Source organism: Silurus meridionalis, chromosome 14, assembly GCF_014805685.1.
Source record: "Silurus meridionalis isolate SWU-2019-XX chromosome 14, ASM1480568v1, whole genome shotgun sequence".
Lineage (NCBI taxonomy): Eukaryota > Metazoa > Chordata > Actinopteri > Siluriformes > Siluridae > Silurus > Silurus meridionalis.
The window spans coordinates 15,000,936-15,235,935 of NC_060897.1; the positions used below are offsets into that span (position 1 = coordinate 15,000,936).

A 235,000-nucleotide genomic window follows, 5' to 3' on the forward strand; every position below is an offset into this window, starting at 1 on the left:
GAATTAGAATTGTTGCTCTCCACAAAGATGCCGAGGCTATAAGAAGGTCGGTAACACACTGAAACTGAGTTACAGTACAGTGGCCAGGGTCATACAGAGGTTTTCCAAGACTGGTTCCACTCGGAACAGGCTTCACAGGGGTCAATTCCTTATGCTGTGCATCAGGTGCAGAAGCTGGATAAAAAAAACAGATGCATGAGTGCTGCCAGTATTGCTTTAGATATTGCAGAAGCTGAAGGTCTGATTGTCAGTGCTCAGATCATATGCCGCACACTGCAACAAGTCGGTTTGCATGGCCGTCGTCCCAGAAGAAAGCCTCTTCTGAAGCTGGCTCACAGGAAAGCCCACAAACAGTTTGCTGAAGACAACCTGTCCAAGAGCATGAATTACTGGAAACATGTCCTGTGGTCTTATGAGACTAAGATAAACTTGTTTGGCTCAGATGGTGTCTAGCATGTGTGGCGACACCCTGGTGAAATGTACCAAGAAAAATGTGTTTTGCCTACAGTCAATCATGGTGGGGGTAGCATCATTGTCTCGGGCTGCATGAGTGCTGCTGGTATTGTGGAGCCTGTAAGGCATCCTTAAGTGGAAGGTGAAGAAGCATTATGTGTCTAACATCCAGTAGCTCCATGATGTCATTATGGAGGAGTGGAAGAGGATCCCAGCAACAACCTGGGGAGGTGGTAGCTTAGTGGTTAAGGCATTGGACTTTGTATCTAAAGAACATGCGTTCGAAGGTCATGAGTTCAAGTCCCAGCCACACCAAGCTGACACATAAAAATGTAAGTCTCTCTGGATAAGGGCGTCTGCCAAATGCCATCAATGTAAAAATGCTCTGGTGATTTCCTTGCAGGATTAAGGCAGTGCTAGATAATAATGGTGCTCACACAAAATATTAACAGTTTGGACACAGTTTTAACATGTTCACTTAGGGTGTGCTCACTTTTGTTGCCAGCTATTCTGACAATATTGACTGTATGTTGAGTTATTTTTAGAGCACAGTAAATCTGTACTGCTATACAAGCTGCACACTGACTACTCTAAAATATATCCAAGTTTAATTTCTATAGTACTGTCCATTCAAAACAATATAGAGAAATGGTTGCTGAAATATGAGGGGTGTACTCAGTTTTGTGAGATACTGTATTTATACATTTCTGTGCTCCTAAATGTGTTAACCATAAGAGTGGAAATAGTTAATTAATGGATATTATGGTTAATGAATGGGGATTATCAGTGTGGTGTAATCAAGTTTATTATTTCCTCTTGTTGTTGGTGATACATGTTTCTGTGTTTGACAGATATGATATGTAAGAAATAAAACACTCTGGGGAGTGCTGTTATACTGTTACCACCCCAAAGTTTATTATTTTCTTATAAAAGCACACCCTGAAGTGAAGTGAATCTTCACTATTGAATGTCATGCTTTTTAACTGAATGTCAATGAAACAGTGAACATTCCGCCTTAACACTCTCTTTGTTTCTTTCAAAATAAATGAGACAATAACACAGCTTTTCCTCTAAAGAATCTGGAAACCATGAAATCCTGTGTCATAAAAAAAATCTTCTGTAGCAGAAACTACTGATTACTGATACACGTTGAAGGCTTAATTTATCAGGGTCAGTGATAAATTATCTTTAGATTATGTAGAGCTCTGGCTATAGAACCAATAATGTATTAGAATAAGTGCATTAATATAAACCTGAGATTTGAAGTACAACAGATGCTACTGCCACGTCTATTGTCATAGAAAGTGCAGCATAAACTTCAAACTAGTCAGGTTCAACAGCACTGTGGTATGTAAGGAAAAAATAACCAGTGAGGGATTATGTTTTATAGAAAAGCTGCTTTAGGTGTAAAATAAAGAGTGGTTATGATGATGAGCTTCATATCTGACCTCCTGGACCCAGCTGCACGGATGCTCTATACAGGTTATTTTGGTCCCAAACCACATCTAACTTGCACACCATGACACTGCTGTTCTCTGAAATAAATATCGCCTTTTATTTATCCAAAAACAGACAATAATGTAGGGCAAAAACAATACCAGTATTTAAATACTGATGCTTTAAAGCAAGTATTTTATCCTCAGCTCTAATGTGTCTAGTGGATAGAATGTCCCAAATTCATTAAACATGAAAAAGCTGCTGAAATGAAGACAAAATACATACACTACATGCATCCTGTTAGTAAATAGGCATGGACCATTATTTTGTGGGTCACTTGCATAAATAAGCAGGTCGAGTATCCATTTAGCCTTTAGCCTCACACCTGGAAAATAAATCCACCCTAAAGTATTCCTCATGTGAAGAGTCCTTTGCCTTGTTTCCATGCCCTGTGGCTGTGTAAACCAGCCGTATCCCGCACGTGAGCATGTATTACCCAACATTAAGCACGGTATTTACTCAAGTGTGTCATGTTAGCCCTAAGGCATCTTCTCTTCCCAGATCCTGAATTCTGTACTGGGAAACTTCACCTCCATAAACAAAGATTGACATTCATACATTAAAGGAATACTTCTGCTAAAACAACAACAAAAAACTAGCGTTGCTAATAACGAATGGAAGCTATTTAGGTTTGTTAAGGGTTGTCAGGTCCACATGGCCTTTATTGCAGTGTTAGCCATGTTGGCTATATTTGTATTCCTTTAATGTGCGACCATTTTCGGAGTCACTCTCACCCAATGCCGCATTGCTGCTTCGTGTTGTTGTCGCTATTAGCAACTCGACACGTTAAAGGAAAACGTTGCAGTTTGCTTTTCCAGTAACAGGCTGAGCTCAGTACACTCCCAGGAATCATGACGCACACAGCCAAGGTTCTCCACATGACTCAGGCTAATATGTAAAAGCAAAACCAGATGCCTCATGTGTGAGCGCAAAGTGTAAGGATTTGCTCGCATAACTGCACAGACCAATAACAAACATGACGGGGAAAGAAACCTGATTGTTGCACAGTACAAGTTCAAACAAGTGATATGACAGAGTCTCTGAATATACAAATGTATTTGACGTGTTTTTGCCTTTTATCTTAGTATCATAATGAGGGCAATGATTAATAGTTGGTCACAGGCATAGCAGATGCTGTATTTTTTTTCCCCTTCCAAAGTCATAGAGACAAAGTTCTTGTAAACCAAAGGTGTTAGGACACTGTTGGAGAAGAGCAGTGGGTGTTAAAAGGATTTCCCCAGTTACATGAACAACCTCATTCATTTGCCCCAGGGTTCCTTTGCCCTGACCTGTGGCTCTGACGTGTTTCCTTTCTTTTTGCATTTTATCTGAAAGCCTGAAAGCACACAACAGTGCCCGCTGTTCCAATTCGTTGGATTTCTTTTATATACTCATGTGAAATTTCTTTTGCTTCTTTGTGACCAGGACTTGTCAGATATTCCTGCAGCTCTAGCTGTACGTCTCTTAGCAGCCTTTTAGATACTTTTTTTGATTTGTCCTTTCATCAGTTTTCAAGGGACGTCCAGTTCTTGGTGGTGCTCCATTTTCTGATGGTGGCCTTTACATAACTTTCAGCAATGAGATTATGTACATGCTTTGTAAATTTTTTAGTGGTCCAAGGCTGTAGCACTGGGATGTAATGATGATGTGAAGAAAGTCCTACTGAAACAGCTGATCTTTATTTTGGGGTTAATCAAAATATTAGTATTGCTGATTGAAGTGTGATTGGTTTATTGGAGTATATTTGTAAGGTAAATAACTCAACCAAGTTATTTCTTTTGCTTTATTAAGCTTTCATAGTAATAAATTGCTTTAGTCATTTCTATTTGTCTATTTGAATTGTGTTGCTTGATATAACAAATTAGCAGTGGAAAATAATTTAAAGGGGATTTCCCTTGGTTTCATGTATTTCGTCACCTAACAGGGGTGTATAAACTTTTATATCCACTGTGTATTTAAAGTCATCTACTTTATGCACCTTGTGATGACCTAGAATTCCACTCCCACCTTCCTAGTTAACATCCTACAAATTTCCAGCTCTCTCTTTTTACTAATGGCGAACATTCTGTACCTACCACCTCAGGGGTCCCTAATGACACCCTACTTTTTCCTTCATCTGGCTCTGGTGTCCAGGGCAGCCCATAGAACCATGTGTTAAAAAGTTGTGAAATTTGGCGCTCTGATTGAGGATGGCCATGTGCCTTAGTGCTATCGTCCGGATCAAACCTGGGCCTAATTTGGAAGTGTGTATATGGTCATGACTTTTGAACCGTGTCCAAAATTAAAAGCCTGAAAACTCGGCATTTTCTGGGTCAAGTTCTATGCATAATGCACAACATCTGAAAAGAAAAGCAAGCATCGAAAAAACACTGTTGAGGAACATTTCCAAACGATTGATTTCTGTGGCCAGGGGTTAAAATCAGATTCTCTTGAGGATGATGTACTGCTATGCAATGTGGAAATGTGCACATATTGTGTGCATACTATGGTTATTTACACAAAGTATTTTAGTTTCAACTGCAAACACAATAAATTGTTACTAATACAAGTCAGATAAGTTATTCAGAACAGTTCAGTCGTGACCAGTTGTTCTAAATTGATACAATAAATATCTCTTAGAGAGTCCAGTAAGAAAACGCATGCCAATATACACATACACACAAGTGAGAATAAGCAGTAATTGCAATGGAAATTAAAAAAAATTGATTTCCTAGACATACTTTGACAGTTAACCAAATTTTGTTGCACTGTGACTAAATTGTGAACTAAACTTATAAGTAATGTTTGCCTTGTCATGCTCCACTGATGCTGGCCGATAAGATCAGCTTGCTGTTGTGTCAGATCAGGTGTATATACTTGACTTTGGTTAGTGATGTCACATGTTTCTGTTTTTTTGCCTGCAGGAGGAAGAGTAAAAACCTGGAAAAGGCGGTGGTTCATTTTAACCGACAACTGCCTGTACTACTTTGAGTACACAACGGTTCGTAGGATTCCTTTATTTAGGTTTTACATTTTTTGTAAATGATATGTCCAATTTCTAGCAAAATAGTGCTAGTGGTAATGCGTATGATTGTGTGTATGTGTCACAGGACAAGGAGCCTCGGGGAATCATTCCTCTGGAGAACCTCAGTATCAGAGAGGTGGATGAGCCTAGGAAGCCTGTAAGTGTCTCCTCTCAACCACAGATTTGCCCCAGACCAACATATAAGCAAGATGCTTTATGCTGTCATAAATATTTTGCCATCGTTTTAAAAATGTTAAGTAGTGAAATTTTTGTATTCCTTTGCAGAACTGTTTCGAACTTTACAACCCCAGCCACAAGGGTCAGGTGATCAAAGCGTGTAAGACAGAGGCTGATGGCCGGGTGGTGGAAGGGAACCATGTGGTCTACAGGATATCAGCCCCTACACCAGAAGAGAAAGAGGAGTGGATCAAATCTATAAAGTAAGGTTGACTGGCAGAGTAAAAGGGGGTTTCCTTTTGCACCATACTTGTCATAGGTTTTTCCTGGCAGAACCAGTGAGGGGATTAGTCTGTGCCTATAGCACTGTGGTGGAGAGATGGAGCTCCAGCAGACCCAGCTCTCAAATGGCATCCGTTTCATCTAATGAACTTTAGTGTATTATTTTCTCCTAAGCAGAGGAGCAGCTCATCTTAACAGGATTTTTGGGCCGTGAAAACTGGAGCGCTGTTTGTAGGACACATCTCTGCTGTTCAGGGCGGTTTAATGTGCATGAGGACGCTGTTTAAACAGCTGGCAGAATACAAAAAATAAACAAAAAATAAAGCACACTTCACCTGATTTGATTCCAACTCACAGCAATCAGAGGGGCGGTGGGTTAACTTCAGAAACCATAGAAACCTAACTAGGTCAGAGAACAAACCTTTCTCTGTATGCAGTTAAAGCACGGATTTGTAAAAAAATGTGCCAGTATTTCCATATCAAAGATGCTGAAGCCTCCGCTTCCCCTCCTTTTTTCCCCCATAATTGATGGCTTCCCTTTTGATGTTTCCTCAGAGCCAGCATCAGCAGGGATCCCTTCTACGACATGTTGGCTACCAGGAAACGCCGCATCGCCAACAAAAAGTGACGAGCGACTCGTCTCCATACCTGGGGCTTGTGATGTCATCGATGTAGGACTTTGTCACAGTGTCCGATTCTCCACGATTTGAAACCCGCCATCCCTTAATTCGCGATGTTCCACCTCCGTATATTGGAGCAAAATACGGCCACCGTTGCTTCCCCTGCACTTTGCACAGATGTCATCGTGTGCACATGGACAGCACATGTGAGAGTCCAGGGGATTACGGACTGATGCGATTCAATCATTAAATCCTATTGTGTTCTGACCTTGGTCTATCCCAAGTCACTAAAGCAACACTTTTCTCATGTGATTAGTAAGAGCAGAAAGCTGAAGCCAGTTAGGATTATGGAAATAAACCAGCATTGAGTAGCTGTTCTATTTATTATCAAGTAAACTCAAGCTCTTAGTGGAAAGTGTTTCTATAAAGACCAATGAGAGCTGAGGCATACTCCAACCATCTACACATTATATTCTACATTGTCCATGCAGCTTGAACTGACAAACTATTATCTCACTATGGTGCTGAATTAATAAATCTGTGCAATTTGTTTAAGAAAAATCTGCATAAAAAGCTTGAATGGTTTATAATATAAATGTGGGAATGCAATTTAACACATGGCAGTCTTAAAGTCAGCTGGACTGATTTCTTTCATTTGTCGACAGTACAAGAAGAAATACAGGTTGTTTTTGTTTGTTTGTTTGTTTGTTTTTGCATCTTTTTGCTTTCTCTGTAAATGGGATGGTGCCAGTGAGTTAAAGCTTTCTGTTTAGCATTTAGAAAAGATCGTTAAGAAATATCACAGGGCTAAGGCCTCTATTAAGGAAGTGTATGACTGAAGTTATTAAGGCATAAATGTAACACAGATGTTCGGTTTTATGGAGTTTTTTTTTTTTTTTTATTGGTTTCGACCCTGGGGGCCTCTAGCCACATGTGTCATTCTACTCAGTGTAAAAAAGTGCTGATCTGGGATCAGTTTTTTACTCTTGATTATAATTATGTGGAAAAGAGTGATCCTAGATCAGGTCTTCACTCTGAGACTCTCGATGTAGACGTTTGACAATGTATTGATGTGTTGTGAATGTTTATCCCTGTTTAAAGCTACAACTTTGCTTGCCTTTATGTTCCCTTCACAAACATAAGTGAATATCTTTTTATATTTATTTTCTCTGTGAAATGTTTGACCTGTAATTGCTGATACTATGGACTTAAGTTATGTGTATATATTGTAAACAACTGTCTTCTTTTGTGTGTGTGTGTGTGTGTGTGTGTGTGTGTGTGTGTATGTATGAGTTTCTGCTTTTAAATCACAACAGCTTCAGTTTGGGATATTCCTTTTGGCAATTTCAGATTGTCATCATCTCATGTAATTCTGTATTATTATTATTATTATTATTATTATTATTATTATTATTATATGTTTTTGTAAAATAAGAGCTCTAGCCCAGGGTGGAATATTATATTCAGCTGCCTTGTGAAGCTATACATTAATTTTTATATGACTGTAAAAGCTATTGGTCATTACCATAAAACATTCATAAAGCTTTAATCCTGAATCTGATGGCGTGTTCACGTTCATTTTGCACATCAGTCAACAGATTTCATCTCGTGATGGGAGAAACCTATAGTGGTTAGTAGTAGAAATGTCTTGGAATATGTACAATATAAACAATAAACAGTAAGAGTAGTAAAGTTGCTGTAGAACTAATTAAAATAGTATGAAATTTAGTTTCAAAAACCAAGAATCATTTTTTTTTGCCAGAACTAACAGACTACAACAACTACAGTTTTACATTTTAATATATACTAACAAAAAAATACAAAGACCACAAATATATTCAAATACAGTGCCTTTCAAAACACCTTTTTTTTTTTTTAAACGTATGTTGTAGGTAAAAGGCAAGAACACAAGAAGAAAGATCTGTTGACAGTTGAGTACAAATTTGACATTTTTGGCTCCAACAGAAGAACTTAGCATGTAAGCAGAGAACAGGAAAGATGATGATGTTAGCAGATTACCTCACACTCACAGTTAAACATAGAAATGTAAGCTTAATTTGGTCTGGACTGCGGCGAACTGGAACCAACTTCGCCATTCAACAAGGTAACGACTCGAAGCACATGTCTAAGCTCTGTAAGTGTTATTTAGTGGGCAAGCAGTCGGTGATATCCTGCCCAGTCCCTGCACCTAAATTCTATTAAAGTGCTCTTGGATGAACTGGATTGCAAGGTCAAAAAGAAATATCCAAACAAACATTTGCAAAAAAATTGTAAAGTTTCTGAAAAATTCTTTTCAAAAAATGTAAGTATTTTAATTGCACGCATTGCTTTACTACAATAAATAGTGTAACATGTTTGTTTCATATTAATCTCCTTATTTACCAAAACAAAATTCCTTAAAATATAATAATTAATGGAATTAAGCTATAAATCTATTAATTTACACATTTTTTTTTACAAAAAATTTAGTTTTTTCAATGAACACAGAAGAAATGGCATTCTAATAAATGAGTATATGCTGGTTTCTGCAGTGGCTCAGCTGTCATTATGCTACTGGAAGATAGAGTGCATATTTAAGAGAAAAGAAAAAAACATATTTAGAGATTGGTATGATTTGTTTCGGAGGATGTAAGCAATGTAGTGCAACACTTCAGAGGCACACCGACCGAACAATCTTGTGCCATTCCTTAGCATATATTTAACCGAGTTTATGTTTCAAAGGATGCTAAGTGACTGATGTGGTATGAGTTTAACTTACTTAGGCCATATAATCTCGAGTGTGCTGGGTCCCATCTGACTTCTTTTTAAGTTTCCTAAAGACACATGTCCTCCTGGTTTAAGAGATGTTCAGCCATTAACAAGGAAACTATTAAATGTAGTAGTTTATTAAGCGATGTATATGGTGTGTCTGATCACCAGGTACAATGTAGCTTTTTTTCTACAGTTATTGTGTTAAACACTTTTGTGTTCACTTAATTCACACCTAAACCACTTTTTCTATAACTTTTTCAGGATCTCATGTTGCTAAATTATACATTTTTCTCAACTGGTCATTGACATGTATCAAAATAACTTCCACTACTGCTTCTGAGATTCCTTTTATTTCACTTTTCCTCATTTTGCTTTCTGAGTTTGCGACTCTTTGAATGTCCTGCTTTTTTTTAGAAAAGAATTTGTGTGTGTCACTAAATAGTGTAATGGTAATACGCTTTTACATTTTTAAGTCATGCCTGGGATGACTTAAAGGTTTGTAAATACAGCTAGAATGTTTAGTTCGGTGTAGACTAAGAAAAGATTTGCACACAACTTTATTAAATCCCAGGATTACCTTTTCTAATGTTTTAATTAGATGTTTCTGTTGTTCTTTTATCTCTGCACAGATCATACACAAGTGCAATTTAACAGATTTTTCACACAGACTTATTATGAAGGAGAGCAGATGGAACTGGAAAGCGAATGCAGACACCATACCAGACTGCAGCTGTTCCTGATTACCACCCACAGGTTGGGGTGTCAGGTACATTGTAATGAAGCTTGTCCTTATTATATTTATATTGTTGTTTAACATGAAATATCTTCACTACATGCGTCAATGATCAGTTATAAATAAAGACAGTCATTGTGGTTGGTTAGAAATTCTGGCACTAAGCGCATGTCAGCAGTTTCATTTTTCTGCCCCCTGCTGGTGAACAAAACAAAACCGCTATATCAAACCCCAGAGTTTAAGGAGATTATAACATGTCTCTAACTTTCTGATGTTTCTACATTATTATATAATAAAGAATGTCCCAAATGACTTCCATCTATCCACCCAATCAGCCAGCTATTTATCACCTGTCTGCCTTCACATCCATCCATCTGTCTATGTTTAGCAGAGTGAGGAGGAGACTTGTTCATACTCAGGGCTCTTGTGCAGGGCTGGGTAGCCGCTGTTCATCTGGAGCGAGGCCTCACTGGAGATGTCTGAGGGACTGTGGCAGTGCTGCAGGAACTGAGTAGAGTGCTCAGAGCAGTTGCTGAGACGGGGACGGTAGAAGTTCGTATGGGGCCTGTACAGCTCTTCAGCTGTATAGCGCTTAGTGAACAGGTAGACCGACATAACGCCAGCACTCTGAACAGAAAAGTACAAACATGTAATATTAAGCAATATATATTATAATAAACTTCACAGAAGTCCAGATAAATAATTTAATCCTTATGACATGAGGAAAAAACCTTGAGCAGATTCAAAACCCATTATGTGGTGTCTGAAACCATAGTACTGCCACTAGTGTGTTTAAAATCTTTACTATACTGAGTATATGGAATGTATATGAGAAGACATATTAACTAGCATTGAGCAACATTAGAAATTCCCATTAAACATTAGAAATAACGTTTGCTGGACATAAAATAAAAAAATGTATTATGACTTAAATGTCATTATTTTGTAATGCAGCAATCAATGAAAAATCATCTAGAAAAGGCAAAGAGTACAGGAATGGTGCAGAAATGTACCTCTGTCAATAGGAAAGAGATCACAGCAAAAGCAAAAGACCAGCCGTATTTGTAGTTGAAATAAGTCTCATCAGTTTTACTTCGGTTCAGTAGCTCGTCATTTATGCTGAAGATGTAAAGAACGAGACCCACCACCAGAGAGAGACCTGACAGGAAGACAGATAGACAAAGTAGTACATGACAACGATATGAAGAAGACCAAGTAATAGAGAACTATAAAGTACCTGAAAGGATAAAGAAGATTCCAGAAGCGAAGGCCAGTATGGTGCGGTGAGGCCGAATGTGTCCGATGTTACTGAGCACGAAGCCGATGAACATGAAAAAGAGGCTGACCAGGGGGAAAGGGGTGGCTGTGCGAATCATCTCTGTATGAAAGGGGGTATTTTCGTAAATACAAACGAAAATACAGTACACCCCTCACACTTCAGCAACCATTTTAGTATATCTTCTTAAAGGACAATACTATAGAAATGAAACTTCATATTTTAGTTAATGTGCAGTTTGTGTTACAGTACAGATTTACTGTCCTCTAAAAATAATTCAACATACAGCCATTATTGGAACATCACAACAAACATGAGTAAGTAAACATGTCAAAACTGTGTCAAAACTGTGTCCAAACTGTCAATATTTTGTGTGAGCACCATTGTTATCCAGCACTGCCTTAATCCTCCTGGGTATGGAATTCACTAGAGATGCACAGATTGTTGCTAAAATCCTCTTTGACTCCTCCATAATGACATCACGGATCTGCTGGATGTTAGACCAGTGGTGGGCCGTCAGGGCAAGCAAAGCCTTCTCTGCTGGCTTAATTAATTTCAGAAGCACTGACCTACATTTACAACCTAAATTCTAATATTTATTCCATGAAATTGTATTAATTTATTCCCAACAGTTTATTCTCTTAATTTCTCTTGGCTTCACTGCTTCCAGTACGTGCATGTGGATGTTAAGATTTTTTTGTCCAATCAGAATTCAGCCTCTATGTGCTGCCATGTTAATCTAATCTGCCCAGAGCCTTCAAAGTCTGTACTACTGGCATTTTTGCCTTAGTCTCTATAAAAAAATTAACCTGTTTCTTTAACCAATCAGATTTCATATTCTCCTCACAGAATAGCATCAGCATTTTTCCATCCTCTGATTGGTAGCTTGTCTTTTGAAAGGGTTTGTTCGCCACTTCCAGACCAGTGAATACGAGCGGTACCACTGGATTACAGCCTCTGAGGAGTGGTGCAAATTATGAGTCTGCATCTCTGGTGAGTAGGTTGTATTTTATTTACATTTTTATGTTTTTGTCATGTTATTAGACAAATATCGATTCTGAACTGCCCCAGATGATGTAGGTGCACAGTTGCAGTTGTAGTGTAGAGGTTTGGAGCTTGCTTTAGTAAAATGGTATTCACCCTCCATACGCAAAATGCCCCTCTCTCTGTAATTCCTTTCTGTTCCACCGATGTCTCACAACTATATAATAGCTGCAGGAAAGAGTAAATTTTTATATATTCACTCACCACAAGAGGGAACTATCTGCACATCAGACTGCTATAATTGTCAGTACTACCACAAAGATGTCTCTCTGTTAAACCCCTATACATACCAAACAAATTAAAGACCACAGCTTTTTTTATGATGTAGTATTTTCTTAATCATGCATCAAAATTATTACAGTGTTAGTCAGCTATTTTGCTTTAACTATATAAAATGACTGTAATATGTCTTTTGTCCTGTGTTCTGTCTTTGTCTAATGTGTATTTAGTTGCACAGTGTTTACTTATGCTATTTACATCTTTTTTTACCCAGGGGGATTCTGTGGAAACAAAACTAACCGACAGCTAACTAACACTCCATCATTTTCACCTTCAGCTTCCTCAGCAAGGCAGTTGTCATCTTGGCGGCGTGTTTGGGGTCGTTTTTATGTTGGAAAACTGCTGATTGGCCCAGTTTCTGAAGGAAGGGCATCATGTTCTGCTTCATGTTCAGCTAAGCTCAGCCAGAAATGTTAGGAAAACACAGAACCCCACACAAGCCCTGAGAACATGTCAAACTTTGCAAAGACAGTACCCCAAGCTCAGAACTAAACAGAGAAAACTGGAACTCGCCCTACATTTCACATGCGGCTTATTAATCACTGTAGATGACACAATGATGATGGTGTTAAGGATGTGAATGTAACACAGATTTAAACATATAAGCCCCAAAGGGGGTTTACAATTAGCATGGGTTTCACTCTGTACTGCATCTGGATCACTGAAAAAATACAATTTAAGCCATAAAAGTAAATAGGAGGCTATGGATGGCATATATGAATGTATATTTATTTATCTATTAGTTGTTCTTAAAGGAGAAGGATAGTTTCTCTAGACTTATTTATTGTATAAGGTAGTGCTGCAGGCATGCACAATGGCAGGTTTTTGTGATGGATAGATTGTCTCTAAGCACCTCTAATGTGCAATAATTCTACAAATAAGATGACTTTTTTTTTGGAGAATACTTAGCATAAATAACTTACAATAAACTAGTTGCATAAACATCCACACACGTAAACTATTACTTTACTGAAGCAACTTGAATTTTTTTTTTTTATACCATTTATTTTTTCTGGGTAATTCTAGATTTACCAAATTAAAAAAATCTCCTGTGCTCAGCCTGCATTACATCACCCTATTTTGTTGGATTTAGATAGATTCTTATGTGTATTCAGAGCTAGACTCTGGCCTGGTCATTCAGACATTGCTTCATTGGTTGAATGTATGCTTTGGACCACTCTTGCGCTGAATTTTGTTTTTCATCTTCAGCTTACTGGGGGGTAGGGTTTTGCACTAAAACCTGGTATTTGTAACTATTCATATATATCCTATGAGAAATATATAATATATAGAAAAATAGCCCTAAAGCACATTGCTGCCACCACCACACTGCAGTCCTTTAAGTGATATGCTTTTTTTCTGAGCCAAACATACCTTCCGGAATAATTTAACCTTTTGGAATTGGTCTCGTCAGACTATGACACACAGTTTGGGGTGATTTAGTTGCGCTTAGATGTTTTTTTGTTTTTTTTTTGTGAGAAAGGGCTTCTGCCTAGACCCCCTGCCCAGACATGTGAGGAATATAAGATTATTCAATTACTTTATGTACTGAGTAATCAGTACTTGTCAGATACTCCTGCCGATTTTTTAATGTTGCTGTAAGTATCTTGGCAGCCTCCCTGGGAAGAGTTTTGTCTTTTTATACATTTTGTAAAGACGTCCTGTTCTTGGTGACGTCACTGTGATGATTCATGTTTTCTATTTGCTGAGGATGGCCTTTATGGTGGTGCATATTTTGGAAATTGTTTTATATCCCTCTCCTGATCAATTTATTTTGACATATAAGAGCTCTTACATACTTTGGAAACTCTTTGTGGACAATTACTTCAGCAACAGTATAATTCATTCTAAACACAGCCACATCCACAACTATAAGAAGTGCTCCCTAAAATGTTCTTGATTGTTTTTCTAATTGTTTATATGTTGTAACTTTACACTGAGGGTAGAAAAATGACGACATGATTTATATTGGTTTAATTTTTTGTGTCACATGGGTGTGTAGACTTAAATAGACTTATACATATTATATATCCATTGTACTGATTGATTGTAATAATTAGGCCAGACAGAATGCAGTTAGTACATATATAATGGGCTGAGAGCATAGTAACCCTTTCCATACATCCAGCCAGATACTGTACGTGGCTATAAAAAGACAGAAAAGGCACTTACTCAGGACGCTGACTGTAGATTCACTGGTCAGTTGCACAGTCATAGGCATGAGATACTCTATAGTGAAGCAGCGACCGACCTCCTCTCCTAGTAGAGATTGAAAATGAGAGAAAAAAGGAGGGATCATATGAGAATGTCAAGCACTGACTCATTGACACACACACATTTTAAATGCATCTGGATTTGCAGGATCATGATGCACAAAAATGCACTCAGGGTCATCACATGGAGACTACATTCACAAGTATATTGTTTTTTTTTTTTATGAATAGCTATAGATGGCAAATTGTACACACAGCCTATGAGAGTCAGATCAGTTTAATAGTACTGCTCAGCTAACCTATAAAACACATTTATAACTGATCACTGATGTCATTACAGAAAAACAGAATGATATTTCTGATATTTACTTGACACACTCCAGTATCTAGATGCAATCTTAATTTTTTTTAAACTCAGTGAGCAAAAAGAATTACATCCCCCACCTGACAGGAAGCAGAGTCTCCACAGGCCAGAATGTAGGCATGTGTGGATGTTGGTGCTCTGGTTGAAGGGCAGGATTATCCCTTCCTCTAGGTAGAGCCAGTAATCAGTGCTAACAGCTATGCCCAGCAGTCCCAGGCCACACACTGCAAACACGCTGCTTAGCAGGGTCAGCGCTTTCCTGCCACAGACACTCATACCAGCAGCCTCCTGCAGGCACAGAAAACACCATAGCAAAAACACTAGACAACTATGACAATCATATACACACACATGGCCATGCGACCAAGAAAATGCAACTATTATATTTGCAAATAATACATCCTCCCTAATTGTTTGTAGCCTGATATTCTCACTCTTTTACTTCACCTTTTGTCATTTTTTTCCTTTGTTTCCTGGTTACTTATTGTCCTGACACTGTACATTCTGTACCGATCATTGGATGAGACACCAGTCATTCAAGATATACAGGAAGTATGAAATCTTATAACTTTGTTTTTTGTACATGTGTAAAGTTCTTCGTTTAACTATTTTTATTTCAATTAGTGCACCTTTAAATATTAGAAAGTAACAGAAGTAAACATTGGTGAAATGGAACAAGGAGAAAATGGAATTAATTCAAATCTACTTTGAAGAAGGACATTTATATGCAGTGATGTAGGAGATGCTGCAATATATCATGACATAAAGGTTAGTTTGTACACTTTTACACATACATGTGACAAAATGACAAGTGTTTCGTCCAATGATCTGTAAGTTTTCCATTCACAAACTATACCTACCTTTTCTGGTTTGTCTGAATTGTTGTGTTTTCGGATTTGTTATTTTGCTTTCAGATTTGTTAGTTTTCTAGTTTGTTAATTTGTTTTCTGATTTGTTAATGTGTTTTGCACTTCTTGGCCACCGTACATTAGGGACAAACTTATAATTATAAAGAACAATCTTTTTCATTCTTCATTACTGCATTATCTGTCCTCCCTCTCTTTTACACACATGTACTCTGTCTTACTCCTACTGACTTTCATTCCCCTTCTCTCCAGCGTGTACCTCCAACTCTCCAGGCTCTTCTCAACCTGCTCCCTACTCTCACCACAAACAAAAATATCATCCGCAAACATCATAGTCCATGAAGACTCCTGTCTGACCTCGTCCATCAACCTGTCCATCACCACTGCAAACAGGAAAGGGTTTAGAGCCGATCCTTGATGCAGTCCAACCTCCACCTTGCAACCGAATGAAAGGGAGGGCAGTGGAGTGGTGCAGTTGCAGGGAGAAGAGGTGGAGAAGGTGTAAGAGTTTAAGTACCATGGATTAACAGTGCAAAGTAATGGAGAGTGTGTTAGAGAAGTGAAGAAAAGAGTGCAGGCAGGGTGGAGTGGGTGGAGAAGAGTGGCAGGAGTGATTTGTGATGGAAGAGTGTCTGCAAGAGTGAAAGGGAAAGTTTATAGGACTGTGGTGAGACCTGCGATGTTGTATGGATTAGAGACAGTGGCATTGACTAAAAGACAGGAGGTGGAGCTGGAGGTAGATGGAAGATGCTGAGATTTTCACTGGGAGTGACGACGATGGACAGAATTAGAAATGAGTTTATTAGAGGGACAGCGCATGTAGGACGTTTTGGGGATGAAGTGAGAGAGGTCTGATTAAAATGGTTTGGACATGTGCAGAGGAGGGACACGGGGTAAATTCAGTAGGAGAATGCTGAGGATGGAGCCACTAGGGTGGAGGAAAAGAGGAAAACCAAGGTGATGAAGGAAGACATGCAGGTAGTTGGTGTGAAAGAGGCAGATGTAAAGGACAGGGGGGTATGGAGACAGATGATCCGCTGGGGCGACCCCTAATGGGAGCAGCCAAAAGAAGAAGAAAAAGATTATCTTACCGCATTATCTTTGTAAAGCTGCTTTGAGACAATGTCCATTGAAATAAATTGAATTAAAATAAATATTTGACAGCCATTCCTCTGCCATTGTGACTAATGTGTATGTGGCCAGTTGTGATATATTAGTCAAACTCCAATGACTCTTAATAACAGATGTAGTTCTATATTGAACAAAAGATTTACCATTATAAAGTGATTTTTTTTTTAACCATGTCATTTATGATTTGCTTTTGTAAAGCAAAAACAAGCCTAGATGATAACTAGCACAGACTGCTCTTTCTTGTCACATATGAATGCCCAATAACTGGCAGAGAAATTCGATACAATGGGATATATCAAATACTGATGTTTGAAGACTGTGCTATTTTCAGTGTTGCACAGATGCAGATGCTGATGAACTTTGTAGTGTTTCTATTTACATAAATTGAGTGAAGGCTCAGCAAGCTATTATGAAACAATACACATACACATGCATCTTCACACATAAACAAACAGAAAGTAGGGGAAATAATGTGCTCATTTACTTCTTACAGCATATTTGCTAAGTCACATCTAAAGATGGCGGAAGAAAGTGTTGCCTCTGTACTTCCTATAACATACAGTATATGCTTCCCTGTATGGATAAAATCCAAAATCTAGTGGAACATCTTCCAAAGAGTGGGGGTTATTATAACAGCAAATTAAGCATCCATATTTGTCCCATGTTGATTTGAGTATTAAAAACTTAAATAGTATTAATTTAAGGTACATTTACAGATAAACAGATAAAAATGTGCAATTAATTTGCAAATAAGCACGAGTTAACTCATGACAATGATCCGATTAATCGCATTGCAATATTTTTATTGATTGACAGCCCTAATATTTATACAAATAGAAAATTATTAACTCAGTATGAGTGAGATTCATGAGTCGAAGGATTCAGTGGATTCTTAGGTTTCAGAGAGCCCCCTCTAGTGGAAGGACTATAGCAAATATTCTTCTTATATTTGCAAACACTCATCATACCATCTGCTGGCAAGAAGTTATGTATATGTTTTTGAAATTATGCCATTGATAATTCTTCACTTTCATTCATTTATATTTTTCCCTGAAGAGTTGCCACAACACTTTGTTTAATTTCAGGTTTACCATAGCACCAGCTGAGAAATATTCGGCTTCCACTCATGAGACTTAAGACAAAGCAAGGCCAAGTTACTCAGCTAACCCAAGCACTAAATACAAACTGTAAATTACACTATTCAGCTTTTCAAAGTTGTTGTTAGCAAGAAATTGTAACAAAAGTAGCTGACTGAGTTGTTCAGGAAACTTCCTACATGGTCAGAAAAACAAGAGACAGTTTTGCTGGTCATATATGTGCCCTGACTGATCCATCTAAACCGTGGGATCAGAGGATGTGAGTGGGATTCATAAGTCTAAGGATTCAGTGAGTGCCCTCTAGTGGAATTCCATAGCAAAAGCAGGCAGAATCTCTACTGACTCAAGTGACTCAAGGGAATCCTGAGACTCGGATCCGTAAACTGATTCAAATTTATGATCTCTAGTACAGAGTGACAGTCGTTTAAAAATTAAAACCAACAAAATACTGTGGTTTTGTGAGTGGTTCAATAATTTCATACACCAAAATGTAATTTAAGTGCTTAATAGAACCCTTTTCACTGATGAAGCTTGTTTTTTTATTCATCGGGGTGCATAAACATGCCCAATTCTCATCAGTGGAGCACAGAAAATCTACATGCTTTTCACAAGGATCCACTGAATTTATTGAAAACACAATAAACTTAGAATGTTACTGTTCTGAAATTCTGTATCTGTTCATAGGCCAACTTAAAATGAGTGAAATACTTAACAGTTATTTCCAACAAGATGGTGCTAACACACATATGGCTTTCATTTAAATGGCACCACTTGAAGACATCTTTGGTGATCACATAATTTTAAAGGGTCTCTGACCTTCACGGTCGCCAGACCTGGCTTTTACTTCTGGGGTGCAACAAAAGGAGTGAAAGCAGTGTAAAAAAAAAAACTGCTCTGTAAGAAAAAATAATATAAATAAAAAAAATCCTCAACAGAGTTTTAGGCTGATTTATTTTAAGTTTGTAATCTAGCGCACCAGTGTAGATTTTTTCATTGCGAGAGACTCAAAGCACTTTTGTACATCGCTCTGGACAAGGGCGTCTGCTAAATGGCACAAATGTAAATGTAAATGTAAACATGTCTTTGCCAATATGACTAAACAAGTTGAATTATGCATTCAACAACAGATACAACATTTTAAAGGTAAAGGTGAATGAGGATGATCCACTGTGGCGACTCCTAATGGGAGCAGCCAAAAGAAGAAGAAGAATGTAAAGGTGAATGATTTTATGATTTTAATAAATGAATAACTAGATGAGTAAGAATAATAATGAGTTTCATTAAACTAATATTTTCCCATAACCTGCTCTACTACTACGGCTACTGCGGAGGGATTTTTCGAAACCACTGTATATAAATTACGTACATTTCTAAATCAGTGATAGCTGCCACCCCAGAACTGCCAGACACATGCTCACTCTGCTGCCGGCCAAATACTGACCGCTACCTTAAGTGAGTGATGCAGCAGAGCTTTAATATATTATTAAGTCTGACTCTAATCTCCTCATCTGTATAAAGAGCATGTGCTTATTATCACCCAACTGGGTCTCTATTGTACCTTCGAACCTGATGTTTGTTGAACTGAACTGTATCAAACTCACAAACACACTCACTCAACTGTGTGTTACTGAACTGTTACAACCTTAACTCAAACACACACTCAATACTCGTTTAAATTCATACACATCCATGTCTCCAGTACCGTGAATATATTATATTATAGTCATATTATACTGTTTACATGCTGTTTTGCACCTCTTGATTGCTGCTCTTGCTGTTTTTGCACAACATTGTTTATGTTTACAAATACACTTTGTTTATATTTCCATATAGTACATTGTAACATATGCAGTAGGTGTACTGGTCGGCATTTTAATGTGTTTTGTGTATATGTCGCTCACTGTCCTGTATTGTCTTTTGTCTTGCATTCGGTTGCACACAATGCACTTTATAAGTTGTGTTATGTAGCTCTATGTTGTGTTATGTAGCTCTATGTTGTGTTATGTAGCTCTATGTTGTGTGTTGTGTGATGAAGTTCTATGTTGTTTTATGTAGCACCAGGGTTCTGGATAAATGTCTCATTTCACTGTGTACTGCGTCAGCTATATATGGTTGAAGTGACAATAAATGCTTCTTGACTTGACTCCACTTTTAAAATTTTCATTAATATGGTGTTGCACAAAATTGTTTTTAGAAACAAACTGCAAAACATGACTCGTGCTTGCAGTACTAGCACATTTAATAGAATACAGGATGTTTTTATTCTACAATCATTTTAGACATGATTCTAGTGCTTCACTTGGTGAAAATGATCTGCTCAGATATTTAATTGTAAATGGAAATGAGGATTTGTGGGTCTGTGCCAAACAGCGAAAAAAGACTGTGAAAATGTGCTCGCATTAGTGGATGATTCATGTCAGTATGCCGGCGGTAGGAGTAGGAGGAACCTTTTCAATGATCCCTGACTGAAAGCTTTGACTAATCTACACATTCAGGTGACCTGTAAGTGATGAATCATTCCTGTTTCTCCAAGGATCTGCCTATGTATCTCTCCGTCTCAAATCTCGCACACTTCCTTTCTTTTTTCTTTCTTCACGGGTAATTTGATTCTCAGGCTCACTTGTTGCAGTCAAATGAAATGTCAGCAGTCACAGTCAACCACAAGTTACCAGGATAATAATGTTAATAATGAACAGAAGACACTATATAGCTTTTTCAATAAAAAAATTCATACAGAATTTAATACACTTAATAATTATCACACATAGTCATTTTTTTCCATCAAGAATACTCATTTGTAGCAACACAAGCAAGCACCTATAGATTTGGGAAGATGGGAAAATGGATATAATTTCATTTAACCATTTATAATGAATATACAATAATGTAGATTGTTTTCCTTTAAGTAAAAAAAAAAAGGTTTCATACCAAATGTAAGAGCAGTAAAATATAAGCCTGTTCTTACTTCTGTGCACAGCATTGTGATGGTCATTACCTCGAGAAAGATGAGGAGAATATGGATTGTCGAGTTCCTCAGTAAATAAGTGTGTAGCAGTCCAGCAGATTTTCGACTCGGTTGTTATGCTTGAATTGAATTCAGAAATGAAATAAAAACAGAATGCAGCTGAGGATACTAACTCAGGAGTGCGTCCTCCTTCCTCTTCACCAACTGCGTCCTCCTTCCTCTTCTCCAACTGCTCACAGATGCTGGAGCGCCTCTTTGCGCGCGCGTAAAGACGCGTCCAAAACTGATGCTCACTATTCGGTTCACTATTCGGATACGTGGTTTGAGACGAAGCCTCGATGCTTTAAAGCAGTAGTCATATTACAAAACTCCTCCCACAGCCACTTATATGTGTTTTCCCCAAACTCTTCCTCCAAAATGTATATTTTACTTCTTACTATGATCCACCACCCAAATAATATTTGCTTAGTGTGGTTCTATGTTGGTACCTTTTTCAAGGTTTTACTTATAGGTGCATTTAATCAAGTGGATGTAGATTTTATATTCATGCAAACTTATTTTTCAATAGAATTTTATTCAATAACATAACACAATTCACCTTCACGTTTTTACACAGTCACTGTTACTACCCTATGGTTATTCTGTTATTTCTATAAATAAAAACCAAAACCAAAAATAACAAAACACAAAAAAAATTGTCTATAAGAAGGGGCTACATTATAGCTTGAACATATTTTATATAATATAAGTATTTAGCATCTTCCTAGATCTGATCGACCAGCAATGGTTTGTTAGTACGGAAATTTAAAAAAAGATCAAGGCATTATTACCTTAACATTTATTAATATACAGTGTCTTCAACCATGAAAATAAGAAGATACGTTTAAAAAGCTTGGTAGTTATAATCAGAGAAGGAAAAATATCTTTTCATACTCAATCATTGACCTGAATCAACTGATTATCTGATTTGAATCTATTTATGTGCATATATTCTTTCATTTTTAAAATTGGACATTATTGGAGAGGTTGAAACCTCAACAGCTGAAAACTTATATATTTCTAACATTCTTAATGTGAGATAAAGCCTCAATGCTTTAAAGACCATTCCAATAAAATGCTTCCCACAGCCAAACCTAATAGGGCTGACTGCTCTGAAAGGTTATACTGTACAGCCACTCATATATTGAACTTAAATATATTTCAGTGTAGCCAATGTGCAGCTTGTATAGCAGTACAAATGTAGTGTCCTCTTAAAATTACTAAACATACAGCCATTCATTTCAAAATAACTGGCAACAAAAAGTGCTTACACACAACGTGATAACAGCTGTACATCATTTAACCCTGCAAAGCCAAATATCCTATTCATTCTGTTCGTTTTTGTCTGCTTGACAAAATATAAATTTGTGTATCTTGTATTAGCAGTTCAAATTTGGTGCTTTGAGTACAATTCTCCCATACTGACCACTGGCTGTTCAACATTCAATTCATTTTTTCAATTCATTTTTATTTGTATAGTGCTTTTAACAATGAACATTGTCTCAAAGCAGCTTTACACAGATAATGTGGTGATTAAAAGTGAATATGTTCTTTGGCATGGCACCTCATGTGTGGTGACGCCCTGGTAAGGAGTACCAAGAAAATTGTGTCTTGGTGGTGGTAGCATCATGGTCTGGGGCTGCATGAGCTGCATGTCCTGCTGGTATTGGGCATTCAATGAGGGAAACATGGATTCCAACATGTACTGTGACATTCTGAAGCAAAACATGATGCCCTCCCTTCAGAAACTGGACCAAAAGGCAGTTTTCTAACATAACAACGACCCCAAACACACCACCAAGATGACAATTGCCCTGCTGAAGAAGCTGGAGGTGATCGAATGGCCAAGTATGTCTCCAGAACTAAACCCAATTGAGCACCTGTGGGGCATTCTCAAGGGAAAGGTGGAGAATCATCATGTGTCTAAGGTCCAGCAGATCCGTGATGTCATTATGGAGGAGTGGAAGAGCATCCCAGCAACAAACTGTGCAGCTCTGGTGAATTCCAGGAGGATTAAGGCAGTGCTGGATAACAATGGTGCTTACACAAAATAATGACACTTTGGACACAGTGACGTGTTTACTTATGGTGTTCTTACTTTTGTTGTCAGTTATTTGACAATAATTACTGTATGTTGAGTAATAAAGTAAATCTGTACTGATTTACAAGCTGCACACTGATTACTCTAAAGTGTATGCAATTTCTATAGTACTGTCCCTTGAGAACATATAACAAAATAGTTGTTGAAATGTTAGTGATGTACTCACTTTTGTGATTATACTGTATGTTTTTCCCCAAACTCTTCCTACAAAATTAAAATTTCACTTCTTACTAATAAAGTGGCTGAATGAGCACAAACCCACACAGATGCACACTTCTACATATTGTTGAAGGTCTTCTCAGAAGAGTGAAGGCTAACTTAGAAGAAATAAATAGGAATATATTCATAACCATGGTTTACAACTAGCACATAGGTTGTGATAGTTAGATGTCCACATAATTTTGGTCATATTATGTATTAAACATTGGACTGATTAAGTGTTTTGGCATTCCTGAATATGCAATTTATCTTGTCCTAAATGCTGACAAATATTTGTCTGTAAGTCTGCACTAGATAAATGTTGTTCACAGTGAGGTTAATTGATATAATTGTAAAATAGATTGACTGATAAAAAGCTGCAGGAAAGCAGTGGTGGACTGGGTAACATTGCTGCTTCATACAGTAGCTCCAAAATCCCAGATTTGACAGTGAGTTCTATTTTATGCATCCATGGAGTTACACATTTTTCTATGTTCACTTGGGTTTTCTGCTGGGTCTCTGGTTTCACCCCCTGATACCCACAAATCATGGCTGAAGTCTTATCCAGGGTGTCTTCCCACCTCAGGCCCAGTGTTCCACAGATAGGCTTCAGATCCATAATATGCCCAATACATCCAGAAGAGGTCATTGCTTTTTTGTAGGGCACCATCTACGCATGTACACACACATCCACTCACAAGACAACGTAGCATAGACATTCCACCTACTGGAATGTCTATGCTACGTTGTCTTGTGAGTGGATGTTGGTGGATGTTGGTGTTGGTCCCTTTGTTAAAGATACATACTGGCGAACAAACTTATCTAACCCATAAGTGTATTTCAGTATCTAATCAAGTGGATACATAACTATAGTTATGTAACATAATAATATAACATAACAATATAACATAACATAACATAATACAATGCACCTTTACTTATTTACATGGTCACAGAGTATTAAAAAAATGTTAATTGTATATGATTTATCTATAAGGAATGGCTACATTATAGCTTAAATCATATTTTTCATTATATGAGTCAGTTGCATCCTCCTAGATTTAATCTACCAAAAATGGTTTGGTAGTACAGAAGTGAAAAAAAAAAAGGATCAAGACATAGTTTTCTTAACATTTATTAATACACAGTATCTTCAACAATGAACATAAAGACAAACCTTTGCAAAGCTTGGTAGTTATAATCAGGAAGGAAAAACATATTTTCATAATGAAACATTGACCTGGATCAACTAATTTTCTGATTTGAATCTCCTATGGAAGATTTATGTGAATTTGTTCTTTTGGATATCGGACATTATCTGAGATGTTGAAATAACTAATATAATTCCAACATTCTCAATGCGAGAGACACTGTAATTCTTGCAAGATATGTGCCATCCCAATGACATAACCATCATTGTAACTGTTAAATAATTTTCATATTTTGTGCAGAAATGCTTATTTATTCAACAGGTTTTATTTGCTCATTTAAATTCACACCTTCCATCAGGATGAACCTTCAATAAACGTTTATACATTCTAATAATTCAAAAGAAAAATATAATACATAATGTATTATATGTATGTATTTATATATGTTGGGTGATTTTAAACTAAATACTAGAAATGTACTGCTATAAAAAGGAAAGAGTTGGCCTGGGTTAACATATACATTTCTATGCACTTCACAGAACACTGCTGTCGAATGGCGAGAGACCCAAACCAGTGATTTCTGTCCAAATCCAATTAACAAAGTGGAAAAATCCACTGCTTAATACCTAAGTAGACAGTAATCCACTGAAAACATTGGCACATTGATAGTGCACGTGTGTGGAAACATCCTGAGGTATAAGGTTGGGGGAAATGGATTCCTGATGGGTCATTCTCAATGGTAATCTGATTTTTTTTTATGGCACAAATGTATGAAGAGCAAATGGACAAAGATTCAGAGTTTCATACTAAATGTGAATTTTTGATATTAGTACCATTAGAGCTATTTCTGATTCTGATTCTGATACGAGACACATTCCTGGAAAACCAAGCAAGAGTTTTAAGTCTTAACTACTTAAATATGCTATAACGCCTTAAACTTTATCACATTCTTTAATTAATGCCCACCTTATCTGGTCACTGACTTGATGGATGGCCTCACTGCAGAGTGTGAGAGATTCATACGTTTTCAGAAAAATTGGGGCCTTCCAAGACCAGGTGTATTTATATTGAAATGAATGACAAATCTGCACAACAAGTAGACATGATTTAACGAATTATTCGCACCACTGATCAATGCAAATAGTCTTGCAAACTATGTATCTTTTCCAAGATATTCTGGACTATTTTGTGAAGCTTCATGACATACTAAATTCGAGATATGTCCAATTTCTTTTTAAAAGCAGTTCATGGGACACTTATGGAAACCAATAGTCCAATGTATCCATCTCAAATTGTCAATGTGTTACAATAAAGGAATTAATGATAAAGTTCTTGAATGAAATGAAATCTGACTGCACAAGTTTTGGACTGTGCAGGAAATGTCTTGTTTTTCATTCAGTGGCTGGATAAAAGTGCAAGATGGAAACAAAAATCACAACATGAAAGTAAAGGGCACAGGGTTTGTACTTGGCATGAAACAGCCATTCCTAACGGTTTTCTTGATTTTAAATTGATTTATCACTCAATTTACATGCTCTGTTTGCCCGGCTGAAACCACACATGCACACAATGAAAAAGAAATACAACGTGCAGGAGCACAGGTATAAACACTGTGCCTGTACCTAGATACTGCTTCTTTGTTTATATTCTTTCATAAACATTGACAAAAAAAGTGCAGATTAATACAGGAAATACATATATAACGTGGTTCGCCAATACCAAAGCTATCAAAGTTTCTGCCAAACTAGTCTCCTTTAATCAAATGATCTAAAGCATACAGATCTGTCAAAACCAACTAATGTTGTAAAAGCACATTCAGTTCTTGGTATAAAATCTACAGTTAACGTTAATTCTCTTTTGAAACAGCCTCTGTATTTACAAAAAATGGTTGATATAGTGTTGCTTTAATGTAACAGTAAACATACTTCTTTATATGAAACTATCCATAGAGAGCAAAGAACGTAGGAAAAAAGTAAAAATGCATTCGGAAAAAGAAGGAGGGAAGAATTTCAGCGCATATAGGAGAACACAAAATCCATCACGGGAAAAAGTACAGAAACACACTTCGTCTCACGGTATAACGCAAGCAGGTTTGATACTGAAGATTGTTGCTGGTCTATTGGGTTCTCTAATGGACTCTACAAACAGAGAAATAAACATGCATCATAGAATTGCATTGTGCATTTTCAGAACAGCAAACCGCTCACGATCATGGGGAGCCAACACTTTTCATCACTGGACTTTAGACTATGCGTTAGCTGGTAGACTACTATGCATGCGCACTGTGTGTAACTTGTCATCGTCTGATTCATTTATTTGAAGGTAAACGAATGTCTGTTTGGAAGGTATCAGGGTGGTCACTCTGCATCAAAGGTCAGCATTTAAAGAAAGAAACAGCTCTGTGTCATGCAGCTCTGCAGTGTGTACGAGAGCACACTGTTTGCTCTCTGTTTTGGGTGTACCGTATACAGCATGCTTGCTGATGCAAATAACAGCTCAAACAAAATGTCATCGGGAATCGAACGTACATTTGAGGACTTTTATGCTGCAAACGGTAGCACTAAACAAATAATTCCGAGTCTGAATGAACAAAACATGACAAGCAACATCCATAAGTACGAAATTAATATATGGTCATAGTGAGAATTATAAAATCTCTTGATACACCCTCATTTTGGCACGCCTATAACAATAGATCATCTTTTTTATTTGATATACAAATATATATGTGTATACTTGTCTATTTAGTTTAGGAAGTTTAGAAATGGCAGTAGATAAAAGGAAAACTGACAATGCAAACAAAATAAAGCAAGTCAAGCATGTCAACATGCCTCATACATACAGAATGGCAAGGCTCTGGATTCAGGGGTAAAAACTAATGTATTGTACCTTAAAACGATTTCACCAGTTCTACACGTTTTCCCGGATATTTCCCACTGCTCCAATTGAATCAACACACCCCTATTCTCATACTTCCTTGTCAAATACTTTAAGGTCAATTATATTGCATTATTAATACACACTGACTTGACATATACATAACCAGATACAAAGCAGGCTGTGGTGGTATCGTTGCACTAAAGCCATCAAACCGTTAAGGATTTCAGAATCATTGTTACCTATTTATTGTATTGCACCATGTGAAGCTGGTTATCCTGTTTCGTCGTTCAGTCATTAATCATCCCATTTAAAAGCTGCACTTTCAAAACTGCTCTGCTAAAGGGTCATAAACAGTATACAGAGAGATTGAGTTTATATTCATCATCCATGTGTTTGGGGAGTTACACTTTGATTCTGTCTCATACGACACTTCCGTGCACTGATGGGTGGATGAACTGCGGGTTGATAAAGGAGAAGCCGGCAAACTCGCTCTGGTCGATGTTGGCAATGACCAGCTGGTCTGGTGGGGTCAGCATGGGTTGGGTGCGTGTGAAGAATTTGTCGAAGTTCTCCGCCGCTTTTCCACACTGTAACAAAAAAATATGTTTTACAAGGGAATGAATTGAGTCCATGCACTTTACCTAGGTGTGTATTGTAGTTGCATAACCTATTTGAGTGTTTTTTTCTTTTTTCTTTTTTCCATTTTATTTTAATTCTCAATATACACATTTCATACATCCTGTCTTTTCTTACTCTATGATACAAAAGGCAGTATATGTGCCCCCTATATGTTTGTATACTGTAGCAGCGCAGTAAAAATGTACTTACCGTAATTTACGGACTATTAAGCGCACCCAAATATAAGCCGCACCCACTGAATTTTACAAATATTTTTATTTTGAACATAAATAAGCCGCACCTGTCTATAAGCTGCATTCTACATTGAAACTAATAAACTTTACACAGGCTTTAATGAAAGACAGTGTCTGTTACACGGTGTAACGAGTGAAATATGTTGTGGCTCCTTTAAGAGCAGAGCGGCATTTTGGGAATAGCCTGCCGCCACATTTCCGGTATTACTGCATGTGTGCAAGACCGAGGAATATGTCCTTATTATGCTCATTTCTAAGTTTCCTAACCCGTAACACTGTTGCCAAGAAAAATAAAAAAGCATGAGTTTTGTAAACCTGTCTGTGCTTATATGATTTCTGTTGCAAGCGGAGTTAGCGAGCTATCCCATGACCCAGACGTAACGCGTTACAACGGCTTGTATCTAAACAGTAGCCGACCAAGAAAGTCATTGTTCACTGTCTTCCTCCTTCCATTCACAACTATTTCTCTCGAGAGTTTATCTTTTGGCGTCGTCGTGCGTTTAAAAATCACCATCGGTGGAAGCTTTTTCTCCCTATGCCGTGCAGCTCAGAACACAGGTGAAGTGTGTTTGTTCATGCCCGGTTGTTTTCAGCGTGACGAATAATTCGCCTTTCCTGTAGACAGTCCGAGTGAGCGGCAGGTCAAACGTCAGAGGAACATCATCCATATTTATGATGTGTTGCGGCCCAATTCAGTGGGAGCGCATCTGATTTATTATAAAGAGTTTCATTGGGTCACCTGAACCCGTTCGCAATTTCATTGGTCTAATGTTTTGGTGCTCAGTTTTTTGGCTTGAAGTTTCTGATGCTTTGTTGTTTAAGCCACGGGGTTCAAAGCGTGGGAAAAAAGTAGCGGCTTATAGTCCAGAAAATACGGTATATTAATATCATGAATATTAACCACCACAATGTGGTTTTAAATTCTACAAACATCACAAATGTCTCAAATAAAACACCAGGCCTTTCTCTTATGTTTCTCTAATTGATATCCACACAAATTCTGAGCTAAAGAAGCTATTTCGTGCTACTGTAAGAATGGCTTTCATGCAAAGAAGCTCATGCTCCTTTACTTGCCTCTTCTTAAAGGCAAAGTCATATTCAATAAGAACAATGCATTGAGACAGCCATGTTTGTATGAGCTAACATTGAGCTTTTTTTAAGTACATAGTGTGATAGGTTAGTTCTGTTAAGATGAGCAATTCTTGTCCAAAAGTTTGTGAACACCTGACCATCACACCCTTTCCTGTCATAATAATCTCAAACTCTTTGTGAAGGTCTTCCACCAAATTTTGGAGCATGGCTATAGACATTTGCTTATTCAGACACAAAAGCATTCATAAAGGCAGATACTAATGTTGGCTGATGGGATATGGTTTGCGTTTAGTGTTCCAGTTCATTAAATAGATACTAAGGTCAGGATTCTCTGTAGGCCACACAAAACATAAAGAGAAAAAGCAATGCCTCAGCATTTTACGATATTTTATACAATTGAGTGTTCTTAACTTTGTGACAACAAGGACAGAAACCACTTAGGGGTATGATGAACAGGTTTTTTAGTTATTAAAACATCATGGCTACACATAGACATAGACACACACATACTGAACACACACATACACACACTCTTACAATTTTGGGTTTAAATGGTGGCTGAATCTCTCGGTTGGCCAGTCGTTCCCAGTCAATTCTGCGGAAAAAGGCCTGCTCTTTAATGTCTCTCTCACCTTCTGGACCACAGCCGAGTCGCTTTGATGGGTGCTTTGTCATCAACTAAAAGAAAGGGACAGAAATAAATTTTGACATTAATTTATTCTTATAAATCATATATCATATCATATCATATCATATCATATCATATCATATATCATATATAGGTTGTATTTGTAACAATATAACTACTCTCAGTTATCTATTCTCACAGTATGCTGACACTATATACTGAATATCTTACCCATTAAATGGGCTCTCGGCTCTTATTTGATTCTGTGTGTATGGGAGTATTACACAGTGGTGTCCTTACATGCTAATTTGAGAATGGTTTTGCTGAAGGTCAGGAATTGGGAAAGTTAGAGTTGTACTCACCCCCTTACATATGGACACAGCTTCTTTAGACATGGATTTAGGATAGGAGACATTGTGCTCCATGATGGACTGGAACAACTCATCTTCATCCTCACCATCAAATGGGGGCTGTTATGAAACAGAAACAGAGACAGAGACAGTGTGTTTTTCCAGAAGGTAAAAGAACACATTAGAGAAGTGTGAAGTCTACCAGAATGGAAGTGTTGATGATCTAAAGAACCTCAGTTGTTTAACAGTTTGAGGTAAGTCTACTGAGAATCAGTTGATAATAATGCTATAATGTTGTAGGTCAACTGGGTCATGTCAGGGAAAAAAAACCATTTCCTAGTAGCTTTATTATTAGGGAACTTTATAATTTCTTGCACTGTCCTTAATGTACAAGAGAAGCTGCAGCTGGAGCAAACAAATTTTAGCTGTAGTTTGTAAAAAAACACATCCAGGTTTACAGAGTTATTACATGTATTGTCTTATGTTCCATACTGTAGTAGCTGTGCTTTGAACCACATTTATATTTGAATTGTTATAATCATATCCTAAATTTATATCATATTTAGATCTTAAAGCTTCTAAACATACCTTACATTCATAAAACATACCTTATGTGTGTGGATGTTTAATGAATTTAATTAAGTTTCATATTTTATAAATTTAACCACAAGCTGAAATCCTGATGCTCTACCACTGTTCTGTTCTTCATATTTTATCTGCAGCTTTTTGCACTTTGTGACTCACCTCATGTGGCTGTGGATAATCTCACCTGGATACAACACTTTAATTTCTCTCAAAATAAGCTTATGTTTGAATTGTACTTAAATTTTTACTAAGTTCAGGATGACTTGGCCTCTAAAATTCCGCAGATCTCAATCTAATCATCTGTGGGATGTGTTGGACAGATCGAATCCATGTACAACCTACAGGATTTAAAGTATCTGCTGAAAACATCACAGTGCCAGATACCACAGCACACTTTGTGAAGTCTATGCCTTGACAGATGAAATCTGGCAGCTCAAGGCAGACCTACCCAATATTTGGCAGGTGGTTTTAATAGTATGGCGGATTGGATGGATCGATCCATGAATGATTAAATAACAAATTATTTCCAACCACAATGCAGAAGTGTGTCTCGATTATCATTATAAGTTTAAACTTGACACAAATCATCTCCTTTGAAAATTAATTTCTGGCTTCACCACTTTAACCTTTGGTGATTTTTCAGGCTGAAAAAAATATACAAACATACCTGTCCAGCCAACATCTCATACAAGAGGACACCATAGGCCCACCAGTCCACTGATTTTCCATAAGGCTGATATGCAATGATCTGCAGACAGGTAAAGGGCAAACATGTTGGCGATTATGCAATGGTGATATTCACATACAAATAAGTTCGGATCATTCATGCTGTTTTTATTCTTCATGTATGTTCTTTGTAATGTGGCTTAAATTATAGTGGTGTAGATCAGTTGACTTCAGATTTTATTTCTATTTTACAATGTATAGTCTTCCTGCACACTTCTCTCTAAAATAGACACACAGATGCATAATGATCCGTATTAGCAGAATGTAAATCAATCAAGCCAATTCTTTCTTTGTAAGAGATAAAAGTACATGTAATAATGTAATATAAAAATACTATTTATTCTAATTTATACAACAATAGATATCAAAAAGCATCCTGATCTTTGCTGTATGATATTGGAAAGGGCATGCAAGTAAGTGTATTAATAATCACAAGAACTGACATCTGTGTTGAACAAAATAGACCAACAAGTTGAGACACTGGGATAGCAACTGAAATCCGTAGCAAATCCTGTTATTTTAGGATTGACAAAGTGTGGTTTTTTAAGAATTTTCCTCAGCCTCTTTTGAATTCTGACATCTAGAGCAATAATAACAATAGCCTCAGTTTTCACAAATAACATACAGTACTTGTGCATGAAAATCTTTTTTATGATTTTATCGAAACATTTACTTGATATTAAAAAGAGCTCTTTCCAAACAGTTTAGACTTAGGTCAGGATTTAATTATTTACAATAACGCAGGCTGAGCCATATGTATAAACATGCACAGCCTTCCATGCTCATACATGACTCTTCCTGTTTTAGTTGGTTTGCACTGAAAGACTTTTAGACACAGATGGAAGATACATATTCCTACTGATATGCAACTTATACATACACAGATTGCAGTTAAATAAATCTGCCTATTTTTATGCCTACTGTCTCTCTATGAAACAACAAGAATGTGCAGCTGGGTTTCATTTTCTCAGACACATGGTGTTAGAGTGGTGTGTCAGTTTGACATGGACATGGCCAGAATAGTCTTATCTCACAAGCTGAATTACAAAAATCAAGCATTTTATTATAATATGTACCTCACTTAACCCGTCAGTTGGTATAAAACACGGCTCAACAATAAGCGACTGGCCTGAAATTAAACTATATCGTATTCCAAAGAACACCACAATGCATATTAACATTTATTTCTGTCAAAATCTTTAAAGAGATGCAACTGATTTAGATCATTAAAAAATGTGCTTGTGGAAAGCAGTAGCATGGAACAAGCGTTCAGTTTTCTTACAGAATGCTGATGGAACAAACTGATTATGGAATAAAGAAGGAAATGTAAATTACAAAGACAACAAAGATACACGATTTGCTCAGTACAACTCTTATGACACTTTAGTTAAAGAATAGAAAAGTTCCATTTGCGCTCTAAAATCTTCTTTTTCTTTAATTCTAATCTGATCCAAGATGGTTTAGTAGGATATGCCTTTGTCTTTACTTTCACTGCAAATTCTTTACTTGTGAGTGTAAATTTTTCTTTCTCCATTATAATAATCCTCTAGTTTCTATAAATAAGTCAGGAAGTCACTCCCTGTGTGCCTTTGTGCTTGAAGTGATTGTTCAATTCTCCTCAGCATTCAATTTGCCGATGTAAATGTTCTTATTGGATCGAATTCAAAAAATAAATTCTCAAAGCTAATCTCTTATTCTGAAAAAGAGAGCTTGAATATAAATGAGCCGACCAATAAGGGGTTGGGGTACGTACAAATAGTTCTTTAAAGTTCTCCTAACTGTATGTCCATTATAGTGTTAATGATTGAATTCCACATCTTTTGTGACTAGAAATAAATTGAGTGCTTGTGCTTCTCTACAGCTATTTCCTTGCACTTATGCTTGGTTAGCTATGTGCAATAATAATTTCAAAACCTCCCATTTGGTGATTTCTACAGTCTTCAATGTTGTCTATATTGTAATAAAGCCACCTGCAATTTCCACCAAATTCCCACCCCATCTTACTCTGTCCCCCTTCCCTCATGTCTTACCTCTGGGGCGATGTAATCCGGAGTACCACAGAAGGTACGTGTTGTCATGCTCTCATACATGTTCTCTTTGCACATGCCGAAATCTGCTATTTTTATGTGACCTTCTGAGTCCAACATCACGTTATCCAGCTTCAGGTCTCTGGAAAATACAAGACGAGGAGGACATTAGTGGACAGAATAAGGGCCATGATTAAATGTAAGATAAGAATAACTACCCCAAGCTGACAAGTAGGAATTTTAGTTATAGTTCAGGTAGATGTATTGAGCTGGCATTAGGGTATTGTAACCTATGTCTATTGCAGTGGGAAGAGATGAATAAAGAACATCACAAAAGCATGCTGTAGACAGATAGATGTGATTTTTAAGCCTACTCATGAACGTATATCCTTATGCTTCAATATGGAAAAATAGTATTTATATAATGAAAGCAAATCTCAAAAGACCTGCATACAGAAATGTATATTTCTCTCAATCTATTTGATCTATTTTGTCTGGGTGACAGAAGGTTATATATAAGAAGAGTATATGAACATAGTTAAAGAGCAACAAATATGATAAATATAAAAAAAGATAACTATTTTTATTTCTTCACTGGACATCTTGTCCTTGTGGGTACGGCAAGCAAAAAAGCTCTGTAGTAGCCCTGTGTGGGTGTGTATATTTGTGTGTGTGTGTATATATGTGTGTGTGTGTGTGTGTGTGTGTGTGTGTGTGTGTGTGTGTGTGTGTGTGGTTTGTGTGTGTGCCACTCTTCAGCAGCATCAAGGAGCATTATTAATAGAGATGTTTTTGCTGTGAGGGATCAAAAGAAGGGGACTGAACAAAAAAGAAGAGCAGTGAAATGTAACAAAAAAACAGCCTTGCTTTTTTTCTCTCCTCTCCCTCTCTATTAATCAGGGTATGAGCAATATATCTTCATAAGTGTCATAAGCCTGACACTACGCAGATGCGAAGTCTTGCACTATAGCATCAGTATACTGTTGTCATCAGCCACCTGCAGTACAGCATGTGTTTGTCAAATCACACTGAAATGTAGCATTTATTCACATTCTAGCAATGCATTTGGCTCCCATTGAGCCTCCTTGCATTAACAGCAAACATGGGGATTTTTAAAATCTTAGTCACATGACAACACTAAATATAGAAACTGACCATCTTTATTTCCATCATCAGTCCTAATCCCCATGCACTACTGTTAAAGAAGAGAAAAACTCAGTCCCAATTACAGTTAAACTGCTGGGATATAGAAATTTGACAGTAGAAATAATACTCTCAATCACAAATTGTTCTGCATTTCACAAGGTTTCACAAGGGCCGTCAAAAAAATTCCCATTTTTCCTTTAAGTTTCGATCAGTAAATGGTTGATAACCACAAAAATGATGAAACGATATACTATTCAAATGAGGATGTTCATCTCTCAACTTGTTTATTTCTGTAAAGCTGCTTTGTGATAATGCCCAGTGTTAACAGAATAAAACTGAATTTTAGCCTGACCTTGTGCATCTTTGTGACTCTGCTATTAATTGACATTTTTGGATTTGTCTGCCTTAAACTCTTTAAAGCTGAGTAACTTCATCACCAGACTTGCATCACCATGACAGGGTGTAGACTCTCAAACTATTACCTACATTGTTACATATAAAAAAAATAGCTTATCTCAGAGATTAATTTACTAACCATATCCTTAATAAAGCAAGCTTTAATATCATACAATGCTTCAAAGTTTCATAAAAAATATCTCAGGAATATGATATATTATAAGAGCATACAGTAACTGTATATGTGTATGCAAACTTTTTGATAATTCTATAAAATCATCAACTGCAAAAATGCTAGCAAGGTGCATTGTAATGTAACTACTGCAATACTGTCTAACTGTCTAACATGTATAGACCTAAGAGTACTGGTTGAGCGTGGCTTCCACTACTTTGAAAATGGGATCAATTAGTGCAAGAGTATATCTACCTGTAGATGATTCCCTTCCTATGCAGGAAAAACAGGCCCAGGGAAATCTCAGCAGCGTAGAACCTACAAACACATAATAAACATTTGATGAGCCTGGATCTATAAGGATATAGAAAAAAGATTTCTCAGAATTACAGTCAGCTTTTAATAAACATAAATGAAAATATTTAAACACAAACCTTTGACACTGAGAAAAGGATTATTTGTTGACCTATGAGGTTTCTACAAAACACCAACCAAATTAATTACTAAAAAAAGAAAAAAGCTGTGTACTAAAAGTTAGATTTGCAAATTAAATAAACTGAACTAATATTGGAGTAAAGTATTTAAACAACAACAATTTATGGTGTGAGAATGCACGTATAACTAGTCTTCTTCTTCTTTTGGCTTCTCCCATTAGGGGTCGCCACAGCGAATCATCCTTCTCCATACCCCCCCTGTCCTCTACAGCTGCCTCTTTCACCCCAACCACCTGCATGTCTTCCCTCACCACATCCATAAACCTTCTCCATGGTCTTACTCTTTTCCTCCCTCTTCTGCACATGTCCAAACCATCTCAATCTCGACTCCCTCACCTTGTCTCCAAAACGTGCTACATGCGCTGTCCCTCTAATAAACTCATGTCTAATCCTGTCCATCCAAACCTTAACATCTTCAGCTCTGCTACCTCCAGCTCCACCTCCTGTCTTTTACTCAATGCCACTGTCTGTAACACTTCCAATATGTGTCACACTGTCCTCATACATGTCCTGCACCACCCTCACATACTTCTCTGACACACCTGACTTCCTCATACAATACCACAACTCCTCTCTCAGCACCCTGTCATACGCTTTCTCTAAATCCACAAACACACAATGCAACTCCTTCTGACCTTCTCTATACTTCTCTTTTAACATGCTTAAAGCAAATAATGCATCTGTGGTGCTCTTCCTCTGCATAAAACCATACTGTTGCTCACAGATGGTCACCTCTTCTCACAGCCTGGCTTCCACTACTCTTTCCCATAACTTCATGGTGTGACTGATCCCCTGTGACTGATTCCCCTGTAGTTACTGCAGGTCTGCAGATCTCCCTTATTCTTAAAAATCAACCTTGTTAAAAACTCCACTGCCATCACTCCTAAACATCTCCATGCTTTTACCTGTATGTCATCGGGTCCTACCGACTTTCCACTCTATCATCTTAATCGCTGCTCTCACTTCCTCCTTACTAATCCTATCCACTTCCTGCTTCACCATCTCCACACCACCCAACCTTCTCTCTCTCTCTCATTTTCCCCATTTAATCAGCTGCTCAAAATACTTCCTCCATCTTCTCAACACACTCTCCTCACTAGTCAACACATTTCCATCTCCATCCTTTATTGCTCTAGTTTGCATCAAATCCTTCCCAGTTCGGTCTCTCTGCCTGGCCAATCGGTACAAATCCTTTTCGCACATGTATAACTAGAGTGACTATGGATCTGCAGTTTCCTCCCACCACCTAGTGTTTCTGTGTGTGTGTGTGTGTGTGTGTGTGTGTGTGTGTGTGTGTGAGAGATGATTTTGTATCTTTTTCTTCTTCTTCTTTCGGCTGCTCCCATTAGGGGTCGCCACAGCGGATAATCCGTCTTCATAGCCCTCTGTCCTCTACATCTGCCTCTTTCAAACTAACTACCTGCATATCTTCCCTCACCACATCCCTCACCATATCTCCTCCTCTGTCTTCCTTTTTTTCTTCTTCCTGGTGGCCTTATCCTCAGCATTCTCCTACCAATGTACCGATTGTCCCTCCTCTGCACATGTCCAAACCATCTCAATCGAGCTTCTCTTACTTTGTCCCCAAAATGTCCTACATGCGCTGTCCCTCTAATAAACACGTTTCTAATCCTGTCCATCCTTGTCACTCCCAATGAAAATCTCAGTTTCTTCAACTCTGCTACCTCCAGCTCCACCTCCTGTCTTTTACTCAATGCCACTGTCTTTAAACCATACAACATCACAGGTCTCACCACAGTCCTATAAACTTTCCCCTTCACTCTTGCAAATGCCCTTTTATCATGAATCACTCCTGCCACTCTTCTCTACCCACTCCACCCTGCCTGCACTCTTTTCTTTACTTCTCTAACACACTCTCTATTACTTTGCACTGTTGACTCCACGTACCTGAACTCCTCCCCCTTCTCCACCTCTTTTCCCTGCAACCGCACAACTCCACTGCCATTCCTCTTATTACACACATGTACTCTGTCTTACTCCTACTGACTTTTATTCTCCTTCTCTCCAGCACGTACCTTCACCTCTCCAGGCTCTTTTCCACCTGCTCCCTACTCGCAACACAAATCACAATATCATCCTCAAACATCATAGTCCACGGAGACTCCTGTTTGACCTCGTCCGTCAACCTGTCCATCACCACTGCAAACAAGCAAGGGCTCAGAGCCGATCCTTGATGCAGTCCAACCTCCACCTTAAACTAAAATAAACCTAAAATCTTTTTTAGCATTTACAAAAAAATTTAGTAACAAAAGGATGGATGTACCCTATAAACATACAATATACACTATCATATATTGCATATTATTGTATACACAATATACAAATATACACTGCACACATTTGGATACACACAACAAATATACGGATATAAATGACACACAAATACCTCATGTGTAACCTTTAATTGTTGAGAACTAATACACAAATCTTAGTCCCATAGCACAATACATACATCGAGCAAGCCAAAGATGCAATCCAGTTTTAGGTATGCATAGGGATTCTGTGTGTCTATTGTGTGTACTCATGAAAATGTTTCTGAGAGACTGGAAAAAGAGACCCATTTATGTGCTTTCTCTGGGTTACTCTCTCTATAAGATTATTCTCTAAATAGAAAGTGATTTGGTGTTTATGAAGTGTGTGTGAAAGTTCCACATGCTTTTGCCCATATTTACTTGGATGCAAACTGAAGTGAAAAAAATGCAAAAACTGAGAGATGTAAGTGGATTGACAATATGCTTTTATAGCTGAACTAAACTACACTATATGGACAAAAGTATTGGGACACCATTCTTTTCCCAGAAGAGTGGAGTTTACTATAACAGCAAGTGGGGACTAAATGTGGAATGCTTCAAAAGCAAATACAAAACTTATAGTGTCCACAAACTTTGTCCATGTAGTGTATCTAACATCACTCATTATAATAAAGTAATCTCTTACACGGCCTGCGGCTCCTTAAACTTGCCGACTTGCTGAATGTGGTACATCAGGTCTCCTCCATTAATGTACTCCATCACAAAATAGAGCCGATCCTGCAAATCAAGTCAGAGAGCAACTCTTCAAAATAATATTATTTAAAGTTGTAGAAAGATTTTTTGGTACTGACAACAATAATTATACAATCAAATTATTTTAACAGAGATTTTATAAAGCAGCACAATTTTATTTACATCAGTTTAATATAATATAATTTTAAACAACATTTTCATTGATCTCTATACTGCAGTGAGAGACATGTAATTTAACTAATAACCTGCAAAACTATGTAATAGTGACAGATGGTTGGAGATTTTCTGAAGACTTCATTGTAGCATTTATGGACATATTGTTTAATAATATATGAAGTCATGTGGGGGAGCACACTGCATTTTCCATGGTCAGGATGCCATTACTGAGCATGCCCTGTTGTACCTGTTGAAATATCCCACCCACTGACGCCTTTATAGACACACACACGTACATGACATGTAGAGAAATATATATTCCGAAAAAATCATAAATGTATATTTAAGGATTAGATTTAATACATTCAGCTATACATATTTTTCCCAATCAAACTAGTAGAATAACCTTATTAACTCTGAATGAAAATAAACACGTAATGTGTAGTTGAGTGCCAAATCTTGTTTAGCCACAGCAAATAGTTTCTCTGTAGATACCAAGAATATATAGATTTCATTTTCAGATATTTCTTTCTAAAAGTCTTTCTTTGCAGTCCACCTTTTTTGTCTTTGGCAGACCACGATTTTTCAATATCTATTGTCTCAAAACACACGTCTTCAATTTATATTAAACACAAAAGAAATGTCTGAGCCTTTCCAATATTATCAGAGGTGTACTGAATAGAATTATTTAGGGCTTTGAAAACAAATTTTAGTTGGAAGAGATATGTCACCCAAAATACTATTTGTGTATCAACCTGGAGTAGGACGTGAAATTTATGAAATGTGTTGAATATTCTACATGATGCTTTCATAAAACTGTTAAGCTGTAAAGTAACTAATGCACTATATAACATATTGATATGTGCTTTAAGACATGCACACAGTTTCCATTTGAGAAAAGCTTTCCTTTCAGTAAAAAAAGGTCAACCATTCAAAGGATCTTAAAAAAAAAATTTTTTACAAGTGCAAGTCAATGTACTTGTTACTTCCCAAAGACAGATTAGCATTTCTCAGTTGCAAAAAAATTCTATACAATTACATTTTTTTTAATTCATGCTTTCTCTACTCCAACACCTTTATCTGCCTTGATAACTTTCTCTCATTCCATTTCTTACCACTGTCTGGAAGCAGGAATGGAGTTGGGTGAGGAATGGTGGCTTGTCTCTTAGCGCCAGCACCCTCTTCTCAACCATAGTGCACTCCACATCATCGTCCTGGATCACAACGTCCTTCTTAAGGATCTTAATTGCGTACAGTTCCTCTGTGGACTTCATCTCTGCCAGCATTACCTGTATGGAGATCACAGACTCAAGCTCTTAAAAAGAGATGCTAGGTGAATTAAACAAAGACCAGCAATTTTTATTAACTGTAATCATAAGTAAGATTTGAAATCATGAAAATAATCTTGACAGCATTTTTTTCAATCTACTTTTTCAGTAGATTACCACACCACACACATTTTACATGTACATATAACACTGAAGAAGCAGTGCAAGAGCATTATATTAAATGCTCATTAAACACTCATCAGTATACCTTCTTAAGGGAAAATACTATAGAAATTTAACTTGGATATATTTTAGAGTAGTCAATGTGCAGCTTGTATAGAAGTACAGATTTACTGTCCTCTGAAAATAACTCAATATACTGTCATTATTATCCAAATAGCTGGCAACAAAAGTGAGTGCACACCAAGTGTTAACAACTGCATGTCCTATTCATAGTGTTCATGTTTTTGTCTGCTTGACAGGACCATACAAATTTGTGTATCTTGTATTAGAGCAGTTAAAATGTGGTGCTTTGAGTACAATTCTATTCTATTCATTCAACATGGCACCCCATGGCAAAGAACTCTCTGAGGATTTGAGAATTAGAATTGTTGCGCTCCACAAAGATGCTGAGGCTATAAGAAGATCAGCAACACCCTGAAACTGAGTTACAGTGTAGTGGCCAGGGTCATACAGAGGTTTTCCAAGATGGGTTCCACTCTGAACAGTCCTCGCAAGTGTCGATCAAAGAAGTTAAGTCCTCGTATTGTGTGTCAGGTGCAGAATCTGGCTTCAAAAAACAGATGCATGAGTGCTGCCAGTATTGATTTAGAGGTTGCAGAAGCAGAAGGTCTGCTTGTCAGTGCTCAGACCATACGCCCACACTGCAACAAGTCGGTTTGCATGGCTGTCGTCCAGGAAGAAAGCCTCTTCTGAAGCTGACTCACAAGAAATCCTGCAAACAGTTTGCTGAAAACAACCTGTCCAACAGCATGAATTACTGGTCCTATGTCCTATGGTTTGATGACACAAAAAATAACCTTGTTTGGCTTAGATCGTGTTCAGCATGTGTGGTGACACCCTGGTGAAAAAATTTGTTTACAGTCAAGCATGGTGGTGGTAGCATCATGGTCTGGGGCAGCATGAGTGCTGCTGGTACTGGAGAGCAGCGGTTCATTGAAAGAAGCATGAATTCCAACATGTACTGTGACATTCTGAAGCTTTTCCAACATCAAAATGACCCCAAAAACACAGCCAAGGTGACAACTGCCTTGCTAAGAAAGCTGAAGGTGAAGGTGATGAATTTGCCAAGTAGGTCGCCAGACCTGAAACCTATTGAGCACCTGTGGGGCATCCTCAAGCGGTAGGTGGAGAAGCACCTTGTGTCTAACATCCAGCATCTCTGTGGTGTCATTATGAAGGAGAGAAAGAGGATCCCAGCAACAACCTGTGCGGCTCTGGTGAATTCCATGCCCAGGAAAATTAAAGCAGTGCTAGATAAGAATGGTGCTCACACAAAATATTAACAGTTTGGATACAGTTTTGACATGTTCACTTAGGGTGTGCTCACTTTTTTTGCCAGCCATTTTGACAATAATGGCTGTATGTTATTTTTAGAGACTGTAAATCTCTGCTGCTATACAAGCGGCACGATGACTACAATAAAATATGTCCAAGTTTCATTTCTATAGTATTGTCCTTTTAGAAGAATATACTAAAATAATTACTGAAATGTGAGGAGTGTACTCACTTTTGTGAGATACTGTACATTTTTTAAACCAGATTATATAATTCATTCTTGTGTGCTTGTTTTGGAAAAGTAACTTAAGTTATGTTTAAAATATACAATTGGATATAATTATTTTGTGGTCTATTTATCACAACAGTATGAGAACAAGAAATCCTACTTCAGATGCCACAATGCTAGCATATAAAAAACTAATATAGACTAAAATCTTGCAGAGAATTTAGAATGATCACATTTGATCTTTGCTAACAAACCCAAGTTTAAAAAAGATTAGTTCTTAGCCGATGTAGGAGAATTAGCACGATTCCACTGCTCTATGGTAACAGGTACCGGGCTTTATTAGTTAAATTTTAGTTAAAATGAAGTGGGGTAGTTAGCTTAATCTCTTTCTGCCACCTGCTAACAAGTGAATCTACAACATTTACAATAATCAAGCTGACTTGAGTGCTGAAATGCAGGCTGACCTTGCCAAAGCTGCCCTTTCCAAGAAGTGCCAGGAAATGGAAGTCATTGAGTCGGACCCTGTCCAGGTTGCTGGATGGATAACTGAAGCGCCGGTGGTCTGATGATGTGATCATTTTCTTGCCTGGGCCCAGTTTTGCTTTCTACAAAAATAAAGACTTTTTACTATGCATACACACAAACACAGTCTACCTAATCATTTAACAGATCTGGACTAATCAAAGAACAACAATATTTCTTACATCCTTCCAGTAAAATCTGTAGCTGTAGCTGGATCTCAGTTTTATTTATATGGTAGAAATGTGAAGTTAAATTGAGCACCTGAAACTCAAAAAAAGCTCCTAGAGTATTAATACAGAAGGTACCTAGTGTGTAGCTCGAGTGTAGCTAGTACTAACATATATGTGTATAATTACAGTTTCTTTTGCCACACTATTCACTATCACTATTCACATTTTGTGCAGTGGGTATATCGAGCTCTTGCAAGCTTGTATATTACACCATCGTCCTGTAAACCTAATCCATTGAATACAGAATTAAATGTTGACATTAAAAACTTTATTTGAATCTTCAATTGTCCAATTTAGATGACAGTCTCAGATTTCTGTTCTTAGATGCTAGCAGTAGAACTTGACATAGTCTGATTTTGTTGCCCATCTATCTGAAGCTTTGATGTGATATATGTTCTAAGATGCTTCTCTTCTCACTACGGGTGTAATGAGTGACCTTTTTGATTGTCTTATTTTACTGTAGCCTTTCAACTACTACAGTACATGACAAGTCAATTAATACCTAAATCGATTTTTAATCAATAGAGAGCAATAGCAAACTGGACAACATGTCATTCATTACTAGCATCTATTTGGCAAATACAAATGTTGATTTCTTGGTCGTGTTCTTAAAGACCTTCCATCACTCCCAGGAAGAGAACTATGAAGGATAAAGATAAGAAAATAAAATAAGGAATCACAAAAAAGTAATGACAAGAACCCTTCGATATGTCTTACAATGAGTCATACAATTTGTGCTGTATCGTGTTGCACTTTAAGGCATGGGTGTGGATTTTCATCTCGTCCTCATGACAGTGTTAATAAGGACCTTTTATAGCCTCAAATTACACCCTCCATCTTCTAAGACAAAATTACTCCCTTCCTTTCATTCATTTTCCCCTTCTTTCTCCGATTTCACAGCTTCACATGGCTTTACCAACGATGAAATGTGAAACTGTTGAAGCAACACACACACGCACACATGCATACGAATATACTCATTATGTTGCTTCCTCTCTGCTTTTCTTTTTTCTTTTTCTCTCATTTTATCTGGTCCTTCTATAAAAGATGCTCATCTGGGCTCACCAGATGACCATAATCAAGATGTAGACAGAACAAGTACAACCAACCACTTTGACACATAAAATATTGTGTCAAAACATCAATAAATAAAAAAAGGCTCCAGGTTTTTATACATGGACCATCGCAGCATTGTAACAGATCCTCTTGCAGCTTGTTTTAACAAATATTTCTTTGATTTTTATTTAATTTAAAGAACCATTTGTTTTGGTTACTGAGCTGATAGTATAACCTAAATTAATTAATGTAATTTTCTGCTAAATTCTCTACGGACTGTGATAATATGCTCCAGCATCTGTACCTGGCTCTGGAGGATTAATAAATTCACATGTTCTGAAGTCACAATAATCATGTTCTGTCCTGAATCTAGTTAGTATTATAAGTACAAAGAAAAAACTGTGTGTGTGTGTATATATATATATATATATATATATATATATATATATATATATATATATATATATATATATATATATATATATATATATATATATACTGTACATACAGTGAGGAAAATAAGTATTTGAACACCCTGCAAGTTTTGCAAGTTCTCCCACTTAGAAATCATGGAGGGGTCTGAAATTGTCATCGTAGGTGCATGTCCACTGTGAGAGACATAATCTAAAAAAAAAATCCAGAAATCACAATATATGATTTTTAAACTATTTATTTGTATGATACAGCTGCAAATAAGTATTTGAACACCTGTCTATCAGCTAGAATTCTGACCCTCAAAGACCTGTTAGTCTGCCTTTAAAATGTCCACCTCCACTACATTTATTATCCTAAATTAGATGCACCTGTTTGAGGTCGTTAGCTGCATAAAGACACCTGTCCACCCCATACAATCAGTAAGAATCCAACTACTAACATGGCTAAGACCAAAGAGCTGTCCAAAGACACTAGAGACAAAATTGTACACCTCCACAAGGCTGGAAAGGGCTACGGGAAATTGCCAAGCAGCTTGGTGAAAAAGGTCCACTGTTGGAGCAATCATTAGAAAATGGAAGAAGCTAAACATGACTGTCAATCTCCTCGGACTGGGGCTCCATGCAAGATCTCACCTCGTGGGGTCTCAATGATCCTAAGGAAGGTGAGAAATCAGCCCAGAACTACACGGGAGGAGCTGGTCAATGACCTGAAAAGAGCTGGGACCACCGCTTCCAAGGTTACTGTTGGTAATACACTAAGACGTCATGGTTTGAAATCATGCATGGCACGGAAGGTTCCCCTGCTTAAACCAGCACATGTCCAGGCACGTCTTAAGTTTGCCAATGACCATTTGGATGATCCAGAGGAGTCATGGGAGAAAGTCATGTGGTCAGATGAGACCAAAATAGAACTTTTGGGTCATAATTCCACTAAACGTGTTTGGAGGAAGAAGAATGATGAGTACCATCCCAAGAACACCATCCCTACTGTGAAGCATGGGGGTGGTAGCATCATGCTTTGGGGTGTTTTTCTGCACATGGGACAGGGCGACTGCACTGTATTAAGGAGAGGATGACCGGGGCCATGTATTGAGAGATTTTGGGGAACAACCTCCTTCCCTCAGTTAGAGCATTGAAGATGGGTCGAGGCTGGGTCTTCCAACATGACAATGACCAAGCACACAGCCAGGATAACCAAGGAGTGGCTCTGTATGAAGCATATCAAGGTTCTGGTGTGGCCTAGCCAGTCTCCAGACCTAAACCCAATAGAGAATCTTTGGAGGGAGCTCAAACTCCGTGTTTCTCAGCGACAGGCCAGAAACCTGACTGATCTAGAGAAGATCTGTGTGGAGGAGGCCAAAATCCTCCTGCAGTGTGTGCAAACCTGGTGAAAAACTACAGGAAACGTTTGACCTCTGTAATTGCAAACAAAGGCTACTGTACCAAATATTAACATTGACTTTCTCAGGTGTTCAAATACTTATTTGCAGCTGTATCATGGTGGACATGCACCTACGATGACAATTTCAGACCCCTCTATGATTTCTAAGTGGGAGAACTTGCAAAATAGCAGGGTGTTCAAATACTTATTTTCCTCACTGTATATATATATATATATATATATATATATATATATATATATATATATATATATATATATATATATATATATATATAGTGCCCTTTAATGAGAAACAGGAAGCTGACAGGAAGTTCTAAAATGGCATTTTTCCCCTTTTTATCCTCTTAAGTTGGCCCGTGGTGTTCTTTGATTTGGCCTGCCATGCCATATATGGGAAGAGGATAAAAAGGGGGAAAAATGGCATTTATATATATATATGAATTTTTTCTCTTTGTGCTCTATGTTTTACTAAATGAGTGCTTAAAGCTTGTTAGTTAATTGGCTTACAGTGTAATGTATTTATTTATTTATTTATTTATTTATTTATATTATTATATCTTATATTGGACAATTGGACCTTTAATTTGAGTATAATATTTGGTATAATGCAAAATTTATTCTCAGCCCATGGCCCTCAATTAAATTAGATTTTTGGCCTTTCATAGCAAAATGTTTGGGCACCTCTGGTGTAGAGTGAAAAAAAAACAACTGTACTGTATTATATTGGATATAATACAGTACAGTTGTTTTTTTATCACTGTACTGTATTATATTGTGTATAAAACATAGCATGAGCTCATAATGTTCACAATTGTAAATAAAGATATTACACTTGTGTATACTGTCTCAGGTAAGTTCGTTGATATCTATGCAATATGCATACTACTCATACTAATCTCCACCCAAAAGGAAACGTAATTTGCAGGATATGAATGCTATTTCTCCAGTATGAAATGTTATGTATGTCAAATATGTTGCCAGATATATATATTTTTTTTACCCAAAATAAAGGGAGCATACCGCAGAACCAAATGCAAAAGTAAAGTAAAGCAAAATGCTTTAATATGTTATATAGAATAAAACATATAACCCATTATATTGCTCTCTGATCTAACCATGAATAATGCTGAGATTTGCAAATATGACTTTTAGTTCTATAACTTAAATACATAACACTAAACCACCACAAAATGCGCTATTATTACATACTGAATCAACATTAAATGCATTTATTTTTTAACAGATTGTAGCAGTTTAATACTTTATACAGAAGAGTAAAATACATTCAGACTGAGAGGTTCCCACCACACCCATCATCAAGTAAACCAATGATTGCATTAGTCACATAACTACATCATTTCAAAATATACAAGGAATAGTATTGTAAAGTATACAGGTCTCCTCCACAGTGCAGTGCTTTGCAACTTTGTGCCCTCTCAAATAATGAAACAAAAATCTTGTCGTGCCCTCTAGTGTTGCTCTCATGTAAGTGCATGTTCCAAAAGCATGCATAAATAAACTTCATTCGGCATTGAATGCAGTAACCAGCATTGATGCAGTTATTATATGTTCATTACGCACAGATTATTCTTTTTTTATTATAATACTGAAGATAGGATAAGGGGCAGGAATATTGTAGTGCTTCATTACTTTTGCGTGCACACTGAGGCATGCTTCAGTGCAGTGAGTAATATTTTCTATAATAAAAAGCATGCTGCAGACCACTTCTGCACATGGTATATTACACAGTAATATACCTTTACATCAGCATCCATTGGCTGTGTCTTTACTAACAAATGCAAGCTTGTGTGTGTGTGTGTGTGTGTGTGTGTGTGTGTGTGTGTGAGAGATATACTGAACAAAATTATAAACGCAACACTTTTGTTTTTGCCCCATATTTCATAAGCTGAACTCAAAGACCTAAGACTTTTTCTATGTACACAAAAGGCCTATTTCTCTCAAATATTGTTTACAAATCTGTCTAAATCTGTGTTAGTGAGCACGTCTCCTTTGCTGAGAGAATTCATCCACCTCACAGGTGTGGCGTATCAAGATGCTGATTAGACAGCATGATTATTGCACAGGTGTGCCTTAGGCTGGCCACAATATAAGGCCACTTCAAGATACTTTAAGAAAACCAGTCATTATCTGGTCTGGTGTGAAGAATACGCCTCTCTAACGTGCCAGATGCCATCGAATGAACACCTGTGAGGTAGATGGATTCTCTCAGTAAAGGAGATGTGCTCACTAACAGAGTAAAGAGAGAAATAGGCCTTTTGTGTACATAGAAGAAGTCTTAGATGTTTGAGTTCAGCTCATAAAAAATGGGGGCAAAAACAAAAGTGTTGTGTTTATAATTTTGTATAGTATAGAATGACTATGTGTGCCAATTCACAAGTGTGTTTGTGCATGCATTGCAACCCTGTAAAAAAAAAAAATCAATGATTGCCTCATTGTTAGTAAATCTGATTTCTTTGCAGTGATCACAGCCACAAACAAAAAAATCAGAGTGGATTTAAAAAAAGAGGATGAGTTTGCAGAGGTGAGGGAGCAAGCAGAGAACAGAAAGAGCTACCTTTAAGAAGTGGATATTTAGCTGACAGGCCTAAGAGAAAGGAGAAAAACTGCAATGTTAGTCTATACTGTACATCTTTATTAACTAAGTAGGAGCGAAGATTTACAATTAAAAAAGGGTTTTATCATTTTTATTATTTATAATAATTTTATAACTGAACACAATGGCTCAAAAATATGGGAAAGTGTGTTGTCCATTATTTATGTGGCAGATACCCTTACCCAGAATAAATGACAATTATCTCAATTATATAACTGAGCAGTTAAGAGGTTAAGGGCCTTGCTCAAGGGCCCAGGAGCTGTAGTGCGGTGGTGCTGGGATTTTGTTCTCAAGACCTTCTAAACAGAAGGCATTTTAATCACTGAGCTATAGAGGCACTACAATTATACACTCTCTTATACAACTTTATAACCGCTTTATGTATCCCTGTAAAGCTGCTTTGACACAATGTTGAAAAGTGCTATAAAAATAAAAGATTTATTGAATTCACCAACCACTGTCCCTAATAAAATGAATGTTAGAGAGGTAAACTTTTTATACAGTCAGAAACTATTGGTCAATACTCAGTAGTAGCAGCTACATAGAAACATACAAAAATCTATTTTTCATGACCAGATAGATGTTTCATTTACAGATTTGCTGTTGAATTCTTGAGCAAAATCCTTGCTGTGTGTCGGGTGACTTTTGGGGGTAGTCATTAAATTTCTTCTATGATGGCAGGTTAAAGCAAGTCTAAGTTCTGCAGGTCTAATATAGCCTGCTTCCTCATTTCATGCACAACTTGCACCTAGTCTGAAAAGTTTATAGAATATGACCACAGTATCAATGAAATAACTGGTGTATGACCTAATGCATCCATTGACGCATCATCACACACATTTTGTCCATGATGCTGGTGCGACAACATGCTTAATTATTATAAAAGACACTAAAATCCCAAATCTACCCTAGTGAAATCAGCTGTATTTACAACCTTCATTACAATATGTGACAAAAGACTGTAAAAATTTTCTTATTACACATTAGTGCCATAGAATACTTTATATTTATGTTAAACATTTTCCTGTGCTACAGGCCAGAATTCTTTATAATATATGATATTAAAAAAGCAAAAGGTAAAAAAAAAGGTTTTGCTGTGTCTATAAACTTTTATAGAGACAAACAATAAATAAAAATAAAAAAGGAAAAAAAGTGCTTAACAAGGAAAAACCCCAAAAAGTCACGTAGGCCTGCATATCCATGTCACACAGAGCTTTTGTGGATTAATATACAGGTTATACCAGATGTGTATTTGCATTTTGTATACCAAACCCTTTAAAAACATGTTCAAAGTTATCTGGTATTTTATTTAGTATAATTATTTAAATGCATCATCCAATGTAGTGATCTTGAAAATTATTTTAAAAATCTTAAAACCACTGAGGAAATTAGCAAAGATAGTAATTTCTTATTTTTTTGTAAGTGCATTTTGGCAAGATGATCCAGAACATGTGGTAATAAAATATAGGTTCATGTTTACAACTTACAAATTTTTCAGTTGTTTCGTAGCTGCATTAATGATTATGCCACCTTATATTATGCTTGACCAGGATGATCCGCTGTGGCAACCCCTAATGGGAGAAGCCGAAAGAAGAAGAAGATGTCTTTATTTAGTCTGAACCTATACAAGGCAGAGGCTTGAGGAGAAGTACGAACCGGAGAGCGGTTAGAATCCGTAATGCGGGTAGAATCCGTAATGCGGGTAGTCCAGGGATGATCGCCAATGTGAACCGTTAAAGGCAAACCTATCTTGAGTGCTTCCTCCAAAGTGGAGCCAGGAGCATGGAATTATGGGGAATACTAGTGGTAGGAAGTCCGGTAGATCTCTCATGGCAACGAGTAGATCCAACCTTGAGTAAGGTGGAATCGGGACCTTATAAAGGGAAAAGGTAATGGGGAACAGGTGTAGGTGATTAGAGCAGGGAGTGGCTGAGTGAGAGTTAGAGCCTTGGAGGAAGGCGTGGCTGGTGGTTTCCTGACAAAATCACACTTGCATTGGTGTGAATTTAAAAATGACAATATTAAAATATAGATGACTAGATATAGATGAATATCATTAATTATTATTAATAACATACAATTAATGGTAAATTGAGCAAATTTGTTATTTCAGAAGTGTGTATCAAACTGGTAGCCCTTCACATTAATCGGTACCCAAGAAGTAGATTTCAGTTTCAAAAAGGTTGGTGACCCTGGTATATTGTATCCTCTTAAGTATAAAATGTTATTTATAAAGATAAACAAGTGAGGATATGTGAATACTACAGATAAAGATATAATTATCTTGTCCTTTTGAACTCCTGTTTGTTTGCAGAGTATTGCATTATTACTATTATGTAAGCAGATCTTGAATTGTATTCGAACACAGCAGAACACATTAAAAACTGCCAGGCCTTGGGGCACTGATTTTATTTTATTTTTTACAGAAACCCAATCCAGTTCTTACATCCTGTCAGAGGTCTGATGCTGGTGACAGATGATAAATACTGAAGACCCCACAAAATTAGGCTTGGCTTCTTAAGAACAGCTTTATGTCAGCTTTGTCAACAATACGTTTGCTAACACATCCTTTGCACGTTCTTGTTTCCATGGTAATAGAAGTGTATTCAATGATGTGTTGGCACCTCAGGGATGTCAATGCCACATTCGACATGGAAAAACGAGTATTAACAGGGAAAAAAAAGCACCTGCAGCAGTGCAGATATTACAGTTTTCTGAGATGTTTTATACAGGATAAAAGCACCTTGCCAAACACTGAAGGAGTGAAAAAAAAAGAACTGAAAACACTTGTTTTTTAATCATTTTAAGGGAGAACAAGTGTACAGGGATCTTTTCATAAACAAGGCATCATACGCAAACCAAACGTACACTATTATTAATACACATATATTTTACCTAGGATGCTTTTTTGGACTTAACTGTATATTAAGTATTTCAAGTGTTCACTGTGTAATTCTGATTGCCCACTACATGAAAAGTATACAAAGAATTCATAGTTTCACGTTTCCTTATTTGTCACAATTGTTTCGATTAAGACCATGTATTTTGTTGGGTGTTTGTTCTCTGGACCTTGCCTGCTATACACATTACTAAATGTTTGCTTTCAATAATTAAGATTAAATTTATGACAGCGATTGCAGAGAATAAAAAAAATGCCAGAACCATATAAACGTGCAGTGACTGCTTAGGCCATGTTGGCGCCGCAGCTGTAGATGCTGCCAATGACAATCAAAACTACAGTCACCATGGTGACCTTGGGAGTAGATTAGCAAATTTGGCATCTGCAGAAAAAACAGATTGTACTAAAGAAACAAAATGAAAAAAAAAAAATCAAACCCAAAGTCTTGATTTATTTGAGTAATTCTTTTACTTTTTTCTTCATCACACACAGACTGATATATTTCGAGTGTTAATTTCTTTTCATTTTGAATATTTTGGCTCACAATTTATAAAAACTCACCAATTCACTATCTCAAAAAATACTCTATACTTGGTAGGGTCTCCTTTTGCTTTAATTACTGCCTCTATTTGGCGTGGCATGGAGGTGATCAGTCTGTGGCACTGCTGAGGTGGTATGAAAGCCCAGGTTTCTTTGACAGTGGCCTTCAGCTCATCTGCATTTTGTGGTCTCCTGTTTCTCATTTTCCTCTTGACAACATCCCATAAATTCTTTATGGGGTACAGGTCTGGTGGGTTTGCTGGCCAGTCAAGCACACTAACACCATGGTCATTTAACCAACTTTTGGTGCTTTTGGCAGTGTGAGCAGGTGCCAAATCCTGCTGGAAAATAATATCAGCATCTCCATAAAGCTGGTTAGCAAAGGAAAGCTTTAAAACTTTCTGGTAGACGGCTGTGCTGACCTTGGACTTGACAAAACACAGTGGACCAACACCAGCAGATGACACGACTCCCCAAACCACCACTGACTATGCAAACTTTACACTGGACCTCAAGCAACTTAGATTCTGTGCCTCTCCTGTCTGTTGTTCCTACTGCACACTTCACTGCTGTCTGACTGTCTTCATACATGTCCTGCACAAACCTTACATACTTCTCTAACACACCTGACTTCCTCATATATATATATATATATATATATATATATATATATATATATATATATATATATATATATATATATATATATATATATATATATATATATATATATATATATATATATATATATATATATATATATATATATATATATATATATATATATAAATACTGTATATATATATATATATATATATATATATATATATATATATATATATATATATATATATATATATATATATATATATATATATATATATATATATATATATATATATATATATATATATATATATATATGAGGAAGTCAGGTGTTAGAGAAGTATGTAAGGTTTGTGCAGGACATGTATGAAGACAGTGTGACAGCAGTGAAGTGTGCAGTAGGAACGACAGACTGGTTTAAGTTGGAGGTTGGACTGCATCAAGGATTGGCTCTGGGCCCTTTCTTGTTTGCAGTGGTGATGGACAAGTTGAGGGACGAGTTCAAACAGAAGTCTTTATGGACTATGATGTTTGCGGATGATATTGTAATTTGTGGTGAGAGTAGAGAGCTGGTTGAGAGGACCCTGGATAGGTGAAGGAACATGCTGGAGAGAAGGGGAGTAAAGGTCATGTGGCTGAGAGAGGGCAGTGGAGTGGTGCATTTGCAGGTAGAAGAGGTGGAGAAGGTGGAGGAGTTCAGGTACCTGGGGTCAAAAGTTAAAAGTAAGGGAGAGTGCACAAGAGACGTGAAGAAAAATGTGCAGGAATGGTGGAGAAGAGTGGCAAAAGTGATTTTTAATAGAAGTGTATCTGCAAGAGTGAAAGGGAAAGTTTATAGGACTGTGGTGAGACCTGCTATGTTGTATGGTTTAAAGACAGTGGCTGTTGCAGATTGCTCGCTGTTACTGGTGACAGTGGCATTGAGTAAAAGATAGTAGGTGGAGCTGGAGGTGGCAGAGCTGAAGATGTTAAGATTTCTTATAGCGACCCTTAACAAGAGCAGCCGAAAGAAGAATAAGTAGAAGTATATATATATATATATATATATATATATATATATATATATATATATATATATATATATATTAACAAGAATATTGGCACCCCTGGCTCTTCCAGCCATATGTGGTTCTTCCCCAACTGTTATCATGGTGGAGGCCCACAATTGAGATGGTCTTTAGATGTGATAAAGTTTTCCCTCCTTTCAAACTAGGAAACCCAAACCAGTTCCAGCATGACAATGACCCAGGCCTCCTCACTATACACCAGTACCAGATTTTACTAAAGCACCTGTGGTTGAATAAGCAGAAATCTCAAAAAAGCACACTCCTTAATCTAGTGCAACAACTTCCCAGAAGACTCAATGTGGAATGTGATGTTCAAAAAGTACATAAAATCTTAAGGAGAGGTATCCACAAATGTTTGTCCATTAAGTGCATGTATTTGCATATACTATGTACTTCCTGTTACAGTAAAAGTGACAAGATTTTTTAAATGTGTGGACAAGTTTTATATAATATAGTCTGAGAGCACAGCTGTTGGCTTACAATTTAAAGTATAAAAAGTCTGGGACAAATACAAAATATTGGTTCAAACATGATTGGATATGTTGCATATGCAATGAAAATAAATTTAGCATTACAGACAGAAGTCTAATTGGAGTAAATCTGCTCTTACCTCAAACTTCTGCCTGAGTTCCCAGTTAATATCATCCACATCAGGAATCGGCACATTATAATATTCACCTTCCTCCTGGTTCAGCATCTTGTACCTAGAGAAAGAGAGAGAGAGTTTTTCTATTACCATTTACACTTACTCATTTGTCAGATCTGCTTATTCAAAGCAACTCACTACAAATGTATTTACAATTCTGCTTTAAATGTTTAATGAATAAAGTAACTGAGGGACATGGCAGTGCACTTGGTTTATACATGAAATTCTTAAACAGAATTACTTTGCTGCTGGCAATGAGTAGTACGATATAATTAATTTATTATTCATCATAATACCATGTGGCTCAGTGCCCTACCATTAGTTATGGTAATGGCCTGAGCATAATTATAAAGCACCATTATTATTTATTTTAAAAACAGAGGTACGATATGCACAAATGCACTCAAATAATACTACAACATTACAATATAGTTTTAATATAACACGATAATAGGGCACCTTGTTAAAAATCTGCCAAAATAATGGGGGCTGTGATACATTGTCATAATACATATCAAACAATTGCAAACACAACACACATGTAGTTATAAATATCTTTGTCAAATATTTGTTTAGCACAGTTATATGCAATAAATACGTGCCCCTTGATATTTTACATTTTACAATTACAGGAACAGCCATGGCATGAGAAAACACAAGCCAAATTCTCTTAGCCATTTATCACAATAGGTAGGGAATTGTAAACCTATTTACCCTACTGTACATTTACACACTACTATCACCCATGTGTCACGTGTCCACAAACTATTGTAATTTAAATCTAATAAAAATGATCCAGCTGGACTGTAAACTTGATTTTGTTATTAATAATACTTTGAGTGATTTTGAACAAGTAACAGTTAAAGAGACAAGGGGAACTAGTTAATCAGTGTTTTTTTATTTTTTATCAGCCACTGTTGCTTCCCTGAGCAAGGCCCCTAAACCTCAACTGCTAAGATGTATGAATAAAATAAAAATGTAACACCCTCTGGAGTAGAGCATCTGCCAAATGATGTAAATGTAAATAATTTATCTCGGTCACTGAAAACTGTGAAAATAAAACATCTTTTGAGCTCAATCTCTTTCATGGACACTCAAATGTACACACACACACACACACACACACACACACACACACACACACACACACACACACACACACACTCACACACACATACATACATGCACACAAACCTGGTGCAAAAAAACCCACAAGCACACACACTTGACTTGGTCCTTCATAAGAGCACATTATCAGACTAAAGTGTTCTCTTAGAGTAGAGTTGTTACACCAGTGCCAGCTCGTTACAACAGATAAGGACTCTAAGCACTGGTGTATTAAAGCCTGCAGCATTAATGCTTTGTAATCTGTAAGCTATACTGAGATAAACAGCAGACCCATGTAAATATAGATGGATTAAAACACCTCAAGAGGTTTGTTTGCTTACAATGTAGATAAAATATTACCTCAATATAAGAAATAATTTATAGCTTATATCTTTATTTAACATTTGGACAATAAAAATTATGCTCTTAATAGGTTTTTTTTTGTAATGTGCACAGATATGTCCAAATTTTCAGTGTGGTGTATACAGAAGTAAACTAGTCCAGATACAGTACATTTCTTTTCATGCAGTAAAAGTGATGGTTAGTGTTTAAGACTTCAACATTAAATGTTTAAACCAAGCTGCCACTGTTGGTCCTAAGAGCAAGGCCTTGGACCATCATCTGCTTCATTCAGTCAAGTCTCTCAGAATAAAAATATTGATGATTAATTGTTAATTGAAAAGCCTCACTAACAATGCAGTTAAAAACATGTCTGACAATGATGGTTTAGAAAATAAAGGACCCTAAAACTCATCATTGAGGTACTCCATTGGTTACAGCTTATCCTTAATCTCTTGTTTAAACCTTGTCAACCCTTGTAGCGACCTTTGGCTAATATGTGTGGGTTAAGCAAAACCCTTCTTTTTTTTTTTACCAAAAGTATGATCAAAGAAAAAAAAAAATTAAGTCCAATTTGGAAACATAGATGTAATCATGCCTGGCAATGGGGATTATTTAGACAGCTTCAGAGAATTTAGATGGAAAACCAAATTGCACCAAGCAACCAAGAAAACATGATTTAGACTAAAATTCAAAATAAGTAGTAAGAATACAGCCTTGCACACTGCGCACAATGGCTTATACATCAATGGTATCCAAACTAAATCTAACGATGTGATGATGTGGTGCATGTTTACACAGTTGTACTCTATCCCTCAGGACCTGTACTTTCAATATTATCACAATCTAATGTGTGAAACCCCACAGGTGCAGATATACTGACAGCATTTCATAAAAACAAAGCAAGTCAAGTTATAAAAAACTAAAATTACCAGTGTTAATATTTTTCTCTATGATGATGTAATAAGTGCAACATTAAAGATAAATGTGATAGCTGAAAGATGTAAGTTATATAAGAAATTTGAGTAGAGCCTTCAGGGGGAAAGTTGAGCAGGGTCAAGCCTAGGCGAAAATGAGTTATTAATGAGCAGGGATATAGATGGAAAAATTAAGAAAAGATTATACAGTACATTCCAAAATATGAAGATAAGATGATTGTGAGATAGCTGGCTAAATGCTGTTCAGGAATTAGGCAGACACTTTAGGTTCAGCAGTACATGACAGACAAATTAAAGAAAATTATTTATTTAGGTATGTATTTATTTATTTAAGATAAACAAATTTTAACACCAAGGTGTGCACAATTTTCTGTCTGGTTTTCTATCTCATTATTCTATCTTGGTTACAGCCTTTTGGCTCATAAACAACCTTGTATAGATCCCTCAGAGATAAGCAGGCCCTAGTTTTATAATGACTTGCAGAGTTAAACCCCTCTTTGCACTTCCTGTCGTCATGGCAACCTAGTCATAGTCAAGAGTCGAGGAGCCTAAGTATTCCTTCAGATGATTATAATTCAATAAAAGTGAAAGGAAATCTTTGGCAACTTATCTGTGGGGGAAAAGATGCAATAAACAATAACACATTATACCTATTTGACTGAGCTTGCTAAAAGGAGGAAGACAAACAAGTGAAACAATGTCCTCTGAAACAAACAGAGAAAGAAACTTGTTTTAAACTTTAATTTAGATTGTATTGTTTATTAGGAGGCTTTTTAATGACATACAGATTCACATTCTTATCAAATTTAACATTCAGTGCCAGCAAAGCGCTAGTTCTGCAACTAAGGGAATGAATACCTACCGGTAAGCTGTTATTACAAAAGAGTAACAGTAAACTTTATCTGTTATGCCTGTCGATGCTAATTATTATGAACTGTATATTTCTCCTGTGCAAACAGCAAGCACCATGAAGATATGATTTACATGGGTTGGAGTGGAAGATCTTGAGAGGCCTGCTGTAGAGCTCTGACCTCAACCCTACTGAACTCCTCTGGGATGAATGGGAACACTGACTGCACCCCAGGCCTCCTTACCCTACATCAGTACCTGACTTTACTAACACCCTTGTAGCTGAACGAGAAAAATCTTCATAAGCAACGTCTCCAAAATCTAATGGAACCTTTTTTCAGGCAGGTGGAGGAGGCAGCAAATGGAGACTAAATGTGGATTGAGATGTTCAAAAAAACAAAACACAAATGTAATAATCAGGTGTCCACAAACCATACACCAGTCCATATTTTGTCGTTAGAGCTTAGTTTGAATGATGAGGATTTCTGGGTAATAACCGCTATTGCCAAGTGATTGGTATTATTATTATTATTATTATTATTATTATTATTATTATTATTATTATTAATAAAATGTGCACAAAATAAAAAATGATTTAATTTAACTGCATTTTGATTTGTGATTTATTATTTTCTCATCGCAGACATCTCCAGTTGTAATAAGGCACTCTCAAAGATCCAGAAAGCACCTGATCCCGTTAAATATGTTCATTATTCAGGATTTCATGAAGAAGAAGAATAGCCTTTATTTCTCACATATACATTACAGCACATTAAAATTTGTTCTTCGCATATCCAAGCTTGCTCGGAAGCTGGGGTCAGAGTGCAGGGTCGGCCATGATAGGGCGCCCCTGGAGCACAGAGGGTTAAGGGCCTTGCTCAAGGGCCCAAGCGTGGCAGCTTGGCGATACCGGGGCTTGATCCCCGACCTTCCGATCAGTAAACCAGCACTTTAATCACTAAGCTACCACTCTCCCGCCTCGTGAGTATAATGAAGCTAAAGACAGGATGAGGCTGAGACTTTATTCTTTGTATTGCTTCTCTGTATCAAAAAGCATGTCAGGGGACCCATTCTGGTTTATCAAAGGAGCCTTAAACAAATGTCACAAGCTGTTACCAACAGATCTAAAGATTACACAGACACATGGGTGCTCCAGACGCAGTAAAAAGTGATTAAAATGATGATTTTTTTGGACTGATACAATAAATAGTAGTTGGAATAAATCTGATCCGATACACAGTGGGAAAGCAATGATGTTATTCCTCCAAAAGATAAACGAAATATGTATTCTGTAAAAGCAGAGTATGTTGCATTGGGGTGCAGTTTGCTCTGTGTGAACACAGCAATTACTCATTTAAAACAGAACGATCCTGCATTATCCAGTATAATTTTATGCACTAGGGCTGCAGTTTGATCTGACTACAGTAAGTGGACATGTTATCTATTATAGGTAGCAGATTGCATTTATCATTATTTTATTATTATTGCCTTTGTTTGCTTTGTTTTACACATGTGCAACCAAATTCAATCAAAAGTAAAACATTTCACTCTGAGTCAGACTTACAAAATAGACTTAATTGAAACAACGCACTTTTGCACTCGAGAAAATGCATGGCTGACACATCACTGGCATTCAAACTCAAGCTAACAGTGATTTGTAAATGTTTGTAACACAAAGCAATACCACTCAGAAACTGAACTTTAGGGTTTTGACTTGGAAAAACATTTGGAGGAACAAAAAACACCCTTACAGCGGTTATAATAAAATAAAGCATGTCAATTATGAAAATCAGCATGTGCAGTATTGTCTACCTGGATAATGAATGTCAGTACAAATTGTAGATAACAGTAGGTTATCTACAGGTATGGATATTCGAAGAAACGCTGAGCTTTAAGAAGTATAATGAGGATATGGTCAATAAGTAATCGAGCTCATAAATAAACAAAGGATCATTAGCAAAACAAACTATATAATTAGTTGTTATGGAATGGCATTTCCATTTATTAGATAGACAGTGTATATAAGTAAGGCTGAACCGCAATAAGCACAGAATGAGCATAATGAGCAGAATGAGCTGATTGCTTAAAGGGGTCAGCCATGGCTGTCTGGCAGTCCTACAGCGTCGTTGCTTTCACATAAGTGAGGTTATACACACAGGATAATGCACACTTACCAGCCACACACTGGTGCTTTAAACAGCTCTGAGACTCCAAATGACAAGGAGCCCATGAAATCATTCCTGGTGGTCCTGTCCCAGTCCCACACTTCTACTGACAGCCGACGATCCTTATCTGTGGCCTTTAGCTTACTAAACGCAAACACACACATATACCACAATCAAAATCTCATTATACATGCCATAGTTAGAACATCCAAATCTAAACATGAAACTCACAATGTGAAGGATTCATTCCATGTGGGGTTGAGAGAAGAGCGGATGGTCCGTGTCTTCTGTTTGGTCTCATTCTTGGGATCAGGAATCAGCTTGAGCTTCACGTATGGGTCTGAGAGACCATTAGGGTCCATGGGAATCAGGTTTCTGGCCTCACCAACTAGGAGTGAACAAAGCACACGTATACAGATGCAGTTTTTTTAACAGCTATAGAAATACCTTGGACTTTGGGTGGGTTTACATTGATTCTAGTTTTGAACTTGTTTTAGCTGGCACTTTTCTGTCGAAAATAAATCAACACTTCATAAAATCTCTTGTTGGGTATTTGTGTGTACATTGTGTGCAAACTGATTATGGCTGCACAACATGTGAAACAAACTGATCAAAAGATCACAGAGGTACAGTACATAGTGCGATATGCAGATTGCAATTTAATTAAGTGACTTGCAATTAATTGCAAAATAAATCAACAGTTGTAGGCCAACCCAGAGACCAGATTGTGCACAAGGCTGTTATTTAAGGTGTGCATGGTGACAAATGCGTTCCTATTATCTAGAGCATTACTGAAATTTTTAATTAGCGTAACCTCGGATATCAGCAATTTTTTCCAGAACTGAATGTTGATTGGCTGCCTGTCACTGAGACTCACCCTTAGTAGTGATGCCCAAAGTTATCAATGACCACTCTTAATGTGAGTATTTTAAAATGCCTTTATTGTGTGGTTGTAAAAATGTGTGCTCATTTAATTACAAGGGCGTTAAAAAAGGTACTGATGTAGGCTCATGTAAACCATCTCATCACTGTCACTGTCATTCAATAACAGGTCTGGGTTTTTTGGTTCAATTGAGGGGCAAATGTAATTGTACCACATCCAGAGACATTTATGTGCTTCTAACTTTTGTGGTAACAGTTTGAGGAAGGAAAACATGTAACTGGAAAAGTCGGATGTCCCAATTATTTTGTTCGTATAGTGTAATTAATGCTGGGGTTCCACTTCAATAAGAAATCTATTGATTTGGCAAATGTCAAATTTACTATGCCAGTGCTGCTGTGTACAACTAAATATATAAATGACTATATAGAAAAATGAACAAAATAACAATTTCAATTACAGAAGACCAAAAAAAACTGCCAAATTATATGCTCTTTGAATCCAAATCAAACTAAACAGCAGATAAAAATGCATACGAGTTCTGATATTGTTGTTATCATTATAGTGCCAATGAGTATAATTCTAAAAGTGCTGCTGAAATCAGAGATGAGCAGAAAGCAATGATCAAACAAACAAACTGACAAAAGGCAATTATGTGGCATAAAAACCTTAACAAATTATGTCTCCATGGTAACTCTGATCAACCAATGAGTATTAGAAGGATGCAGAAAAAGCAGTGTGTGTGAGTATATGTGTGTGTCTTTGTGTGTGTGTGTGTGTGTGTGTGTGTGTGTGTGTGTGTGTGTGTGTGTGGAGCTGTGTGCTTACATTCCTGACATGACAGTTTGATCTACAGAAAGGCTTTTTTTTCACCAGTACTGTTAATGAGACGACCTCAGAAAGCGTACGCACACACACACACACACACACACACACACGCAACCTCATTCCATTTAATATGAAGCGAATATGAAGGAAGGAAAAAAGTGACTTTGTATCAGACAGAACACAGATCAATTCAACCAATTCTGACTGCTCCTGTACCTGCCCACTTAGATGCATTTCTGTCGCCAATTTAGATATATTCTTTTATCTACGTTTGCAACACTTGTCTGTACCATCACCAAAGATAACTGTCCTTTGAACCATTACAAATAATATTCATTAATCTTAGTGCGATTATTATTTTTACATGATTGGAAAAAATCGTGTGTGCTAAGGTGCACCATACAAATAAATCTTAATATTCTGCCAACCAATGTAAATATTTTGTTGTTTTTATCAGGTCAGGGTCAAATAGTATACTATGTAGGAGGCATTCTGTCCTGCCTATTGAATATAGGACAATTCCTTCAAGAGTAGATCAAGTATAAAACAATGTACAAGCAGTGCTTAATGAATTAAAATCACCAATAAAAGATCAGCAGCAGGAAGCAACCTTGCTCTATTGTAAACACATGATTTGTGCAGTTCACAAGATTAATATCATTGGTAATGGAAATTTATCACTCAAAGACAAGGGGATCTTCTATTCGGAAACATAGAATGACTAACATTCTAGGAGACTGAGGGAGTCATGCTGAGGGAGTCATGCTGGTGAAATAAACAACATTATTTATTTCTGACCTTTGGATAGAAACAGGTAGACCACATTATGGATGATTATGGCCATAACTACTTTGCCATTTGAGGTTGAGAAGGCCTCATATTTATAACAGATCATTTATGGGAACTACACTATAAGGACAAAATTTTGTAGACACCTGACCAAAAGTGCTTTTTGAGCATTGCATTTCACATTTAGTACCAATTTGCCCTTACAATGATCTCCACCTTTCTGGGAAGATGTTCCACTAGATTTTGGGGTGTGGTTCTGTAGATTTGTTGCTCATATCAACCATATACAATCCAAACCATTTTGCTCATATAAACCATATCCCACCCATGTTAACCATATCTGCATGTGGTTTGCTTGTGCACAGGGGCATTGTCATGCTGGAACAGGTTTCTTAGTTTAAGTGAAAGGAAAATATAATTCTACCGCATCCAAAGTACAATCGTGTGTATCCAAAGTTCTATCAGTTTAAAAAAGAACCAAATATGGCTGGAAAATCTACTTGTTCAAATACTTTTGTTTATATAGTGTATATTATGCCTAGTTTACAGATACATACTAGAATAAAGCCCTCAGATAAGTACTGAAAAATTATTAAGATGCAAAAGCAATCATTATGACTACATGCAAACCTCATCGAGATAGAATTTTTCTCTAAATATGCATTTTAAATAAAACAATATATATAGTGATTGTGATTTTATGTTACTAAGCACTGGTATGAAGTATTGTAGGTTAGATATAAATTAAGCAAGTTTGACAAGCACATCATTACAACTCAAAATATATGTTACACAAATGTCTTGCAGTGATCTTCATAGCCAAAAGGGGGAGACCAACATCTTTCATTCAAAGGACCTGAAACCCACTGCTAAGAAGAAAAGGTTTCCACAGGTCCCTACATAATATTAGAGTAACATAAAAGCAAGAAATAGGAATTATGAGGCAGCTCTTATCTACATCCCTACATGAACTATATAAAATACACTCTATGGGCAAAAGATATTTATGTGCTTTTTGAACATCCCATTTTATATTTAGCGTCGATTTGCTGTTATAATGACAACCACCCTTCTGGGAGGGTGTTTCACTAGATTTAAGAGTGTGCTTGTAGAGATTTGTGTTCATTCAGCGACAAGAGTTTAGTAAAGTCAGGTACTAATGTTGGGTGAGGAGGCCAACAGTGTTCCAGTTTATCCCAAAAGTATTTAATAAGGATGAGATCAGAGCTCTACATTTGTGTGTCTCCAACTTTGTGGTAACACTTTTCCAACCACGTTTGTCCCAATACTTTTGTCCATATAATGAATTTGTAAATACCATAGTAACATGCAAAGTAAAGGCATATTTTCTCTCATTTGTAATAATATCTATATGAGTTATTCAAGGTTTTTTGTCATTTGTTATAGTCTTCATTTCATCTGTGGTTGCTTAAATAAAACTTGTTTTTTCCAGACCAAGCCTGTTAAAAGCACATCATAACACTTAACAAAATTTTTTTATAAGCTGTAACTCCAGATAGGAAGCAATTAGCACTATAACTGCGAAATCTGCTTATTATAAACACCCCTGAAATGTGACATTGCAACAATATGGCAATGTCCTGCTTATACAATACTGAGTGTTTTAATTATTTTTATTTTGCGTGGTAAAAAATGATTGGTACAGAAATGGTGTACTTGTGCACTGTTGTTTTACTTAGCTGACTAAGATGACGTATTTTAATAATATTATGATAAGATGGTGTGGTGTGGTCGAGCATCATAGGAAGGTGGTATGTTGAACCAGTAGGTAACAGATGACAATTTTCTAATGTGTGTACGTCTGTATCATAGAATGCTCACTTATGCATATGCAGTGTTCTAATTATAATGTTTATAAAATGTTTAATCATAAGTACAGTTATGATTTTATATACAGGGAAACCAGCATAGGTTGTCAACATCTCCAAGAGCAGCGCCGTTGTTCCAACAATCGTTAAGACAATGACCATCATCCCCGTGCCAAAAAAGTCTACAGTCTCCTGTCTCAATGACTATTGTCCTGTCGCACTCACACTCATTGTAATGAAGTGCTTTGTGAGGCACATCAAGACCCAGCTACCACCTTTACTGGACCCCATGAAGTTCGCGTATCGTCCAAACCGTTCCTCGAACAATGCCATGTCCACGACCCTCCATCCGGCCCTCACCGACTTGGACAATAAGGACACCTATGTACGAATGCTGTTCGTAGACTTCAATTCAGCATTCAACACAATCATTCCATAGCACTGAATTGAGAAGCTAAGCCTACTGGGCCTGAACACTTCCCTCTGCAACAGCATCCTGGACTTCCTGACTGGAAGACCTCTGTCAGTCCGGATCAGGAACAGCATCTCCAGCATGTTCGCCGATGACACGACTGTGGTGGGGCTCATCAGCAAGAAGGACGAGTCAGCATACAGAGATGAGGTAAAACAGTTAACAGCCTGGTGTAGAGCCAACAACCTGTCTCTGAACATTGACAAAACCAAAGAGATGGCTGTTGACTTTAGGAGAACACAGAGCGGCCATTCTCCACTGATCATCGATGGATCCTTGGATAGATCCAAATACCTTGGCGTTTATCTGGCAGAGAACTTCACCTGGTCACTCAACACCAGCTCTATCACCAAGAGCATCCTGGGCAGCTGGATCACTGCCTGGTTTGAGAACTGCCAACGTTGTTTCGGATCGCCAGACCCTACAGAGGTTTGTGAGGACAGCTGAAAAGATCATCAGAGTCGCTCTCCCCTCTATCACGGACATTTACACCACACATTGCATCCGCAACGCCAACAGCATGGTGGACGAACAGCATGGAGGATAACCCCACACAACCCTTACACACACTCTTCACTCTCCTACCATCAGGAAAGAGGTTCCAAAGCATTTAGCCCTTATATCTAGATTGTTCAACAGTTTTTTTCTCTAGCCATCGGGCTCCTCAACACACAGAACTCAACTGTACACAACTCACACATACATACATTCAACTGTGTGTTACTGAACTGTTACCACCTGAACTCAACACACACTCAATACTCATTTCAATTCATACACATCTGTCTTCAGCACTACCCATATTATATTTAATCATATTATACTGTTTACATGCTGCTTTTCACCTCTAGATTGCTGCTAAAAATAAGGATAGGTTTCCCTTTTTTGTCTGGTTCCTCTCAAGGTTTCTTCCTCATAACATCTAAGGGAGTTTTTCCTTGCCACAGTCGCCATGGCTTGCTCATCAGACATAAATGCACACCATTCACCTTAACTGTTAAATTTTGTAAAGCTGTTTTGAGATAAAGTCTGTTATGAAAATCGCTTTAGAAATAAACTTGACTTGACTTGACTCTTGCTGTTTTTGCACCAAAACAATTGTGTTCATGTTTACAAGTACACTCTTGATAATAGTTCTCTTTTGCACTGTATATCATTATTAATTATTATACAGTATGTTTACTGTTCTGCGCTATTTTGTGTTTTGTGTATCTGTCCCACACTGTCGTGTTGTCTGTTTGCACTGTTTTTTGTTTGCACTCGGTTGCACATGATGCACTTTATTGGGCGAGGACACTTACTTCAGTCCTTAGCTCTGTGTTTTGTTATGTAGCTCTGTGTTCTGTTATGTAGCTCTATGTTATGTGATGTAGCTTTATGTTGTTTTATGTAGCACCATTTCATTCAATTGCCAATCAATGGACAGTTAATAACCACAACAATGATGGAACTATAATTGTAGTGGATAGGAAAGTCTCAATATTAATTACTTTGGTAAGCAAGTGCGCTTCATCTGGAGAGACATCGAAAGGGATTAGGAGCCAAGTGTCTTCAAGTGGCGTGTGCTTCCCATTGGGACTGCCTGCAGTGTTGTTGTACCGCATGTGCACTGCGGGGATATGTGGGGCACCACGGTATTGATTGCGTGGGTGTTCAAGGCTCTGTGGAGCGGGCATTCTGTGTGGATGGCTGCTTGCGGAGTTTTAACTCTGCAGAGGGGGCCTGTGGTCTGGAACTGACATTTCGTGACCAAATTGAGAAAGGATTCTCTTTTGGGTTTGATTTGTCTCAAGGTTTCTTCCTTATACCATCTAAATGAGTTTAAGAGCCACTGAAATTTATATATATTCGCAATTTATTTAATTTTGTAAATGTGCTTTGGGACTAAGTACATTGTTGATAGGCTTGTACAAATAAAATAATAATGAGGTAAAGTTGTTAACCTCTAATAGCACAGTTACTACTTTTGTATACCTTGTAAAATTACTTTCTTCACTATATATATATATATATATATATATATATATATATATATATAGATATAGATATAGATATAGATATAGATATAGATATAGATAGATAGATAGATAGTATAGCAAACCCTGGCTATATATATATATATATATATATATATATATATATATATATATATATATATATATATATATATATATATATAGCCAGGGTTTGCTATACTAGTAATTCAGGATAGTTATGACTTTATTTACCTTTACTGAAGTTTAGCTATAGTTTTCTTTACCAGAATTACAGTATGTCAGTCTGCATATGAGATATAAATCAGGTTTGTTACCTACAAAAAATAATCACAGAAGAATCTTATTTTTTTTTGTTTTCAATTCATTAAAATGGATTATCACAAAGTCTGCAGCAAACTGACTTAAAACAACTAAAAACAAATATGATAAATTGCAAATGTGTTATGCAAATAACTTACTTAAACTATATAAGTTTATAGATATTAGGGGTGTAACGGTACACAAAAATCAACGGTTCCGTAATTACCTCGGTTTATAAGTCATGGTTCAGTACAATTCCGTTACGGTTTGGGAGAAGAAATGCAAAACATAAAATAGCTTGTCATTTTTTATTAACGCAGTTTATTATTAACATTTGTGAACAACATTTGAACAGTTTACATTTTTAAAACAATTAAACAAAATGCCTGCTTGGTTAAATAATATACAAAATTAAAAATAAAATTTAATGAATCTAATTAATGCAATACACTTTTTATTATTTTGATTAAATTGAGTCATTAATTAAACTAGCATAAATAAAATTGATTAAATACAATTTAATAAATAGTTTAAATTTGTTAGACCCTGTGTGTGTGTGTGTGTGTGTGTGTGTGTGTGTGTGTTTTACATTTAATTTTACATTTTATAAAGATATTGTCTGCTTAACTGTTCTACTTATTTTAGAAAACTTTAACAAATGTCTTTATTCCTTCCATCCCTCTTTCATTCATATGTGGAATTGTCAGAATTTTCTCCCTTCAATAGAACCTCGTGAAACTGGACATAAAATTCTAAAGAATCCATACTGCTAGCATTAGCCGCTAACCAGGAAGTGGCTAGCTATCACAAATCATATGCACCATCGCAAATTTCCGGTACGAAGTGAGTAGCCACAGTAACACTGCGCTAACTCTATTTTATTTTTTTTTACCCCTGGCATATAAAAAAAATGTGCTCAAAGTGCAGACGGAGACTAAACAAACTTGTGGTCCGGCACTTAATACGTTCCTGAGGGAACTCCGATTTCAACTTTGTTCCACACGTAAAAAGGGATTGCATGTACCGAAAGCCCTGTAACAGCAAAGTTTCTGTACACATACATTTACCGTTACACCCCTAATAGGTAGAGATATTTTTAGCTGCATTGCAACACTGTTATACTCATATATATACTGCTACACTGGTATACTTAGTAAGAAATCTATTGTAATGCCAGTATATTGTTTTATTGTTACAGTAATATAGTTATGCTTCATTATTCCAGCATAGCTGAAAAGTTATGACAAGTATTGCAGTACGTTTCTGGCTTATTATATTAGAGATTTAAATCAGGCATGCCAGACAAAAGAACAATCATTTGACCCTTACCAATCTGTCAAAACTTATTTTCTGTTTAAAAAAAAATACATTTCGTAAAAATGTAGACATTACTTCATGGTGCATTAACAGTTCAGAAATTCTCCTGCGAACTGACATTTTTCATTATGGCTAAATCTTTCTGAAAACAAACTGACAATTTCCAGATGTATTATTATTATTATGTAATCTGCCAAACATCAGACACTCTGGATCACGTCCAGTATTTACTAACAAAGCAGGAAAGGTCAAAGAGGATTCCCATGTTCAGAAAAGACACATCCTAATAACTTTTCAGCACTGAGACTGTTTAACCATTAAATTGTTTTAATAGTTTTCCATGCTTTGATTCATACATAGCTGGAACTGCACTAAAAATGTTGGTGCCACCCAGTGAGTATCAGTGTCTTGTGTTTAGCTCCAGAAATCTAATCTCCCTACTTTGTTTGCTCTGCATGCGTTTTGCAGCCATGCTGCTAGACTCTTGGCTCAGCAGATTAAATAAACTTTGACTCAGAGCTCTGAACTGAAAGATCACCCACTTTGCTGGGAAAAGAAGGGGCCTTTAACAGGATAAGGAATGCTACCTGGGGCGGACTGAATATGTCCCCACACTGATAGGAACTGCCTTGTAATATACAATAACACATGCTGGTGGGCTGAGCATCTAGGAATCAATATTGGTGAGAAAAAGCACAAAAGAAAGAGAGAGAGAGAGAGAGAGAGAGAGAGAGAGAGAGAGAGATAGAGGGAGCTTGTAGGAGGTCCAAAATGTGTTAAATTGTACCCTAAATCCCACAAAGCAGAAGCACTCAGAGATCTACACCCACGGCACACACAAATTCACCTCATGTCAGAATTATGCTAATTACAAGATGATGATTTGAAGATTCTACTCTACTCTTTTTATCTCTTTAATCTAAAAAAAAAAAAAATCACTGTTTCTATGGCTACACACAAAACCCCAAAACAGATATAATAGATAAGATTAAATGGTGGTTTACCACCATTTGGTGTTTTGTTTGAAGTTGGACTGCTCAATAAGGAGGCTCAAAGGCCTTACAATACAGTATTCATGATGATTAATAATAGAGATTAGAAGAAAAGAAAGTCAATGAGATAACTGCTATGTACAGAGTAAAATCAATGTCCAAGACATTACACTCCAAACTGCTTCTAACTGTAGTAAACACTGTTTTATTTGTTTCTAATTTGACAGCATGCAATACCAATTGGATTGTTTTCTATGAATATACTGTACACTACCAAGTCGTAGGGGAGATATTTTAACTCGTTATACATAAAACGTAAGTTAACAATGAAAAAAATCAAGTGCCCTGCACTGGCACCCTTTAAAATATGATCAATGAAGACTGTGAAAAATTATCTTCATTGTTTAATGCTTACAAATTCACAAAAATACTCTGCTCTCATGAATATTAAACAATTATTAACACAACACAGTTTTATCATAAACAAATAAAAAAAACTGTTTGCAAATATTTAATAAACATGAGAGTGAATTACTTTTCTAAATTATTTTGTATAAACAATGACAAGGGTTAAATATACAATATATACACATTTTTACAGTTTGTTCACATGTTTTGCTTATAGGTCACTGTAGATATTCATGGCTCAGATGTAAATTTTTCTTAAGCACTTCTTGTAGAGTTGTACAAGATCTTTGGATGTGGTAACATTTCATTTTTTTCCCCCTTTATCTAGAAGACCCAAACTTGCACAATGCCCTTGTGCACAAAACTATCTTTATGAAGATATGGTTTGCATGGGTTGGAATTGGAAGACTTTGATAGTCTGCTATAGATCTCTGACCTCAACCCTATGAAACATCTTGGAGATTATTTAGAACAGAGACTGCACTCAAGGTCTCCTCACCTGTATTAAGTACAGTATAAGATATTAAGCAACATTTTCTTAGCTCTGTTCCCGTTGATTGTGCCGAACAAAGATCTCCTTAAGCAGATCATTAAGATGTTAAGGCATTTAATGAGTATCTTAAACACTAGCGAGTGCCAGAAAGACCGACATGAGCGAAGTATTCGTAAGTGTGGACAATGAATGCAAGATGTTATCAAAAAATGACAGACTCTGGTGAGTGAGGGGGAAAGAACTGAGCATGTCTCAGTGCTCAGACTACTAAAGCGTTATAACTTGCACAATTTCTCTGAATCCGAGCATCAATGCTGACCTCAATTTAGTTTCTCATGGCTTTATTGCTTTTGTGGCTACAAGTAATGTAAAACCATAAAATGCTTAATAATTGGATGGCTAGATCAAGTGCTATTTATTAAGGTGAGGTAAAATAAAGGTGGACGCAATAATGTTGAATTACACCAAATCTGCTTTGAGACTAATGTCATACTTACAGCTACAGTAAGATTATTTCTGCCATAATATATTGGCAATATACTACATCCAGGTCTTGGACATTTTTTCAATTTCTTAGACACAAATCTGGCAACTTAGGAGGCTTGATGTACATGAGGATAATTAAAAAATAAATAAATAAAAATATGAATATACATAAGGCATGGAAGAAAAATATATGTAAATACAGTACTAACAATTAAACTTGATTTCTTGCTGTGTTCTTTTATTTGATCAAATAAGAAATAAAAAACTGTATGTGCACAGACATTACGAAAAGTGATGGTAGGTTTGTGTTTTAATTCCTAACGATCATTAAAAATATGGAAAGCAGTCATTTATGTACATATTATGGACAGAAGTATTGAGGCACTTTGAGATCTTTCTTCTTTGGTTGCTGTAACATACCATTCTTCTTTCAGTTAAAGTAGAAGACCCAAACCTATTCTAACATTACAATGAACTGTGCACTAAGCTGGCTCCAGGAACATACGGTTGTAATGGATGATCTTCAGTGACCTAGGCTCTTACCTCATCACTACTGAGAACATTTAAAATGAATTGGAATGCTGATTTCAGGCCTCCTCACCCGACATCAGTACCTGACCGTGTCTTCAAGCTTAGTCCCAAAAACATACAGCCAATTTTTGTCAAAATACCTGGCAACAAAAGTGAGTACATTCTAAGTGAACATGTGGGCAAGCTTAGTCCCTTCAAGCTTAGTCCCAAAAACATACAGCCAATTTTTGTCAAAATACCTGGCAACAAAAGTAATTACATTCTAAGTGAACTGTGTCCAAAGTGTCAAAGCAAGGCAGTTGTCATCTTAGCGGTGTGTTTGGAGTCATTTTTATGTTGGAAAACTGCCATTCGGCCCAGTTTCTGAAGAAAGAGCTCCATGTTCTTTTACAGAATGTCACAATACATGTTGGAATCCATGTTTCCCTTATTGAACTGCATCTCCCCAGTAACAGCAGCACTCATGCAGCCCCAGACTATGATGCTACCACCACCATGCTTAACACAGTTTTCATGGTACTACTCACCAGGGTGTCACCACACATGCTGGACACCATCTGGGAGAAACAAGTTCTCAGTCTTATCAGACCACAGGACATGGTTTCAGTAATTCATGCTCTTGGACAGGTTGTCTTAAGCAAACTGTTTGTGGGGTTTCTTGTAAGAGAGCTTCAGAAGAGGCTTTCTTCTGGGACGATGGCCATGCAAACCGACTTGCGACGTAAGATCTGAGCACTGACAAGTGGACCATCCACTTCTGCAATTTCAAAAGCAATACTGGCAGCACTTATGCGTCTGTTTTTTGAAGCCAGATTCTGCACCTGACAGCACAAGGACTCAACTTTGATTGACCCTTGCGAGGCCTGTTCTGAGTGGAACCCATCTTGGAAAACTTCTGTATGACCCTGGCTGCTGCACTGTAACTCAGTTTCAGGGTGTTGCTGATCTTATTATAGCCTTCTTTGTGGAGAGCAACAATTCGAATTCTCAAATCCTCAGAGCTCTTTGCCATGAGGTGCCATGTTAAACATCCAGTAGTCAGTATGAGAGAATTGTACTTAAAGCACCAAATATGAACTGCTAATACAAGAAGACCGGTGGTCCGCGGCGGCACTGCATGTGGTCCGTGACAGCCTACATAATTTCATAATTAAAATCAATTTTTTTCCATAATTTATTTTTCCAAACATTTCCAGAATATTTGCACATTAGTGGGAAAACTGAATTTAATGAAAATATCTAAAATATTTAAACTGACACAGGATAGGCTAGCTTTGCACCTATCAAGCCTATGCTTTGCTAACGTTGTGTTTTGCGTCATATACACATTCATCTTGCGTGCGAAATAGAGCATCCATCCAGGTGTGGAAGTCACCACGCCCAGAAATCCCACTAACAGGTAAGGAGTACCCCCCCACACACACATCCCCCACCCCCCCAACACACACGCACACAATAGTGGGCCGCGGATTACTTGTTAATTACAATGGTGGTCCCTGGCACAAAACCAGTTGAAAACCCCTGACTTACGGTGTACTTACTTTTGTTGCCAGCTATTTAGACAAAAATGGCTGTATGTTGAGTTATTTTTAGTGGACATCTGTACTGTTATACATGCTGCATACTGACTATATTGACTGTAAAATATATTCAAGTTTCATTTCTATAGAATTTTCCCTTGAGAAGATAAACTAAAACGGTTGCTGAAATGTAAGGGGTGTACTCACTTTTGTGAGATACTGTATACCAAGGATTATGTGTCTGCTAATAGATTATGAAGAATTAAATTTCTACGTATACTATTTTTACCTGTGCGTTACAAAAGTTACATCAATTTTGCAATGCTTTTTGCTTGAATGTTAAATATGAATGTTAAATATAAAATACAGTATAATGTTTATAAAAGACGTGTGGCACATTTGATTAGCAGTAGTTAAACAGGTGGAAAAAACCCAAAATAGCCTGCCACTGAGCTGCATTTATACGGCAGAAAAACTACTTTTTTTTGCTTAAAATGTAAAATATCTAAAATATGCTTTTTTAGTTTTTTGCCTTGTGTGCCAGTCTTGAACAATCCGATTAAAATTTTTTTATCAACTAATCACTTATACAATTGATCAGTGTATAATCCATCAAGGGCTTCATCCAACATTCCGGCTTCACTCTTAAAAGTTCATATTGATCATGATGTGTTTTTCAAACGCAACAGGAGAGAATGGCAGTCCGACACGTGTTCTTCATTCAATATTATGTAGCAAAATCCTTAGGCTCTTATTGCAGAACAACCCTGAACAAGCCTAAACAACCCCACCCTGCTCTGTACCATGTTCTAGATTGTCTGCAGTCTCTAAATATCTTGCTTTAGTTTGTATCATATTATTTATCAATTGAGCATTTGGCTCCAGAGTCGGCTCCAGAGTTGAAATTCAGTTTTAGTTCCTGGTTAAGATTGTTAGAAAATGCTATACACTTTAGGACATCATATTTAATTCTGTAAGATTTTGATTACTACACTTTATAGGATTTAAAGAGTAGAAAAATTTCATAAATAAGCTGTTTTATCCATTTTTTGCTAAATAAAAAAGAATTAATGGCATTTCACATTTTGTTTTTTAATTGCAACACTAAACAAAAGAACACAATGTACTTGAACCCCAAATCGAATCACATCTTAAAATATTTATTTATAAATGTGTTATTCTGCTAGTGCTGATTTCAATTCTGTTTTATGCTGCCATTTTCTATTTAAATGAATGCTTTCTTTTCACAGATCTCTGTATAGCCTTAATGAACAGGTTTACAGCTTGACAGCAACAGCCACAGACTACAGAGACATTGTTTAATCTCAATCACAAAATCTACGTTCTCTGACCTTTACCACTAGCACACACAGTTGCGGATGCACCGTGGGATGCCCACCTGTCACGTGAAGTTTGTCTCCGCTGACCTCAATCTTGAGGAAGAGGCGTCCTCTTCGCTCTTTGTGGTCTGTTCCGCACAGGCTTGGCACATTCATCACACACTGCTTATGTACATTCATATCACATGCTGAGGAACAGAAAAAGAGATAGACAGAGAAAGACAGAAAGAGAGTAAGAGGGAAAGAGAAAAATGAAAGAAGGTAAATATCATGATTTAAGTGTTTAAAAAAAAGAAGGAATCCGTAGATTATCCTTGCAAACCTGATAGCTGTAAATGCAACATTGTTCTTATTTTCCTCTAAAAACAGTGTTCCATTCTCTGCATACCACCACATTATATTTTTAATGAATTAAAGAATGGCAGCCCATCTTTTCCCCTCTAACCTGAAGTTACAAAAATTAACAGTTACAAAATGACACTGGAGCCTCCTTCCATATATATAAACCTGTGATATGCCTTGCAGCCTCCACTTCTGTTAAAGAAAATTAATCAGCTCTTTTTGATTATTTAGACATCGAGAGTATGTGCACCTGCCTGACTAAACCCACACTCTGCAGACGACAGAAAAGAGCAATACTTATATATGGCTTTGTGTGTCCACATAATTGTTTTGGAATAGGTGTACATTTGTGTTAGCATATCAGCATGCCTGGATGGCTTGAATGGTAATGGATGACTGGCAGCAGACAATAAAGATAGCCCACAGGCAGGGTAGAGGAGGATGCAGCCTGTAGATAACTTACACAATAGAAACCTGAGCATTAAACACTGGAGCTGGAATATCGCATTCATCACAGGCGGTGGCACATTGCTGGCTTTTTATTGCTGCTGCAAATGTGTATGGATTTATAAAGGCTGTGTGGGGTTTCACTCACTGTCACATTTCATCCCCTGGTGGATGAGTCCATACAGCAGAGAGCCACAGTGATCGCAGAAGGTGGGGCTGCCATAAGTGTGAATCTTGAATTTGTGCTTGCTTCTTGGATCCTGTGACGACAGAGTAATAAAGATGGGCATTATTTTTATCAAGCTATTCACACATACCCGGGTGTGCTTTCCATTATTCTTGTTGATTATTAATCTCATCTAGTGTTGGAACAGTATACTGGTATAACAAAACAGGATGATAAGGTGCTCCGAACGAGTTTTACCATTATTATTATTATTATTATGTTAAGCCAGTCCAATTTCTAATCTAAACTATCCATGACAAAAATTTTTTTATATTAATGAAATTAAAATAGAATGGATGTACAATAAAGCAGTATTTATAACAACATATATTTTGAAAGAGAAAAAAAATATAGCAAATATAAAACACAAATATAGAGTATTTGGAATGCAGGGATCATATTATTTTTCAGGTGTCGATTTAAAGCAGCCAACCTCTTTTTACACTATGGACCAGTTTAAGCTTTAAAAAATGTTGGCGGTGGTGGGATTCATTGGGGGTTAGAAAATTGTTATTACTGCTAAGAAAAAAACGTTGGTCGTGAGCTTAGTCCATATCTCCAAATCCTCCTAAGGCGACACACTTCTCCAAACAATAGATGAACTGGTGGAGCCTTCTTTTTATCATTGTTTTTGAAACACCTGCCACGAAGTAGTTTCTTCAAGTGATGGAAAAGGAAGAAGTCATTGGGTGCAAGGCTGGGGGAGTAGGGGGGATGATGCAAAATTTCGTACCCCAAGTCATCCGCAAATTTCATCGTTTCGTGAGCCGAATGGGCTGGAGTGTTGTCATGAAGAAGTCGAGCATTCCCGTTCGTGAGCATCGTGTATAACTAAACCGCAGGTTTTTTAAACAAGAAGAAATGTTCATGAATGTACTCATTTTCGGAGACATAATTTGGGCAAATATTTTCCATTTGTTCATATGATAATTCAGATTTTATGACCACCCATCATATGTACAATATACACAACCAGGCATAACATTATGGCATTATAACATTATGATTGGTAAGTAAATAACACTGATTATTTCTTGATCATGGTAGCTGGGTGGGATATATTAGGCAGCAAGTGAACATTTTGTTGGCAGCAAGTGAACATTTATGTTCACAAAACTGCAGCTCTTGTGTAGTATTTTTGGTCTGCAGTAGTCAGTATCCAACAAAAGTGGTCCAAAGAGCAAAGGCTGGCCCGATCCAACATACGAGCTTCTGTAGCTCAAACTGCAATTTACATTAAATTGCCAAAGTGCATCTCAAAAGCAACAGCATAGAACAAACAAATCTACAAACCAAAGCGTTTTCTAAAGTGTGCCATATGTACATTTGGATAGTGGCTGTTAAAGGGCTAAATATAAAATAAATAAAACAGCTTCGTACCTATCGCCTATTTTTATTGTATTGTAAGAAACTACATGTAGGACAATTATTACAAGAAATACTTGTTAATAAGTATAAAAACAAACAGAAAAAAGGTACAGTAAATCTATTAATATCTATTTATTATGGTACTATAATCACTCTTACAGTAAAACAAAGCCTACAAACTTAAACCCAGTTTTTGGCTTTTGTTTATTCACAAAGTGGATCTTTAAATAAGACACTCCCCTATTATTTAATAGTAGATAATACATATAAGTAAATAATCATCTAATTTGTCTAATATAAGTGTGTAAATGTGCTGTGGTGGGACAATAAAGCACTCCCACAGTGTGTGCAAAATGGAATTTCTATTGAATCATTAATCTTAGGGTTAACAGGATTAATAGGGATGACAAACTTCTAGGAAAGTAGCACTAGTAATCTGTATGAATATTAATTATAAATATTATTATATCTTTTCTCTGTATGGCAATTTAAAGTGTCCAGTCCCAGTTATCTGTTTCATCCATATAAACAGTCTGCTACCATAGTTTAGATCTGCAACTGTCATAAACAATATAGCATTAGACTATCATTGTTGATAACCTCACCAATGATTTCTTCCTTATGCTACTTCGAGGAGTTTTTCCTTGCTACTACTACCACTGGCTAGTCATTAGGAATAAAATTTCAGATTAATTTATGATGCTTAAATTTATATTTGCAATCTATCTGTATTTATCTCTGTAAAACTGCTTTGTGAAAATGTCCATTGTTTAAAGCTCTATACAAATTAAAATAATAATTGATAATAGCACGCTTTAAGTGGTGAAAGAAAACCAGTGTACATGGAGGAAGCCAAAGTAAATATAGGAAGACACAAGATGCTTACTTTGATTCGTAAATTAACATTGGCAGCTTGGCAGTAAAATAATTTTAAAGAGAGGATCATGAAGAGTCAAAGGATGCTGAAGGATTAGAATAGAAATCTGAATTTTCACAATGCTATTCATCATCAGTTGTATTTTGTAGTGCAGGCTTGTGTGTCTGGGAAGGATTTGTAATTCTGTGTCATTGTTGAATTATAAGTCATATTGCCTATATGTGCATCAAAACATTGCCTGTAGTTCCCTCAAAAATTGTTAAAATATACTATATGAATAGAAGTATGTGGACCCTTGGCCATTAGATTCACATCAAGTCAAATCAAGTCAAAAAGCTTTTATTGTCATTTCAACCATATACGTATTACTGACGTAGTAAACATTGAAATTAGACAACATTTCTCCAGAACCCTGGTGCTACATAAAACAACATAGAGCTACATAACACAACTTAGAGCTACATACCACAACTTAGAGCTACATAACATAACACAGAGCTAAGAACTCAAGTAAGCTGTCCTAACTACATACAATGCATCATATGCAACCTAGTCCAAACAGTGCAAGACAAAAGACAGTGCACCAGACAATCCTAGAAGCACCATTTTGAATCCAGAAAGGCCGCAACTTGCTACTGACGCAAAACCATTTTGGATCCTATTTTGGAAGATCATCTCTAGGTTACGCATGTAACCGTGGTTCGCTGAGGGAATGAGACACTGCATCAACAACGATTTGGCAATGCTTAAGCATTGTCCATGCTCTAAATCACGTGTGCAATTTGTCCAACGGAGAGGAAGCTATAAAATGCGCATGCGGTGGAGCTGGCAGTAGCTCTGAAAAGAACAGGAAGCGCCGCAGGGATGCAGGGATTGAAGAAGCAGTGTCTCGTTCGCTCAGGGAACCAGGGTTACATACGTAGCCTAGAGACGTTTTTCATTCAGGACCTCGAGCTGCATCAACAAAGCTTTGGGAACAAGAGTCCAATCAAGCCATACTGACCAGTCCCTGCCCAGTGTGGATGGGCACAGCTAGACCGAAGGACGGAGGAGTCAGAAGTGACACTAAGGTCAAGGGTATAAAACCTGACAAAGGTCAGGGGGGTGGACAAGCGTTGCAGATGTCTTGGAGTGGGACTCAAGAGGACCAGGCTGTAGAGGCCTCTACACTCTACAGAGATCTCATAGGAGGATGAGATGGCACCCACAATCCACCTGCTGAGGGTCTGCTTGTTCGCAAAAAGACCTTTTTTATAGGGACTGTAGCAGACAAACAGCTGCTCTGACATCCTCAACAGTTCTGACGTATCTAACGTACCTGACACAGTCGGTTTAGCTTCTCCTGGACAGGGGCCTGCAACATAACAGGTTGTGGAGAACCGAGGGCACCTCAGGAAACTACCACGGTGTGGGGTAGAGAAAAGCACTGGCCATGCCTGGGGTTAACTCCAGGAGGGACAAGGCCACAAAGAAAACCAGTAGGTCCACGACCCTCTTTAGGGAGGAGATAACCAGAAGAAAGGCAGTCTTGACTGACAGAAATCTAAGGGCGACCTCAGCCAGGGGGCTTGAAGGGGGGCTTGGACAGAGCCTCCAGCACAATGACCAAGTCCCAAACAGGAACTTTGGGTTAGGTCCTAGGCCTCAGCCTTCAGGTGCTGCGCAGAAAACGTGTCACCAAGGGGTGCTTGCCAGTGACTGCTCAGCAAGCAGAGCACAGTAAGCCGTGATAGCGGACACTGAACGTGGAAAGTGGAAGGAGACGTCCCTTAGGTGAACTGCTCCTGTAGGAACTCCAACACTAAACCGACTGGGCAGTTAACTGGGTCCAATTGTTGGTGCTCGCACCACACAGAGAACAGGCGGCATTTAGTGGCATATGACCTCCTTGTGGAGGGAGCCCTTTTCTACAATGCGGGACCCACTGAGACACGTCTGGCAGGCATTTCGAGCCTGCCAGGTAGTCTCTTAAGGGTCTGCCCGAGTGGCTGGAGCAATGCCCTGCAGCTGGAGCAATGCCAACACAGCCATTGTGTGGCGGCAGCCTGACCGCTACTGCATTAAGCCTTGCCTTCGAATGCCGAAGTGGACTGCAAGGGCTTAGTGGGCAAAACTGGATCCTTAAGGGTCAATACTGCACCCAGGGAGAGATAGCCAGCTGGCGTCTCTTAAATCCGGGGCATCGCCCCATAACCGTTACTGTTATAACAACCTCCAGTGCTTGTAAAGATTTGTATTCATTTAGCCACAAAAGCGTTAGTAAATTCAAGTACTGATGTAGATTGAGGAGGTATACAGTAGGGTCAAGGTTCAAGGTTTTTTATTGTCAATGCCACCATATGCAGACATCCAATGTTTACATTGTCAGTACAATATAAAAAGTTTGTATAAGAATATCAGCAGTCAGTGTAATATAGATACAGATTACAGCAGTGTATTTCTAATAAATAGACGTATATAAACCGAGTGAATGTATCTTGTAAACATCTGAATGACTATACATCTGAGTAAATGTAAAAACAGTGATTTTGTTAATATACAATTATACATCCAAATATATGTCAACAATTTGTAAGGTGCAACATACATACAAATATACCTAAACATACTGAGTTTTGAGTATAAAGGCATTTGTAAGGTGCAAGATAGCGATACAGTCAGCCTTCCAATTCATGCCAAAGGTGTTCTTAATTGTTTAAATCACAGCTCTTTAGCACCCCACTCAAGATCTTCCATTTCAACCTATTTAAACAATATCATCATGGAGCTGGCTTGATGCACAGAGGTATTGTGATGCTAGAACAGGTTTGGGTCTCCTAGTTCAATTGATGGTAAAATTTAATTCTTAATGCATCCAGAGATCCTATACAATTATGTTCCTCTAACTTTGTGGTAACAATGTAGAGGAGAACCACATAAGGTTGTAAAAGTTAGGTGTCCAAATACTTTTTTTCGTATATTGTATGTGGGTTCCCAAAATCCATACCTTGATGTCAACATTATTATAAATATTTAAAGAAAAGAAGCAAATTCATGCATGGCTCAGCATCCAGTAATAAATATGGATTAATAACCAAGTAATTCATAACAATTTGCCATTATGTCATTCCACTGTCTAGTTCGTGACAAATAACTCGAGCTATTGCAGAGAAGCAGAAAAAAGCCCCACAAGACTCTGGCTTTTAAATCGCTACTAAATGAGACGCCGGCGAGGGCAGCCTTCGAGGAAAGCCGCAGAGCTGACTGTGATCGGCATGGCGTGAGTCACCAGTGGAGAATTCCGGAAGGCTCTAATTAGAACGTTGGCATTTTAAATAGAATTGGCTCCTCTTTATATTAGTTGCTTACAACAAGCCCATGGTGTGCCAGGAGAGAGAGAGAGAGAGAGAGAGAGAGAGAGAGAGAGAGAGAGAGAGAGAGAGAGAGACATAAAGAAAGAGAAAATAAGAAAAGAGCTGTATATATAATTCTCTGTCATTTTCCTGCAGACTACTTCATTAAAAATTCAAACCCTGACCTATTCATTTTGCACTATACCTCTCGTTCCTTTATATGAGGTCTATATCTTTTTTCAGAACCCATATCTTATTTTTAAATTATTAATTTCATTCCTTCAATGTTTGTCTCATGCTCACTGGCAGTCCCTCATTTCTGAGGATGAGTTCAGGGAAATTCTAGCTTCTTCTGGCAAGAATCAACAGCACACACTGCCAGTGACCACCAGGAGCCTATTACCCATCTTCCCCTCCTTGGCATTATCACCAACCCCCCCCTTCTTTTCCCACCATCCACCATAAACTCACTCAAATACTCTCTAACTCCATCACTCCCACTTTCTTCTTTTCCCCACCTACACATTCCCTTTGTCGACATCTTAATATCTCTGGCTTCCTCTACTTCTCCATGTTCTTGTTTTTTCTTGTCTATTATTGTTTTATGTTTGGTATTCTTGGTGGTGTTTTTTTCCTAGTTATGAGTCACAAGTATATCCCTGAGAAAATAAACTGAGTATGCTGATATAAAATTGAATATATAGATATGGGGTAGAGAGATATCAAAAGAAAAAAAAAGATAGAAAAAATAGATACTGTAGAGCAGCTTGATGGAGGATGTACAGTACATTATTGTATCTAATATATAGTTTGTTCTATAAGTAATATAAAGTATAATTACTTTGGGCAAAAGGGTGTAGACACCTTACCATCACAGCCATACAGTATGTGGGCATTGAGCGGACACAATTAGTGTTGCAATGTTCTTTTACAGTGTTTGCTAATCTTAATGTTTAATGACTTGTAACATACATGCACATTACCCAATCCTTCATCTCGGTAAAACATGGTTCTATGGGGATGCTTAATGTCTGATTTTAAATAGAAGTACCAGATATATAACCTATGCATATGGTAAATACAGCACATGGAGTACTTTAATTAGGCCTTATACAGGAAAACCTTTAAGTAGCTCTAAACAGAAATATTATCAAGTAATGCAGACACATCAATACTAATAATGTCCCGAAGTAAAATATTTATTGAGAATCACTTAAAAAATCTTAAGAGGAGCAGAAGTATTAAATGTCTGGCTGGCTGTACAGCATTCATTACACAAAGTCTACATTCTTTGCTAAAACATGTGACAAACCTGCTCCATTTAACCTCTAGATGACAGAAATACACTATTACACAAAAACATATTTTTGGAACTACCAGTTTTTTTCCTAACCATAGCTGACCCACAGCCAACACCTGCAGAGTCCCAGTCCTGATCTGTGCTATAAAAAGTTAACCAACAAGTGATGCGTCAGCAGAGACCTCCTGCTCCTGAGCCACCTGTCCCTGCACCTCCAATACTAGTTTTATTCAAAACAAATTATAATAAAACCTTCTTATTGAGAATTTGGCTATTTAAAGTACCTTGCTGCTGAGGCAGATCACACAGTAAGGTAATTTTGTCTATAAATGGAATAGAACATTTCAAGGTGAATATAGAAGCTGCTGTATGTCTGATCCATCCATCCATCCATCCATCCATCCATCCATCCATCCATCCATCCATCCATCCATCCATCCATCAGTAACCACTTCATTGATTTGACTATGATGCTAGAGAACAAAAATGGTTGAAAAATATGTTTTGAGTAGGTAAGCATGATTCTTGTGAGAAATGAGAAGCAACCAAGCTAGAGTCATTGTGAGTATCAGCCTAGTACATACAGTGCAATAACAATTAGAACAAAAAAGAAAGATACTGGAGAAACTGGAGATACTGGAGATACTGGAGAAACTACATTTTAGATGTAGTTTTAGGGCACAAATTTCCATGCTGACATGTTTTCTTTTTCTTTTTTTTTCTTTTTTTACACTGCATGTGTGCTTTGATGTCCTGTCATTGTTTTAATTGTATAAAGTAAATTGAATAAAGTATTGTTCACTTCCTGACTCCCTGAGCATAACAAGGCTTTCTTTTCTGGGTTCTAATTTTGTTTCCTGTGTGGCAGAATTTTTAATACAGTCGAACCCACTTATCTCGACCTTGGTTAACTCGCCAACCCTATTAAGATGTTTTTGAAGTGGCACCGCCAAATTTTCACTTTGTCTTCGCATTTTGTAAATCGGTTATGTCGCCGAACCCTAATATCTCGAGCACAAGGGGGGGCAAATTTGCCACTTAACGTCGGTTATGTCAGGAATCCCCCTGCCATGCCCCCTTCGGCGGCGGCATTCCCCGAAGCACCTGGCCTTTTCACCCGTGCCGGCGAGCTCGTTGCAGTCTTGCTGATCACACACACCTGACTCTCATTCACTCACTCATCTCATCTCCTATTTAAGCCCCTCACCTCTACACACTCGTGGTCTGTTATTGTTTGTGCATGATCGTATGTGTTGGTTCATGGCGGTCTGTGTAATCGCGTATACGTATCCCGCTAAGTTTTTTGTCGCTTTTCATATGCGTCACAACCGCTAATGTGCGACACCCACCGGCACGCAACTTCTTAAACTTTGGTTGACGGCACACAGAAGAGGACGGCATTTTTGGTTTGCTGCCGGTGGATAATTTATGTTCGGCGTTCTTTTCATAAATACAAGAAGGACTCAAATAGACATTGAGTATTTTACTTGAAAGTAACCTTCAACCCAATGTCTTTTTTTAAGGAGTTAAAAAATTTTTTGTTGCATGCAGAAATGTAATTTCATTCTCTTTGCAGTTCATTGATTTCATAAATGCAACACATTATGGTTTGATTATACATAGCATAAAGGCAAAAAAAAATGTTACATGTAGTGTTATTTCAATTTAAATGTCAAAAGGGTTTTGTGGCTCCCAGTGTTTTCTTTTCTGTGGGAAACAGGTCCGAATGGCTCTTTGTGTGGTGAAGGTTGCCGACCCCTGGTTTATCTCGATCATCGGTTATCTCGACGCTTTTTGGCGTCCCCTAGGCCGGCGACATAACCGGGTTCCACTGTATTGCAAAATGCCCATTACCTGTTCTGCCTGGCTTTTCGATTCCAATTCACGTTTTCAATTTGTCTGCCTGGTCTTCAAATAAAGCACTTAACTGCAAGTGCATCTATATCAGCACCTGGTTACATGGCATTTTCTTTTGTCTATAAGTTGGGGTAATGGGATAATCATAATTGTTCCATTTGACATAAAAGTCTTTCATACAGACTGTAAACCAAACTCAAGATCAACCCAGACACCCTGGAGCTGTAAGGCCACCTTTTGACATTTGTGTAATTTTGCAGCTCAGCAGGCAGCAAAGGACTATCAATGTCTTGGCTTCATTTTCATTTTTGAATTTCTCATGCACATTTCATGAAGATAGGCATCATGCGACTGTAATGTCATGTGTGTATTATAAGCTCTGAGATTTTTTCTGTTTTATGTCACACACTATGAGTAGAAAAGGAATAAACTGGGACTGAACATGTTACACTAAGGCCACTAGCACACCAATAACACATTTAGTGCAAATACATGTTTCCCTCCAACTTGCGATCACTGTCTGCAAGCAGACAACAGTGTGCTCGCAGCAATGATGTTGCCATGGTGATAGTTTGGAGACACACTACCATTGGTGCTGAAGAGTTTCATGGGGAGTGGGATGGAGGGGGACGTCGTATTCCAAACGAGGGGAAATCTCGGATCACTCATAACACAAAACAGGCGTATCTGCTTCTATAAAACAAACAGCAATTCTGACTTGCTGTGTATATTTAATATCTTTGTTATATTTACAGCTTGTGACATTAATACATTCTGACACTGTCAACATGATGCTCTCCAAACCAAACTAACACCTATTCTCATTCCCAACAATTAAATGAAATGATTAAACACCATTTGTACACGTAGGATACACCATCTGTCACATGTAAAATAAATTATCATATTATTAAAAGCTGCCGGTTTCCAAGAATCCTTCAAAGCCTGCCTGCTGTTCCAGTGTGTACACACACAGACACACACACACAAGGCATAAAAGCTCTCTCTTGTTTATTTTAGTGCCAGGCTTCAAGATACAGCCTAATGGTGTGGGAAAAATGTTCCAAAAGGAATTTCCTACAGCGGAGTAAAGCAGTTCAAATCAACATGAGTAAAATGTGTTTTTGTTGCTTTATCACACTGTGTTTTTTTACTTTTCTGTACAGTGATGTTATTTATTCATATGCAGTATTGAAATATTGAAGTGTGCCGAAGTTTCAAATGACCACTTTTGGTACAGACCTTTTTATTTGTAAAATAAATCTGGTTTTCTAACTGAATTTAAGCGAGGGTCATAAAAAACAAAAATAAATCTTTTATGTGTCATTTGTCACACTCAAGAAATCACCATAATTGGAATTCCTCATTGATTTAGATGTTCAGTTAATATTCACAAATTAGAATTTTTTTTGTATATCTCTTGCATGTTCTATCATGGTGTGGATGGAAAGAGAAATAGTGTAGGTGTAATTTTGGAGGAAGAGTACAGTAAGAGTTTAGTGGAGGTGAAGAGAGTTTCTGATGAACTGAAGCTGGCGGTTGAAAGGGTGATTATAAATATCCTCAGTGTTTATGCTCCTCAACTTGGTTCTGAGATGGAGGAAAATTATTTTTTCTGGTGTGAGTTAGATGTAATGATGGAGAGTGTACCTAGGAATAAAACAATATTTGGAGCAGACTTCAATGGGCATTTTGGTGAAGTGAACAGATGAATTTACATTTTTAACAAGATTCTGGAAGGTGAGAGGATGCCTGAAGAATGGAGAAGAGAAGTTTGCTGGTACCAATTTTTAAGAATAAGGGAGATGTGCAGACCTGCAGTAACTACAGGGAAATAAAGATGATCACTCAAGAAGAGCTGAGAAGAGCACTGCAGATGCAATATTTGCTTTGAGAATGTTGATGGAAAAGTATAGAGAAGGTTAGAAGGAGTTGCATTGTGTGTTTCTGGATTTAGAGAAAGCGTACGACAGGGTGCCGAGAGAGGAGTTGTGGCATTGTATGAGGAAGTCATACAAGGTGGCAGAGAAGTAGAGGGTGGTGCAGAACATCTATGATGACAGTGTGACAGCAATGAAGTATGCAACGCCAGACTGGTTCAAGGTGGAGGATGGATTGCATCAAGGATCAGCTCTGAGCCCATTCCTGATTGCAGTGGTGATGGACAGGTTGACGGACGAGGTCAGACAGTCTCCCTGGACTATGATGTTTTGCGGATGATATTGTGATTCATGGTGAGAGTAGGGAGCAGGTTGAGAAGAGCCTGGAGAGGTGGAGCTACGCGCTGGAGAGAAGGAGAATGAAAGTCAGTAGAAGTAAGACTGGCTTCATGTGCGTGAATAAGAGGGAGGGCAGTGGAGTGGTGCGGCTGCAGGGAGAAGAGGTGGTGAAGGTGGGGGACTTTAAGTACTTGGGATCAACAGTGCAAAGTAATGAAGAGTGTGTTAGAGAAGAGAAGAAAAAAGTGCAGGCAGGGTGGCGTGGGTAGAGAAAAGTGGCAGGAGTGATTTGTGATAGAAGGGTATCTGCAAGAGTGAAGGGAAAAGTTTATGACTGTGGTAAGACCTGCTGTGTTGTATTGTTTAGAGACAGTGGTATTGACTAAAAGACAGGTGGCGAAGCTGGAGGTAGCAGAGTTGAAGATGTTGAGATTTTCATTGGGAGTGACTACGATCGCAGGATTAGAAATTAGTTTATTAGATAGATCGCGCATGTAGGATGTTTTGGAGACAAGATGATGGAGGCCTGATTGAGATGGTTTGGACATGTGCAGAGGAGGGACATGGGGTAGGTAAGGGAAGACATGAATGTAGTTGGTTTGAAAGAGGCAGATGTAGAGGGCAGGGTAGTGTGGAGATCTGCTGTGGCGACCCCTAACGGGAGCAGCCGAAAGAAGAAAAAGAACAAGAATTATATCATCTATCACCCATGAAGGGCTTGGGAAATTTACAATGCTACAAATGAGGGGTTCAAGTAGACCCTTGTATAAAGCTAAAAACATTAACCAAAAGACTATCGTAGAACAGCAGTTTCCAAAATCCTCTTTAATACCATACTCTATTCATCATATGGTATTACTATACCTTTCTTCCCACTATGGTTAGTGTTTTGGTGTATGGCCTTGAATTTCCATTTTCTGACTAGATTTAATTACTAGATTACTAGATTTGAGGCTGTGTTTCAACCTATTCTTCGTTCTGGTACTAAACTGATATTTTATTTTCAGGTGCTATTATACTGCATTATTTCAGAAATTTGTTTATCTTTAACCCACACAAGTCTGTAATATTTTGTTCCTGGGATAGGATCTGTATCCAACATGTTAAGGGATAAGGTGCTTACTGAAAATAACTGGATCAGGATTGAATGAGAGTAAGAATCTGGATATTCAGTGTGCACTCAAATTGTGTTATGGAGAACTGTACAACTTGTAATTAAGATTAGTTTTGCATAGAAAATCCATAAAATATTTTAATATTGCAGTTTAGGTATAAACAAAACCCATATATACACTATTTTGCCAATTTATATACTCTATTCACTTGTCTGCCTTCATATGCAATGTGTAGGGTTATGTGTAACATCGGATTCTTAATCCATAGGGTTTATTATGATGTTGGCCCACACTTTGCAGCTAATAAAAGCTTTAACCTTTCTGGAAAAGGCTTTCCACAAGGTGTAGAAGTGTGTTAATGGGGAATTTTGCCAGTTTTTGCAGATACACATTTGTGATGGTTGAGGTCAGGACTCTGTGCAGGCCAGTCAAGTTCTTCCACACCAAACTCACTCATCCATGTCTTTATGGACCTTGCTTTGTGCACTGGTGCGTAGTCATGTTGGAACAGGAACTGGCTGTCCCTAAACTGTTCCCTCGAAGTTGGGACCATTAAATTGTGCAAAATGTCTTGGTATGCTGAAGCATTAAGAGTTCCTTTCACTGGAACTAAGGGAATGAGCCCAACTCCTAAAAAACAACCCTACATAATAATCCTCCTTCATCAAACTTAACACTTGGAAAAAAGCAGTCTGGCAAGTACACCCAGACTCCTCCATTGGCTTGCCAGAAAGTAAAGCATGATTCGGCACTTGGCGATGTAAGGCTTGGATGCAGCTGCTTGACCATGGAAACCCATTACATGAAGCTTGAAGCATGAAGTTGGCCACATGAAGTTTTGAGGTCTGTAGCTATTGACTCTGCAGAAAGTTGGCGACCCCTTTGCGACCTCTGCTACGTGTCTCTGCGTCTGCTGTGTGATTTTACTTGGCCTAACACTTTGTGGCTTAGTTGCTGTCGTTCCTAATTCTACTTTATTATACCACAAAAGCTGATTGTGAAATATTTTGTAGCGAGAAAATTTCACTACTGGACTTATTGCACAGGTGGCATCCTATTAAGGTACCATGCTGAAATTAAGTGAGCTTCTGAGATCGACCCTTTTTTTCACAAATGTTTGTAGAAGGGGTCTGCATGCCTAGGTGCTTGATTTTATACACTTGTAACCATGAAAGTGATCAGAACACCTGAATTTAATGATTTGGATGGTTGAGTGAATACTTTTGTCAATATAGTGTATATCCGATAAAATACCATGCAGCAAATATAGTACAACCCAATCAGTCTGGATGTAAAGTGCAGAGTGCAGTGGTGGAGGGACCAGTAGGATGGCATAAACCATATTAATGGAAGGGTTTTTTTTGCATTCCCAATACTGCAGGATACTGGGTGGTAGCACTGTAAACAATAAGTCCTGGTGGCTTGGGACTTTAACATTCCTTCAGGTGGTCATCATGCACTGCATTAGAGTGAAGTTCAACTCAGCATACAGACCACTCAACAGGCGTTAAAGACCAGTTTGAAAGCAGGTGAATACCTGGTCAGCAGGATCCATGTCTGCTCTCCAGGACTTCTTTGAATGCACTGACTGGGACATGTTCAGAGGCTCCAACCAACAGCGATTTCATCAACTTGGAGGAGTACACGTCAACAGTGACCAGCTACATCAGCAAGTGCATTGATGACGTGACAATCTCCAAGACCATCACCACCGCTAAGGTGCTTGCGCTGCTAAAATCCAGAGACTCCGCCTTCAGAGCAGGGGACAAGACGGCTTTAAGGACTTAAATGACAAGAAAACTTCAACTGCTTGTGACATTACACCTCCCTCGCAGATGAGCTGAGAGACTTCTACGCCTGGTTCGAGGTGCAGAACAACATTGTGGCCTCTCAATGACCAAGTGCTCTGTCTAACCACAGCTTAAGTGAGGAAAACTCTATGCAGAGTTAACCCACGGAAGTCTGCTCGACCAGATAAAATTCCTGGCAGAGTCCTCAGTGTGCAGAACAGCTAGTGGATGGCTTAATGTCAACATCTTTAACATCCCTAGCGCCGTTGTACCTATGTGCCTCAAGATGACGATCACTGACCCCGTGCCGAAGAAGTCAACAGTCTCCTGCCTCATTGACTAATGTCCCGTCGCACTCACACCCATTATTAAGAAGTGCTTCGAGAGACACATCATGAGGCACATCAAGACTCAGCTTCCACCCTCACTGGACCTCATGCAGTTTGCTTATCGTCCAAACCGTTCCACAGACGATGCCATTTCCACGACCCTTCATCTAGCACTCATCCAACTGGACAATTAAGACTCATATGTATGAATGCTGTTCATAGACTTCAGCTTAACATTGAACACAATTTTCCCAGCATCTGATCAAGAAGATGAGCCTACTGGGCCTAAACACCTCCCTCTGTAACTGGATCCTGGACTTCCTGGCTGGGAGACCTCAGTCAAAACTAAAGAGATAGTTGTTGACTTCAGGAGAACAAAGAGTGACCATTCTCCATTGATCATCGATGGATCCTCCGCGGAGATCACAAGAGCACCAAAATCCTTGGTGTTCATCTGGCGGAAAACTTAACTTGGACGCTCACCACCAGCTCCATCACCAAGAAAGCCCAGCAGCGTCTTTACTTCCTGAGATGGCTGAGGAAAGCCCATCTCCCTCCCCCCATCCTGACCACATTCTACAGAGGGACCATTGAGAGCATCCTGAGCAGCTGCTTCACTGCCTGGTTTGGGAACTGCACCATCTCGGATAGCAAGACCCTACAGAGGATAGTGAGGACAGCTGAAAAGATCATCTGAGTCTCTTTCCCCTCTTTCACGAACATTCACACCACACACTGCATCCGCAAAGCCAACAGCATTGTGGACGACCCCACACACCCCTCACACACTCTTCACCCTCCTGCTAACAGGAAAGCGGTTCCGAAGCATTCGGGCCGTCACATCCAGACTGTGCAACAATTTCTTCCCTCAAGCCATCATCAGGCTTCTCAACACAGAACTAAACTGAAACTCATGCACACACAGACCCAACTGAACTGTACAACCTGGACTCAACACATACTCGTACTCACTTCACACATCCATATCTCCAGTACCAACCATATTATATTACTACTGTTTTACATGCTGTTTTTGCAAAAGAAAATTGAATGCTGCTATTGCTGTTTTGCACAAACCCTTTTGTTTACGTTTTGTTTATTACAAGGTACACTCCTGTACTCAGTTCTTAGCTCTGTGTTTTCTGTTATGTAGCTTTATGTCGTAAAATGTAGCACCAGGGTTCTAGAGGAACGTTGTCTCATTTCGCTGTGTACTGCGTCAGCTATATATGGTTAAAATGACAATAAAAGCTTGACTCTTCACTTGAACTCTACAGCTCTAGGCAATTTCATCAAGCTTTAAATTTGATAGTTATGAGGTTTTTAAAATCAAAAGGCTGGTTATGATTATCACATAGGCATTTTTTCCCCATGGAACTATTACTTTATATACTAATAAGCTTTATATAAACAATCAAATGCTTTCCTCTCTTTTGAATGGTTTTTAAAAAATAATACATATTCTTCTTATTAATTAGTAACTGCAATTACTAAGCAATAATCAAAAATCATTCCATAGTCACAAGCTAGTTCAAGTAGTACAATGAGAAATCACATTTTATCCGATTAAAACAACCAGATCAAATCTATATTTTTTTGGAGCTGTAAATTTAATATTAAGAAAGTATAATCTTGCAGGATTGTCTGCTGTGTGTTTGTGTGTGTTAGTGAATCAGCACGCGAGGTGGATCAGCTGTGTGTGGGTGTACGCTCTCCTACTGTGGACCTAGCCAATTTTTTTTTTCATTCTCTCACAAAGGATTTAGGCTGCAAAGAGGATTGTCAGGTTCAGAGTGTACGCGCGATCCCCTGATGCTCTGCGTGACTTTAGATTTCTTTTCTCAGTGTTTAACACCAGAGTGAACCAGTGGCTGACTTAACTGAGATATAAATAATTTACCATTACTGTAGGCTCCTTTTCAATTTGCACAATCAGAACCATTTCATCATTCTGAGTTTAAGTTTAAGTTTAATTTAAGATTTATGACCCATGCAAGAACTTAGTTCAGACCGAACTTCAGACGATTCAATGCGTTAATATGTGTATTGATAAAAATGATCTTTAATAGGAGGGTAAAAAAAGAATAATCAATAGAGGTGCTATCCATCTCATTGGAAAGATCAATCATATCAAGAACCTGAAATATTCACTTCAACGCTTATATGTTCTACGCAGAACCAGCCATGAAGCCATGCTCCAGTGAGATCTTTTATGTGAAGTTTAAAATCTATTAACCATTTAATAAAACTAACCTGGAACTTTTCTGATCTCAACTTTTCAACTCAGAAACTGATTTACACCATTTATTTACAGTCAATTATATTGTCACCTTTGTCTATTGTCCTCACAACATGGCCTGTGATAAAAAAAAAAGGTTTAGATGAACGCTTTCACAAAAAGCAGCTAACCACTCTAACACATTTCTGCTAAAAGCAGAAAATTTCAACATGTACATGAGACTGACATAATTTTTTACATGTTCAATCCAGGACCTCATATCATCCTCTAGATGATGAGACAGTGTCAAATGTTCACAGCTCCTCACAAAAAAGACATGTGATTTGTTTTTTCAATGAAAAATAATTCCTTTGGTTCAGGTGAAGCTGTAGCATTGATCCGGTAACGTTATATTTAGAAGAAGAGGGCAAGACAGAGAGAAAGAGAGTCCTAAAGAAAAATTAAAAACTAGCTATTGGCCTAGTGTCAATTTCTGAAAGAGTAATTTATTTCTCTTTTAGAAATATACAGCTAACAATCACTAGCTCTAGAATACAATCAAGTACAGAAAGTGAATAGCATGTTCTCTAGCATAGCTAGCATATGGTTGCTGTTTTCCTCTAGACCTCTTCTGAAACTCTGTAAATAATCTGCTTTATAAATTCAAACAGCTACATTATGCTTGAGGTAAAGGTGAAAAACACTATGGCATACTGCTTGCTATTTTTTTTTATATTACACTTTGTTGACCATTAATCTCACTTGGATAACATGGACAGGTTGAGGTTATGCTTCCTCATTCAAAGAGGTTGACAAAGTAAAAATTATGGTCCTGAAAAATTATACCAGAAGAAAATTTAATATTATGTGTTTAAACTTAGTTTGCAGAGGGAGCGAGCCAAAATTTAAAAAAATCAATTTAACTGAAAAAAGTTGCTAATATTTCATGTACTCAATTATTTTGTCAAACATTAATATAATTGTATGTTTTCTCGTTAAAAGTTAATTTTAATTAATTATTTGGAAGTGGAATCTGGACTTAATGTTAGTCTATACTGGGATTAACAAACAAACCACATCTACATCTCAATTAACGCCCTATATTCAATTCAATTTGATTTAATTTAGGCAAGGAGGAATATGCTTCCTTGGAAGGAACCTACCTACGATGGTATGAGGAACCAGGCCCTGAGAGAAAACCTCATTTGGGTGACACCAAATGTCCTTTCATTATAGTAATATCATTGTTAAGGTGATCAACTGTTCACTTATGGACACTTGAATGTAAAACCATTGGCAATTAGGTTATTGTAACAGTTTATATTCGTTTATACTGCTTAAATTGATTACAATCCAGAACATTCTTCATAGTTCATGAGTTTAACCTTTCACAGTAACCTCATTGATCTTTAGGCCGTTCATGTAGAATGATCCTCAGCTGCACTGAGTTATTTACAATCAAAGGAAACACCATCCAGAAGTGAGGCATCAGGATGAATCAAGCAAGTCCAGAAAGATGAAAGGGACAGTCTGGAATCAGTATATCATTTACATGTGTTAGGGACCTGGGTCTCTACACATTTGTATTGTACAGTGACATTGTAAAAAAAATCACCAGTGGTATTTCTCTACAACATATAAGATGAACCTTCTAATTTCTTTATTAGATATCTTCATCAAATAAGTTGTCACAATTGTTAATTGGTTTTTTTATTATTATTAATCACACATACAACCATACAAAATGGTTTTCACAACTCATTCCAAATGCATATGCAAATGTTTGATGTTAAGGACAGATAATATACCGTTTAATAATATTTGAACAATAGGTTTCACATTAATGAACAATTTTCAGTTATCTTGACAGAACATGAGGATGCCACATTGAGTGTCTTTACACCAGAGACAAATTTACATTTCAAATTGGTGCTCTTCATACTTATTTTTTGCATTATAGCAATGTTAAAATGTAGAGCTCCTACAATAAAGGCTGACAGATCTGATCTCTGATACAGTCATTGATATGTTTTCCATCTCACCTTTCACCCGCACACCTCCCACCCTGACCCTATGGTTCCACCACACAGCTTGAATACTTCTAACATTCAATACTACATCAACATGCTGTGTTGATATTATTCAGCACTGAAATACCTGCTGGCAAGAAAACTCTGCACTGACAAATAACATACCCTTACACATTCCCAAATGTGACTAACCTACATGGATGGAACAGCATATAACTGAAGGTTTTTGAGCCATTCACTTCCTCCCGAGTTGTGAAAAGTGTGCGTCCTGTTGGTTTTGTGTGAGTACTAGCTTTATTCAGAGGTGGTTGCCTCACATTCAAATGAATGCTGATGGCAGGTAACAATATGCCTGGCGCTTAGGTGTATAAAAATCACACAGTGAATACACACATCTCTTTAAATGCCATACTAATCAATTAAAACATGTGCATGCTCCCCCTGCTACTTGTTAAGTCTTGTTTTAAACACTCTTGAGCCTAAGAGCATTGAATAAATGACTGTGGAAGGATGTAATGAGGGCTTTGTGTTTCCATTCTTTTCTTCTCAGATCAAATGTCCTCCTGCAGACTCTCTGCCCTCATTTTAATACGAGTGAACCAGGGTACAAACATCGCTAAGACTCCGGCAATCGTCTACAGTCACGATGTAATTACCATAGTAGAAACGGAGGATGTTCTCTGGGCATACAGAATGGCTTTAGAAAGAGGAGGCATTGTGTTATGTTTGTGTGTATGTGCTTTTTGTTTCAAACAAAAGGCCTAAAAATGTAGGGCTGATAATGACACCAACTTTGGTTGAAATGATACTGCTGTAATCATTGAAAAAACACAATTATATTTACTACCATTTTTCTTAACATTTTAAACCAAAGGGAATTGACATATAGCTGTGATTCATCAGGCGTCCACATGCTTTTTGTCATATGGTGTAAATTCCAACAAATTCATGTCTTTTCTGTATCCACACAAGCTGTAAATGACACAAACCCTGAGCATATATGTTTTCATTAGTGCTGTTTGCCAAGGGACTCAATTGCACCCTGTACTCAATAGAGCTCACAGAACTATTTATAGACAGCAAATTGCACACACACCCACACCCACACACACTTCCTCAGTTCCCCAAGCTCATATTGCGCCCCACCAGGTGCCATCATGTTACATCTTCTTCATGTTATCTGTGACTATTCCCATCAGCTGCCACTGTGTATTTAATACTAAATAAACAGCATTAGACAAGATCTCTTATTTTTATAATATACATGTTTTATATATGTTAATATACATGTACTTTTTACATTCACTCACACCTCACCCTCAAATCTTCAAAGATGGTCTTGGGTTGTTTGGATTTCTCAGGCTAAGGCAAGAGTGTTTGTTTACATATACTCATATACTTCACAGAATTGTATAGTCATTTTTGCACAGTACTGTATATTCAGAGTATACAGTAGGTTTACTGGTCGGTGCTATTTTGTGTTGTGTATTTGTCCCACACTGTCTTGTGTTGTCTGTACTGTTTTTTGTCTGCACTAGGTTGCACTCAATGCACTTTATGTAGCTTTATGTTGTGTGTTGTAGCTCTATGTTGTTTAGTGTACCACCAGGGTTCTGGAGAAACGTTGTCTCATTTTCACTGTGTACTGTGTACCACTGTGTATGGTAAAAATGACAATAAAAGCTTTTTGACTTGACTTGACTTGAGCAGGACATGGAGAAACCGGATTAAGTGAAAAGACACTTCCATAGCAGCTGATCAGACAGGCCTGGCCTGAGTGCAGCTCTAATGAAGTGCTTGTTGTGTGTCAAGTGCTGTTGTCGCTGCGGAAGCTGATCTCAGAGCGGTAATGAGGCTTACTAAAGAGATTAGTGACAGTGATAATGTCAGTCACGTTCTAGTTTACACACACGAGTGTTTGGTCTGTTTAACCTACACACTCACAAACATGTAAAAACTCACACACACACACACACACACACACACACACACACACACACACACACACACACACACACGTTAGTCTTTCTATCTTGCAAAGACACTCCATTGATAGAACTATTAATGCAAATGGTTAAAGCTATAATAGACCCTAACTTTACACTTATGTGTTTTTGAACAAGTGTTTCGGGGACCAGTCAAATGTTCTCACAGGCTAGTAACAAAGTACAGTCTAGTAAGAAACAAAGTAGACTTTCAACACTTTTTTTATTTATCAGGGCCTAAATGTTGTTCCAACATTTATGAAGAAATAACCTAATGTGATAACATCAACATCAACAACAACAACAAAAACAACATGTCCCTAAAAGAAGCCAACATTCCAAGAATTCACTCCGAAATTCAGTAACATTTAGAAACACCTCAACAATACATGTATATAGTGTAGGAGTGTGAAAAAGAAAAAGTGTCTTATTTTGGATTAGAAATTTACGGCTACTCTTCTCAACATTATTGCTTCTGTTTATGTCACAACATAAACATACAGTTGAAAGAAGGTGTTTTTGATGACTCTACTATACAGTATATTGTTTGCAATAGGGCTGTAACCCAATGACATCATCTGTATCTGCATCTGTGTTTCACTCCAAATATACACAAGCTTGAAAATCAAACTGAAAGTATGTGTTTTCTTTTTGTTCTTAAATTAAGAACCTACAATTTAGGCTACAGACAAAAATATCACCTCATAATAGTTTACCACATTTATGAAATTTATTTTAGAATGATTACAATTGCAGAAGCTGCAACACCCTTGTATTGCTTTTGCAAGGGCCATTTAAATATAATATATTTCACATAAATGGAAATAAAAGTAAGGAAAAACATAAAATTAATAAAAATAATTAATTATATACATAATTTGTGTAAAATATATGGAGCAATGGTTTTAAAAGCATTACTTCTGTAACTATTAAGAAGTTGTGGGGAGGGAAGAAGCGGCACCTAATGTTTTAATAAAATAAATAAATGATGGGCCATTATGCCGGCTCAACTGATAGGTTGCTCATGAATATCTGAATTTCAATAATACACAGGACCTTTTGCTCATGATAATAAAACACACACACACACACACACACACACACACACACACACACACACACACACACACACACACTTTTTGTTTTTTCTTTTTGTTCCGTTGTGCATTATATTATCACGTAAGATACCTTGTTGAAAGGACAATAATAATAATACAATTATTATTATAATTATAATTATAAAGACAATGTCATTTATTCCATATCATCATTAGCTATGTGTACTGCACTTTGCACTGTAATTTACTGTGATATTAAAATATTGCTCTGTTGTGTTGTTTGCACAAGTTCTACATGCAGTTCAAGTGGACCTGTGTGTGTATCTTATTGAATTAGTGTGCTGTCTAGTGAGACTGTGTTCTCTTGCACCTGGAAAAACATTGTTTCGTTTCATTGTATATGGCTGAAATGACATAAACCATTTGACTTGCCTCAATGAGTACCTGCACTATATATATATATATATATATATATATATATATATATATATATATATATATATATATATATATATATATATATATATATATATAAAACTAAAAAAAAAAAAAAACTGAAGACCCATTCCCTCAAAACAAATTCAGTCTTAGGAGAGTTGGGGAACTTCTACTACGTGTTACCTAGAGACTGAGACAGATGAGCTAATGCTTTATCAAAGCTATTCTGTATTGTATTAGTCACCCTGCATTCACACTACAACAGCAACAAGCAACAAAGTGATTTTGTTTGTTGAAAGCTACCGTTCATGTGTTTTACATGGTCAAGCAGCATGGAGCAACATGCACCTATGCAAACTAACTATGACACACTAAAGCAGCAATTACTACACTATAACTACACTACACATAACTACACAAACTACGCTATAGTATACAAAAGTATTTTGTCGCCTGACTTTTTCAGCTATATGTGGTTTTTACCTTGACTTGAACTAGAAGAACCAAACCTGTTCCAGCATGACAATGCCACTGTGCACAAAGCCAGCTCCATGAAGATATGCTTTACATAGGCTGGAGTAGAAGATCTTTACTGGCCTGAAATATAGCTCTGACCTCAACCCTATTGAACAACTTCTGAATCTGAATGTTGACTGCTGACCCAGGCTTTCTCACCCTATATCAGTACCTGGCTTTACATTTGTTAAATGTGCAATGAGATGTTCAAAAAACGTTTAAGAATCATATGGTCAGGTGTCCATAAGCTTTTGACCATATAATGTATTCAGCTATACTCATGCTGCTTTCGTTTTGAGTGCTTGCCACTTAAAGGTAAAACAAACAAAGATTTTTTTGAAATAAACGTATTTTTATTAGAACACATTATAAAATGCATCCTTCGCCACACTGCCATTGACATGAGAGACTTGTTTGTGCTACTGTGAACTGAAGGGTTACTGTCCAACATAACCTCAATATTATCTAACATCATTATGGTTGCTTACAATTTCCCAGAGGTTTTGTGGTGTCCATGCACCGTTATAGGCATGCAATTACAATTTTACCACATAACCACAAATTTTCCCTTTTTGTAAAATTAGTCCTGTCTCTAAAATAAACTAATTATACACATTTATGGTTTTTTTCTTCCTTAGAAAGGAAATTCTTATATAAAATAATCACAGTGTGATTACTACATAAATGGTCTGGTCGATAGACAGATTTGATAGATAAACAATCACAGAATAAATATAAAGATTGTGCAACAGGAGGAATTAACACAGCAGCATGTGTGGTTGAGACAATAGATGGAAATGAATCAATTCATTAAGATCAGATCCACTTTTCCAGACAGATTTAGGTTCTTTTGTAAAATGATTGTTCCCTTGTCTCAGAAAGTGTACATTAAGTTTTGCAATTCACAAGCTGCTGATTTCGGTATTGTTCAGATATTGTTTTAATATAGTGTATAATCAGTAGCACACAGAAAACCTCATAGAAAAAAAAGGAAATGCACACGATATGCTGGTTTCCTTCTGGCCAAAGATAACTGCGCTCAGTTAATAATTAGTTTACTCGTTCAGTAAACATATCTGCTTCAAATGCACCTGAATGGAGAGTGGAAACTTTAAAAAAGAAATTTGTTTCTATGGAAGATTTTCACGATAGAGCACAGCTAGGAAAAGTTTCTGATAGTTATCAGCCGCACAACTATATGACATTGCATTACCACTATGTAAGTGCAAAATGAATAATAACCAATAATCATAACCTGGAGTCTAGATTGCGGCAAAGAGCAGCACACAATAGAAGATTGCCAAACTCTCATGTGACATTAAACATGGAGGTGCAGGGGCTAATGGGAAATGGTCCATGGCCATAATCCTGGCAAACTACAGTAAATTCAAGTTGGATATTACTGTAAAATAGTGTAGAGTGGATTGAGTCTCGTCTTTAACATTTTAATACATACACTATATAGAAGAAAGTTTGTGGAACTCCTTATTCCACATTTAGTCCCCACCCCACATTCAGCTGTCTTTTACAACCTCCATTCTTCTGGAAAAATTATATATTTGATTTGAAAGATTTGTGTTATTTCAGCCAAAAGGGTGTTAGTAAAGTCAGGTACTGACGTAGGGTGAGGAGGACTGGGTTGCGGTCGATTCCAATTCATCCAAAATACACCATATCTTCATGGAGCTCATTTTATGCACAGGGGCATTGTCATGCTGGAACAGTTTTGAGTCTCCTAGTTCAACTGAAAGAAAAATGTCATACTTGCTACCACATCCAAAATCATCCTATGCAACTGCGTACCTCCAACTTTGTGGTAACGGTCTGGGGAAGAACCACATATGGCAAAAAAAAAATAATTAAGGTGTCTGAATATAGGATTACAATATATTAAAGAAAAATAATCAGCGATGCAGTTGCCTCAAAAACACCACGTTCCATAGAACAAAATTTATATTTATCTAATGTATCTATTATCATTTTATTCAGCATTTTATTTACCCACAGCAAACTCCAAATCCCAGACCATACACAAACACTTTCCCACTCTCTACAATCTACTGAATGAGTACCGGTATGCTGAATTATACACACGCACGCACGCACGCACGCACGCACGCACGCACACACACACACACAATAAGAGACTGGCATTCAAATACTTACTGCTAAGTACCACTCTCTCATTCAATTGACCTAATAAGCCGTGTATTTCATGATCGATGTCTCGTTGATGACTTGTTTTTGCCAGTGTTGTTGAATCTGTGCTGCCTTCCGATTCTGTTTGCACATTGCCAAACTTCTTTGCACATTGCCAGACTTCGTTTAATAAAGGTTGGTTTTTACCACCCTGGGCATCTGCCTAAGCAATTCATGACATAAGTCTACAAGTGTTAAGGCTTTATCCTTTTGTTTTGTACAAAAGCAGTAATAGCAGTAAGCAGTCCTCAGTGTGAACAATAAGCCAAAACATGAAGAATAAGATTGAATAAGATTATAAGATTTGAATAAGAATACGATTTGTAATATGTATTTACATTTACACATATTTTATGATACGTCTGTGTTTGGTGAGTATCAACCATACAAATCCCTTTGCATGTTGCTATGGAAACAGTAATGTATTACAATGGATGCATGAATATTATCCCGACAGCAAGGACACTTTAGAATCAAAAAGTAAACAGCATTCGCCGGCACAACTTGCGCAGTTTACATCTCAATGTGTCACATGGCCAAAAGGTCATCCGTTACTTTTAGCAATCCACAAGTGTGAGTAATCATACTTTTGATTCCACTTTTAAGCTATTACTGTTTGGTGAGCAGATTCATCGTCTCTAGGTTACGTACGTAAACCAGGTTCCCCGAGGGAACAAGACGTTGAGTCAATACGCTTTGTGAATGCCTCTGAGTGACAACGCTCTGAACCCCATGTAATCACCCAAATAAGGATGGGTTCCCCTTTTGAGTCTTGTTCCTCTCAAGATTTCTTCTTTATTTATTTAGGGAGTTTTTCATTTCCACACTTGCCCCAGGGGTGAACGCCATGACCAGGTAGCTGTAAAAAGCACATGCCATGGAGACAACGCTAGCTTCGAAAGTGAATCAAGCGCTCGCAGGGATGCAGGGAGTTCAGCAATGGTTTTAACTCAGAGGAAGGTTGTAGCTTAGTGGTTAAGGCATTGGACCCTCAACTGCAAGGTCATAGGTTAAAATCCCAACACCACCAGGCTGCTACTGCTGGGCCGTTGAGCAAGGCCCTGAATCCTTAACTGCTCAGTTGTAAGTCACTCTGAATAAGGGCGTCTGATAAATGCCATTATTGTAAATGGAAATGACAATAAGACTCAGCGTCTCGTTTCTTTAGGGAACCAGGGTTACATATGTAACCTAGAAATGTTTCCCTTTAGGAACTTGAGCTGCATCAATACGCTTTAGAACCAAGTGTACAATACTGCCAGATTGTCCAATCCCTGCCTAATGCATATAGGCCCCAGGAGTGGTACTAATGTCAAGGCTATAGAACCTTACTAGCTTGCAAATGTCCACAATCCACCTGCTGAGGGTCTGTGCAACTGTACACAATCCACCTGCTTAGGGTCTGCTTATCTGCAGGGAGAGCCTTCTTATACAGACCATAGCAGATGTTTGTGTCCAGTGCTCACACTGGGTACAGCCGATTAAGCTTCTCCTGATCTGGGACCTGAAAAGGAGGAGGATAGAATGCCTGGACGTGGGACAGCCAAGGGCACCTTGGGGACATACCCTGGTCTGCTGTAGGGGAAGGCGCTGGCCAGGTCCCATGAAGGCACTCACCAGTGGGTTTTTCTTCAGCGACTGCTCAGCAAGCAGAGATTGATAAGCCACAATAGCGGACACGTAAACCTTTATGGTAGAATGAGAAAACTCTTTGGCAAACTGCTCCTGAAGAAGCTCCAGCACTGGGCTGACCAAGCAGTTAACTGCATCTAACTAGTGACTGCACCATAAAGCGAACAGTCACCACTTTGCGGCATACAACCTCCTCATGGCGGGAGCTCTGTACTGGAGAATGGTCTCTACCACTTCGGCCGAGAGACCCTCAGGGGCCACAGCCTCCAAAACTTGTGGCGGGAGTGAAGCCAAGCGCCCCTGCCTAAAACAGAAGATCCCGCATGAGAGGAATCTCCCATGGAGGGTGTTCAAGAAGGTTCACAGGGCACAGGGCTACCAGGAGGAGATAACCTCCATCCTGGTGAACTCTCTTCAGAACTTCCGGGAGCAGCGCAATGTAGGAAAAGTGTACAGGCGTAGCCTTAACCCCACCTGCACCACAGCGTCTAGTCCCACAGGAGAATCTGCAATGTCAGCTTGTAATGAGGTAAGAGCAACTGTAAGGGACCACCAATATGTTGTCTGTCCATATCAGCACATGATGGCCCCTCAGGTCAATGAGGAAATGCTTCAATGCTAGAAGCACAGCCAGCATCTCCAGGCAGTTGATGTGCCACGAGAGATGGGGCCCTTTCCATAGAACTTGGCGTAGTGGCCACTAATGACTGCTCCCCTAGCCCATGAGGTAGGCATCCATCATTAGCGTTACACAACAATAAGAAGCTCTCAACACAGGGCTCTGTAAGAGGAACGCACAGTCCCTCCACATGTCTAAGGCCCATAAGGCTCGCCACGTGACCTTGATTGTGTGGAATGAGTTGCCCTTCCGGGAGAACCCCTTGCAGGGGGTCACATGTATAGGAGACCAAGTGGCACCACATTGGATGCAGCTGCCATCAGACCCAGCAGTCTCTGGAACTGCTTTACAGTGAGTGACCGGCCATCTATCACTCTCTTGAGGGTCGTGAGTATAGACTCGACTCGAGCAGGAGACAACGGTGCCTTTCTTTACCCCAATTCCTTCATGTGAGCATCCCGATGCCGGGTCACCAAGTGTCAAGTTTCAACTAATCGATATAATTCTGTATGTGGATGCCCCGGAGTTTCAGTAGAGCCAAAGCCACATTCACACACTTCTTGAAGGTGCGGGTGAGAATGCAAGGCCAAACAGAAGAAGCTGATATTGGTAAACTTTGGCCCCAAAAACAAACCTCACAAACTTCCTGTGAGAAGAATGGATAGGTACTTCGTTCAGATCTGGAGTGCCGCACCCTCTTTACAGTGGAAAAAACAGCTGAAGAGCGAGCTCCCAATCCTTTTGAGAAGGTGCTGGATCTGGCAGGCACAGAAAGAAAAAGGACAAGCCTGTCTCATATTCCTTTGGCAGGTCCACTTGCAAACCCTATGACAACAGACGCTGTTTCCCTCAGCAGAAGCGGGGCCAGACCCTTAATGAGTGGAGATTCCTCGAGGCATTCCTCGAAGAACCCTCTGCGGGAGTGGAGCGTGTGCAGTCGGCTTGTTCGACTGCATGCTGTTCCCAGACAAGCTACTCATAGGCTTGCCTTTAAATTGCTTCTCAATTTTCCCGTATTTTATTTCACTTTTTCACGTAGTTCCAGCCACATAGGTCACTCAGGTCTTTGTTCAGTGCCTCATCATCATGAGACTGGACTACTCATTAACGGCCTAGGGATCCATGAAATTTCGGTGTAAGACAAGCTTTCAGAATAGATTTGGACTGCACCTAATGTCAACAGTCTGCTTCAGTGACTCAGGACTGCAGGATGCATTTGATCACAATCACTGCACACCTCAACATCGTTTAGCTGTAGAAAATGGACATTCGGTGCTACCCAGATGAGGATGGGTTATCTTTTGAGTCTGGTTCCTCTCAACGTTTCTTCATGGAGTTTTGCTCTTTAGGGATAACCTTACACTTATAAAAAACTTCTTATTCATTTTTTCTTACCACATTATCTGTGTAAAGCTGCTTTGAGACATTTTCCATAAGTGCTATACAAATAAAAATTTCAATAAATTGACTACTGCAATTCACCCCTGGTATATCTGCCTCTAAAAGACCTCTGCAAATAATTTAGAATTAAGCTCCACAACTTGTTTTCAAACTTCCTTAATTCTGCCACACTGCCCCTCTCAGGGTACAAAGGACATGCTTCAATTCCCTCCATGTTCTGCCACCTAGGTGATGGAATAAACTGCACTTGATTTCAAACAGCTGAATCACTAGCAGTCTTCACACTAAAACTAAAATCCTCCTTCTTCCAAAGGTACATAAATTAGTTGCTCTGAAAATGTGCATCTGTAAAATACTATAAATGTAAACACCGAAAAGGTAATGCTACATTTATAGTAATGTTCTAACCTACGATGAAAAAATTTTGGAATGACCGGTCCAACCTCTGACAGCATCTCCTGACATTATCTCGCCTACAACGCCACAACTCCACTGTTTTACATGTATAGGACAGGAAGAGCTGTATAATGTTACTACCAAAGCAAAATTAACAACATGTCAGTTAGATCCCAGTTCAACTCATCTATTGAAGGAAGTGTTACATACAGCTGGTGAGCCTCTTCTCAATATTATTAACTCCTCACTATCATTAGGTCACGTCCCTAAATCCCTGAAGTTAGCAGTTATTAAGGCCCTCATTAAAAAACCTAATCTGGATCCAAACACGCTATCCCATTTATGTCTAAGATTTTAGAAAAGATTGTCGCTGGCCAGTTATGTTCCCACTTGCAAGAGAACAATATCTTTGAAGAGTTTCAGTCAGGTTTTAGGCCCTATCATAGCACAGAAACTGCCCTAGTTAAAATCACTAATGACCTGTTTTTAGCTTCAGACCCAGGCTACATCTCACTGTTGGTTTTACAAGATCTTAGTGATGCATTCGACACTATAGACCATGATCTCCTCCTAGATCGATTACAGAATTACATCGGCATTCAGGGACAGGCATTAAGCTGGTTTAAATCCTACCTGTCTGATCATTACCATTTCGTAGACTTAAATGGAGAGTTATCCAGGCTAATGCTAGTAAATTATGGCGTGCCACAAGGTTCAGTTCTAGGACCCCTGCTTTTCACAATATACATGCTTCCTTTAGGAAATATTATTAGAAGGCATGGAATTAGCTTCCATTCTTATGCTGATGATACCCAGCTATATATCTCATCAAAACCAAGCGAGACAGCTCAATTAGCTCGCATAACTAAGTGTGTTAAAGAAATAAGAGATCGGATGACCCATAACTCTCTACTATTAAATTCTGATAAGACGGAGATTTTCTAGTTTACTAGTTCAACGGTAAAAAGACCTGGGAGTTATTTTAGACAGCAACTAAATAATCATATCAACCAAGTTACAAAAGCAGCCTTCTTTCACCTTAGAAATATTTCTAAGTTAAGAAACATGTTATCTATATCTGATGCAGAGAAGCTCATCCATGCGTTCATGACCTCCAGAATAGACTATTGTAATGCATTACTAGGTGGATGTCCTGCATCATTAATTAACAAGCTTCAGTTAGTTTAGAATGCGACAGCAAGAGTTCTTACAAGGTCAAGAAAATATGATCATATATCCCCAATCTTATCATCCCTGCACTGGCTTCCTGTTGAGTTTCGAATAGACTACAAACTACTGCTTCTTTCTTATAAAGCACTAAATGGTTTGGCTCCCATGTATCTCTCCAGTCTTTTAACACGCTATAATCCGTCACGCTCCCTGAGATCTCAAAACTCTGGACTTCTAGTAGTTCCTAGAATAGCAAAGTCCACTAAAGGCAGTAGATCATTCTCACATTTAGCTCCTAAACTTAAGATTAAAAGATTAAAAACTTATCTTTTTAGCAAAGCCTTCACATAACGTACGTCTCACATCATAACCTTGTGCTCCAGAACATCTGATCACATGCACATTATGAACTTGTGCTGTTAATATCATGAACAGCAGCTACGCTAATTTCTCTCCACTGCTTCTCTTTCTCCCCCATCCAAAGGCTTCCTGAGGTTGGCCAGCTTGACCAGGTGGACTGGTCACGTCCCACCTCATGAATATTATGGACCTTTGAAGAAGTAGATGCCGAACTCGCAAACATCCCGAACCATCTAGAGACGTACCAGTGCCAATTGGATCCCACTACATGTGTGATTTTGACATTGGACCTCCTGGAGTGTTTAAAGGCTCTGGCATGGAGAAGCTGATGCTGGATCTGTGATGATCACAAATGTTGAGCTCAGTAGCTCCTAGTTTTATAACCATAAAGACTGTATAAGACTGTAGAAAGATCATTACTTATAATCTTATACTCCAGTGCTCATGTTAGTTCTCACTCTCCAATGTTCTGTATTGTTGAAAGATTTATGATCAAACTCTTGATGTCACCCAAATGAGGATGGGTTCCCCTTTTGAGTCTGGTTCCTCACAAGGTTTCTTCCTCATTACATCTAAGGGAGTTTTTACTTGCCACAGTTGCCACAGCTTGCTCATCAGGGATAAACACACACCATTCAACTTGACTGTTGATTTCTGTAAAGCTGCTTTGAGACAATGTCTGTTGTGAAAATCACTATAGAATTAAACTTGACTTGACCACAAAACCTAGATTTTCACAAGATGTAAAATGACACATTTTCTTTACACGTTTTTCACATGACGAAACAAATTAATTGACTTACAAACGAAAAACAAATGCAATCATATACTAAATAGACAAAAGTTTGTAAACACCAGATGATAAGCTTTGTATGTGCTTTTTGAAATTTGTGCTCATTTAGCCACAACGGCTTTAGTGAAGTCAGGTACTGGGGTACTGTAGGGTGAGGAGGCCTGGGGTAAAGTCAGTGCTACAATTTATCCCAAGGATGTTCAAAAGTGTTGATTTCAGAACTCTATAGCAAGATCTTTCACTTAAACCCATGTACACCATTTCTCCATGGAAACGTCTCCTAGTTCAAGTGAAGGAACTGAATGCTACCACATCCTAAGACATCCTGTACAATCGTGTGCCTACAACTGTGATGTAAAAAAAATAAAATAAAAACACAAATATGGCTGGTAATAAAAAAAAAGTCAAATGTCCCAATACTTTTGTCCATATAATGAAGTTACAGAAATATAGTAGAAGCAACTGCTCTTATTATTCTTACAAGGTAGATTTGCACAAACAGCTTTTTTTTTTCACTTGAGGTTACAAGGGTAGAAAGTGCACAAATATTTATTAGTTTGTAAACTCTCAACATAGCAGCAATTTGTGTCTTACACCAGGCTACAGCAGAGCATAAGTTCGAACTTGTTGCTGATGTGCAATAGAAAAAAAGAGAAAAAAAAACCCAAGTCTGAACAGGCCTCCCACTCACATGCAGGAATCAAATAGTGAGGGAAACCTCAACCTCCCAGTAGATGTGTGGAGGTTGAATTTCCATTTGATATGATTATAAAGCAAAGTCTGGCCTCCCACAACCACTCAGTGAGCAGGAAGGCAGAAAGGCCATCAGCATGTGCACATGCCTGTGTGTCTCTATCTATGTGTCTGGGTTTGTTCATGTGTGAATGTGTTTGTGTTGGGGTAAGACATAGGGGGCCGTCCCCATGTGATGTGAGGCAAAAAAAGACTAATTATTGTTCATCAGTTTAACCACACACACTCTCACACACAGGGATGTGTGTGGTTGCATTCATACCCATGAAGTGAGGTGCACAGTTGCACTTCTCTATGCACAACTGTGTGCATCTCCACTTCATGTGGTTTTTGTTTTCATCAGCAGTTTCTCATTACAGAGTCACAAAAACATTTAGCCCAGGCATTCACATACACACAATGAGCATAGTTCTGTGTACAGACAATACTGTCAGATGCTTTATCTTTGTCTGAATAACAGTCAAAGACTAAGAACTGAGTTATAGGCGACATGATCAAAAGAACTAATCTTTAAATAATATTTATTATAAACAAAAATAGTTTATATAGTAGTTTAATGTAAGAGGATGTTATATAAATCTTATTTAAGGCAGCTTTGATAAAATGCAAGGTTTCATTCTTTCATATCGTGGTTTCAAACTGTTTCTTGCGTCTAACCTGTAACTTTATACTACACTTTTCACAGTCGCTTGCAAAAAAAAAAAAGAAAAAGAAAAAAGAAACGATCAATATTTTACAATCTCTGTCCTTCTAATCATCCACACACTTGTAAACAATCACACACTCCAATTACATAATGCAATTTCATACAACCATTGCAAAGTTTCCCTAGTACTTTGTCAGTTATTTTACCAAGTCTTTTCTCTCAAGTTTCTGATTTGTTTCAGAAAACCCTACCTAATTTTTCTCCTTTTCTGATCTCCAGTCCTCACTTTCTGTTTTTGTTTATTTTTCCTCATTACTGCTGTATTTTTTTTGCCTGCCGTGGTTGTATCATTAAACCCAGCAGGCAGGCCTCCATCCAAAACGGAGTTCTGTGTGTTAAAAAACTTAAGATAACAAGAAATAAAACAACAAACAAAATCTCATTATTTACAGGAAGATTTACAGCACACTGAACAACATGGCAAGGAGTTAACATTTTTGCTACAAAAACTGTTCAAACTGAGAATATAAATATTACAGCCATGATACAGCAACCCTGTAGCACAGAGGGTTAAGGTTGGTGATACCCTCAACCTTCTAATCAATATCCCAGCGCCTTAAACACTGAGCTACCACTCCTCACTAAAGGGGGGAGCATATCCCAGCTTGTCAGGAAGCTGGGGTCAAGCTCAACCATGACAGCTTGGTAGTGCTGGCATTCACTACTAGAGATTTAAAGCACGTTTGTACGTCGCTCTGGATAAGGGCGTCTGCTAAATGCCGCAAATGTAAATGTAAATGTAAATGCTGGTGCTTGAACCCCTTACCTTATGATCAGTAACCCAGAGACTTAACCACTGAACCACCACTGCCCTAGCATAAATGCATTAATGTCAGAATTTCTACAACTTGAATAACTAGCAAATCAAACAGTTATAATCAATAACTGCATTGACCAATCAGTAGAATAAACACCCATAATGCCAAACATTCAAATTGAAATTTTATTGAAATTCTACCATAAACCAACAACTTAATAATTATTAAGCATTAAAATGTACAAATGTGGCTGAAGTTCTAGTATTTACAGTGTTTACAGTCAATATACATCTTGATTAGATTATGAAATTCTTTTAAACAGCGTCCAGTTCACAGCATGGTCAAATTTCTAAATTTTTTTTTTTTCCATAGCTTCGTTCCTGTTTGAAGTACAACCCCAATTCCAAAAAAGTTAGGACGCTGTGTAAAATGTACAAACATAGAGAATGCAATGATTTGCAAATCTGAAAAACCCATATTTTATTCATAATAAATAATAGAACACATATTAAATGTTTAAATTGAGAAAATGTAGCATTTTATGAAGAAGAATTTGGTAAATGACAAAACTGATAACAGCAACATATCTCAAAAAAGTTGGGACAGAAGCAATAAAAAGCTGAAAAGTAACTGTTATTAACAAGCAAGAGCTGGAAGAACATTTTGCAACTAATTATTTTAATTGCCACAGGTCAGTAACACGATTGGGAATAAAAAAAAAGCCTCAAAGAGTGAGAGACGCTCAGAAAGTAAGGCGGGCAGAGGTTCACCACTCTGCAAAAAGCTTCATCTACAAATTTTCAAACAATTTCAGAATAATTTCTTAACATAAAGACTTTAAATATATCATCTACAGTACATATAATCAATATAATCAAACGTTTCTAAGAATCTGGGGAAATCTCTGTGATCATTAGCTGCCCGTAATCTTCAGGCCCTCAGGAGGCACTTAAAAAAAACATTAGAAACAGGCATGATTCTATGACGGACATCACTGCTTGGTCTCAGAAATACTTAAAAAATGTCTGTGAACACAGTTTGCTGTGCCATTTAAAAATGCAACTTAAAGCTCTATCATGGAAAATAGAAGCCATATATATATATATATATATATATATATATATATATATATATATATATATATATATATATATATATATATATATATATACACATACATGATCCAGAAACACTGATGTATTCTCTGAGGCAAAGCTAATGTAAAACAGACAAATAAAAATTGTACATTGTTTTTGGCAACAATGGCCACCGCATTCTCCAGACTAAAGAGGAGAGTGATCTTCTGGCTTGTTATCAGTACTCAGTTCAAAAGCCTATAACTCTAATGGTATGGGGTGCATTAGTGCCTATGGAATGGGCACCTTGCACATCTGGAATGGCTCTATCAATGCTGAAAGATATATTCAACTTTAAGAGCAGTGAATGCTCTCATCCAGACATCTTTTTCATGGAAGGCTTTGCATATTTCAGCAGGACAATGCTAATTCGCATTCTGAATCCATGACAACATCATGGCTTCATAGTAGAAGAGTCCAGATGCTGAACTGGCCTGCAATTCAGTCATTTTACTAATTAAATAATTAAATTACTAATAAAATTTGTAACAAGAAGGAATAGACTTCTCACATGGTGAGAAAAAACACAATCAGTGCCACTGACGGACTGAGTTCGACTATATTTGCGTTGTTGCTATGGACTGAATAAACACTTATCACACCCGAAGTACTGTAAACATGCACTATATGGAGGAAGGTTAGCATATATTTAGTAAAAGGCACTGCAATAAAAAAATGCTAGCATTATTTTTTTAATCTTATTAAACCTACACTTCAAGACATGTAAACAAAAAGTCCCTGTTTCACCAAATCCAAAGTGTTAATCAGCTCGTCATGGACCTTTGTGCTTACACACCGGATAAACCCAAAAGGATTTATGAATACCATTTGCATTTACTAATGAGCTCTAATGCTCTGACTAATTTCCGTGTCTCTTGCTCTCAACATGCTTGTCATCATGACAGACAGACAGTCCAGGTGGACGTGTCAGTGATGCTTGTATTATTCCACTGCAGGTAAGCAGGGCAGATATATCCAAGAGCCCCCAGCCGACCTACTAAACTAAAACCACCGGCAGGACATCTAACCATCTCTCGCTCTTTTTTACTCTCTTCTGGAGGGTGCTTTGAGGTGATGAAAAAAGAAGAGACCTACTGAGCTTTAATGCTGCAGATGTGCTTTTGGAAATCAGCAGAAGGGGAGGGAGATGAACCAAAATGCAACGCAAGGCTTGTTCGGCTCAAACAGCCTGTAGAGATGCCATGCAAAAAATAGAATAGGCTGTCTTCCCCCTCTGGAGAAGCACACCGTGAAGAAAAGTGGGTTGTACAGTAGGTACATTTGTTACCGTCATGCCTTAAGAAGCAGCCTGTAGCGAAAACACAAGGGTAGAGAAGGATGCGTAGAAATCACTGTGCAGTTTATAGTCCTGATTGAGCTCTCACACATGACCATGACCTTTTATTTAATTTTTTTATATAAAGCCCTATATTTATCATGTGTATGTATTAAGGTTATATAACATCAATTTCCACAAGCCCTTTCTCTGTGTGTGTGTGTGTGTGTGTGTGTGTGTGTGTGTATGTGTAAGAGGTGTCTAGGGATTCTCTGTCTCTTTAAACTACCATTTCATCTCCTGTACACATCTACAACACTACCTCATTAGTTGCACTAGTACTGGCCCCATCCCAACTTGGCTGTGTTCATCTCATCTAGATTTATAACAGCTACTGCTAACCACAACTTATCCGGAACGTCCTGAAGTCTAACAATAAAATCAACTGTACATTGTATTAACAGAGTAAAGTGTGTCATGTATTCACAAAATGCAAATTGTCCCTTTTGTGTTTCTATACATTCTCCTATGGCATGTGATCTAGCACAGAAGCACTGTAGGTTGCATAGTAGTTTTTATACTGGAGAAATAAAGGGCACGCTGCTTGTTCACTCTCGCTTCATGTATATTCATCAAAATATAAGTAAAATATATAACAAAGGTGTATTCATAACTTAATGCTTTTTTGTTGTTTCCCACTGGAAGAATTCAGCCCAGAATTCACCATGCACAAATATACACACATACACACACTCACTGTACCGTGGCTAATCCTTGTACCTGAATAGGAAACCCTCCACACATATAGCAATTCAAGCTCATGCTTAAAACACATGACACTAAAAGTCAATTCAGTCACAAGCTCTCAAACCAAGAAGAAAGCAAGAAAGCAAGAAAGAATGACAGCTAAAGTAATACACTAGACTGAAATAAAGGCAAGAGATAAAGACACAGTTAAAACGATTGTGTATGTGTGTGTGTGTGTGTGTGTAAGAGAGAGAGAGAGAGAGAGAGAGAGAGAGAGAGAGAGAGACAGAGTTATTTCTAGAAGGATGTAATCAGGCAGCAGCAGCTGATTTGTGTGAGCACTGGGGAAGCTCCACCAAGGATTTAAGATGTAATTACATCCTGCAATCATCAAGAATCCCAGACATCAATTCCTAAAACAGTCAAAAGGATCTGACTGAAAAAAGTTCAAGAAGCAAAGTGCCACATATTTAAAGCAGCATGGGGATCTTTGGCCTGATCAAAATGTCAAATTGAAACAGATAGTCTAAATCAGACTAGTGGAGAATTTACAGCAGAAAAAAATGCCAGATGTTATCAAGCCAGAAACTATATATGGGAAAAATGTGTATTGGGTGAAAAAAAACATTAGGCTACAAATTAAGCTAAAAATGCCAGAGCTATCTATTTTGCAGTTATGTGGATTTTTTCCCATTAAAGTCTTTAATCATTTTATATAATGTCACTATGGTTCCAGAAAAGTCCACTAGAATAAATGTTGTGAAAGAAAGTCTGTGTTTCAGCTCTGTTTCGCCTCAAAACCTGACACAACAAAACTGGGGTAATGATATACAGTATACTGCAAACCGCTATGGTACAAACCTACTGACCAGCAGATTTATATTGACATATCAAAGCTAGAAGAGAAGTGTTACAATATGCTGTCTAAAGAAAAAAAGAAAACAAGCCAGTGATAGGGAGAAGTAGACAAAACAACCTGCAAAGAGAGCATCAGCTTTAAATGTAATGGTGGAATCCTAAAATAATTTCCTGGTTCAGGCTTTCAGTAACACGTTTAAGTGTATTTGCAAGATATCTTCCTTGAAAAGAAGGTTTTGGGCTCATGGTTTTATTCTTCTTCTTTTGGCTTCTCCCATTAGGGTCACCACACCATGGCTTTCCTCTTTTCCTCCTCCCTGGTAACTCCATCCTTAGCATTCTTTTACCAATATACCCCATGTCCCTCCTCTGCACGTCAAAACTCAATCACGGCTTCCTTACCTTACCTAAACCATACAACATTGCAGGTTTCACCACAGTCCTATAAACTTTCCCTTTTACTCGTGCAAATACCCTTCTATCACAAATCACTGTCGCCACTCTTCTCCACCCACTCCACCCTGCCTGCACTCTTTTCTTCACTTCTTCCACCTTTCCAGGCTCTAAACACACAATACATGGTGTGACTGATCACATTTATTTCCCTGTAGTTACTGCAGGTCTGCACATCTCTCTTATTCTTAAAAACCGGTATCAGCACACTCCTTCTTCATTCCTCATATCCAATTTTGTTAAACAATCTGGTTAAAAACTCCGATGCCATCACACCTAAACAACTCCATGCTTCTACCAGTATGTCATCTGGCTTTCATCATGACTTTCCACTCTTCATTCTTTTAATAGCTGCTCTCACTTCCTTCTTACTGATCCTATCCACTTCCTGCTTCACCATCTCAACCTCATCATTTTCCTCATTTATCAGCTGCTCAAAATACTCCCTCCACCTTCTCCTCACTAGTCAACACATTTCCATCTCCACCCTTTTATTGCTCTAACCTGTCTTTCCCAGCTCGGTCCCTCTGCCCTCTGACAATAGGAACATAAGTCATTTTGCATAGTTGCTACTATTTGCACTTCTGGTAGACGCTAAACTGCATTTTGTTACTGTGTATCTATACTATGCAATGACAAAGTTCTATTCATGCATTCATCCATCCATCCATCCATCCATCCATCCATATCTATCTATCTATCTATCTATCTATCTATCTATCTATCTATCTATCTATCTATCTATCTATCTATCTATCTATCTATCTATCTATCTATAACAAATCATAGTACTTTGGATAATTAAGTACATTTAAAGGAAAATACAACTGCACTCAAGTGAAAGTTTAAAGAAGGCACTTTTACTTTTACTGGAGTAATATTTCACAGAGTGTATCTCTACTTAACCTTAACCACACAGTTTGTGTAGTTCATCCACCACTGGCTAAATAGCATGAATTTACTGTACATACATGTTAAAAATGGTCCAATGAATGCTCTAGTGCAGTGGTCCTTGATCTCTTTGAATTTTGCTAACTGTAATAGTTAAATAATTGACTTCGGAGGTTAGCTGTAATATTTTACTGTGCTAGTCATTGTACTGGACATCACATTGGTTGTTGCAGGATGTGCTTTGTCAAAAAGAATGATGTACTATTGATTATTGACTGATGCTTAAGCAAACTTCTTTCCTGTAATATTTTAGTCACTTATTTTTATCTGATCGTTTCTGTATATGAAGTACACTAAGGCAATAGCAAATAATTTAGGCATAAAGAGCCTAAAGAAACTAGAAAATTAAAAAAAGACTCTGACTGACACCAAAAACAACTTCTATTAAAGTCAAATACACGTTAGTGAGCTTCACAGTATGAATGAGTATATGGATTATAAATTCATAATTCATTTTTAAATGAACAGATTGTCATAAATGGGAGTTAATGTGATAGAAACAATCCATATTAGAACAAACACATTAATATAAACCTGTGTTTCAGCCCACAGCTGGCACTCATGTCTGGGCTGCTGTTAGAGTTCATTTATCAGGCAATCCGATTAGAGAATTTAACAGTGCTGAATTTGTGCGAAAAATATGCTCTAATAAAAATATGAATTAAACGTTTATAAGATTGTGTGGTCAGGACGCATCAGATTCCCTGCAGCACTGCAGGATCTCGAGGAGCTGTCTGTGACATGAACCGGCTGTTCAGTAGCTAAACAAGGGTGGGATGAGTCATAGCGCAGTGTAATGAGGATTACTCTCGCCTCTTGAGTTACAGAGAAGCAGAGGGAGTGACATGCTTATTTTGTCCCAGCAAACGTCTTTCACAGCATGGGCAAAAAACTTCCTGAGGAAAGCTCGTGACGACGAGAACCGACACGACTGACGCATGACAAAGTGTTATGTCCATGCGGTGACAATCAGCCTGATCGAGTGATGATGTGTCACTGCTCAGTCATTCATAAAATAACTCATACTCATGATACAGTAGCATCAGTTCATAGAAAAGAAACAGCATTATCAAATGGTAATGCTGAAATGCTACAAGACATTAAGGATATTTTGCTACACTAAATAGACAAAAGTATTAGGACACCTGACTTTTCTAGCCATATGTGGTTCACATCTGTTACCACAAAGTTTGAGGCACAGAATTTTATAGAATGTCTTTGTATATGGTCACATTGAAATTTCCCTTCACTTGAACTAGAAGACCCACACCTATGCCAGCATGACAATGTGCATAAAGGCAGCTCCATAAAGAAATTGTTTGTATGGGTTGGAGTGGAAAGTCTTGTGTGGCCTGCCCTATTGAACACCTTTGGAATCAATTAAAATGCTGAGTGCACCCCAGATCTCCTCACAGTACATCTTCTCAAAAGAGTAGAGGTTGTTATAATAGCAAATCTGAAATAGTGTGGAATTGACTGTTTAAAAAGCACATATGAATCTTATAGCCAGGTGTCCACAAACATTTGCCCATAAAGCAACACCATGTTTTCAATTGGTGTATTTTTCTTGCTGCTGTTTCACACGTAACATGGTGTTTTTGCTCTCAGTAAATTGCCTTATATATATAGACGCCTAATAAGTTGTTTTTCATCAATTTGTCTACCATTAAAAGCAATTTTGCCTTCTTCAATTAGTGGGGCACTTTCTAAATATTTAATATGTTAATTTGAATGAAGTCTAAGTTTTTAACATAAAGAAAATAAATGATATCATGTATCATAATTAATACGAAAATTAGAAGGAATGGTAGAAACAGCACTTTCTTTTCTAATACTGAAACTGATTTACAATGTTTGTCTTAAAAACTACACTACTAAGAGTTATTTTCGTTGCACTGACAGACACGCATAAAAAATCATTTACATTGTAAATATAAGAAATACAAAAAAATATATATATAATGTAAAATTAATTTTTCTAATCAGCAATTCCAATTTGCCATTTTGCCTAATTTTCTGATATCTGGTGAAATATTTTCTGATCCACAACCTTTTTTTCCCCTTTCATACTGATAGAATATTGAATTTCGGGTAAAAGCAGCATTAATATTCTATTAAGTGAAGGAACATATTATATATGAGCTGCATGATATTATATGAGCTGCATATTTCTGCTTCTAACTGAATTTTTCAGCAGTAACAAGAACTAGAAAAATGATAGAATCTCTAAACAAACAAACAAACAAACACACAAACTAACAAAGAAACAATTAAGATACAGAAATGAACCAAAGAGGACTTCTTAATAGAATTTAGATGTACTATTTAGTGTACCAGAAAATTGGTGTACCAGAAAATGAATAAACACTGGAGCTAAAAATGAAACGTGAAGTGTCAACATGTACAAAGCAATGAAAGCAGATTTCGTGTGAGAAGGCATGAAGTTGACTTTTAATTACGTTGTCCTTTAAACGATCTGTGGGACCAGAAGCCTGCGTGTGCGACAAGGACGAGGATGGCTAGTGAACTGATGGACAAGCATTTTGGAAAGAGCGAGGTGTCATATGGTGTGCAGGCCTGCTGGTTGGGCAGCCGGCCCATCGCTCCGTGCCTGCATCTGCTCCTATTATTTTGGTAACATGAGCATTTCCACTTCTCATGTTTTAGCTCCACACTGAAAGTCATTGAAATGATCTGCAAAACGTGACTGTGAAGATTTTCTTTGGCCTTGCTGGCTGTGATGTTCCCAACAGCAGGGAGAGAAAAGAAACAGGAGATTCAGAACTGAAATTAATTCGGTTCCTTTACTTTTATACTCCAATGAAAACAGAACTACAGAGGGGTCCCAAAAAGAGAGCACTAATGAAAATGTTTTTATTTTGACATTTTTTAATTGAATTTTAACAATAAATTCTAAATGACTACTTCATATAAACATAGTAATTTCATAGTCACTTTAATAACAGGTTGCACTCGAGCTGTATTGAGTATCATCTAAACATGTGCTTCAAGAGGAGAGATTAATAAAAATCCGATATTTTGTGCAACGCAGATAACATGATCAATATCGCACAATTTGCTTACATTTAAACAAAGCCCTAAAAATATTCAACACGTTGAACGTTTACTTTCTTTGTTTTTATATAAAAAAAAAACAAAAAAAAAAAACGGTTTAATTCCAAATAAAGTTTGCATCAAGTGAGTGTTGGTTTCCGTTCCCAATCAGTCCTTACATCATACAGCTAATCACATGACTCTAGCACATGCCTTCATTATCACTCTCACATTTCCTGTGTTTCCCATTATTAGCGTGAAGGGTGAGAGGCATCAACAAGGACATCTCGCACCCCAACCATACACTGCTCACTTCTAACCCATGCGAGAAGTGCTACCAGAGCCTTTACCGCCTTCCCAGCATCCTATGTAACAGCTTCTTCCACTTAGCAATTGGCATACTGAACTCCTCGCAAACCGCCCCCATCTTCTAACCCCTATGTCGCATTTTGCACTTGGATCAACTAACAACATTGCATGGTTGGCACATATTGCATATACACAGCCCTACTTTAACACACAACTAAACTTATACACCTTGAACTGTCTTGTGTATGCTGGTAATCACACTTTATGTTTAGAATATTGTTATTCTTGGAGTCTATTCAATTCCAATGAATATGCACCACCTCCAGTCCAGTTCTAGCTTGTTTGCTGCACTATACTGTCTTCCATTACTTTACTTTAACTCAGATTTTTTTTGCACTCATTTACACATTAAAGCTTATATATATTTTTTTACATTAACTAGTACTTGCTGTTATGCATTCATGGTTAGATACTAACCATAAATTAGTAACTTTTCCAGCTAGAGTATATGTGGTTTTCCATCCAAACTGTAACCACAAATTCACATTTGTGTGTAGGATCCATTTGGATGTAATCGCATTACATTTTCCTTCACTTTAACAAAGAGTTTCAGTATGGCAATGCCCCTGTGCACAAAGCCAGCTCCATGAAGGTATGCTTTACATGGATTGAAATGAAAGATCTTAAGTGGCCTGCTATAAAGCTCTGACCTCAACCATATTGAACACATTTTGGATGAATTGGAATGCTGACTGCACCCCAGGCCTCCTCACCCTACATCAGTATCTGACTTTACTAACACTTGTGGCTGAATGAGCACAAATCTCCACAAGCGCACTTCAAAGTGGAACATCTTCCCCGTAGAGTTACGATGACAGCAAATGAGGACTAAATGTGGAATGGCATGTTCAAAAAGCACATATAAATCTTATTACCTACACACACACACACACACACTCACTCCAAGAGAAAAAAAAATCTAGGTCTTTTAATACATGATCATGGCAGGATGTTAATTGCTTAATTGAATCATGCAGTAAAGCTTTCTGGAAACATCTTGTTCTATTTTCCACTTGTAGATAAGGAGTCTCTCTGTTAATCAGGCAAAACATAATTGCAGATGCTTTCTTTCCCTCTAATACACTCACCACACACACACACACACACACACACACACACACACACACACACACACACACACACACACACACACACAGTGAAATAACAAAACTTTCATTCTTTCAATCAAGAACTTTGTGACAGCAGGTGTGCTTTGCAAATCTTGGCATAAATAAAAATCCAAAGGGAACATTCAAAAAATCATTTCAAACACAAGTGTTGTGTAGAATATTGAACATAAGAAACAAACAAAGAAATAAAGAAAAACATGGTGGCATTTAAATGTCAGTGGAGCTTGCTTTCTGTCTCTAAGTGTACATTGTATGAAATAAATCTGAGCTGATATTAAAATTACATATAAATATTTAAATAACAACTTGTGTAGTATAATTGCATACATTTTATTACAATAAAAACAAGTACGATCAAATAATTGAAGGGGAATGAGTAAGAGCACAGCGATTGTGACAGCATGGCTCCCACAGAACAAGTACTGTAGGTTCGCTGGCTGCACTGTAAAGAGAAAATCCTCTACAAATCTGGAACGCAGTGACATTTTTTTTCTGTAACACTAGCTGCTGTAGGGTTTTTCACTTGGAAAGGCTCATATTGGAGAGAGTCTGTGTGTGCATGCATGTGTGTGTGTGTGTTTATGTATGTGTTAGATTGTGTGTTGCCTATGTGGAGCCTACGCCACCTACGCAGGAGCGCACGGTGGGAAGCGACTTTTCTGCCATCTCAGCTTTCACTCCTCCAGCACAAAGAACAACATCAGCAGACAAGGCTACATTGATAAAGGACACCATTTTTTCTTTTTTTTTCTCCCTCTTTTTTACATACAGAATCATATGTGCTGTCAGCAAATTCTAATATTTATCCAAAAATTGATTTCTTGGCAACAAGAAACAAAAGTAAAATGCAGCTGTAATGATTCTTGAAAATCAAAGCTATTAATTAGCAGGTCAATCAAACACTATCTGTTTGTGTGACTTTTGTGAACAGTGACTGCAGTATGAATGATCAGGATATTTTAGATTAAACCCTCTACAGTGCCAGGAGGTTGCCATTTTATCTACAGATAGATATTTAATATAATAATGACAAAGACATACTTCAAAGACATACATCAGAGTCAACACAGAAATTGTTGTCAGGCGAAGCAAGGTCTTTGTAAAATAGCAAAAACTGCCCATTTCTCTTTCAGGAATGCAATGCCAACTATATCAGCCAAACATTTTATTAGTTCCCGCTTTATTTGAAGGATTTGTTCATCCAACTTTGCAATAAGAATTCTGAGTAGGGTTTGGGTCCCTAAAAGCATAATGAAATATTTTAATTTAGGTGAAGAATAGCCAGGTTTCCAATTCATCCTAAAGTTGTTCTATAAGGTTGAGGTCAGAGTTGTACAGCAGGCTACTCAAAATATTCCACTCCAACCCGTGTAAACCATATCTTCATAGAGCTCACATTGTGTACTTCTGGCACAAGTTTGGGTCTCCTAGTTCAAATGAAGGTAAAATTTAAATCTACCGCATCCAAACACATCCTATACACCTGTGTGCCTCCAACTCTGTGGTAACAGTTGGGTTGTTTTAGGTGATCATCTTGATGGTAGGTGGCAAGGTGATGCAGTGGGTAGTGCTGACACTTTACAGCTCCTGGCTCCTATGATCAAGCCTGACCTTCACTTACTGTCTGTTTAGAATTTTGTGTCCTTATCCTGTGTTTGTGTGGGTTTCCTCCCACCTTCCAAAATCATACAGGTAGGTGGACTGGTGACTCTTAATTGTTTGAGCATGTTTTTGTATCTTGACAGTTTTGACTGTCACTGGTCACCATGAGAAAAACTGCTTTTTATCTTATATTTTCAACGTTGTCTTTGCATTAAATAGTTCAACAAGGTTAAACATGTCTAGGCTGTAAAGTTTAAGCTCAAGTTAAGTTTAAAATTACATTTTATTACTGCTTTTGAATTTCAGAAGGATGTAAGCAATATAGAATATGTACTCATATTCTTATTTGAAAATGCGTTCATAAAAATCTCCTTTTTTCTTAACAAAAGCATGCGTTAGGGCCTTGAGGGTATTTTTGCTTCAAAACACCCCGATGCATTGTAACCATCATTGATGCCTTTAAAAAACAGCACAAATCCAAGCTGTGTCCACCACAAAAGGTAGATAACTAACAGACAAAAGATACAAGACCTTCAGTTCTGACTTTGTATGTTTCACAGACACAAGCCTAAACAATCCCTTCTGAAACCTATTAAAGTAAATGAAGACAAACTGCAACTGGGTGCCAAAAGAACTGTCATTAGCAGACTGTACCACCACCAAGTTCTGATCTGTACACAGTGTCCTTTTACATATTTAATTAAATGTGCTCATTGTCCAAATAAAATAGAGATTTACACTATAAGGACAAAAGTATTGGGACGCTTGAGTTTTTCAGCCATATGTGTTTCTTCCCCAATGTTCTTCCCTAATATGTATTTCTTCTGCAAACTGTTACCACAAAGTTACTACACAATTGTATAAAATGTCTAAGGATATGGTAGCATTCTATATTCCCTTCACTGATTTGTGAATCAAAACTTGTTCCAGTATGACAAGGGCCTGTTCACAAAGCCAGCTCTATCTATCTATATAAAGATATAGTTTACATAGATGGAAGTGTAAGATTTTGGGTGGCATGCTATAGAGCTCTGAACTCAACCCTACTAAACACCTTTGAGATGCATTGGAATGCTGACTGCACTGCACCTTCTGCACCTTAGCACGAATGTCCACAAGGACATACAAATCTAGTAGAATGTTTTCTCAGAAGAGTGGAGAGCATTATAACCAGATTGAATAATTAATATTAATTTAAAACATCCACGATTTCATATCACCAGAAGTACACATGCTCATAACAATAACAATAAATGCTAAATATTTCTTTGATATGCTGTCTTCAATATGGCCACTTTCTATGGGTTTGCCTGATCTATCCTTGGTGAGTTTATTCTGTCTTGTACTGTACTCTCAGTGCATGAGAGTACATCTGTGCTGGTGTAAGTCTATTAGGACCCTTCACTCTCCCAACTTTTACATCCTCTGTGGAATAGAAATGGTGGCAACAGATGGTAAGCCTTCAACCAGACAGGCAACTTGTAGAAGAAACATATTGCAAAAAAAAAAAAAAAGTTTTACAAAACAGACTAATACTTGCCTACTTATAAGATATGCAAGAGTTCATATTTTCTCTTTGATAGACTGTATCAGGAAACCTACATGCAAAAAGTTCTAGATATTCCCTGTCAGGTGCTAAGAAGACCAATAGCCATCATGCTCAGGAACCCTTTTACAATGCTGCTTCACTGAACTTGTGATAGTCCTGGTTGCATGGCAACAGTGACTGACTGCTTTCTACCATTAATACTTTTTACAGTCTAACTGCAACCACAACATATTTTATTCTAGAAACCAATTCCTGGCTTGCATATGCCTTAGTAATTATCCAACCTATCCAAAATTATTTAAAACAATAAAAAGATTCACAGTACTGAGTAGATTCTGGATACATATTAATTAGAATTAGACACTAATAAACACGTGGTCATTATTTTCATTTGATTTATATGTTGTTTGGGAACAGGATTCCTGAGACAAACTCGAGGGAGTTTTTGCTTCAAAACCTCCTGATACATTGAAACTATCATTGATGCCTTTAACAAAAACAGCTCAAATCCTTTTTAGCAGAAGAAGATTAAAAACAACAAAGCTGTGAATGCTGCATTTCTGTGTCCTCTCCAATGCTTTTGTCATATTATACTATGCTAATAGGAAGAGATGATATTATTATTCATAGCTTTCCATGATCTGGTAAAGGCAAGGTGATTACTGAGCAGTGAGCACTGTGGTAGATAAAATAACCACCACAATAAAAACAAGTTAAATAAATTAAACAGGTCAATAAAAGATAATTTATCCTGTAGCCTGGATATGTGCTGCAGAGGTGCTGAGGTTGTCTTTCATTTCCAGCTGTGCTTATTACAAGAGAATTCCTTTTTAAAGTAAGCAAGCATTGCCAAACAGCTGCATCTCCTAGATCTTCTTAGTCATGCTGATTGCTCTGAAAAGCTACTATGCTGACTCAAAAGTGGTATAAAATTCTAATTAGACTGCCTAAGTGCAAAAGCATGGCCCTTCGACTACAGCTGCTGTCCAACAGTTCCAAAAGAAGTCATCAGGAAGTACTGCAATTTGTTACATTAATAATATCCATGCATGATCAATAATTTTTCTTTATTGCCATGCCAATTACTATGATTTCTGATATAAATTTAAATGCTATCTACAGTACAGACCAAAAGTTTGGACACACCTTCTCATTCAAAGAGTTTTCTTTATTTTCCATGACTATGAAAATTGTAGAGTCACACTGAAGGCATCAAAACTATGAATTAACCCATGTGGAATTATATACATAACAAAAAAGTGTGAAACAACTGAAAATATGTCATATTGTAGGTTCTTCAAAGTAGCCACCTTTTGCTTAGATTACTGCTTTGCACACTCTTGGCATTCTCTTGATGCCTACTTTGAAGAACCTACAATATGACATATTTTCAGTTCACTTTTTTGTTATGTATATAATTATAATTAATTAGCATGTGTTAATTCATAGTTTTGATGCCTTCAGTGTGACTCTACAATTTTCATAGTCATGAAAATAAAGAAAACTCTTTGAATGAGCAGGTGTGTCCAAACTTTTGGTCTGTATTATATATATATAATATATATAAACTTTTGGTCTGTACTGTATATACGTAGTGATTATATAAACCCCAGATAATCACCAGGAGTGGTGTATAACACCTGGATGCCACCTTGTGCATGGTATTTACACACCTAGATCCCCAGATCCTAGCCATCCTGAACATGACAAGCAACTCTGGCAGTTATCCAGAGTTCACAGAAACACTTTTACATAGGTAACTATATGCTGCTCTAACAATTGGATGGCTGGTGTAGGTCCACGATGTAGGCTACATACAAGTACAAGGCACAGCAGGAAATGCTCTGCAGGCTCAATCTGCTTGACGTCTGCAAGATCCCTGCTGATTATCGCTCTCTGGTGTGGCATCACCCCCGGTCTCCTTCTGTTAGGAAAGTTCTGCCCTTCTGTCAGGAAAGTCCCATTATCGGTTTGAGCATCCAACAGAGGGTGATACTGCACATGGCGGCCAGGCAAGTGTAATAACATTCACCACACATTGGGGTGATGGGGTTGCTAGCATTTTCAGTGAATGCTGATCAACTTTGTCTTAAGCAACACATTGTGAAAGAGAGGGATGAATTGTGGGTGTACAGAAGAGCCAGTCATTAAATAAGAGAGAGAATACTGATACCAATAGTTATAAAAATACAGAAGAGACACACAGCAGTATACAATTGGGGCTAGGGAAAAGCCAAAGAGATTTTCTTTGTATTGTAATGCAATTGCAATTGGAAATAAGTTCTCTCACATAAACAATTTGTACAAAAATGGAGTATGTTCAGGGACTAGTTCATTACTGATAGATCTAAAAATTTGGTCTCCATGTAAGAAAACAAAACTATAAGATAATCCTTTTTGAACAAAAGTTTGCTGGATTCTGAGACAGAAGGCCTGAAGACAAACATATTAAAAAATTGTTGCTTGTAGCTTAGCTCCCTGCAAGTTTTTCACTTATCTGGTGCAGTTGCCAACAAAGCAGGTTCTGCAGAGGAGATTGCACCAACCATACCTGTGATGCATATAAATCAAGCTGGCAGTGTTACGCCATTCTGGCCTAGATGTCTCCTCACTGGAAGTGAAATGTCAATCAACCTCTGTACAAAAGGCATCAATATTGCCAAATTGATTTACTGCTATTAAACCCTGTTCATATTAAATTTAAAAGGTATATACTGTAAAGGGTGTATCTGATCAAAGCAATCGAACATCAAACATTTTCAGCTAAATCTTTTTTCCAACAAAAAGTTTTCCCTGTTCATTTATAGTTCATTTTTTTCATACTGATGTTTTAATTCTGCCATATTTCACTTGAATATATTCCTTGAAATGTAACCAAAAATATGTTAGGGTGTTGGTGCAGCAGTGTATGAGTCACCACAATCCACAATAGTAAAAGCGTAGCAAACTGTTGTGAAAATGGTTCTGTTTATACAGAAAGCACTGCAAATGCAAGCAAAGTATAGCAGTATAGGTGCTTCACTGTAAATTTCATTCACTCATAAAATGATTCATCTTAGGCAAATGATCTCATAGAAAAAACTAGCAATTAACATAAAAAGTCAGAATTATTAAGAACACAATCTTATTTGACAACAGTAACAGTCACTGACTTGATTTGCAAAACTTCCTGTAGTTCTGAACTGCAATAACATGTTTAAAAATGTAGCATTTATTAAAATAAAAAAAGGATACATTCCAATTAATTACAGTATCAACCTAATTTTAAAATAGGCACAAACAAAGAAGAGTTAAGTGTGCTTGATAGAAGAAACAAGTGTAAATGTGTGTGTGTTGTGTGTGTGTGTGTGTGTGTGTGTGTGTGTGTGTGTGTGTGTGTGTGTGTGTGTGTGTAAGCGTGTGTTCATGCTGAGCTTTTAAAATATTTCAAAGAAATGCTGATTTTAATGAATAGGCAGAAGCTTTCAAAGTAAAACAATAATACACAATATCTTTGCATGCCTTACTTGGAGTTCACTGTGAGCAGGAAAGGAATGCATCCTAAACCCTTGAAATGTGATTGTGTGCATCATCTAATGCAGTGGTCCGGAACCTTTTTTGCGCCACAGACCAGATTAATGTTGGACAATACTTTCACGGACCGGCCTTTAAGGTGTGGTGGATAAATACAACAAATTTAAATGATACGATCGGCATAAAAACAAAAAAAATAATAAACGTGAATCCACTGTGTTGATTTTTTTTTTTTTCATTTTGCTAGCATGGGGGTTTCAATTTAGCGGTAATGTATTATGTGTTAGTGGCCGGAGCAGCCCCTTTAAGAAGGTAGCGGATGTAGGTAAGACATAGGCATGCATCTTAACATGCATCAAGAGTGCGTCATAGATAGATATGGCGGAGGAAATCCAGTAATTTTCCAAAACAAAACATCCTTCAGAATAAGATAGTAAATAAAACGGAAATAATGTAAGTTATGTATTCTTCCCATGTGGCCCGGTACCAATTGGCCCAGGGGTTGGGGACCACTGATCTAATGAATGTAAATGCCTTAAGAAGAGTTTGTCCTCATACAGTGCAGCTTGTTTGGGGCTGATTCCACTGAAGGTGTGTTAATGATGTACAGTGAGAAAGAAGAGTCTGTCTTTATACGTGTGCAATTTGCAAGTTAATCAGTCCATGGACTCGGTTCCTGACGTAATTGGACCAGCATCATAATTTGTGGAGGTCTGGCTCAGGTCAACCCAGTAACCAAATCTCACTTATCAGCAGAAGCCACAGCACACGTACATATAAGGCTGCTCTGGACTACATTTCGCAGAACATATATTCAATACCACGTTTACAATCACCAAGCATCTGATAGAGCACACTTCTGTTCAAATATACACACTCACACACAGACTCACAAACAAATTAACATGTTGCAAAGTATACGCTCAAGCCTGTTTGCATTGTTGGTTGTTTTGGTTTGACCTAGATTCATTTCTGGATTTAAGTATTTTGCCTCCTACTAGTTTAGTCTGTTTGCACTACACCTGACCATTGTTTGTTTTTGACCTGGAACACCTTCCCAAAAGAGTGGAACTTATTATAACAGCAAATGGGGACTAAAGGTGGAATAGGATATTCAAAAAAGCACCATGCCAATCTTAAGCAATTTGTCTATATAATGTAGCTAGTAGCTTTCAAACAGAAACAAGAAAAATGCATCAACCCAATAAACCATTTGTAGAAATTTTAATTACCTTTTCTTTTTTAATTAGACCTCAAATATGGCCCTTCAAGGTCTCACAAAAATGCATTTGCATCCTGAACTCTTCAATATAATCAAATAAAAAAAAAATGTATTGCAATAAAACTAAATATATATAGTACAGACCAAAAGTTTGGACACACCTTCTCATTCAAAGAGTTTTCTTTATTTTCATGACTATGAAAATTGTAGAGTCACACTGAAGGCATCAAGGGCTATTTGACCAAGAAGGAGAGTGATGGGGTGCTGCGCCAGATGACCTGGCCTCCACAGTCACCGGACCTGAACCCAATCGAGATGGTTTAGGGGTGAGCTGGACCGCAGAGTGAAGGCAAAAGGGCCAACAAGTGCCAAGCATCTCTCGGGGAACTCCTTCAAGACTGTTGAAAGACCATTTCAGGTGACTACCTCTTGACGCTCATCAAGAGAATGCCAAGAGTGTGCAAAGCAGTAATCAAAGCAAAAGGTGGCTACTTTGAAGAACCTAGAATATGACATTTTTCAGTTGTTTCACACTTTTTTGTTATGTATATAATTCCATATATAATTCCACATGTGTTAATTCATAGTTTTGATGCCTTCAGTGTGAATCTACAATTTTCATAGTCATGAAAATAAAGAAAACTCTTTGAATGAGAAGGTGTGTCCAAACTTTTGGTCTGTACTGTATATATGACACCTTTACAAGTACATGTCAAGCTTGTAATAGTCTTGTCCTGCTGTCTATGTTACATTGTATGCATTCATTTCTAGAAAGCAGCAAAATGATATATTAATGATATAAAATGATATATTAATAATGATGTTTAAAATGATCAATAAGGTTCAAAAATAGGTTTAATGTTCATTAGTTTTACTGCAATAGCAAAACCTTGTGGCAAAGATTCGAGAATTATAATTGTTGCTCTCCACAAAGATGGCAGAGACTATAAGAGGATACTCTAAAACTGAGTTACAGTACAATGGCCAGGGTCATACAGAGGTTTACCCAAGACGGGTTCCACTCGCAAGGGTCGATCAAAGGCCTTGCAAGGGTCGATCAAAGAATTTAAGGCCTTGTGCTGTTCTTATAAATACCTTACTGATAAGTGAAACAGCACCGTACATGCAAACACAGGAGACACTGCATCAGCCTCGACTTAATCAATGCACTGAGGTGTCTGAGAGATGGAGAGAATGGATTGAAAATTGCTAGCAAGTTGGCAGGTCATTCGTTCTTGTCTCACACATAAAACCCAAAGCGGCATGTGAAAAAATCCATAAAAAAAAAAACTATCAACAGTTAGTGAATGCCTCAGTGGTATTGTGGCCATAGAACATTTACCGCTTTATTAGGACTCACATAGTACAATAAAGATAATTCTACAGCAGAATTTTTAGGGAACTCTGGTTGATCCTTACCCTATAATCAGTGAATGAAATGAGATCACTATGGGAATAGATGAAATGAGTTCAACCTTTTGCAATCTTTCTTTCCCCTAGCAATTTTAGAAAGTCAGCAGACTAATTCATTCTTATACAGAACAAAACAAACAAGCTCTCATTTGCCTTTTACAGATTGTATGTGGAAAGTCTTTTGGATTATGTCCAAAATGGAAAAAAGTATTGGGATTCCCGGCTTTTCCAGCCATATGGGGAAACTGTTGAGTACACACAATGTCTTTGGATGTAGTAGAAATAGATTTTCACTTTACTTGAACTAGGAGACCCAAAACTGTTCCAGCATGACATTGCCCCTGTGCAACTTCAGGAAAATATGGTTTACATGGGTTAGAATGGAGGATCTTGAGTAGCTTGCTATAGAGCTTTCTCAACCCTACTGAAAATCCTAAAAAACTTCAAATCTAGTGGAGCATCCTCACAGAACAATGATAGTTAATATAACACAAATGGGAACTAAATGTGAAAAAAGGGTGTTCAAAAAGCATATAAAATGATCATAATCACCATCAAAAACATACAACCAGAATAGATAATTTTTTCTATGATCTGAAATGTCACAAAATGACAAGAGAAAAAGAAAGACAAAAGTTGAGAGGTACATCTGATACAACATTTGCTTTTGCTGCTTTTAATTTCATTTTATTCTAGAGCCAGGGGTCAAAGAACAAGCTACAAGTGGTCCTAATACAGTTGTTGGGCTTTGAAACCCAAAGACATTTCTGGCATTTCACATTTCCACATCTAACCTGTAAAAAAACGTGTACAGGCAAACCTTTAGCTAGCAGTACAAAGCTAGCCTGATCTTGATTGTTTTATAGTATAAACACTTTGTATTAAACCTGAGCTATCACTGTGATATTTGGTAGAAATTGCCTGTTGTGTTTAATATATAAAAAAGCACTGTCACAGCCTTTAAGTAATGTGCTGTATACTGTGCAAAGAGCAGAAACAAAACTAGAAACATAAATGATTAATGTTTGATAGATAACAAAAATGGCAAGCTACTGAAATCCCAAAAATATTTACATATGTTTGCTTGCCTTTATATATTTGCTTTATTTATTTGATTCAACATTGCTCACTTGCATGTTGAACATAGATAAAAAACCTAGTACTGTAGCATTTATTTGACATCCACGTACTATACTGCCAAAAATAGAGCAAAATAAATCTATGGTAATAAATATATCAAGTTAAGTGGCTTTTATTTTTATTTCAACCATATACAATACAGTTTATGGTGAAAAAAAATGTTTCCTCTAGGACCAATGTGCTACATAAAACAACATAAATTACTAGAAGATATCAAAACTAAATTAACAAACTGACCTGTTTGTTTTTACACATTACATAAAGTGCACATGTGCAAACAACAACACAACACAACACAATAACATTGCAACAATGCAGCACCAAACAGTGCACAGAGCTAAATGTGAAATAATATATTGTTCATATCATAATGATTGTGTGTGTGTGTGTGTGTGTGTGTGTGTGTGTGTGTGTGTGTGTGTGTGTGTGTGTGTGTGTGTGTGTGTGTGTGTGTAAAATCAGACCCATCACTTATTATGGCTTGTGGGAATAAACTTTTACAAAGTCTGGCTGTGAGGGCTAGAATGTCATAATAAAAAAGAAATAAAACAGAATTGAAAATAAAAAGGTTTATGATTTGTTGGGTGAATTGTGGACATAAAAATATGCAATCTGTTTATTAATAATTCAGGTCACTTTTCACCAAATGAGCTCTTTCTTGAGTAATTATCCTGATTACTTCTTTTATTTGTAAGTAAGTGTTAGTGAATTCTGTGCTTTTTCCAACTCAAAAGAGTGAGGACACAGTAAAGAAAATAGAATATAATAAAAATCCCTCCAAATTTTAATTTCATTACTTTTTGAGGGTATAATAGTAAAATAATGTGTACAATTTGAAATATAGTCTAAATTTGGTAAAATTACGAAATAGATGAGGGAGGAAGTCGTGTGGACGTGTGGCCACAGTAAAATACCTATGCAGGCTCCAAGGCTGTTTATAAATGTACATAGCATGGCATAGCTGATAAGGTAAATAGGTGAAAATGAATAGAGTGGAATATTGGATAAAAAAAAAAACTGAGAGATTCAGAGAGATATAGAAAGGAAGCGAGGGAATGCAATCTAGTGCAGAGTCATGTGGTTTGGGTCTGGAGGTGTGAAGAGTGTCAAGGTCATGACACTGTGACATTGCACTGAATCAAAACTGAGCCACAAAAAACATATGGTGGGATATAGAAAGAGTAATCTATTTCCACTCACTGGGACAAGGAGGTACTGTAACAATAATGCACACAAAAAAATGGTGGAAAACGCAGATGAATTCCATGTGTATAGCTTTTACATGGGTTTTTTTTATTTTCTAGCAACCAATTCCAAGTATTAAAGTAATTCTTATCGAGTCACACACCAGAAATTTCTGATTTAACCCTTTTGTTGTATTGAGATTGATTTGATGTGGCTAACTGCACAATAAGTAGACAAGCAAGCAAAACCGAGGCAGTCCATCATAATCCATTGTAGCCTGAGAACCAGATAACCTGACATCCAACAAAGAAAAGTGCACTGGAGTGCACTTTTGACGTTTTGTCATTAGCATGATAATGCACAGTAAACAGATTTTCTCTTAAATCGTTTTCTCTTTTTTAAAACTTGAATTTACTTCATATATAGCTCCTGTTTTCGTGTAAAAATCTTTACAAGTTTACATTAGAATTCCATTGATTTCACCCCAAATTCACTAACAAAATATAATTACATTGTGACATGTATATGAACAAAGATATTCAAATAGGCTGCTCAAATTCAGAGACAAGCCATACAAGTATGCCCGTGCTCTAAATATTCATGCTTTTCTGAGCCAAAACACTGGAACATGTTTAAATCGTAATTCTGGAAAATCGACATCCAAGTCAAATTCACATGCAATAGATTGTCTGCATGAAAACTAATTAAAACAGACTTGCATTAAACCTAAGTGAGATGTATTAGTCGAGGAAACTAATGCAAAAATGCACACAATCGTTTTATTATATACAGTGTGACTTGCAGTATTAAGGCAAAAAATAGTCCTCGCCTATGTATGATACAATTTATTTTGTTTTGTTTCAAAATGTTCAGTTTTAACTTGGTATTTGTTACTATGAATCACTGCGATACAACTCTTTCTGTAATGTGTATCTATTTGTCTAGTTTAACAGTAAAGACCAGTAAACATTATGGGCTGTAACATTGCACAGTTTTCAAGACTCATCCCTGTGTCTCAAGCATGAAAACATATTTTTGAAGTAATGTAATAAATGTAATAAAAAAGCAATTTAACAATTTAAAGTAAATTAATTAGCAAAACAGTGCAATTTAAAGTAACGTACCATGTTAACTATATAGTACATACGGTATGTATGTGGCAACGGGTGAGCAGAAAAGGGACAGTTTACAATTGGAAGTTGAAGCATATGTTGCTATGCTTCCCTGCTGCGTCACTACCGGAAACACTACCGTCATCGTAAATCAAACCATCGTAACTCAGGGACCATCTGTATTTAACAATCACAGGTGACAGAAATGTAGAATTTATTTTTCTCTAACATCTATAGGTATGCAATGTAATGTACTATACATAGTATCACTGCTTTTTATGTAAGACACAAGATAAGATACATGATATTTTATAAAAGTTTGTGGACACCTGACCATACAATTCATATGCACTTTTTGAACATCGCATTCTCCATTTACTTTCTGTAATTATTACATCCTGTAATTAACCTTCATTATTCAGGAAAGATGCTTCACAATTTTTTTGTGTGTGTGTGGTTGTAGAGATTGCGCTCATTTATCTGCAAGGGTGTTAGTAAAGTCAGGTCTAGGGCTAGAAAGCCAAAAATGCAGTCAGCATTCCAATTTATCCCAAATGTGTTCAGTTGAGGGACGAGCTCTAAAGCAGGCACACTCAGGGAGAATCAAATGCTACCACATCAAAACACATCCTACACAATTGTGTGCCTCTAACTATGTGGTAACAGTTTAGAGAAAAAACACATATGTCAGGTGTCTAAATACCGTTGTCGATATAGTGAATATCAATGTATTAGTCATCAATAATTCGAATCAACTGATTGCTTCCTCAACTTTGGTGTGGGATTTCATTCATGCTTCATTCTTCTGATGTGAAGCCTGACCTTTTTTGCTGATATCTTTTCAAGCTAGAGATCATGCAGTGCCATAAAGCAGTTAAATGCTGTTGGAAACAATTTCCGAAAGCCCTTTTCTGTACAGTAATACTACTGTATGCTTCCAACCCAGAGACAAAGACAAATATGGTTTCTTTGACCGACTCAATAATCCTCCTGAAGTGTTTATTAAACTAAAAGACATTGAGCCCAATGCCATGAGTCATTCATTTGTGTTACCTGAGCAAGCAACCCTACGCCAGTCAGGGCTGAATCAGAAGGACACTTACCTAGTGAAGATTGTTAATGTTAAACGTTATACACACTAATACACACAATCTAATTGTCTTCCACTTTAAGCTTCCACTTCGTTGATGCATTAAATATAAAACCGTATACATTTTTTAAAAAATCTCTGACTTTTACTTACATCTGTGTCTGGCCCTTTGTCAGCCCCTGGACAGGAAAATGAGACGAACTCATGGCACCTTTTGTGCACCACAAAACAGCACACTGCAAAGAAAAGAAAAGAGTAACATAAGAGTTTTGAAGCATATTGAACTCCCGTCAAACGTTTGATAACATGCAGTTCTGTCATATCATATTGTGTCTGCTTCTATTGCAAGATGCTTTCATGCCCCCACACACATATACACTCTATATATGTGTTGTACGTACATATATGTGTGTACATTCACTTTTCTAGCAATTATTATAGAAACCTTTACCACTCCCAGTACTCTGTTTAATTACAGGAGATCTAGATATATCATTACATTGATGTATTGTCAAGGTAATTAAGCAGACAAATAGTAATCTATTGTAAAAGCTTTCAGAAAATATTCACCTCAGGTTTCACCAGAAATGTTTGACTATTTAGACGGAGAAGATTTTTAACACAGCAAATTAACTATAAATACCATGTACCTAAAATCTATAAAAAATAAATACATTGCATGCGTAATAATATGTAAGGCTCCAGTCAGGTCAGTTGGGACCACCCACTGTTGGCAAAAAGAAAACAGTATTTCTTCAAGCAAAAGCAATAGTAGCAGCTTGTGAGTGTGGGGAACAACTTTGCTTGTACATACAACATTTTTTTTTCTTGCCAGCCAAAGCCTGTACTGCACGCACAGAAGAAATCCTGCTCAGGTTTCCCCCTGTGCACGAGTGTACATCTATTGTCCTTGTGGTTACAGTTTACTGTGAGTAATCTTCAACAAGGCACAGTCTATGCTATCTGTGTCATCCTAAAACCTTGACTTTTTACAACTTTTTTAATGAGTAGAAATGATCTGGATCAAGCGAGCCTGTGAGATAGGCATATCGTGAAGAACAACTACGATATTTCATATCATTTCAATATATCACGCGGCCCTACCACTCATATAGCTCCACTGTAATAAAGTGAACTACTCACATATCAAAAAGAATGTAGGTAATTGAAGTATAAATGATGTGTTTTACTGATATTAATAATAAACCTATATTATTAGGTATTTATATATGTTTCATATGAAACTAATATTGAACTCTGAGTGCAAAGCATGAACTCACCAATTATATTCCCATAGTTAATGTAGGCATTCTCTTCCTCTTTGTTTCCAGCACATCCACATAAACATGCTACTTGTGCAGATAGTCGAGACAGAACTAATTGATTTAATTGAACCAGGGCTAAATAAAAGTGTATACATGTCTATGAGAGAGCATGCCTACCAGGGTGTGTTAAAATATTACAGCTTGACCTTTTCATTTACTTTTCTGCATATTGAGTCACATTTAATGGGACTGGCCAATCATTACTCCCAATCAATACCAGCATGTCTGGTCAAATCCTCTGTCTCTTATACATGAACTTGTAAGCTGCTACAGAGAGCACCCAGGGGGCATTGTTTTGGATATGAATGCACAGGAAACACTAAAAGATGATTTGGAAAGAGAATTCTCAAGTCTGAGTGACTGCACAAGAGCCTATAAATTCATGAGTTTTGATGCTGAATGTCACTTTCCTAGTCCTCTGGGCACCTGGAAGGTTTATTCCTAATTTTTTTATATGCATTTATCGTAGAATCATCCTGATACAGATGTTCAACTATGTAGTCTATACTACTATATAGTCTATACTATATACAGTAACCCCCGCTTTACCACGGTTCGAATCTTGCACCCCAGGTTTATCATAGAATTGCATTTGCCACATAACTAATTTATTTCACTGATTTTCCCGGTCTCTTGCGAAAAGCACGATAGACCAGAAAACTTATAGGGAATTGTTTTTATAGAGTTTTATGTTAAAATAATGAAATGTATTAATAAAAATATAATTATTAATTATAAAATGAAGTAAAATGTTAATACAATACAGTACTGTATACATGAATTAGCATTTTGGGGTAGCGTCCGTTTATCGCGTTTTTTTCGTTTATCGTGGGCGGTTTTGGAACGTAACCACAGCTATAAAGGGTGGATTACTGTAATGTATTAAAATGTACACTGAACAACTAGGTACATCTATTAAAGATGAAAAATCTTTATACATATTTTTTATTATTTACAAAATAAAAATATTCTGTTTTGAAGTGAATTCAAATGACTATGTGACAAACAATGTTACAGTAATAACAACCCACAGCTGTGTTTCGTCTCCAAACAAAACACTATTTATTCCCCATGTCATTTTACTTAAAAGAAATTACCAAAAAGATAAAATTGTAAAATGTCAGCTGCAATTACAAAAATGTTAACTTTAATTTTCTTTTGAACCATAATTTTGATGACGTCCATACAAAAGATGTACATTTTCTCAAATCTACTGTACCATCTATATATAAATTAGGTATATGAAAAGAGTGAAGGTTGTGAAGGATATCTTATCTTCAGCAGATATTCCTAAACAAATATAGAAGGAAGCAGTAAGCATGTCAAACATGACCACACATAATTAATTATTCTAGGGTTTTTAGATAATTGATTATCTATTTGATTTTAAAATTGGAAAAACATGCAAGAAAATAGCCTGGTTATTATAAGAAGAGGATTTTTGGCTTAGCAGATCAGGAAATGTGTGGTGTAAATAATTACTATTATTTAATACATTTCCATTATCCACTTTTGTTACATTTAGCATGCCATAGATAATGGAGCAATACACAGCAATAAATATCTAGAAGTGGTTTGATGAAAACCAATTCAAATAATTCAAATGTCCAGTTATGTCCAATTGCTGTCATACAGTGCCTTGCAAAAGTATTGACCCCCTCTTGGCGTTTTTCCTATTTTGTTGTCTTACAACCTGGAATTGAAATGGATTTTTTGGGGGTTTGTATCATTTGATTTACACAACATGCCTACCACTTTGAAGATGCAAAATATTTTTTATTGTAAAACAAACAAGAAATAAGACAAAAAAACAGAAAACTTGAGCGTGCATAACTATTCACCCCCCCAAAGTCAATACTTTGTAGAGCCACCTTTTGCAGCAATTACAGCTGCAAGTCTCTTGGGGTATCTATAAACTTGGCACATCTGGCCACTGGGATTTTTGCCCATTCTTCAAGGTAAAACTGCTCCAGCTCCTTCAAGTTGGATGGGTTCTGCTGGTGTACAGCAATCTTTAAGTCATACCACAGATTCTCAATTGGATTGAGGTCTGGGCTTTGACTAGGCCATTCCAAGACATTTAAATGTTTCCCCTTAAACCACTCGAGTGTTGCTTTAGCAGTATGCTTAGGGTCATTGTCCTGCTGGAAGGTGAACCTCCGTCCCAGTCTCAAATCTCTGGAAGACTGAAACAGGTTTCCCTCAAAAATTTCCCTGTATTTAGCGCCATCCATCATTCCTTCAATTCTGACCAGTTTCCCAGTCCCTGCTGATGGAAAACATCCCCACAGCATGATGCTGCCACCACCATGCTTCACTGTGGGGATGGTGGTCTCGGGGTGATGAAAGGTGCTGGGTTTGCGCCAGACATAGCGTTTTCTTTGATGGGCAAAAAGCTCAATTTTAGTCTCATCTGACCAGAGTACCTTCTTTCATATGTTTGGGGAGTCTCCCACATGCCTTTTGGCGAACACCAAACGTGTTTGCTTATTTTTTTCTTTAAGCAATGGCTTTTTTCTGGCCACTCTTCCATAAAGCCCAGCTCTGTGGAGTGTACGGCTTAAAGTGGTCCTATGGACAGATACTCCAATCTCCGCTGTGGAGCTTTGCAGCTCCTTCAGGGTTATCTTTGGTCTCTTTGTTGCCTCTTTGATTAATGCCCTCCTTGCCTGGTCTGTGAGTTTTGGTGGGTGGCCCTCTCTTGCCAGGTTGGTTGTGGTGCCATATTCTTTCCATTTTTTAATAATGGCTTTAATGGTGCTCCGTGGGATGTTCAAAGATTTGGATATTTTTTTATAACTCAACCCTCATCTGTACTTCTCCACGACTTTGTCCATGACCTGTTTGGCGAGCTCCTTGGTCTTCATGGTGCCGCTTGCTTGGTGGTGCCCCTTGCTTAGTGGTGTTGCAGACTCTGTGGCCTTTCAGAACAGGTGTATATATATATATATACTGAGATCATGTGACACTTAGATTGTACACAGGTGGACTTTATTTAAGTAATTACGTGACTTCTGAAGATAATTGGTTGCACCAGATCTTATTTAGAGGCTTAATAGCAAAGGGGGTGAATACATATGCACGCACCACTTTTCTGTTATTTATTTTTTTAAATTTTTTGAAACAAGTTATTTTTTTCATTTCACTTCACCAATTTGGACTATTTTGTGTATGTCCATTACATGAAATCCAAATAAAAATCCATTTTAATTCCAAGTTGTAAGGCAACAAAATAGGTAAAACGCCAAGGGGGGTCAATACTTTTGCAAGGCACTGTAAGTGAGTATTTTAATGATTCTTCCTTGTAGAGGAATCCAGAGAGATTTTAGACTTTAAGTTTTTGCATGATTGTAGACCCCTTTGACTGGCTCAAAGTAGTCTGTAAGTTACCCTGAACCAGTGGAGTGGAGTAAGACGAGGAGGGATGCAATGTGTCCTCATTTAGGTTACTGCATCATCTGCAGTCATATATTTAGCAATACAAGATGATAGTTTGTTCAGCGATGACTTGCAGGAGACAAACCATAAGTTAGTGAAGAGTGTTTCACAATATTTGGGCATGTTTTCTAAGCCCAAGGAGGACTTTGACATGCTGGAGAATGAAACATTTGAGGAATGGAGAAGATGAAGATTCATCCACACCTACTGAATTCAAACATCTTTTTAGGTAGAATTTAGGTGCCAATAAGTGAAACACTGGTATGAAAAGCCATATTACAATGCTACCTAGACCATGCCTAGAGTGCTATGCCCCTTATTCTGCCAATTTGGAGAATTTCAGTAATCATTACTCTTGTGGAATGTTCTGGAGTGCTAATACATGGTTGGGAAAGGTTCAGTGGAATTCTCTACAACATAAAACCAATGCTGAAAAATTGCAGAACATAAACTTAGGCAATCAGATTTTGAAAAAGTGTGTGTGTATGTGTGTGTGTGTGTGTGTGTGTGTGTGTGTGTGTGTGTGTGTGTGTGTGTATGTATTTGTGTGTGTGAGAGAGAGAGAGAGAGAGAGAGAGAGAGAGAGAGAGAGAAAGGGAGTGAAGATTTACTGCTTAATCCTTTCTACTCTCCTGTCACCAACTCAAACAGCGAATAAACCTGTCAGTGCTTAGACACAACGATCCACCCTGATCCTCCTTCTCTCTCTCACTCTCTTTCTCTCTCCCTCCCTATTTTTCTCTCTCTCTTTCTCTTTCTCTCGCTATCTCTGTCTCTCTCTCTATCCCCATTTGCCATTTGCCTCAAACTCAAAATGCGAAATGATTTACAGGTATTACTGTAAGACAGTGAACCTTTTGGGCTCTTGTGATTGGAATACTTGATAAGTTGGTGAAGTGAAAATGGTAACAAATCATTTAAATAAATCAGGTATTTTCCAGGTACCTGTGCCCTAATATATGCATAGTAGACATAATGCATAATAATTATCTGCATTCCAATTATCAATATTGTTCAATATTGTGGTTCAATATTGTGGAGAGCCAAACCTTATCAATCATGACAACGGCAACTGAGCCCAAGGCAAGCTCCCTGTGGAAGGGGAAAAATCTTGAGTGGCTTGCTATAGAGCTCTGACCTCAAACCTACAGAACACATTTGAGATTAATTGGAACACTGACTGCACTTTTGGCCCCCTTATACTACAACAGTACCCAGTCGTGGACAATCAGGGCCAGCAAGGCCTCCTCTGTGGTTTATATTCTATAATCAGAATCACTGACTTACGTTTTAGAATATTTATGTCTGTGAATATGTATTAAATTATTCCTAATAGTCTATTCTGTTTATTTCATAGCCTTTCTCACAAATGTGCTACTGCACCATCGAGTATAAGTTAAGAGTTTCTATCCTACCAGGACTTTTGGTAGATTAAAATATATGTTGCTTGAAACTGTTGCTTTATCCAATCAGACTGTGATCTGGCCACTCTTAGGTCCCCTAGAAGGAGTCTAGTTACGTCAAGATTTCCACTACCTTTGATTGGATGGTCAGAGAGCAACCTGCAATTGTCAGAAACTGCACAGGCTAAAATAGATTTGTGTGGATTTAAAAGCTGTTTTTTTTCCATTCCACAATGGCTACCAGAGGAGAAGAAATTGATTAAGTCACAGATACACATACAAGGATATTTACAAGACAGTATTTTTAAGAAAAGCCGAACAGCTTTAGAAAAGGTTGGGCCAAACATTTTAATACAGTTGAACTATTTGTACTTTTGTGTTTTCTTTCCTGTAGAATTTGCACAAAAACACACAATTTGCCTTAGATTTTAAGGGAAACCATAATTCACAGGTACATATTTTATGAGGTTAATATTGATGCTTATGGTAGAGATGATGTATGCGGGTGTGGCTACAGTGAAAGGAGACAAGTGTGTCAATTGGGTTTCTTGCTTTAGTGATGGAATTCATTCTCACTGCATGAGATACCAGTCTGTGATGCAGATGATTATATAACCATGATGCAGATGATTATATATGATTTATATAGCTGTTTTGTCATAATGATGGTATTAAGAGGTGGAGTGATTCAGGTAGTACACCACTGAAGGTGCCTGCCACTGTCAGTACGTGACTTTCCTAATGCCCTTGTCACTGAATGAGCACAAATCTCCAAAACCCCACTTCAATATCTACTGAAATATCTTCCCACCAGACTAGAGGTTATTATAACAGCTAAATATGTAGTAGGGGACTAAATGTGGAATGAGATGTTCAAAAAAGCACATTCAAAATCTTATGGTCAGGTGTCCATAAATGTTTCCAAATAGTGTACTTAGGTCAGATTTTCTCAGGAAGCATTTTAAGGTTTTCATACAGGGATTATAAGATAGCACAAAAGTATACTATAGTTATAGAATAATACAATTAAGTACCATCCTTAAAACCCATTTTATTAGAAGGTTTTGTAAATTTGAACTTTTAATACACTATAACACTGTGATTGGCCTTCCTCGCTAATATATTCTGTTAATTAATTACAATGATGGCTGAAATTCCAACGACCTTTCCAAACTTCTGGCAATTAATATAAGTAGAAAAATATTCAATAACACCAAACTCCAGAAATGTAACATTAATACTGCATACACAGTAAACTCATTTGTTTATGATGCTAATGAGGCTTCAAGTCCTTGCTCCTCCTTATACTTACAGCTAGGCTGCACATCTGTATCACAATTGTGGATTTGCCTCTGATGACTGTCTGGGTTTCCATCAAGGCGTTGGATTGGAAGCAGTTTTTCAAACAGCAACTGTGGTGATACTTTTGCTCACAGTCACATATACACAAACGCACATGAGCCACACATATCCGTTTTGTGTCATTTATACTCGAGTGGCCTTTTCAGCTACTTAATTGAATGATGAAGACCAAGGCAGCCAGCCTTCCTCCGCTAATGACATGTTTACCACCATGAAGCATTCGCATTAATGATGGATTTAGTGCTCAGTGACTATAATGTGCTGGCTCCAATAACACTTGGCAGGTCAGGGAGTGCCAGGGCTGTTAGGATTAATTACAGCGGGCTTTGTTTCCGATGCTGAAGCACAACTCACAAAAGACAGTCGATAAAGTGCGGCTTATAGCGCCCTAAGCAAGAGTCTAACAAGTATTTACACCTCTGTGTTTCCCTCTTATAAGCGCAGAGCAACAATAAGCCATGGCTATTCTAGCATGACTGGAAACCTTTAGTCTTTAAGAACTGCCTCGGTGCACAAAAACAGTGTGCTCCACACAGACACATGCAAGTGACCAACAAGCCAAGAGTGGTCGATGATGCAAAATGCATTAAGGCATATTAATAAAATTATTTGAGAGATGAGAGAAACACACAGAGAAAGAAACAATGGCGGAATGAGAAAGAGATATCTTCTGTCAGTAGTGACAGTCTTGAGAATAACATGTCTGACGCACAAGCAGTAAAGCTTGGGTTACTGCCTTCTCTACCAGACACAATGCCAAACACACACACACACACACCCACATGCAGATGTACCGTACATATGAGTACATGTGCACACACCACTGGTAGTATAACAGTGCTCTGTGGTGATTGATGATCCTGCCTTTTGTTTTTAACTGACAGGAAGAGAAAACAATAAGTCCTTCTGTGTCAAATTCTCGTCAAACTTTTATGGGACACTCGGACCATCCCACTTTAGCTCACGACAAGAAGAGAGCAAAATTGAACCAGGGTGTATCTTACTGGCTGTGCTGTCACATTATACCTCTTTCTACTCCTGCTGCCATGGAGATAGACTGGCATGTTACAGGCCCAAAGCAAGTGCACCTCTGCAATTAGAGCTGGACCTATAGATAGCCTGCCTCTAAACTGATAAACAATTCAGTGTGAGAAGACAGGCTTTGCTTTGACCTTGTTACAGAATGTTCCACAGGCCAAAAAGTAAGAGTAGATGCAAGAAGGACAAGTTAGTCAGAATGGACAGTCGTTCACTTACACAAACACAACAGACACAATGGTGTAGAACACGTGTTTATGGTGTTAAAAAGTATACAACAAGGATAGATGGCCTGTCCAACATTAACAGACTTGGGAATTTCAAGGACGCAAAGGTATTTTTAAGTGTGAAACACTGACACGGGTAAGATTCATTTCCTCTTGCTCACTATAAATCTACACTTTAAGTTAAATAGTTTGAGATTTTGGGGAGGGGTTAGAAGGGTTGCATTATTTCCCAAGACTGGTCACTCCAGATCAACGGTGTCTGAAAAAACAGAACGTGATCTTGTATATAGAGGTATTTCCAAGATCAAGGAAACTGCTGTTTTTTTAAATCAGACTTTCATTCCTTGCAAATTTCCACCCACTAGCACAAAACATGGCTCTGAAACACTAACCGAAGCACCATAGATATGAACAATGACCCAGTGCTGTGGTGGGAAGCGACACTCTGTTAACATTTACAAACTAACATTTGGAGGTTAAAACAAGATGATATTTTGCTTGTTATGCCCACTGAAACATTTGTTTAATGTAAATCAAACTCAGCAGCACATATACACCACCATCATACGTTCAATATTTGTCAAATAGTTTTAGCAACATTCATTTTATATGACAATACATAGCTAAACACTGCCTACAAAAAGTGTCCACTGACATGTGCTGCAAATGACCAACCAGAAACGTCTTCTGTAGCTGTCATACCAAGCATATTTTGTTTACAAGATTGCTTTTTCAAACAATATAAAACATTAAAATAAACGCTTTTTCACAGACTATATCTAGAATAGATCAATTTCATGGTCAAAGGTTTTCTATCTTTAGCACAACAGAGATGGATGGATATGGCGTTATTTTCACCTCTGTCAGTCTGAGCAACACTCCTGACTTTTAAGTAATCTTTGATGTCTCTGAGGTTATGTATGCAGAAGGTGGATAGCGCTTTTCTCAAAGTGTTCAGCTGTGCTGTCGAGAGAACATTATTAGCACTCCGAAAGCATGCATTGTCTGCGAAGAAGCACATGCTAGCTCTCAGCCTTAGTAAAACAGCTCAGCTGCTGTGTCAAGAGGGTGAGCTAGTTAATAGGTAAGATTTGACCACGATGAAGAAAAATGGGGTCAAATTCCAAAAGTTGCAATGTACTTTGCTGAGTGGCCATTTTAGTTTTTACTGACTACTTTTACTTGAGTCATCTTTTTAAGTACCAATGTTTTTCCTTTCAGCAAGTTTTTTTTAATAGGCTACTCAGCTCTGCAAGAAACAATGATCAGTGCAAAGGTTGTGTAAGATTCAGCATGTGTGTCTGTGTGTGTGTGTGTGTGTGTGTGTGTGTGTGTGTGTGTGTGTGTGTGTGTGTGTGTGTAGGATGGCGTTTTCACTCATGTGCAGGTCTTTCCTTTAGAAGCATGTGTCGGCCCTCTGTCCCTTAACACATTAGGCAAAATGAACACCTGGCTTGCCCTCTCTCTCTCTCTCTCTCTCTCTCTCTCTCTCTCTCTCTCTCTCTCTCTAAACATGGGTCTCTCTCTCTCTCTCTCTCTCTCTCTCTCTCTCTCTCTCTCTCTAAACATGGGTTTGCATCCCCAAGGTCAGCATCATAATGTCACCAAGAAATCTGCCTGTCACTTTCTCTTTCTTTAGCTCTCAGTGACCTTAATAGTGAACAGCACTAAGGTTAGCTGGACACACAGCATTTTAATAGTCAGACAGCAACAACCTTTTTAGTAGAGTGGGTGTAACAAAGTCTCAGTTCTCATATTTTACACTGCCAAATTCAAGTGTTAGTTCTGAAAAATCCACTGACTCCTTCTGGTCGTAACAACAATCAGTTTTTTTACATTTCCATGTTTAGTCTTATTAAAATTGCACTTAAAGTCACTATTTGGTAACTAAGCTTTAAAAGTTGATTAGGCATGCACTAGAAATGCACTACCCCCCTTTTACATGTTTATTTTAACACTTCATATGTCACTGTAGTAATCTTTTGCCATTTTTAAATTGCCTCTTGCTTTTATGTTTCATTGTAGTACATTTGACAGCAAAGAAAAATGAGCTCAAAGGCAACTGTTTATTTTGAAAGTAGTGGTCTAGACAATATTGGCAGAAAAAATCCATCTTGGATGATTGTACTCGGACCCCGATTTGCATAATTGAACGGAGCGGCCAAAAAAATCCACATAAGCAGCTGCGTAAATCATTTCTGAATACATATAACTTTTCCTGCATAAATATTGACTTAGCTTTTGAATTCTCAATATGGCTGTCTGTGAAAAGTGATCTCTATTATCATAAAAGAAATAAATCAGTTAATGGACCCATTTGGGAAATCCTACTCATCTCTTGCAAATATCTGCAGCACAGAGAATAGATACAGTGCAGGTATACAGAGGACTGTCACATAGACAAACATTATTGTAGTCTAAACAGTATGTCTAGTAAATATCTTCAATCAACTAATTACTAGAGAGTGGTCTTATTTTCTGTTTACTCATATTTTCTTTCCATCTATGAAAAAAACTTAAACGAGTTGGAGAAAGGATTTATTTTCTAACTGTAGATATTCAATAAAAATATTTTAACAGTCATCAGTTATCATTTTAAAATGTACTATATACAGTATTTATATATGACATATTTGAAATGCAATGTTGGTTAATAATATTTTTCAAAACTGTATAGAAGTCTGATTTAAACCAGATTTGAAAACATCTACAAATGGGTTTGCATATGACTGAAACATGACTGTCATGAATCAGAATAATATGGTTTCATGCAAAGTAGTCACAAAAAGTAAACAGACAAAGCAAAACAAAAGTCACAAAATTAGGAATATTCAAAAACATTGGAACGTGTAAAAGTAATAGAACATACATCAAGCTAATCGAAAAATAAAAAATGGCAGGTGAAACTTGAGGCAAAAAAAACAAAAAAAATGCCTAGAAAAACACGGCTTAGTAACATCATGAACCAACAGTAGGCAACTGACTTCGTACCTCACAGAGAGAAACTAAAACATCTGTGTTTATAAAGGGGGAAAAACAAAACACACCTAACTGAGCAAATGTGAACTACATTAAAAGTTGGGTGATTAGATAGAAGGGAGCGAAAAAGGTTGCTGGAAGTTGGAGCTCGTATCTCTATTTGCTCGCACATCAAATCAGTTTTCCATATTGAAAATACTTAAAATGGCATTAATCCGTTCCAACCCTCAAAATGACACCCCGTTTTTATGTTTCATGTTATTAAATTGGAAAATACATTTCTAAATAACAAATCTTGTATTAAAACCTAATAGAAAGAGTATGTAAATATAAGGTTTTATAATAAGGTTTTATTCAGTGTATTTTCCTTGGAGATGAGATGACTAACGAAAGCGCCTGTGTGTGTGTGTGTGTGTGTGTGTGTGTGTGTGTGTGTGTGTGTGGAGGGGGGGTAGAGGCGATAAGCGGAGGCGGAGGGAAAACTCGTTTTTTTAATATCACTTCTGTACACTTCGTATCCCTAAACTTTAAAATTTTTACTTTTTCTTCTTTGCTTATCTTAATTTTCATCACAATCTTCACTTTCTGGCTTCGCTTCGCCATCTAGCAGCGGAACAAAGCAAAAAGATCGACCGAGTGACCGCCCGTACCTCGAAAAAACTCATACATTCATGCACTCATTGGTCAAGGTACCACTGTAGTTGTGAAAGGAAGGAGGAAGACAGTGAACAATGACTTACTTGGTCGGCTACTGTTTAGATACAAGCCGTTGTAACGTGTTGAGTCTGGGTGAAGGGAGAGCTCGCTAAATCCAGTTGCAACAGAAATCATATAAGCACAGACAGGTTTCCAAAACTCGTGCTTATTTATTTTTTTTGGCAACAGCGTTATGGATTAGTCAAAGAAACTTAGAAATGAGCATCGAATAATAAGGACATAATCCTCAGTCTCACACGCACACACACGCAGTAACAGCGGAGGAATGCAGTGACATGCTTTTCCCAAAATATCGCTATGCTCCTAAAAGAAGCGCAACATATTGCATTTAGTGTCTTTTGTTAAAGCCTGTGTAAAGTTTATCAGTATCAGTGTAGACGGCTTATAGACAGGTGCGGCTTATTTATGTAAAAAATAAAAATATTTGTAAAATTCAGTGGGTGAGGCTTATATAAGGGTGTGCTTTATAGTCCGGAAATTACGGTACATAATTTAAATACCACTACACAGAGTCATTTCATACAACTTAATGGCTTTGCTAAAGAGCCCATCAGTGGTGGTGCTGGAAATTGAATTCATGCCTTTCGTATTAGAAGCTGCTGCTATCCCTACAGAGCACTGCACTGTTGAACAGCTTTGACATGAGCATGGCCCAACCAGCTCTAATACTATGGTAGAATTACGGAAAGGTCCTAAACATAGGAACGTTAAAGAGAGAGACCCTTTTTCCTTTGCACCTCTTTGCTACAAGGATAATGATTGTGTACTAGCAGGGGCGTGAGACAACACTTCAGAACGTAATCTGAAGGCAAGAAGTAGAGAGCAAGAGTGCTGTCTCTTGTTCCTAATTTAGAGGACACCAAATGAGTCACACTTCACCAAAAGAAAATTGCTAGCCATTACAGCAATCAGATCCAGGTTCTGTTTGGTATAGTGACAAAAGTGCTATGCACACTATAGGGGAGTACTATAAGGGGTGCCACACACACACACACACACACACACACACACACACACACACACACACACACACACACACACAAAATATACACTTGCAATCAGAAATATTCAACCCCTAAAAAATTTTAAGGATTTATAAATAAAAATCTTTTCAAAGTGCAGGATTCTGCTTTGGATGGCTTCTTAATGAGTTAATGATACATAAAATCAAAACAGAAAATGTATGATGTAGTATTTGTGTGTAACAGTATATTTTGTTAAGATCGCCATGTCACAATTATTCAACCCCTATATAATATTGTTGTTTTTAAAGCTTTCTGACAGTTTTTATGCCCTGAAGTGGAGCTGAAACATCATTAAGCCTTTGGGAACTCTATAACAATCCTTCATTTGCTTCAGCTGTGATGCATGTATAAACCCCGACCATGAAGGTGTTCAAGGTGAGTTGCAATCAAGGGAAAGACAAAAGGAGCTTACACAAAAGCTGAGAGAGGAAATTATTTCATTACATCTGAAGGGCCTTGGGTATAAAAAGATTTCCAAAAGAGTTAACATTCCAAGAGACACCATTGGGAGCATTATAAGGAAGTTTAAAACTTATAAAACAGCTGCAAACCTGCCTGACCGTTAACAAAGAAAGCTCACAATTTCATCAAGGGCCTTTAGCAACTTAGTCAGGACAGCTAAGAAAAACCCCCGTGTGACTGCAAGACAGCTACAGGATGACATGATAAAGGCTGGTACAAGTGCTTCAGTGGCAACTATAAGACGTGCACTGAATAATCAAGGACTTCATGGCCGGACACCAAGACGCACTCCACTCTTCACCTCAAGGAACATCAGGAGTCGACTAGAATATGCCAGGAGAAATTTGGATAAAACTACAGAGTTCTGGGAGACAGTTCTATGGACTGATGAAACAGATGGACCAGCGGTATGTCTGGCGTGCAAAAGGTCAGGCTTATGACCAGAAGAATACCATCCCCACGGTCAAGCACGGAGGTGGGTCAATAATAATGTGGGGCTGTTTTTCTGCGGCAGGAACTGGCAATCTTGATTGTGTACCTGGCATCATGGATTCCCAGAAATACCAGGTCATTTTGAAGAAGAACGTGATGCCTTCTGTTGACAAATTAAACCTTGGTGATCATTGGATCTTCCAGCCAGACAATGATCCCAAGCACACCTCCAAATCAAAGCTTGGTTGGGGAAAAGATGCTGGAGTGTCCTGGAGTGGCCTTCTCAGTCACCAGATTTAAATCCAATTGAAAATCTTTGGTGGGATTTGAAGAAGGCAGTTGCAGCATGGAAGCCGTCAAACATCACTGAGTTAAAGGCTTTTGCACGTGAAGAATGGGCAAAGATTCCAATCGAGAGGTGTAAGAAGCTTGTCAGCACTTATTGAAAACACTTGTTAGAAGTTATAAAAACTAAAGGGCGCTCCACAGGGTACTGAAGCTGGGGTTGAATAATACTGCACATGCTCATGTGTTACAAGACTTACAATTTTCATTTAAACTTCAAAGTTAAGTCAACTTCTGTTGTCAAAATAACTCATATGTATCAATAAATATTGTTTGTTATTTCACGTTTTTTTTTTTTTTTTTTTACATTTATTTTTATTATCTTTTATCAACATCACTGTATTGTCTATTGAGGTGAGGGGGTTGAATATTTCGGCTTGCGAGTGTATATATTTTGTATACTCAGCCTAAAGTGAGAGCCAAAAGTCAAATTGATCTTTATTACTATAGTCCATTGCTACGTCGATATTTTTTTTCATTCAGGAGTTGTATTCATGTTTGGCAAAGATGGGAAGTAATGAAGAACAAATACTTTGTTAATGCACTTAAGAAGATTTTTCTGATACAAGTACATTACTTCACTCATTAAATGAATACTTCTTACATTTTCATACCAGGCTCAATACTTTAGTTTTAATCTATATAATTCATATAATGAAAATTTTTTCTTCTTAATGTGCGCTGTTTTCGGCCCATCAACCCATTTTTTGTCATTGCGCAGCCTTTTTAATCTACCACTGGTGTATGGTACTCACACACCACAGATGGAGGCTTGCCTACAAAGCAAGGCAATGCAGAAGGCAACAAGAAGTATGGGGTTTATGTGGATTAGACAGAGGGAGTCAGCGATGTCACCTGATCATCATCTTTTCCCTGCTTGTGTTTATATGGTGGTTGTTCAGCCTGAATACATTTATTACATAACACAATTTTAATTTCTTTTGTATTAATATATTAATATGATGTGAGGTCTAGTTACCAGCATGACACTAAAACAGGTAGTAGTAATGGCTATCAATTTTTTATAAAAAAATTTTCATGTGTGACAATCATTCCTTATGCTCCCTGATCCAATTAATCACAGTTTTAGACAATGACAAATATAGGCTTTTGTTTTTTTGGAATAGATTTGTCATCAGCAAAAAAAAAAGTCCATTGATGGAATAACCAGGTCACTCAGTTAACTGAGATACTCAGCTGACTTTATTAATTGCATAATGTTCTTCAACCTAAAACTGACCTACTGAAGCAACCTCAGAACATTACACTGCCTCCACAGGCTTGTACAGTAGGCATCAATTAGGGAGTTGTTGCCAGCTAAAACATATTTATCATACTGCTTAAACAGCAAACTTTTCTTGTCCCAATAGTGTTACATTAACTGTGAATCTTTTATTGGGTTTATATCATTGTAATCATTATAATGATTATAATGATCTCTTGTCCTCTCTAACCCAGCCATTAGAATTGCACAAGCCAGTGCACTCTTAGTGCCAGTCCCAAGCCCAGGTAAATGGGGAGGATTGTGTTAGAAAGGGCATCCAGCGTAAAGCATGTGCTAAATCAAATATGCGGATCACGAAAGAGAAATTTATACCGGATTGGTCGAGACCTGGGTTACCATCGACCGCCACTGGTATCGTTGGCCAACAGGGTACCGGTGGAAATTAGGCTACTGTGGCCGAAGGAGTAGAAAGAAAGTAAGGAAGACGTCTACAGAGACGGCAGGGAAGGAAGAAAAGGAGGAGAGTGGAGGTTAGGGTGGGCACTTTAAATGTTGGTACTATGACTAGTAAAGGGAGGGAGGTAACTGATATGATGGAGAGGAGAAAGGTGAATATGTTGTGTGTTCAGGAGACCAAATGGAAAGGGAGTAAGGCCGGGAACATTGAAGGAGGGTTTAAACTCTTTTATCATGGTGCGGAAAAATGGTGTAGGGGTGATTCTGAAGAAAGAGTACAGTAAGAGTGTAGTGGATCGTGAAGCTGGAAGTTGAAGGCGTGATGATAAATATCATCAGTGCTTATGCTTCACAAGTGGGTTGTGAGATGGAGGAGAAAAAGTCTGGAGTGAGATGGATGAAGTAGTAGAAGGTGTACCTAGGAATGAAAGATTGGTGATTGATGCGGATTTCAATGGGCATGTAGGTGAGGGGAACAGAGGTGATGAGGAGGTGATGGTAGCTATGGCCTTAAGGATAGGAATGTGGAGGGGCAGATGGTGGTAGATTTTGCTAAAAGGATGGAAATGGCCGTGGTGAACACGTATTTTAAGAAGAAGGAGGATCATAGGGTGACGTATAAGAGTAGAGAAAGGTGCACACAGGTGGACTATGTTCTATGTAGGAGATACAACCCGAAGGAGAATGGAGACTGTAAGGTGTTGGCAGGAGACAGTGTAGCTAGACAGCATCGAATGGTGGTCTGTAGTATGGTTTTAGAAGTGAAGAAGAGGAGGAGTGTGAAGACTGAAAGAAGAATAAGATGGTGGAAACTGAAGGAGGAAGACTGTAGTGTGAGATTTAGGGAAGAGGTCAGACAGGGGCTCGGTGGTGGTGAAGAGGTGCTGGATAAATGGGCAACTACTGCAGAAGTGATAAGGGAGACAGCTAGAAAGGTACTTGGTGTGACATCTGGAAATAGAAAGGAAGACAAAGAGACGTGGTGATGGAATAAAAAAAGGTTGGCAAAACAGAATTGGGATCAACAGAGTGATGAGAAAAGTAGACGGGAGTACAAGGAGATGCGGCAGCAGGTGAAGAGGGATGTGGCGAAAGCCAAGGAAAAAGCATATGAGGAGCTTATGTGAAGCTGGACGCTAAGGAAGGAGAAAAGGATTTGTATCGATTAACCAGGCAGAGAGACCGAGCTGGGAAAATGTGCTGCAAGTTAGAGCAATAAAGGATGGAGATGGAAATGTGTTGACTAGTGAGGTTAGACTAGATGTGTTGAGAAGATATTTTAAACAGTTGATGAACGAGGAAAATTAGAGAGAGAGAGAGAGAGAGAGAGAGAGAGAGAGAGAGAGAGAGAGAGAGAGAGGGAGGGGGAGAGAGAGGGTGGTGTGAAGTTGGTGAAGCAGGAAGTGGATAGGATTAGTAAGGAGAAAGTGAGAGCAGCAATTAAGAGGATGAGTGGAAAGTCGGTTGGACCAGATGACATACCGGTAGAAATGGCAGTGAAGTTTTTAACAAGATTGTTTAACAGGATTTTGGAAGGTTGCCTGAGGAATGGAGAAGGAGTGTGCTGGTACCGATCTTTAAAAACAAGGGAGATGTGCAGACCTGCAGTAACTACAGGGGAATTTAGTTGATCAGTCACACCATGAAGTTATAGGAAAGAGTAGTGGAAGCCAGGCTGTGGGAAGAGGTGACCATCTGTGAGCAACGGTATGGTTTCATGCTGAGGAAGAGCACCACAGAAGCCAGGCTGTGGGAAGAGGTGACCATCTGTGAGCAACAGTATGGTTTCATGCTGAGGAAGAGCACCAGAGACTCATTATTTGGTGCGGTTGCAGGGAGAAGAGGTGGAGAAGGTGGAGAAGTTCAGGTACCTGGGATCAACAGTGCAAAGTAATGAAAAGTGTGTTAGAGAAGTAAAGAAAAGAGTGCAGGCAGGGTGGAGTGGGTGGAGAAGATTTGTGAGAGAAGGGTATCTGCAAGAGTGAAAGGGAAAGTGTATATGACTGTGGTGAGACTTGCGATGTTGTATGGTTTAGAGACAGTGGCATTGAGTAAAAGACAGGAGGTGGAGCTGGAGGTAGCAGAGCTAAAGATGTTGAGGTTTTTGTTGGGAGTGACGAGGATGGACAGGATTAAAAACAAGTTTATTAGAGGGACAGGGCATGTAGGACGTTTTGGAGACAAAGCAAGGGAGGCGAGATTGAGATGGTTTGGACATGTGCAGAGGAGGGACATGGGGTATATCGGTAGGAGAATGCTGAGGATGGAGCCACCAGGAAGGAGGAAAAGAGGAAGACCAAGGAGGAGGTTTATGGATGTGGTGAGGGAAGACATGCAGGTAGTTGGGTTGAAAGAGGCAGATGTAGAAGACAGGGGGGTATTGAGACGGATGATCCGCTGTGGCAACCCCTAATGAAAGAAGCCGAAAGAAGAAGATCTCTTGTCCTCTCTAGCAATTTTTGTGCTATCTAATATTCTGCAAAATTATTCGCCTTATTTTGACAGCTTGATCTTGGCCTGCTTCTTCTCATACAAATCCACTGAATCTCATATTGCTGGCTGTGTATTCTTACATTAAGACAATTTCACCAATGAGTTCTTACGTTCAATCTAAATGAGTGCTATGTTTATGACCATTTTGGCACACTTCAAATATAAGTAAACATTTTTGTCATTCTGTAAGAAACATTTAACTGAACTGTAAGCACTGAGCACTCATGAGTTTTACTGAAGAGTAAAAACATCTAAGTTGTTTATTAAAAAAAAAAAAATGAGAGCAAAAATCCAAGAAGTAGGTATTGTTGTGTGCACGAATGATGATTAAGAGTTTGCAGTTTTTGTGCAGTTTGTTTTCATTTGAGGAAAACAATACAGGCCCACATTGTCTAAGGGGAAATTATGTGGACTATTATATGAATCAAGGCTTATTGAAGGCTTAAGGCACTATAAAATACGATAAAATAGCTTCAGTCCAGAGTTTAATCACATGCTGTAGAGGTGGGTGGATGCTACAGGTTCAGAGAGGGGCCTTTTCCAAATTTCTTGTCCCCTGTTTCACTGTAATTTCTTTCCAAAACTGTAAAGGGTCGAAAGGAAAAACAAATCAAGCACTCTGTCAGTCTGGCAGAGTGTGATCTAATTGGTCCAAGCAGATGACAGCTCCTGGGCCCTTTTGATGTGTTTCTGCATGCCTCTGAATATGACAATTGAATCCGATGTACCAGGAAATCTAATGAGATCCGAGTGAAGTCCTCAGCCATCACCGAACCATCTACCATGCCTGGACATCTCATTAGCACAAACACACTATAATCTGACTAAGCCTGATCTGAACTGCTATGTAAACACAGATTTTGGTAGAGCAGGGCATTAACAACACACCTGCTACATCCGTAGATTTAAATAAAAATTTAGAGTTTAGTGGCTATCACACTTCCATTATGCCATAGGCTTCTATCTACGGAATTATTTTGTAACTCAACCAGTTAAATCTGTGGTCTGTTTAGTTAAACTGATAAACTCATCCAGCATAAGGTCTGGCTTGGTTTATTTTTTTATAGTTTGTATCTCTGTTTAATTGTTTTTAATACCAGCAGCAATGTTCCTATCACCATTAACCAGGATAGCCTTGTTTCAGCAAAATTTCCAGCCCACTTAATTGTCAGAAAACACAAAAAGGCATTTCACAAAATTAACATTTCACATGCATTTCTGGTGTATGGAAATTTTCATTCATCATTTCCCACTATTTGCAGTATACTTTACAATCCAACGCAACTGGTTCTATACATCACAGACACAATCCCACAAAATTACTGGGTGTGTTTATAAGATTTCATTCCAATTATTTGCTTTATAGAAAAGATCTTGGCAGACACAAATTACTATTTAAACGAGCCCAATATGGCAACCATGCTGTCCGGTCCTGTAGCCAAAGAGGGAATCTACAATCAGAAGGTGTGGTGTATTACAGTGCTGGTAGTCTTAGAATATGATTACAAGCATTGTGATATTGACTTAAACACAAACCACAAAGAACTAGCCATGACTGTCAATCCAAATTCTTGGGGTTGTGTTTTCCCACCTCTTATAACTTATAATCTTGGTGATTATCAAGCACCTATTGATTTGAGACAGTTGTGTTTAATCAATTCCAGGAGAATCAATGACAGGTTCCAAGTGATAAAATCCTAGAGTGCAGATTCTATCTGTGGCCCTGACTTCAGTTAAGCTCTCTGTATTTTCTATTTCACATAGTTCCCCATTTGGCCTAAAACACCATATGGTCATTCCTGCTTATACAAAGAAATCATGTTTTCTTTCTCCCATATTACCTGTCAGTTTGGGAAAATGGTGGGTTGAGACAAACAGGCTATTTTGGCAAGTTCTCACCTCCAGTCTCCCTACTGTTGTGTGGGCAGCATTCAGATCCATAGCAATTAAACTGTGCATACCTCTGGATATCTACAACAGCTAATATTTAATTCCTAAAGCTTGTCTTGCTGAGAATCCCATTAAACACTTGCCTCCAGAAAACACAAAGAGGAACAAGTAAAATATTTTAGTGACATTATAGGCATGTCGCTCTAGTTATACTGGCTATCAAAGCCATATTTGTTATTTTTTTTCTATGACACTTCATTTCCTTCTTTTATACAGTTTTATACCGTTTTTATACAGTCCTACTATTACTATTACAGTCCTACAGTTGGTACTATTCTCTCAGTTATCTCAGTAATATCTATTTCCATATGACCCACAAATCAGAAGCTCAGATATCACCAACAATGCAAATCCTCATAAATGAGCCGAGAAAACATTTGAGATATTCGGACTCGAATATAAGTTGCATTATTATGGCTGCATCTTATTACAATAGACACACCCACACATCTCATGTCTTTTATAAAAGCACAGATTTGTAATCATGAATTACATAATAGATATTCTGACTGCTCCGAGGGAAATCGGATATTTAATTGTGAGATGAGATTCAAGTTATTTGTTGTGGAGAAATAGCACAATGTGCTGTTGCCCATGTGTGTGTGTGTGTGTGTGTGTGTGTGTGTGTGTGTGTGTGTGTGTGTGTGTGTGTGTGTGTGTGTATTTTTATTTTACATTTACATTTTGTAGAATATGAGCCTGCATGCTGCCTTAAACCATTGCTGCACACTTCGTTTCCTGTTCATTTTAAAGCAGTGCATAAAATAAATTAGGAATGTGCATAATGCCCTTTTCCCTTTTTTTTTTAACAGCAGGAGACATTTCAGCGGTTTATTAAAACCAAGTGTGTACCCACGTCTTTGGGCTGATAATAATGTACTGAATGGCGGACTCACATTTGTCGCTATGTCTGCTACTCGGCTACACCGTTGCCTCTGAAAGGTCAAATGGCAGCCATAAATGTCAGAGGGAGGAAGCTGAACTGAAGGTCGTCTTGGTCGACCTTAGATACTAAGGTACGCTGTCACAACACTGCAGTGTTGGGACTGTAGAGACAGGGCCACAATGAGGATTGTGAGAAAGACATGCAGGAAGAGTTTTATATTCTAAATCAAAGAAACATTGCATAGGTCTTTTAAAAACAAATATTTCACAAAAAGTGCAGGTTTGAAATCCCACATGATTATTTTGCCTTTTTTCTGAACAAAGCAACTGTGTAGCAGGTGGGATGTGGTTTAGTGTGAGTCTGCTAGGATGTGTATCAGGACACCCTTTACAAATGATGACTAACATGACACACCTGAGCCCTGCTGTCCCTTGTACATTTGTGTGATCCTTAGCTTTGTTTGGGCATTGAGCTCCTGTGTGTATGTGTGTACATAAGTGCATGTGTGTGTGTGGGTGTAAGCAGAGCAAAGCCAAAGCTGCTGTTTAATTTATCCTTACTGTCTTACTATCATGTCCATGTCACAAGCACAAATAACAAAAAAACTTTGTTCTCAAACTCTCTGGGTCTGCTGATTTTACAAATAATTCCAAAAAAAAAGAAAAGAAAAAACAATTAAAAGGTAAACTGCATGAAAAACATCATGCATTGACAATTTAGCATTATAACTGAGGTGTCCCAAAACCATGCTCAGAAGGCATGAATCATTCAAAGGAGGCAGTTATGAGTTGGGTCTCCAAGTTCAAGTGAAAGGAACACTCAATGCTACCACATCTAAAGACATCATATACAATTGTAAGCCTCCTATGTGGTAACCACATATGGATGCAGTCAGGTGTTCCACTATTTGTCCATAAATTATACGTCTTCTTCATTTTATCCAAAAAAATTTCTTCTCTTCCATCTCACAACCCACTTGTGGAGCATAAGCACTGATAACATTTATCATCACCCCTTCACCTTCCAACTTCACGTTCATCACCCTATCAGAAACCCTCTTCACCTCCACTACACTCTTACTGTACTCTTCCTTTAGAATCACCCCTACACCATTTCTTTTTCCATCCACACCATAAAAGAAAATTTTAAAACCCCTCCAATGCTCCTGGCCTTACAGCCTTTCCACTTGGTCTCCTGAACACACAACCTACCAATCATATTCTGCTCCATCATATCGGCTATCTCCCTTTTCGAATCATAGTACCAACATTTAATGTACCAACCCTAACCTCCACTCTCCTACACTTTCTCCATTTTCCTCCATTTTCTGCTGCCTCTGTAGACGTCTTCCTCCTCTCCTTCTCCTCCTTCGGCCAAGTCTTGAGAGACTGATACCCTTAAAAGACTACCTGGCAACCAGGGAAGCTCTGCCAGACATGTCTGTCTCACTGTTGACAGAGGCTATACGATTCAGTTGGCGTCTCATCCGCCCCGGTTCCATAAGGTGGGTCCCACCTTGGTGTGGCCCGAACAGGCTCTGGTCATGGAACAAGAGCTAAGCACTCTCCTGAGGAAGGAGGTCATGGAGGTGGTCCCTCCATCAGACAGAGAGTCTGGGTGCTACAGCTTGTACTTCATAGTTCCCAAAAAGGACAGAGGGTTGCGTCCTATTTTAGATCTACGTCAGTTTAACCATGCACTAATGAGACATAGGTTTAAGATGCTGCCCCTTAAGCAGGTGGTCATGTCTTAAATCAAATCCAAATACTGGTTAGATCTAAAGGATGCATACTTACATGTATCTATCCTTCCTTCCCACAGGAAGTTCCTGAGGTTTGCTTTCAGGGCTAAAGCATACCAATATCTGGTCCTTCTATTTGGTCTTGTCCTCTCACCCTGCAGCTTCACAAAGTGTGTAGATGTGGCTCAGGTTCCCCTGAGACTTTAGGGCATCCTCATCTTAAACTATATCAAAGACTGGTTGATATTAGCTCAATCAGAGCACTTAGCTGTCCAGCATCAAGATGTAGTTCTCACTTACATGAAGGAACTGGGGTTATGGCTGAACACCAAAATGAGAGTGCTTTCTCCATTACAGAGAACCACTTATTTAGGTGTCGTATGGGATTCGACCCTTAGGTGTCTCCTCCTGGGGCTAATGGCAGCACCTTTCAATGTGGTTACACTTGGCCTCCTGCACATGAGACCCCTTGAGTGGTGGCTCAGGGGCAACTCCATACAATCAAGATCATGCAGTAAGCCCTATGTGCTTTAGATATCTGGAAAGATCCTGGGTGTCTATCTTAGGGCCCCTTGTTTGGAGTTCTCGGTCGTCACGTAAATGCTAATGACAGACGCATCCCTCACGGGTTGGTTAGCGGTCATGAGTGGCTGCTCTCCTCAAGGTCTATGGGGAGTGCCCTATCTGCTGTGGCACATCAATTGCCGCAAAATGCTGCCCATGCTTCCATCTTTAAAGCATTTCCTGTCGGACCTCAGAGGTCACCATGTGTTGATCCGCTCGGACAACATCTTGGTGGTCCACCAGGGGGGTCTGTGCTAAAGCCTCCTGTACAAGCTGGCATGCCAGATCCTCCTGTGGGCCCAGGGGAAGCTGCTGTCCTTAAGGGGAAGCGTATATCCCGTACCATCTAAACGTCACGCTGCTTCCGGGAGTTCTGGAAAGAGTTCGCCGAGATGGAGTCCATCTCCTCCGGGCAGACCATGGTTTGTGGACCTGGTAGCCCTTCTCAAACACCCTCCCTAGGAGATTCCTCTCAGAAGAAATCCTCTCTTTTAGGCAGGGGGTGCAAGAGTTAACCCTCCACCCAGAGTTGTGGAGGCTGTGGCTGTGGCCCCTGAAGACCGCAAAGCGCCTGTGTGGGACCGTGGTGTTAGAGGCTGTATCTGAGCCCCCTTCAAGCCATTGGCTCAATCCTCTATTAAGAGAGTAGGGCATTTGCAGGTCCTCGCTGTGGCCCCCTCTTTTCTGGAGTTCACTCCAGGCATACCTGTACTCTGGAACAGGGTACATCGCTAAGGTGCCTTCGGTTGTCCCACGACCTGTTAGGCTCCAGGCATTCTATCCTCCTCCTTTGCAGGCCCCAAACCAGGAAAAGCTGAACCAACTGTGTCCGGTGCAAGCACTGGACATTTACGTCCACAGGACAAGTCCGTGAAGGAATTCATAACAGCCATTCATCTGCTATGGCTCTCCTACGAGAGGCCTCCCTGCAAACAAGCAGACCATCCATGACATCTGCAGTGCTGCAGGCTGGTCCACCTTACTGACTGTTGTCACGTTTTATAACCTTGACCTGTTAATATTTTTAAGTTAAGTTGAGAATGTTAATATTTGGTACAGTAGCCTTTGTTTGCAATTACAGAGGTCAAACGTTTCCTGTAGTTTTTCACCAGGTTTGCACACACTGCAGGAGGGATTTTGGCCCACTCCTCCACACAGATCTTCTCTAGATCAGTCAGGTTACTGGCCTGTCGCTGAGAAACACGGAGTTTGAGCTCCCTCCAAAGATTCTCTATTGGGTTTAGGTCTGGAGACTGGCTCTTTATGCAGCTAACGACCTCAAACAGGTGCATCTAATTTAGAATAATAAATGTAGTGGAGTTGGACATTTTAAAGGCAGACTAACAGGTCTTTGAGGGTCAGATTTCTAGCTGATAGACAGGTGTTCAAATACTTATTTGCAGCTGTATCATACAAATAAATAGTTAAAAAATCTTATATTGTGATTTCTGGATTTTTTTTTTAGATTATGTCTCTCACAGTGGACATGCACCTACGATGACAATTTCAGACCCCTCCATGATTTCTAAGTGGGAGAACTTGCAAAATAGCAGGGTGTTTTAATACTTATTTTCCTCACTGTACATGGTTTGGCATGGAAGATCTTAAATGGCTTGCTATAAAGCTTTGACCTACATGGCATACATAAGTAACAGATCCATAATCTCAGCTACATCAAAATTACTAGATATATTGGAGGGCTTAAAAATATATATTTGCAATCATGACTGTGGTATTTTTGTTATACACAAATTTACACACAACCAATCAAATTTAAACCACTGCATCCCTGACCAGGCAGTTACTAAAGATGCTGCAAATGCATCCTGTTATTGCTGCTCATTCATGTTTATGAACAAGGTTTTTCTTTGTCATATCTGCAAGCACAACTATTTTTGCTGTGTGACACAAAAAAAAAACAAAAAACAAAAAAAACACTGAAACAAACCTCTAGTTCGACCCAGGTGCTATGTATATCTGCATAATTCTGAATAATATTAAGTTACATCTCTACAGATAAACAAGTATTAAATATCCAGTTATTTCTAATGATCCATAATGCCATGTTAACTTTGATAGGTAAGCTATTTATAGCTTAGAAGGCAAGGTGGCTATGACATTAAAACTGGCAATAAAATATCTCAAACAGGCTCTGACAGTTGAATCTATATCTTATTCCACTCTTCTTTATGCCCACTGGGAGGCAAATATGCTTACACCTGACCCACTTACAAACTAATGCACCAACACAAGGTTCCCTAACCAATCCAACACCCGCAGTCATCGTTTTTTTCTTATCAGTGCTTTTCTTCTAACTGCACTGCAGAGCAGAATCTTGTGTGATTTTTTGTACAGGAAACAGCAAGACGTTGACACAACAGCCATCTAGCTTTGCCAGTGTGTCTGAGGATATTGATGCATCCACACTGCAGCCAGATGAAGGAGCAGGTGCTTCATCTCAACCTAAGTCACACAGGAAGGAAGAGGCTCCATCAAGCCGGTTCCTCAGCTCATTGTTTACAACCACATTATAGCCACATCATTACATATTCTATATTACGAAAATATTACTACTGGCAAAGAATCGCAAAGAATCCCTGGCTTTGTGAATTGGATCCCCAGTTCTCCAGGCGGATGGAACTTCAATAAGATGTTCAGAAAAGCAGAGAGTAATTATTATTATAAAATAAAATAATTGCACCCAGGTCCTCATGTTGGTTATGGTCTATTTAACTCTATAGCTAAGTATTTTTCAGAGTTTGGACTTTGATACGCATAATAAATTGGTCTGAATTACTGTTTTCCCTATAGCACAAAAAGCTACATTTCCTCCATCTTTGCTCAAAAACCTTAATTCTTTTAATCTGAACTAACAAACACTGTGAAATAGGTTTCGAGTGCTGCATGGTTTACAGCAAACTGCCGTTACTATTAACATTTATAGGTTCATGTGAATACTCTAGAATTATACAATTTAAAGGGTATGAATTCAGTCCACATGCATTATTGAAAGTAAAAGCCAAGACAATTATTTAATTTTGTATTCACTAAATCAGGTTTTAATGCATTTACACACACACTGTTAGTACTTCAAAGCATTACCCACATTGCTTAACTTTAAAAAAAATGTATACAAGTTTCACTAATTTACTGTGTATTTACTTTTGCTCATTCTTCCTGACAGAACTGGTGTAACTCAGTTAGGTTTGTAGTCCTCTTTGCTCAAACCTACGTTTCAAATTGTTTTACATCATGAAGGTCAAGGCTTTACACTGGCAACCATTTTGTCATTTTCGGAAAGTACAGTAGGATAAAGGTCATCCTTGCATCTGACAGAGAACAATGCCCTGAAATGTCAGCAATAAAGCATAATCTCTGTCAATAAAAAGACCAGTCACCACTGTATAAACATTTAACTCTCTCATTGGAATTTCTATTTAGTGAAATGAAGCTAAAATAAATCTGTCTCTAAAGGATAGTTTTAAATTCCCTCTAATGTGAAGTAGATTCCAGGAAGAAATATTTGGAGTTGTGTGAATATCTTTAGCCTTGGCTATGTAAACATTTGGCTTCAACTGAAAATTATCTTATAACTTTATTTATTCGAACATTTACCACACAACACTATTTAGAACACCATTACTTTCACCTTCTCGGTTACTGAATCAGCTCAACATGTGTCAGCATTTGGATAAACTTGTGCAGAGATAGGTCCAGAGCTCCAGTAAATGCTCATGTCTAATATGACTTTGTCCATGATATGGTTATTGGAACCAGATGTTCTGATTCAAGAATTTCAGAAACAGCTGAACTCCTGAGAGTTTCCCACACACAGGAACTTACATTGAAAAATCCCCCAAAACCCAAAAACATCCTGTGTGCAGCAGCTTTGTAGGGGAAAGACTCTGTGGTAAACAGAAAAGCATCTCAAAATGCACAGCACACCAAACTTCAGACAGAAGGACTGGATCTCAACGCAAGCAAGAAAATTAATCTGGTATAAATTAATCAGAGCAAATGATCCACTAAAAGCACTGAGTAACTTTTAAAATTTCATGTCATTTATGTCTTGTGTCTATTTTTTTTTCTACATGCCATAACTCTTAACCACCCCATCCCCCCCATATGTCCACACTTTATTGTATAGTGTAACAGACTGTTTTCTGTCATATACTTATATGACAACAAACCCTTGAATATTAAATGCAATCCATAAAAAATTAACTACTTGACACGCTCGAATTACAAACATCTTTTCTTCTGGCTAATTTTACTATATAAATATGCATGAGACTTAATGATAAGAGTCAAAAAGATATTTTAAGAAAAATTAAGACTTTAATGAAGCAAAAATTAAATAGGCCTATACTTCCCCCTTGCAATTAAACCTTTCTCTTGTATTACTAAGAAACCATGAGCAAGAATACGAAAAAACAACAGCAATAGCTCTACTTAATGTCAGCTCAATATTTTAGCCAATAACTCTACTGTAGCACAGAGATCTGGCATTGACTAAAATCGCAGCCACCGAAAGGTCAAAGTGACTTTTCTAGTCCCAATACACACCTTTAACGTGCACCCAAGCCAACAGTGCTTGCTGCATTAAAAATATTCATATATGTGGCTGTTTTTCATACTTCTCTCAAATTTTGGTGAATATAAAGGGTAACAAATATTCAAAGTGATTTCAGTATTCAAATATTGGTGCATGGGTACAAAGTGTACTGGGAGTGTACGTAAAATTAGATTGGGATCTCAAAAGGATCTCAAAAGAAAAGTGTGGGAGCAGTAAGTCTTTAATTTTAGGTGGGCAAGAGCAAGCGGTAAAACACAAAGCTTGCAGTACATGTCCAATGAAGGTTACTGGGTACAGCATGATGATGTAATTTAATCTTCTGCTAAACCCTTGTAAGGATTTTCATGCATCACCATCAGCAATTTTACACCAACAGCTTTTGGATAGCATACCATATTTCTTGAATGGTTTGCCATATTTTGAAGTATGGAAGAGAGTGCATGAGAGACAGAGATTGACAAAACAAGAGTAAGAGTGAGAGAGAGAAAGATAGAGCAAGAACCCATATGGAGATCAATCAGCCTCCTCTCTAGCAGAAGTACCCATGAGCACCTCAGTGTTCATGTGGTGTAGTCTACACTGTTTAATGAATGAATCAACTAGCTGTCTTCAAAACAACAACCGTAACCTGACCCCAGACGCTGAAAATGCTAATGCAGTTAACTGTAAAATAAATCAAGAGGGGACCTTTTAAATAATACTAACAAGCTCCCACAAATGTTCATCTACTTTCAGCATCTAATCTTTTTTTTTTTTTTTTTAAATAAGTAGTGCTTAATATCTGTCCTCGTGTCCTTGGGGAACAATCAAAAGATTTAGCGTAATTCTGCTACAATCACGTGTGTGAGTATTTTAAAGTTACGGAGCAACACATTTAAGCAGGTAATATTAAATATTGAATATGGTCACAGCTGTGATTTCGTATGGGCACAAGCTCGAAGGGTGAATACTGTGGCTAATCACAGCTGTGCAGATCATGGGGATGTTTTGACATATCAAACAAAATAACAGGCAGGTTCATATTTGACACTGGGCTTACTGCATACTTTATGTACATCCAGAAGACTAAAAGTAACATTTACTACATGACATGTCAGAGCCAAATCATCTATATTCGTCTAGTTTCCAAGAAAAGTATTTACTAATCTATAAAATCCAAAAAGCTTACATATGCCATATAAGTAGATTTGAAGGCTACAAACACTACAATTATTTTATATATTATATATATAATATTTTATATTATATATAGCATTTCTATTTTTGATTTGTCTAGTCATATGCAATTTGGCCCACAACACTTGTATAGGTCATTTGTGCAGTGTTACATGATGCTATACTGCCCCCATTATGTTCACTGATGTTGCAATATATACATGGATATATGGCTTTCATGTCTGAGGGTGTCGCTGAATGATGTTCCTAATGACCAGGGGCAGGCCATCGTGCGAATGTGTAAGAAATCCAGACTCATGAGATACATAAAAATAGAGGCGTAACTGTCATTACAGTGTCATGGCATTGCTTGAGAGTTGGGTTTTAAAATAAAACTTAAAAATATAACTGTATTTACGAATGCACTGATTTCAGACTCTTCTTCTTTGATCTAGCTATCTTATAACATTAAATGTTAGGTTAGTTTAAAAAAGTTTTAGAACACAGCCTTGTGTCAGCATTAAATCATTAAAAAAAGCACTCTTTAGTGTTACCTGTCATTGTTATTTTTGTAGATTTAGCTCACCATGTTTCTTTTTCACTTAGCCTTATGTACACTAACCTTAAGTCTTATTAATGGAGGCATTTTCCACCTTTTCTAGTTCATAGACACACACTAACATTAATATGTCTTCTGTAAAGCCCAGCCGAAAAAACCTGGCTCCACTGGAGTGCTGCTAAACAAGCAGGCCTCTTTATTGCTGACTAAAGGCTGCAAGAGGGAGTGTGACTTCCTTCTGAACAGCCCTCCTCATCACGATCGCTCAAATTGCTCACCGTGAACTTGACACCCACGGCGCTGCTGCTGACGACAGAACGCTCAGCATGCACACACACAGTCTTGAGCCATGATGTTGGGGGCTAAACAACACTCTGACTGCCCGGAGGAAACTATTATTAAATTGTGGCTGGGTTCCTTCTCTCTATATCTTTACTAATTACTTCTCAGATCCAAATCGTGACTTTCTTTGCTCTTCTGCTTTAAATTTTTTTTTTATTCATTTGACCACGTCTTGTCCCACTCTTACACTCTATTAATAGTATGTTAAATTTCAGATGCTGCTATGCTTTTCTTCTGTCACTACCCAGAGACACTACCAATATTTACATATAATCACCTTTTTAGCCTAAAGCTGTCAGATTGTAATGAGTGCTATCACTGCACAATTACAGAAGCAGGAGATATGGGATAGAAGGGCAAAGTAAAGTGGAAATAGAGATGCCTCGTGATGTAGAATGAGCAGTGGATTGAGTAGATGTGCAGACTTTACATGTCTCACAGGACGCACGTGTTAGCCCACACTCTCCATGATTAGTTGCTGTCATGTGATAGTAAACAGCTGAGGTAAAAATGGCATAAAAAATCCTCTGCCCAAAAAAAGGAGCACTAACTAAAGACAAATGAATAGCACATAGATCTAATAAACAGATAAAAGATAATACTAGATTATTTCTGTCACAAATCATGTCACACCTATATGACAAATAAACCCTTAAAATGCTTAACAGTAGCCTACACACAGTAGCTCTTCACTAATGTCTCATTCATTTAACCTACATTCTATATGCAGTATATAGTATATTTAGCCTGTAGACGATACAGCCAAGGTTTGTAGACGTGTGCCCTTCACACCCACATGTGGTTCTTACCCAATTATTAACCAAAACCACTAGTATGGAATGTCCTTGTATTCTGTAACATTACACATTATCTTTACTGAAACTATGAGGCACATGATGATACAGCTCAACAATACCTACGTGCAGCCCCATGAAGACATGGTTTGCCAAAGTATAAGTAGAAGAACTCGAGCATTCTGCACTGCGCCCCAGACCTCAACCTCACTCAACACCTTTGGGATGAAATTAGAACTTAATGTCAACTGCACCCCAATGCTTCTCACCTGGCATCTGACCTCATTAAAGTTCTTGTGGCTAGATTAGCACAAATCCCCACAGCCACACTAGAGGAAAACCTTTTGGTTTTTACTGTGTAGCACCAAAAATGTAAGTATATTTCTTCTCGCAAGGAGGATTTTCACAATATCACATACCTACCCCTTACCTCGTTAATTTATTTGAACATGCTAAAAACACCTAGAATAATCTAATCATGTAGAGAGGAGCTCTCTGGTCTGCCTCTGGGACTGAGATTACACGGCTGTGTAAAGTGTTTTAATTCAGGAAATCAAACAAACATAAATGGACATAAAACATGCACAATGTGTCATTCTTTAATCAGTAAAAATGGTTAGCACTGGCACATAGCAGAAAAACAGAAATAAATCAATGCTGCTATTGGAAAATAGTCAAGTTCCACCTCAATTCAAGCTGCATTGCACCTCCCTGATGCTCCTCTTTTCCCATAATAACAATCTGCCATGTTTTATTTTCTTACAATAGAGCATTCTTAAAAACTCGCTACAAGAGTTCCCAGTGTGCTCAGCTGAGCACTTAAAATGACTGAATGTAAGTTTGCAGAATAAGATACACACTCATGCTGATTATATGGTGAAGTGATGTATAAACTGGGACTGACATTACACCACTTTCACAAGGGTTTTAATTTAACTTCCGACAGTAATTAGTCCTGTCAGGGGGATAAGATCATTTACATTTAAGCATTACCCTATATTAAATGTCCATATTAAATACCCCTTTGCAATCAGTACTCGTGTATACTTACCTGTTTGTCCTGCTGCTTTAATTCCTCCTTTGTTTATCTATGTCCTGTTCAGTCCTGTCTATTTTGTGCCTATGTGCAGATTACTTGACTTTTTGCTTGTAACTGGGTTTGAAAATTTATAGTCCTTCTGTTTTTTTGGCTCGTTTCATTTAATAAAACCATTATGAACAATGGATGCAGGTAGAATGAAATTTTGATCATATTCCTTTTAGACTTTAACCATTAATTATTCATTTCTCTTCAGTAACTACTTCATCGTGGCTTGAGCCTATCCTAGGAACACTGGGTAAGAAAGAAGGAAATCCACTGAATGAGATGGCACAGCATTGCATCGTGCCATAGACACAAACATCAAAACCATCATCATCAGGATCATAATGATGATGATGATCATCATCATCATCTTTTTCACATTTTAAAGGGTGTAATTTGGAATTATTTCCTCACAAGGGATGCCAAAATGAAAACTGTAAACTCAACCCTAAGGAGCTACAGAGCAGCACATAAATCTGTTTTTTATAATTATACTGCCACATTCTGGTACAACAAAGGAGCTGCCAGTGGAGTGGTCCATATGGTGTCATCCCACCTACCCACTCGAAGGTCGTGAGGCAATGCCGACAGATCTAACTGGCAAACTGAGGATACCCATTTTGCCGTACCTCCCCCATTAGCCAGCAGCAAGAACATGCAGGAGCTTGTAAGCTGCTCTTAGAAGAGTGAATTCAGCTGGGTCTCACTGATGTATTGTTCTTCTATTCCTGCTATTCCTCTGTTAATTCAAAACTATTTCTCTGGTAATCCAAACACCTGCTACTGGTGTCTGTACCACAGTCCTTCTAACATGGACCTAACGCACACTGATTGAGAGAAAAAAGGGAAAGGTGTAAATGAGAGATGGCAGACAAAGCAGAAGGACTGGGTGCCAATGCCTGGGAACTTGGTGTACATACTCAGATAGTGCTGAACCGTTTTACTGATGAAACCTGTAAACCTCTATTTGCAACATCCAAATATCACAGCTAATGCACTGCACACAAATTAATTGTTAAACAGGACTGTGAATAGAGACAAAGACACACATATCAGTTCAGTCCTGATAAATTCAATTAAAACTTTACAAAACAGCAAAAACACTTAAGTTTTACGCAGCTAGGTGTCAAACCAAGGCATGCGGGACCACTCATATTCTTAATGTGTATTTATAATGATAGGAACAGCAGGAACAACAACATTACTTAAACCAAATAATAATAAAAAAAAATAATAATGCTATGCTACATTCAGCAAAATGATATGAATTAATCGATGAGGTGAAAAAAATTTTGATATTGCCACACAAGTCAATTGTATTAGGTATATATTTTCCCCTCAAAGCTAATCCCAGGAACACTGTGAAAAAGGATACACACCCTGGAGGGTACACTAGTCCATCACAGAGCATCATGCACACATTCGCTCACACACCGATTCACACCTAGGGGCATTTAAGCCCTTGTCGACCTACAAGCTTGTTGTGAGAAGTGGGAAGAAACCGGAGATATCTAGATGGACAGAGGGAGAAGACAAAAAGAACTGCACAGATAGCTAAATAAGCTCAGTGTCGAACTGGGGACCAGGAAGTGTGAGGTTACTCTTGTTTTCTGCATCACTGGGGCACCTAAACTCAATTTGGCCCAACTACATATTTACTGGCTAAATAAACACGATTCTTGTTGGCAAACTAAAAAAACCTACTGTAATGAACTACAGTGATGAACTACAATTCCCCATATTCAAGTGTCCTAGTTAAAAATCGTCTTTAATTTATACTGATTTCTTATAGCAGTCTATAGCAGGGGTCATCAAATGGAGGATACTGCATTTTATTTTAACAGTCAACATAAAATAAAGCGTGTTATAAACCATTATAAAAACTGATTAGCATTCATCATGCTTTTTATAAGTATTAACATTTGTGGCCTTCAATAAGTAAGCACATTTGAATGTATTTAACCAGGATTAAACAGGCTTTAACATAAATCTACACCTGAACCTGCTTGATTGTAGCCATTTCCCTTTTGCCACATGATTTACTGATTGGATAACTGCATGAATATACCATACAGTGTCAGGTTTAATCCAAGAGCTACAAGACTACATCTACTATCAGCCTCACCATGTCACGTGATTAAGCAATTTTCAAGGACAATTAGCACTTGTATATAGCTTCACCTTTCACGGCACTCTTTGTCTCACGGTAGTCATTTATGGTTGTCCATGTTTGTGTTCACGCCCAGGTTCAGGGTTTTTTTTTTTTTTTGTTTATGTGTTTAGTGAAGTTGTGTCTCCTTTTCATGTCTTCTGTTTGTACATGTTCACCTTTAAAAAAAAAATTACATCCACAAGATGATTTTTTTAAGATATCTAAGATGACTTTTACCTTAAAAATGTTTTATACAGGTACATTTTGTCAGGGAAACAACGATATTAAGAGAGATTTGTGTGTGTGTGTGTGTGTGTGTGTGTGTGTGTGTGTGTGTGTGTGTGTGTGTGTGTGTGTGTGTATGTGGTATTGGATGCTGGTATTTAGAATTAGATTTAGAAGTAGATTAAACCTGGTTATTATTGGACACATTGCTGCTTAGTCTGCTGGGATTGGGAATGTGATTAAAGCTCTCCTTCATAAATTAAAACAAACAAAAATTTGAGAATCAAATCTTGGCTTGGGTTTCAGGATGAATATTGGCTTGGGTATCAGGAATAAGATTAAAAATGACTTTCTGCAACAATTAATTTTTTTAACACAGCTGTGTTTGCTACTTGAAAGGAATTAAATGTTGCATCTTTTTTTCTCTGTCCTAGTTCACGGTTTATGTATTGATTATAGTCTGAGAAAAAGAGAAAAGGGAAGTTTTTAGCTTAAATTCATTTGATTTAGTTTTTTTATTTTTTATTTTCACTTCATCTCCTCTTGTTGCCAGCCAATCCTTACCCTCAGATATTCATATTTATACCATTTGGTAATATTTTCTTTTATTAAATTGTTGGGTAAGCTTCCACAAACATAATCACTTACTCACTCCTGGATGGGATAAAATAGCTCATTAAAATGAATGAATGAACAAATAAAGATCCTACACATAATACATGACTGTTTAGAGCTTATATACAAAAGAGCTAAGATTCTAGTACTTGTAATCTGAATCAATCACCACCTTTGGCCAGGATGGAAGTAGTATAAACATTAATAGGAAATGCCATATTAGCTGCTAATTCTGATGACTTTCCTATGTCTTTTCTATATCTGGTTATTCTCCAAACTGTTACCACAATGTTGAAGGCACACAATTGCATAGGCTGTGGATTACATTTTCACTTCAACTAGGAGACTCAAACCTGTTCCAGCATGATAGTGCCCTTGTACAACAGTGTCTGCTCCGTGAACATACAATTTACATTTGTTGAAGTGGAAGATATTGAGTGGCCTTCAATAGAGTTTTGACCTCAGACCTATTAAACACCATTGATGTTGATGAATTGGAAAACAGACTGCACCTTAGCTCACCTTACATAAGTACTTGACTTTACTTCAAATCTTATGGCTGAATGAGTACAAATCTCCACAACCACACTTCAGAAATCAGTGTAACACCTTTCCAGAAGAGTGGAGGTTTATTATAAAAGCAATAATTGTGGTATAGGTTTAAAAAGCAAAATTCCAATCTTATATTCATTTTTACAAACCTTTGTACGTATAGCGTACTTACTCAGTACATTGTTCTTCTTCATTTATCCTTTTATCTAGCTGTGAGTCCAATAAAATGTCATGGCAATGGGCAGCATTTATTTTCATGGAGACGGCCAGCCAACAAAAGCTTCTTAACATGTGAGAGTACTTGATATGCTAGGTCATTTACGTGCTGCTGAGCAGCACATTTACTATGTTTATTCATTCATCTACAGTAAGTGTTTTTACATGTTCAGGGTCACTCTTAAACTAAAACAAATATAGGTATTTTGGGAAATGCAAGCAAATAAGTTAATAACAAAATATCGCAGGCAGATGTGAACATGATGTGTGGCAGTGGGTGGAGCTGATTAAACTTTTTTGTGTAGTGAATAAGATGGGTCCAAATTCCTTTTAGATTACAAAGAAATTCCCATATCTGGATTATATACACTATATTTTCAAAAGTATTGGGTCACCTGACCTTTTCTGCTATATGTGGTTCTTTTCCAAACTGTTACTACAAAGCTAGAGGCATCAATTGTACAGGAGGCCTTTAGATGCTCTATAATAAAATTTCACATTCACTTGAACTTGGAAACTCAAACCTGTTTCAGCATGCTAATGCCCCTGTGCACAAAGTGAGCTCCTTGAAGATATGGTTTACATGCTTTGGAAAGAAAGATTTTGATAGGCATACTATAGAGCTCTGATCTCATCACTACTGAACACCTTTGAAATGAATTGGAACGCTGATTGCACCCCAGGCCTCCTCACCTCACCTACACCAGTACCTGCTGTTTGTAATACCCTTATGGCTGATGAACACAAATATCCATAAGCAAAATCTAGTTGAACAGCTTCTCAGAAAAGTGGAGGGAATTATAAGAGCAAATTGGGACTATATGTGGAATGCAATGCTCAAAAATCACATACCAAACTTATGACCAGGTGACCCAATACTTTTGGAAATATAGTGTACATTGATCCAGAGCCTATTGCAGCAACACTGAAATACCCCTGCATCAGATATTATTTTATTACAGATAATCTCTCTCATACTCACACACACAAAATCACACACACACACACCCACAGCACCAATCCACCTACTGGCATTAAACATACGACAACATGCAAACCTCTGAGCAGACAGTAAACTGAGCTCAAGATTGAATCCAATGTTCTACTTTAAAAGTCCCTATGTCTTTGGCTTTCACTAAGTATGCCATACAGTGTTGTCTGTTCTTCTCTTGATACATATAATCATCAAACGTAAACAAACAGCTCTCGCTCACACAATGCAGGGCGACGTAGAAATGAGTATGGAAAACTTCACTCTCAGTAGCAGGACACACAGCAACAGCAGGAGGAGGATGAGACAACATGGATCAGACATTTGTCACAGTAGCACACAGATGGTGGTCTGATGAAAGAGAGGAACATAAACCACTGAAAAAAGCTCCTTTCAGTTTGTGTTATTTAAGAAGATATTTTTTAACCTAACAAGAAAAGTAGCAGTTACAACAGAAGATGTGGTGTAGCAGTCCTTGAGTGTGTGTGTGTGTGTGTGTGTGTGTGTGTGTGTGTGTGTGTGTGTGTGTGTGTGTGTGTGTGTGTGTGTGTGTGTGTGTGTGTGTGTTTCCTTTGCTGCTGTGCAGTGAACTGGTGATGCTGACTGGAGGTTGGAAACTCCTGCCTCCTTGTTCTAAAACACACACACACACACACACACACACACACACACACACACACACACACACACACACACTATTTTACGCTTGTCTAGCTATATGAGGACCTTCCATTGACACCATGCAGCTAACTAACGCTATGCTGCACCTAAACCTAACATGCACCTTCAAAACACCAGAACAGTAATCTATAAATCAGTAATAAACATATAATTATTTGATGTCTTTGAGCTGAATGATGTATTACATAATAAGAAAAAAAATCGAAGTAATATGAAATAGCACTGTAAAAAACACACACACACACACACACACACACACACACACACACACACACGAACACACAAAGACAGGCATGTTAACAGAGGACTCAGCTGCACACCACCTCTCATATAAACTTTCCAGTCTTAATCCACACATACAGCACACAAAGACCTAAGAAATATTCCTGGAGCCTGTAATGGTTTGAGTCCCTCCTCATTACTCCTTCGTATGCATACCTCAGCAACTTGACATGATATTCTAAAAATAGTCCACCTTCCCATAAAGATGCCCACAACTCGTAGTTTTTACTGTTTAATTAATCACGATTTCTTCAAGTTCTCATGCTGAGTGTTCAAGTACATATTCCCAAAGGGTGCTTCGCTAAGCCTGAGAACAAACTCCTGCACCTGCCTCAGCACCTTAAAACTAAAAGCTTATCTCTGTGAACCAGCAATTAGCCTAGCTGTACCAAGCAATAGCTGAAAATAATGTACGTTCTGTCATCGTCCAGTTTGATCACTTCTTACTTACTTAAAACCTACACCTGCTCACTGGAAAAGTAAGCAAATACAGTCACTTGGAGAGCAAGTTTTGTTGGGACCTATTCATATTCTAGTCCATGATCACCTGACTTGGACAAATAGGAATGTTCTTATAAACATATTTATATATTTATTTTACAATTGTGACTTTTTATCTCACAACTACAACATACTGTCAGAAACTTCAGGGCAGTCTCACCCCACAGCGTCACATATCGACGCTGTGGATGTTGCGTCGGACGGCGTCCACATCCGACGCCGAGGGTACCCCCTTCGCGTTGCTTTTCGACGTAGAGAGACGGTACCTCCCTTCGCCTCGCTTTTCGACGCAGACGGTTGAGAGCCCGTGTGCTACACTTTTCAACGCAGATCGCTGTCCTATACACTGAATAAAGTATTATCTATCATAATAAGTGTGCAGGAATAATTGTAAAATTGCAAAAAATCCTGAAGATGTCTGTAGCCCTAACCCTAACCCTAACCCTAACCCAAACCCTAACCCAAACCCTAACCCGAACCCTAACCCTAACCCAAACCCTAACCTTAACCCGTAAATGGGGTCCCGTCCATCTGCGTCAAAAGCGGCGGCGAAGGGTTTCCGTCCTCTCGTCGGCGGCGAAGGGGTACCCTCGGCGTCGGATGTGGACGCCGTCCGGCAACATCCACAGCGTCGATATGTGACGATGTGGGGTGAGACTGTGTTGGAAACTTCACTTCCCAGCAAAAGACTCACATAAAAACCAACATTAACCATGGAAGACAAATAGGAGATATAAATTGCTGTGAAATGTGAGACTTATATACATGTGCCAATCAAGGGTGACAAGGAACAGTGATTAGTGACATGACAGGCATGTCATGATGCAGTGGCGGATGGGAAAGGTAGTCCAGTGCCATATACCTGACACATACAGTAGTATCATGTTACTTCTAATCAAGTCAGACCTGTCTGATAAATCAGGTCTTCTGACAGTGGAAATTTCACATATTACAAAGGGATTATACACCACCAAGGTTTTTGGATGTTAATGTAATATTATACTGTTGTTTATGCTGTTCAGGTATTAGATATTTTCTGTTGCTATGGATTGTTGCTGTGAACAAGTGCACAACATAATCAAATACAAATGAGTCACCACTTTATTATAAAGCATATTTCTTCTTGATTATTTCATTTAATTGTTCATTCAGTTAATATTCTATATTACACTGACAAAAGAAAGACATTAACCACTTCCTTGCATCTTGAAAGTGTTATTGTGGATGTCGTGTTTCCTGTTTGTGTCAAACTTCTGAATAAATGCCAGTATTGATATCTGCTTAAAAATGCTTTGAACTATAATCACTTTACATGCCACTAGTTATACTGAACACTACTAATAGTATCTGTTGAGAAAAAGCTGTCTTTTACCTCAGGTAATTAAAGAAATATAACTGTGAAAAGGGTTGTTGCAAATGTACATTACCATTCCACACTTTTCCCCATAAAAAACCCAACCTCATCTCCTTCAGGCCTTCTTATTCATCCTGATTATAGCACATTAAAGTCAGCTTCTCACACAGTTTGTGGTGATAAAGCAGCAACACATCTTGCTTTCATCCTGATGATACGCTGTTGCTTATCAGCGCACAAGGAGGCTTTTTCCCTCTCATTACAGTAACAATGCAGCTCAAAAAGTAAAACATCATGATGACAATTAACTTCCAGGGCAGCAGAGACTCTCAGCAGCCACAATGGATTTTCACTATGCTGGTTAGGAAAGAACCAAAAGAATTTTTAATGGTTCAACTACAAGGCTTGTTAACATGAAATGAAATAAAATGGCTTTGACAGTTATGGGTACGGCAGACACCGAGGCAGCTGCTAATTCAACATGAAACTTTCGTTGTTAACGAGCTCAAGCTAAGCTCTCACTCGAACATTTGACGCTTAGCAAGTGTAATGTTTCAGTAATGAGCCTGTCATGGACACTGTCTGATCTAAGAAGACTCTTGGTTAACAGATAAGACCCAAACCAGTAAAAATGAGATATAAGCACAAAATATAACAAGCGACAAACAGAGAAGTAAAAAACACGTATGTGACGTCATTAGCGAACTGTGAACAATAATTTATTGGTAAGATAGGATCTAGCATTGTAATCATCTCACTTCAACAATGACCTTGCATAAACAATAGGGTGTGTGTGTGTGTGTGTGTGTGTGTGTGTGTGTGTGTGTGTGTGTGTGTGTTTGTGTGTAGAACTCCTGGCCAGTCTGTCATCACAGCTCTACGTGAAAGGTGCAATGTGCTAATCATGGTAGCCTCCTATAGTTCTCTTAATTAGCGGAACCCTTTTCTCCAGTTCCTCTCTTACTTCACCAGAAACCAATTAAACTCTTATATTGGGTGCAGAGACTCAGGGGCATCCTCAACCACTAGATCTAACCCTAGTAATAGTGGAATGTGGACAACTAGACAAAACAAAACCTGTTAAATATAAATAAAACTGCCTGATATTCTTTAGCTCTGGTTTTGATGTGGCCATTTCACATACACTCATATTAGGTATATACATATAATATAATTTCAATTCTTTCCACATAATAATGTTCTTTTATAGCTAATTGAATTTATTTCTATTATTTAATATTTAACAACATTTTTAATTTTTAATAACATACACTACAGGGTACAGTTCTGCAGTTTTTATATTGTAAATCTGTTTTTTATAAAGTCTTTGCTTTTTTTTTGTTTGTTTGTTTTTTTTTTTTACACATTTGGAATCAAATAACACCATTTCTATTCTTTTTACCATACATGTGACACTAGCCACCACTTCATTTCTATTACCTTGTAATATAATATTCAGTATAATAATCTTACCCAAAGAATATAACATACAATAATCTTTACCAAGCCTGCCAATAAATAAGGAGCAGACTATAAATCAAATTCAGTGGGTTGTATGCAGGTATGTTTGTTCTGGTAGGTCTTGCACTTTATTTCTGGTCAGTTGATTGAAACCTATGTCTTTAGTGTTTAATTGGTTTTGGATGATAGCATTGAACATTTAAATGTGAAATCAACCATACATATGCCGTTACTAGTTGAGTGTAAACTAAAAAGCAATCGATAAGGTATCTAGAATCACAGGCATCTCTACTCATCCTGGAGCTAGAACACACATGAGTTGCCAGGCCCAGCGGATAAGTTTCCCTGGCAGCCCATGCAGCCCATTCAGTTTTTAGTGGGTGTGTGACAAGCCCACAACAAGTCATGAGGCACACTTGAATGTCATTGGGGTAGAGTGGGAGTGTTGGGGTCACTGAGAGATGATGGGGTGATTTAATTATAATAATTAGGGCTTGACTAACAAAATCCATTACTCATGCTATAAGGGTTCGGAGAGTGCTGATGCACTGAAGGACATGAATGAGCAGAACCTTTTAGATGAATGTTGACAATGGCCAGCAGAACACTCACCAGCTCACAGCCTGCTACATCATTCAGAAGCAGGCTGGATAATGGAACACAAAATGAATGGGAGTTTGAAAGTGTCCACGCAGCCTTTTTGGGGCTCGATCACGGCTTTGACGATGGGTGTTTATTTAGAGGGGAAAAAAGCAGAGAGATATTTTTAGGTCTACAATGACACTTGATCTTGTTTTGTGGAATACAGTGAATCACGGAAAGAGCACTGAGTGTCTCCTCTCACTTTCTTTAAGTGGAGTGTATGACCTGTAAAATATGTTTCCATAGATGCAAAGGAAAGGGTTTGGACATCAAACACTAACAACACACTAAAGGTTTGTAGATGCCAATGAAGTAAGTATGCCTGAATTATATTTGCATTTATTGCACTGTACTGTAAATATGTATGAAACATATTTTTTTTAAACAAAATTATAAAACACATTTTTACAGTATTGTAAGTGTTTAGACATAATAAAACACATGCACTGCCACATGTACATCCTCCGCAACATGTCCTTAATTCTCACCTAAACTTGTGATTCAATGAGCCTCTGAGTCTGTTTTGGTTCATTTTTTTCCGCCCCTTCAAACTATTAATGTTTTCCAATCATTTTATATTTTATATTCAGTAAGTAAATCCTGGTCATGGTCACACAGATTTTTTTTATTTGTCAAAAAACATAGTTATTTGCAGGATACAACTTGCAGTAAAATTAAAAGATAAAAATAAAAAAATCTTGAATCTTGAACCAGAAAGTGGCTAGAGGATAATGCTAGTGCTATTTTAATTTTATATCCAGCTTCAAGAATTTCTCTTAAAAGAAGAAATCCTGACAATTCTGCATATATAGGGAGTGAATAAATGAAGGATGGTTGGAAAAGACATTTGTTAAATTATACTGAAATAAGTAGAACAGTTAAGTAGTAATCTTTAAAAAAAAGAATATTAAATTATATGTGCAATATTAAAACACAAACACTTGTATTACTCAAATGGGGTCTAAGGAATGTAAACTATTTAATTACATTTTTTACATTTATTTAATTTTATTTAATCGGTTTAATTTATTACTCAATTTAATCAATATATTAAAAAGTGTATTCAATTATTATTTTTTTTTTTATATAAAATATTATTTCATATATTATTTAACCAGGCAGGCATTTTATTTAAAATTGTTTAAAAAATGTAAACTGTTTAAATGTTGATGATCACAAATATTAATAATAATAAACGATATATATATATATATATATATATATATATATATATATATATATATATATATATATATATATATTTATTTATTTATTTATTTTTTCTGTAATAAAGTCCAATTTAAAATTTTTACATACAACATAATGATCTATATATTGATTAAATTGAGTGTTGTCTGCAAGTTTCAACAAAAGGGAAAATCCAAGTGTAGTCAAACATTTATACATTAGTTAGCACCTTTTTATTGAGAATGTACAAATCAGTGTGAGCTGGCTAGTGTTCTACCTGACATGCTACAGAGTTCTTAGAATAGTTTATAAAACTGATGTGTGGCTATACTGAATATCGGCATGTGCTGATTACCTGCCAAATCAAAGCTGTGCCATAACAGAGATGAAAATGAGAAACAAGGGAATTAACTCTGAATCATGTATTATTGTGTAGGTGTTTTAACTTACCTAATATAAAGGAAAAAACTCACCATAAACTAAAACTTTTGTATTAACCACTCATAACCCTGACCGAATTGACAGATCCACATCCTCATTTATTTTAATCTTTTCTCTGATATGATTGACAGTAGAATACCAAAACCTCTGCATTTCTTTAACTGATGAATGATTATTAACAGCGCTTATCATTTCTAACATTTTAAAATGCATTTGCTGTACATTTCTATAAAAAAGAAACTTGAGAAACCATCAAGTTAGTATGGTTCTCACCATTCTGTGAAAACATATAGACACTGCGGAAAAACAGTCACGGTGTTCTCAAACAAGCCACACACACCGTTATCGATCTTATGAGATGTGAGTTGCTTCTGAGAAAATGTGAGAGACTTCTGAGAAGAACAGTATGAAGCTGAGTTGTGTAACATGTTTATTGTTTCATGGCTCTATCACAGCCCTGGCTCACATATTCCACCACCCCCTCACTTTTGCCGCCCTCGCCCGGTTAATGAGCTCGGGTTTTTCTTGCAGACAAAAGAAATGGCTCCCGTTCCTTTGCAACAATTAAGAGACATCTGTCGGCACTTCGGAACTTTCAGACATTTATGAGAATCCGATCATTACGTGCTTCCAGTTCCCAAAGACGGCATTAATAGTTGGGTTACCACTATCACACTTACTACGTGTATATGTAGTTTAAAAGCAAGAAGTAATCAAAAGGCATTTTAGGATAATGGTACAACGTTCAAAAGGAAATTCCCACCGATGATATCTGTGAAATACAGTATAGTTTTGTTGAAATGGCCTACATTTAAAGAACAAATAAACCAGATGAAGATTTGAGAAAGTGCAAACCTCTAAACCCCTCAACAGGATTTAACATATTTTACATAATAGTAAAATACATAGTCATAAGTAGTTGTCATAAGAGACTCACTGACTGGTCTTTGGAGTAACCAAAACCATTTACCAGAAATGTTCTAAATTCTAATATGCGAAACAAATACATCACATGAACACATATGAGGTGCCAAACTCATACTGTTATATACCATGACACTGGGTTGAAGCTATCATGTTTTCCAGGTCTCCTTTAATTCATACCATTCCACTCCACTCCCATAAAAGGTTTCGGCATCATTTGTGCTGCATTTGCAATAACACTAACCTGACTGAATTGCTCATGGAGACTAAGCAATGGAAGAAGTGACGGATAAAGAGTGTCAGATCAAAGCAGGCAGGCACGATGATGAAGGGAGGCCTTTTGGCAGAGGCCCTGGTGCAAAAGAAAGGGGCAAGTGAGAATCATTTACACGGCACTCATCAGAGAGAGGAAAGAGAGAGAGAGAGAGAGAGAGAGAGAGACAGCGAGAGACCTCCAGCTAAACAGACCATCTTTACTAAAGTCTAAACAACCCCAAAGACAGACCAAATAATGCTCTTTCCAACATAACACTAACATTGAGAGTTATAACATCTGAACAAGTGCTTCACAGTCATTTCAATTCCATGGAGCTCCTGGAAACAAATGTATTTTATGAACATAATCCAACAATTCCATTTTTAGGCTTGATATAAATCTGGAATAAATTTTGGAATCAAGGTGCTCTTAATTTTTGACCATCTGTGAGCAACAGTATGGTTTGATGACAAGGAAAAACACCACAGATGCATTATTTGTTTTTAAAATGTTGATGAAGTATATCGAGAGTCAGAAGGAGTTGCATTGTGTATTTGTGAATTTGGAGAAAGCGTACGACAGGGTGCCGAGATAGGAGTTGTGGTATTGTATGAGGAAGTCAGTTGTGTCAGAGATGTATCTGAGGGTGATGCGGGACATGTATGAGGACAGTGTGACAGCAGTGAAGTGTGCAGTAGGAACGACAGACTGGTTCAAGGTGGAGGTTGGACTGCATCAAGGATCGGCTCTGAGACCTTTCCTGTTTGCAGTGGTGATTGACAAGTTAATGGACGAGGTCAGACAGGAGTCTCCCTGGACTATGATGTTTGCGGATTATTTAGTGATTTGTGGTGAGAGTAGGGAGCAGGATGAGAAGAGCCTGGAGAGGTGGAGGTATGCGCTGGAGAGAAGGGGAATGAAAGTCCGTAGGATTAAGACAGAGTACATGTGTGTGAATGAGAGGGAGGGGAGTGGAGTGGTGCAGTTGCAGGGAGAAGAGGTGGTGAAGGTGGATGAGTTCAGGCAGGGTGGAGTGGGTGGAGAAGAGTGGCAGGAGTGATTTGTGATGGGTATCTGCAAGAGTGAAAGTGAAAGTTTATAGGACTGTGGTAAAACCTGTGATGTTGTATGGTTTAGAGACAGTGGCATTGACTAAAAGACAGGAGGTGGAGCTGAAGGTAGCAGAGCTGAAGATGTTGAGGTTTTCATTGGGAGTGACGAGAATGGACAAGATTAGAAACAAGTTTATTAGAGAAACCGCGCGTGTAGGACGTTTTGGGGACAAAGTGAGGGAGGACCGATTGAGATGGTTTGGACATGTGCAAAGGAGGCACATGGGGTACATTGGTAGGAGAATGCTGACGATGAAGCCATCAGGAAGAAGGAAAAGAGGAATGCCAAAAAGGAGGTTCATGGATGTGGTGAGGGAAGACATGCAGATAGTTGGTTTGAAAGAGGCAGATGTAGAGGACAGAGTAGTATGGAGACGGATGATCCACTGTGGCGACTCCTATGGGAGCAGCCAAAAAAGAAGAAGATTTAGCCTAACCCTGTTATAAATTGTACTGTTCATATGTTTATACTTACCTTAAATTTGGACATAAACTCTGAATACAGCCATAAATCTCAGTAATACATATTTGCTAATAGTGGCTTGTAATCCTTAGCATCTTAAAAAAAAACTCCTAACCTAGTTGTAGCTACATTGTATATGCATCTCAAAAATCAAGGAGTCCCCAGCATCCACTCCAAAGGCATATATGAGAAGAAGGTAATTCTTGTATGTATGTAATTCTTGATTAAAAGGAGTCACAATTTTTCTAGAAAGGGATATTATCTATTCTTTAGAAGAGAAAACTGAAGCTGATGAAAAGTTTAACGGCATCTTGTCATCTGTGATTGGGCTGTATGATACACCACAAATTAATCATGATCATAATTTTAGTCATATAATTGACAAATCCTCAAATGCCACATTAAATGTGATTCATTCAGCATAATCATACAATTTCCAATAACGTACTGGAAGTGTGATGACCAAACTGTTCCTCTGAGCTGTAAGGATTCAAGCAACGAGAATATTTAGTCTTATTCTAAACTGTGCTGAAATTTATTTTTTAACAATCATCACTAACCAAAACGTGCTCATGAAACAAAAGTCCACACTGACCATTAAATAATGCTGAAAAATACTCATTAAGAAATTATAATTTTTTTTACCATTTTTTTAATTTTTATATTATCATTCTAAATAACTTTAACAACAATTATATCTCAGAGGGACAACAGCAAAATATGGAAACCGAATGTTGTACATGAGACAAGACTGCTACTGAAGTGAAAGACATTTTCCAGAGCTTAAATATATGGAAAGAATGAAGCCAGTGCTGATGTGATGCAGCTGGCTCACTCTGCTGTGTTCTGCCACCGCTTACTTTCAGACAAAACATCCACTCCTGCTTTCCTCTCCTCACCAGCCAACCCTATTTGTGGATGATCTGTTTATTCCGGCCCTGTCAGCACTCCTCGCACAGCATTAGAGACATACCCAACAGCCTCCTTGTGTCCACCATTAACCTTTGGATTTCCCTTTTCCACCCCTCTAGTTTCCAATTCGCACTTTGTTTAGACCTTCGTAAATAGCTCCTGTGTTAGTTTTGTATGTTGTATTGCAAGATTTTCTTCCAATTTATTTAAACATTGACTGGGATTTCTTTCCCTCACTTTCACTGGCAGCAGAAAAGAACATTGTTTTTTCTCTCCACAAAAATTGACCAGTGTTGTCTATGACATCAAAGGCATAAAGAAACACATAGGGGCAGAAGGCTCTAATTTATGCTCTGCCTAATGTATTGCAGACAAAAGCATATTTTTTCTCCAATGACAAAGAGCAGTGAGGGCTACAGAATTAATGATGGCCACGTGAGTGCTGGATACTCTGAGAACAGAGGCTACGACACTAAACGCTACCAAATTTGGAAAGAGAATAGTGCCCACACTAAAATAGTCATCCATCCCGTTATGCCTCGCTCAGATTTATAGAACTACTAGTACTTATTGACATAAATGTATTCACTTTTTTATTACAATTATATAATTATTACCATGATAAACATAAATATCACATTATCTCATTATCTATGCTGGCAGTTTCAGTCAAAAGTGCACTGAACTGTATATTTTTTTAGTAAATTGCAAGTATGTTTATTTAATGAAAGGGCCACTTAAGTGTTAGTGACATTAGGGACATGTGACAATGACAATGATCTGCAGATCAAACTGGACAGACAACTCCAAAACACTATACAAGAAAGCTCAGCTCAAGAGCTGCACAACGTGTAGGATCCACTAAGGCTGTTCTATCAGTCGATTTCTAGCCAGCATATTGTTCTACATCGTGGCCTACTGGAGAAGGAGCAAAACACCTCAATACATCTCAATTAGATGATCAGAAAAGTGAACTCCATCCCATGCGTGAAAAAAGACTCATGGGGAACAATTACAGAGAAAAGGTTGTAACCTGGAGACAATCATGAACATCCTCTCCCTGAACCTTTTTTAGGAGCACATTTAGCCCTCGGCTCATACCACCACGATGTTCGAGGAAGTGCTATTGGGGGTCATTTCCAGCAGCTGCCATGATGCTTCACAACATCACCCAGCGGGATGCAACTTGAGCTTCTCAGAATGAATGAACATCTGGGCAGAATTTTTTTATCTACACACATACAGTGCACACATTTATGACTAGCACTTGGTTGTTATGAATGTCTGCTGTTGCAATTTAACAGCTTGTTATAGTTTTACAATGAAAAAGTTACTTGTTATTGTTATTGAATTACTGAGGTTACTTTGCACAATGCTAATTGCTAGTATAAGTTGATTGCTATACCTTGTCTAGCACTTTAATGATCTTCACTTTAGCACCTGTACATCCATCTATTTATTTATTTATCAATGTATCGCAGCAGTGCCCAAACGTTTTCATATAAAGGGATAAAAAATAAACCTGATTAACATGCCATACTTAAAAAAACTGAAGAACGTTTTCTTTTATAATGACGAAAAATATTTGATTCTTTCAAAACAGCAAACAATTACCTTTTGTCTGTGTACCACTTCCTCAATCTGTCCATAATTAACTGTAGGTTGAGTGTCAAAAACATGCTGCATCTGCACCTTGTGCACCTTGTACATGTGTGCACACTTCAAATCAAAGATCACCACAGGCCAACTTTGGCTACCAGCCCCTAATTTGGGCATTTCTGAGCTATAGTTAAATACATATGTAGAGAGGACAAACATATATGAATATACATTCATTTCTGGAGGTACAGTAATGTTAAAAAACCAAAAGAATGTGTGCAGTAAAGCATCAACATGCCTTGTCATAAGACTCATACACACACAATCAAGCCTATACTCTATTTGACCTACAAATGTGGAGGTGGTTGTAAAAGTTGAACTGAGCAAACATGCACAGTACCAGTTTCATAACACTGAAGGTCACTGCCTCCAAAGCTCAAAAGTTCTCCACTTCATTTACAACACTCTAGGGATCACTTTGTGCACTCAGACCTGCATCTTATACACTCTCACTTCACCTGCCTCTAATGGCCAGACCCTTAATGAGTTCCAAGTCTGACTAAAGTGTAACCGATGGTGATGGATCACTAAGGTCTTGCCTCATTACCCTTGTTTGGAGACACAGACTATCATATAGGGCGACATTCTAACTTTTACACAAAGGATCCCTGGTAATGCTTAAGTGAATTAATAGGCCTTGAGTCAGTCGATCTTTCCCTTTTTCCTTTTTTTTTAACCTGTATTTGCTTACATACAGACTTATAATGTATGTTTGCATGTATACATACTTTAAACATGGTTTTCATGTATCCCACAGTTACACATAATAAAAAAATGCCCTTGACAGATGGCAAAAAAATTGGGAGAGGCCTTTCAGCAAATGCTGTAATTTTTTCATCTTCTTATATATGTTTTTGGATTATAATATGATGTCCAATCAGTCAGATCTTCTAATCTAAAGTAGGACAACCGTATTAGCTAGCCAGCCAAACAAGTAAAAACTCCTGGAAAGTTCAAAAAATCTAAATAAATGAGCTAAAAAGTGTTAGAAAAAACATTACATAACAACATACAGCAAACTATCTTTGATTCTTATCATTTTCTAACAAAATGTATAAAGTAACACATTATGTTTGTGCTCTTGACAAAAAGTATTTTCCAAAGATTAAAGCATTGATGTAGTGTTGTTCTCAGATAGATAATATTCAAGTCTGGCTAGCGGTTTTTTATAAGCTAGGAAGGAAATATGAAACATATAAAATATGTGGCAGTTTGGCATCAAACTTCATTTCACCTGCTTTTCATCATCTTGAGCATGGACATTTTCTCTTAAACCAACCTGTCCACCAGGCAACTACAAATACAGAAAAAAAGACAGAAAAGTTGCCCAGGTTCCTAAACTTCTGTTTTGTTTGTCCTTGAATCAAACTACATCATTCTAAGAACTTTGTAATGCATTTCCAGAGTTAACTTAAAACAAAAAAACATCGAATTCTTTCGAAAGTCTTCAGGAAGTCGTTTATTCATCTTCCTCATCTCATTTCTCTACTCAGTCCAAGAACATGCACTTGCTGCCTGATCCTCCTGTCAACTATCCCACAGTTTCCAACTCTCACAGCCTACCAGCCATCAGTAGCACCATCTGTAAGCTTCATCTCCATCAACACATCTTCTAAGCAGTCAAGCCGATTGTCAGCAAGCTTCTGTTGCACAATTATGTGAAGCAGGCTTGATGGCAGCAGGTTTTTTTTAAGACGCATCCTATGCGTTCATGTTGTCTCAGTCAACGAAATGCACCTTAATAACAAACAATGCATCAGTGGTTTATATCAAAGAGTATATGATACCAGTGATTCAGGTCAGTTTAACCCCTGATTTTGAGATCACTATTGATGATACACACCTCAAACTCCTAGAAACAACTAATTTTCTTAAAACATCTGAATGTCTGAAACATTCTGAATGTTTTAATTTTACTTAACATCTCACTGGTTTAATGTTCTGCACAGAGCCCTATAAGCTACAAGTTCTACATGTATACTTAACAATATATTATAAAAAAATAAACACTGAGACAAAATGTATTTTATAAATCCACAGCAACACACTGTCATGGTTTTTACACCTCTATTTCATTTTTTTTAATCCTGAGACTATACCCTCCAATACATTTTTTACCAACAATGTCTGTTAATTGTCATATGTACTCTATCAGTTATTTTTGTCAAGTCGAGCTGAAATAAACAAAACAACCAAAACTACTCAACTGAGAATTTCCTGTTAGAGTTACAAAATTTCCAGTAACAGAGAGTAACAGGGAGTCCAAAAAAGGCAAAATGATGGCTAAGCAATGAAAACTTTGCCTTCTGGGTGTGTCCTATATTTTCCAGTAATGCAGCTTACCTATTGCAGACTGTCAGCAACCACTGACTCTTCCAAAGCATTTCCTTTACCCCACACTTATTACTAAACTGATTTGTTTTAAATGATGATTGGCCTCCTTCAAATCATTAACATGATATAATCTGTGTATAAAATCGTCAGAACTCATTACTAATGATATCATAAAGCCGGTGAAGATTGACATTATTGAGTTTCCTTATACCTAAATGAACTCTGCAGCTCTTAATAAACCTTTGATTGATTTACAAATAAAAGTGTTTATATTATTTGGGATAAAAGTGACCAGATGCTGTCATTTCATATGTATTGTGTAATTTATAATTTGTGTTATTCTAAATAGCTCCTGTTATTGAGAAATTTAGTCTATTTAGAAAAAAAAGGTTCTTGGTAATTGAGAAGTTTGGACCACACATTAAAGGTTCTGTTCTTTTCAGAAGAGTACCTTGGGTGTGTGGGTGTGCAGTGTTATTGCTGAAGGGAAGCTGAGGTGTTTGGTTTTGAGAGCTCTATGTAGTGACTGAAATCCTATTTAATAAAAGAGTCTTCCACTGGGGAATCTGACTTCAGGCACATCAGAGGCTTTTAACCAATTTATCTCTTATCTTGATGGCCATTTTCACACTCGGTGAACATCTCACGGCACTACACGCTGCTTCTTGAGACCTTGTGAAAACGGGGCTAGTATAATGAGAGGTACTGAGAGCAAAACTTCTGAGATAGAGACTAACTGCCTCCTGTTTTGTCCTGGAGCCAGCAGGTTAAGTATTACACACAAAAGTAGATGCCAGGCAAACACACACACACACACACACACACACACACACACACACACAAATGCACACAGCTTCAGCTTATGGAAAATGAACCAGGTGAAAGGAGATAATCTGATTGGGAATTAACAAGCATTGATGCCTTTGCCATCTGTTGCTAGCTCATATCCCTTCTTTCTGGATCTGTCCAGTGTGTTTTGCTGAAGATCAAAATTTTTGAGGATTTTCTGAGTAGTTCAAGACAGTGCTTCTTCTTTTCTGACACAAATGAAATAAGGGTGAAAATTCCAATAATGAAGTACACATGCAACAAAAATCATGTGATTGACATTGGGAGAAAAATATGATATTGGCTGCTTTTATACATATTTATACCTGCCTGACTGTGATCGGTCAGGAAGAGACTTTTTGTCCCATTAGAACACGCCATTGCTGGAAGGTATAGTACCAGCTCCTGCATCCTTGTGCGAGGTAACCATTAGCAAAAGTGATTCCTTTAAGATATTTATTTAGCTTTTGGGAAAAAGTCTTTATTGTCAGCACACTTAGTAGCATGATACACTGTGTATTTTTGCCTTGTTAACTTTAAGAGAAAAGAGAAAACTAAAGAGGACATGAAGATTTAGAACTGTTAAATAGCAAACGATAACAGGCATTCATTTGTTTTATGGTTGTTCTACAAACATTCACCATAACTACACTTTTTAAAAGGAATGTTGGGTCATTCTTTATTTAATAAACAAATCAATCTTAGGGGTGGTGAAGGGTGATGAATATGTGTCAGACCTTCGAGCCAGGAAAAAAACAATAACACAAAACCAGCAAAGACAAATTTTCTGTACATCAATGCCACCGGACCATTTGAAACACAAACTAGAGTCCCACAAGTTTCAATCTCCAGCAAATTTTAGCTTCCAGCTATTACTAGGCAATCAGTGAGCATGGACGAATGCCGTTTATTCACTACTGAGGAAGGATACGCTTTCAGTGTTTATCAGACTTCTCACTTTTTTTTTCTCTCCAGAAGAGTTGCCATCCATCTTGTGTTGACATTTGTACATGCACTATTTTGCAAACGGGGCCAGGGCCTGGCAAGCGCCACACTTTCCACATTACAGTGGAGTAAATCTCCTTAATATGACATGATGCTTAAACAAATGAAGGCATTATAACCCCTACATCTGCAACAATGGTTACATATTAGTATTATTACAGGAAGGCAATAAAAGTGACGTCTGCTCAGTTTATAACTACTGTCTTTTCCACAAGCTGATCACACACATGATTGTGGTACACTATAGTGAATATGCTACCTTTAACACGAGCACACAAAACACACACATACAATGTGCACATTACCTTGGCACTGGAATCCCTGCTTGCCGAATCCCCTGTTGATGAAAAAAAAAAAAAAAGACACGCACATAAATTAATATCTGCAAAACATGTCGAATCACAGCAGTAGTAGAATGCAAATGCAGGAATAATTAGCTTCTGACTTCCCATTGACAGATAAAAATCATTCTATTTGTGCCCTGATGCAAAATTTACACATACATAATTCTACTTAACAATACTGACATTCTAAGGACCAGCTTTCATATCTAACTATATTACAGGATCTATTAAATGATTAAATGATTTAGACTGACTCAAAGCTTAGAAGCTTCTTATCCTCCTAAAAGTGTTCTAGTTCCCAGAAACCTCTCTGAGGTCTCCACATAGAGACTCAAAAAAACCCTCAACAACTACAACAATAATCTGAATCATTCTAAATATATTTACAATAAATAAATGAAAGAAAATTATTGCACATCCATTGAATAGTTATATGATTGGATGTAGTTCCCTTCGCTAGCAAGAGAAAAAAATTAGACATATTCAGTTTATTTAAATGGAATTCAAGGAAGGATTTATTTAGACTATAACGAATACACTATCTGACTACTATAGGTATCAAACAGTACTTTTTCTTGCTACTGGATTGCAACATGATTTGTACCCTGAATATGTATCCTTTACCTGAAGACATATAAACAGTGTATATAGTATACATTTAAAATTAATTATGGCACAATAGTGAACCTTGAGGAACACTGATGTACCTAACAAGCTTCACTTCACCATTTAAAAACAGTGATGATACAAAAACATGAACCTTGATTGAAAGCATAGCAGCATGGAAGAGTACTGAAGTGTACATTAAACATTCACAGAATTAAACAGTACCTAATGTACTATCTAGTATGTACCCATGATGCCATGAGTGGTACTATCAAGGAGATTTTTTCATGTTTATTAGGGTATGCATTTAAACCATTGTAAATTGAGTGCATAGGCTCTAAAATGTCCATTTTAATATGGACTGGGTAAAACGTTTACAGCATTTAGAATACCCAATTATCCAGAGCGACTTATTAAGGGCCTTGTTTAAGAGCCCAGCGGTAGCAGTTTGGCGATGTTGGGATTTAAACCTATGACCTTCCGATCCAGAGTCCAATTCCTTAACCAGCTACAATGTACATATTAAACATCATCACAGAAAAGCAGAAAAGCAGAAAATCAGTCCTTAAGCGCACTTTAGAAGAAGGCAATGCTCCGGCAAAGCTTCTTTTACCATCTTTTACCATAACATGGTGTATGCAAAGTCTTACTTCAGGAATATTGTATCCACAGGTGAAAGATACACACCAAAGGTGAAAAAAAAAGGTAGCAAGACATCAACGCAGATGTTTTGATCAGAGTGTATTAAACATCATGACTCTCAGTGGGAAAGACTCATGTCCTTGTCGCTTTGAAGTTACCATCAAGATGTTTTTGCACCTTTAGTAGGCTATGTATTTTTTACCTACACAGCATGCATGTCCATTTGTATGTCTCGGATCATGCATGTATATAATTTCAATCAATGCGCATTTGCATTAAAGTGCAGTCCAGTCGATTTGAACTAAGCGCGCGCGCGTGTGGCTCGTTTCTAAAGGAGAACTGGTGCGTCCTGGTGCGTAATGGTGACAGCCAGAAACCCGGAGGCGCGCTGAGTTTATGGGAAGGAAAAAAAAGAAAGAAGCTATTGCTCTTCAGGTTTCAGTCCTGCGTTTGGTTGAAAGTTTGCATTCATGCCGGTAAAGTTTCTAAAGTTCTTTTTTGTTTTTTTGTTTGTTTTTGTTTGCATTGAACGCGAGCTGCTTTTGCAAGGCAGTGCAGGCTGGTGCATTCTTACCAGATGAAGTCTGTGCAGTGGCTGCAGAAGGTGGGCTGCTTGAAGAAGCGCGCGATGAACTTGTGGTTCTTTACTTCGTGCACGTTCTTCTGACGCAGCGCGCCTTTGCGGGCGAACCGGTTCACGAGCGCAGCCGAGGAGTCGTGCATGTGGATAAGATCAGCCATCGCGGGACAGAGGAGCGACTCTCCCGCCGGACCGCTCGATCTCTCTCTCTCTCACACACACACTCACACACACACATACACATACACATACACACACATACACACACGCGCACACACACAGTGATCGAGTGCACGCGAGGTCTCTTCGCTCTCCGGCTCTGTTCTCGCGTTTCCTCCGAGCGCTCTTTTGCCTCTTTCGCGTCTCTCACTGACGTCAGTGAAGGAGTCCGGTAGGGCTTTATAAGGAAGGTCCCATAGCTCCACCTGCCGGACACAATGCGCAAAACAACAACCACCACCACCATCACTGTCATGTACTGTCCACATCACAGCCAGAGCTGTGCTCATGGACACAGAAGTAGTGCACAGACAACTCAACAGTTCACAAAATGTAGGGATTTGGAGCTAAAACTCTATAAGAAAAAAAAAAAAAAATGTCATTGACATTACTATAAAACTTTTTTTTTTAAAGCTGTAAAAACTAGGAAAAATAAACAATAAAGTAATTAATAAAGATAAATACAGATCATGTTCCTGCATGACTAAACTAATTCACTGAAGCTGTCAATCAGAAGGAAAATATCATCAGACAAAACCGTCACTTAAATTACATCCATGTCAGTCCATGCTTAATACATCAGTTTAGAATGAAGGCAAATTAGAAACTAAAGAGGTTTAACCAGTGACGGGCCGTGAATTTGGTACCTGGGCCTTCAGTGAGGACCACCACTATTACTTCACAATTATAGAAACTATCAATACTATACAAAAGCGCAATATAACAACATGTGGCATTACAGAGAGAGAGGCATTTCACATATGGAGGGATCAATATTTGTCTTAAAACCTGACAAATACATAAAAAAATGTAAAAAAAAAAAACACAACCTACTCACCAGAGATGCAGACTCATAATTTGCACCACTCCTCAGAGGCTGTAATCCAGTGGTGCCGCTCGTATTCACTGGTCTGGAATTGGAGAACAAACCCTTTCCTGGGCTGAGACAAGCGGGGTTGGCCAACCTCTCCTCACGATGTCTAGCTTTTCTTCGAAATGGATTTTAAAATATGTCTGAGACCAAATCAATTTTTCTTCCACTGTAGGTGCCAAAAAAACTCAGATGTATTAATGTCTGCAGAGCTACACAAGTTTTTGCCAGTTGAAAAAATCGAACATCCACATACACGTACTGGAAGAAGAATAAACTGTTGGGAATAAATTAATACAATTTCATGTAACAAATATTAGAATTTAGGTTGTAAATGTAGGTCAGTGCTCCTGATAGTGTTTAGGCCAGTGGAGAAGGCTTTGCTGGCCCTGACCGACCGCCACTGGGTTTAACAAACAATTTTATTTTATTTTTTTGGAGAGCTAATTTACTTAAATTACAAAATACATAATAATTACTTACAAAATTTTACTATCTGGGTTATTTTAACTAGCAAAAGCTACCTATTGAATACAGTTGTTAAAGTTATATAATAGGCACTCTGAATGCTCTGTTCTGCATCAAAACGCACATGTAGTACCAGGCAGTTTAATAACTGTTCTGTGTTAATGCACTGCCGTCTAAATGACTATAACCATTTCATAATTGCTGTGCTAAATGAATTTGCTGGTCATTGAACATATTTGGTAAATATGTCAATTTGATTAATTGGCCAAAACAACAGCTTGAATGTACAAACCTGATTTCAAAAAAGACGGGACACTGAACAAATTGTGAATAAAAACAGAATGCAATGATGTGGAAGTTTTAAATTTCAATATTTTATTTAGAATACATAGACGACATATCAAATGTTTAAACTAAGAAAATCTATCATTTTAAGGGAAAAATAGATTGATTTTTTTATTTCATGGCATCAACACAGCTCAAAAAAGTTGGGACAAGGCCATGTTTACCACTGTGTGGCATCCCCTCTTCTGCAAATGTCAGTCTGGAAATGTCTGGGGACTGAGGAGACAAGTTGCTTAAGTTTAGGAATAGGAAGTGTGGAGAAAAAACATAAAATAGGGAATATAATGGTGTGTGTGTGTTTATTTATATATATATATATATATATATATATATATATATATATATATATATATATATATATATATATATATATATAATATTTATTGCACTACTTTATGTCTGTGTATAATTTACCCTAGTCAGATTTCTAGATTAACTCATCAATGACTACCATGACCCTGGGTCCGTATCATGCATAAAAAAATTTACCCTCTCTATATATATTTTTTCATTTATAAAATATCTTTATCTAGAATTACCTATTCATCCATTAAGAGATTTCACCTTTGCCTCACACACTGGCATTCAGAGCAAACCAGGCTCACCATGCAGCTTCACATTCCTACATCTTTCCATTAAGATGAGCCATTTCAGCTGTTTCCAGAGCAAAAACTGTCCGGAAACACAGCACTTAACACTGTAGACAGCTCCAAACATCAAACAAAGTATTCATTTCTGTTTCTAAAATGAATCACAGTGCCTTGTGAAGGTATTCACCTGTTTTTTTGCCTTGCAACCTGAAATTAAAATGGATTTTTTTTTTTTGGTAACATTTCTTTTACTCAACATGCCTACCACTCTGAAGGTGTTACAATCCATCACCCCACACCATAGTCTTTGGTGAGCCACTTTTTGCTGCAATTAGAGCTGCAAATATCTTGTGGAGGATCTTTATTAGTATAGCTTATCCAATCAATTGGATTTTTGGTCATTCTTCCAGGCAAAAACTACCCCAGTTCATTTGAGATAGGTGAGTTGTGTTAAGCAATCTTCAAATCATGCCAAGTGCTACCACCATCATGCTTCACCCTGGGAATGGTGTTCTTTTGGTGATGGGAGGGGTGGGGTTTGCTCTAGACATAGTGTTTCCCATGCTGGCCAAAAAATCTTTTTCAGGTGTTTGGAGAGTCTGCCACAGGCTGTTTGCTGAACTGCATCTATATATCCTAATTATTTACTTTTTAGCAGTTGTTATTTTTTGCTCATGCTTCCATAAAGACTGTAGAGTCAGAGGACATACAGTATGCTCCCATCTCTGCTGTGGATTTTTGCAGCTTCTTCAGTGTTATCTTTGGTGTCTTTGTTAAATATTTTATAACCAGCTTGTGAGCTTTGATGTGTGGCCTTTTGTGCTGGATTTGTTGTGTTGCCATATATTCTATTATTATGGATTTATTGGAATCAAGCCTGATCTATACTTTTCCACAACTTTGTCTTTGACCTGTTTGGACAACTCTATAGTGTTCCTGTTGTTTAGGTGTGTTTATAATAACATCATGTCACAGTTTGATTGCACACTTATATTTTGACATCTGAAGTTAATAGTTGAAGAATCTAAACAATTTGGAATATTGTTTTAGGTTCATTACTTAATGGACTTAAACATAAATGTATTTTAATTCCAGATTATATCATCACAAACACTGAGGCGTGCACAAGCTCAAATATGTTTGCGTGGATTTAACAGCTATTTCATTCCACAATGGCTGACAAAGGAGGAGACATAATTACAAAGTACAGGTACAATTACAAGGACATTTACGAGAATGACTTTTCATCGCGAGTAAAGGTCCTTGTAATTGTATCTGTAACTTGTAATTATAGGATTGCTGCAATTAGAGCTGCAAATCTCTTGGGGTGGATCTCTATTAGAATAGCATACAGTATCTAGTCAATGGGATTTGGGCCATTCTTCCAGACAATATACCCCAGTTTATTCGAGATAGGCGAGTCATGTTAATGTACAGCAATCCTCACATTGATGGTTGTGATAGCGATGATGTATGCAGTGGTGCAGCTGTGGCTACAGTGAAGACTTGTTGAATTGTGTTCATCGGGTTTCTTGCTTTAGTAATGGCATTCATTGTCACGGTATAAGATACCAATCATACCAGTCTGTGATGCAGCACTCGGTTATACTGCGTTTCTCTATAATAACGATGGTTTCTAAAGCCGTGGAATCATAGTGATAGAATTAAGAGGTGGATTGACTCAGGTTGGACACCACTGAAGGCTTAGGTGTAAAATGCATGGCCCACGATACTTTCTCTCTCTCTCTCTCTCTCTCTCTCTCTCTCTCTCTTATATATATAATATATATATAAAAATCTATCTATCTAGGAGATAATCTAGGATATGCTGTAATACAGTTCTATATCAGGATTACTGGCAGTAAGATCAGAAAAGTATTTTAGGATAAAAAAATATATAAATGAGGCAAAACAAATCAAATGCAGACCTTTATGTAAAGCTGTAACAGTGATGTGTGCAGCTCACTGACAAACTGAATATTTGGATATTTGAACAGTATCAGTGACCGCGCGCGCCAAGCGTTGGGCTGTTGCTAGGAGATAACAACCGCTTTGCAAGTGCAATGAAGCCGGAAACAACATGACAGGAAAAGAATTTCAAATTAAACCTTCAAAAAACAAAAAACAAAACAAAACAACAAAAAAAAAACCTTCAAATGATTTAAACATAAGGTTATACTGAAGCGTAGTTAAAGCCATTGGTTTCACTCATTTAATTCGTTCTGGTTACTGCTTCACCCAAGTTAAACATATACTGTAGTGCTTATAGAAGCAATTTCCAGCCCACAGTCCACCTACTGGTATGCTTTGGAAGGTGCAAGGGAAATGGGGAACAGTAAGGAAACCCACACAGACCCATGATGAGATGACATGCAAAACTCATTTAAACAGACAAATCAAAACTCAGGATTGAGTCAGCAATCCAGAAGCTGAGAGGCTTCAGTGTTCTCGCTGCACTACAGACCTGAAACTGTGTTATGCATTTTTTTGTATGATCTTATTAACAAACTAAATATAAGCAATTGACCAATAGATTATTCATCTACATGAGTAACTGACTGCTAAAATTGTTTTGCAAACATCTAGTGATAGCTCTAAATATTGTATGAAGTTTCAGTGTTTCTGAAAAGAATTCTGAAAAGAATTCAATTCAATTCAATTCAATTCATTTTTATTTGTATAGCGCTTTTAACAATGAACATTGTCTCAAAGCAGCTTTACACAGATAATGTGGTGATTAAACATAAATATGTTTTTTGTAAGTAAGTTTGTCCCTGATGAGCAACTGTGGCAAGGAAAAACTCCCCGAGATGGCATAAGGAAGAAACCTTGAGAGGAACCAGACTCAAGAGGGAACCCATCCTCATCTGGGTTGCACCAAATGTCCATTTGAAGCAGATATACAATGTTGTGGGGTACAGTGATGATGATCAGAAGCAAACTGCACTCCCGAGTCAGTGCAGCAGACCGCCGACACCAACTACAGTCCAATCCGTCCTCAAAGCACCCGTTCTACTCCGGAATTAAGAGACCGTCCCGAGCTGCACAGAAGTGTGAAGATCCAAGGAGGGGAGAGGGGCAGGAACACTGGTCACTGGAGCCTCAGGAGCATGTTTAACTCGACCGAAGAGAGAGAGAGAGAGAGAGAGAGAGAGAGAGAGAGAGAGAGAGAGAGAGAGAGAGAGGGTGACGGGAAGAGAAGGATATGGATTATTAAGTGTAACTATTGGTGTACGAAAGTTAATGTCACTGTGCAGTTTGGACTCCGGCAAGACTCGCTATGGCAGCATAACTAAAAGGGAGAACCAGAAGGTAACACAGACATGAGGGATCTCTGGGATAAGAGACGACCCACCACACCACCGTCAACAAACCTGAGTGAACGTGTGAATGTGAGGGACGACAGCATACAAATATACCAGTTCACCAAACACTCTATATCCATGTTCCCTCCAGATCTGTGCCTTTACCTAAGAGAAATCTACTGATAAAAGGCTTGACTAAATAAATACGTTTTCAACCTCGACTTGAACACTGAGACTGTGTCCGAGTCACTGGTTGGAAGGCTGTTCCATAACTGTGGGGCTTTATAAGAGAAAGATCTGCCCCCTGCTGTAGTCTTCATTATTTGAGGAACCAACAGATAGCCAGCACCTTTTGATCTAAGTAGGCGTGGAGGATCATACTGGTACAGAAGTTCACTCAGATACTGCGGTGCGAGACCGTTAAGTGCTTTATACGTCAGTAGTAATATTTTATAATCAATGCGAGATTTGATTGGGAGCCAGTGTAGACTGATTAAAACAGGGGTGATGTGGTCGTATTTCCTAGATCTAGTGAGGACCCTTGCTGCTGCATTCTGGACTAACTGAAGCTTATTGATGCACTTACTCACACACCCAGACAGTAAAGCGTTACAGTAGTCTAATCTAGAAGTAACAAAAGCATGAACCAGTTTTTCTGCATCCTGTAACGACATCATATTTCTAATCTTAGCAATATTTCTAAGGTGAAAGAAGGCGATTCTGGTGATGTTACTCTGTAAAGAATTGTAAAGAACTCTGTAGTGTTTTGATTTTTGGAAAAAACACCACAAAATATTGATATAATAATGAAGTTTATAATTTAGAGAGCTGGAAACACAAATTCATGAATCAGTCTCACCAGGATTTCCCAATTTTCTTTTTGGAAGAGGGTTGGTTTGAGTAATCAAAATGGCAGATCTTAAGCGTTTTATGTCCAGCTTCAATAATTTCTTTTAAAAGGAAAGAATCCTGACAATTGCGTATATAGTGGGCGTGAATAAATGAAGGGTGAAAGGAAAGGAGACATTTGTTAAAATATGCTGAAATAAGTAGAACAGTTAAGTAGATCATATTTGTAGAAAATTCTATAATAAATGTAACACACACACACACACACACACACACACACACACACACACACACACACTTATGTACACATCTGTATTACCCAAACAGGGTCTAACAAATGTAAACTATTTAATTTTATTTTTTTCATTTAGTACATTTTATTTAATTAATTTAATTTCTGCCAATTTAATCGATTAAATTGACAGAAATTATTATATGTATTTTTTAATGAAATATAATGTTAAATATTATTTAAACGAGCAGGCATTTTATTAAAAACAATTTTTAAAAATGTAAACTGTTGATGGTATCTATAAATATATCTTGTTTTTATCCTTATTATATATAAAGATTTTTTTGGGGTGCTTCCATGAAACTGCCTTTATTTAAGTCTTTCTTCTTTGACACCACCACCCTGTATCCTGAACTTAGTTTGTTACTTTTGCTTGCCATTTTTTTTTACTTTGTTATTGTTATTTTATTTGTTATATAAAATTTAGTGGTCCAAGCATTTCATTTTGAATTAAAACATAACCTACATTTTGTGTTATCAAAAGTGTAAGGCCAGAGTTTATTGTGAAAGCAAACGTTTGGTATTAATAGGCAGTTTGTTGTCAAAACAGAGTGTAACACTGAGAGATTGTTACACAAATACAGAGTTAAAGTAAATACAGAGTGTGTGTGTGTGTGTGTGTGTGTATCAGTTAAGACAACACATCATTTTAAATGGGGTTACATTTAATTTAATTTAAGGAGCTGAAGACTTTTGTTTGTGTATGTTTTCTCCTGGCGGCCATTTTGTATAGCGGTTATTGTGTGTGATTTCCCAGGAACTGCGTTTGAACCGTTTGGCAGCTGTGATTTACAAACAACTTGTTGCTGATTTGCTCGGTAACTGTTCCGCATGGTTTCGGTTTTGGTTTGTAGCGCTTACATGGATGCAGAAATACAAACACAAAGTTTGGATTTTGTTTGCTTCTGATATTATATAATATTTGATAATCACATTGAGTGCAGTGACTCTGCCGGTGTTGTGCATCGGGCGCTGGTTAGTAACGGACACAGAGGCAGAGAGTGAGACAGTGAGACACTCTATTGATAAAGTACTTTCACTGTCTTATAATATTTTTATATTGTATATATTGTTTTCTGTTGTAACTTAAGTGATCAACTGAAAATCCGATGTAAAAATCAGCTGTCAAATGTCTCTTGTGCACTTTGTGTATGTTGTATATATTTACTTACTGTACATTTACACGTGTGTCCCATCCTGTCATGTCCCCATCCTTTCCTCTCCCATCCTGTCCTGTCCCATCCATCGGCTGTTCTTACTGTTTGGCAGTACAGGATGAGTAGAGAAGAGGACTCATTGGAGAATCTGGACTCTGAGTTTGATCACTACTTAGTTGACATGAAACCTTTTGTGCTCAAGCTTCCAGACAAATCAGGTCAGTTCTTCTACTGAACTACACACTGCTGTTTGTTTTCATTTCTTAGACTAAGACTCAGCTGTGCACCTGCTCATTCATGAAGTGCTCAAAATCTTGGACGTTCCCAGTCTTTTATCATTTTTGAGAGGCAAAGTTTGACCTTGTGATCCAGTTCATCCCGGAGCAGTTCAATAGGTTTTAGGTGCTGTGACTGGGCAGAACATTCCATGATGCTCTCTAAATAATGCTTCCAGAATATGCAGTATTCTTCACCTCATTGTCTTATTGTATGGTGAAGTTGGATCCTATTAGCTGCAGTCCCGATGAGATTGCACTGTGTCGAAGTATGGAATGGCAGCCACGTTGATTCGGTATTGCCATCACCTGGAATAAGTGTTCATCCATTCCTGCTCTAAAAACAACCCCAAACCATTACGCTTCCACTTCCATGTTTGGCTGTGGGGGGTGAGGCAGTCTGCTAGCGCCTTCTCTCCTGTACTGTGTCTTACATAAGTTCTTGTGTTAGAGGAAAATCTCAAAAACTAGACCCCTGCCTACAGAACCTACTTCAGAACCTTACTGAATTGGACCTAGTTTGCTGCATCTAAGCAAATAAAACATGCATCTCGAAAACATTTAAAAGAAGATGTTTCCGTAACTTTTTGACAGGCACTGGATCTAATCAACCAATCATCTGGCAGCAGCACAAAGCATAAAAGCATGTGGATACAAGTCAAGAAAAAAACATTAACCGTGCCATGGATGTTGGTATCAGATTGGCTGTCTGAAAAAAAAAATGCCCAGATCAGTTCAAGCCGCCAGGGAAGTTTATCATAACTTATATACCGTAATTTCCGGACTATAAAGCGCACCCAAATATAAGCCGCACCCACTGAATTTGACAAAGATTTTTATTTTAAACATAAATAAGCCGCACCTGTCTATAAGCCGCACTGTCTACACTAAAACTAATGAACTTTACACAGGCTTTAATGAAAGACAGTGTCTGTTACATGGTGTAACAGGTGAAATATGTTATGGCTCCTTTAAGAGCAGAGCGGTATTTTGGGAATAGCCTGCCGTCGCATTTTTCCGCTATTACTGCATGTGTGCAAGACCGAGGAATATGTCCTTATTATTTTCTGATGCTTATTTCTAGGGTTAGTTTCTTTGACTAACCCGTAACGCTGTTGCCAAGAAAAATAGTTTTGGAAACCTGTCTGTGCTTATATGATTTCTGTTGCAACTGGAGTTAGTGAGTGAGCAGCAGGTCAAACGTCAGAGGAACCTCATCCATATTTATGATGTGGTGTGGTCTGATTCAGTGGGAGCGCATCTGATTTAATATAAAGAGTTTCATTGGGTAACCTGAACCCTTTCCGCAATTTAATTGGTCTAATGTTATGGGTCTCAGTTTTTTGGCTTTGAAGTTTGTGAAACCGGGAAAAACCCAGAAAAAAATCCATAAATTATTATTAAAATTAAATTATTATCCATTGTTTAAGCCGCGGGGTTCAAAGCGTGTGAAAAAAGTAGCGGCTTAAAGTCCGGAAAATACGGTACACATTTTTTAAATGCATCAGAGAACCGCAGCCATCCACAAAACTGAGGCACAGACTCCCTCAAACTGCATATAAAGAGTGTTTATTCTTATACGGCCAACTTCCTTTCAGCTTTAATCAGTCTGGTCACACTGGATGTTTTTTGTTCTATGCACCATTATGTGTAAACTCTAAAGTCCTGTGTGAAAATGTTTCAGTGTTTCAGCCATTTCTGAAATCAGCCAGCAACTGTTTTATGGTTAAAGTTGAGAGATCACCCTTTTTTTTTTCACCCCAATTTTTCAATTCTGATCTTGTGTGAACATCAACTGAAACTCTTGACATTAGCATGCAATCTGCATGATTTTACGCTCTTTTGGGCTGCAACATTGCTGGCGGATTGGATAATTGTATAAATAGGGAGGGCACGGGGTGCGGTCAGCATTTAAATTCATCAAAAAGTTCAAGCTATAGGTTCTAGCTGTACAGCTGGCCACTGTAAGCCATATCTTTATGGAGCTGGCTTTGTGCACAGGGGTGCTAGAACAGGTTTGGGTTTTCTAGTTCAAGTGAAGGAAAAAATGGTAATGTATCCAAATATAAAGACATCTTGTACATTCATGTGCCTCCAGATTTGTGAGAGAAGTTTGGGGAAGAACCACATGTGGCTTGAAAAGTCAAATGTCCCAACACTTAATAACACAATAATCAATTATGATAAACGGAATATAACCATGGCAGGGAACTTTTCCATACATTACATGGTTGCTCATTGGGGATAAATACGCATAGATCACAATTTTTGCATTCTGTAAAGCTGCTATGAGACCTTATCCATTGTGAAAAGTGCTCTAGAAAATAACTTAAATTGAATCGAGTGGGCAGAACGTAAACATTCTTCAAAGTTGCTATTGTTAAAACAAAGCAGTGGTCATGAGCGGACAAGCAAAACAACGAAATAATGATCTCATTCCTGCGTTCTGACATTTTGTTACTGTAATAGAACAAATCGATGTGATGCAACAATTTCTCATTGTGATGAAATTTTAGCAACCATAACTGATTTCACACCTCAAATCCTCCAAACCAGAGCGTCAGCGATGCGCCCTATGGATCAAGAAGCTCTGTGATCCTGTGGCCTCCGGCTCCGGCCTGATGGGAAGGAAAAACCGTAATGCATACGCCAGGCTTCTTCTGCACATGCTCAGAAGAGGAGTCCTCGAGGGACCGTTTACTTACAAGCCCGAATCGGGAAGCCTCAAAACTTTACCAACATACATGGTAATTTATGCTTTTTTTTTCTCACCCCAAATTCTGTTTAATTCTGTTTACAAATGTGTTTGTTTTCCCCACACAGGAAAATTATCATTGAAATTTTCCTATGATTACTTTGATGACCCGCAAAAGTGAAACAACTATAATAGATCATTAGTAGCGAATAAACCCATTTAGGTTTTTATTTATTTATATGCTGCTATTTCAACGGCTCAATTCTGTGCATATCAGGTATGACCATGGAAAAAAAAAATACAACGAGTCAGATTGAATGACCAGTTCTGTGGCATGTATGGTCTGGCATTTCTTCAGTTTACTCTCTAATCTTTTGTGCCTTTTCGTTCAATTGGATTGGTAGTAGAAGTTCAATGAAGCGAAAATGGTGCTTGTAAAGTTCAGTAACTTCAGTAAGTCAGCCTGCGTTCCTACTCTGCTAACACTCCAATCTTGGTTCAGGAGAAACGTTATTTCATCTGGCTGTGTTGGATCTGTGATGATTGCAAATGTTAAGCTATTTTATAAGTTGTTCAGTAGCTCCTAGTTTTATAACCACAAATGACTGTAAAAAACTGTAGAAAGAACATTACTTATAATCTTACACTCTAGTGCTCATGTTAGTTCTCACTCTCCAGTGTTCTGTATTGTTTAAAGACTATAATCACAATCTTGATGTCACCCAAATGAGGATGGGTTCCCCTTTTGAGTCTGGTTCCTCTCTAGGTTTCTTCCTCATAACATCTAAGAGAATTTTTCCTTGCCACAGTCACCATGGATTGCTCATCAGGGATAAATGCACACCATTCACCTTAACTGTTAAATTCCGTAAAGCTGCTTTGAGACAATGTCTATTGTGAAAAGCGCTATAGAAATAAACTTGACTTGACTACACTTGCGAACATACTGCAGTGTTTCATTTGTACTTAGCTTGCTAGCTTTAGAAGCTTTAATAATGATAAAAAAAAAATAAATGATTTCCTTCCCTAGTCAGTTTACTATGATGAGCCACTGGCATCCCGGATTCGAGCACAGAGCACCGCCATGCTGCCAGACTGGGTTACTGGTGAACTGGATCGTGATGACACGTGGTCCAGTCTGCCGAAGGACTCCTCTCCACCTCATCCAAACAACAGGTATGACCTTAATAACTACACCCAACCATTCACTTATTTCGACTTGGAGTGTTGAATATATTGTTGTTATGGTAGCGGGGGTGGTAGCTCAGTGGTTAAGGCATTGGGATTTGGATCAGAAGATCACAGGTTCAAATCCCACCACCACCAAGCTGCCACTGTTGGGCCCTTAAGCAAAAGCCCTAAAACCCTCCCATGCTCAGTTGTAAGTCGCTCTGGATAAGGGCGTCTGCCAAATGCCGCAAATGTAAATGTTGTTATGTTTGCATTTATGGCATTCGGCAGACACCATTATTCAGAACGGCTTACAAAGTGCTTCGAAGTCTACAACAAAAACATACACCCTAACACTGGTTTATTAGGACACAGACTAAGAATATCATCAGTCTATAACTCTGTTGGTGGGGAAAATGGTTAGAAAGAGAGAAAGTGCTAATTGAAGAATTGCTGGAAGAGGTTGGTCTTTAGATGTCGTTTGAAGACTGCAACAGTCTCAGTTCAGGCATCAAGTAGAAATTCTTTCTACCACTTAGGTGCCAGAACAAAGACGGTGGGGCGAGTCAGGTAGCGGGTGTGGATTGGTAGGAGCGTTGCGCAATGTGGAGAAAGAGAAGTGCTGTGTGGTAGAGGGGTGCCTGTCCATTTTTTTTTGCTTTTTTAGGTGAGCATCAGAATTGAATAATCTAAGGTTAAAAAGTCACGTAGCTGATTTCTGGATCGGAGGTCAAATGTCTTTCAGAGGCAGAGCAGTGACTTGCAGTAGTCCAGTCTTGAGAGGGCAGAGGACTAAACAAGCACCTGAGCGGCTCCTGTGGACAAAAATGGAGGAATTTTCCTGACGTTGTAAAATGGGAAAAGCGCAATTGACATCACGTAGGATGACCAGCACTTCAGTATTCCTGGGATTAAGCTTCAATCAATGAACTGTTCTGCACAATGAGATATCAGTCAGACATGTCAAGATTCAAGTGGCACGAATAGTGTCTGTATTGGAAAGGGGAGAACTTGTTGAGTATCACCTGCATAGTTGAGATATTAAAACCTATTTGAGGATATGACCTCACTAAGAGATTGAAAGGTCCGAATACTTATGTGGTGAAATTTCTATATTTTCCTGCAGGAATATGGACAGACTTTTTTTTTTTTTATTTAAATGATGTTGTGATTGACCTATAATTATGTCTGATTGGATTTTCCAAAGACATCAATAATCAATAATCAATGTCGGCCCAAATCGGTATCTAAATATTTCATTTAAACTTCATTGTTTAAAGCTTAAGGCTTCTCAATGTATAAGCAATCATTTTGCACAATGTATTCTTAAACTCTTGTAGTTAATCACGAAAATGAGTCAATTATAAAAATATAATATTTGATTGATTGAATTCATAATAAGACACTTTATATTATAGTACCGGAACCAGTCGGTGGGACTACAACGAAATGAGATATGAATTAAAAAAAGTGCATACAAGGTACTAAATAGTGACTAAAGTACCATTTACAACACGTACTTGCATTGCGTAGATAAGACTGAGAAACACGAATGCATATGTGGGAACACAAAATAAGGCTTCTAGAGGAGGGCACGATTTTATGGTAGTATTTTCATTTAAAATAGTGTTCTTTCGGATACATCTCCTGGCACTGTTGTACATTAAAATCGGTTGGACTATCCGCACTGTTAGCACGTCCACCTGCCCCTCCCCCCTTCACATTTATTTTTTCCTTCAAATTTTCTTGCGTTTCTTGCTAAATTGCTTAGTGCTGTTAGTTTTCTCATTCTACAATTAATACCTCATAATGACGATCCAGATTTGTACAAAAACTGAAACCTCACACAGATTCAGATGAGAGTTTGCTTTGAAGTTTAGCTCAAGCGTATCCTACTTCTCTAGATCATCTTTAAGACTTTTATTCACTTTGATTGGATTTTGGAAATGTCAAAGCAACTGCCTGCAGAGCTCAGAGGCAGGGGGAAAAAATGCCAAAACCCAAGTAAGCTTTTATGGGTTTGGCACCGAGGGAAGGCTTCTGTCTGGCCGTTCAGCCTTAAAGCCCAGATAAGGGGAGTGTTTTTAATGATGGTTCACCTTTAAGTTTCTCCCATTTCCACACGTTTTCTGGAGCCCAACCAGAGTGAACATCAGGCCACACCAAGGCTCTTCTACCTCCCTGATTGCTCAGTTTGGGAGGCGGCCAGCTCTAAGAGGACTCTGTTATTGAATGCATAGTTATGCAGGTACTCTTGGCTATGTGTGTTCCTTTTGTTCATATACAACAAGCTAGGTTCAAGACAAAAATGTTCTGTCCCTGGCCAAGTTCATATTTGAACAGGAGAGAAGATGTTAGCACACTGTCTTACACGAACAGTCAAACATGCAGGTGGACGCTTAATAGTTTGGGGTTCTTTAGGTGCAGGGAAGCTTAGAGACTATTTGGAACCAACATCAGCGTACTACAAGAAAATGACCTGAGGCACACGTCCAAGCTCTGCAAGCATTATTTAAAAAGTCAGCTGCCCAGTTACTGGACCCGAATCCTGGTGAATATCACTGGGACAAACTGGATTGCAAGGATTGAAAGAAATATCCAACTAGCGAAGAACACCTATGGCAAGTTACAAGAGGCATGGCATTAACATTTTTGAAAAAACTAACTGTCCGGATGCCAAGAGTGTGTAAAGCACTTATTCATGTAAAGGGAGGATTTTTAAATGAAAATAATGTTTAACATATGCACATTCATCTATTCGGCACTGTACAAGACATAAATCTAAATTTAACGGCTGGATACCACCCCAAGAAGGCGAACTGTGTATACACTGCTTTTCCAACGCTAAAGAAAACTCTATTAAGCTAAGATGACACGATTTTTGAACAAAATCCTATTAAATCAGCTGTTATGGCCGGCATCGAGCTACACAGCACATTGATAACTTGGCAAAATGGGTCTTCTCGTCTTCGTGTCACAAAAAAAGGCCTTTTGAAGCTTTCCCTCTGCCTGATCCACTTGACTGGAGCACTTTTCTGCCCACCACATTAAAAGGATGAGGATTATTTAGGCAAAGCGAGTCTAAACACTCACGACTAGCGGTTGCAGTTATTGCGCACTGCTTACGGAATAGAATTTTCATTTTCTTTTTGCTCATGCAGTGTCTAGATTTGACTTTACATCAGGTTTGTGGCTGGTTGCCCAAGCCTTAATACCATTCCTTGATGAAAGCCTTTCCTTAAACCTATTTTTTTTATCCAAATCCAAGCTGGTTAGCAGAAAGACAGAAAGTTACATCCAAACAGGGCAACACACCACAACACTGTTGAAATCCCAAATCTGATATTGGAGAACTTTGTATTATTTACTTAAAGGATGGGACTAGAGTGGAAATGGCTGCATGTAGCTGCTATACCTGGAACTCGTTTGCCTTCTGGATGTTCCACAAAATTAAATGTAACAATAAATATATAGTTTTTTGATAACATTTTGGTTTATTTCTTACACATTGGGTAGAGAGAACTACTAGAATGGGTGGAGAGGGTTTAAGTGCTGCAAACATGACTGGACATAACCAGAATTCATTTAAGTAAATACTTTAATAATTACATTATGACAGAGTTTTACTCACAAACTTTTGGGACACCGGACTTTTCTAGCCATATGTGGGTTTTTTCCCCACATCTTTACCTCACAGTTGTATAGAACGTCTTTGCATGTGGTAGCAATACATTTTCACTTCACTTGTGAAAATGCACCTGCACATAAAACCAGCTTTTTGAAAATATGGTTTACTTCGGTTGAAGTGGGAGATCTTGAGTGCCCTGCTGTAGAGCTCTGGACTGAACACCTTTGGAATAAATTAGAACGTTCACTGCACCACAGGTTTTCTCACCCTACATCAGTAACGGACTCTACTAACACCCACTGGAATGATCACAATTCTAGACAACCAAACTCCAAAATCTATCTAAAATTTTCCCAGAAGAATGGAGGGTATAATAACAGCAAACAGGGGCTACATATTAAATGGGATGTCCGAAAAGCACATTTGGAATTATTTTTTTTTAAGGTGTCCACAAACATTTGGCAAATTAGTCTGACATGAAGTTACAGGATCCTCTTTTTGACGTGACTGTATTTTAAGAGTGTCAACATACATTTAATTGAATTTTTTGTTTCCTAATCAATTCTAAAAATGTGCAGTGATACAACTCTCATCTTTTGTACAAATTAATCTTTTTAAAAAAAAAAACAGCTAATTATTAGTCTAATGAAAATTTTTAAGGGAATTGTAATAATTTAAGGTTTAAAAAATTTCACAAAATAGACTCGCTTTTACGATCAGGTTTTTGGATTATATAGTTACAGACATCAAGAGACCTTTCTAATGTAATGAAAGGTCATTAGATGTTTTAAAGGCCTGGAAATATTTTGCTTCTTAGCTTGTTCCTCCACAACATTAAATTCGGCATTGTAAATGTTTTCTAGCTAAATGTTTTCTCTTACAGCAAAATTTTTCTAATTCCATTTATAGCACTGAATAATAATAATCATAACAGTAATCAACACTTATGCTAAAGTGCCACTGGCCATCCCAGTCAATCTGGCAACCCCTTAATGCCACCAATGGCTGTATCTCCTTTGCCCCAGTACACCAGTCCTCCACCTCCTCCACCTATGCACATTAGGGATGTGCATCTCTTTAACTGAGGCCGATAAGATTCGCATCTCGATTCATAGCCAACGATGCGATACATTAAAGATGCATGCGATACAATTTACCCCATTACGATGCAGTGAGATCCGATTTGCATTTTATTCAACACAACGTAGCCGCAGTGGCGCTCGAGAAAGCAAGGAGAAATCAATCTATATATAAATTATTAGTCACAAATTATCGGCCACTTTCTTAATAATACAAGTATAGTGCATCTACTAATATTTATATAGAAACAAATCTGTCTTTACCAGTGCTAATATATTGAAAACGATGCATCGCGATACAAACACTTGTAAGCGATTCGCACTTTTTTAAATCAATGCATTACATTAGGGCTGCTATCAATTATTTCAGTACTCAGGCTTTCTGCTGATTATTCCAACGATTAATCAAGTAATCAAATAAGAAGTACTTAAAACATTTTTTTTATTATTAAAGAGCAATATTAAATATACAAGAGAAAATAAAACTGGTCTCTTTAAATGAACAAGTAATTTGTTTTTCTATTCAGAACAATGTACATTTTTATTGCTGAAATTGAATACAAGAATATCGGTGAAAACTAAACCCATTTAATGCATTTAATTGCCATATTTAATCAATATACAAATATATAATTATAAAATCTCAAATAAAAAATAAAACAGCATTTAAGATTACAAAAAAAAACAACAGTAATCACACTGTATGGTGATTCTTTGTGTTTTGGTTTGAAAGGATCCCAAACTATGGAAACTTTCCGGCGTTTTCTTTGGCCTGAATCCTATGGAAGCCCGTTTCCACCACATAAAATTCCGACTTAATTCCTCGCAATTCTGACTTAATTCCTTGGAATTCTGACTTTATTTCTCGTAAATTCTGACTTTATTTAACATTTAACATTTCTGGTGCATCCACCGGTAACCATGTTGTTTCCTCCAGAGCTGATTGTTAGGCGGAGGCTTAGCTTGATACCATTCGATTCTATTGATTGCAGTCTTTAATTTTCAATGTGTAAAGCTCTCTGGCACTACTGAGAGGGTGACGCTGCCCAATTGACAAAGAAACAAAGTTAAAATTACGAAAAAAAAAGTCGGAATTAGCCAACCTTTTTTTATTTATGTGGTGGAAACGGGTTTTGATATAAATGTTCTCCTCGCCCCGCGCTCAATAGTTTAGCGGGTGGTGCGTCGATAATAATAGTCCATGGAAAACACAATGCTGTGTGTAGTTAAATAGACTAAACGAAGCACCAGATTTTTTTTGTATCAATCGAGGAATCGTTTCAGCCCTACATTACATCGTTAACTTTTATGCTGATGCTGAATCTTACAACTGGGGTCAATTGGTAAATATATATTTTTGGGAGGTTTTATAGGACTGTGGTGAGATCTGCGATGTTCTATGGTTTAGAGACGGTGGCATTGAGTAAAAGACAGGAGGTGGAGCTGGAGGTAGCAGAGCTGAAGATGTTGAGGTTTTTGTTGGGAGTGACGAGGATGGACAGGATTAAAAATTTGTTTATTAGAGGAACAGTGCATGTAGGACGTTTTGGTGACAAGGTGAGGGAGGCAAGATTGAGTTTGGATTTGGACATGTGCAGAGGAGGGACATGGGGTATATTAGTAGGAGAATGCTGAGGATGGAGCCACAAGGAAGGAGGAAAAGAGGAAGACCAAAGAGGAGGTTTATGGATGTGGTGAGGGAAGACATGCAGGTAGTTGGTTTGAAAGAGGCAGATGTAGAGGACGGAGGGGTATAGAGACGGATGATCCGCTGTGGCGACCACTAATGGGAGAAGCCAGCTTCAGTCTTCATAGGTCTTCAAATCATTTGCCGGACTCTCTTAACTGCTTATGAAAGCTGTAATTAATTTTGAATCTCAGGATTTTATCAGGTTAGGTTTATGGTTATGAATTTCGGTTGTACCATGTCAGGTGGTAAGGCTCTAGAAAAGCCAGTCTTCTTCTTGCTCTTTTTTTCTTCTTCTTATGCTTTTTCATAGAAAGATATGTGTGAAATATTTATATAGAGTAGGTATCCAAATGGATGCCTGGTGCATGTGAAAAGGACTTAAACATTGAACTGACACAGCTGATAAGTCAAAATCGTACAACCAACCAAAACTTAATATTCAAACAAATGAGTGTAAGCTGTTCTGTTGGATCCGGACCTGTAACTGCAGCAGCTTATTTAATGTATTCATAGCGAATTAATGTGGCAGAGGGTGCAAAATATGAGAAATGCAAGAGTTTAAATAGACAATAATAATAAAAATTTGCAGTGCATCGTGCAATGCAGACCTGTGGTGCTGAAATTTCAAAAGCTCAAACTTTTATTGACTTCCCGGTACAAATAATTGTAGACATAGGAAAGTTTGGAAAGTCTACAAAACAGGACTAGAGCGATTTTGGAAATTTGATAGCACTTCTTAACATGTTCACGGCTTGTAGATATGTATTTTTTTTTTTTTTTTTTATGTCATGTCATCATTTGCTGGAGACTCTCTGATAGGAGGAGTCATGTTCTCAGCATTAAAAAAAAAAGCTGACCTTCCTGCACAGCATTTGATCTGTTCCTTTTGAAGTAAGTGCTCTTAATCAGAGGCGAGAGAACCAAATATAGGGAGTGAGTTTAGCATTTTTTTGTCCAGGGTCTGATTTGGGTATGCTCATTAAAGGCATTTAGATCACAGGCTGAGTCCTCGTGGAGCAGCTCTTTCATGTGTCCCTCTCGTTTCGATTAGATGAAAAGGGCCGTGCATGTCAGCTCTCCTTGTGATGTGGCCGCGTTTGATCGCTATCAGCGAGGTGGTGATGAGGAAACACTTGCGTTTTCTTTTTCTTTTTTTCTTTTTCACCCAGTGTGTATTTGTTTATTTGGTGATGGATGTTGCACGCGGATTAGCTGCTGTGAAATATGAAATACTCGCAGCTATAAAAGATGCAAATCTGTATATACAGTACAGTGCAACCTCGATACTCGTGGGGGTTACGTTCTTTGACCCCTTGCGAGTAACAAAAAATCGCAAGGTTTTGACTTCTTTTGATGGACAAAAATTGTGAATTACTTGTCATAAATGTTTTATTCACTACTTTAAATTTATAATAATACAATAATAAAATTGTCATTTATTAGTACAAACTCTGTTTTACATCCACTGAGAAGTGAAGTGAATTGTGACTGTTTGATGACTGGTGGCTCAGAGCATATCTTACCCACGAAGGACAACTAATGAACCAGCAGCATGGTTATGGGCTTCCAAGTCTCCTTTCAAGCTTCACAGGAGACTTGGTTCATCTTGTCTATTCCACGGAAAAGCTATTTTTGCGCAAACCGCTGTTAATGGAGGAATGACAAAAAAATTTCGAACCACACAGCGCATCATAGCTTGCTCTATCACGTAGCTACAGACTGCTCAGAATGCCCATGCTGACCCCCTGTCCACCCCTGAAAGCACTTACAACAGACATGTGAGCATCGGAGCTGGACAATTGGCCCTAAGGAAGAAGGCCTGGTCTGACCAAGCATGTTTTCTGCTATTGTTATCGCCAGCCAGAAACATATTACCACAGCACACCTACTGGGGTTTTGTAGGTTCATGCCCCGAAGGATCAGTGCTGACAAACACTATTAGGTGTGTTTTAATGTTATGGCTGATTTCTGTGGTTGTGTGTAGTTTCATACATTACACCCCACTAAACTACAAATATAATCGCTTTTTCCAAAACACAATTATAGTTACAGCTTTTGAAATTTTATGTTGATTTCTGTCTTGGATTGTTGGACTTCTTGTTGAACAATAAAGAAATATCTAACTACCTTTTAAGCATCTTTAGTGCAAAAAACTTTCAATTCAATAATAAAAAAAAAATAGATTTTTGGTTTGCAAATGTGTGCACTTTTAATAAGGTGGACCAGGTCCAAGTGGGTTTTTTCTAGGGTCCCCAGTTTCCCCCCGAAAAAATCGTGCTAGATGAATTGGCCGTATGTGTAAATAGGTGTGTCAGTATGTGCCTGGTGCCTTGTGATGGGTTTGCAGACGATGTTGCTGAGATTAGATCAGGATCCAGTATGGTCCAGATCATCAATATGAAACGGTTCATGAAAATGTCTGGTGTTTAGAGTGACCTTTCTGTGTTTTAAAACACTGTCAACCCCAAGAGATTAGTGATGAAAGCGGAAACTCATAATAAAGATTCTCAGAATGTAAAGAAACTCAGCATGTTTCTCTGGATTCTGTACCAATATCTTTTGATGTGTGGAAATATTGATTGACTGATATTGAACCACACACCTTAAGATTACAGAAACCTGTGTTTAGACAGTTTGTTGCCATTCTGAGTAACTTTTCTAGCAAAGGACCTCAATTTCAAGATTAGACATTTTGTTCAGTGGCCACCAGGGGGTGCTCTGTACTGCATCTTTAAGGCGGTAGGCTCGTCCTGGGAAGTGTTTCCCTCACAGTCAGCCGGAGGGTTTAGGTCAGACAGCCTGCCTCGCCAAACCCTCTACACTCATTTCAACCTCCTATGTTATGTTGCTCATGAACCATATGCATGCCTTTTATGCCAATGTTGTGTTTGGGTGAAAATCAGCCAGCCTGAGAACACGGCGAGCGTGTGAGAGTTTCAGGTCTCTAAATTATTCTCTAACACAGTTCTCAAAGAAAAGGATACAAAATATTTCTCATGTAAACTTCTCCACTGGCTTTTATTCCCATTCTTATGTGTGTTTTCTCATAATTTAATCCTGCAGACCTTTGGACGCATGAATGGTTTATAAAAAAATATATATATATATATATATATCATGCTTCAGCTCTATTTCTGTTATAGTGTATATTTGGTTTTTTTTAAGGGATTTGCACTTTGGGAAAGTAAAGGGGATCATTATTTAAAAAGCATGTAAAAATTGCATGTAAAAATTTCTGGAAATTAATAAGGTAAACCCCAATTTCCTGTTCTTCTGGGATGATGTTTCACTAGATTTTGGTGTGTGCTTGTGGGTTTATTCAACCACAAGGGCATGGAGCTCAATTTGTGCACAGGAGCGTCGTCATTCTGGAACAGGTTTGGATCTCCTAGTTCAAGTGAAGGGAAAATGTAATGCTATCAGAGATGAACGATTCCTCAAGTAATTTGATTACAAAAAAAACAAAACGCTTAGTTTAATCCATATAACTAAACACGGAGCACTGCGTTTCCCACGGGCCATTATTACCGATGCACCACCCGCTAAACTCTAAACTGCAAAATGGAGGAACAGGGAGAAAAAAAATGGGGGGGGGGATTCAGGCCAAAGAACATGACAAAGTTTTCAAAGTTTGACATCATTTCAAACTAAAACGCAAAAACAACACCGTACAGCCGTGTAGAGCAGGCAGCGGGCACGTTTTTAAAGCTGGCGATAAATACATGGATTTAATCCGTAGAAAATTTCTAGCAGCTTTTCCTGAAAACAAGAAAACCACATCACGGTACTGTGCGAGATTCAATATACCAGAGTGAGAATAATTGAGTTTCGTTAAACGAATAGTTTCGGCAGCCGCCGCAGAAGGACTTTTTCAACAGGCTGTATATGTATTACGATGTAATATGGCAGTTAAATGCACTAAATGGGTTTCGTTTTTACTGATATTCTTGTGTGTTATCCGCAATAAAAATGTCAACTCTTCTAAAAAGAAAAACAAATGACTTTTTCATGTTAAGAGATGCGTCTTATTTCCTCACTCTTATTTAGCTCTTTAATAAAGAAAAAAAGTACGTGTTATCCGATTAATCGACGGAATAATCATTCGAATACTCGATTACTAAAAATAATCGATAGCAGCAGCCCTAAATTGCCATCACATCCAAATACATGGTGTCCAAAAGTGTGCCTCCAAAAAACGCAGGAACAATTTGGGGAAAGAACTAAATATGGCCAGGAGAAGTCTGCTGTTCCTATAGTTTTGATCATATAATGTAGAAATAACACAAAGCTTCTTACTCAATTTTCAATGAATATTACGTATATATTACTCTGGAAATACAGACACGTCTTTATTCGAAAATCAAATTTTAGTCTCTTTGAATTATGGGAGACTTTTGTTTTGGTTAATGTTTGGTTGAAACATAATAGCCTTTTGCGCTTTAGTGCTTAAAATAGAACTACGCTTAAGACGCGCAAATATATACAGTTGTGCCTAGAATTCACTTGTTAAAACAAAGGAATAAATGAAGACCGCTTCCTTGAGTGAAGCTCAGTCGAGCGAGATTGCTGCGCCTGATTAGTTGTCGACTTAAAGGATAAAGCTCTACCTTTAACCCCCTTTCATTTCGGCCATCTGGGCCTGCGTGGAGCACATGAAACCCTTTACCCAGACGCTAACCATTGGCAGTGTTAAGAGACTTCAGATGCATTCCAGTGTCTGGCTAAAGCGCAGAGTGTCCGTGCTGGCCTTGCCTCCAGGTGCCAGACTTTTGAAGTGAGAGGGTGGAGGACTTAAATGCCCTGGGGAGCAAGAGCGGGGGTGGTATACGGTTCCTCTCTGAGGGCCCAGAGACGTGGCCTGGGCCCAATCTCAACACCTGGAGGTCAGGAGGCTTTAATCAGTGGCACCTTGCCACTCCAGCGCAGACCCAAGCCGCTCTCAATGCTTTGATCTGATTCAATTATCTCCGTCCACCTGTTAACGACTGGCCGCCAATCACAACGGCCTGCCCTCATCTGCGGCCTCAAAAGTGTGTGTGTGTGTGTGTGTGTGTGTGTGTTCACTCATATGGACAGCTCTTTAGAGATTAAACAGGGCAGTCTTTATTGACCTGTCATTCTATGTAAACAGCTGTAAGGTAGTCTTTACTCCCTTTGTGCCTGTTTGATGTGCTCTTAATTGTTATTCATGCTGCTGCTCCGCTCTCCTTTTGATCTGTAGGCAAAAAATGACTTATTGAAATACAACTAGATGTACTAATTGCTATGTTTTCTTTATATCATGTGGAAAAAAAATGTCGAATAGCTCTCAAATGTTGCATGTGTATGCAGTGCTCCCTCTTCTGGTTTTAATGCTGTAATACAGTTTGAGTGGACTTGAGTAAAGAGAACATTGTGTACATTTGGAGTGTGTTTATATTCTGATATTTTCAGTTTGGGGATTATTTTTGTGAGAGGTTTGCAGCTGCATTGACAACGCAGTGGGACTAGAGCAGATGCAATGACTTAATAAAACATTTTCAACCATCAAGCATTTGGGGTTAAGACTTGATGGAGAGCAAGAGGTTCTTTTTTGTTTTATTCATCATTTTCCAACAAAATCATATCAGTGAAAAATAATGGTGGATTTCCAAAAGCCAGGTGGTTCTAGAGCACAGCTGCACCGAGGCTTCTCCGGTTTGCAGTCAACGTATCACACACTTATTAACGTGAATGTTCAAAAAGTGTAAAAGATGATCTCCTTGAGCTGTTAAGCTGACATAGCTGAAGGACTAAAGGGCCGCTGCACCACTGTCTTCATTTAGTCAAAGTGTCATCGCACATGTTGATGAATAATTCTAACAATGAAATATGCAGGTTATTCAGGGTGGATTTTCTTTTCAGCATGTGTCATCACACTCCTCATAAGCCTCTGAGGAAAATGGATCGTCCAAATCAGCGTTAATGTCGGCGCCTTTCACTTCTAACCAACGAACCTGCAACAAAACGACTTTTCGGCAAACCATAACAGAACATTGGTCCATGTACATGTAAATCCTCAGCAAAATATGCCGAGAGGTTAAACCTGTGTATCTGCACACCAGTGTCGCAAGCATCCAGTTGCAGTCGAGAACAGGATGTGGCTCATGCTTCTTTTATTGTTAGCAGTGCAGAAACGCTTTGATGTGAATCTCAGCTGCTTCTGTGTGCGTCACTAAACTGGAAGGCTGGTTAGCTGGGGAAGCATTAAAGTAAACAGAGCGTGGTGTGTGGCATCTGTATGTAAAACGCTCAGATGGATTGCAAAAGCGCTCAGAAGGTGCACTGAAATACGTGATGCCAGACTGTTGTACGTTTAGAGATGCACCAATCTGAAATTTTTTTTAATGTGATGTGTGTGTTTATATATATATATATATATATATATATATATATATATATATATATATATTATGATGTATTCCAAATAGTCCTGACTGTGTTCTTTTTAAAAAGCATTTTTAAATATATTAATATAATATGTAATGCAGTATTGCTCTGATCAGAGCGCTGCACTTTTTTTTATCCTACTTTAGTCTGTCTTTAATCAGAATAATTGTCATTTTGTCACAGTTATCAGTTCATATCAATACACTAATATGTACCATATGCAGTATGTAAAATACAGAATTCTGTATTATTTATAGTGCACTATTTGTTTGTTATGCACTTTATGTGGCCATGGAGGAGGTTTATGGATGTGGTGAGGGAAGACATGCAGGTGGTTGGGGTGAAAGAGGCAGGTGTAGAGGACAGGGGGGTGTGGAGACGGATAATCCGCTGTGGCAACCCCTAAGGAGAAGCAGAAGACGTTATGCACTTGCTGTATTATATTTGTACTTTATTCCTGGATCGTAATTAATTTGCAGTCATTTACACGTAATTGTCTATCGATCGATCGATAAGTATAGATACACACACATATACAGTGGAACACCGGTGTACGAGATTAATTCGTTCCTGTAAATCGCTCGTGTTCCCATATGCTCGTACTCGCATGTTAATTTTCCATTAAGAATTAATGTAAAAGCAATAAATCTGTTCCCAGACCTCAGCTGATCCCTTATTTCAGCCCTTAAGAAATGTTTTATGCCTAACACACAAATATAATTGTAACAAAGTATAAACATAAAAAGTAATACATTTTAAACATAAAAAAATTACTTTATAACTAAATAATGTAATAATAAATTAACTTTAGAGTACTGTACTGTACCTACATGGTGTCATAGTGGGTGAGGGTGAGATGATGTGTTGGATAAATATAGAAAAAGTTCTGTAATACAGTAAATTACTGTAAAAATATAAAAAATACTACGGTAAATAACTTTATAGGTAAATAATAAAATAACTTTCGACTATTGTACTTACATGGTGTCATAGTGGTTGATGGTAAAGGGTGAGACGATGTTGGGGACGAGGTGGAGGAGATAAATTTTTGGAAGGGGCGTCTCTTTACATGAAGACAGAGGGCAACTCAGAACTATGTCTACGAAGCGACTGAGCATGAAGCGTGGGGAAGGAGGTGACGAGCAGAATGCGCGACTGGAACCAAACGTGTCAAAAGAAATGCTCGTCTTCCTGAAATCTGTACTCCTACAAATATTATATATTATATACCATATGTGGTTCTTCTCTGAACTGTTACTACAAAGTTGAAGGCATACGGTTGTATATGATGCAAATTGTAGCATTACATTTTCTCTTCACTTGAACTAGGAGACCCAAACCTGTTCTAGCATGACAAAGCCCCTGTGCACAAAGCCAGCTTTATTGAGATATGCTTTAAATAAGTTGCAGTTGAAGATCTTGAGTCGCCTGCTGAACACCTTTGGGATGATTTGGAATGTTGACCCTACATCAGTACCTGATTTTTCTTGTGGCTGAACACAAATAGATGAAAATCCAGAAAAATTGGAATGGGATGCCTTGAAAACAAAAAAACAGAGCATATAAATCTTATGGTCAGCTTTTGTCACTATTTGCTGTAATACATAGCCTATGTTGTATGCATTCATACATTATATACCTAAAAGTCTGTGCACACCTTACATTACCTAATCATATGTGTTTTTTAAACCTCGCAATCGAGACTTGGTTCCATTTTCTCCAATGATAGCATACCGTTTACAACAAAAACTAAGATGGACGAAAAAGTCACTACCATGGGTTTTATTGTAATTCAGTTTATGTATTTAGGGGACAATTAGATCATACTCTTTCCCATTGTTAGCTACTGTAAGTCGTTTAGTTCTGTGTTGTCTAATGTAATTCTGTTGTCTTATGTAACACCTTGGTCCTGGGGAACTTGTTTCTCATTGCACTGCACCACTCCAGAGAACTAGAGTTTTCTATCCTGTAATCACAATTATTGTACACAATTAATCATCAGCCAAAATTGTATTATTATTGTGACAGGCACCGTTATTTTTTTTCCTGTGTTAAAAATGCTGTGCAGTTAGACATTGCGCAAACAACGACTCAGCTTATCAGGCCGAGATCATGTAAATCGAAATACCCTGGAAACTTGAATTATGAGGTCAAATAAATAAGATAAGGATATATAAGATCTAATATTTCTTGACTGCAAAAATCAGTCGGAAAACAAAATTTTACTTTGTCTTGTTTGCAGAAGGAGAAATTTATTCCATCCCAAGTCTCCAAGCAGACCTTTATCTTCCAGTCCTCTCAGATCTGCTGCCAAGGAGGACAAGAGGGTGAGCAGCTCTTCTTAAGATGATATCTTAACATATTATAACCGTTAATGCCATTTTCTTGAATTTGTTGTGAGAGAAAGGTAGACTATATGGACATTCAAATTGTTAATACAAAGTTGGAGGCATACTATGGAATATGATTATATTTGGATGCGGCAACATTGATTTTTTTCCCCCTGCACACAAAGCAGGTACCTGTACACAAATTCAAAAACATGAAACTATGATGTTCATGGGTTGGAGTGGAAGATCTCGAGTGGCCTGCTTTAGAGCTATGACCTCAACCCTAATGAACACCCCAGGAGTCTTCACCCTACATCAATACCTGTCTTCACTTAGGCTCTTTTGGCTGAATGATCACAAATCTCCACCCTCCAAAATCTAATGGAACATCTTCCCAGTAGGCGGAGGTTATTGTACAAATGGGGACTAAATGTGAACAGAATGTACATGCACCACATACAAATCTTATAATAAGGTGTCCACAAATATTTGTCCACATATTCTACCTTGTTTCTCAAAAATGTTTATCTTTAATGCCATTTTCATTGCCTTTATCGTTCTATGTCTATGTAGGGATTCACAGGCGCCATTTGTTTGGTACACCATCCAAGTAGCCTACTTAGTATTACCGAGACATACCTAGACGGTCTAGACATTTAGATTTTTGCCTACAATATTCTATTTAGTCCTGTAGATTTATTTGATTTTTTTTTTATATATTTTTATTTATTTATCTATTTGATCATTTCTTTGGCTTCTACATGTGTATCTAAGTTTTGCCCTCACTAAAACAAGCATAGTGTGAGGTATCTACAGTAAGTCAGAGAGGAAGCACGTCACATTTAGCGCCCCTAAACTGTATGCGTGTGTGTATAAGGGAAAGGGTGGGGTCGAACCATGTGACTCAATAGAGGGGCTGCATTGAAAGGGGAAAGGCAGAAATGGTGCGGAGCAGCCCAACATCTGGAGGCCAGGACGCCAGCACCTATATCTATCTCACTATTTCTTAACTTTTCTTTCCAACACACACATACATACGTGTATGTATGCACCCGCACCCGCACACACACACACACACACACACACACACACACACACACACACACACACACACACAGTCTTTCTTAGTTTGTCCTTTCTTTTTGTTCCTATTTCTTTTCCAAGATGCTAAAAGCATGTCAGAATCCTATCTCCGTTTACAGTGTTATCAAGAATTAAGTAAACAATCCAATATGACATGGTGTTAAGGAATTTAGATATTAAATGTATAATTGGATCTTGAGATCTGACACGAACTGGATAATTTCTTTGCATAAAAGCACGCTCCCCTCGTGTTTTGTTTGTCTTTACCACACCAGTTTGCCACTGATTGCAAGTCATACTTTTTAAATTGAACAATGTTATTCTTTCTAGCTGATAATATTCTGGCTGGTAACTAGAAACTAGTTTATATGTTCCTGTCAATTATCTAGAAGGACTGTTTATTTAAAGAGTGCTTCATCTGCCTTTTAGGATGGGCACCCAGGAAGACCCTCTTCTGATGACAGCGACTTAGAAGCCCGTCTCAACAGCTGGAACCTTGGGGTAACATGATATATATGTGTAGTCGGCAAAAAAATATATAATTAATAATTACTCATTTAAACAATTGGAGCAATTGCTTATCATCTAATTCATGTATATTACATAATATAGTATACGGTAAATGATATTATTTTGTTGTGTAATTAATGTACAATCTTTGTTAGTTTAGTAAGCATATATATACGTTTGCCAGTGAAACCTGTTGTGCACAGCTGCTCCACATCTCAACATCAGAACACACAGCTGTGTGTTGTCATTCAGAACCGTGCCAGAATATCAGCCTTATTTATTTTATCCACAATACAAAGAAAGTCGAGTCAGTCGAAATCTGAATCTGCAATTAATAACTGTTGCATAGACGAATCGAATATTTGATATCAACCGACAACTTTTGAAGCTCCACCCCCTTATTTCACAGAAGTCATCGAGTTCGTCTCAACTCTACTTTTCAGTTTGAACTGTGCACTCTGTTGCATTGAATAGAGAATGTTATTAGTTCATTTCATGTGAAATAATAACAATAATAAACCCTTAGAGTAAATGCCTGACTTCACTAACAATCCACATATCTATAATAAATATATGCATTAGGGTACCACCAAAATTGTAAGTTTATTTTATGCTTTTGATTTTTTATTTATGGCCATTTTGCACATTTACATTTTACATGTTAAGGGTTTCGTTGGGAGTGATGAGGATGGACAGGATTGGAAACAAGTTTATTAGAGGGACAGCACATGTAGGACATTTTGGAGACAAGGTGAGGGAGGTGAGATTGAGATGGTTTGGACATGTGCAGAGGAGAGACATGGGTTATATCAGTAGGAGAATGCTGAGGATGGGGCCACCAGGAAGGAGGAAAAGAGGAAGACCAAGGAGGAGGTTTATGGATGTGGTGAGGGAAGACATGCAGGTAGTTGCGTTGAAAGAGGCAGATGTAGAGGAGAGGGGGGTATAGTGAGACGGATGATCTGCTGTGGCGACCCCTAATGGGAGCAGCCGAAAGAAGAAGAAGAACCACAAAAAGTCTCTTTCAAATAAAAAAAAATAATTTAAAAATAATTTAAAAAACCCACTGGAGTTTTAGCAATAAAAAATTATCTATAATGATGTCCCAATGATATTACTTCATAAATAATTTTAATGATAATCATAATTGGAAACTGCTTTAAAATTTCTGCTTGCACTTTTGCATTAGTCAGCGCGGTCACTTTCAAACAGAGTGGTCAAGACTGCGTACAGTGCCTCGCAAATATTTGGAAACACCTAGTCTTTTAATTGCTTTTGAGGTGCATGCATGTTCCTGATGTTTGTGACAAAATAGGTAAAAGGCAACAACATTCACTATATTTCTAAATGTATTGGGTAACCTGACCTTTCCTGCTATATGTGGTTCTTTTCTAAATTGTCACCACAAAGCTGGAGGCATCAATCACAGGACGTCTTTAGATGCGCTATAATAATTTGCGCATTCACTTGAACTTGGAAACCCAAAACCTGTTCCAGCATGGCAATGCCCCTGTGCACAAAGTGAGCTCCTTGAAGATATGGTTTACATGCTTTGGAAAGGAAGATCTTGGTTGGCCTGCTATAGAGCTCTGATTATAAGAGCAAATTGGGACTAAATGTGGAATGCATTGCTCAAAAATCACAAACCAAACGTATGACCAGGTGACCCAATACTTTTGGCAATATAGTGTACAAGAATTGGACAAGTGAATGACAGGAAGAAAGTTCTGTAGACAGACTTAAACAGAAGAACTCGTGTAAGACTGAGAACAGGAGAGATGATGTTAGCAGTCTGCTTCACCCCCACATGCAAACATGGAGGTGGAAGCTTAATGGTTTGGGCTTGTTTTGAAGCAGGAAAGATTTATTCCGGGTGAAAGAAAGGCTGAACCATAATGGCTACCATTCCATACTTCAATGCCATGTAATTCCATGTGGACTGCAGCTTATCACGAGGTCAGAATGAAACAGCCAAATAGTGAAGAACACCTTTGGCAAGTTGTACAAGAGGCATGGTAAAGAATTTTCTGCTAAATGTTTGGAGAAACTAACGGTTCGGTGTGTGTATATAGCTGTTATTAATACTGAGTGAGGGATATTAAACGAAAATTAAGTTTAACATTTGTACATATATTAGTTTGGTCAGAATAAATCTTCATACTATTAAATTAACTTGTTTGTTGCATATAAACAAAACAACATGTGTGGGCCTTTCAAAAATAATAAACTGGTTGATTCCAGACTTTTTACTGCCATTTTAGAAAATAAATGTAAAACAAATTACAGTTATTATAGCAAATAAATCAGTCAATAGAATGACCAGGAAAAGGAACAAAGGTAAGTGGTAAATTGCCAGAGGTACATAAAAAATTGTAGGTTACCAAAAACCAAGAAAAACAATAATAGTAGATTTTAAAATAATAGGCTTTTTTTAGGGAAGAGGTAACGCATTAACAATATCCAGCTGTTTTGCAGCAATGGAAGTAAATTAAGCCTTGAAATTTGATGCTAACAATTCCTACATTTTCTGCTGATGAAATTACAAACCCCCTGTCTGTATAAAAACAGTTTAGGAGCAGACTGTGTTACCTATATAAATAATATTTGGATAGTGTTGTACTGCAGAAAGAAGTGTATTGCTTTTATAATTGTGAGAAATAGGCTGAGAGAATCAGAGAGTCACCAGCCCGCGTAAGAACAACAGGATCTTCAGGAACAGCTTAAGACCAGGTGAAGAATGTCTCAATTTGAACTGGGACTAAAAGACTTTGAGCTTCAGTTTGGACAGGTTGAGTGGCAGTAAGAAACCATTGCTAAGATTGCAAAAAAAAGAGTTTTGCTAAGAAAGTCTTGCTTGGGCCATGAAGAGCCCACTGGACTACTAAAGACAAGAAGAAAGGCTTATGAGCCGACGAATCAAAGTTAAAAGGTTCAGTTCATCACACAGGCTGTTTGCAGTTAAGCAGGCGAAAGAAAGTGTTCTGGGTGTTTAGTCATACATGAGAAAAGGAACATGATGGTCTGGGGCTCTTTTGCTGTATTTCAGAGTTGGCAAGTTGCACAAACCCTGAACCAAACTACTATCACAACTTTTTGTTTTGCAAGGCAATGCAACTCCATCTGGTATAGTTAGTCAGAGGTTAATTTTACAACATCCCAAAACATACCCGAAAGCAATGTCAGAACTACCGTAGACAAAAACAACAAGGCAGTAGGCGTCAGACGAACAGCACACACTCCAGACTGAAACCACATCAAGCTGGTTTGGGATGAGCTGGAATTAATGCATCATTTTGCATCACACTGCAGCTACAATTTTGTTTCTTATCAGGCGTTTCACATCATTTTAGGCGTTATCCTTTACTTAGCATGTGTTCCGTAGTTCTCATGGGGGAGCCTTCATTTGAAATTGACTGTACCGTAATAATGTTAAATACAGGAATGTAGTCCATTAAAGCAATCACATGAGCAAGGGTACATATTTAATATCGGCAGGCCTGTGATTTATCACAGGCACAAGACCACAGGGCAAATGTAAGTGTTCAGTATAATTGTACTTGCGATATACAACCGGTATTAAAAAATGATTACATTGTTATTAAATGACTGACATTTCGGATATGAATTACTCTAAACGTTCTGCATATTTATTTTTTTTTTGCTAGTGGAAATAGATCCCAAAGAAGCACGCTCACTTTATAGCACATTACTGATGGCTCGCTAACTTGAATTGATGTGTACATTTCTCCCTTGTGCTTCTGGTAAAATCTGAAATCTAATACGCTTTTCTATTGTATGCCAAAAAGTTGTGTTTAGAATGATGTGTGCTTAGAATCTCTAACACTACAGTAGTAGAGGTTTCAAACTCCGATTCACCCAATCAAATTAGTTGACCGGAACTAACCGTTGAATAAAAACTAGCTTATATGAGTCATCATCAGGGGACACCTTTTATGTTTGGTATTCACATCCTGTATTCCATCTAAAACGTGTCCTGTTTTGTTATTATTAAAGATGGAACGTATTACAGTCACACACAATGTCACAATGTGTTTCGTAGGAAGCCGGACTGCAGTGAATTTGATGTGATGCTGATTGGTTAAGACATCAGCTTTCAGAGTTTGCCAGATCAAAGTGTAAAGCTTCGCAGGATTTTGCAGGACTTTTCCCTTCGTAGCCTTTGTGCTCTCTTTCTTACTGTCTCACTCTCTTTTTTTTTCTCCCTCTGTGAACGAGCCTGACGCAATTCCATCACCGTGCCAAACTCAAAACATTCCTTACACACAAAACGTTGCTTCTTTTAAGTTCAAGCTGGGCTTCTGTGACCCAGAAAGCGCATAGAAAATATGAAAGAATGTTGCCTTATCAGAGCGATGGGCAGAGAGGCGAGCAGCTGGCAATCAGGCTCATGCCATTACAATGGAGCTCAAACGTCATGTACTTTACAATAGAAGACCGCATGATAAAAATCGAGTTGCTAGCTTAAGCAATGAATGCATTGATATTCCAATTTTATATTATAATACACACACAAAAAAAAAAAAAAAGTTGTGCTTAATTGAATTGATCTAATTTGCATCACTGTTATATTATTTACAAATATATGTTTATCAACCAAAATGGAGTCATCTGTGATTAGTTTGCGCCATTCACATAGTATAATATTAGTAGCAGTTTAATAGCTTCTTAAAGTTGTCATAAATTATATAGGTAGTCCCCGAGAGGCCATGGTTCGATTTTCCGAACTTACGACGACTATAGAGATATGACAAAATTGTAAAACTATTGTACGTTTTGCGTGGCAGGCGAATGTAGCAGCGTATATGCGGTACAGTACGGTGGACATTATGCTGCCAGATACATGTACGCAGTAAAGTTTATAGATTGCGGTGCCGTAAATTGCTCTGCTTTGCTAAATTATGGGCTGTAATTCGTTAAAATTAGTAACAAATTACAGTATTGTACCCGATACTGATCACCTTTATTTTAAACTTTTAGGAGGGCTAGGTCATGTATATGTTCTAATAATATGCTGTGCAGAATAATAATATACTGAATGTCTATGCCTGGGTATCAAGATTTATGTTGAGGAGCCTGGGGAAAAATTTCACTTAGTCACATTTGGACTTTTTAGGGATGTAAAGTCAAACAGGGAGGTCAGAGTATTGAAATAGACTAGTTTTGGACGAACGAAAGCTCAGAGGTGAAAGACCCGGTTGGTTTGTGCTGAATGGAATTACTCGCAAACTCAAATAGCCACTCTTCACAACTATGATAAACAGGAAACCACCACAAAACAACAACAATGTTACAAATACTGAGGTGGATTATGCCACATGCCACAGACTAAATAACTGATATCACATTTTTTCTCCATCGTGATGTCTGATATGTACAGTGCCTTGCAAAAGTATGGGTCAATACTTTTGCAAGGCACTGTACATATCAGACATCACGATGGAGAAAAAATGTGATATCAGTTATTTAGTCTGTGGCATGAACCCGGCTGTCCACTGTCCCCCTTGGCGTTTTTCCTATTTTGTTGCCTTACAACTTGGAATTAAAATTTATTTTTATTTGGATTTCATGTAATGGACATACACAAAATAGTCCAAATTGGTGAAGTGAAATGAAAAAAATAACTTGTTTCAAAAAATTCTAAAAAATAAATAACGGAAAAGTGGTGCGTGCATATGTATTCACCCCCTTTGCTATTAAGCCTCTAAATAAGATCTGGTGCAACCAGTTACCTTCAGAAGTCACGTAATTACTTAAATAAAGTCCACCTGTGTGCAATCTAAGTGTCACATGATCTCAGTATATATATATATATATATATATATATATATATATATATATATATATATATATATACACCTGTTCTGAAAGGCCACAGAGTCTGCAACACCACTAAGCAAGGGGCACCACCAAGCAAGCGGCACCATGAAGACCAAGCAGCTCGCCAAACAGGTCAGGGACAAAGTTGTGAAGTACAGATCAGGGTTGGGTTATAAAAAAATATCCAAAACCTTGAACATCCCACGGAGCACCATTAAAGCCATTATTAAAAAATGGAAAGAACATGGCACCACAACAAACCTGGCAAGAGAGGGCCGCCCACCAAAACTCACGGACCAGACAAGGAGGGCATTAATCAGAGAGGCAACAAAGATAACCCTGAAGGAGCTGCAAAGCTCCACAGCGGAGATTGAAGTATCTGTCCATAGGACCACTTTAAGCCGTACACTACACAGAGCTGGGCTTTACGGAAGAGTGACCAGAAAAAAGCCATTGCTTAAAGAAAAAAATAAGCAAACACGTTTGGTGTTCGCCAAAAGGCATGTGGGAGACTCCCCAAACATATGAAAGAAGGTACTCTGGTCTGCCGCAAATGGTCAGATGAGACTAAAATTTAGCTTTTTGCCCATCAAGGACAAACGCTATGTCTGTACATAAACTGATGACCTTGACCTGTGTTTTGCATGGGTTTTTTTGTATTGTACTGTTTCCCAGAGTTTGCTGCTGCCTACATTTGTATTGAAATATTGGCTAAATTTGGTTTTGTGCAGGGTCACTTGGTTTGATGATTAGGAATCTAGAAATGGCTCAATAGATGTATATCACTTTATCAAGGAGGGATGACTTCATCTTATATTTTTGTAGGTGCACACAGACTATATTGATTTTACAACTGATTCAGTACACCATAACTGTCTTACCTCTGTATGGTTACCCGGACAAGCCTGGGCAGGGGATTTTTTTCATTTTTATTTTTTATTATTTATATCATCCCAATGACCTTGGGGTGTGGGGTACTCTAGCAGTAGGTTTGGAGGCGTGTCATAACACAATACTCCAACATAAAGCTCCCTGCTCTTTCCACCTCTCTTTCGCTCTTTCTCTCTCACTCTCTCTTTCTGTCAGCTGCCAAAGTATTTGTATTCTTTGTTTGATTAATAGAGACATTGAAAAGCTTACTGTGTGGTTTAAGGTCAGATCTGTGCGAGTCTGTCGGCTCCTACTGGGGCCAACAATGTTGGAAAATTGTTTGATCGTTTGTCTGTTCAAATCCTAAATGGTAAACATTCCTGATAGTAAAGTGTTATTTTTTTAGAATTTTATTCGTTACTTTAGCAGTTTTTTAACATTTTGTTCAACGAACAATCCGTCCAAAATAATTTGGTATGCAGTTGCATTGTGATATATTAGAATTGGAGCATTTCAGGTGATTTGTGGTGGAATGATCCATCAGGGAAAGCAAAAAAAGTACATTGATAAAGAATAAAACTGTCCAAATATCACTCCCACACACTTGATAAGCCGTCTTAAACATACGACTCCACACAAAGAGTTCAATGCCACACAGTCGGAGCCAATTCTGCCGTTCAGGTCAATTACATTTCATTTATATAGCAGCAGGTGTTTGTCACAAAGAAGCTTTACGCAAATCCAGATGATCAAGCCAGAGGTGACCGTGGTAGAGGAAAAAAAAAATCCCAGAGACAACATGAGGAAGAAGCCTGAAGAGGAACCAGACTCTCAATCCTCATCCGAGGGACACCGATTAGTGAGAATATCCTTTTATTTATTAATTTTTTCCCCTCCCCTATCTCTAACTCAAATCAAATCAAATCAAATTTTATTTGTCACAGACACATACATACAGGGTACGACATGCAGTGAAATGCTTTTGACGACGGTCCGGCATGAGGGAATAAAATAGGGTAAAAAAGGAGAATAAAAAATATAAATATAATAACAAAATTTAAAGAAAAATATAATAGAAAGAAGGCAGATAAATAAGATGTAGAGATATATAAATATATATAAATATATATATATATATGTATATATACGTACATATACATATACACATATATACACATACATATACATATATATACACATACACTGAAAATGTACACAGAAAATGTTTATGGCAGTGTGCAGTTAGCCAGTAAACAACAGTAAACAAGTTATGATTGACCATGAGTGTCCGTGTGCAGTAAGGTGTGGTGTAAAGTGTCCGTGTGCAGTGAGGTGTGGTGTAAAGTGTCCTTGTGCGGGATGGTGTGGTATAAGAAAAGAGAATATAAAAAAATATGAAATAAATATGAAAAGAAAAGAAAAGAAAAGAAAATATGAAAAAGAGATGGAATGTAAAGTGCACTGTGCTGTGCAAGTCCAGTGTATAATGTGCCGTAGCACGAAAAGTGTGGTTGTGCAGGGGAAAAAATGGTGATGATGGAGAGAGTGGGCCAGTTTTTAGATCCTGGGTGTTTCCTGGTTTAAACTCCGAATGGCCTGCGGGAAGAAGCTCCTCCTCATTCTCTCTGTGTTCGCCTTCAGGGAGCGGAAGCGTTTCCCCGAACGCAACAGAGAAAAGAGTCCATTGTTGGGATGGCTGAGGTCCTTCACAATTTTCCTGGCTCTGGTCCTGCACCGTGTGCTGTAGATGTCCTGCAGGTCAGGGAGCTCGGTGTGGATGGTACGTTCGGCTGAACGCACCACCCTCTGGAGGGCTCGTCTGTCCTGCATGGTGCTGTTCCCGAACCAGGAAGTGATGCTACCCGTCAGAACGCTCTCGATGGTGCAGGTGTAAAAAGTCTTAAGCTGTATATCTATAAGTCAAGCCAAGCGTGTTGAAAGAAACTGGAGTCAGAGTATCCGGGTCAGGGAGTTGGAACTTTTAAGTCTGTAGTATCATAGTAAATAGATTGAGACTAAAGTGGTTTTAGCACCATATATCAGCTAGGTGTGGAGAAAATGCCTACAAACCAAAAAGTACAACAATCAAATACAATTTGATGAATTTCATCTTGAATGAGTCTATAAAATTCCACAGTATGTCATTTTATATAATTTCGTTCATGCCAGTACAGTAGTTCTCCTCATTTGTTTTTGGTTTTTTTCCTTTCAATTCAAAAATTGAGAAATGCAAAAAGTGAACATAACAATATACACTACCAAATGTTTACACCCTATTACACTTTTTATGGAATTTAGTGTAGGGAATTGGGCTACTTTTACATAATGCTTGACCAGAAATCCAGAGCTAGCTGCAAATGGCATCAATAGAAAAATTAGACTGGGTAACCATGTGCGTTATTCTGTATCATGGAAAATAACTGAGTACTTGAATCTCTAAAAAGAGATTTTATGCTTTTATCTTGATCTCATCTTTGGTCAAAAGATCACACACAGTCACTTCATGGACTATTTCATTTATGTGAGGAAACTGTCTAATGGATATTAATTATATGACAGTGTTTTGCTGCACTGTATTTTCTCAGTTTAGTCACATTTTCCACATTTCCCCTCATATTTCGAAGTATGAGTATTAGTTTAAGCTAATATGCCCTGTATGTATAGTTTCATGTTCTTTGGTGTGGTTTGTACAGTGTAGTGGGTTGCAAGACTCAGAAATGAGTAACATTTGCCACATCATCAAGGTATTTTTTTTGTAGTACCAGACAATATATGGAACAACTTATGCTGTAGTAATGTAATTAAAGCTGTGGACTTGAAATCCATTGAGGTCTGCCGAATGCTGTAGATCCAGTAGGTCCCACCGCACAGGTCCATATCCAGTCAACTATGTTCATAGTCTGATTTTTTTTAAATCCGAGCAGTCGAACCCTGGTTTGTTTTGAAGGGAAATGATAGCTTGGTGGTTAAGAGGTTGGTCTTCTGATGAGAAGTTTGTGAGTTCCAATCCCAGTAACCTTCAACTGCTCAGATAAATGTAAGTCACCCTGGATAAGAGACAGCAAGATGCCTTTAATGTAAGCATTCGTTCAAACATGGTACATTAGAAAAGGAAAATATTCTTTTGTGAATGCCAGTGGTGGTTTATGTGTATCATTCTAATACATAAGAGTTTCCATAGCAACAATTTACACAATAACTCACTATAATGAATCAGACAATACGTAATTATTGGTGAGGTGAAAAGATGTCATCTTGCATTTCTGCCGAAGCAAAGCGTTAACTTCAGGTTTTGCAGCATAGGAAAGTCTTCCGAGCACTTTTCACTTTCTGGTTACTTGATATCATGACAAGCCAGTTGCTGAGAGAGCAACTGTAGTTGCTAAGCGATAAGGGAAAGGAAGTTATTATGAGGATGCCTCACAACACCTTGTCATAGTTTTACCTTGATCAAATTTACAAACAACTCTTGCTAACGCAGACAGTTTAGTCTGCCTCTCTCTTTTCCTCTATCTGTCTTTTCTATTTGTATGCAAAGACAGATTTAGAAGGTGGCGTCCAAATCCACAACTCGCAAAATGTGTGTATTTATGTGCGAATTACACATACGGGATGACTTTCAGCAGATCTACACATCTGCTTGCCCCGATCACACATTCCACACTTGTGAGTTAGAGTTGAACAGTGTAGGTGGTTTATCAGCACACACTACAAGTGATTACACGTTAAATGCCGAACCCGTTGCTGTGTGAGCGTGGTGGCAAACTAATAGGATTTCTGCAGTCGTTTGAAGTCTTCTTTTCTCCCCTACCTTTTAGAGTCGTGCCCCTCCAGACAGCTTGCTTTCGTTCTTTCTATCTGTCTGTCTCCTTCATGAGTAATGTTTTTTTTTTTTTTTGAAGAGTCATTCCACCTCTTTCAGTTCTCGTCGTCTTCCTCACAGTGTAATCAAAGCACCCAGATGCTGCGGTTCTGTTTGTGTGTGTTTATGTGGGCACTGTTGACAAAAGCCAAAACTCACAGAGGGGTGGGGGGGAGTCAGTGCAGGTTGGGGAGGGTGGGGGGTACAGTCTAAAAAAGAAACGGAAATGGTATGAAAGCACACAATGCCTTGAAATGACCCTTGGTATGCTTCTGCGTAAACACACCGAGTTTAGGGAAGAGAGTGTGTTTAAGTGGCGTCCTTTGAAGTCGACTCACTTTGTTTATGATAGATAAATGGAGGTCGGAGCGGTAGGGGAAGCGCTTTGCCCAAAAAAAAGAGGAGAGTTAAGGTCTTGTTGCATTGTTTTATTTTGCAGATCGAAAACCCCAGGTATTTGCGCGAGAACCCTATTCCCCTATCTCCGGTAAGTGCCAAGGCTTCTTATTGAGGGAGGAGAAGGGCAGGAAATGAGGAGTTGCTTTGATGATTTCCAATCTGAACAGCTCATTTCATCTCATCTTTCTTCTCTCTCTCTCTCTCTCTCTCTCTCTCTCTCTCTCTCTCTCTCTCTCTCTCTCTCTTCTCTAATAGATTTACCCAAAGTCGAGCCTAAGAAATAGCACCCTTACCAGTGAGCCCCCTGTTTACAAAGCAGATCAGGAGGTAGGCACCTTAATATGAATGCTAAATTGAATGCTACCATATTTTTAACATTCCACTGACTTTTAACATACACGCTAATCCTGTAATCTGAGCGGATCTCTTTTTTTTTTCTTTCTTTTCTTTTTTAAGAGACCTATATTCTAACTTTTGTCAATGTGAAAGGCTGTGACAAGAAATAAAGCAATTTCCTAATAACAATGAACAAAACATTAGAGAAATTGAAAGTTTCTTTTTTGTTGCACAACACCAGAGTACCATGGTCCTATCTTTTCCAGAGCAGAGTGCAAATTAAACCAAACGAAATTTGTAATAGCAAAGTGGTACAAAATAAAAACTCTAGGTTGTGGCCTCGATTTACATGCCACGCTTTCAATGGAGATACAAGAGCAGTAACATCAAGGCCACAAAATCATAAATACTGCAGCAATACTGAGAAGCCTTTGGAGGACGGTAACTCGGTATCGTTTCATATTACCAGCATCCTAACGCAGTACTTCTGATTTCAGCATCTGAATATCTAAATATCTGCTCTCTTTTATATTCTACACCTGCGTATGTTTACTTGAGGATCAAGATAATGTAACGTTGGAGCATTATGTAAAATTAGCCACCATATAAAGCTAGTTGAGTCAAGAGCAAAACTTTTTTCAATTCCAAACTCATGTAGAAATATGTAGTTAAAAATAATTCGAATTTTTATAGGCTGCTTGATTAATAATGAAGTGATACTACCACCAGACTACTGTAAAGTTAATTGAATAGCTTCTCTACGGGTGCAAATCTAATCATTGTTGCACTTCAGCTGTCATGTTTCCCCAGCACTTAATTTCCAGATGGTAGTCTGTCCTTTTCATATCATTAGTTGGCAAGCCAGAGTGCTTTAAGGAAGTTTGGATGAAGGATTTCTTTTCAGGATCTGCTTCTTTTTTCAGACGCTGATCCCAAATAGCCTTGAGAAAAAAAAAAACAACAACATTATGATGTTTTTCTCTCAGTGATGTTTGCTTAAGCTGAAAATCCTATAGATTCAGCTTCTCTCTGATGTTGCTTCTGACTCTGGTACTGATAAATATAAAACTGCGATAACCCTCCCTCCACAAACACGTTTTCTCAGGCTTTAAGTTTCTGACCTGACTAAAAAAGCTGTCTAATTAAACAAATAAATAAAAATGGGAAATATCTCAATTTAGTGTTCTGTAAATCTGTTTAAAATGATAATGAGGTTTAATGGAGAAATGTATTAATGGAGGAAGTATTTATCAAGTCACCTTTTTCCATATTTAAAGCAGAAAGACGGGCTGCGAACTGAAGTTTATTGCTGCTTATGCTATAAAAGTATAAAAAAACGTGCAAAAATATATACATCTGTTTTACGTTTAAAAATAATATATAGACATACTAATTATTAAAAAGTCATGTACATGTATGGAGTAATCTTTTTTGAAACTGAGATAATGCTGCAGGGAAACTATGTATAGATTAATGATGGATGGAGGATGCGATGCTCACTGTAATGTGTCTGGGAGGGTTTTTTTTTTTTTTTTTTTTTTTTTGCAACATTCATCTCTGGTATAAATAGCACCAAAAATACCAACCCCTGGATCAGCCAATCTGAGCTTCCTGATGGACAGTTATGTGCAACCCTTGGCTCTAGTGCGTTTCCATGCTGCGTTGGTCGTTGTGGAATTCATAGGCAAGAATGCTGAATTTCCATTTGATTTTGCTTTAAAAGGAAAATGAAAATAGCTCATGGATTAGTGTAGCTTACTGTTGTATGGGCTGCATCTAAGAAAGCATCTAAGAAAGCATATCTAGTCTTCCTTTCTTGATCATCTTCCTGTATCTGCTTACAGTACATCTTTCTCACTGGGTTCTTCAGCAACTACAGCACCATATAATTTCTGCAAACTGCACTAATCTTAAATTCCTGACTGGCTGGGAAATTTAGCTTTGGCGTATTCATGCAATACAGGCTAGTAAGTCAAGTGCATTCTGTTTTTCAAAGCCCCTCATAAAACTGCATGCTCAAATTAGGAATGTGGTGACTAGCACTAGCAAGTGTACATACAGCAGTAGAAAGGCAGAAAAAAAGGCATCCTGGTAACTCTAGAAAGTTGAGTGAAAAGCTTCTCAGAAGCCACCAGTCTTTCATGTGGGGAAATGGTGCATGACTGGGCTTTTACTGTCTATGATTGAAATGGCAGCAGTGTATTGGGTCGAAAGGGAGGAGAGGGTAAAGTTATAGCGCTGCACACTGTTTCCTGCACTCATCTCTAGTCCTTCTCCTGCCAAAAGACCCGTCTAAAGACAGATTTATTCTGTTCCCCCTCCTGAATACTCAACTTTTTTTCTTTTTCAAGGAGGGGAAAAAAACCCTGCTGGCTGAATCTTTCGTTTTTTTCCCCTTTTTCCTACTCTCTCTCTCTTTGTCTTTTTTTCACTATAGCATACTCTTGCACACACACCCACTCTCACATTCTTTCTTTCTTTTTTTTTTTTTTTTTTTCTTTTTTTTTGGCAGATTTCCTTTTCTATTACAGGGTTTGAGATGGGACAGGGACGCCCTGACCCGCACTGATCGTGCCCGGTGTTTAAGATTTTATCCACGAGGAGATTCAATGTTTGTACCACTTTATTAGATTAATTATTTCTGCTATTATTCGATCAACCAATCATGTGGTAGCAGCGCAAAGAACAAAATCAAAGTCAAGATTATCAATGAAAAAGCAAATGTGTAATCTTTGCAGCATAGTTATCGGAGCAAGCCTGGACTGAGTATTTTAGAAACTGTTCATATATATTCTTTGTAAATATAGTGAAAATGTTCTTATTTTAATGCAAGCCAGGTCGTTCTAACAGCAAATGGGGACTAAATTTAGAATGGGATGTTCATAAAGCACATACGAATCTTATGGTCCGTTATTTTTGTTCAGATATTGTCCAGTGTATATGGATTTGTACAAGGTAAATGCTGCATTGCTTACACTAAACCGTATACCTACAGTACATTTTCATTTGTGCCATTTAGCAGACGCCCTTGTCCAGAGCGACTTAAGTTCTTTAAAACTCTAGCAATTAATAAATCTACAATGGTATGCTAGATTACAATTTAAGATAAATTAGCCTACAGCTCTGTTGAGAGGTCTTTATTATTATTATTGAACAATGCAAACTCGGAAAGTGTTAGTTTAAGTGTTTCAGGTAGAGGTAAGTCTTCAGCCGTCGCTTAAAGAAAGCCAGAAATGTTCATTCCACCACCTCAGTGCCAGAACAGAGAAGAGCCTTAAAGTGTACTTACTTCTTTCCCTGAGAGATGGTGGTATCAGTTGAGCAGTGCTGGAGGATCTCAGACAGCGTGGTGCAGTGTGAGGTGTGATGAGGTCTCTGAGGTAGGATGGTGCTGGTCCATTTTTGGCCTTGTAGGCAAGCATCAGTGTTTTGAATCTGATACGTGCAGCTACTGGAAGCCAATGGCGGAAGCGCAGCAGTGGGGTGGTGTGGAAGAACTTGGGCAGATTGAACACAAGTCACGCAGCTGCGTTTTGGATCCTTTGCAGTGGATGAATAGCGTTCAGAGGAAGACCTGCCAGCAGAGAGATGCAGTAGCCCAGTCTCAAAATGACAAGAGACTGAACAAGCACCTGGGCAGCCTGTGTGGATAAAAATGGTCAAATCCTTCGGATTTTGTCGAGAAGAAATCAACAAGAACGAGCCAGATTAGCGACATGTGAGAAGGACAGTCCATACTTTCCCCAAGATTGTGAGCAGTGGCTGAAGGGGATAGCAGAGAGTCATGAAGAGTTATTCGGAGATCTTGACCTGGAGATGAATCACCTGGGATGACCAGCAGTTCTGTTTTGCTGGGGTTGAGTTTTAATTGATGAGCACTTATTGATGAAGATATGTCTGCCAGGCACGCTGAGGTCCGAGCGGAAGCCGTGGTATCTGAATATGGAATAAGTGTTGAGTTGAGTGTCATCAGCATAGCGGTGTTTAGAAAACCCATGTGAGAATATGACTTCACTAATGGAGTCGGTATAGAGGGAGAAAAGGAGAGGACCAAGTACAGAGCCTTGTGGGACACCACTGGTGTGTCTGCACGGGGCAGATGGGCATCCACTTCGTACTTAGTGATCTTTCTTTTTAGCATTGCACGATTCAAGTTCCTGCTAGAATTCTCACAAGTAAAACATTCTTTGGAGACCTGCTGCAAATATATCTAGCAACCAGATACGACATCATGTGCCAATGTTAAAATATACAATCTATTCCTATATGCGGCAACACTGCAAACCAGAGATCTTCTCTTCCAATACGTATTTAATAGTCTGTAATTTATGATCTTCCGATAGTCAAGTGATACAAATTCAACAAACATGAACTTGAAGACAGCGAAATGCAAAACATTTACATACATTCATGTACTTACTACATACGTTCATGTTTCTGGTTTCTAGCGTTCTCATTGATGGGAACAACATTCATTCATAGAGGAAAGTCCATTACTTAGTTAGATGTCACTTGCATCTCTAGAGCTCAGAATCACTACACAGTTGTTTGGCAATTGCTCTAAAAGTTATATATATCAGCTGTTGTTATTAGTTAACAACTGATACCGTAAAAAAAAAAAAAAAAAAAAAAAAAAACATTTGCGGGACAAAGCAAATCACTCGTCAGTCACTCGCAGTTTTTGCAGCATGTGGATACGGTGCCTAAACCACATCTCTCCCCTGTAACACATGGTGGTAATGTAAACTTTTAGGCATGTTCACACTTTCTTCACACAGTTAAGATTTAAGAAACTTTGCTTAGGGGAAAAAAAAAAAAACTTTGACTGGTCACTTTTATTAATGTGGCTGTCTAGCAATATTATTTTGTACATAACTATTACATGACTTCTGATGTGCACCGTTATTTTATTGACATTCAAAATGAGGACGTGATTAATGAATTATTGTTCAACTCTTTTTGGCATCTGCAAGAATTAAAAAAAATACTGATAATTGGTCATTTATTATTGATGTTGGACGAAAAGGTAGTGAAAAGCACTGTGATGGGGTATTTTTTTTAAATATGACCCAACATTTAACATTTAACCTTTCATTAGTTGATATTTACATTTACTGTTGTTGTGAAAGAGTGCCAGTTACCCTGTAACAGCTATAAAAAAATATATATTAAAAAAGAAGATAATAGACCTTTACCTTTTACCAGCTTTATTTATTTATTTTTATTATTATTATTATTATATTTTTTTTGTGGAATAGATTAATTCGCTAAACATTTTTACAGAAAACCTCAATCCATTCGTGTCTAGTTTTTGTCATTTAGATGTCAGTGGAAATGGGAGACCCTGCATGCACTGTGTGTCTCTGCCCAGCAGTGGGGCACACTGAGCCACATACGTATGTGAAGACAGCCATCTCCATCGTGCACTTGGCAGCTCCTCATATCCAGCCTTTCTAAGACCCCCTCAGGCCACAGCATTGAAACATGAAAGCAGAATCACTGGCAGCAAACAGGCTGTGGCTTCAGGAGCATTAGAAATATTTACCGTCTCCTGTAATAGACTTCCTAATGCATGTGCTTTAGACTAAAAACTGTTTAATCTCTCTTTTTCCTCATTCTGTTTGTTCACCACTAAACTGGAGTGTTACATAAGTTCCTCATAAGTTATCCTTACCCTCAAGCAGCTCTATGACGACTGTAATATTAAAAGAAACACTTCATGGAAAGGTTTTTAGTTAATAACTAACGCTCTCAGGTAGTTTTGGCTGTTTGGTAGAAACCAGTACTGTCCTTTTCAGCTTCTGGGGAAAAAAAAACAAGATGAAGACTAGGCATCTGTGAAATTTTGCTTTGCCTTTTATACGTTAACATGCTTTAGCATTTTTACAAATAGATTACACTATAGTGAAATTTCTTTCTTTGTAAATCCCAGCTTGTCAGAAAGCTGGGGTCAGAGCAAAGGGTCAGGCATGATACAGCAACCCTGGAGCAGATAGCATCAAGTGCACTGCACGAAGGCCCAGCAGTGTTTATGCTTAAACCCCTGACCCCTCGGTCAACAACTCGGCGCTTTCAAGCAACTGATCCACCACCTCAAAAAAGGTTAAATTTTTTCTCCAGACATGTTAATAAACCTTTGAAAGAATCGAATAATTTCCAACATTTCTTGATCGAACAAGAACAAGGTACACTAAATTTGTGAGCACCTGATGATCCACTAGATTTCGTCCCAGAGAAGTGACCACTTCCAACTTTGGGGACGAACCACATGTAGCTGGAAAAGTCAGGTGTCCCAATACCTTTTTTTCTTTTCTTCATGTAGTGTGTGATTTAAAAGGGATATGTGAATTACTGTCTTCAATCGGCAGCGATTCAGACGCTCTTTCAGATAATAGCTGCCAGCTAAATAGTTTTACACTTATTTTTATTAATGTTATTGCTGCATAGTAGTAGGTTGGGTCCCATGTATACATAAGTAAAAATAAATGTTACTGTAGACACTAAACCATTCCTGGTTATAATATTTTGCATCTAATGATTGGGTCACTGATACAGTGACACATACTTAAAGAATTGAATTTGGTCAAAAATAAATTATTTTGTAGTAGTTAGTAGTTTCAGTACTTCGGTATGATGATTTGTTTTTGTTTTGTTTTTAAACCTAGACAGTGAGTGTTATTACAGGATAAAAATTTTTTTCTATTAGGTTTTTTAAGCAGATGCCTGATTATTAAACGAAAACATTCGATAAATTTTATCCATTTATTTTATTCATACTGTACATTCACACACACACATACACACACACATATCTATATCTATATCTATATCTATATATATATCTATATATATATATATATATATATATATATATATATATATATATATATATATATATATATATATATAAATTTTTTTTTTTGGACAATCAGACAAAACAATTTTTTTATGTTATACAAAAATCAATTTTAAAGGCCATCCTTTACAGTTTACCTTTACTGCTGAAGTGCTCACACTGGATACTCTTTCCAAAAATTGCTAAATAATTGCCTCTTTGAATGCATTGAAATAAATGTTGTATACTGCAGCAAAACTACTGTCAGAACCATACTGTTATAAAAAAAAAAAAAATAACCTTCTGACAGATTGCATTGGAGAATTCAGCAGGGCTGTAGAATAATAAATATTAATGTACTCCATGGTTCTGATTATAAATGCTGTGGTGAGCTGAGAATGGAGTGTGAAATGAGAGACACGGCTGATGATAATATTTTCAGAGTAAAGATCACTTGGCTTGTGTTTCTTAGACAGTTAGAAAAAATACACAAATGCCTCAACATAACATAATATAGCAGCTTCAAAAGTGTGAATAGTGGCTGTAATACACTATATGAACAAAAGTATCTGACTTTTTCAATCATATGTGGTTCTTCTCCAAACTTTCACCACAAACTCGGAGGCACACAATGGTATAGGGTATCTTTGGATGCGGCTGCTTAAAATCTTCCCTTCATATGATCAAGCAGACCCAAAGCTGTTCCAGCATGACAATGCTTCTGTCCATAAAGCCAGCTCCATGAAGATATGGTTTGCATGGGGTTGAGTGGAAGATCTTGAGTGGTCTGCTACAGAGATCTGACCTCAACACTACTGAGCACTTTTGGGATGATTTGGAACACATCTTGCCAGAACAGCGGAGGTTATTATAACAGTAAATGAGGACTGAAATGGAATGTTCAAAAAGCACAAAT

The 235,000-nt window shown here is 37.8% G+C and overlaps 4 protein-coding genes across 18 annotated transcripts in view; 2 read left to right on the top strand and 2 right to left on the bottom strand.

Moving 5' to 3' along the window:
- LOC124397136 (cytohesin-3) overlaps window positions 1-7,589 on the top strand; it is a 36,759-nt gene extending 29,170 nt beyond the window's left edge. For both annotated transcript variants that reach the window (XM_046866652.1, XM_046866651.1), the window contains exons 10-13: window positions 4,854-4,930; window positions 5,040-5,111; window positions 5,240-5,394; window positions 5,969-7,589. In XM_046866652.1, coding sequence (XP_046722608.1) covers window positions 4,854-4,930; window positions 5,040-5,111; window positions 5,240-5,394; window positions 5,969-6,041 — 377 coding nt within the window. In that variant the 3' untranslated portion in view covers window positions 6,042-7,589. The remainder of the gene's footprint in view (window positions 1-4,853; window positions 4,931-5,039; window positions 5,112-5,239; window positions 5,395-5,968) is intronic.
- A 259-nt stretch (window positions 7,590-7,848) lies between these two features.
- On the bottom strand, window positions 7,849-20,957 carry cacng5b (calcium channel, voltage-dependent, gamma subunit 5b). The gene is made up of 6 exons (XM_046866653.1): window positions 20,783-20,957; window positions 14,774-14,981; window positions 14,289-14,375; window positions 10,755-10,895; window positions 10,531-10,676; window positions 7,849-10,144 (listed from the first exon to the last, which is right to left on the bottom strand). Exons 2-6 carry the CDS (start codon window positions 14,967-14,969, stop codon window positions 9,902-9,904), a joined length of 813 nt encoding a protein of 270 aa, XP_046722609.1. The 5' UTR covers window positions 14,970-14,981; window positions 20,783-20,957; the 3' UTR covers window positions 7,849-9,901.
- A 3,252-nt stretch (window positions 20,958-24,209) lies between these two features.
- prkcab (protein kinase C, alpha, b) lies at window positions 24,210-187,347 on the bottom strand. 2 transcript variants are annotated; one of them, XM_046866637.1, is made up of 18 exons: window positions 186,975-187,347; window positions 185,114-185,145; window positions 131,590-131,672; window positions 74,340-74,451; window positions 73,462-73,590; window positions 59,452-59,608; window positions 59,230-59,364; window positions 53,787-53,880; window positions 48,026-48,055; window positions 42,271-42,411; window positions 39,907-40,080; window positions 38,568-38,659; window positions 35,371-35,433; window positions 33,405-33,543; window positions 31,316-31,396; window positions 30,076-30,183; window positions 29,623-29,763; window positions 24,210-27,708 (listed from the first exon to the last, which is right to left on the bottom strand). In XM_046866637.1, exons 1-18 carry the CDS (start codon window positions 187,139-187,141, stop codon window positions 27,541-27,543), a joined length of 2,046 nt encoding a protein of 681 aa, XP_046722593.1. In that variant the 5' UTR covers window positions 187,142-187,347; the 3' UTR covers window positions 24,210-27,540. The 2 variants fall into 2 exon arrangements, with proteins under 2 accessions (XP_046722593.1, XP_046722594.1); XM_046866638.1 differs by lacking the exon at window positions 48,026-48,055.
- A 7,307-nt stretch (window positions 187,348-194,654) lies between these two features.
- Window positions 194,655-235,000, top strand: part of cep112 (centrosomal protein 112) — a 139,609-nt gene continuing 99,263 nt past the window's right edge. For 4 of the 13 annotated variants that reach the window (XM_046866283.1, XM_046866284.1, XM_046866274.1 and 1 more), the window contains exons 1-8: window positions 194,663-194,949; window positions 195,189-195,294; window positions 197,908-198,098; window positions 199,077-199,222; window positions 214,264-214,348; window positions 215,864-215,935; window positions 226,954-227,001; window positions 227,169-227,240. In XM_046866283.1, the coding sequence (XP_046722239.1) occupies window positions 195,195-195,294; window positions 197,908-198,098; window positions 199,077-199,222; window positions 214,264-214,348; window positions 215,864-215,935; window positions 226,954-227,001; window positions 227,169-227,240 (714 nt within the window). In that variant the 5' untranslated portion in view covers window positions 194,663-194,949; window positions 195,189-195,194. Of the gene's footprint in view, window positions 194,950-195,188; window positions 195,295-197,907; window positions 198,099-199,076; window positions 199,223-214,263; window positions 214,349-215,863; window positions 215,936-226,953; window positions 227,002-227,168; window positions 227,241-235,000 lie in introns of all 13 variants that reach the window. The other 9 variants (XM_046866286.1, XM_046866287.1, XM_046866277.1 and 6 more) reach the window with 8 other exon arrangements.

Excerpts from the sequence above, each read along its gene's own strand:
- cacng5b (XM_046866653.1), bottom strand. The coding sequence starts at position 14,969 with ATGAGTGTCTGTGGCAGGAAAGCGCTGACCCTGCTAAGCAGCGTGTTT. Across the intron at positions 10,677-10,754 it reads AATCTTCTTTATCCTTTCAG|GTCTCTCTCTGGTGGTGGGT; the intron begins GTACTTTATAGT and ends TCTTCCTGTCAG. Across the intron at positions 10,145-10,530 it reads TCTCTTTCCTATTGACAGAG|AGTGCTGGCGTTATGTCGGT; the intron begins GTACATTTCTGC and ends TTTTCTGTTCAG.
- prkcab (XM_046866637.1), bottom strand. The coding sequence starts at position 187,141 with ATGGCTGATCTTATCCACATGCACGACTCCTCGGCTGCGCTCGTGAAC. Across the intron at positions 38,660-39,906 it reads ATTCCTGCTTCCAGACAGTG|GATCGGCTCTATTTTGTGAT; the intron begins GTAAGAAATGGA and ends CTTGATTTGCAG. Across the intron at positions 29,764-30,075 it reads CTGTGTCCATATGTAAGGGG|TTGATGACAAAGCACCCATC; the intron begins GTGAGTACAACT and ends CCTTTCTTTTAG.